Here is a 288,358-nt window from a genome sequence, read left to right on the forward strand (position 1 = left end):
TCATCAGATCTTACTATAAAAACCTATATTCAACAAAATTTGAAAATCTTCAGGAAATGGACAATTTCCTAGACAGACACCAGGTATCGAAGTTAAATCAGGAACAGATAAACCAGTTAAACAACCCCATAACTCCTAAGGAAATAGAAGCAGTCATTAAAGGTCTCCCAACCAAAAAGAGCCCAGGTCCAGACGGGTTTAGTGCAGAATTCTATCAAACCTTCATAGAAGACCTCATACCAATATTATCCAAACTATTCCACAAAATTGAAACAGATGGAGCCCTACCTAATTCCTTCTACGAAGCAACAATTACTCTTATACCTAAACCACACAAAGACCCAACAAAGAAAGAGAACTTCAGACCAATTTCCCTTATGGATATCGACGCAAAAATACTCAATAAAATTCTGGCAAACCGAATTCAAGAGCACATCAAAACAATCATCCACCATGATCAAGTAGGCTTCATCCCAGGCATGCAGGGATGGTTTAATATACGGAAAACCATCAACGTGATCCATTATATAAACAAACTGAAAGAACAGAACCACATGATCATTTCATTAGATGCTGAGAAAGCATTTGACAAAATTCAACACCCCTTCATGATAAAAGTCCTGGAAAGAATAGGAATTCAAGGCCCATACCTAAACATAGTAAAAGCCATATACAGCAAACCAGTTGCTAACATTAAACTAAATGGAGAGAAACTTGAAGCAATCCCACTAAAATCAGGGACTAGACAAGGCTGCCCACTCTCTCCCTACTTATTCAATATAGTTCTTGAAGTTCTAGCCAGAGCAATCAGACAACAAAAGGAGATCAAGGGGATACAGATCGGAAAAGAAGAGGTCAAAATATCACTATTTGCAGACGACATGATAGTATATTTAAGTGATCCCAAAAGTTCCACCAGAGAACTACTAAAGCTGATAAACAACTTCAGCAAAGTGGCTGGGTATAAAATTAACTCAAATAAATCAGTTGCCTTCCTCTATACAAAAGAGAAACAAGCCGAGAAAGAAATTAGGGAAACGACACCCTTCATAATAGACCCAAATAATATAAAGTACCTCGGTGTGACTTTAACCAAGCAAGTAAAAGATCTGTACAATAAGAACTTCAAGACACTGAGGAAAGAAATTGAAGAAGACCTCAGAAGATGGAAAGATCTCCCATGCTCATGGATTGGCAGGATTAATATAGTAAAAATGGCCATTTTACCAAAAGCAATCTACAGATTCAATGCAATCCCCATCAAAATACCTATCCAATTCTTCAAAGAGTTAGACAGAACAATTTGCAAATTCATCTGGAATAACAAAAAACCCAGGATAGCTAAAGCTATCCTCAACAATAAAAGGACTTCAGGGGGAATCACTATCCCTGAACTCAAGCAGTATTACAGAGCAATAGTGATAAAAACTGCATGGTATTGGTACAGAGACAGACAGATAGACCAATGGAATAGAATTGAAGACCCAGAAATGAACCCACACACCTATGGTCACTTGATTTTTGACAAAGGAGCCAAAACCATCCAATGGAAAAAAGATAGCATTTTCAGCAAATGGTGCTGGTTCAACTGGAGGGCAACATGTAGAAGAATGCAGATCGATCCATGCTTATCACCCTGTACAAAGCTTAAGTCCAAGTGGATCAAGGACCTCCACATCAAACCAGACACACTCAAACTAATAGAAGAAAAACTAGGGAAGCATCTGGAACACATGGGCACTGGAAAAAATTTCCTGAACAAAACACCAATGGCTTATGCTCTAAGATCAAGAATCGACAAATGGGATCTCATAAAACTGCAAAGCTTCTGTAAGGCAAAGGACACTGTGGTTAGGACAAAACGGCAACCAACAGATTGGGAAAAGATCTTTACCAATCCTACAACAGATAGAGGCCTTATATCCAAAATATACAAAGAACTCAAGAAGTTAGACCGCAGGGAAACAAATAACCCTATTAAAAAATGGGGTTCAGAGCTGAACAAAGAATTCACAGCTGAGGAATGCCGAATGGCTGAGAAACACCTAAAGAAATGTTCAACATCTTTAGTCATAAGGGAAATGCAAATCAAAACAACCCTGAGATTTCACCTCACACCAGTGCGATTGGCTAAGATCAAAAACTCAGGTGACAGCAGATGCTGGCGAGGATGTGGAGAAAGAGGAACACTCCACCATTGTTGGTGGGATTGCAGACTGGTAAAACCATTCTGGAAATCAGTCTGGAGGTTCCTCAGAAAATTGGACATTGAACTGCCTGAGGATCCAGCTATACCTCTCTTGGGCATATACCCAAAAGATGCCTCAACATATAAAAGAGACACGTGCTCCACTATGTTCATCGCAGCCTTATTTATAAAAGCCAGAAACTGGAAAGAACCCAGATGCCCTTCAACAGAGGAATGGATACAGAAAATGTGGTACATCTACACAATGGAATATTACTCAGCTATCAAAAACAACGAGTTTATGAAATTCGTAGGCAAATGGTTGGAACTGGAAAATATCATCCTGAGTGAGCTAACCCAATCACAGAAAGACATACATGGTATGCACTCATTGATAAGTGGCTATTAGCCCAAATGCTTGAATTACCCTAGATCCCTAGAACAAACGAAACTCAAGACGGATGATCAAAATGTGAATGCTTCACTCCTTCTTTAAATGAGGAAATAGAATACCCTTGGCAGGGAAGGGAGAGGCAAAGATTAAAACAGAGACTGAAGGAACACCCATTCAGAGCCTGCCCCACATGTGGCCCATACATATACAGCCACCCAATTAGACAAGATGGATGAAGCAAAGAAGTGCAGACCGACAGGAGCCGGATGTAGATCGCTCCTGAGAGACACAGCCAGAATACAGCAAATATAGAGGCGAATGCCAGCAGCAAACCACTGAACTGAGAATAGGTCCCCTATTGAAGGAATCAGAGAAAGAACTGGAAGAGCTTGAAGGGGCTCGAGACCCCAAAAGTACAACAATGCCAAGCAACCAGAGCTTCCAGGGACTAAGCCACTACCTAAAGACTATACATGGACTGACCCTGGACTCTGACCTCATAGGTAGCAATGAATATCCTAGTAAGAGCACCAGTGGAAGGGGAAGCCCTGGGTCCTGCTAAGACTGAACCCCCAGTGAACTAGTCTATGGGGGGAGGGCGGCAATGGGGGGAGGGTTGGGAGGGGAACACCCATAAGGAAGGGGAGGGGGGAGGGGAATGTTTGCCCGGAAACCGGGAAAGGGAATAACACTCGAAATGTATATAAGAAATACTCAAGTTAATAAAAAAAAAAAAAAGAAATGATTTAGGTACTGGGACATTTAATTTAGAGTTTGTATTGATTATATAAAGGGTTTCATTGTGACATTCCCAACACATATACAATATACTTTGAGTCTATGTGTCTCACATTACTCTTTTATTTGTAAAAACTTTGACTTCACAGTTCCAGGCCCACCTACAGTGTGCATATGGAGGTCAGAGAGGAGCTCTTGAGGGTCGCTTCTCTTCTTTGACCACATGTGTTAGAGGGGTTGATACCAAGCTGTCAGCCTCAGAGGTAAGTTCCTTTGACACCGAGCCACGTCTGTGGTCCTCAGACCTCCACTGCATTCTTAGAATCCCTGTACCGTTCCCACTGCTTATTCTTTTAGTTTAGTGACCCACCTCCTGCTGGGGGTACAAAGAAGATAAAACATATGTACATGTCGTTAGGTGTCTGGCTTTTAACACCTACATGATCTCCGATCCCAATTTCCTGCAAATGCTCCACTTCGCTCTTTGTGGCTGAGAAAACCCCTATTGTACTCACACACCATGAATACCGTGGCACACTCCACAACCTGGCTATTATGAGTCGTGTCAAGATAAATAAAGATGCTCAGGGATCTCCATTGTCATCTGACATTTATGTATTCATCTATATCATGTAAGCTGTATGGTTAGGCCAAGTTCTATTTTGAGGAACCTCCACACCTATTTCCATAGTTGCTAGAAGAATTTACATAGCCACTAATAATTCCTAACTCCCATCTCCTTACCAGTCCTGCCTAGCATTGGTTTTCTTGATGATGGCCATTTTGATGAGGTAAAGTGGTTTGGATGGGCATTCTCCAGGTGGATAAAGGCAGAGAGCCTCCCTTCATAAACCCGTTTTCCACGGGCACTTCATCATGTGAAGGCTTTGCTACCATCCCTGCCCGCTTATTGACTGGAGATTTTTGTTCTTCTACCATTTGTAATTTACTTAGCTCAACATATGTTCTAAATATTATCCCTTTATTGGGTGAGTAATTGGCCAGGATTTTCCGTGATTTATACCCTCGCTTCCCTTATTTCCTTAGCTATTGGAATCTTACTCAGAAGCCATTGGCTATGTTCATATTTTCGAGAGTTTTTCTTCTAGTAGTTTCAAATAGAAAAATACTACTAGAATGTAAAAACAAATAGGTCTTTGATCCCTTTGTAAGCCAAACATAAAATAAAAACTATAAGCTAGAACTGATTCTAAAGCTGTAAAGAACAAGGGACTTCACAAATGAACTTGCTTCGTCTCACACACTGAGCAAATTGCAAGGTGAATGTATTCTGTTCCAAAGCCCGCGGTGCTGATTTACAGAGCACGGACACACAGAGCATCTTACAGATGGAGACAGAACACCATCAAGTTGCCTTGTCTCCTTTACAGATGAATAGGACATAACATCCGAGTGTTTCTTCTGATCTATGTGCTCTGCCCTCTGACGCTGCGCATGTCCCGCAGCAGCACTGGTCGGTAGTTCTGCTCCAAAGTCTCCATGTACTCAAAATAGTTGCTCACTCGAAACCCGTGCAGTGCTTCTTCCTGCAAGGGAAACAGGAAGGGAAATTCATTTACTTAGAGAAAGATACACAATTCTGAATGAATAATGTTTAAATAGCTGTAGTAACATTGTTTTCAGCTGTAGATGTAGGGGCAGCTCACGGAGCTGGTAAACATTTGATTGCTTTTCCTTTCGGGAGCTGTGTCTGTTATCTGTCAGGAATGAATCATGGCCTTGTGGAGCAAGGTTATTTCAAAACAGAAAAATGCCTTACAGCTAACAGCAGCAGCAATAGCAGCGACAAAGCCCAAATTCTTACATGATGAACTCTTCCTGATATTTATCCATGTTTCAATAGTCAGTGTGTAACTAGTAAAGGTCCTGACCTGTATCTATGAAAGGACGCTGTGATGCTGCAAGGACTATCTGAGCTGCAGGTACAGCTCATAAAATCCTCCATCAGTGTGTGGTTCACGATGCTGGCACTGGGCATGCGGACCTTCATTGTGCTTTTAGTGGTCAGTGTCCAAACTGAGGGACTCAGGAGTAAACAGCAGGGACATTTGGAATTTTAGAGTGTTTGGCTGTTGACTGTGTCTTTTAGCACATGCAAATATTATCTAGTGTAATATCTACCTGGAAGGTTTTTTTTTTAGAAAAACTTCAGAATAGCTATGCTCAATTCAGCATAATGATGCTAGCTTTGCAGGTTATAAAATTTTGTGGCAATTCATGCTTTTCACAAGTGTATAGTTTAAAGGCAAAAAATGAATAACATTCACGAAAAAGCAGACCAAAAGAATAAAAGGCAATGAGTATCATACCAGATAGTTTGCTAGGGACGAAAGAACAGAGACATCAATGTCAGCTAGAAATACATGCAACTTTTCACATAAAGGATAATTTTAAAAGCCTCAAAATAACTCATATACATGTATGTATTATTATATTATATAGTATGCATATTATATATTAATATCATATATATAAAACCTCATAGGCAAATTTATAAGTAATATTTTACAGCAAATAGAAAGAATTTTATTATTATTGTGCTGTATGTTACTTAAAATTCACATAATTTGAAGACAAGGTATGCACAATCTAAAAAACTAATACTGATCAATAAAAGTTGACAGAAGCTGAAAAGCCTGAACATTTATGGTTGACATCCACTGTTATTGACTATGGCAAATGCCACCCACGGAAAACCTCTAAACTCTACCCTTAATTTTAAGGTAAAGGACACGTTCCTCGGTTCTCCCACTGCTCACCCAGGCATCAGTAGATACGAGCTCTTGATTACACACGAGACAGAAAGGTGGGGAAGATAAGGACTGTATCTGGACTGTTAACAGCCAGGTCTAAAGCATGCTCTCGGTGATAAACACGCAACTTCTCTGAGGGTCACTACTGCTTTGAAGAAGCACCCTGGCCAAAATAACTCAGAAGAGGGTTTATTTGATTTATCCGTCTAGAGAACTGTTTATCAGCAAAGAACATCAGGACAGGGACTAATACAGGGCAGAAATCTAGAGGCAGGGCCTGATGCAGAGGCCATGGAGGGGTGCTGCTTACTGGCTTGCTCCTCATGGCTTGCTCAGCCTGCTTTCTTATAGCACTCAGGACCAGGATCCAAGGGATGGCAGCACCCACAGTGGTCTCGGCACTTCCCCCTCTACCACTAATAAATGTTCTAAAGGCATGCCTACAACCTGATGTCATAATTTCTTAATGATGCTCCTTCCCTCTCAAATGACTTTAGCTTGTACCAAATTGACAGCACACACAGAATCAAGAGAAGAGAGTAGATTCAAAGCCACCTGAGCAACATATGGAGTGCCTGTCTCAACAAAGAAAACAAAAACAAAGAGATGTTCATTTGGTTAATGGCGGAATTTTAGGTCTGTGTACATTTGTCTCTCTCAAAGGTACTTGTTCACAAGGTGGAAAAGGATCAAAGTGAGCCCAATCTCACCAGACCAGAATTCACTAAATAAATAGCTACTGTTGTAGGCACAGAACTCTTATGAATGTACCCATGTTCTTTAAGTTATGGCTTTGACCGTTTCTACACTAACAGAATCCTTAAGATTTGGAAGGCAACTCCAGTAACATCTTTCTTAACAGAGAAGATCCAACACTGTGAGAACTGCTTCCCACCACATTCATGATTGTCAGATAAAAGTTATTATCCATTAAATGCAAATTATAATGGAACTCAGCAGTCCTTGAACAATACCTCTAATAATACTCTTCTTGGCAAAAAAAGAATCAAAATGGCTTACCGTCTTTTAATTATTGTTCTACTTTTCTTTAAACATAAAACTACCTATTGAAGTCACAGCTAATACTTGGCTTAAATATATTTCTTCTTTAAAATATATAGTTTTAAAAAAACTGGCTCTTCTTTTAGATATTAATTTTAAAGTTAAAAGAAATATTCTAGTAACTACACTGAAGATATATACATAATAATGGCATACAAGGTCACTGAAGTCTTAATTTTATAAGTGAAAGATTTAAATATACATTTTAACTGCAACTTAAATGGTATTCTTCATTTTTAAAATTTTGCAGGCAATTTTATATCTAAAGAAAAATTTAAGGTACCAAACTTTCACTTTATCTTTAAAGCAGAATATTTTTCATGTCATCCTAAACATTGTCTAATGCTCTTCTTGGGGTAATCTTACTTGTGATTATGACCATTTAGATTGCTAGACTACTGTTCAGGTAATAATCAGCCATTTCCTTGGAGTATTCCTCATTAGTTTCATTGACGGATCTAAGTGCACTGGAATCACTCTGTTCTGTGAACAGGGAAGCATGTAAAGTAGAGTGACACTAACCACTTTTGAGACAATGGTGAAATAGTTGCTCAAGAAATAGTTTACTAGGTTATACTAGAATCATTTAAATTTGGGCTAGGATGTTCACTGGGAGCGTGCTACATTTCATATTATACCTAAATGCTATTCAGTAGATTTGCTTTAAACTGTTACTTCAAAATCAATTCTGCATTTTAGACGTTTAATTACCAAAAAGCATTAGAAATACCTATTCTTAACTACAGCTCTGTGTATGTGATTACATGATATGATGTAAATACAGGTTCCTTTTTTCCTTGAAGTAATAAAACTTTAATTCCAAGTTCTATTTTACAGTTGAAAACATTTGATCAGAGGCCAGTGAACTTAGAATATTATTTAAAAGGTAACCATATAGTTACCAGGGACAATTTGATTTAATAGGAAGATAGGATTTAGATTCAGATTTAGATAAAGTTTCAAAAGTTCGCCACACCTATTTTTAGATTATGAACTTGTTCAAGTTTATTGACTTTAAATACTGATTTCACACATGCCAATGGGAAACCCAGTAACACGTTTGTTCTGTGGATGATCTATTCTAAAACCTGAAAATTTCATCTAAGAGTACAAAGCCTTCTGTGGTCTCTTACCATCCTTATATCCTCCCCTTGTTCTGTCCATAATGCTTAATCCTGACCCTCTAAGGCAGCGGTTCCCAACTTGTGGGTGGTGACCCACGTACCAGATAGCCTGCATATCAGATATCTATATTATGAATTCATATCAGTAGCAAAATTACATATACAAAGTAGCAACAAAAATAATTTTGTGGCTTGGAGTTACCCCAACATGGAAGGGTTGTGGTGTTTGGAAGGATAGAACTACTTTCCCAAGGAGGCTTTGCTAATTCTTGTTCCTGTGCTCTGCGGCGCCCTCTCTCTGCTTTTATGAAGACTTTCCCTGCAGCGATCTTTATAAGGCTTTCGTTTAAGACATATAGGGTCCTGCTTATCCTTTTGAGTATCTCAAACAAGGTCTTAATCACCACACCAGTGTCCTTCGGTAAGAAGTATTTCAGAAATATTATCTACTTAGGCTGTGGCTCCCAGAAGAATTTGGAACCACATGAAGCATGGACACACTATCATGTGACTACTACAGTGCTTGGGTTACTGTTACTACACAGTTAATAGTGCAACACGTTAAAGAATAAATGAACTATACCTCTAAAATCTCTGTCCATGCCTCACATCCAATAAGCATTTAAAGCATCAATGTTGGTCCTAACAGTATCAACTGACAGCCTTGCAATGGCTGGGATACCCTCCCCTGAGCACACCAGACAGAGGGAGAAGTGAGGGTCATACAGCATGGACTTCAGTGTTTGGTCCTCGACTCCTTGTCAAGAATACTAACACTTCACATGGTCTTTTCTCACAAATCCTCAGAGATATGCCTATGAGAAAAGGCAAATCATACCCATACTTTTAAAAGCTCTTTGTATATATTATACTTTCCAAAGATAATAGAGACTTAAATATTTTCAGCAAACACAAGCCCATTAAGCTTGATATTTTGATTTAGTGCCTGTAGACATATACAGGCACTAAAGGTAGACATAGAAATGGGCTACCTTCCTTGGTCTTATGATTTTATGACTGAGTCTGTTCATTCCCAAACATTTGATTATTAATGTGTTTACAAGGTTATAGTGACTTTTAAGTGGTAACTTTCAAAAATTTAATTTATGGAGGAAAGGTGTAGGTGTGTTTAAGGGGAAGATACTTGATTTACTAAAACTGTAAAATTTAACAAGGATTACTTAAATGATTTGCGATGATACTAAATCTCATAAAAGCATCTAAAACGTATTTTTGTTTAGCTGAAATATTTATAATGAAAACTATATGCCCTGGAGGGGGGTATGGAGATGGATCAGTGGGCAAAGGCACTTGCTAACAGGATGACGGAGACATAAAGTATGTGTTTTCAAGTGACGGCAATGTAGCCAACATCTGAAAATACAGCTGATGCTACACTAGGCCTGCTTTCTTTATTCCCTGGGATGAACTTCCTTAATAATATTTGCACTTTTGTCTTCTAAAGCTTAGCCTTTAATCAGTTTTCCTCTGTCTAATCTCCATTTTCTACTCTGTCATTACCTTCTGATAACAGCAGCTGCACTAGCCACCAACAAAAATTCCCTCTCAACAATTTACTGATTGGGTTGAAATCAATCTGATTTTTCTCACAATTATAAATTAATCTTCTATACTATTCAGGATTCACTGGAGGAATTTTAAATAAGCATTCTGAACTTTCACAGCCTGGTTTCCAGTGGAAGGCAGTCTTCCCCTAGCTCTGGCCTTTAGGTGAGGTTCATCGTCTGGGCGCACAGACAGAGGAATGCTAATAACCTCTGCCAGCCTATAAGCGTGTGAAAAAGGAAGTAATAGGCCAGGCCAGTCCATGAGACACTCAGACTCCCCAACAGGGCCCTACAAACAAAGTTTCCAATGAATTTTTATGTACAGATATGGCTTTTAATAGTCCTGTTACATAAAAGTCCACTAATCAAAATTTCCTGAAATAAAAATGGTTTGGATTTTCTAATTAGCTAAAATATTTTAGAACATTAGTTTTGTTGAATGTTTTTCTCTCTGGAACTGTGTTGGACAGAGACTTTCAGCAGCTGTTGCAGATTAAAAAAAAAAAACAACTTTCAGATTCCCTAGCAACCCAAGGAGTAAAATTAATAATAAAGAAATAAAATACATGAGTAAATAAGTAAATATGTCACACCCAGTCTCAAGATTAAGATTGAATGCTTCATCATAGCTTCAAAAGGTGTCTCTCAAAAAGTGTGAGAATAACACTTTTGACTAATCTATTATCCATATTACATACTGTTGTTGTCTATAAAAATATTGTACAAAACAAAAGAGCCAGGCTTGGTGGCGCATGTCTTTACTTTCTTAGCATTCAAGGCCAGCCTGGTCTATGTAGCCAGTTCCAGGTCATTCAGGCCTAAGTAATATGGCACTGTCTTAAAAATAAATAAAATAAAAGGCTAAAATGAAAGTAACAACAAGACGTAGACATTGGCTTATATCAGGCCATATTCAAGACATTTACTGACTCTGATATCTCAATGGTGTAATGAGAACAGGAAAATCAAGTATCCATCCAACCTCATCCAACTTTTTCTCCATTCGACTCCAGTGCTCCCTCAGTGAACTGGGGCTGACGGTTAGTGGTGCTCCCCACTGACTGATCTAAGCCACCTCTGCTTGTCTTTCCAGTTTAGTGATTCAGAACATCAAAAACTCTTCAGTGGGCTGTTAGAAATGCAGAAAAGGGATCTAGACACTCAATGGTCTGATTTAAAATCCTGAGCCTAATCTAATATGAATAGCAATGGGCTGATATTGTCTCTACGGAACATATCTCACACATTCACTGGCAAAGCAGCCTTGGTCATGACACTTTCTCATTTTCACTCAATATGTGAAACTTAAGTTGGGAAAAGAACCACATATCTAGTTTTCTAGAGGTTCTTGGGACAGCCGATGATGACTGAAGGGTTAGTAAACACATCAGAGGTGTTCAGTACTCTAAACACTAGTTCACCTGTGTCACAGTAACTGAAACTCAAGATGTTTCTACCTATCAAGTGCTCATTCCCGTTATTTTTCCACAATGAATCATCATCTTTTTATTCCTTAATGAAATTTCTGTGTGTGTCTTTCTGTGTGCCTGTGTGTGTAACACTGCCTGAGTAGAGGTCAGAGGGCAATTGCAAGAGTCGTTTCTCTTCTACCATGGGTTTCCTGGAGGTTGAACTTGGGTTTTAAGTGGCCATCACACTAACCTGTCTCTTTACCCTCTCGTTAGCTTTCATAGATTAAACATGAATTATTTACAAAAGAAAAATGTACAGTTATTTAGTTCAATTTCTTCCCTCTCAGAAGTAGTCTCATCAGACAGACAAACCAGGACACAAATGATGGAATTGTCAATCTAAGGGATATTATCATAACTCTGGCTTCTCATTGTATTGAGAAATGTTGACAAGTATTTTCTCTCCTTCACCAAGCCTATGCTGCATGTTTCTATATGTGACTACATAAAGCTCACTATGAAAAATATTGCACATAAGGTCACGCATTTTGCAAACAAGATGCTACTATAGGTCTTAATGAAATTTGAATATTATATACGCACATGTATGCATTCAAGTAAACTACAGCAAAATTTCCTGCAAGGGGAGGAGGGTTGAGAACCACACAAGGAAAGTTAAACAACAAGAATAAAATCACAGTACCAGCCAGAAAAAAGGTTTTCCCTGTCTCTCAGAAAACTGCAAATAAAATAATTTAAAAGAAAGGTCAGCTCTAGGACACATGCTAAAGTTAATTCCATCCCAATCCCAATAGGTCTTAGTTTGGATTTAACCACCTCAATTTGAATGCTAGTAATTTAAATAGGAATTAGAAGATAAACTTTCCCTTGAGGTTAAACTGATGGCACTATACCCAGCACACAACGGAGTTTGGTACATATTTAAAGTGGTCACAGTTTTAAGACCTAGTACAATTTTTCTTGGCAGCTGTCCAAAGATGACATTTCAGTGGTCACCAACATTAACCAGAAAAAGGTGACAGTGCTGTGTTGCAGGACATGTGATCACACTGTGAACCTCAAGATTATATTATTTTCTGGAAAAACATGTTCCTTGTTTGTGGTGTGGCTTAGCCCTAGCCTAGCACACACCTTTAATCCAAGAGCTGTTTATTGTAAACGGGATTAAATAAAGTCAACCATAGGTCAAGAGGCGGAGCAAGCAACTAGTTGACAGGGAGCGAACATTGGAAAAGAAAATAGAGTAAGAGGAAGTCAGGAGGATGAATAGAGAGATGCACAGGAAGTAGAAGGGAGGGACATTCAGTTTGAGGGGTTTTGAGACAGTATCAAGAAGGAGTGCTTCTTTCTGGGATGTTGCCTGAGCAGGAAGGTCAGTTGTATCCTTTCCTCTCCGAGCTAGCAGGCTTTCACCCAACATCTGTCTTTATTGGTTAAATTGAACGTTTGAATTTTTTTTTAAAAAACAGATTATTGTAGTCATCAATATTGGCCAGCATAAGATGGCACTGCCACAGTCACCAACATTAACTAGAGAAAGGTGTGCAAAGGCATTTATCTAACAAGGATGACAGCAGGAAGCATCCCAAAACCTTAACAATGTTTGTTGCTTCAGTATAAATAAAACTAATTTGCTCACCTAATAAAATTTTCTACTTATTTTCTCATCAAATATTTATGGAGAAAGTGTTAACAGACCACATCGCAGTTCTTTTAAAGCTAATGGATATAATAGAAATGATGAATGGAAACACAATCTTAGATGTCAATTAAATTTATATAATAAAGTAAATTCATAGAAAACTATGCTCTTGGGGAAATTTAGATATGAATATAGACAAACTTTATACCCTAAAATCCTAGTATCTGTTCACCAAGGCTGACCAAATGGCCCTGACTGAGCCTTCATTGTCTTCACAGACCCTGGGTTCAAATGGCCTTTTCTCTGGATCACCTCAGACAATATGTGGTTCTGCTTCAGTGTTCCTTTTACATGTACAACCATTGTTTTGGTAAACATTTTCATTAATAAAAATCCTATAATTATAATTCTATTGGTGTTTATAGTTTAAGGTCTTTCTTTCTTTCTCTCTTTCTTTCTCTCTTTCTTTCTTCCTTGGATTTTTTTAAATTTACATTTCAAATGTTATTCCCTTTCCCGGTTTTCTGTATATAAGCCCCCTATCCCATCCCTCTCCCCTTTTTCTATAAGGGTGTTCCCCTTCCCAATGACCCCCTCCCCCACCTCAACATTCTCCTACACTGGGAGGTCCAGCCTTGGCAGGACCAAGGGCTTCCAGTTTAAGGTGTTATGAATTCAAAATATATTAAACAAAAATGACTGGTGGCAGTCTCATGTGACTGATGGCCTAGTCTTAAAAATGTCACTGAATGGAAACTAACTCCAACAAATACCTAACAACAAAGAATAACACTAATTACTATAACAAAATTCCTTCACCTAGTAAAAGATACACTCTAATTAGTGAGTGAATGCGGTTGTCATTGTGGGATGAATGGAGTGATGAACAGCACTAAAATGCCAAACTCAATTATGATTTCAACATTAAATAGTTTGATTTCTAACACAACCAACAATAACTCCATATAGCAATGTATTTCTATATAATGCCTGCTTATCTCCCAACCTTTAAATATGTTACATTGTGATTTAGGAGGTAAGCAAATTATTTTGTTTAAAGTCACTATCAAATATTGCATTCTTATGAGTGCTAGGAAAGAATAATATTTCATGTAAACATTATATAAAAATGAAAAAGTTAGGAAGATATTCTGAAACATTAGTTTTTAACAAATATAAAAGTTTTGAACTAACAAACGGAGCATACATTGATCAAACATGATGCTGCAATATTTTTTAGTTAACTTGGTTAACTGAAGCCTTCAATCCATCTCTACTCTACCTGGTAGACTTTAGGCAACATAACTCCCTCTTCATCTTGAAAATGAAGACAACCAGACCCAAACTCAGAGTAGTTTTGGGGGGAAGGGTCTTAATAAATTTGAGAATTGTGGTGGTATGATCGAGAATGGCTTCCATAGGCTCATACATTTGAATGATGGTCCCTAGTTTGCAGCACTGTTTGGGAAGGATTAGGAAATATGGTGTGGTTGATGGAGGTCTATCACTGTCCATTTCCAGTTAGCTCTCTCTGCTTCCTGCTTGTGGATAAAGAGGTAAACTCTCATCCATGGCCTCAGTGACATGCCTACTTGCCACCATGCTCTCTGCCATCATGGTCATTGACGTTAACCCTCGGAAACTGTGAGCCCCAAATTAAACACTTTCTTCTATAAACTGTTTTGGTAATGGTGTTTTAACACAGCAATAGAAAAATGACTAAGGTAACAATGAAGTGTTCCAAATTAGTTATTCTTTTATAACAACTTTTTCCCGTAGACATGATCATACTTACTTTGAGAAAGACTTGCAGATCTTGAGTCTGGGTGTGGTGGAGAATGTCTCGCTGCAGATGTTTGAGGATGGCTATGCAGATATACACTTGATAATCAGGGCCAAGGACAACACAAGTAGCAATATAATGGCATATTTCTATCCAATCTAGGTAATTCCAAAAACACTGAGTTATCCACTGTAGGCAAATCTTAAAGGAAAAAAAAAAGGAAAGAAAAAGAAAATTCATTTACAAGGAATTAAAAGTCACACTTGCTTACTAAAAAGTAGTAAATGGTAAAATGTGAAACTATTAAAAAACTCCTGCATTTAATCAAAATAGAAAGACATTCTATCTAGTGACCTAAACGTTGTTTTTCTTGTTTGCTGCCTGGGTAAGCAGATTGATGATATTCTGATTCAGGAGCTACGTAAGGACCTGATGTTATTTGCCCTGCTCAAGCTCCTGCTGGTATGCGACGACTTCATCTGACATATTATCTTCCTCTTACCCAAAACACCAGTTGACCCTCCATTAACAAACGATATGAGGCTACCTGAGTTCAGAGATGTTAGTTTTTTCTGTCCCACCTGAAATCACAGATGTGTAATTATGCAGATGACAGACTGCAAAATCTTACATTAATGCAAATAAACTCTGGCTGAATCAGAGGACAATTTAAACCCAACACAAAGTGCATATAAACCAGGAACTAACATAGAGAGTAATTAAAAAACAAGACTTTTGCAAAAAGGCTTTCCTTTTTGACTCTTTAGTTGGTATATTATTGTTATGTATTGTATGTGCTGTTAGGAAGCATAGTCTTGTTGGAGTAGGTATAGCCTTATTGGAGGAAGTGTGTCAATGGAGGTGGACTTTGAGCTTTCAGATGCTCAAGCAAACCCCAGTGTTACTCTCTCTTCCTGTTGCTGCTAATCGAGATGTAGAACTCTTACATACTTCTGCAGCACCATGTCTGCTTGCATGTGACCAGGCTTCCCACCATGATCATAGTGGACTAAACCTCTGAACTGTAAGACAGTTCCCAATTAAATGTTTTCCTTTATAAAAGTTCCTGTGGTCTTAGTGTATGTCCACAGCAATAGAAGGCCCAACTACATATGACACACATACCCCATTCCCCCACCCCCACCAAAAAGTGCTTAATGTTTAGTACCTCAGAGTTTGCCCTTATTAGGAGATAAGGTCACTGTGAAGGTACTCAAATTCAAATAAGTATCAGGGTGAGGCCTGACTCAGTGTGCCTCAATGGTATTGTTACAGTAGGAAAAATGTGTACAAAGAGACAGATATGCCCCAAGGGAAGACATATGCATAGAATAGAATAGCTGGGTGTAGGCAGAGTGTGAGTAATATAGGTTCAAGGCCATAGGCTCTTTAGGTTCTCAGGGCTAAGAGCAGATCTTGGAAGAAGAATGCAAGCAGATATATGGTGGCTTATCTCAACTTAACAGGAGTATTAAGGAAAGACATATACTTGTTCTTTTCATTCTAACTCTATGTCCTTTAGGAACTAAATTCGTAATTTCTAAAAGGTGCTTTTTCTAAGTCTTATTTCGCCTTTTGGCAAGCCAAATCTGTTTGCCTATGGCTAACATATGTTAGTTTGCTAATCCCACCATAACAAAGAAGCAGAAACTAGGCAGGGAAAACAATTAACTTTCTTATTTTTCCAAGAAGACCTACAGTGAAGGTATTAGTGGGGCTGCTTTCTTCAGAGCCATCTCTTTCTACCATGTAGATAACTGTCTTGTCCCTGTCCAAATCTTTTCTTAAACGAGATGGGATAGGGCCACTCTAACAACATGATTTTAATGTAAAGACTTCTGAGACACCTTATGTGTAGTACAATGTACTCTGAAGTAAGGTTAGGAATTCCATCTCCGATTACTGAGGGAGACACGATTCATTTATATCAGAATGCCTTAATGAATTTTTGTTTTCTATATATCATTACAGATGTCAACTACTAACCTTTGAGTTCCAGTCATTAAGAGCACAATTTGCATCCCATCCTGTGATCATAAGGCCTTTTTAAGTAATGCCAACCATGTCGTAAATGGAATCTTAGGCCTTCCCATCTCCATCTGCACCCCTGTATTAACTGTGGCACAGCTCTCCAAACTCAAATCCTGCCAGGAGAGAGCTGGTCCCCCATGAGTGCTGTTATTTGTAAGGTCACAGGTGAGACTAACACTTTTGCTACAATAACTTGCCAAAAAGGGACCTGCCAGGACACCATAGAGCTCAGGAACCACAGAGCAACAGGGGACAGAGTCCTTCCAGTATCCATCTGGTCACTGGAGTTAAACCTGTGGCACAGTTCTCCAGACCCAAATCCTGCTCAGAGAGAGCTGGTCTCCCAGGAATGTTGTCACCCTAAGATCACAGGCTCATAGGCTTACAGGAAAGAAAGGCTCCAGTCAGAGACAGCAAAACCAACTAACACCAGAGATAACCAGATGGCAAGAGGGAAGCACAAGAAACTAAGCAACAGAAACCAAGACTACTTGGCATCATCAGAGCCCAATTCTTCTACAACACCAAGTTCTGGATGCCCTAACACACCAAATATAGCAAGATTTGAATTTAAAACCACATCTCATGATGATGATAGAGGACTTTAAAAAGGACATAATAACAAAATACCTCAGTGTGACTCTAACCAAGCAAGAGAAAGATCTGTATGATAAGAACTGCAAGACTCTGAAGAAACAAATTGAAGATCTCAGAAGATGGAAAGACCTCCCATGCTCATGGATTGGCAGGATTAATATAGTTAAAAATGGCCATTTTTTCAAAACCAATCTATAGGTTCATTGCAATCCCCATCAAAATTCCAACTCAATTCTTCACAGAGATAGAAAGAACAATTTGCAAATTCATCTGGAATAACAAAAAGCCCAGGATAGAGAAAACTATCCTTAACAATAATAGAACTTCTGGGGGAATCACTATCCCTGACCTCAAGCAGTATTACTTGAGGTCAAGAGCAATAGTGATAAAAATGGAACAGAGAGGCAGGTAGATCAATGGAATAGAATTGAAGACCCAGAAATGAGCCCACACACCTATGTTCAATTGATCTTTGACAAAGGAGCTAAAACCATCCAGTGAAAAAAAGATAGCACTTTCAAAATATGGTGCTGGTTCAACTGGACTTCAGCACATAGAAGAATGCAAATTGATCCATTCTTATCACCCTATAGAATCTCAAGTCCAAGTGTATCAAGGACATCCACATAAAACCAGATACACTCAAACTAATAAAAAAAAAGTGGTGAAGAGCCTCAAACACTGGAGAAAATTTCTTGAACAAAACACCAATGGCTTATGCTCGAAGATCAAGAATTGATAAATGGGCCCTCATAAAATTGCAAAGGACACTGCCATAAGGACAAAATGACAACAAACAGATTGGGAAAGGATCTTTACCAACCCTACATCTGATAAAGGGCTAATATCCAAAATACAAAGAACTCAAGAAGTTAGATTCCAGAGAGTTAACCTATTAAATAGTATAACCCTATTAAAAAATGTGGTACAGAGATGAACAAAGAATTCTCAGCTGTGGACTATTGAATGGTTGAGAAACACCCAAAGAAATGTTCAACATCCTCAGTCGTCAGGGACATTCAAATCAAAGCAACCCTGAGATTCCACCTCACACCAGTTAGAATGGATAAGATAAAAAACTCATGTGAAATCAAATGCTGGTGAGGATGTGGAGAAAGAGGAACACTCTTCTATTGTTGGTGGGATTGCAGACTGGTACAACTACTCTGGAAATCGGTCTGGGGGTTCCTCAGAAAATAGGATACAGTACTGACTGAGGACCCAGGTATACCACTCCTGGGCATATACCCAAATGATGCTCCAATATATAACAAGGACACATGCTCCACCATGTTCATAGCAGCCTTATCTGTAATAGCCAAAAGGTGGAAAGAACCCAGATGCCCTTCAACATAGGAATGGGTACAGAAAATGTGGTACATCTACACAATGGAGTACTACTCAGCTATCAAAAACAATGACTTCATGAAATTCATAGTCAAATGGATGGAACTAGAGAATGTTATCTTGAGTGTGGTAATCCAATTACAAAAGAACACACATGATATGCACTCACTGATAAGTGGATATTAGCAAAAAAGCTTGGAATAGCCAAGATATAATTCACAGACCACATGAAGCTCAAGAAGGAAGACCAAAGTGTGAATGTTTCATTCCTTCTTAGAAGGCAACAAAATACTCTTAGTTAGTAATAAGGTGGTACACAATCAGCGAGGTAGTGATAGGCATAGACAAGTAGTTAGCTCACACAGAGAGTTGCTACAACGCTTTTTATATTATTAAGAGAATTATTAAGAGAATAATATCACTGTTTAGGAATAATATTAATTAAATGGATTACTTATCTACAGGCTTCTTTAATGTTTTTGTTAGGATTGCTTCCTTGTAAATTTTGAGATAACATTTTACAATGTAACAGAAACTGGCCTAGAAGTCACTATGTATCTCCCAGGCTGGTCTCAAACTCCTGGCAATCCTGCTGCCTCACATTCTCACAGTTAGGACTGTGAATGTGAGTCACCATGCTAGGGTTTTATGCAGTTATATACTGATAAAACTATCTCAGACTTACAAGATACATAGAATTGATAGATGAGCATTTTTTCTTTTGAATTCAATTGATAATTAAGCTGAACATTAAATTGATAATGTAGGGCCCTCTACATTGTGACTCTCCCCTAATCTTTGGGAATCTATTTCTAAATCAAAGTGTATAAATTAGACACTAAAATGTACTAAATAATCTAGATCAACCCTGCTACTCAAAAAGAAGACAACAAGCAGTAATTCTTAACAGACTTTTAGAAGCTATGAAAGAATCATGGCTTATAAATTATATTAAATATATTGTGCTTTTTAAGCAACTTCATCAAAAATGAGTTAAAACTTCCATGGTTCAAAGTTCAAGCAGATGATTAATACACTGAAAACTAAAATTTGTCACAGGGAATTACTACTTCCCGCTAAGTAGAAGCCTGTGCTATATTTGAATTTCCTAATACCTTTACAGAACTTAGAGCAAGCAGAGCGTCTCGCGGGAAAGCATGTTGCAGGAAGTCATGTGGAGAGCGATTTGATACTTCAAGGGAAGTAGAGATGCTCAAGCCATGTCAGGAGGAGGCACTGTCTGACAAGGAGGGAGATACCTCAACAGGGTAAAGGGAAAGGAATGAAAGCATTGTAGAGTAAAGGAAACCACCTGCATGCTACAGAGTGCTCCAGTCAGCCCCTGGTCAAGCCAAGACTTAGCATAAGGAAGGCTGGCCGAATTCTACATGGTTACCTTCAAACTTGATTAAAGGAAATGAAATTAAAGATAAGCCAAAACCAGAAAACTTCTTCAGCAGGGATAGTGGAGAATTCTTGGCAACGTAGTTCTTAACTAATGATAACATGACTAACTTCCTATTAATTTAAATATAATGCAGTTCATGTAAATATAAAAATGTAATAGGATGTAAATAATACATAATATTAAACATCTTCCAACTTGTTTTTGAATCCCTGGTAATTTAATGAAAGCAAAGAAATAAAGCATGCTAGCTAACAGTTGGAGAAAAAAAGAAAAGTAGTATGTGTAAATATTTAATCTAATATATGTGTCCATTTACATGTATTCGTTAGCCTTTCTTAATTTAAATATATTTCCTAGACTTCAGGGGAAGCCTTTTCTTTAGCGTCAGAGGACTGCGAGGTGAAGAACTGGATCACCTGGGATGGAGCAAACCCAGACATGTGGAAAGCGGAAAACACGAGCGGCACCTCGGCCTTCAGCAGCATTTCGATGTAGTAGGCGCTGCAGAAGTAGACGGGACGGATACCAGTCTCTAGGGTGTCGACAGGCAGGTACCTCTGCGGAAAGAGAAGCAGAAAACAGTAACTACAGGGACGACTTGCTATCATCAAAGGTGTGCTTAGCTGAGCCTCTCTGCTTGAGCCGTATTTTGCTGCTTTGTAAATTACATGTTCAATATAGGTCAGTCCATAGCACGCTTGCCTCAAATGCACAAAACCCCAAGTTTGGAACCTAGCACTACAATAAACCATGGGTACTGGGTGCTGATCTGCAAACCACAAGTATCAGAAGGTCACCCTAGATACACAGAGATTTGAAGTCAACCAAGGCTCCTTGACCGTGCCTCGATTAAGTGAGTTAAAATCTGAAAAGGAATAAAATTTATATGGTGGTGTATAACGGTTATTATAAACATGTAAATGTCAGAGTTAAACATTGTGGAGTTATAAACCTCAATAACGGTAAGGTTCTATATCTTTCCAAAACACAGGAATAAGGGTAGTTTGTAGTTCAGGAAGCTTCAAAGTCTGTGGATGAGAAGGAAAAAAGTTGCATGAAGAAATGAACAAGAAACATGCAAGCATGAGTAATGAATTGTTATGTTAACCATGTCAACATGACATGTATTGTTTAATAGTGCTGGCCTCAGCCAATGAGTTCATGTTAAAAAGCTTTAGTCAGGTTAGATGTAGTGGTGCATGCTTTTAATTCCAGCACTCAGGAGGCAGAGGCAGGTGGATCTTTGTAAGTTCAAGGCCAACCGGGTCTACAAAAAGCTTTAGGCCAGCCATGACTACACAGAGAAACCCTGTCTTGAAACAAACAAACGTAAGCTTTAGTCAGTTCTTTAGATCATCTATTTCTGTTTCATTTGATGATTTAAATTTCTATCTGCCCTTGAGCTGATCAAAACACAAACTTACAATTTCATAATTAACTCACTTCTAAGCCAGGGAAAATGTGTAACATTTATTCAAAGGAGTCTGTCTTCCATGGAAAAGAAATACACATACACACACACACACACACACACACACACACACACACACACACACACACACACATACACACACACACACACGCACGCACACATGCACACACTAAATCGTGTATTCGTGAATACATGTACATACATTTCTTGCATACGTGTACAAACAGGTACTTCAGCATTGTGCTTATAAAGTTAAGAATTCTAAAAATATACTTTTCAGGGATGGGAATGTAGCATGGTGTAGAACTCTGGCCTAATAGACATGAGGAACAAAGTTCGATTCTCATCTTTGATTTAAAAAAAAATAGTTCTTAGGTACAATTCATGATCATGAATGATAAAGAATATTTTATTTGTTATAATTATAAATTCAATATCAACACAGAAGCATTATTCATAACAAAGCATAGAAAATTCAAAGATGTAATTGTCTCAAGAAAAACTATTTTAATAGCAATCGGATTAAGTAAAGTTGACACCCAACCATGAAGAGTACATATTTAAGAGAAAGCTGAAAAAATTATTTTGTATTAACTTTATCTTATATTTAAATTCTCCCCCTTAATCGTACTTAAAAATTTTAGTACGATGAGTTTACTTAGATAAAACTAAACTCATAACATTACGTAAGGGTTAGAATATGCAGACGCATCGGACCACCACGGCCTAAAACTGGTCTTCAATAACAATAAGGGAAGAATGCCCACATATACGTGGAAATTGAACAATGCTCTACTCAATGATAACCTGGTCAAGGAAGAAATAAAGAAATAAATTAAAAACTTTTTAGAATTTAATGAAAATGAAGGTACAACATACCCAAACTTATGGGACACAATGAAAGCTGTGCTAAGAGGAAAACTCATAGCGCTGAGTGCCTGCAGAAAGAAACAGGAAAGAGCATATGTCAGCAGCTTGACAGCACACCTAAAAGCTCTAGAACAAAAAGAAGCAAATACACCCAGGAGGAGTAGAAGGCAGGAAATAATCAAACTCAGAGCTGAAATCAACCAAGTAGAAACAAAAAGGACCATAGAAAGAATCAACAGAACCAAAAGTTGGTTCTTTGAGAAAATCAACAAGATAGATAAACCCTTAGCCAGACTAACGAGAGGACACAGAGAGTGCGTCCAAATTAACAAAATCAGAAATGAAAAGGGAGACATAACTACAGATTCAGAGGAAATTCAAAAAATCATCAGATCTTACTATAAAAACCTATATTCAACAAAACTTGAAAATCTTCAGGAAATGGACAATTTCCTAGACAGATACCAGGTATCGAAGTTAAATCAGGAACAGATAAACCAGTTAAACAACCCCATAACTCCTAAGGAAATAGAAGCAGCCATTAAAGGTCTCCCAACCAAAAAGAGCCCAGGTCCAGAGGGTTTAGTGCAGAATTCTATCAAACCTTCATAGAAGACCTTATACCAATATTATCCAAACTATTCCACAAAATTGAAACAGATGGAGCCCTACCGAATTCCTTCTATGAAGCCACAATTACTCTTATACCTAAACCACACAAAGACCCAACAAAGAAAGAGAACTTCAGACCAATTTCCCTTATGAATATCGACGCAAAAATACTCAATAAAATTCTGGCAAACCGAATTCAAGAGCACATCAAAACAATCATCCACCATGATCAAGTAGGCTTCATCCCAGGCATGCAGGGATGGTTTAATATAAGGAAAACCATCAACGTGATCCATCATATAAACAAACTGAAAGAACAGAACCACATGATCATTTCATTAGATGCTGAGAAAGCATTTGACAAAATTCAACACCCCTTCATGATAAAAGTCCTGGAAAGAATAGGTATTCAAGGCCCATACCTAAACATAGTAAAAGCCATATACAGCAAACCAGTTGCTAACATTAAACTAAATGGAGAGAAACTTGAAGCAATCCCACTAAAATCAGGGACTAGACAAGGCTGCCCACTCTCTCCCTACTTATTCAATATAGTTCTTGAAGTTCTAGCCAGAGCAATCAGAAAACAAAAGGAGATCAAGGGGATACAGATCGGAAAAGAAGAGGTCAAAATATCACTATTTGCAGACGACATGATAGTATATTTAAGTGATCCCAAAAGTTCCACCAGAGAACTACTAAAGCTGATAAACAACTTCAGCAAAGTGGCTGGGTATAAAATTAACTCAAATAAATCAGTTGCCTTCCTCTATACAAAAGAGAAACAAGCCGAGAAAGAAATTAGGGAAACGACACCCTTCATAATAGACCCAAATAATATAAAGTACCTCGGTGTGACTTTAACCAAGCAAGTAAAAGATCTGTACAATAAGAACTTCAAGACACTGAGGAAAGAAATTGAAGAAGACCTCAGAAGATGGAAAGATCTCCCATGCTCATGGATTGGCAGGATTAATATAGTAAAAATGGCCATTTTACCAAAAGCAATCTACAGATTCAATGCAATCCCCATCAAAATACCAATCCAATTCTTCAAAGAGTTAGACAGAACAATTTGCAAATTCATCTGGAATAACAAAAAACCCAGGATAGCTAAAGCTATCCTCAACAATAAAAGGACTTCAGGGGGAATCACTATCCCTGAACTCAAGCAGTATTACAGAGCAATAGTGATAAAAACTGCATGGTATTGGTACAGAGACAGACAGATAGACCAATGGAATAGAATTGAAGACCCAGAAATGAACCCACACACCTATGGTCACTTGATTTTTGACAAAGGAGCCAAAACCATCCAATGGAAAAAAGATAGCATTTTCAGCAAATGGTGCTGGTTCAACTGGAGGGCAACATGTAGAAGAATGCAGATCGATCCATGCTTATCACCCTGTACAAAGCTTAAGTCCAAGTGGATCAAGGACCTCCACATCAAACCAGACACACTCAAACTAATAGAAGAAAAACTAGGGAAGCATCTGGAACACATGGGCACTGGAAAAAATTTCCTGAACAAAACACCAATGGCTTATGCTCTAAGATCAAGAATCGACAAATGGGATCTCATAAAACTGCAAAGCTTCTGTAAGGCAAAGGACACTGTGGTTAGGACAAAACGGCAACCAACAGATTGGGAAAAGATCTTTACCAATCCTACAACAGATAGAGGCCTTATATCCAAAATATACAAAGAACTCAAGAAGTTAGACCGCAGGGAAACAAATAACCCTATTAAAAAATGGGGTTCAGAGCTAAACAAAGAATTCACAGCTGAGGAATGCCGAATGGCTGAGAAACAACTAAAGAAATGTTCAACATCTTTAGTCATAAGGGAAATGCAAATCAAAACAACCCTGAGATTTCACCTCACACCAGTGCGATTGGCTAAGATCAAAAACTCAGGTGACAGCAGATGCTGGCGAGGATGTGGAGAAAGAGGAACACTCCTCCATTGTTGGTGGAATTGCAGACTGGTAAAACCATTCTGGAAATCAGTCTGGAGGTTCCTCAGAAAATTGGACATTGAACTGCCTGAGGATCCAGCTATACCTCTCTTGGGCATATACCCAAAAGATGCCTCAACATATAAAAGAGACACGTGCTCCACTATGTTCATCGCAGCCTTATTTATAATAGCCAGAAACTGGAAAGAACCCAGATGCCCTTCAACAGAGGAATGGATACAGAAAATGTGGTACATCTACACAATGGAATATTACTCAGCTATCAAAAACAACGAGTTTATGAAATTCGTAGGCAAATGGTTGGAACTGGAAAATATCATCCTGAGTGAGCTAACCCACTCACAGAAAGACATACATGGTATGCACTCATTGATAAGTGGCTATTAGCCCAAATGCTTGAATTACCCTAGATCCCTAGAACAAAGGAAACTCAAGACGGATGATCAAAATGTGAATGCTTCACTCCTTCTTTAAATGAGGAAAAAGAATACCCTTGGCAGGGAAGGGAGAGGCAAAGATTAAAACAGAGACTGAAGGAACACCCATTCAGAGCCTGCCCCACAGGTGGCCCATACATATACAGCCACCCAATTAGACAAGATGGATGAAGCAAAGAAGTGCAGACCAACAGGAGCCGGATGTAGATCGCTCCTGAGAGACACAGCCAGAATACAGCAAATACAGAGGCGAATGCCAGCAGCAAACCACTGAACTGAGAATAGGTCCCCCGTTGAAGGAATCAGAGAAAGAACTGGAAGAGCTTGAAGGTGCTCGAGACCCCAAAAGTACAACAATGTCAAGCAACCAGAGCTTCCAGGGACTAAGCCACTACCTAAAGACTATACATGGACTGACCCTGGACTCTGTCCCCATAGGTAGCAATGAATATCCTAGTAAGAGCACCAGTGGAAGGGGAAGCCCTGGGTCCTGCTAAGACTGAACCCCCAGTGAACTAGACTATGCGGGGAGGGTGGCAATGGGGGGAGGTTTGGGAGGGGAACACCCACAAGGAAGGGGAGGGGGGAGGGTGATGTCTGTCCGGAAATCGGGAAAGGGAATAACACTTGAAATGTATATAAGAAATACTCAAGATAATAAAAAAGAAAAAAAGAAAAAAAAAAAAGAATATGCAGACGCCATTTGGATTGGGCTATGGTGCTCTGAGGATTTAGGGAGGTCTGGGTAATGAAGTTTCTGAAATCACTAAAGTGGTTTATCAGTAATTTCTCAGTTTTGTTCCTTAGCACAAACTACACAAATATATTTGCAGGAATAAATACTGTGGGTTTTATGGTAGATTTTCTATGAGATCTTGCACATAAAAATGCTTAAATGTTGATGAAGACATATGTGGGCATCTTATGGTGACTTCTAGTAAAAAAAAAGTAAAAATTAATATTCATTGATTGACCTCTTGTCCAACACAAAATGTTTCACTGACTATTTATATGAGTAAATGTAACAAACATAAGAATCAAAGATTAACTTACACGTTTGTTTTCAATGTGAACTTACTAATTGTGTATAATATGTACAGAGACACCATGAGAACTGAACGGACTGGAACTGATTCTCACACAGCATCGTTCTATGCTGTGGCAGAAATACCTTTAGAGCAGGTCTATGAGGAGATAAAGACAGTCGACATTAATTGCACTGTCAATGGAAACAAGCCATTATCATGTAATGGAGTCCCAGAGATAAGTGTTCCTCTATTCTCATAAATCACACACTGCTAAAAGAGCCTTATGTCACACTTTTGATAACCAACCTGTCCCCGATACCAAACGTGGTATATGTAGTGTTGACTAAGTAGCAAGAATGTAATGACTACAGTTGTTATTATTACGGTAAACTCCTTTATGATAAAAGACCTCTAGCTTGTCCATCATTTGAGTATCATAGCTCCAATACATAGTAAATTGTATTCATAATGCCAGAACAATAAGAAGAGACGGTCAATATAGACACAACAAGCAGAACTGTGAACCATCAAACTACAATGCATACTTTTAGAATTTGGTATAGTTTGTTCAAGTATAACTGTAAAATAGGGCATTTAAGGTCAAATAAGTGTGGAACAAAGCCAATTAAAAAAATCAGTAAATCAAGGGCTTAGAAGTTAGTAGTAATCTATGATAGGGTATAAAACAAAGCCTTATAAAAATAACTTTAGAATATTATTTGTTAGTGGTTAAAATAAATGGTATTTACTTAAAAACAGAAGAGAGCAGTCTTAGTTTTTACTTGCCCCTTAGGTAATTCTGTTGCTTTATTCCAGAAACTATGAAAAACTGAGCTCTGAGCTGCAGTAAAAATTAGGAGGAGAGAGGAGGTCTATGATCAGGATGTAAAGTGAATTTTAAAAAGGGAAAATGAAAAATATAAAAAAAATAAGTAGAAAGGTTATATTAGAAGGATTTGAAAGCTTCCAATCCAACAGAGACTGATCCCGTGCCGTGAACTCCACTCCTTCTCTGAGTCTCTACCGGCAGAGAACCAGCCAAGCTTTGCGGTAATTCTGTTTGTTAATTTGCGCAAAGTGGAAAGGAATGCGGACAGAATGGAAAGATTTTCAACCCTTCGATACTTTGATACTATAAAACACGAACATTACACAACCAAACGTGTTTTATATGACTCACTTTTGCGGTTGCCCGACAGATGAATTATAGACTCATCCTCATGATGGTTTTGGCTTTGTAGATGTGCTTAAATTTCATTAGCATTTTTAACGCTGTAAGTGTTTCAACACTAAGCACTTAACAGGAGTAAGTGAAGCCCATGCACATGTACATTACAAAGCTGTCTACTACCTTCCTGTTGGACTATATCACTTCATCTGATTACTACTTTAGGTTGGTTTAACATCAGTGGAGTTCTGTTTGTAAATGCACATAAATTACGTCTTTTATTTTAACTGAATTGTTTTTCTTTTCAGACCTATAAATAACAGAGATTGCAAGCACAATATTTTGCTTGATTTCTATGAAATTCCCTGAAGACTTACTGCATTATAATTAATTTTTTTCTTATAACTGAGGATAATTTAAGTTAATTCTTCTAGTCTAAATAACCTTAAAGGCTAAAGTATTTTAATTGTTTTAAACTAATGAGGAGTATAGCTACACTTTATAAAACTCTGAGAGATTCTTATTTGTTTTCACTAACAATTAAGTTTCAGTATTTCTTGTTTTGCTTATGTTAGGCTTATTTTAAAAAACTTTTGAGACTGGGCGGTGATGGCACACAATTTTAACCTAGTACTTTAGAGACAGAAGCAGGAGAATCTCTGATTTCAAGGCCAGCATGGTCTACAGAGTGAGTTCCAGGACACTACAGAGTGAGAGCCAGGGCTCACACAGAACTCTGTCTCCAAAAACCAAACATTTTTTAAAAAATCTAATTTCTTTATAGCATTCATAAGAAGGCAGATAATCAAGTATTTTTTCTGGTAATTTTTTCTAAAGTCATAAAAGTCTACTGTCGCAAACATGATCCAATTTAAATACTAATTCCCATTCAACATGTTTATAGAGTAGTCAACAGAGGTCTAACTTTTGAACAAAGGGGGCGTGTCAGTGAATAGAACGGAAACTTGTGCTGCTAGGGCAAACAGCAAAGCATATAGATGAGGAATATGGTAATAAATAATATATTAGCAGACGGTGAATGCTATAGCAATGAGAAGAAGAGATTAGGGGAACCCGGAGAGAATTACTCAGATTACAATTTTTCTTAAGTATTTCCTTTGGCGGCACCGTGCTATGTACCGTGTGTGTGCGTGTGTGCTATTTCCACTTTTTATCCTATCCTATGTCCTCACAACTATTGGGCCATCTTCCCCTCACGTTCCTCTCACACACACACACCTTTGTTTTGTTTTATGACTGACTTTAACCAGGGCAGTCTGTGTGACCCTGGGTTTGGAACCCATGTTCATTAATGGATAAGCACAACTCACACTAAGACGATGATTGGTCCTTCCCTAGCATCAACTCATGACCAGTAGTTCAAGCTGTGAGAAGTAGGGCCTCGTGAGCTCCGCCTTGATCCATGGTTGACTGATGATAGGTTCAGTCTTGTGCAACTCCAGGTGTCGCGAAATCCGTACATCGAGTACTGCATTGTGGACTGAAAACTGCGTGCTCTTCTGTCTGTCTCTTGGCTCTTCCAATCTTTCTAGCTCTGCTAATATGACCTTCTCTGAGCCTTAGAGGGAAGTACCCTAAATGTCTTGCTTAGACTTAACCTTATCACCATCACTCATTCTCAGCATGACAAGCAGCTACGAGTCCCTTTAGTAGTCACCATTCCTGGCAAAGAGGGGATCCTCTGATTAGACTAAAAGTATCTTTTTTTTTATGGTTTAACATATAGATTTAGAAATGAGTTTTATACTATGTCACTTTAGCTAAGTAGCAGTTGTAGATCCCATAGGACAAAGACCTCCTAAGAACCATGAAGTTTTGATCAGGTTTACAGTACTAGGTGTATATCCTCTCCTGTGAGGTAGGTCTTGTGTCCAATAAAGACAGTTGATTACCCCAAGAGTTGTGCTATCATTGCACACCAGTGGCCACATCTCACCAGTTGGTCAAAGTCACTGATGCACTCCCTGATCCACACTGGAAGCCTGCATCGCCCCTTCCGGGACGACGAAAGCTAAACAGGAAGAAGCTTTAGCTCACTTTCGGTTCCATTTCTCCATCTTGCAACAGAGGTGATGGCTATCTTCAGCACTAGGGTCACATCGACTAAGTTTTAGAGGCCAAATGAAAGAAATGGCAAGAGGCCTTACTGCTTCGGTATTTTGTGGGGCTTCCCTGATCTTTCTTATTTACTTATCTATCTATCTATCTATCTATCTATCTATCTATCTATCCATCCATCCATCCATCCATCCATCTATCTATCTATCTATCTATCTATCTATTTATTTTGAGGTCTATGTCAAGAATGTGAGCTTCTGCTAAAGAAGGCAGAACAACACATTGTGCCACAAAACTAAAGACTTTTTCATTTTATCGGCCTACAGAAAATAATGGCACAATGTTTGAGAAAATGGAGTAAACAAAAACGTTCCATTTTGAAAACGATGACCTTTAAGCAGTTCCTAGCTGATCAAAATCTTCCAAATCATGGTAACAGTAAATGCAGACCCATTCCCCACAAGGAGTCAGAAACTCATATAGAAACAGGCAACGAAAAGCCTAACTCCAGATCCTCGAGAAACATCAAAAACGAACAAACAAGTAACAACAGCAAACCCACAAAGCGATAGAAAAACAAGACAGTGTGTCCTTTTGAAAAGTTATAATCCCATAGTAATGGTTCAAGATAAGAACATAGTAGTTGAAATTCAAGACACAAAGTTCAAAAAAACGAATATAAACTTGCTCAAGGAGGTCGAGGGATTGAAAGAAGACACAAACACCACAATTAAATTAAAGAAGACAGAAATAAACTCCTGATTGATAACCACGGAAACACAAAGGGCTGAGTGAAACAAGCTGCACAATGCAGGATGTGAAAATAGACTTCCATGAAAGTGAAATAGCAAGGAACACCCAAACTGACATGAAGATTTCCGCCATTCTAATAAAAAAACAAATCTCAATGGAAAGATGCACCAAGAGAGTGGATGGTGTAAATGACAAAATGCCAAATGCTAATTATTTTAAACAAGCAAATAGGTGAAGAAAATATGCAGAATCTTTAAAAAGATCAAATCTATAAATTATGGGCATAGAAGGAGAAGAATTATTCCAGGTATAATAATATAGAAATATATTTCAATAAAATTACAGAGAGAAAATTTTAAACGTAGGGATAGAAATGGCTGTATAGGTACAAGAAGCACAGAACACCAAATAGCACCCAAAGAGAAAGGCCGTGTGACTTATTTCAGTCAGAAAACTACTGTATACAGAACAAAGAAAAGGTACTCAAAGCTGAGAGAGATAGGCTAAGGCAGATATAAGAGCAGGGCCACCAGCTGATTTTGCAATTAAAACTTTAAAATTCAGAAGGGCTTGGCGTAATGTAATTCAAGTTCTAAAAGACCACAGGTGCCAATCCAGACTACTAACATGGCAAAACTATCCTAGTTGAAAAAGAAAGAAATACTTTCCATAACAAAAACAAGCTAAGAGGCTTTATACTCAAACCCAGCTCCATAGAGAATGCTGGAGGGAATAAGATTAAATCATAAAATAAAGGATAAGATTATGTGGGAGGCAACAAAGAGAAATAAATGATATTAGGATAGCTTTTTTAATAATTCATTTATATTTGTTATTTTATTTATTTATATTTCAAATGTTATTCCCCTTTCCAGTTTCCCCTCCACAAACTCTCCCATACCCTCCCCCTCCCCCTGCCTCTATGAGAATGCTCCACACCCACCCACCCACTCCATCTCAGTGCCCTAGCATTCCCCTATACTGGGTGATCAAGCCTCCACAGGGGCAAGGGTATCCCCTTCCATTGATATTAGATAAGGCAATCCTCTGCTACATATGTAGCTAGAGCCATGGGACCCCCCACATCATGTGCACTCTTTGGTTGGTGGTTTAGTCCCTGGGAGCTTTGGGGGGTCTGGTTGGTTGATATTGTTCTTCCTATGGGATTATAAACTCCTTCAGCTAGATAGATACCAGGTACAAAAGTTAAATCAAGATCAGATAAACCATCTAAACAGTCCTATAACCCCTAAGGAAATAGAAGCAGTCATTAAAAGTCTGTCAACAACAACAACAACAACAACAACAAAACAAAACAAAAAAGCTCAGGGCCAGATGGCTTTAGTGTAGAATTCTACCTAATACCAATTCTTCTCAAACTATTCCATAAAATAGAAACAGAAGGAACACTACCCAACACATTCTATGAAGCCATAGTTACACTGATACCTAAACCAGACAAAGACCCAACAAAGAAAGAGAACTTCAGAGCAGTTTCCCTCATGAATATTGATGAAAAATAGTCAATAAAATTCTTGCAAACTGAATCCAAGAACACAGCAAAACAATCATTCACCATGATCAAACAGGCTTCATCCCAAGGATGCAGGGATGGTTCAATATATGGTAATCTGTCAATGTAATCCACTATATAAACAAACTCACAGAAAAAAAAAAACCACATGATCATCTCATTAGATGCTGAAAAAGTCTTTGACAAAATTCAATGCCCCTTCATCTTAAAAGTATTGGAGAGAATAAGAATTCACTGTCCATGCCTAAATATAATAAGAGCAAACCAACAGTCAAAATCAAACTAAATGGAGAGACCCTTGAAGCAATCCCACTAATACCACAGAAAAGACAAGGCTTCCCTCTCTTCCCTATCTATTCAATATAGTACTTGAAGTTCTAGGCATAGCAGTTAGGCAACAAAAGGTTGTCAAAGGGATACAAATTGGAAAAGAAGAAATAAAGATATCGCTATTAGGATAGTTCTTATGGAAAGAAGGTCAAGAAAACACCATGACATCAAAATGACAGAAATTCAATAATAACCTCAAATATTGGTGGACTTGATTCCCTGATCAAGTTACATAGACTGGCCAACCAGTTTAGAAAATGGGATCAACTATTATGTTTTATGTATAAGAAACAGTATCTCATCTCCATTGTGGACTTTACCTTGCAGGGAAATAATAGAAAAAAGTATTCTAAACGATCAGAACCAGGAAACAAGCAACCATGACTATTCTAATGTCTGACTAAATGGATTTCAAACCAAATCTAATCAGATGAAATAAAGAAAGATACTTCATTATTATCAAGGGGAAACCCACTAATAGGACATTAAAATTATGGACATAAATATATCAAATACTTATGTATACAAGTACTACTAGGCATTAAAAAACAGACCAAGCCCAACCTAGTAACAGGTGATTTTAATACTCAACTTTCCCAAAGGTCAGGTCATCCATTAAAAAAAGAGAGGAAAGACAAAGAAAAAAGAAAAACAAAGAAACACCACAGATCAAATGAACATGAGAGTGTCCACAGAGTATCTCACCCAAGTATTATAGAATCCACAAAACTTTCTCTAAAATATACCACATCCTGAGGAATAATTTAACTTTCAACAAATTCATAAAAACTGAAATTATAAATTCTGTCTGACTGCAAACCAATAAAGCTTGAAATAGATAGTTTAAAAAACTTCAGAAAATAAGACATTATAGAGATTAAATAATTCACTACTGAAGGACTGATGGGTCATGGAAGAAATCAAGATTAAAAAATTAAATTTCCGGGATAACATGAAATGGAAGGACTGCACAGTAAAATGTCCATGATACAGTCAAAGTAATCTTAGAAGGCAAGATTATAGTCCTATATAACTACATTAAAAATCAGAGAGACCACTCGTGCGTGAGGCGAGCAGAGTTGGAGACAAGAGCAGAGGTCGAACTCGGGATCTGACAAGATGGCTGGGCTGCCCCACAGGATTGTCAAGGAAACCCAGCGTCTGCTGGCAGAACCAGTTCCTGGCATTAAAGCAGAACTAGATGAGAGCAAAGCCTGTTATTTTCATGTAATTGCTGGTCCCCAGGACTCCCCCTTTGAGGGAAGGACTTTTAAACTTGAACTATTCCTTCCAGAAAAACACCCAATAGCAGCACCTAAAGTATGTATCATGACCAAAATTTATCATCCTAATGTAGACAAGTTGGGAAGAATATGTTTAGATAGTTTGAAAGATAAGTGGTACCCAGCACAGCAGATCCGAACAGTTCTGCTATCAATCTAGGCTTTGTTAAGTGCTCCAAATCCAGATGATCCATTAGCAAATGATGTAGCCTAGAAGTGGAAGAGCGACAAAGCCCAACAGTGAGAGCATGGACTAGGCTATATGCCATGAACAATCTTTAAGTCGATCAGATCATTAAGTGTACACCACTTCTCCTGTTCTGCCAAGACTTCTTCCTTTTTTGTTTGCATTTAGTGGACACAGTCTTATAAACATTACAGGATTAAAGGCCAGGCATCTTCTTCTTTGGTGACCACATGCACATTAGCAAATCTGTCTTGTACTGTTCACTGTTGTAAACATGAGCAGAGGCTGGAAGCATCACCCGGAGTTGCTGAGAGATGCTGAGAAGCAGGGCTCTCTGCTCTGACTCCTTACCCCATCATGGTCTAAGTACAACACTGTGAATGAAGGCAGGTGTCAGAGTTAGCTGCCAGGGGCATAGGTGTTTTATTTTATTTTTTAGGGGGGGGGAAGTATTTTTATTTTAATTTCATGGCCTCCTTTCCCCTCCCGTCTCTTAAGGGATCTAATTACAGTGGTTAAGTTCAGCTAACTAGTGTTTTAGAATATGCTCTCTAGCCAAGTCTGACTTTAGACGCTATAGATGGACAAGCTTGATTGTCTAATCCAAAATGGGAACATTAAATAAACATCACAGCCTCACTAATAACATTGTGACTTTGCTGTCAAGTGTAGATTCTCCATCCCCCACTCCCACCCCCAAAAGAGGAAGAAAAAGCTTGTGACCATTTTGTATGGCTTGTCTGTAATCTTCTGTAAATCTTATGTTTTAGTAAAATATTTTTTGTTATTGTAAAAAAGAGAGAAACCAAGTTACTTAATTATATTCTTTATGAGTTTAGGAAACAAAAACATATCAAACCCAAAAGTAGGTGTGAAGAAATAATTCAAGCCAGGAAAGATATTAATGAAACAAACAAAACATAAAGAATCAATGAAGCATGGATTTGAAAATATAAACAAGATTGTCAAACTGTTAGCCAAATCAACCAAAATTAAAGAAGAGAAGGCTCAGATTAAGAAAATCAGAAATGAAAAGGGAGACATAATGACACATTAAATATAATCTAGATAATTATAAGGGCATACTTTTAAAACCTATAGTTCATGAAATTGAAGAGCCTAAGAGAAATGGATGGATTTCTAGACACATCACCCACCAAACTTATATGTAGGTAATAATTAAACTTAAACAAAATTGACCTCTACAAACAAAGAGATTTATGTAATAACAGTAGCTAATAAAACTTCCCCAACTACCAAAAGCCCAGGGTCAGATGGACTCACAATAGAATTCTACCAGACTTTTAAAGAAGAACATCACCCAAATTACCTCATATCATAGAAACACAGTGATCAGTTTTAACTCCTTTTGCCAATATTGATCTAATACCCAAAGCAGATAAAGACACAACATGAAGAAAGAGATCAATAGACCAATATCACTCATGACAGTAAATATAAAAAATTCAACAAAGTACATTACCAAATGAATACAAGAACAAATTAAAAAGATCATTCATTCGCCATGATTAAATTGACTTTGTTCCCAAAATGCAGGGCTGGGTCAACATGTACAAGTCATATAAATAAACTTAAAGACAGAAGTCATATGATAACAGATTCAGAAAAAGTCTTTAGCAAAATTCAAAATCACTTCTTGATGAAATCCCTAGAGAGAATTGGTAGGGATGGAATATATATACCAGTATGACATAGGGTATATATAGGAAGCCTATAGCCAAGATCTTGCTAAATGGAGAAAAATTCAAAGTACTTCCATTGAAATTGGAAACAAGAATCTCTTTGTTCCTATTCAATATACTGCTTCAAGTCTTAGAGATATTTGACAAGAGAGAGAAATAAAAGATTCAAACAGAAAGGCACACAAAGCATCCTTTCTCACAGATGAGGTGATTCCGTGCATAAGAAACCCTACAATTTCCACCAAAAACCTTTCAGAGCTGATAAAAACTTTCAGAAAAGTAAGAGAATACAAAATCAACTTATAAACTCAATGGGCTTTCTGTATACCACTAACAAATATATCGAGACCAGAATTAAAGAAAGAATTCTATTAATAGCCTCATAAATACCTTGAGTACATCTAAGCAATGAGTTGTAATGCTTCTATAGTGAAAACGTAAAAGCTCTAGCAACTGGGGGAGCCCAAATGGTAGAGCAAGAGGGCTAAGCAAAGCAGTAGAGGTATGAAAACATGGAAATATTCATACAACTTTGCAAGTCAATGAAGTAACACAAGCTTTTTTTAAGTTAGAAGGGAAGATACCTTGCATGTAGGGATAATGCTGTTCTTAAAAGCAATGGATTATTAAGCAAAAAAATCTATGTTCAAGGTATCAGATGCCTTCTTATGTGCTGTTGGTAAGGAAGGCAAACAGGGTCACAAAACAACAACAACAAGAACAATGGCTCTGAATATGGGCAAGGAACTTGTAGGCAGGAGGGGGTGAGTTACAGAGTGGGAGATATGAAAAGACTTGAAAGTAATCATAATACACTATGTATCCATGAAACTGCCAAAGACAAGATTAGATAAAAGCTCTATTAATATACACATATACACTATATACATAATATATATATATACATATATATATATAAAACAATATTCTAGTAAAGTTAAATGTTGTAATGGTTTATATATATACTCGGCCCAGGGAGTAGCACTATTAGGAAGTGTGGCCATTTTGCAATGGGTGTGTCATTGTGGGTGTGGGCTTTAAGCTGCCTAGAAGCCAGTATTCTGATAGCAGCCTTCAGATAAAGATGTAGAACTCTCATTTCCTCCTGCACTATGCCTGCCTGTACGCTGCCATGTTCCCACCTTGATGATAAGATTGACCTTCTGAACCTTAAGCCGGCCCCAGTTAAGTGTTGTTACAAGATTTGACTTGGTCATGGTGTCTGTTCCCATCAGTAAAACCCTAACAAGACAAATGGCATGTTTCTTAAAGTCAACTCTCCTTTAAAAATAGATCTTTACTTACTGACATATGTAGCCTTGGTACCCAAAGGAAGGCAGACGTCAGAAGCCTGGAGAAATGCTGGAGAAAGTGGAGTGTCTTCTCTTTGTCCCCAAGCATTATGATGAACAGAGAAGACACAAACCAGTCATGGCCTGCGTAGTTTCCTTGAAGGCACACTGCAGCATGGTCAAGGAAGTTTCACACATTCTGAGGAGAGACACCAGTTCATGAATACAAGGAAATATTCACTGCATGTAGTAATCATTATCTCCAGTTGTTTTATAAGCATTGATAACTGAAGCCGCTGAAGCTGTTAGGGTTAAATTTATATATGAAAAACTAGTGGCACCATCGTTCCTTTAACGTATCATTGGATTGTGTGTGGGAGGAACCAGTGTTACCTACCAGAGGGAAAGCTGCTGCAGGAACATCCTCTATGTCGATCTATCAGAGATCTAGATAGAGATCTATCTATCTCTATGTGTTTTTATGTGGGTGACCTGCTGAGTGACTAGAACAACGAGGCAAAATCTTTAAATTTAGGATTCAGCAGTGCAAATACTATATTTTTTCTTAAAGTCAAACTCCATTTCTGAATACCAATTCAAATGAAATAAATATACTGCAGAAAGCAGTAGCCTTCTAATTCTACTTATGTCTACACAGCCTGCTTGCTTTTTTTAACATCTTGGGTTTGTGTGAAAATGCCTTCGGAATGACTTCACTCAGTTTAAGATTTGGTGAATACAGCTGAATCTAAGGATCATAGGTCAATTTAATACAATGTATGTTCAAAAGACAGAAAAAGATAATACAATGATTCAGTGTAATAAACTACACAGTGTGCTAATGAAAGACCCCAGCTTAGCAGCAGTAACGCCATTTTGCAAGGCTGTACTTAAGATGACTGGTTCAGGGAAAGGTTAGAACACTGAGTACACAGCAGCTGCCAAGCAGGATGTGTTTGGTTGAAGGCCTGGCAACAGGACGACTTCGGTTGAGCACCTGACAATGAAAAAAAGCCCCGGGAGAGGTCCCACACCCTGGTCGGGGGCCGAGTCAGTCGTTATGTTCCAAGAAGGTAGCTAAGAAACTTGCCCCCGGGCTGAACCCTTTGGGGGCCGAGTCAGCCGTTATGTTTCAGGAAGGTAGCTAGGAAACATTAGAATCCACCAATTATATCGCTGTAACCATGCATCTGCTTCTGTATGCTTGCTTCTGCTCCCCAAAATCCTATAAAAGCCCATCCTTGGTTCTGTGGGGCGCGCCAGTCCCCCGAGTGACTGAAGCGCCCGCAGGTGCCTGTGCCTGTGTATCCCGACAATAAACCAAATCCTCTTGCTGATTGCATCCTGTGGTGTCTCGGTCTGGTCTTTGGAGTTAGAGGATCTCCATCCCGAGGGAAAGTTCTCCCTGAGAGCTTTTCATTTGGTGCATTGGCCGGGAAAGGAGATCCTCCACCCAGGGACCACCGACCACCCACTGGGAGGTAAGCCGGCCGGCGTCTGTTTGTCTGTCTGTCTGTCTGATTCTGTCTCGTTCTGCCTTATTCTGTCTGTTCTGTGAGCACTCAGCCAGGTCTGTTCTGTGAGCGCTCAGCCAGGTCTGTTCTGTGAGCGCTCAGCCAGGTCTGTTCTGTGAGCGCTCAGCCAGGTTGTTTGGAATTTGGGCGGGACGAAGAAGGAGCTGACGAGCTCGGACTTCTCGCCCCGCAGCCCTGGAAGACGTTCCAAGGGTGTTAGGGGCCCGACTTTTCGGGGCCCAATCTGGGAGAGGAGAAAGATCCGGACTAACGGCACCTCTGTCTGTATTTTTGGCTTTCAGAGGGCCCCGGACCTTTGCCACCTCCATCTGACTTTTTGCTTTCAGTTTGGTACCAAAGCCGTGCAGCACGCCTGTCTGTTGTTTGTTTGACTGTTGGTGTTGTTTGTTTTCTCTGTGTTCTAATCTTCCTTAGAACTAACATGGGACAGTCCCTAACAATGCCCCTAAGTCTCACTCTTGATCATTGGGAAGACGTCCACGACCGGGCACACAACCAGTCCGTCGAGGTTAAAAAAAAAAAAGAAAATGGCAGACTCTCTACACATCCGAGTGGCCCACTTTCGGAGCGGGATGGCCAGTGAATGGCACATTTAATAAGATCATTATTTTACAGGTTAAAGATCGGGTCGTCCACGGACATCCTGACCAGGTTTCTTATATTATCACTTGAGAGAGTCTCACCTTAAAACCCTCCCCCTGGGCGGAACCCTTCGTGGACCCGAATTGGCCTCCCCTCAACCCCCAGCCTGTCCCCTCGGCCCCGCCCGGTCCGCCAGCCACGTCTTCCTCTCTCTACCTTTGTGAAATCAGAGCCTTCTAAGAAACCTGTCCTCCCGGCAGACCCAAACTCCCCTCTCATAGATCTTCTCTCTGACAGGCCCGGCTAAAACGGAGGAGGCAGAGCCGCCGGCCAGATCAGTTGCCGGGCCACAGTCTGATAAGGGTTTCTCCCCTGTCGCAGGGAGATTGCGCAATAAGCTCGAGGTGATGCCAGATTCAACCTCCCAGGCTTTCCCACTTAGACAGGGAACCGGTGGCCAGACCCAATACTGGCCGTTTTCAGCAGCTGACATTTACAATTGGAAACAACACAACCCTTCTTTCTCCAAAGATCCGGTGGCACTCACCGACCTAATAGAATCTGTTTTACTTACCCACCAGCCTACTTGGGATGACTGCCAACAGCTCTTACAGGCCCTCTTAACCTCAGAAAAAAAACAAAGAGTGTTCCTAGAGGCCAGAAAGCATGTTCTGGGAGATGATGGGCGTCCCACCCAGCTGCCTGAGGACCAAACTGGGATTTTAATACAGCTGAAGGTAAGGGACACCTATGCCTTTATCGCCAGTTGCTTCTAGCGGGTCTCCGAGGGGCTATACGACGCCCTACTAATTTGGCTCAGGTAAAACAGGTATTACAGGAAGCAGGGGAAACTCCCTCTGCCTTTCTACAGAGACTTAAGGAGGCCTACCGTATGTACACTCCCTATGACCCAGATGACCCAGGACAAATGACAAGTGTCTCTATGTCCTTCATCTGGCAGGCTGCTCCAGATATCAGGACTAAGTTACAGAGGTTAGAAAATTTACAGGGCTATACATTACAGGATTTACTTAAAGAAGCTAAAAAGATTTTTAATAAGAGAGAGATAAAAAAGAAAAAATTGAGTCGAATCTTGGCCGCCGTAGTTCAGGGCCAAGAAAGGAAGGGAGATAGGGGGGGAGCTTGAAAGGGGCTGAAGCTGGATAAAGATCAATGTGCCTATTACAAAGAGAAAGGGCACTGGGCCAGAGAGTGCCCCAAGAAGCCTGGCAGACCCCGAAAGCCTCGACCACGAACCTCCCTCTTGGCTCTAAATAAAGATTAGAGAGGTCAGGGCCAGGAGCCCCCCCCCCTGAGCCCAGGGTAACGCTTAAAGTTGGGGGGCAGCCGGTTACTTTCCTGGTAGACACAGGAGCCCAGCATTCAGTCCTCACCCAAGCTTCAGGACAACTCAGCGACCGGACGGCCTGGGTACAAAGAGCTACTGGTGAGAAACAATACCGATGGACTATGGACCGCCGGGTTCAGCTGGCTACCGGTAAGGTGACCCATTCCTTCTTACATGTTCCGGACTGCCCATACCCTCTGCTGGGCCGTGATCTGCTCACCAAACTAAAAGCACAAATTCATTTTGAGGAAAGAGGGGCCCGAATAACTGGCCCCCACGGAACTCCCCTTCAAGTTCTATGAATATAGACTATATGAACTGGGACAGGACAAGCCACAATCCCTAGAAATAGACACTTGGGTCACGAATTTTCCACTGGCTTGGGCAGAGACTGGTGGGATGGGGTTGGCGCTCCAACAGCCCCCCTTAATTACAACTCCAGTCTCCATAAAACAATACCCCCTGTCACATGAAGCTTATCAAGGTATAAGGCCTCACATTACGAGGCTTCTAGATCAAGGCATCCTAATCCCCTGCCGGTCGCCTTGAAATACGCCTCTTCTGCCTGTTAAGAAACCCGGCACTGGAGATTATAGGCCAGTACAAGACTTGAGAAAGGTCAACAAGAGGATAGAAGATATTCATCCGACTGTTCCAAACCCTTACAATTTGCTCAGTAACTGTTCATCGATGAGAAACAGGGGTATGCTAAAGGGGTCCTAACACAAAGGTTGGGACTCTGAAAACGCCCTGTGGCCTACCTGTCTAAGAAATTGGACCCTGTGGCCTCCGGCTGGCCACCGTGCCTAAAGATGGTGGCTGCTATTGCTGTCCTGATCAAGGACGCTGGAAAATTGACTTTGGGACAGCCACTCACCCTCCTAGCACCCCACGCAGTGGAGGCCTTGGTAAAGCAGCCCCCAGACCGCTGGCTCTCTAATTCTCACACCAAGCCTTGTTACTGGATGCAGAACGGGTTCAGTTTGGGCCCGCAGTCGCCCTCAATCCTGCCACCTTGCTTCCTCTACCAGAGGAGGCAAAACAGCATGACTGCCTACAAATCCTCGCAGAAGTACATGGAACCAGGCCGGACCTATCGGACCAGCATCTTCAGAATGCTGACCACACATGGTACACGGATGGCAACAGCTTCTTGGCAGAGGGAGAGCGAAAGGCTAGAGTTGCGGTCACTACGGAGGACAAAGTGATTTGGGCGAAAGCCCTGCCTGCTGGTACCTCCACACAACGGGCTAAACTCATCGCCTTGACTCAGGCGCTCAAGATGGCAAAAGGTAAGAGGCTAAATGTATATACAGACAGCCGTTATGCCTTTGCCACGGCACACATCCATGGGGAGATCTACCGGAGGCGGGGGCTGCTCACATCTGAGGGTAAAGATATGGCTAAAATTCTGGCCCTCTTAGAAGCCCTATTCTTGCCCAAAAGACTGAGTATTATGTATTGTCCAGGACACCAGAAAGGGCACAACCCAGAGGCACGAGGAAACCGGCTGGCCGATGCCACGGCGCGAGAAGCGGCCATGAACAAACAAATCTTGCCCTTAAATAGCCCAGACCAACCCACGTCCCCACCAGTGGGACAAACCAGTTGGGTTTATGCCCATGAGGACATAGAGCTCCTAAAAAATGGGGGCCATCTACCACCCTCAACTAAAACAGTGGGTCTACAAAGGACTTTTAAATTGATCTCCTTTTTACATAAATTAACCCATTTGGGGTTTAAGAAGATGAAAACCTTACTAGATCGGGAAGAGATAAATCTGTGTATTTTTGAATCGGGACAAAGCGATACAAAAGGTGACTGGGAGTTACAAAGTGTGTGCTCAGGTTAACCCGGGAAGGACCAGGATTGGACAAGGAGTTCGTCCTAGGGGACACCGTCCCGACATCCATTGGGAAATTGATTTTACTGAAATTAAACCAGGTATATATGGATACAAGTATCTCCTAGTGTTTGTAGACACCTTCTCAGGATGTGTCGAAGCCTTCCCCACAAAACACGAGACTACAAAAATGGTCACCAAGAAGCTCCTCGAGGAAATCTTTCCCAGGTATGACATGCCTCAAGCGTTGGGGTCGGACAACGGGCCCACTTTTGTCTCCCAAGTAAGTCAGTTGGTGGCCAAATTGCTGGGGATTGATTGGAAATTACATTGTGCCTATAGACCCCAGAGTTCAGGTCAGGTAGAACACATGAATAGAACAATTAAAGAGACTTTATCCAAACTTACGCTTACAACTGGCTCAAAGGATTGGGTGGCCCTCCTTCCCCTAGTTCTATATCGGGCCTGGAATACCCCGGGCCCCCATGGTCTAACTCCTTTTAAAATAATATATAGAACACCACCCCCATTTGTCCATTTTTTTGATTCAAACATTGCTGATTTTGCTGACAGCCCTTCTCTGAGGGCCCATTTACAGGCCCTACAGATTGTGCAGAGAGACGTCTGGAGACCTTTGGCCGCTGCTTACCAGGACAAGCTTGAGCATCCGGTGGTGCCACACCCGTTCCAGATTAGAGACACCGTGTGGGTGCACAGACACCAGACCAAGAATCTCGAGCTACGGTGAAAAGGACCCTACACCGTCCTCCTGACTACCCCGACCGCCCTAAAGGTAGACGGAGTCTCGGCTTAGATCCACACACCACACGTCAAGACAGTCCGGTCTGAGGAATTGACTAATCACAACACTACACCCCAGACATAGAGAGTTCAGCACACTCCAAACCCCTTAAAGTTAAAACTCCTACGTGGCTCCTCCTAGCCCTTTTGTGGCCTAGAGTCAGTGGGGGAATAAGCCCCCACCAGACAGAAATTTCTTGACCAAGTCGAGTGAAAGATTTCACTCAAAGTTAGCAAAAAAATGGGGGAATGAAAGACTCCAGCTTAGCTGCAGTAACGCCATTTTGCAAGGCTGTACTTAAGATGACTGGTTCAGGGAAAGGTTAGAACACTGAGTACACAGCAGCTGCCAAGCAGGATGTGTTTGGTTGAAGGCCTGGCAACAGGACGACTTCGGTTGAGCACCTGACAATGAAAAAAAGCCCCGGGAGAGGTCCCACACCCTGGTCGGGGGCCGAGTCAGTCGTTATGTTCCAAGAAGGTAGCTAAGAAACTTGCCCCCGGGCTGAACCCTTTGGGGGCCGAGTCAGCCGTTATGTTTCAGGAAGGTAGCTAGGAAACATTAGAATCCACCAATTATATCGCTGTAACCATGCATCTGCTTCTGTATGCTTGCTTCTGCTCCCCAAAATCCTATAAAAGCCCATCCTTGGTTCCGTGGGGCGCGCCAGTCCCCCGAGTGACTGAAGCACCCGCAGGTGCCTGTGCCTGTGTATCCCGACAATAAACCAAATCCTCTTGCTGATTGCATCCTGTGGTGTCTCGGTCTGGTCTTTGGAGTTAGAGGATCTCCATCCCGAGGGAAAGTTCTCCCTGAGAGCTTTTCACTAACACTTCCTATGAAAGAACTATGGATAACACAGGAAGACAGTTCAGTTCTGCATCAATCCACTCAAAAAGGATATGGAGAGAAGACTTGACTGGCGACTGCTGTTGTTTCAGGAATTTCTCACAGTGCTTTAAGACCAAAGCAAGATCATTTTCTGCACCATCTTTTAACAAGTTGAGAAACTTCCCATACCTATGTTAAAGATCCACAAAACACAGAAATCCATTAGCAACCTCCCTGAAAATGCACCTTCAGAAATCCATCACAGTGTATTACTCCTGAGAGTTCAAAGTCTGGAGTTTTGAAGACTCTACTTCTAGGGTGACTACAGTAAGCATGCTACTCGGGAGTCATTCCCAATCATTCCAGCACGTTTGGATCAGCATAGCAATCATTAACTCTAGGACGGTGGGACAGTAATGAGAAAATAACATGATAATATATGACAGATGAGATGAATGTATTGATTTTTTCTGAAATTAATCTAAAGCACAGAATACAGAGTTTAGTTTTATGGAATGTTAAATTAAGAACTAACTTTGGAAGCATTGACTAGTATTGGATATTGAGGGGAATTTGGGCATTTTGAATTGAAACTAGGGCAATGATGAACCATAACTTGAAATATCTTAGCATTTCCATGAATCAAGCACTATAATTAAGTGAAATTAATTTCCTTTATCTAAGTTCTAAGTTCATATATTTTTAACACACTGAATGTGTGTATGGTCATCAAGGGGAAACACTACATTTGTACCATTTCCAACCTTACTAAGACCTTACTTGGTCTGCGGTTTAGGAAGTCTTCTCCTTAGTGGCAACATTGCTAGTCATGTTTAATGGTTTTGTTGCTATCATTTATCTCAGAGATTCTACAGGACAGTAACTGGACCATACCCCAGTATATCCAAACTCTACATCATTCAGTATTTTTCACTTACTTTCTATGAATAAGAAATTACATTGAGTTAAAATATGTGAGCAGGCTACTAATGTAGTCTATAGGTTCCATTTCATTGGAAATGTATCCATATAAAATACTGTTATTAAACACATATATGGAGTTATATAACATAATCAAAACAGTTATCTGACATAGGTGAATGCTCTGGAATCCATGCCAGGATTTTCATTGTAGTGGGCATTTATATAATAAGACTCCAGGGGTTTAGTAGCTCTCACATGTGCCTTCTTAGATCTGACTCAAAAGATGACCCTCTAATTATAATGGGACAATTAATAATCTCATATTAAATGATGTTCATTAAGAACAAGGAAAGGAGGTTCATAATATAGTACACTCACTTCTTTTGAAAATTAATATATGAGTTTTAAACACTCAAACTACCACAATTTTCGTTCACTTATTTGAACTTCTCAATCTCTCAATCTACCCTTAAGGTGCCTGTCTTCGCTGTCCCCTGACTACTAGAACAAATCATGTTTCAGAAGATGTATGACTGTACCATAGCATGCTCATCTTTGCAACGTTGATTTTTTTTTTTTTGGAGGATACAAAAAAACCTGACAGTCATAGAGAAACACACTAATTAGCTTTTGGAATAATAATGAGCTGTAACTAAATTACAGCCTGAGGTAACTTAATCATGTGCCAATATCCTCAAAGATAATGCTATCATTTTGTGAGGGATAAACTCTGCATTTAAAGTCTACTAAATACTTGGATGTTATTAAGCACACATCAGGTCGGTGAATTCTAGGGATTCCTGAAAGAGACATTTCTCTACATACCTGACAGTCATTTTAATGCCAAGCTGCTGCACAGATGAGAGACTCTCATTCTTCACATTTGCATCAGTAGCTAACAACAATAGAAAAAGGACTTATGAAAATGTATAAAAGTCTGCACAATAATCACATGTTAATTGAAAATTGATGAAAGCAATATTTTTGCATATTTTAATGAGAATTTTGGAAATGCTGATGAATTTGTTCTTTTAGGAGCTGCCACTTATATTTTCACAGAAATTATCAGAAAACTTTCCAAGAACTTTTATCCTGCAAAATTCATGTAAAAACAGAGAGGTGGGACACATATTTATCAGCACTCAGAAGGCATAGGCAGAGGAATTAGCATTTCAAAGGCAAAGTAAGTTCAAGGCCAGCATGGGCTACATAAGTCCTTCTCCCCAAAACCAAATGAAGCAAAAAGCATGTAAAATGATTACATTATTTGGTGTAAAACAATGAAAAATGAACAAAGTATAGAAAGCTATAAGACATTAAGAAGTAATCTAAAATACAATGTTTCATCACATAATGCTTATATAAAATTCTGAACAAGTATATATATAATCATGGCCTCCTAACACATACGTTGAAATCTTTCACTAAGTCCTGTAAGGCTCTGACTTCTAGACATGACAGTTACTTACAATACCATCTTTAAGTAGCTGTGATCACTTGCACAAACCCTTCACATGATCAAGACAAGCAAAATTCCAGCATGGATAGAGGATGGAGATGAAGCCCACCCCAAGAAGAACTAGTGACAGTGGAGGGGGGAGAGAGACAGAGAGAGAGAGAGACAGAGAGACAGAGAGAGGGGAGAGAGAGAGAGAGAGAGAGAGAGAGAGAGAAAGAGAAAGAGAGAGAGGAGAGAGAGACAGAGAGAGAGACAGAGAGAGAGAGACACAGAGAGAGAGACAGAGAGGGAGAGACAGGAGAGAGAGAGAGAGAGAGAGAGAGAGAGAGAGAGAGAGAGAGAACGAGAGAGAAAGAGAGAGGGACTAGAGACTCCTTTGAGAACAGGGTCTGTTTCTTGTTGTGCTGTGTATATGCTTGGCCCAGGGAGAGGTGTGGCCTTGTTGGAGGAAGCGTGTCACTATGAGTTTGGGCTTTAAGACCTTCCTCTAATATGCCTGGAAGTCAAGCCTTCCCTTGGTGCCCTCTGAAACAAGACATAGAACTCTCAGCTCCTTCTCTCCAGCTGCCATGCTTCCCGCCTTGATGATAATGGGCTGAACCTCTGAAGAGCAAGGGAAACCCTAAGACATTTCTCATGCCTGAATAGATGTCCGCATACCCAATCACATATGGGTAGCACTAATCAGACTCAAGGGGTTATTGGTTAAAATAATAAAAAGCTGACATGATGGTGGGAATGAGGATAGGGGCATGACAGAAGATTGGAGGGAGCTGTAAATGGATAAGAGTAAAATACATCCTATAAATTAGAAGTTTCCATAGAATAAATTTTAAAAATCTTTAAGGGCTAAGATAAATAGCTCATGATAAGATACTTGCCTTCTGGTTCAGTCGTCAGTCCCCCACACACAATCTTTCGCAGACCAGATTCAACTTTTACTAGGTAACATTACATTACGGTTGAGTTATTAGGTTTCTCTTTTCAGGTTAGATTTTTCTTTGTGAAGTAGGGACTGTGATCGTTTACCAAAAACTACAAAAGGGTCAAGAGAGATCGACAGTTTGGACTGGTTCTCGGACACACTGGATGACAGAGTTAAGGTGAATAAAATATAGTTAGATACCACTCAGGAGCTAGCTGAAATTTTCTACATGAAAATGAAGGAAGTCTTGTATCTATGCACATAAACAAATGCTGTTTCCACAGGAATGACCACTGTGAAGAGAGTCATTGGCACTGAGGAGGGAAAGAGAGATTCTCTGATCCTGCTGTTACTGCGCTTCCCATTCAGCATATGGGGATATCTCCTACTACTGGTAGAATCCGCTTCAAATGCAGACTCATTCATCCCTAGTAATGAGTCACTTCTGATAAAGTGGGGAGCAGTGTGAAGAAGTCAGAGGGATAAAGGATAAAATGAAATACCATACACTGGATGAACTTCTCATGTGGTGTCAGAGAGAAAATGCAAACACAGATCACTGATGAAGGTGTTTCAAAGTTTCAAGCAGAAGAAGAATGATGCAGAGGAAACACTGGATGAACACCCCAAGGAAGAAGAGGTTTCTTTCAGCTGCTTGACAAGTGGCATTTGATTCAAGTCTTGAAATGGGAGTAGAGTTTAGGTCTTTAGAGAGAGGCGAGGACGAATTGATCATCACTGCTATTGAATACTGACTTTCTAGACCAGCAGCAATGAACCTTCTGTGTTGTGCTTGCAAGAAAGGAACCAGTGCATCTGGTTTGCCTGCCCACTTCACCTGCTGAATCCCTGACAGTCTCATGCTGCAGGAGCTTCTCCAGTCCCTGGAAACCTAGACTGGATGCTGACCACGCCAAATTTGGAGTGAATGGCAAGAAAAACCAAGCAAAAGTAAGTGTTATTGCTTAGAACGGGAGGCAGTATTGAGATGGCTCAGCAAGTTCAGAGCGTCTGAGCCTGACCCTGGAATCCAAGTAAAGGTAGAAAGGAGAACCTACTCCACAAAATTGTCTCCTGATCCCCACACGTGCGCAGTAGAGCATGGGTATCCCCACACTGTAATAGACACCATAGCAATATATACAACTTTTAAAACCACCTTTTATACGATGCTGGGTTAGTTTCTGGTAAACTATAGCTGAGTCTTATCTATACTGGGATCCAGTCAGTAAAATTTATTTATTTTGTTTCTAATGACAGGAATTAGGCTTCAGTTCCCAGAGCCTAGTGTTCCTTGTTATTTATAGTTTTCACTGAGTTAGTAGATATACTTCCACTGGTGGAGGAGGCCCGCTCTGCCCTTCCCACAGTAGTGATCAGTCAGTAGAACGGCAACTCGAAGCAATGTAATCTCTAAGAATTCCAAGCTCCTATATGTCATGAACCTATAAGGTACCCTTGGGGCTCGGGTAGAAGAAAATGTATCGATTGTAAAGAGAAATAAGAGACAGCGCTAAGCTTAGGTCTGATCTATTTGTGATATCATGTTTATGTTCCTTTTTCTGCACAGGATAAGTTTGACTTAGGTTTCCATTACTTGGTACCACACTCACACACGCGCACACACACACACATACACACACACATACACACACACATGCGCACACACACATACACACACACACACGCGCGCGCGCGCGCACACACACACATACACACACATACACACACACACGCGCACACACACATACACACACACATACACACACAAGCTCACATACACAGAGTCACATGCATGCACATACATACACACAGGTACACACTCAGATACATATATAAACATACATATATGTATACATACACATCCATAGATATTACATATATACATACATAAATGTACACACACACATTTCTCATTCCAATAGTTTTATGGTCAACTTTTAAAGCTATCATCATTTATGCATTGACTATAATTTCCAATTTTCAGTTGCTAATGAGTTCTTAAAATGCAGCCATAAGTTAAGTATATTCATACACATGCTTACTACAACACAATCAGGGTAAGAATATGTAGAAACTAGAAACATTCTGATGATTTGTGTTAGTATCTAAGGCTGAGCCTTTATTTTATGGCACACTATGTTTTAGTTCTCTAATTTAAGGAATATAAAATTGTCATGCTCTGCTGTGGGTGACAACATCTAATTTTGTAAAGTTTAACTTTTTTGTGAAAATAAAACTGAATATGTAACATTTAAAAACCAAAAATTAAAATGTGATATGTTCCTAATAGCCATGGAAAATATGTGAAAATAATATAATTTTCAGAACTGCTATAAGTTAGATAACACTTGAAATTCTAGGACATATAAAACTGCATTACCTGACATGAGAAATAAAACTTCTCCCTCACTAATACTCGAAATAATGCAAATACTTATGGAAAATACAGTGAATGTAGCTTTTACATTTGTTTGAAATGCACTCCTACTCTACAGGCTGGACTGCCATGGAACCTACGGTGAATACTCCTGTTTCTTGGCTTCCTGTATACCGGGTTACACATATATACTACCAGCCCTGCCTCAGACACCTCGCTTAACAGGAGAGGAGGAAAGGGCAGTGGCTTTTCCCATGCCTGTGTTTTATGAGTCATGGTGGTTTCCGCCTAGACACAAGGTCCTCCACATCAATAGGGAGCAGGGAGCAGTTAAAGCAATGAGGTGAGAGATGTTGCCTCAATGCCTATGCCACCAAAGGTTATGTGAAAATCAGTTCTGTCAATGTGGTACATCTACACAATGGAGTACTACTCAGCTTTTAAAAACAATGACTTCACGAAATTCTTAGGCAAATGGATGGAACTAGAAAATATCATCCTGAGTGAGGTAACCCAATCACAAAAGAACACACATGGTGTGCACTCACTGATAAGTGGATATAAGCACAAAAGCTTGTAATACCCAAGGTACAGTTCACAGACCACATGAAGCTCAAGAAGAAAGACAACCAAAGTGTGGGTGCTTCAAGTCCTTCTTAGAAGGGGGAACAAAAATATTCACAGGTGGAAATATGGAGACAAAGTGTGGAGCAGAGACTGAAGAAAAGACCATTCAGAGACTTTCCCACCCGGGGCATCCAGCCCATATACAGCCACCAAACCCAGGCAATATTGCTGATGCCGAGAAGTGCATGCTGACAGGAGCCTGATATAGCTGTCTCCTGAGAGGCTCTACCAGAGCCTGACAAATACAGAGGTGGATGCTCATAGCCAACCACTGGACTGAGAATGGGGTCCACTATGGAGGAGTTAGAGAAAGGACTGAAGAAGCTGAAGGGGTTTGCAACCCCATAAGCAGAAGAACAATATCAACCAACCAGACCTACCAGAACTCCCAGGGACTAAACCACCATCTCAAGAGTACACAAGAATGGACTTATGGCTTCAGCTGTATATGTAGCAGAGGATGGCCTTGTCAGGCATCAATGGGAGGAGAAGCCCTTGGTCCTGTCAAGGCTTGATGCCTTAATGTAAAGGAATGTCAGGATGGGGAGGTGGGAGGGAGTGGGTCGGTGGGTAGGTGAGGGAACACCCTCATAGAAGCAGGGGGAGGGGACACCAGGTTTCTGGAGGGAAAACCAGGAAAGGGGATAACATATAAGATGTAAATAAAAAACCCACCGAAAATCAGTTCTGTCATTGCTCTTTATGCAATAAAAGGTGCTGAGCTTGGGGTGGCTGTTTGTGTGGAGAGAAGCCTTAATGCTCTCCAGGGTGAATAACTTATTTCCAAGGTCTAGTTTGACTGTATTTTCTTATGAAAACAAACAATCAAACAGAAATAAAACCAACCCTGCTAACGTCCAAAGATAACAGCTCCCAATTACAGCTGTGCATCAAAATCCACCGAGGTGTTTTTAACTGGAAAGAAGAGCAAGCGTCACTGAAGACTAGTGGATTCAGTTGCAGGGGGTGGGGTCCTCCTCTGTCATTTTAGCTTTATGCTTCTACGCCATCATCTCTTGAGCTTAAGATTGAGATCCACACTCTGTACGTGTAAAATTTAGATGTCAGTACAAGTGGTCAGTAATGTTTACTAGACCATTTTCACTTTAATAAAGGTTGCAATTAATATCAAAAAGGTGTTTCAAAGCATGGGAGGCACTGAAAATACGGGAGTGAATATCAACTACTTGGTATTTTTAAATCAAATATTGTGAAAAGGATCTTTAACCGAACTTTGACATGAGTAAAATCCTATGGAAAAAAATCATTTATTTTTTTTTAAGTCTTCAAAACATGAGCGAAGAAGTCTACCCCTTACTCCCAAAATGGTTTTGGAATGTAAATTAATGGAGAGCTTCAGTTATTGACTTGCATTTGACATATACTGTAACACCTTCGTAAGAAGAAGAAGACATTAATATTAGCCTATAAAGGTTCCTGGAAAGAAACATTCATGTATAATCCTGGACCAAATGTAACTTATTGAGGAAGAAGCAAAATCTTTACAAATAAAATGAAATGTTGTGGAAAAATAAGAAAAATTTAACGATTAAAAACAGGTTGAATCATGTGAGGATGTTGTATTTCTGTAATACCAAAAACTGGGAGTTTGAGCCAGGGAGTCTCCAAGGTCATCGTGGGTTACACAGCAAGTGATTTTCTCAAAATTAAAATGAAGTAAAATGAATGTTCTGATGAGTAACACTTCCTGCATGAGAGAATGTAGAAGACAGAACCGGCGCCCAGAGCTGACTGAGGAAGTAATGACCCAAGAACGAAACCCCAGTGACTAACAAGAGAAAGCTCAACTCTAGATGTCAAGCTGTGGCCAAACAGCCCACTCTCATGGTGGTTGGGTCACAGTTGCCTGTATCTTCGGCTCCAGGTAATCTGGTGTCCTCTTCTGGCCTCTGTGAGCATACACTCATGTGGCATACAATCATACAGACATACACACAAACATACACGTAAACAAAAATAGTAAAAAGCTGGGGGAGAGCTAGAGAAGGAAGCAGGTATTAGAGTAGAAGCATTTTTCTGAAACTAAAACTCTCCTACCTACTTGAATCATCGGGAAAGCCTAAGTCACAAAGGCCTTGGCCAGTGACTTAATGCTTAACACCTTTCAGTTAACAATGTTTGACTCAAACTAAGGTCTTAGCTTCCTAGGAAAATTATTTAAAGTAATCAACCATTGTAATTATAAATATACTCTGAAAACAGAATAACCTGACAACATTTATTTAACACGGACTGCGATCTCTCACTCTGGGAATGCCTTCTCTGTTTTAGGTTTACAGAGCAAGCACATACTGCCAGGGTAGAAGAGAGCACATCTATTCTGCATGGCACTTGGCAACAGTGTGGGAAGAAATAAACTTTCAGAAGAGGAAAGCATGTCTGCCCTGGCGGACAAACCCATGACTGGATGAGCATTTGCTGCACGGCTGCTTCCTGATGTCCTGTTGTGTATGTCCTAGAGTCCAAGAGCTCTCACCCCCAAAGATGCCTCAAGGCACTTCCTCTGCTACCTCCTTCCTTCCACGTTAGCCTGCAGGTTCTTTTGCTGATTTTTCAAATCGAAGTTGTGCTCACCGCTCAGCCCACTATAAATTGAATACCGTGTAACCAAGCTACCACAAGCACTTCAGTCCAAGCTCTGGAAAGAAAAGGTGTTTCTGTTTCAGCACCTTGGTTATGCAATTACCCTTTCCTTTCAACTCGGCTGTCTTCACAGACAGCACATTCCTCTACCTTTGTTTCCCCCTTTCATCTTCTATGACAGCAGTCACCACCAATGGCTCACCCAACTGTTCATATGACATTACAACAGAACTTCCCAGTGACAAGAACACACTTCAAATGTCAGCTTTAAAGGTGCTAGCGTTTCACCTGAAATAAAGGAGCTATACTTAAAACTTTGAGTTTCCATGAGTCCCCACATCACTGTGTGCTAAATTTTATTAGATCACTTTAGGTGTGTGCTATAGCTCTTTCTTTAAATGTGACTTTACATGATGTACCTCCTGTGTACTCTACAAATGGTAAGCAAAAAACATTAGCAAACACGCTACAAATATTAAACAGAAAAGAATATGTTGGTTTGTGTGTGTGTGTGTGTGTGTCTTTTAATATATATGTCTTTTAATATATCTTTTTTTATATATATATACTAAATTTAAAAGTTATATTTACGGGGTAGAGAGACGGCTTAGCAGTTAAGGGCACTGGCACTGCTCTTCTAGAAGTTCTGGATTGAATTCCCAGCACACAAAAGCAATTCTAGTCATAGGGGATCCAAGTCCTCTGCCAACATCTGTGGGCAATGCATAAACATGGAATATGTCATGGAATATATATATATATGTATATATATATATATGTGTGTGTGTGTGTGAGTGTGTGTGTGTACATATACATACATATAGGCAAAACATCAAAATATCAATACACACAAAAAGTAATAATAAAAAAAGTCTTTCAAAAATTTATGTTTTTGGAGCTGGTGAAAGGCTCAGAGGTTAAGCGCACTGGCTACTCTTCTATAGAACGTAGGTTAGATTCTCAACACATACACGGCTGATCACAAATGTCTGGCACGGATGTGGTACATAGACATACACTCAGGCAAAACACGTGTACCCATAAAATAAAATAAAAACAAAAATAATTTTAAATGTTACATTTCACTAGGCAAATGTAACAATGGGATCGTAGTCTAGAGATTACCTAGAAAGAAGAGATTTTTGTCAATCTACTCCTTTGTAATGGACAGTGAATATAACATTGCAAAGAAGCCATTACAGGGACCTAGTTTGTTTAAGAGACTAGAGGTGACGAAAATGAACATCTGTTAAGGTTTGCAAAGACCCCTGCATAGGTGTACCACCGACTGCAAATGTGCGGGCTTTTATCTGTCTTTCCATTCTTCCTTCTTTGAGGGAATAAACAGCCGAACTAATTTGGTTTTTCCAGACTTGCAGATTTGATAGTGGGATGAGTTGCAAGGGAAGTAACAGCAGATGGATAGCCGTGCTGTTCTAATTTCAGCCATCTTGGGGCTTAGAAAGCTGTCACATTTTTAAAAGACAATCAATTTCTCACTGTAAGGAACACAGAAAAGCAGTGAATATGTCTGGAATTTGTTTTGAAGTGTCGTTTATATTAAAGCATGGGCTTGCCAGCTTGTAGTAATTAGAACGGGATTTTGACAATAGCAGCCATTGGCCTCCCATCTAAAACCACAGGAGGATGAGGACCCTTAACACATCCAAGAGAAAATGGCACTGTCTCACTACATCACAATAATAGATTCCCAACCACCAGTCAGCAGGAAGCCACTTTAATTTTTGGCTTTACTACAAAGCTCTGGTATGCACCTGATCATCTGACCCCTTTCAATAAGTTAAATTCACACTCAGGATGCGTCTGACTTATAAAACACATTCCAAGAACTCAACATCCGGGATCTCACTCAGCACAACTTAGAAATGACTGCAGTAAATACGCGTGCATGAAGTGATCAGTCTTAAGTATTTTGATAAGAGAGAAAACATAATTTTTATATTATCTGTGGAAAATATGATCTAGCAGAACGATGTACCATGAAAAGCTGCTTAAACCGGAGATCACTCCAGTCCATGGTAGATTTGCCCATCCTACGCTCTAGCCACGGGAATCCACAACTTAGATTCTTATTATAGTTCCTTCCAAGGTGCAACTCTTTAAAGTCTTCCTAACGTATGGTTTCTCTCCCTTTGCCGGTTCCCTTGTTTTAAGAGTTTTTCCTCCTCTGGGAGCTGGTAAGGGCTACATGGTTCATTCTATAAAGACTCTCAGCACACATTTAAGCCATAAGGAAGTCCAGTGACTGTCAGTCCCATTACCTGCCTTAGGTTTTGCAGATCTTTTATCTGCAATTCATTCTCTTATAGCTTATTTTACCTTTTCCACAGTTTGGCATTCGATGTTGCAAGAAGTAAATTATTATTAAATCATCCGTGTGTTTTTAAGTATCAGTCTATTTGGACTTGTTATGGATTAAACTCATGAGAAGAGAAAGACTGAGCTGGCTAGTTCTGTGTTAACTTGACACAACTATAGTCAACCGAGGGATGGAACCTCCATTGAGAAAGTACTTCTGAAAAATTGGGCTATAGGTAAGCCCAATTTCTTAGAGATATGGGAGGGACCAGTCCATGGCTTATGGTCCTGGGTGTTACAAGAAATCAGGCTGAGAAAGCCATAGGGGGCAAGTCAGTAAGCAGTAGCCCTCCATGGATGCTTCATCAGCTCCTGCCTCTATGCTTCTATCTGATTTGAGTTCCTACCTTGGACTCCCTCACTGGACGGTGATTCAGCACATGTAATCCAAAGAAATCCTTCCCTCCTCAAATTGCTTACAGTCATGGTGTTTTATCATGCCAGTAGAAATCCTAAGATACTTATATAACAACAAAAACTTTAATCAAGTGCTACCTCAAAGGTAAAAAAGAATGTGAGAATTAATAGAGCCATTTAGCCAGAGTCAATAAAATAACCACCCAAACAGTAGTTGGAAGAAACCCCAGTAGCAGAGAGGAAGAACTTCTACCTAGGATTAAAGACAAGTTTATCTTTAGCCCAAACTTAACAGCTGTGTTAAGTGTTATCATGCATGTACATCCCATAGAAATCATGAGGGGAAGGCAAGGATATCTTGGTATAGATGGGTAGTAATATACATTGTTTAACTATTTTCAAAAACAACATTATTCTAGGGCCAAAGGACACTATAATGATAAAACACAGGAACTATCTACAGGAGACTGCAGCATAATGAAGAATCAAAAACAATGTCGGAGCATGAGACAGAAATGACAATGAGCTGTGTTACTGTTTTTAATACAAAGTTGATGGATTGATGATTAATCATTCTAGCATATCTTTCCTCTAAAATCCAGATTCACAGCTCCAATGAGCAGTGAGCATATCTGCTTGAATACTAACAAGTATCCAAAACACAGCACAAGAGGAAAAGCTAGCTTCAAACCTTCCCCCCACCTCACACCTATTCCTATCCTATTCTTCATTTTAAAATATTTTTGTTTTTTGAAAATCTCATAGAATATAATTTATAATATTCAACCCCGAACTCTTCTCTGTACCTCCTCTAAAATCTGCCCTTACCTCTTCCAAAGTCCTGTTTTTTTCCTATTCAATAACCCATCAACTCCAGTTTATACTGCCCATTAACTATTAGGAGGGGGCCACTCACTGGCGTATGGCTGGCCTACCAGAAGTCACATCCTTAAAGAAAACTGACTCTACTTTACCTTGGAGTTCATGACTCCATGACCACCTCCTCACTCCAAGTTCAGTGCTGACTGGCTTGACCTTGTGCAAACAACATAGCTGCTATGCACACAAGAAAAAAATATCTCCATCAGGTAACTATCCTAGTTCTATCTTCTCAGCTGCTCAGAACAATGAAGAAAGTCTTCCTTTTCTGTCACAGCCTGTAGGCCACCTTGTTAGACATGTGTTCACAATGTACTCAGAGTATAAATGCTTTTCCAACTTCCACCACCAGTGCCCTCCTCTTAATCATTCGACTTTTCCGTCTGGCTCCCCTGCTTTTCCCCATTTCCCCCTTCAGTCTTTCTAATGTAGAAGCCATATTATGCTTACAAAATGCAAACCACACAAACATTCTTACCGAATGACTAGGAAAGTGCTTATACACAAATATATGTTTGTTGAAAAAATGAAAATGCAGTTATCTAGGACAGGAGAATGTCAGTGCCGTTAGTAATGGTATACAGTAAAAAATAAAACTGGGTCATCGAGAGAAAGGGATGATATCAGAGAAAACAAAAGAAACAGAACAATGGAAGGCTGTGGGTACCATAAGAAGTTTAGACTCTACTCAGTGGTCAGAGCCACCTATCAAGGAGGAGAGGAATAAATAGAGTCAGAGTTACGTGTCAAGGATCATTCTTATTATGTGCAAAGAATATTACTTTCGCTGGGTGTGCAGCTCTTATAGCTGTAATAGGGATGATGAGACAAGAAGAAAGGAAGTACAAGGCTGGTTAGGGCTACAGTATGAAGCTTAAATAAAACACTACCCCAGAAACAAAAAGAATGAAAGAATATACGTAATAAGTAACCAGACTATAAAATGAAAACCATGCAAAGAGTCATTGATACCCTAGGCAAGAGGTAACACTAGCCTTAATTAGCATAAAGGAGAATAATGAGGGACAGACTGAAGTAAATTTGAGATGTAGTAGGGTAGAACACAGGAGCATTATTGAAAAGCAAATATCAGTGTTGCCTCCATAGTTTCCCACTCAGATGTACTTCCTACCCAGACAGGACACATGGAGCGACAGTCTATGTCAGGGGGCACAAAAGAGTTCTTACTGACAGTGGGAGGTTAAAAAAATGCCATAGTATCCAGGCATTCAGGTAAAGCTCCTATACGGCAACTGGAATTATAGGAAGGAAGCTGATAAAAAAAATCTAAAAAAAAATGAAATAAAAACCTCTGACTAGAAGGTACAAATTTAAAAATCATTAATTTACATGACGTAGGAAAATGCTATTGTTTAATCTCATCTGAAGCAAAACTTGAAGATTAATCCCAAGTGAGAGCTTTAAGACACAGAAACTTTGAGGGGGCAAAAAGTTTGTAGGTGGACAACTACAAGAAAATAGTACTTTCTAGAAACAACAGGGAAGTTGCACATAAGAACTCGGATATTGGGGAAGCATGCACGAGACCTGCACAAAATCAAGGCAGACAAAATCCTATCAGAATATGAGGTGTGGAGGCATACAGTTCATCATTTAGCTAAGGCGCTACTATGTGACAGTTGTTGAAAAGTAGAAGGTCGGTTTTCTTTTAGAGTGTGACCTCCTGTAGGTCAGTGGTCTGAGGCAGGTCTCCCACTCAAGAATATTCGGGGACCACAAATTGGACGCAATATATTCTCAAATAATTAGCATATAGTCTTAAAAAGGGGGAAATGAGGGGCTGAAGAGATGGCCTAGTGATTAAGAACTCTTGTTCTTCTTACAAAGTCCTGGATTGGTTAGCAGAACCCATGTAGTAGCTTACAGACATCCATAACTACAATTCTACAGGACCTGATCTCTCTCTCTCTCTCTCTCTCTCTCTCTCTCTCTCTCTCTCTCTCTCTCTCACACACACACACACACACACAGAGAGAGAGAGAGAGAGAGAGAGAGAGAGAGAGAGAGCACATACATACATCATGTAGGAAAACCACCTACACACAAAATGATGAATATTTTTTTTAAAAATAAACAAAACATTACTGTGACTATCACACTTTCAAGGTGGGATCTTCAGAACTCTATGAGGATCAGATGAGAGAAGGACCATGAGCTCACACTGACTGATGTTGACCAAAGGATGTCCTATAGGGACCTAGAAGCAAGCAGGCATCACCGGTTACATTTCTTTTGTGCCAGGGCAGAACAGTGAGTCAAAATAAACTTTCGTTGTAACTTTCCCAGTCTTGCAACTGTGCAGCAGAGAGCAGACCAGCATAGAAGGCAATTGTGAGACAATAAGACGAGAAAGAGACATATGATAAAATCAGAAGATATTATGCTACTTAAGAAGAAAAGTTTCTACTGAGACCAGAAACAAATGAAGTCCCAGCATCAGAAGGAAACCCAGAAATCAGCAATGGGCACTGATATCTGGAATATATAGGAGTGAAGTGAGAGAACGCTTAGATGAGAAAACGTACACAGCTCAGCACTCCACACACACGGCACTATGAAACAGCACCTGATAACACCCTTACCAGTTTCCCAAGCATCTCAGTATTAAAAAGATACCTGTGTATTCCACTGAAGGGAAGTAGCATTCAGATGGGTTTTCAGTGAGAAGAAGCACAAATTTTTCAAGTAGTTCTCCTAAAACTGTAACAGGGATGAGAAATGATTAGAATTGTAAAAGTCCAAAAGCACAAAAAGCACAATTTTAAGTCACAGACCTGCACATAAAAGTCACCTGAATGCCACAGCTCTGAGCAGTTCAACTCAAAACACAGACTTTTATCAGAACTCATAATGTTCCTGATTTCAATTAAATTTTAATAACTTAGCTGTGAACTCATTCAGTATATAACTAAAGAAGAAAATCTATCATCTTTAGATTACCTAACAATTACTTCAGAATTTGTTAATGATTTTTAATATTCATGAGGTGATCATTTCTCATTATTTGAGTCCAGAAGAAAATACTGAGATGTAAGACCAAGATTAATGCATATCTCGTGTCACTTTCAGATCTGTGGCATATTATACCTTTTATCCTTTGCAGCTGATGGTATCTGCTCGAGAAACCAGATCAAAGAAGAATGCACTCCCTGACTTAGAAGTGAAAATGATTCCTTTCCAGCTTGCTGTGATAATAACACAGTGTTTGCATATACTCTACAAATGGATGCTCCAGGAGATTAAGGTTAATACGCAACCCAGAGGAGCTTGTTTTCATTTCTCTAAAGAAATCTATCTGTAGAGCGGCTGATTGCTACACGATGAAGCCAGCGAGCTTGCTTCAAACTTTAAAACTGTGCCTTTCTCACACTTGGAACATTAACCATGACCTTTATTAGCTACATGGATTCTACTTTACATTCAAGTACATTCTGAGAATGTAATTCTTCAAAGAAAATTGAGTGTTCAAAACGTGAAAGGAAAAAAGGAATGGTGTCGTTTTCAGTAATTGACATGAGCGATCTACACATTACAACAGTTGGATGGCTAGAGCAGAAAATGAAATGTTTTTATTCGTTGAACTCCATGCATTATAGGATTTCAAAGCAAAGGAGGAATTTTAAAACATGAACATTCAGTAGTCATACCTTAAAGAAACACCTCTGCATACAGATTTAAGTCTGAAACTGTCTAGGCTAGTTCTCTGTTTATAAACTCAGGCATAAGTCTATCGTATTTATAAAACTGCTTCGAAAGTTTGTGTATTATGAATCCACATATAATATACTTTTGGATGGCAGCTTTTAACTTCTATGTAATAAGCTTCTCTAGAAAGGATGATAAGATGAAGTTTATATACAATTATTTTTCATTTAATGGCTAAGACTAATAATCTATAGTGCAAGATAACAGAGTTACAAGCATTGCTCAGAAACATCGCTCTCTACCGATACGCCCATTTCAATCTTCAGTTATATTGCAATCATGTGCTCTGTATTTGAGTATAATGTTGAGATAATGGGGAAATCAGAGCACACTGCTAAGCAGTGACTGGGGTGTGCATTCTCTCAAAATGCCAGGAGTTTTGTGGCTGTCTTTGTACGTGGCTCATTTGTCAGTCCGCCTGTTGCTTTGAACCTCATACGGCAAGCACAATGTCTGATACCTGTACGGTATGGAAGTTATTAGATTTGTCACCTACACATGGAAAGCTTGGCCTGAGATGGGATGATTCAAAGGAGAGCCAGAGAAAATAACAAGCTAGCACCTCTCTCTACAGTGGAAGAAAAGAAAGGAGGAGTAGATATATTCTAGTCCTCCAAGTACCGGGAACAATTTATAATCACATGCCAGGATTTTGTTTTGTTTGTTTTATGTTTTATTTTGTTTTCTAATCAACATACTCAAAATGCCAGCAGAATCTCCTAAAACTGAAGACGTATTGAAGGTTGCCAACATTCTAGCTTATTGGCCGAAGATACTAAACTTTAGGATGTGGGAAGCAATTCTTAGTGTTAAACACAATCCACTCTAAAACACTGCCCTGAAAGCACACTATGGAGTATTGGTTCATCTAAGATGTGTATTAACCTTAAATGACAGGTCTGAGATTTCCATAAAGGATTTTAAATTATGGTCTTTCTCCCTTTAATTATGACTGCTCACTAAGCTAGGAACATAGTTAAAAGACTCTACAATTGTGTTCAGAGGCCTAAAAGAACACAAGGGTTTTCTGTGGAGGAAAGACTGAAGGAAGAAGCTGAAGAGAGAAAGGTTGACTTCACTTCTCCCTTGACCTCGCCCCACCCTAACCCCATCCTACAAGAATGGTAGTATTTCCCGAGCCCTACATATTATATGATAATTATACTCAACATGGCTGATGCCCCAAGTCTGAGGCTGCTCTGGACACCTGATCACAGCTGGGGAAACAACACTGTGTTTTCTTCAGGGGGTAAGAGGAAGGGAGAGAGCAAGAGAAAGTCAGCGTTAGGAATGCAGAAGAGAAATGGAGAACAGTAAGTAGAGGTGGAATGGGAGATAGGTTTGATCAAAACAGAGATCGGGGAAATACTAGATAGAATATATTTCAAAAGAGGCAACACATTTGGGAAGTGAGCAAGCCAGGAGAGTTCTCCTTTTGAATGAGACCCTTTCAACGAGGTTTGGCGAGTCACATTGTCTCTTTCCAGCATGTGAGGAGGGAGCAAGTGCTCTGTGTCTGAAGAAGATAACAAGCCTGTACTAGACACGGATCTGCCTGAACCCTGGCCTCTGTGTTCCTAGCTAAAAACTGAGAAATAAATGCATATTATTAAAGTCATAGAAAATTAAGACACCATCACCGCAGCAACTGTTTCAGAAAGAAGGACAAAACAGTGTTTGCAAACACTCAAACTGTCTGCGGGATTCACTACCCAAACACACTTAGAAATGAGTACATGACAGCTCTCATCACAGCATACGAGAGCAACACTGACAGTTCAATTTTCTCCCTATTCATCCTGCAGGAGGTGAACAGATACTTTGTTCCTCCGACCCTTGCATATTCAAGAAGGTATTTTTTTCCTATGTCTCTAGTCCCTAAAATCAGCATTCCAATTTTGTAAGAACGTAGTCCACACTTTATCTAGTTTTAATAAAATTATTTTATGTATAGCCACCCCGCTTTTCATCATGTTTTCTTGTCTCATTCTTTCATTTAAAAATCTTTGCTGTTTTGATCAAATACAGATAGATTCACAAGTTGTAGGGAAGCAAAAATGACAAGAACTTTTAGTTATGATGTAGGGCACGCTTACTTCAGATGAGACCCTTCTGACCTCTCTTCATTTGTGGGGACAACTTCATTATGTTGACAAATGTCCCACTTTGATTTGACTTCCATGTGTCCTGAGAGGCCCACTGTTCCCTGTGAGCTTATCCCTGGTAGAAAAGGCACTGATTCTCTTGACTGTCAAGACTCCTTGTCTTGCTTTTGAAAGCTTAATAACGCTGTTTTCTAGGGGGTAGGGGGTGGGGTGGCCCTTGCCTGTCTCCACTTTAAGGTCTACTCAGATCCTGTAAGCTCGGGTCTCTTGACAAGTTAACAAGGTCCCAGCCATCATGTCCTCAGACACCTTTGCTGACCCAGACGATCTTTCAGAACATAAGTGCTGAGTCCGACTCAGAACAATTTCCCATACTGTTTCCAAGTCAAGAAGCTAACTTGTGGAAAGTCTTCTGCCTTGGGGAGGCTGCCCTTTCCCAGGTCCTGCAGCTAGGAAAAGCAGGGTTTTATTGCTCCGTGCCATCTTCCAGCATCTGTTGTCATTCTCAATCAATCAGGCTGGAATATATAGGTCAAACGAAAAAAACAGGAAATTTTCTTCCATGGTTCCGAAGCAGCCAGCTTGCCTTCTGCTTTCTGGAGTCATTTTGTTTGCTGAATGTGAGATGTCAACTGAGTATCCCAACACAGATAAGGACAAAAACATCTGACCTGTCTTCCAAAAGTGGAGGTCACTTCGGAACCTTTTTTTACAGTTATATATAAACAGTAATATTTCGGTCCTTAAATGCTATTTCTGTCGGATAAATGAGCCTACCATAGGTTTTTCTTCTTTTATTGTTATCTTCCTCAAAAGTGTTTTTAGGGAGATGCTAAGAATTAAGCACAGGGACATTCTATGTGCTAAGTAAGTGCTATACCACTGAGATACTCTAGCAGTCCTGACATCTCATCAGAGAAGGTCTTTGCAGACCAAGCCTGATGAGGAGAGTCCAATCTTCAAGACCCACATCATATTAGGGGAGAACGGACTCCCACACTTGTGGCTTTCACATGTATGAAATGTCATGCACACATCCTACCCACTCCCATGAGCACACATGAGTTCACACAGCATGCACACATACACTCATAAGCACACACATAGGAATGAAGAATAAAATTTAAATATAGAAAATATCATTGAATAATAACATTATAAATAAATTCCAGGCCTTCATTTTGCTTAATTAAAATCATTAGAAACTCAGTATGCCTGGAATCCTAGAATTTTAAAGGCTTCAGCATAAGAATTTTGAGTTTGAGGTTAGTCTAGGTTTCATAGCAATACCCTGTCAAAAATAACCACGTATTAGATAATAATGGTCCAGTTGCTGATAAAGTACTTTTTAGTCATGAACTAAGTCATCAGTCAGTATCAACAAAAATATATATACAAGGCAGTTAGGAAACTGTACAACTATTAGATCACTCATAGAAGAGTAACAGGAGATACTGATGAGAAAATATTAAGGAATGGTGCTTTCATGGAGGGCTGCCTCTAGAGTATCAGTTGCCAGAGGTTAGAAATTAGATCTGGGCTTGATTCTGAAATTGATTGCTAACATTGGACAGATACTAAGAAATTAGGGTAGGAAAGCCAAAAGAACAGAAGTCAGTTAATTTCCTGACAAAAAAGGAAGAGAGAACAAAGGGAATGCTGTAGTGATTTGCATCACAATGAATAAAAGGTGTAGAATCCAACACCACATTTGAAATTCAACCAGTGAAGCAAGTGTCCCTCAGTGTTTTCTTCTGGCATTGAAGTGTTAGTACAAAGGGAACAAATTACACATACTAGTTAACATTCCTGTGGGGTCAGGAGAGATTGAGGTCATGGAAACCATCACCTCACCCAGGACTGTCAGTGCGGAAATGCACAGCTCTCCCCCTTCACAGGCGCTCTTGATTCTCATAAATTTCCTGTCTGGAAGGAAACCCACAAATACAAGGAGCCCATATGCAAAAAAAGGTGGGCAATTCTCCTCTGATCACTGTGAAGATAGTCGGATTTAATTAAATGTGTGAATACTACTTATTAATGGCTTGTTCGCCATCCCTATCCCACTGCTAAAACAGCACCTGCCCACTGTAGGACAACACTATCAATAAGCAGGTCCTCAAACTGTTATTACACTTCCTTCTTTCCGTTTTCAGTTGCACACTTGTAGTCATAGAAATTTAAAATCAATCTCTCATAATTTTGAAATTTTTAACTGGTAGACTATTTTATATCATGTATCATTACATAAGTGTGTTAAAGAAAAGCAGTAGGTTAATTTACAAAGGATGTTTTATAAAGGATTAAATCTCATAACTGTAGTTAACTCATTTTTATAACCCAAGCTGTCCAAGACTGCAGAGGTAGACTTGCATGTGTGCGTGTGTACATGTACATATATACACATACATGCACAGGCAGTCTGTCAAATGTTTTTGCAATGGGTTTGCCTTTGAAATTGATCCCCTCACATTACAGATAGCGTACATGAAGACTGGAAGTCATGAGTGACTATGCACTGTTGACACAGGCACAGCCATGTCAAGGACAGCAAGGCCTCCATGTATGGGAAACTGGCAATGCTGATATCCACATGGGTGTAAGAATTTCTGTAGGGGTCCCAGTGTGAGTGTCCATGAACACAAGACCACCATGTGAAAATACTAGCAACTGCAGCTTTCCCCTGGGGTGTTCACAGCCTGATGCTGTGTCTCTGTAGCTAATCTTGTCTCCTAGCAAGATTAGCTAACCCCGCCCCCTGTGCTGCACTGATAAACACACTGAGGTTCCTGGCTGTGGAGACAGCAGAACCCAACCTGTTCTGTATGTGTGTTCCTTTGCTTTGATTCCCTGGCCACCAACAGTCAGGGGTTCAGGACCCTCGCTGGGCGGGCCATTATAAGGGTGGAAATGAGCATTTATTATTTATTATTTAAATAGTTTATTATTAAGCCACTGTTTTACTTGTCTGTGTCTATCTGATACTGTCTCTAATGGACAAAAGGTTAGGCATAAAAGGGTGACATAGAGAAGTGACTTTAGATTACCTAGATTTCGCCATTAGATTACCTCTTGCCTCTTCTACTACAGAGAACTAGGCTGTTAGCTAAAGTTGTGAATTTCAGCTTCATTGTTGATAAAATACAGGTTACATACTAAAGCTGCTGTGGAGTACACTGCGTAAGCAACTAAGCATTAGGCAGAGAATCCTGGAGCTATAACCGGAAGTAGCTCACAGTACCCTAATGGACGAAGCATCAAAAAGCAATGAATAACTGAGGAAGGACATGTGGACAGTATCCCCAACACCAACAGAAACCCTCTGTTGGGTTTAACTATACCATTCCAGAAGATAATGGACAGACATGTGACACTTCTCTTCTATCTCTCTACGAGACAGAAACACTTTGAACTGTGTTCTGTTGTTATTTTGTTTTCTAGGACAGGGTTTCTTGTTTATCCCTGGCTTTGCTGGAACTCTCTCTGTAGACCAGGCTGGCCTTGAACTCAGAGAGTTCCACCTGCCTCTGACCCCGGAGTAATGGGATTAGAGGTGTGTGCCACCAACTCAAAGGCCAGAGCTGCATTTTTTGATGCATTTAAACATTTAAATTATTCCAGGCCACCCCTGTCCTAAATTGCTATGTAATTTCGTCCCTGTGCAAAACCCACTGAGAAAACCTATTTTAAATATTCTCTCTTATACAATCAAGAGTATATATATAATAGATACTTTATAAATCTTAAGGGATACAAGACATGTTTAACTGCTCATTTATACTCATGCTGTGAAGAATAATTGAATAATTTGTGATTTTGTTGCCACATAAATATTTCATTATTCTCTAAAATACCATTTCTAGCAAACTATACATTTAGTTTTCAATTCCTGTTTTTTAATTTTATAAAAAATATGAAAGCCATTAGGTGTGGCCGATGAAGCTAAGTGACCTCGGAATGGCAATGTTTAGGACATGTGTCTTACAACGGCAGCCGATGGAAGTTGTAGCTTCAGAAAGCTGGAGCACGCGTAAAGGACTGAAGTTAAACTTGCCTCCTAAGTCTGAAACTAGAGACGCTGCCTTATGACGAAGCCTCCTTAGGAATCATTCAGTGGGTTTTGCTGGGTGCCTGGGGCTGCTTTAAGATACCAATGTCACTAGTGAACTGGAGAAGTCTTCTGCAGACACAACAGTGTGGTGTAGGAAGGCGAAGACTTCTGGAACCAGGTAAGCTGTAGCCCGAGGAAAGGCAGGGGGACCTCAGGGCAGCTCACCACCTCAGACAGTCTGCTATAAGCCTTCAGAGATCTCTGCTGTCTGATTCTCTCAGAATTACAATTCCCTTGAGGGACAATGGACTTTTCTTTTTTTTTATTTCTTGTTAATTTTAATGAAATCATTTAAAATATATGACAGATCTATGAAAATGGCTTTTTAAATTACAATTGTTACAAAGACACAAATAGTATATGTGCTCATAAAATATATGAATAAAACCTTCTCAGTTCATTTACAACCTCTCTCTATATATTATGGAAAAAATAACCATAACCAGTTAAGGCCTCATTCGCTCAGTAAGCTAATTCTCCAGATCTAAGCAATCATTAATTTCTTGTAGTTATTTTTCTTGGCATGGGACCTAGCAAGACTGCTCCTTCACACATTGCCTATCTTTTACTATTGTTATTCTTTGGATCTTTTTTACACAGAAATCACATTAAAGAACAATGAGTACAACTTTGCTATTACTTCTAGGAACTATAATCTCACAGTAGACTTCCCAGACCTATGGCTCAGAACAGTATTACTGTGTCTTCTTGATGATGCTCCATGATCTTTAGATGCAGAAGCTATGTTGAAGATATAGTCATAGAGATCTGACAATCCATGACTAACTGTTTGCTCTCTGTATTTGACTATTTTTTTAAATTTTTTTATTAACTTGGGTATTTCTTATATACATTTCGAGTGTTATTCCCTTTCCCGGTTTCCGGGCAAACATCCCCCTCCCCCTCCCCTTCCTTATGGGTGTTCCCCTCCCAACCCTCCCCCCATTGCCGCCCTCCCCCCATAGACTAGTTCACTGGGGGTTCAGTCTTAGCAGGACCCAGGGCTTCCCCTTCCACTGGTGCTCTTACTAGGATATTCATTGCTACCTATGGGGTCAGAGCCCAGGGTCAGTCCATGTATAGTCTTTAGGTAGTGGCTTAGTCCCTGGAAGCTCTGGTTGCTTGGCAGACAATGGACTTTTCTAAATAGCATTATGTTTTCTGCACACACAGGTAGAACTCTCAAGGAGCCACAGCTTCTGTAGTAATGACTTTACGCAGGAAGGTCCCCAGGATGAAACACTGCACTCACCACTTCCACGGACTACATCCGGCTTGGACTTCATTGTTTTACAAAACTGTTTTCGGCAGTTCTCTATCCACTCCGTTTGCTTATCTGACATCTTGAAGCATGATAACAGGTTTCCAATATCATTGTCTAGTAAGCAAAATAACAGGTTGGAATATTACAAGCTAATCAAATACCTGTACTAAAGTTAAAGGAGTTAACAGTAATCCCTAATAGCAAACTAGAGCAATGATAATTTGGTATAAGAAAATTACAGCCTTCCACTCTATATTGGAACCGTTAAGTAAATTAAGGGTTAATTGAACACCGATACTACTATACCACAACTGCCAATCATCAGATTGGCCACTAAATGAGTAACAGGCAAAGAACACGCATACCACAGAGCTAGACAGGGGATGTTTCACACGCAGAATAGGACAGAGCGAGCTGGCAACAGAGGTCCTATCGGATTACCACAACGAAAAGCAGTTTACAAATTAATATTTTCAGACTTTAGCCGGTAATGCATGACTGACCATGGAAGCAGAAACTACAGGTAAGGAAAACCTACTGTGTTCCTGTAAATACGCACACACCAAGAATATCCAGAGACGGCTTGGTAAGGAGGAGGTGATATAATTACAGTGCTAATTAGTATGAAAAGGCTGAGACATATCATCCATCACCCCACAGTTACCACAGCCAAAACTGTATCTGTATGCATAACAAATAGTAGATAAGGATATCTAAGTTACAAAGCAAGCTTTGAACGCCCACCCCGCCCCCGTGCTGTGCGCACACTTCATACTCAGGATGTTCCCGCCTCAGATTCCAAAGTACAGGAATTATAGGTGTATGCTACCCTGTTCAGCCCCTCACAGAAAATGATAGCCTTGCAAAATCAAGCTGATGCACAAGGAACTCCCTGCCAAAAAGTATACGCTGTTGTTTTAAAGGATTTAGAGGAACATAAAAAGGAAATGGTTAAACAGTGTAGCTTATGATTAAATACTGACCTCCCACTCTGTCAAAAGAAAGCAAAGAGCATTTGTGTAATGGCATCTATAAATCTTGAGTCATTCATTCATTCATTATACTGGGTGAAGGGAAAGAGTTACAGAGGATGTAGCCTTTGCATTACTATTTGGGTGAAATGCAGGCACCAGAAAAGTAACCTTACAGTAAGCATGTGTTCTCAAGTGGCTGCAGTTTTGATCCCAAGGGGGCAATAGGCACTTTAGTTGTCACAATTGACGCAGTGGAATGAGAGGTCACCTGACATCTGATGGGCAGACAACCCCAGAAATGCTGCTAAAACCCTATGTGGCAACACCCTGGCTCCCCCAAAAATCCAACTTTCAAAATTCTAAATGTGTTATGGCTGAGCTGGGGTAGAGGAACACTAATCCAGTGTAAGGAGAAGAACCAGTGTCTACCTGTGACTAAGGATGGGAAGAGATGACTCCGAGTAAGAAAGACTTGCTGTGAGGTCATGAGAAAATGCTGTATTTTGTTTGTTATGGTATTTATAACTATAGATATTCATGAAGTTTCACAGTATTTTATTTAAATGAGTTCATTTTATCCCATATAAATGTGATAGACACATCATGCATATGTGAATGTTTATATGTCTGAGTGGCAAGTTAGTATGTCACTCAAATATGAGTGGCTTTTCACCACAGCCTGGTGTGCCGTTTACATTTGACTACACTTTTATTAAAGGTATGTGCTTATATAAAATGCTTACGTAAGAGACTCATAAGGAAGCCAGATGTGGAAGCTTAGGCCAGTAATCCCAGTATTACATGGATTAGTTGCTTGGAAGTCACTGAGGATACATTGTTCCCTCATGGTCAACTTTGGGCCCAATTCCTGTTTCCCTGGTAATACCAGAAAGTTAAACGTCACAACAGCACTTCCTTAAGAGTTAAGATGCACGAGTGAAAACTGGAGATGGACAGTCTTTATTCAAGACCACTACGGAACAGCTTCCTCTTCCTGGTCAGAGAACAGAAGCAGAATTCACCTTCTGGCCTGCATGGAGACATGACTTGCCAGTCTGTTGCAAAGACTAGAATGGTACGCACTGCTGTCGCCTCACTTGAAAGTTAACTCACCTGGGCCTGTCAATCAGCTGACTTCCCGGAAGCTGTGTTACAGAAATGGGAGGAGTAATTACCCCTTGATGCAATAATGCACTTTCCCTTTCCAGAGGCCCCTCTCCCAAGGCAGCTGTCTACAGGGCTCTGTGGTGCTGCCCTGACAAGTCTTGAGTCTTAACTTGAAAGGTCTAAGTTTGCCTTCTCACATCTCTACCTGCTTTCAGATACTGTCGCAGAGCCTCCCCAAGCTTCCTTTGACACTTTGTGCTTTTTCAGACTTTCTCTGAAGTCCCCGCCCTTCCATCATGCAGCTGATTGACGCTCTCCGTTGTTGAACATGTTGCTTGGCTTACACCCTAACTCAAAAGCACGACTTCCTTCCTCTTTTCCATCCCCCTCCTCCTGGCTGGTGCCAAGATTTACAACTTGCCTGGCCTGTGGTTTTTCTCCCAAACTTTAATAAAATGGTCCTTAAGATTCCCTCTGAACTTAAATTCCAAAATTAACAAACTAAGAGCCTGAAAGAGAACCCTAATTTCTTTAGGAGTACCCACTCTGGTGAGGCTGGTAGGGTTGGTCCAAGTTCAAGGCCATCCTGGAGTACGTGAGCGCCTAACCCCAAAAAAGGGTGCATCAAGAAAACCCTTAATGATTAAATAATGGTTATATCTTTTCCATAGCATATTTTATCTATCCCTTAATGAATTGATTTTTGAAACAGTGAGTCATATAGCATGGGGTGGTCTCAAAGTTGTGATCCTGAGGCCTATACCTCCAAGTACTGAGATTATCAGCCTGTGCCACTGTGGCGGTATGGATGACAGTGCCCGCCCACAGGCTCAGTTGGGAGCATTGTTTAGAGAGAGGCTTATGGTCTCTTTGAGGGAAGAATGGCAACAGGAGTGGACTGTTAGCGTTTAAAACCTGCCATTTCCCATCCATTCGGTCTCCTGGCTTCAGATGTGAACACTCAGCTTACTGCTCTAGCTGCCATGGCTGCCACCTCCTGCCAGAAAGGACGGCCCTTTCTCTCTAGAACCACAGGCCCAAGTAAACCTTTCCTTCTCTGAGCTGCTTTGCCCTGGTATTTATTCACAGCAACAGGACAGCCTAATAAGGCAGCCAACACACTAGCCTAAGAATTTTTATAATCACGACATTTCTGTAATTCTGATCAATTTCAGGGTGCAATACAGAGGCCTTTAAAAAAATAAATCTTAATATATATTATATTTCTAGGTCACTGAATATAAAAATTCCATTATTGGCTTACAACACCATTTTAATAGCAGATGATTCTAAACAATTTGAATGCCATAATAGTATTTCTAGAAACTGAATATCATAAATCAACACTCAGTTATTATAATTCAGCTCTGATGAAGTCACTACAAAAAAACTACCATTTTTTTTAACTCTGAATTAGCTTGGAATATTTTGCAGGATAGAAAAGGACACGTCCCTCCTCCCTGTGCTTCTTTAGGCCAATATAAATCAAAGGTGCCTATGAAAAACTAGGAGGAAATGAAAGTATTCAATTTAAACCAATTTAAAACCAAGTAAGAAAGAGAAGAAATAAAAAAGCCCCCATTTCTGATATTCAACACTGACAACTGACATTGTTCCTCTCGGAATGCCAACACTCCTGTTACACAGAAGAGCAGAATTTTTCTTTTCATTTTTAATAATTGGAAATATTATATAATTAAATGCATAATGAAAATATTAATTTACCATACAATATTATGCACAATAGAAAAAAGTAAACTATGTAACACAAAAAAACTATAACTAAAAAAAAATAGCATCAGCTCAATATAAATACAAAGAAGAAGCCTACTCCACTCAGGAAGCCAACCTTCCTTCACTGTCAGTACGAGACTGCGCTTCTCCATTAAACATGTAAGAGACGCTGTGGAAGGAACGGAAACCTCAAGGTGACTACCAAGAGATTCCCAGACTACTTCCTTCATCCCGAAGTGCATCGTGAAGCTTATTTGTAGAATTATTGATATCCACTTGTATTTTTATTCTTCTATTAACATGGCCATCATTTCAGATTACATTATAATAAGCAAGAGACAGCAGTAGAATACTTTTCAAGAAGCACATGGGATACAGGCAGACATTTACTGAACTCTAAGTTTGGGAATGTACACATTTCATGTTAGGATTAGTCAAACAGGCTTCAACACAACATTTTCACACGTGTGAGAACGTGCTGTGATTATAAGAATGGCCCGCACAGGGTTGGGGATTTAGCTCAGTGGTAGAGCGCTTGCCTAGGAAGTGCAAGGCCCTGGGTTCAGTCCCCAGCTCAAAAAAAAAGAACCAAAAACAAACAAAAACAAACAAACAAAAAAAAAGAATGGCCCGCACAGGCTCATCATAAACCTTGAAGTGGCACTATTGGGCAGTGCTGCCCCTCTCTTTCCCCCTTCTCTCTCTCTTTTCCCGATGCATGCGGTTCTGGATGTAGAATTCCCAGCTATCTCTCCAGCATCACGACTACCTGCACGTTAGCATGTTTCCTTCCACAATAATGGACTAAACCTCTAAACCTGTATGTCAGCACAGTTAAATGTTATACTTGATGAGAGTTGGTGTGGTCATGGTGTCTCTTCACAGCGATAGAACACTGAGTAAAACACCTGCTTTGTCATATTTACCTCCATTACCTTCTCTGGCCCCAATAGTTTCCTTCCTCTCTCAAATGAATCTCCTTTTTACTTTGTTTTCGTTTCAATCTAGATTCCATATATGAGAGGATGTGTGACATTTGTCATTTCTAATCTGGTTTATTCCACCTAACATGATGGTCTCCAGCTCCATCTGTCTCATTATAAACGACCTACCATCTAAAGGCTTCCTAGTCTTTGTTAAAGAACTGCAGTTCCTAAAAGACAGAACACATTTAAAGCAGAGTATCAGTTCCTCCCATCCACCTCCCTTACTGCCCCCAACATTCCCCTGCACTGGGGGTCCAACCTTGGCAGGAACAAGGGCTTCCCTTTCCACTGGTGCCCCAACAAGGCTATTCTCTGCTACATATGCAGTTGGAGCCCAGGGTCAGTCCATGTAGAGTCTTTGGGTAGTGGTTTAGTCCCTGGAAGCTCTAGTTGGTTGGCATTGTTGTTCTTATTGGGTTGCAAGTCCCTTCAACTCTTTCAATCCTTCCTCTAATTACCCCAAAGGGGGTCCTGTTCTCAGTTCAGTGGTTTGCTGCTAGCATTGACCTCTGTGTTGGACATGCTCTGGATGTGTCTCTCAGGAGAGATCTATATCCGGTCCCTTTCAGCATGCATTCTTTTAGCTTCATCAATCTTATCTAGTTTTGGTGGCTGTATATATATGGGGCACATGTGGGGCAGGCTCTGAATGGCCGTTCCTTTAGTCGCTGCTCTAAACTTTGCTTCCACATTCCCTCCTATGGATTTTCCCCCCTTTTAAGAAGGAGTGGAAGCATCTGCCCTTTGGTCATCCTTCTTCTTGAGCTTCCTGTGGTCTGTGGATTGCATCTTGGGTAATTCGAGCTTTGTGGCTAATATTCCCTTATCAGTGAGTGCATACCACGTGTGTTTTACTGTGATTGAGTAACCTCACTCAGGATGATATTTTATAGTTCATTCCATTTGCCTATGAATTTCATGAAGTCATTGTTTTTGATAGCTGAGTAGTACTCCTTTGTGTAGATGTACCACATTTTTTTAATCCATTCCTCTGTTGAAGGGCATCTGGGTTCTTTCCAGCTTCTGGCTATTATAAATAAAGCTTCTATGAACATAGTGGAGCATGTGTCTTTGTTATATGTTGGAACATCTTTTGGGTATATGCCCAGGAGAGGTATAGCTGGGTCCTCAGGTAGTGCAATGTCCAATTTTCTGAGGAACCTCCAGACTGATTTCCAGAATGGTTGTAACAGTCTGCAATCCCACCAACAGTGAAGGAGTGTTCCTCTTTCTCCACATCCTCACCAGCATTTGCTGTCACCTGAGTTTTTGATCTTAGCCATTCTGACTGGTGTGAGGTGGAATCTCAGGGTTGTTTTGATTTGCATTTCCCCAATGACTAAAGATGGATGTTGAACATTTCCTTAGGTGCTTTTCGGCCATTCGGCATTCCTTAGCTGAGAACTCTTATACTTGTTGACTAAATGTTTATTGGAGGAGATGTCAGCCACATTTTAAAACATGAGGGTTAGGGTTATAGTCAACAAAAATAGTGTATGATCTGCTTTTCCTCATTGTTACAGCTATATTTATTTCAAATTTTAAGGAGGTAAACATAAAAATACAGCCTCATTCTTCAAAAGAGAATGAGTATTTTATTGTCTAAACTAGCTATGTTAACAGCTGTAGCCCAGGAGAGAAACCATGATCTTAGTAGAAGTATTATCTTTTAATGAATTGATGTCAAATCAAAGTCAACTACTTTTATCTTCAAGGAATAAATCTGAATTCCAAGAATAAAAACAACACAGACATAAGAAAGAATAAGAACATGTCTAGTGTCATTGAGTTCCAGGCCAGTAAGAGCTATGTGCAACCCTATCTCAAAAGAAACTTTTCATGGGGATAAAAAATGCTTTTCTACTCCATAGTACAGTTCACAGTGTTTGTGGATTTACACTTCCCCTTATACTCTTGTTATAATGTGTTAAAGTAATTCAGGTAAGAGACATGAGGCCCAGCAGGGGGCTCATGTACTCACCTAAAACATGATATAACTCCTGCAGACAGTAACACATAGAGCCTAAAAGTTTAAGTACTTATACTGAATTTGTTAATACCTAAAAACTTACAAGCCAACAAATCTGGCCTGCAACTTGCTTATAGTTTGTATTATATACAAAATTAAATGGCTATATTCTATTTACAGTTATGGAATATAAGCTGAACCATTTTCTCATATGAGAAGTTACTAGAAGAATTTATCTGTATTTTAATATTAGCTGGCACATTGCATTAAAGAGAATGATTATCAACTAGGAACTCTAGTAAGAGAATTTTTTTGCCAGGCAGAAAATCAATTCCCCATCAGATAAGTAGAAATATGATGGAGGAAACAATAAAAGTAGAACACTGACAATACAAAGATGGACTTGGAATAACTGGACAATGAGATGGTGTACATTTTGATGTTTTCTAATTATAGAAAAATGGGATAAAAGGCTAGCAATGTGTCCTTTTATGTGCCATTGAAAATGACAGTGATGTTTTGTAGATGATAAAGTAAGTGTAATGAGGGTACCCAACTCAGGAAAGATGTAGACTGAAGTGCATTGCAAGGAACTTTCAACCACGAATCTGCATGTGCTGTGGATGTTCAGTCAGACCCAAGGTTACCACAGCTGAGAGGCAGAGTCGCTCAGGTTACTCTGGAAATGATTTCCAATGTCTAATGACAACGGTCTGAAAGGTAGCCTTTGATGGAAGAGGAAATCTCATGTTGATTCCTCTGGTCATTAAACATGTGTGAACATGGCTTGACTTCCCTAGACTCTGACAAATCAGCGAAGGGTATGTAGACTTCATTGACACGTAGTTCCAAGGGTTTTAGTGCAGGGAGATTTTATTTGATCTTGCTAATTTTACCACTTTAAGGCTGTCGATGAATATATCTATGAATATACTAAAGATCTACAAACTGGCCAGGTGGCAGTGGCACATGCCTTTAGTCCTAGTTCTCAGGAGGTAGAGATAGGCAGGTCTCCTAGCCTGAGGCTAGGCTTCTCTACAGAACAAGTTTGAAGATAATCAGGGCTATGCAGCGAGACTCAGTCTAGAAAACCAGCCAACAAGCAAATCAATAAACTGTGTATTTTAAATGGATGAATTATATTATATATTAATTATATCTTTTTTTCTTTTCTTTTTTTCGGAGCTGGGGACCGAACCCAGGGCCTTGCGCTTCCTAGGCAAGCGCTCTACCACTGAGCTAAATCCCCAACCCCATATTAATTATATCTTAAGAAGGCTGTAAGGTAAACAAAGCTAAGGTAGTGAAACAAGCCTGTGTGATTGATCCTGAATCTAAAGGATAACTACCACAGACGGGAGGGAGATGAAGGACAGTGATGAGAAAGAATAGGGAAGAAGTGCCCTTCTTTACACAGGCGGCTCACACTGTCACTCCACTTACACACAAGAAAGCAAACTTTCTGGAAGGAGGAATGGATTAGCAAGGAATGGTTGCCAAGGAGTTCCTGGGAACATGAAAATGCTCCCTTCTGTGAGAAGTTACTGGTATATTTTTAACTTTCAGCAAATGACCCAGACACATTTCTAAGACCTGAGAAAACAACCAGCGAGTTAGTGCTTCCCTAAGGACCTGTTAATGGACTTAACAATACACAAAAGAAAGCCAGACAGCACTCTCTCCTCCTTGAGGATGCCCGCACCCACTGAGTAAAAACCAGACAGCACTCTCTCTTCCCTGAGGATGCCTGCACCCACTGAGTATAATGTACATCAAATTAACATTGCAGTAAAATGGAAATTCCACGGTGTGTACAAGCCTGGAGTGCAAGAAGTCCAGAATAAAGGTACACTGTTGGCATGGCTGTGGCCATGTCAAGGACCCTGAAGCCTTAGACTCTGGGAAAATGGCAAAGCCTTTGTCCCACAGGAAGTCTCAGAGGAATGGCAATGTCTTCCTCTGGTCCACATGTGGACATTGCTGGTATATGAAGAAAATGCCCACCACGGCTTTCTCTGCCTAGATTTGTACAGCCTGACAATGGTCCACTATAGAGACAGTTCCTACTGAGATTAGCTAAACTTGTCTCCTCGATCCACCTGTTCACCATATTATTTATCTGTTAAAACGTTACCTTGCATTCCACCCGAAAACAATAATCTGCCTCTCAGTTCACCTGTATATCATTATGCTGAGTCTCCAAAAGCATCCAGACCACCCAGTGTGTGTGTGTGTGTGTGTGTGTGTGTGTGTGTGTGTGTGTGTGTGTGTGTGTGTGTGTGTGTTTTCTTGTTTCATACACTTGCTGTCCCAGGTCTGCCCCTGGCACCATGCTAGATATAGAACCACAGCATCCAGATATATGGGACATAAATCTAATAGTGTTTGCTTATGGCAGCCATATAAAGACAATGCGCATGTGTGTGTGTGTGTCTCTCTCTGTGGCATATTTGTATGTGCCCAAGTGTGCCAGTCTGCTCACCTGTGCAGATAGTGATGGATGCCAGAGGCTGGTGTTGAAATGTTTGAATTGTTTCTCGGTTTTGTATTTTACAGCTCGGTCTCTCACGGAACGAGAGCTTTCAGTTTGGGCCAGAGTGACTGGCATCTGAGTCCATGCGATCTCGCTGTATTTTCCTCCAACATATATGCACCATTATACCCAGTCAGTTTCTATGTGGTGGCTACATATCTGAACTCAGATGCTCATACCTGGTCAGCAAGAACTTTACCCAGTAAGCCCTCTTCTCACTTGGCATAAAAGTAATTTTTAAAAATAATAAAACAGTGTCAGACAGAGAAAAAACAGAAATTGTCTTATTTTTTCTGAGATCTCTCTCTCTAATGCCTTCAGTATCTGGAGTGTGTTACTCAATTCCTCAGACCATCTTTCAATTTCAGCACAGGAAGTCTACATTTCTCTCATCTCTTTCAAAAAACAGAAGTCTTCGCCCTCAGCTCAGGCAGACAGAATAAAGCAGAGGAGACTGTCAATAGGTCATGAAAACTCCTGGGGGAACTGAGAACAAAAGCAAACGTGTCTGCACACCAGCTTATAAGCAGCCCGTTATAAACAGGTGGGCCCACGAGCTACCTGCCAGCAGTTTCTGCGGACAGCTTCTAACATACTAGCCTGCATCTGCTTTGTGGCCACGGAGCCAGTTTTTCTCTTCTGAAAAATGAACAATATAATAAGATACACTAGCACAGTTCAGGTATATTAATTACTGCTGCTATAGGCAATGTAATGTTTGCCTTTGAAGCTCTGTGCTCACATACACGTATGTGCACATGTACATGTGCATATACACACATGGATATTGTTAGCTTCTATAGGGCCAACTAAATTTTAATAATGTTACGTTGAAATGTTCACACAGAGAAATGGCTGAACTAGATGATGCCTCCAGACTTGAGGTTATAGAGATCACTCATCTCACGGCTCAGACTGGTGCTGAGCAGCCAACGGGAGATGATTTAACCAGTGAGGAGATGCCAGCTGCCGCAAACAGGATAAATCTAGAAGCTGGGAGATGAAGGAGAATCAGTTCATCATGTGCATAGAGCTGAAGTGAAATTTTTCAACAACGAAATAACATCCTAAAATTTTGTGTGCAAACGATGACTAATCTGATGCCTGTCAGAATCAATGAATCATTGCTTCTGAATCAAAAAGCAGAGCACAAAATATATGAGCCCTACTAGTAGTTATTAGCTTGAGCACAGTATTGCATAGTCACTGCTCATTTAATTGGATCAACCACACTAATTCTGACTTAACTTACCCTTTAGAACATGAAGTTGGTTACGCTTTTCTCACTAGGTTTGCAGAGCTCTGATTTCCATACTTACATTTGAGGGAAAACTAGACATAGTTTTACTTCCTTTAGCATTTTCAGTTTTCTCCCTCATCTACAATCAGGGCACAGATTCACAGGTACTACTGTTAAAGTAGAACTAACATCTGATTCACAGGCTTGTGGTTATTTGCAAATGGAACAGCAGTCTAAACAAGTTCCTATCATGGGGAAAATGAGAGACCAAATCGTTCTAGAATTGTACGGTCCTTCCTAAAACAAAGCCTGTGCTGGGAGGGCTACGGTAAAGGCACGGCCTTCTCAGCCAGAAGAGTAGGTGCCATGATCCAATGGGTGCTTCAGAAGAATCTGGCTGCTGTGTGAGAACAGATTGAACACAGGCAGGCTGGATGAGGCAAATGTGGATTTAGTTTAGATCTGTAGAGTTAATATGACTTGCTGTCAGATTACTTGTGGCGCTTAAAGAAGGGAAGACTCCAAAATACCCTTTGGGCTTATTGCCTGAAGAAATGGAGGCACAAAAGTTGCCCTGTCTGAAATCATGAAGAACATCAAAGGAACAGACTTTAAGAGACTGTCAGAAAATGATCGCCATCATGTTGTCTGATGCGCTTACTGACTTTCCTAGAGAAATGTCAAGAGAACAGACATGACACCAGAACCCAAGGTAGGGATAAGAGCTGGAGATAACAATCTGACAGACACCAGGAGGCTGGGCAGCATCTGCTCAGTGACCAGACAAGCTAAGATCATCACTACTGTAAAATGGCCAGTAAGAGCAAGGGGCACTCAGGACTGAGGCCCAGTGCACTCCAGGGTTTGATTTGAGGAGATGTGAAAGATTAGAAGGAAGGAAGGAAGGAAGGGAGGGAGGGAGGGAGGGAGGGAAGAAAGAAAGAAAGAGAGAAAGAAAGAGAGAAAGAAAGAGAGAAAGAAAAGCAGAAAAGGAAAGAAAAGAAAACGAGAATATAATCAAAGATGTATTTACCACAATATACATCGGAGAAAAACCGAACAGGTGAATTTTCCAGAAGACAAGCAAAAAATGTTTTAAAAGAAGAAGAGGAGGAGAAGGATAAGGGGAAGTCCCAAAGGAAGGGGAGAAGGAGGAAGAGGAAGGGGATGAAAATGAGGAGGAGGGCAAGTGCCAAATATTGCTGTTGCTAGGTCCAAGTTAAATGAGCACTAAGATGAGGCTGGTATATCTATGAGATAGGGTGTTGGTAGGTTCAAGAAAGAAGAATATAACATAAAGACACAGGTACTCACTTGAGGAATTTTGCAGTAGAATGAAGGACAGAAATGGAATTGCAAATAGAGAGAATAGGGGTTTGGGAAATAGCCCGGGCACTAAAGTGCTTGCCTTGTAAGTAGAGACCTGAGTTTAAGCTGTAGAACACATGCGGGCAGGGTAGGACATTTGTAATTCCAGCACTGAGGTGGCAAAGACATCAGGATGGGTGAGGCTTGTAGGCCAGTCAATGTAGCAAGTTCCAGGCCATTGAGACCCAGCCTCCTTACCCCTCCCATGTACATATGTTCACAGGCATACACAAGAATAGGAACACATACACAAAGTTATAAGTAAATAAATAGAAATAAACACTTGTAGGTTGATGTCATTATGCAGGCGAAGGCAGGTACCAAAAGAGCCAGAGATGGGGCCAATCTGGGTCCAGTGGGAAAATTCCCACCCCAACCTCCGTGCACAAGAACCCCTCCTTTCCAGGAAGAAAAAAAGCTGGTTTAATTCCTGGAACAGCTACAAGCCAAACTGTCACACAAAGCTACCTGTGGCTTCCAACTGAACCCCCCACCCCCACAAAGTGTTGAATAGTACAGAGTTAATGTGAAAGTGTTTCGCTCCACCAAATGCTCATAGTACCCTACCTAGTTACCATTGTGCAAATTCTGCCCCAATTGTTTGCAAGGTAGTAGAGTCTGCTTGAGGTTGTCTCTCCCAAAAGGAGAGTGAGTTGACCCCAGCATGCTGGAATAAAACTTTTTGCATTGATCACCACTTCCAGAGTCTCATTCAAGAGGTCCCAGAAGGGGCTCAGATTGAACCTCACAGTACAGGATAGAATGAGGCCTGTCATTGGACAAGAAGGAAGGATGGGCAGGAAAAAAGTTTTAGAGAGGCAGAGGAGGTGGGAGTGAGGAGAAGGCAGTTGAGAGAACATGGTGGTGGATATTAAAATTCCTCTCTGCACATATTACAGGTTGTTATGACTATTCTTGAGGGATGGATATTTACTGGATTTTAGGTTGTCTAGATGGGCAAATAATATTTTATCTAGGTGGGCGGTTTATATCCTTATCAATTGGTTGTAAGTTTATTGTGTGGATGTATTGTGAATTGAGAATTTAACATGTAAATCTGATTGTTTGGTTACAGTTTGTTGAGTCTTGAATTTACCGGACAGCTGGGACCAGAGAGTTCGAGGCTAGCTGAGAGCCGCCGGGAGAGGTACCAATCTGAGATGAATTAGCACTAGTTCCAGTGGCCCGTTGAAGCAGGAACAAGAGACTGCCAGGGTAAGTGCGGGAACCAGTTCTGCTTTTTTAAAATTTTTACCTCAACAAACACATCCTTTTTGGCTCATGGGAAAGGCCCAGTAGGGAGTGTTGGCTTTAAAAAGACCTAAATTCTACCACTTCTTCTTGAGCTTCATATGGTCTGTGGATTGTTTCTTGGGTATTCCGAGTTTTGGGACTGATATCCACTTAACAGTGAGTGCATACCATGTGTTCTTTTGTGACTGGGTTACCTCACTCAGGATGATATGCTTTAGTTCCATCCATCTGCCTAAGAATTTCATGAAGTCATTGTTTTTGATAGCTGAGTAATATTCCATTGTCTGGATGTACCACATTTTCTGTATCCATTCCTCTGTTGAAGGGCATCTGGGTTCTCTCCAGCTTCTGACTATTATGAATAAGGCTGCTATGAACATAATGGAGCATGTGTCCTTGTTATGTGTTGGAGCATCTTTGGGTGTATGCCCAGGAGTGGTATAGCTGGGTCCTCAGCACCTTCCCCTGGGCCCACTCTCCCTCCTTCCCACCTCCTCAATTGTACCCCCCAAATCGGTAGCAGGCTGACTACTGTACCCTCTCCTTCCTTTCTACCCCCAATGCAAACAGATCTTCCACAGTTTCCCTTTGCCCTTTGAACCTTCCCTTCTACAAGTTTGTCTCATCTTCCAATACCAATGGCACTGTCTACCAGGAAACCCACTGGTCATGCAGGGAATCCTCACCCTCTGCCTGTCCTCCAATTCCAATGACCCTTGTCACCCCCAGCCGCATAGCACACCAACTTCAGTGGCCTGTGTTGACTGTCTCCACTCCCCCAATCCACAGATTCTCATGACAAACTCAACTTCCCTCATCCTAAGGGCATTCTCAGTACCCTGCCTGCTAGCCAATCCCCATGCCTGCTTGTCAGCTCCCAAAACCTAGAGTTGGAGGAGATTCTTAAATCCTGTGGATGGAAATGCAAACTGGTACATACAGCCGCTATAGGATCAGTATGGAGATTCCTCAAAAAACTAAAAATGGAACTACCATATAAGCTAGGTATACCATTCCTGACCATATGTCTAAAGGAATCTAAGTCAGCATACAGAGACACTGTATATCCATTTATACCACAGAGTACTGACAACAAAACCAACCAATCAGATGCCTGCCAATTGAGGATATAGTGGCATGTGTACACACTCACACACACACACACACACACACACTTATTTTAACCACAAAGAGAAAAAATATGTCATTTATGTGAAACAGAAAGTCTTCGTGTTAGCTGAAATAGACCACATGAAGAAAACAAGTATCTCACTTTATCTTACATGCAGAATCTAGCATTTGTAAAAAGATAGAAATGAATAGAAGGCTACTTGGAAGAGGAAGAAGAAAATGGGAAGGGAGATAACAGAAGCCAAGGGAAGGAGTAAAAACTATAGCAGTACATAATATATATATGTATATATATGTGTATTAACATGTCCAATGAAACTGATTATGTTGTATAATTAATATACATTAATAAAAAAAGTAGGCAACTGCAGCAGAATACTGATGAAAGCTGAAAGGTGAACTCCATCCATCTATGCTATGGATCATGAAGGGTATCAGAGGGTCCTCCAGAAAAAACAGAGTAAGTTCACACATATGTATATATTTACCTTTGCTTGCCTGGCTTATTTTACTCAACAGAATGTATTTATTCTCTCTCTCTCTCTCTCTCTCTCTCTCACACACACACACACACACACACACACACACACTTTATCAAAGGATAGACTCAGGAAATTATGGATGTATTGTGGGTTCGCAGGATGAAGATCTAAAAATGATGGACAAACAAGAGCTATAAGAATCACGATCACTGAGGGGAAGTACAGAGGATTTGGACATTGGCTTTTACAAATCAGCTAAGGTAGTTCATTCCCAGTCCTGACTGGAGGCCTAAAGGAAGGATGGAGAATGGGGAAGAAAGAAAAGAGTTTTGAAAATACTCATCTCAGAGGACGGGAAGTAAACTGAGCCAGAAGCACACTACAACTGCCTGGCACGCTCTGGACAGAACATGAATCCTTTATTGCTCTTTCATAAACCACTTCGGAATGGAGTAAAAGTACACGTCCATCACTACTGATTCCTAGGTACTGGTGGATATGTTTATCCTGGGGGAAATATCTATTTATACTGTATTTTTATTTCCTTTTTTCAAGTTCCCAAAATATTTTTATGGAAACAAATTAATAAAGGTGGAAGTCAGTTAATAAAACTGACAGTGAACCTGTTATTCAAAAAGTAATAAAGAAATGTCTATTTCCAAATGAGGCTTAGCAAAGGAAACAGTGCTGTTTATATCAAGGAAAGTCCAAGAAAAAGCTTGAAGTACTGAAAAAGCAAACAGGCATTGATGTGTTAGTTATAATTCAGTGAAGCACCCTGCACTCGGTGTTTATGAAATGCACAGCAGAGAAGCAAGCATGTCATTAGTAACCTAAAGACAACAGCTCCAGTAAAAACAGCTACCAGAGAGACTCATGGGAGCAAACACCTGAAAGGCCTAGCTTCACTAAGGACAGCAGTGAGTGTGGAATTACCCAAAGGCACTGTTGCAAGCCCTGCTCCTCACAAAGAGGCAAGGCTATGCCCGAGTGTCTGGAAAGAGCACTAGGTTTTGTTATGCGAGGATGAAGGCCAAAGCCCACACTTGAAAGCACACTAGTTGTAGAATACATCTTTACCATGATTTCCTTCCAATGTACGTCTTAAGACATTATAAAGCACTGAATGGACACCCGCGGATCCCGGCCCGCAGCAGCTCTCTGCTCCCAGACCCGGTGAGAGAGAGACCCAACCGCCTGGTCAGGTGGGCACTCCTGAGGCTGCAGAGCGGAAGAGACCACCAACACTGCTCACCCCTGCCCACATCCCTGGCCCAAGAGGAAACTGTATAAGGCCTCTGGGCTCCCGTGGGGGAGGGCCCAGGAGCGGCAGGACACGTGCCTGAGACACCGCCTGAACCTGAAAGAAACAGACTGGATAAACAGTTCTCTGCACCCAAATCCTGTGGGAGGGAGAGCTAAACCTTCAGAGAGGCAGACAAGCCTGGGAAACCAGAAGAGACTGCTCCCTGCACACACATCTCGGACGCCAGAGGAAAAAGCCAAAGACCATCTGGAACCCTGGTGCACTGAAGCTCCCGGAAGGGGCGGCACAGGTCTTCCTGGTTGCTGCCACTGCAGAGAGCCCCTGGGCAGCACCCCACGAGCGAACTTGAGCCTCAGGACCACAGGTAAGACCAAATTTTCTGCTGCAAGAAAGCTGCCTGGTGAACTCAAGACACAGGCCCACAGGAACAGCTGAAGACCTGTAGAGAGGAAAAACTACAGGCCCAAAAGCAGAACACTCTGTCCCCATAACTGACTGAAAGAGAGGAAAACAGGTCTACAGCACTCCTGACACACAGGCTTATAGGACAGTCTAGCCACTGTCAGAAATAGCAGAACAAAGTAACACTAGAGATAATCTGATGGCGAGAGGCAAGCGCAGGAACCCAAGCAACAGAAACCAAGACTACATGCCATCATCGGAGCCCAATTCCCCCACCAAAACAAACATGGAATATCCAAACACACCAGAAAAGCAAGATCTAGTTTCAAAATCATATGATCATGATGCTGGAGGACTTCAAGAAAGACATGAACACACTTAGGGAAACACAGGAAAACATTAATAAACAAGTAGAAGCCTACAGAGAGGAATCGCAAAAATCCCTGAAAGAATTCCAGGAAAACACAATCAAACAGTTGAAGGAATTAAAAATGGAAATAGAAGCAATCAAGAAAGAATACATGGAAACAACCCTGGATATAGAAAACCAAAAGAAGAGACAAGGAGCTGTAGATACAAGCTTCACCAACAGAATACAAGAGATGGAAGAGAGAATCTCAGGAGCAGAAGATTCCATAGAAATCATTGACTCAACTGTCAAAGATAATGTAAAGCGGAAAAAGCTACTGGTCCAAAACATACAGGAAATCCAGGACTCAATGAGAAGATCAAACCTAAGGATAATAGGTATAGAAGAGAGTGAAGACTCCCAGCTCAAAGGACCAGTAAATATCTTCAACAAAATCATAGAAGAAAACTTCCCTAACCTAAAAAAAGAGATACCCATAGACATACAAGAAGCCTACAGAACTCCAAATAGATTGGACCAGAAAAGAAACACCTCCCGTCACATAATTGTCAAAACACCAAACGCACAAAATAAAGAAAGAATATTAAAAGCAGTAAGGGAAAAAGGTCAAGTAACATATAAAGGGAGACCTATCAGAATCACACCAGACTTCTCGCCAGAAACTATGAAGGCCAGAAGATCCTGGACAGATGTCATACAGACCCTAAGAGAACACAAATGCCAGCCCAGGTTACTGTATCCAGCAAAACTCTCAATTAACATTGATGGAGAAACCAAGATATTCCATGACAAAACCAAATTTACACAATATCTTTCTACAAATCCAGCACTACAAAGGATAATAAATGGTAAAGCCCAACATAAGGAGGCAAGCTATACCCTAGAAGAAGCAAGAAACTAATCGTCTTGGCAACAAAACAAAGAGAATGAAAGCACACAAACATAACCTCACATCCAAATATGAATATAAAGGGAAACAATAATCACTATTCCTTAATATCTCTCAATATCAATGGCCTCAACTCCCCAATAAAAAGACATAGATTAACAAACTGGATACGCAACGAGGACCCTGCATTCTGCTGCCTACAGGAAACACACCTCAGAGACAAAGACAGACACTACCTCAGAGTGAAAGGCTGGAAAACAACTTTCCAAGCAAATTGTCAGAAGAAGCAAGCTGAAGTAGCCATTCTAATATCAAATAAAATCAATTTCCAACTAAAAGTCATCAAAAAGATAAGGAAGGACACTTCATATTCATCAAAGGAAAAATCCACCAAGATGAACTCTCAATCCTAAATATCTATGCCCCAAATACAAGGGCACCTACATATGTAAAAGAAACCTTACTAAAGCTCAAAACACACATTGCACCTCACACAATAATAGTTGGAGATTTCAACACCCCACTCTCATCAATGGACAGATCATGGAAACAGAAATTAAACAGTGATGTCGACAGACTAAGAGAAGTCATGAGCCAAATGGACTTAACGGATATTTATAGAACATTCTATCCTAAAGCAAAAGGATATACCTTCTTCTCAGCTCCTCATGGTACTTTCTCCAAAATTGACCATATAATTAGTCAAAAAACGGGACTCAACAGGTACAGAAAGATAGAAATAATCCCATGCGTGCTATTGGACCACCACGGCTTAAAACTGGTCTTCAATAACAATAAGGGAAGAATGCCCACATATACGTGGAAATTGAACAATGCTCTACTCAATGATAACCTGGTCAAGGAAGAAATAAAGAAAGAAATTAAAAACTTTTTAGAATTTAATGAAAATGAAGATACAACATACTCAAACTTATGGGACACAATGAAAGCTGTGCTAAGAGGAAAACTCATAGCGCTGAGTGCCTGCAGAAAGAAACAGGAAAGAGCATATGTCAGCAGCTTGACAGCACAACTAAAAGCTCTAGAACAAAAAGAAGCAAATACACCCAGGAGGAGCAGAAGGCAGGAAATAATCAAACTCAGAGCTGAAATCAACCAAGTAGAAACAAAAAGGACCATAGAAAGAATCAATAGAACCAAAAGTTGGTTCTTTGAGAAAATCAACAAGATAGATAAACCCTTAGCCAGACTAACGAGAGGACACAGAGAGTGCGTCCAAATTAACAAAATCAGAAATGAAAAGGGAGACATAACTACAGATTCAGAGGAAATTCAAAAAATCATCAGATCTTACTATAAAAACCTATATTCAACAAAACTTGAAAATCTTCAGGAAATGGACAATTTCCTAGACAGATACCAGGTATCGAAGTTAAATCAGGAACAGATAAACCAGTTAAACAACCCCATAACTCCTAAGGAAATAGAAGCAGTCATTAAAGGTCTCCCAACCAAAAAGAGTCCAGGTCCAGACGGGTTTAGTGCAGAATTCTATCAAACCTTCATAGAAGACCTCATACCAATATTATCCAAACTATTCCACAAAATTGAAACAGATGGAGCCCTACCGAATTCCTTCTACGAAGCCACAATTACTCTTATACCTAAACCACACAAAGACACAACAAAGAAAGAGAACTTCAGACCAATTTCCCTTATGAATATCGACGCAAAAATACTCAATAAAATTCTGGCAAACCGAATTCAAGAGCACATCAAAACAATCATCCACCATGATCAAGTAGGCTTCATCCCAGGCATGCAGGGATGGTTTAATATACGGAAAACCATCAACGTGATCCATTATATAAACAAACTGAAAGAACAGAACCACATGATCATTTCATTAGATGCTGAGAAAGCATTTGACAAAATTCAACACCCCTTCATGATAAAAGTCCTGGAAAGAATAGGAATTCAAGGCCCATACCTAAACATAGTAAAAGCCATATACAGCAAACCAGTTGCTAACATTAAACTAAATGGAGAGAAACTTGAAGCAATCCCACTAAAATCAGGGACTAGACAAGGCTGCCCACTCTCTCCCTACTTATTCAATATAGTTCTTGAAGTTCTAGCCAGAGCAATCAGACAACAAAAGGAGATCAAAGGGATACAGATTGGAAAAGAAGAGGTCAAAATATCACTATTTGCAGATGACATGATAGTATATTTAAGTGATCCCAAAAGTTCCACCAGAGAACTACTAAAGCTGATAAACAACTTCAGCAAAGTGGCTGGGTATAAAATTAACTCAAATAAATCAGTTGCCTTCCTCTATACAAAAGAGAAACAAGCCGAGAAAGAAATTAGGGAAACGACACCCTTCATAATAGACCCAAATAATATAAAGTACCTCGGTGTGACTTTAACCAAGCAAGTAAAAGATCTGTACAATAAGAACTTCAAGACTCTGAGGAAAGAAATTGAAGAAGACCTCAGAAAATGGAAAGATCTCCCATGCTCGTGGATTGGCAGGATTAATATAGTAAAAATGGCCATTTTACCAAAAGCAATCTACAGATTCAATGCAATCCCCATCAAAATACCAATCCAATTCTTCAAAGAGTTAGACAGAACAATTTGCAAATTCATCTGGAATAACAAAAAACCCAGGATAGCTAAAGCTATCCTCAACAATAAAAGGACTTCAGGGGGAATCACTATCCCTGAACTCAAGCAGTATTACAGAGCAATAGTGATAAAAACTGCATGGTATTGGTACAGAGACAGACAGATAGACCAATGGAATAGAATTGAAGACCCAGAAATGAACCCACACACCTATGGTCACTTGATTTTTGACAAAGGAGCCAAAACCATCCAATGGAAAAAAGATAGCATTTTCAGCAAATGGTGCTGGTTCAACTGGAGGGCAACATGTAGAAGAATGCAGATCGATCCATGCTTATCACCCTTTTTCAAAGCTTAAGTCCAAGTGGATCAAGGACCTCCACATCAAACCAGACACACTCAAACTAATAGAAGAAAAACTAGGGAAGCATCTGGAACACATGGGCACTGGAAAAAATTTCCTGAACAAAACACCAATGGCTTATGCTCTAAGATCAAGAATCGACAAATGGGATCTCATAAAACTGCAAAGCTTCTGTAAGGCAAAGGACACTGTGGTTAGGACAAAACGGCAACCAACAGATTGGGAAAAGATCTTTACCAATCCTACAACAGATAGAGGCCTTATATCCAAAATATACAAAGAACTCAAGAAGTTAGACCGCAGGGAAACAAATAACCCTATTAAAAAATGGGGTTCAGAGCTAAACAAAGAATTCACAGCTGAGGAATTCCGAATGGCTGAGAAACACCTAAAGAAATGTTCAACATCTTTAGTCATAAGGGAAATGCAAATCAAAACAACCCTGAGATTTCACCTCACACCAGTGCGATTGGCTAAGATCAAAAACTCAGGTGACAGCAGATGCTGGCGAGGATGTGGAGAAAGAGGAACACTCCTCCATTGTTGGTGGGATTGCAGACTGGTAAAACCATTCTGGAAATCAGTCTGGAGGTTCCTCAGAAAATTGGACATTGAACTGCCTGAGGATCCAGCTATACCTCTCTTGGGCATATACCCAAAAGATGCCTCAACATATGAAAGAGACACGTGCTCCACTATGTTCATCGCAGCCTTATTTATAATAGCCAGAAGCTGGAAAGAACCCAGATGCCCTTCAACAGAGGAATGGATACAGAAAATGTGGTACATCTACACAATGGAATATTACTCAGCTATCAAAAACAACGAGTTTATGAAATTCGTAGGCAAATGGTTGGAACTGGAAAATATCATCCTGAGTGAGCTAACCCAATCACAGAAAGACATACATGGTATGCACTCATTGATAAGTGGCTATTAGCCCAAATGCTTGAATTACCCTAGATCCCTAGAACAAACGAAACTCAAGACGGATGATCAAAATGTGAATGCTTCACTCCTTCTTTAAATGAGGAAAAAGAATACCCTTGGCAGGGAAGGGAGAGGCAAAGATTAAAACAGAGACTGAAGGAACACCCATTCAGAGCCTGCCCCACATGTGGCCCATACATATACAGCCACCCAATTAGACAAGATGGATGAAGCAAAGAAGTGCAGACCGACAGGAGCCGGATGTAGATCGCTCCTGAGAGACACAGCCAGAATACAGCAAATACAGAGGCGAATGCCAGCAGCAAACCACTGAACTGAGAATAGGTCCCCTATTGAAGGAATCAGAGAAAGAACTGGAAGAGCTTGAAGGGGCTCGAGACCCCAAAAGTACAACAATGCCAAGCAACCAGAGCTTCCAGGGACTAAGCCACTACCTAAAGACTATACATGGACTGACCCTGGACTCTGACCCCATAGGTAGCAATGAATATCCTAGTAAGAGCACCAGTGGAAGGGGAAGCCCTAGGTCCTGCTAAGACTGAACCCCCAGTGAACTAGTCTATGGGGGGAGGGCGGCAATGGGGGGAGGGTTGGGAGGGGAACACCCATAAGGAAGGGGAGGGGGGAGGGGGATGTTTGCCCGGAAACCGGGAAAGGGAATAACACTCAAAATGTATATAAGAAATACTCAAGTTAATAAAATAAAAAAAAAAAAGCACTGAATGCTGATGTTAAGAATTGACTTGGAAAATAATGAAAAGTTTGATGGTGGATCCTTGTAATTCTTGTAGGCATTTCCTGGCCTAGAACCTCTTGGCGTAGCCCCAGCAGTGTATGATGTCATCAAGCTCAGAGCCTTTGCTCTGGTCTTGCCTTTACTCGCTGTTGTTTTTCCCTCCACAGATCATACACCGACTGAATTCCATGCATCTTTTTATACAAGACTTCCTTTGGCAAGGCACTTTCACTGTATACTATCCTAGCACACTACACTGTCTGTTCACTGTGTACTATCCTAGCACACTACACTGTCTGTTCACTGTGTACTATCCTAGCACACTACACTGTCTGTTCACTGTACACTATCCTAGCACACTACACTGTCTGTTCACTGTGTACTATCCTAGCACACTACACTGTCTGTTCACTGTGTACTATCCTAGCACACTACACTGTCTGTTCACTGTGTACTATCCTAGCACACTACACTGTCTGTTCACTGTGTACTATCCTAGCACACTACACTGTCTGTTCACTGTACACTATCCTAGCACACTACACTGTCTGTTCACTGTGTACTATCCTAGCACACTACACTGTCTGTTCACTGTACACTATCCTAGCACACTACACTGTCTGTTCACTGTGTACTATCCTAGCACACTACACTGTCTGTTCACTGTGTACTATCCTAGCACACTACGCTGTCTGTTCACTGTACACTATCCTAGCACTACACTGTCTGTTCACTGTACACTATCCTAGCACACTACACTGTCTGTTCACTGTACACTATCCTAGCACACTACACTGTCTGTTCACTGTGTACTATCCTAGCACACTACACTGTCTGTTCACTGTGTACTATCCTAGCACACTACACTGTCTGTTCACTGTGTACTATCCTAGCACACTACACTGTCTGTTCACTGTGTACTATCCTAGCACACTACACTGTCTGTTCACTGTGTACTATCCTAGCACACTACACTGTCTGTTCACTGTGTACTATCCTAGCACACTACACTGTCTGTTCACTGTACACTATCCTAGCACACTACACTGTCTGTTCACTGTGTACTATCCTAGCACACTACACTGTCTGTTCACTGTACACTATCCTAGCACACTACACTGTCTGTTCACTGTACACTATCCTAGCACACTACACTGTCTGTTCACTGTACACTATCCTAGCACACTACACTGTCTGTTCACTGTGTACTATCCTAGCACACTACACTGTCTGTTCACTGTGTACTATCCTAGCACACTACACTGTCTGTTCACTGTGTACTATCCTAGCACACTACACTGTCTGTTCACTGTGTACTATCCTAGCACACTACACTGTCTGTTCACTGTGTACTATCCTAGCACACTACACTGTCTGTTCACTGTACACTATCCTAGCACACTACACTGTCTGTTCACTGTGTACTATCCTAGCACACTACACTGTCTGTTCACTGTGTACTATCCTAGCACACTACACTGTTGTTCACTCTGTACTATCCTAGCACACTACACTGTCTGTTCACTGTACACTATCCTAGCACACTACACTGTCTGTTCACTGTACACTATCCTAGCACACTACACTGTCTGTTCACTGTACACTATCCTAGCACACTATGCTGTCTATTTTACTCATCTTAAACCGCACAACTGTACAACAATCCATTTGTGATAATGCCTCCAAAGGTGGATAAAACACTCCCCATTATAATTCAAAAGTAAGTACACAGGGTTCATGTAAACACAGCAGCTATTTAAAAAAATCACTGTGGTAAACAAATTTCTTCAAATGCAGAATTTAACTTATCAGTAACGACTGATCTAGATTTCTAAAAATAAGAATGTTTTAAAGATGTATTTATTTCATTTATATGAGTGTTTTGCCTTCCTGTACCACATGTGTGTTGAATGTCCCTGGAGCCAGTGGTAGACATGAGAGACCATGGAGCTGGAGTTACAGATGTTTGTGGAAGCTGAACCAGGACTCTCTGCAAGAGCAGCAACTGCTCTTAACTGCTGGGCTGTCTCCGCAGTCACTACCAATTCAGTCTTGAAACCAAACATCTTTGCTACGGAAGCGCTCTGTTATATCTTTGCTGCAAGTGATCCTTTTTGACCTCATACAGTTACTAGCTAGACATAAAACAGGTATTCATGGAAAAACAGAGAGGAAGCGGGTAGCGGCAGATTCATGCCTACGTGCTGAATGGAAATCAGCACTTACCTTCCTTACAGCCTCTTTCTCAAATTATAAAGGAACTGGAAGATCATTCGATAGGAAGATTTACCTTGCTTTACATCAGCACTTTGTGCACCTTCTGACAGGTAAGCGTGTGGCAGTGGATATGAAGAAAACATTGGCCAAGGATACGGGTCGTCCCCCTACACACACAACAAATAACATGAGCTGGGCTAACATACTGAACCTTAGAGTATCATTCATTTTAACTGACTGTTTTCTTTGCTCATAAACATCTTGTCCAATTACTCAAAATTTATTTGCTATTATAATCAACTATTCCTAAATGGCAATAAACAAAATGTAATAAAAATTTTAAACAACTTGGACATATGATAACTTATTTCTGTGACTATGACTGATTATGGAATTGTTTTTTTTTTCATTAAAAGAATACAATGTTTAAGTGACCCTGTATTTTCTTTTGCCCCACAGACTTATTTTTCTTCTACCAATGATTTTTAGCTCATCTTTTCCAGGCTGGCAGTCAGAAAGAAAGTTCTGATGGATAACCTCCTCCATAAAGACCATATGGACTCCGTAAGGCAAAACAAGAGTAAATACACAAGAGTTAAGGATCATGACAAAGAGAAACTTAAAAGTTCAAATACTCAAGGACACACAGAACAAAGACAAGTGTGTAAGAAAACAATAATCTATTGCTCTTGCACATGCCCTGGCAACTGGTGATCTGTTAGAGACAATACTATTATTGTGAATGAGTTTATCTGTTTTGTAGTTTGCCAATCAACAAAAGTGGAATACCGGTGTGTAGTCGGTTGGAAAATCTTGCTTAGTGCTCTAAATGTGTCAAAATATTTCACTCACCTTCTCAAGCATCCTCGGGGGCAAAATCCGCTCCAAAGGTCCACCAATGAGATTAATCCTTACAAGAACATGATTTCTCTCCACTGATAATCCATCAATTATAAAACTCCTGAAAGAGAATATACAACCATTTTGCTATCTCCTTAAATGAATATGGTTTGATTTTTACATCATGTCACTAGATTGCAAAGAAACACACACATATATACATATATACACACACATACAGACATACATAAACACATACATAAATACACATATAAACATATACATATACTCACACATACATGTACACATATATACTACATACACACACATACACATATACACACATACACACAGAGTGAGAAACAAAAAAGTATCTGCAAAATATAATGGTCATCAGCATATTTACAGTACAGAAGGCTACATTCATTTTATAGATATATTTTATAACTTCTTTGATAAAGAGGAAACAATTGATAGTTGACATGAAACTAGTGAGATTAATAAAAATATTTCCTTGATAAATGATCCTATACTTATAGAAATGAGATTAGGACCCATATTATTTCTCAAGTGACTGAACTGTATCATTAAGAAAACTCCTCTTGGGCTGGAGAGATGGCTCAGCCATTGAAAACTAGGCTGACAACCAAGGGGACAAAAGCTTTGTCTGTGTTCGACAGTGGCCCCAGACTACAACACACTAGGTGCTGTTGTGCAGTTTCTGCTGCTGCCGCTGTTTCCTTTCAGTATTAAACCTCAACATCAAATGAAATATCCTATAACTGTCCATGACCTGGGTAGGAAGGAGCTATACTACTATCTATGTTCTGAATTACAGACATCAGAGCAATGACAGCTACTACCTGTGTGTTCTATAAATGTCAACAAGATTGAGGTAATGGCAAGTGTGATTTATTAGTAGGGGAAAGACATACAGCTCACTTGGCAGATAATCAGGATGCATAAGTATAAGCTGACATAAATAGGAAACTGGAGACGGGGTGGCTCTAAGAGAGATATAAAACCAAGCACTGTCTTCAAAGGGTCATTGAAGAAAATGATGGGATTTTGAGAGTACAACGACTGTGAAAACTTAAGAAAAAAATGCTAAGACAAAAGGAACAAATGTTACATGTAGTACTCTCCGAAAACATATACCATTATCTTTCTGGGACATTCATGCTTAAATGGATGGTTACTACTGTGTCATTTAAAGATAGTAATTCTGCCAGAAAGTTAGTTTCAAGTAATTTGTAAGGCGACTTGCTGACTGTATCACTCTAATGTCCTGTTGGTTATTGTGGTGTGGTTGTTGTTGTTGTGTGTTTGTTTATTCTAACCTGTGGTTCTCTGAGGTCTCAAAGGTGTTTTCTTCCTGTGCATGTAATAACATGCTGGATACTTGATACTGAGCCTCCAATAAGAGAAGGGCATCCAGATCACAGCACACCACGCTTAGTAACCTACAGAGAGAAGAGAAGGAGCAGTCATGTAAAGTACAGTGTGGACATTCTTCAGATTTCAAAGTAATTCCTGAGCCTGCGACACCAATGTTATACAAATATCTACACGGTTATTTCACGTTCCTTTCTATTTTGAGTCTTACTCTGTAGCCCAGGTTGGCCTGCACACTCACTTTGTAGCACAGGCTACTCTCAAGCTTGCAGCAATCCTCTTGTCTCAGCTTCACAAGGGCTGGAACTATAGCCACAGGATATCATACTGACCTCTCAGATTTATTTTAAAGTATTTACAATTGTAATCTCGGCTTCAGAAGTTATTCTGAATGTTTAATCCAGATTTTTCGATCTGGATCTATATCACCACAAATTATGAGTACATTCTTTGTAGCCAGGTTAGGTGGTGGGCACCTATAATCCTAGCACTTGGAAGGTTGACACAGGAAGAATGCCATAAATTTAAGGCCAGTTTGGAATATAGAATATCCTGCCCCCCAAAAACAAAAACAAAACAAAACAAAAAACAATAGCAAAAAAGAAACAAAAAGACAATAGCAATAACAACAAAGAAGGTTCAACAGTTACCTAAAGAGTCGTCAGGGAACATTACCAAATCCATTACAACTACAAACTACCATAAAGTTTTTCAATAATTAATTACAGAAGGAACGATGAAATGATGATTTTGCCATTAATCTAAGACATTTTTGCTCACTAAATGGTAATGTGAAAATGGCAGTATCAAAATTGTTTTTCTCGAAATGAGAGGCATTAGGACATCAAATGGAAACCTCAGAAATCACTGACTCATTCGACTCGCACCTTTCAGTAGATGGGAATTAACACAGAGACCCAGAACTCGACGATGTGCGGAGCCCGAGAGACTGTGGAGCACTCGATTCTATCAAAGCCTTTCTCAAGATTCAGGGTCAAGAGAGAACAGGAGGCAGAAAGAGTGGATGAACCAGAGGTGATGGATAACCCCAAGGAAACAGGGCCTTCTAGACACAACAGGACTGAGACTCTGGCAGCATACACAAGGCCTACACAGGTTCAAGCCAGACAGGGTCCCAGCACTGAGAAGGGAAGTAGACATGGGCTTCAACCCTAACCAAGGAGTTATCCTTAATCGATACCCATTGCCAAAGGGAAAATTTGTTTTCTCCAATGAAATATCAGTGGGTATGTCAACCACACTTCAGGGCAGGCCTCATGGGCTGGAATGGATGAACACCACAAAATGGACTCTGTATTTTGCTGTGTGCTTTTTGTTTTGTTTCCTCTTGTGTTGCTGGTGGTTGTTTTTAGTTGATCTGTTTTGGATCTTTGACTTTTGTTCTCTTGAAAGAAAGAGATAGAACATGAAGTTAGTTGTGTAGGGCGGTGGGGGAAATCTGGAAGGAGGTGGGAGAAAGGAAAGAATATTATATATAACAAATTCCTATTGTTTAGTGAGGGATATCTCCTTAATGAGTTGTTAGCCAGGGAGACACCCAAAGTTTCCCAAAATGATATAGAATATTGCTGTATTATGACTGCTACATGGACGTTCACTAAACTATCACTACCTTTTCATGTCTGTAGAAATGATATGAATTTCATATCTTGGCACATCTGCATGTTTTACTTATTCAAAGTGTACATAAACATTAAGATTCTTACAAAAAGATAGTTTTTCAGTGACATTGCCTAGCACTTGGCTACAATGATTCACAAGATATAGAACCAAAGCAAGGTCCACCAGGACAGTTCACTCAACTTAAGGAAGTCAAGAGGTGATCTGTTGCTGCTGTTTAAACTCAATACAGATGGAGACACACGAAAGACTAGATGTCTAGGTAAAGACTGAACTGCTCAAATCCAAAACCACGGAGAAAAGAAGAAAGGGGTAAGTAATGGACAGCTTTAAACACAAAGCAAGCTCAAGGTTAGCTAGTGACAATTAGAAAAAATAGCACATAAAGCAGTTAAGGCTGGGTACAATGATCTTCTCGTGAGGATCTGAGGTGAGTCCTCAGAGGCTATGTAAAAAACAAAACAAATAAAGGACAGCTCTGTGTGGTGTTGCCTGCGATACGGTGGGGCCTAGAGAGAAGAAGAATGGAACCCCTGTAAAAACCTAGAGAGAGGAACATTAGGAGAGAGAGCTGAGAGAGAAGTGGGGGGAGGGAGAGAACTGCCACTGCTGTGATGTATGACATGACAGGAGGCCTGGGGACTGAAACCCCCCAAACTTTTTGACTTCTGTGGGTTTTGAGGAGATGGTGAGAGGTCCTCCATCATGTGATTTGGTCTGCCACAGTCTCTGTGACAAGAAGCTGGGCACAAGGGTAAGAGGATAGATTTATCTTCCATGTACAGGGATTGGGGACACTGGGCTTGTATTCCCGTCCCACCTGTAAGCTCAAACCTTCAAAGCAGTGGCCTCTCAGGTGAAGAGGAGTGGAGCTGAGAGGCAGGTATTTCGTAATAAACACATGGGAACTCCTAGCGGACTGGACATGTGGTATCAAAGGAGGAATCAAGGATGATAGGTGATGCTGAGTTCAAACAAGGAAGAACTTAAAACCTTTTTCTTCTTTCAGGCTACTGAATTGATGGTGAATGTGACCATCAATCGCACTCTCAATTAACATATGAAAGGAGAGGGGGCAATGAGGTGATTCATGTGAACAGGAGAAACCCTATTTATGAAAAAATTCAAGACTCAACCAAATCCTCACTTGACAACGAAGACTTAAGGCCAACAGATGAGATAAGATTTTAAAAATCATGCAACCGTTGGTAGTTTAACAAATTGAACTACACAATAAATCAAAAGAGCTTTAGACTGCAACCAAATGTAATTCACTATGAGGAGAAAAAGGCAAGTATATCATTAAAGTCTGCCTTGATGTAATTCATGACAATTATGGAACCCAGCAAAACCACATTGTTTGACGAGATTCTCATTAAGGTTACAAAAGACAAAGCAGTCTACCCTCCTCCATTTTTAGAAGAAGGAGAATCTAAGAATTTACAGACAAGAACCAGAGATGAAGAATAGTTGTGGCTTAAGAAAGGCTCTAGGACAAGCTGTCGTGTGCCAGGCCAGATCAGTCTGCCTTCTGCCAGGTCTAGCTAACAATGGACAGGAAAGACTGGGGAAAGACAGATGGTTACAAACCTTCTCCACCATTCCCGTTTAACACTGAACAGTAGGAAAATGCATTCCATTCACAAGACAGAAAATCAAGTTAAATAAAGCAAATAAACTCAAGTCAGCCCATAGTTGGTCCTGTCCTTCCAATTCCTTGAAAGGGACCGCATAGTTGACCTCCAAAAAAGTCAAAGGAAAGGCCAGGACTGATGCACCCCAATGGTGCCTAATTTTATCTGTCAACTTGACTCAATACCTAGACAGGGGTTCAGGATAGCTATGGTGTCCAAACGTCAAAATTTTAAACTGAATAGAAGGCAAGGATCTTTGCATTATTTCTGTAACTTGCTTATTCAATTTTTGGGCACAAATTTTATAGGTGATAAGTCATGAATTACCCTAGATGCACAGAACACATGAAACTCAAGACCGATGATCAAAATGCGAATGCTTCACTCCTTCTTTAAAAGGGGAACAAGAATACCCTTGGCAGGGAATAAGGAGGCAAAAATTAAAACAGAAGCAGAAGGAACACCCATTCAGAGCCTGCCCCACATGTGGCCCATATATATACAGCCACCCAATTAGACAAGATGGATGAAGCAAAGAAGTGCAGGCCGACAGGAACCGGATGTAGATCTCTCCTGAGAGACACAGCCAGAATACAGCAAATACAGAGGCGAATGCCAGCAGCAAACCACTGAACTGAGAATGGGACCCCTGTTGAAGGAATCAGAGAAAGGACTAGAAGAGCTTGAAGGGGCTCGAGACCCCATATGAACAACAATGCCAAGCAACCAGAGCTTCCAGGGACTAAGCCACTACCCAAAGACTATACATGGACTGACCCTGGGCTCCAACTGCATAGGTAGCAATGAATAGCCTAGTAAGAGCACCAGTGGAAGGGGAAGCCCTTAGTCCTGCCAAGACTGAACCCCCAGTGAATGTGATTGTTGGGGGGAGGGCAGTAATGGGGGGAGGATGGGGAGGGGAACACCCATATACAAGGGGAGGGGAAGGGGTTAGGGGGATGTTGGCCCGGAAACCGGGAAAGGGAATAACAATCGAAATGTAAATAAGAAATACTCAAGTTAATAAAGAAAAAAAGAAAAAGAAGAATAATGTAAAATATCCATCTGTACATTCTTGAGATGTGTGTATATGCATAGTTTCAATTTTATAGTAGTGTGTGGCTTCCAGTGTGCTAACTTCTAGTACAGATAGTGAAACTGCCATCACCAGATGTTGCATGGACTTAAGGGGACTAGACAAATGAAACACACAGATTAGCAACACAAACAATAGACATTTAATGTTACTTAGTAAACAGGTGTTATTATTTGATTCCAAGGGTGCCCTCACAGTCTGCAAGTTCCTAGTGCACCATTCATCCTTGCTAAAACCAGTTGGCTTCCCTAATGAGTTACAGAAACTGCAAAGTCTTAAAAAGTTTAGAGGGTAGAGCCATGAATGGATACATCTAATACCAAAGTACAAAAGGGGATCCTACCACATGGAGGAGGAGAAATGGTCACTGTGGGATTCCAAGCAAAGTGATCTGAAAAGAACCCCAAGACAAGTCAGCAAAGAACAAAAGAAGGACTAGACACAGAGGCACCAGCAGAGAGTGTCCAAGTCAAAAGAGCAAACAGCTTGAAAAAAGAGTGTCCAAGCAAAAGAGCATTCCTAGCAGAGGAGCAGCAGTGAAGGGAACAAAGCAGGCAAACAGTAAAGACATAGGCCAGGGCCAGAGGAATATGAAGGACCAGGTCCAGATAACATCAGCAACTGGGATGGTTCTGGACCTTTCTACACTCACACATGTGTAAAATTCTCAAAAAAATTAAAAATAAAAATACAACCATTAGATAGGATTCTGAGTGTTCCTAACACAGATGAATGATACATGATCCAAGCAGGATGCAACAATTATCCTGATCTAATATTATACATTGTATAGTATACTAAAAAGCACATATTACCTCATAAATATGTGTATGTGTTAAAACAGAATATATAACATGAGTAAGTACATATATTTTAACAACATGAAGGCTCTATAGTAAAAAATAAAAGAATAATGTCAGAAACTGCAATTGTGACACAGGGATAATTCTGGCAGCTATTAGAGCATAGTCTGAAATTAGGCAGGGGTATATTGCAGTATATTTAATATTGCAGAATATTTCAGAATATAGCTTAGATAAGACAGTGGTTTAGGGCAGAACACTGTAAGGATTATTGTAATGAGAGGATCTTTGAGGAGAACATAGGCTAGTCTCATTAACCCCATGATGCTCATATCCTTGTGAACCCCTTCTGCTGACTGCAGACTGCAGCTGTGATCACCCTGGAACTAGACGAGTAGGTTAAAGAGAGGGGCTGGGTGTTTGAGTGGTATGATGAGAGGCAGTGTTAAATGGCTTAGGATGTGTCCCAGCCTGTACATGCTATCTGCCCACTGTACATGCAGTAGTTGGTTTGCTTGTTAGATCAACTGAAGCAACATTGACAGAGTGACTTAACTGTGGTCATTCACCTCATTTCATCTTAGCACATGAATGTGATATTAAACTGTACATTATTACTAGAAGAACGGCACCTGTGTGCCATTGGAGGGGCACAGTGATGTGGTACAATGGAGTAGTTTCACAAAAAGATACTATTCATATCAATCTTAGAGTATACAATTGTTATCAATCATTTTGATCTCTTATACTTAATTTGTTAATAAGATAGTTAATAATGCAGCATACAAAAAGTATAATATATATCAGCTTTACTATTATGAAAAATTTAAGATATTCACTGTGGATCCTGGAATATAACCCCCATGGATATGAGAGATGGAAAAACAGTAGAAAATCAAAGGCTAAGACATCAGAACTAAAAGTATGATCCTGTCATTCAATTGATAATGAGAAAGCAACTAGAACTTATGGGGGGAAATTTATATACACATATGTCTGTATATATATGTACATATATGAAAATTATGTAGGGAAGTCAGGAGGATGACACTTTAAACACTTAATACACTTACTTAAACTAGCAATTATGAATTAAACATTGCCATGAAAACAGAAAGCTTGTTAGTAATAGGTAAGCATATAATATCTCATGAAATATCAGAAGCATAGGATCTGTATGAACACTGCTATTATTACACGACTGAAGAATATAAGTATTCTGATAAGGAAGCAAAGATCCTACCTACATGATAAATGTAACAAAATGTGGATTCAACTTAGACACATTATTATCAAAACTATTTTCATTACAGTAGTAAGACAAAATAACTTTAAAGGAATTCATCAAATAATTTATGCATTTTCATAATCCGATAGAGAATTCCCCCATCAAGTGCTTCCTACTTTCCAAGCTTGGACGAGGTATACTATACTTCACATTGTAGTTGCCTCACAAATATAGTCACTGTTAATACTTCACCCATCAGGACCCAAGAGCAAAAAGGTCAAGGGTCCAGCCTCATGTGACCCACGCAGTCAGCCACTTGAGGATGCAGCCACACCATATAATATTGGAGCTACACAAAACACTGAGATTAAAACAAGTCCCCAAGCTGTAACTCTTCTAGGAGGAAAACCATAAATGTTAATGTTTAATTAAACACTATTTAATTAAACAGAGATATCTAGCATGTTTATAGATTACATAGATTATTATAAAGATGCCAACTCATTCAGTATTGATTATACGATAAATACAATGGTAATTGTAATCCCAGTAGTGGGGTCAGTGTGACAAGCTGATTCTCAATTTTATATGGCAAGAGATCAGAAAGGAGGCAGGTTTTTTGTTGTTGCTGTTAATTCTTCTTTTTTTTTAAATTTAGAGAATACTTTATTAGTTTTTGTAATCAAACCCACGTAGATAAGACCTTACATATTTAATACAGTGTATTTGTACAGTTACCCCTGTACAAATGGAAAAAACTTAAGTTCAACATTTCTAGACCATTATGGCTGTTAATTTCTGTACAGTGCCAACTCAACACAGTCAACGGGGATACTTTTTTCCAAAGTTGACAGCACAGCTAAAGTTTCAAAAAATTCAAATTATATATCTATCTATATATATATATATATATATATATATATATATATATATATAAAGACCAATAATAGCAGTGTGTTATGCATCAACAGCAGCAACAGCTTTTCCAGGTTCTGCAGTCATCTGAACAAAACTGTAGAGACATCCAGCACACTCCATTTAAAAAAAAAAAAAAGTAAAAAAACAAAACCTGAGAAAACAGCACAGTTCTGTTACTCTTGTGGTACCTGGCACCATTTTTTTTTAAATTAGCTTCTCAATCATCATCTGGAAAGAAAACATTCTGAGCAACATCATTAAAAACAGCTCTGATAAAGCACGGTCACTACTACGTATCATAAAGCAGGTACAAGCTATTTTACATCCACAGAGGTATGATACAGTACTGTCCTACATCTATAATACTAGAGGATACAATTTAAAAGGCATTATTTGAGACTTGATTCTACTTTTCCAGCAGAGGGCCCAAAGGATGGTGTGACACAGCTTTGTAAAGAAACATACTCTAGACAGGATTTCCTTTCACTAGTGGCACAGTTCTAATGATTCATTCTCTCCATGAATGTCAGCTAAAACCGTTATTAAAAAAATGAAATATCCCTAGAACAAAACCGTATAACCTCTGGATTCACATGAAGATGACCTAGTGGAGACAAGCTGGACCTCACCTTACCAACAAGCTATCAAATCTGTATGTTTAAACAGTGAGACCTCCAAGGAAGGAGATGCCAAGTAGTGCTTCAAAGCTTCGGACCACAATCAAACACAGCATCCTTTTCAACAGAAGCAGAAGCTCATCTGAATATGCTCAAGGATGCTGACATCAACATTTAATCATCTCCTCACTCATCCAGGAAGAAGGGGAGATCAGTTACTACTGTACTTTATTGTGTTCAACCAAATCACCATATTACAAAAATAGCAAGCTGCCATAATAAAAAATAAGGCTCCTCTATCCAGCACCAGATAGCATCATTTTACTTTCAAGCCTAGAAATTGCACACTTGTATATAAACCAACCGAAGATGAGGATTGAGAGTTCATCTTGGTGGATTTTTCCTTTGATGAATATGAAGTGTCCTTCCTTATCTTTTTTGATGACTTTTATTTGAAAATTGATTTTATTTGATATTAGAATGGCTACTCCAGCTTGCTTCTTCTGACTATTTGCTTGGAAACTTGTTTTCCAGCCTTTCACTCTGAGGTAGTGTCTGTCTTTGTCTCTGAGGTGTGTTTCCTGTAGGCAGCAGAATGCAGGGTCCTCGTTGCGTATCCAGTTTGTTAATCTATGTCTTTTTATTGGGGAGTTGAGGCCATTGATGTTGAGAGATATTAAGGAATAGTGATTATTGCTTCCTGTTATATTCATATTTGGATGTGAGGTTATGTTTGTGTGCTTTTCTTCTCTTTGTTTTGTTGCCAAGATGATTAGTTTCTTGCTTCTTCTAGGGTATAGCTTGCCTCCTTATGTTGGGCTTTACCCTTTATTATCCTTTGTAGTGCTGGATTTGTAGAAAGATATTGTGTAAATTTGGTTTTGTCATGGAATATCTTGGTTTCTCCATCTATGTTAATTGAGAGTTTTGCAGGATACAGTAACCTGGGCTGGCATTTGTGTTCTCTTAGGGTCTGTATGACATCAGTCCAGGATCTTCTGGCCTTCATAGTTTCTGGCGAGAAGTCTGGTGTGATTCTGATAGGTCTGCCTTTATATGTTACTTGACCTTTTTCCCTTACTGCTTTTAATATTCTTTCTTTATTTTGTGCGTTTGGTGTTTTGACAATTATGTGACGGGAGGTGTTTCTTTTCTGGTCCAATCTATTTGGAGTTCTGTAGGCTTCTTGTATGCCTATGGGTATCTCTTTTTTTAGGTTAGGGAAGTTTTCTTCTATGATTTTGTTGAAGATATTTACTGGTCCTTTGAGCTGGGAGTCTTCACTCTCTTCTATACCTATTATCCTTAGGTTTGATCTTCTCATTGAGTCCTGGATTTCCTGTATGTTTTGGACCAGTAGCTTTTTCTGCTTTATATTATCTTTGACAGTTGAGTCAATGATTTCTATGGAATCTTCTGCTCCCGAGATTCTCTCTTCCATCTCTTGTATTCTGTTGGTGAAGCTTGTATCTACAGCTCCTTGTCTTTTCTTTTGATTTTCTATGTCCAGGGTTGTTTCCATGTGTTCTTTCTTGATTGCTTCTATTTCCATTTTTAATTCCTTCAACTGTTTGATTGTGTTTTCCTGGAATTCTTTCAGGTATTTTTGCGATTCCTCTCTGTAGGCTTCTACTTGTTCTCTAAGGGAGTTCTTTATGTCTTTCTTGAAGTCCTCCAGCATCATGATCAAATATGATTTTGAAACTAGATCTTGCTTTTCTGGTGTGTTTGGATATTCCATGTTTGCTTTGGTGGGAGAATTGGGCTCCAATGATGCCATGTAGTCTTGGTTTCTGTTGCTTGGGTTCCTGCGCTTGCCTCTCGCCATCAGATTATCTCTAGTGTTACTTTGTTCTGCTATTTCTGACCGTGGCTAGACTGTCCTATAAGCCTGTGTGTCAGGAGTGCTGTAGACCTGTTTTCCTGTTTTCTTTCAGCCAGTTATGGGGACAGAGTGTTCTGCTTTCGGGCGTGTAGTTTTTCCTCTCTACAGGTCTTCAGCTGTTCCTGTGGGCCTGTGTCTTGAGTTCACCAGGCAGGTTTCCTGCAGGGGAAAAGTTGGTCCCACCTGTGGTTCCAAGGCTCAAGTCTGCTCGCGGGGCACTTCCCAAGTCCTCTCCGCGGCAGCAGCAACCGGGAAGATCTGCGCTGCTCTTTCCGGGAGCCTCTGTGCACCAGGGCTCCAGATGACGCTTGGTGTTCTCCTCTGGCGTCTGGACGTGCAGAGTGCAGCCTCCTCTGGTTTCCCAGGCTTGTCTGCCTCTCTGAAGGTTCAGCTCTCCCTCCCACGGGATTTGGGTGCAGAGAACTGTTTATCTGGTCTGTTTCCTTCAGGTTCCGGCGGTGTCTCAGGCGCAGGGGTCTTGCTGCTCCCGGGCCCTCCCCTACGGGAACCCAGAGGCCTTATACAGTTGCCTCTTGGGCCAGGGATGTGGGCAGGGGTGGGCAGTGTTGGTGGTCTCCTCCGCTCTGCAGCCTCAGGAGTGCCCACCTGATCAGGCGGTGAGGTCTCTCTCCCACGGGGTTTGGGAGCAGAGAGCAATTCTTTTTTTTTTTTTTTTAAGAGCAAAGGACTTTCCCTACCACTACTTGTAAACTAGTATACAGCTAGAGAGCAACTCAAACTACTTGATATTTATTCAAAGGAAAAACAAAAACGTAATGAATAAAATAGGAAATTTAAAAGGGCCTTTATCTGTTAACAAAACCCAAACAGGAAACACCTTTAATATGCGTTTATAGCCAAAATATGGCATAGTCATATAAATGGGATATTATATGAGAATTACATGAAACTACAAATACATGTAATATTAGTTTAAATTATATAATGCCACATAGAAATAGCCAGATACAACAGGCTATATAGTCTATGCTATCATTAACATAAAGCCCAAGGAGCAACAAATTAAAATCTTGTTTAGTAATGCTTATCTAGGTATTAAAATATTAATTAAAATTAAATGCTATTAAACGATAAAAATAGTAACCATTATTTGGGAAAAGAAGTATCTATGAAAAAGCAGTGTCAAACAATATTAATGAATTCTTACTTGACTAGGAGTGTATGGATAACTGTTCTATAAATATTTATTAAACCGTGTGTTTAAATTTTCTTTAATATTTCATTAAAAACAAGGGTTATGCTATAGTGGGATGGGGAAGAGTACATCGCTATATCCATAAGAAGTATAAATGTGAGGAGATGTAGTATACTAACTAATACTATTATCTTAATGATAATGCATACAGACTCTTGCCAGACTTGAGATCAGCAAATACCATTTGCTACTTTATTATGCATTCTTCTAATAAACAAATCTTAATGGCTCACTAATTATAGCAGCTTATTTTTATAAAACAGCAAATAGACTAAACATAGAAGGAAATGGCTCTTGAGTAAAAGAATACTTTTGCTAATGTGGTATTGAACCTAAGTTAATAAATTAAAGTATACATATTATTTTAGTATTCTCTCTGCATTAAAAAAGCAAAAAAATTACTAAAAACTTTGTTTCAAATCTTACTTGCAAGATTTATAAGCAACACAATGTCACGTTTGATTTTTGTCCAAACCTAATTATAAGAAAAAATGATTGTTTTACATTTGATACAATAAGGTTATATTCAGAAATATTCCTTCAAGGCAAACCTGATCTATACAGTCAGTTCCAGGCCAGCAAATGCTACAAAATTAGACTCTATAAAAACATCAAAAATATTCCAATAGCAGTAGAGTGACGGCTCAGAGGTTAAGATCACTGGCTGTTCTTCCATTAGTCCTAAGTTCAATTCTCAGTATCCAAATGGTGGCTGACAACCATCTGTAATGTAGTCACATGTCCTCTTCTGGCATGAACGTGTACATGCAGATAGAGTACTCATATACATAAAATAAATACATAAATTTAAAAAAAATTATTCCAGCAAAATTTAACATTATCTTTCTTAAATCCAAAGTTATTGGTATATCATGTTTTCTTAACTTGTGAAATAAAAGATGAAAAAACATTTCAGATATATGTATATAATATTATCAACAGCAAATTAAACTTAAGTCTTAGAAGAGTACGTAGCCTTAGTATGAGTAGAAATAGAGAGACTGCTGCCCCCACAAAAACTATCTTAGGCAATGTCTTATTAGGTAATTTTTATCGAGACAAATTTCTATACACCAGAAAACACAGAGAGACTAGGCAAAAGCATTAGCTATCAAGTATTCTCTATTCCCAACAACACTGACCAAGGTACAACTAATGTGTTAAATTATGACCTTGTGGTTCCCAAGAAGCCGCACCGTCTAGGACTCTTGGTAATGTGAGTTGTTGAATGAAGGCAATAAACATAAAGGAGCTTGTTTGCCTGTAGAGCATCTTCTGAAGCATGGCGTGAGACTGAACATGGAGGATCAAACCCTTTTCTACTGGGAGAGCATCTGGAAACACTCAATCAAAACAGCCAACCTAACCTGAATCCAGCTGTTGGACAACGTTCAAACATGGCTTGCTGCCCTCTCCTGGGGTGCAGGAGGCTGCATTCTCATCACTAGTAGACATCTGAGGACCCTCGAGAGGATGAAGTTTTGCACAGTTCTCATCATCCTTACAATTTTTTTCCTCCCTGGCTACCAAAGGCAGTCCATTTATAAAGAAATACCAATATCCCTAAAGAATATTCCAAATTAAAACAATCCCAATTTAGTAGCTCTGTTTGTTCCTACTGAAAGAGGGGGAGAGGTGGAAGGTGTCAGTGCATAGACAAGAGATTTTCCTAAGTCTTCTCTTAATAGCAAGTTATTCACCTGTTTATTGTTGCTATTATATGTGCTTCAGTAAACAAACTTCTTACTCATAACAGGGGGATTGGAATGTCTATCTAAGCAATCCAATATTGTTTTCCTGTTGCCTGTTATAAAATATAATGTATCTGCTCATTATGTGCAATGAAATTTATTATCATATAAACTTTCTTTACAAGAGTGGCTGAGCACAGGTTATATAACTGCACTGAGGGTGTGACAGGGTGATGGCTCCTTCATCTTGTCTTGGAGGAAGCCATCTTTGATTTCTACACCTACCCTGAAAAGTCCTGTGGGAAAGCACCCAACACTATTCAGGGTTCAAATGTCCCAGCTAACTGCATGTTCTTGGCTCTTGTTAAACTTCTTGCTTGCTGTTCCCTGCTGCTGCCTGCCAGGAGTTTCTCTGTGCTCCTTCTTTATAAAAATCTCCCTGTAATAATATTCAGGGTTGGTCCAGGAGACGTGTTTATCTCCAGAAGGATGCTGGCTTAACACAAACTCTCAATTAGAGCTTTGGCTGTGCTCAATGGTGTCTGCGCTGGTACCCAATAACAATGACTTGGTCAATATGAGTACCAGAAGGTATGGAGAGAAATGCAGCTGCCGTTCTTTCCAAACCTAATCTAAGAGAGTCACCATCTAAGCCGCCATGGTGAAGGACTACTCTACTGTTATCAGATAGGAACTGATGAAGAGCAAGTAGCTGCCTCTACATGTTTTACTAACAACAGGGAAAGAGTTTCTTTAAAATTCTGATGTGCCAGGATGGGTTGGTACATGAGGAGGGGGGCCTTTGCCCTTCTCCGAGGAGAATGGGATAGGGGGATGGAGGGACGGAGGGAGAGGTTGTGTGAGGGGTGTACTGGAAAGAAGTGGGGCTGCTATCAGGACGTAAAATGAATAAATAAATTAATGGAAAGAAATTGAGACGTTAACCATCTCAGAAGAAGTTCACAAACTGGAAATGCTTCACACATTGCTAAATCTTTTAGTGTTGACCACAAAGAAAGTAGTGTGCCATGTAATTTTGGCCTCTTTGAGCTTTGGGGGCAGCAGGTCCTGTATGTATTCTGCTCTGCACTACTTAACAGCTCTGCTAGTTGTGTGCAACCGGGTCAACAATAAAACCTGGATCTCAGTCAGTCTCCACACCCAGCAAGTCATCATTGGGCTTTTAGCCAGGTAAATTCAACCACAGCCCACATTCTAGTGACAGGCGCAGGGCTTCAAGAGCATCTGGCAAAATGGGCTGCAGGAACTACATGCAAATGTCTAAAATTTTGGAATAAATCCAATTGCTTTTGTTAGGAGAACAAAAGACCTATTTTGGTCTTATTTTGACAAAAATAAACTACAGGCTCTCACAGGGCCATACTGCCCAGAATCCCGTTTGGGCAGCCTCATGGGGAGCTGAGGAAAAGGTGACCCCATCGTAAATGGATTATGTTGTCTCCTTTGCAGAAGTAAATAGTCCTTCACTGAGCAGTCATGTAAGACAACACCGTTGTCTCAATTGCCTTGCTCAGTATCTGAAAATCTTCATTATAGGGGTCTCTAGCTTCCTTCGTTAGGGTTATTTCTAAGTTTTCTTTTTTCTTTTTTTCCCTTTCTGAATTCTTCCTAACACTTTTATTTCTGGTACATGAGAAAGGTAGGGTTAATTACAAAGTAGAAGGCTACTTCGCCAAATGTAAATTTATCACTTCTTAGTTTTCCTCATTCTTTCAGATCTCTCAAGTATATAATTATTCTATCTATAAGGATACTTTAAATTAAATTAAATTAAATTAATTCATAAGAATTGAAAGTGAAACTGCCTAAAAATGTGAAAAGTAATCTCCAGATCCATGGACTGCCATGAAAATTCCAATGACTTCCTCACAGAAAAGGGAACAAAGAAATTCTAAATTTCTACTGAAAAGAGAAACAAACTTAAATATAAAGAAAAACAAAAGACCAAACAGAACAAAAAAAATCTTGAATACTTCAGGAAGCTGGAGATTTCTGGCTGTACCATGTGATGCCTCCCTGAACTAGGTTCATGATGTTTTGCTGAAGCAGACCAGTGAGAAGACATGGGATGTTTGGGGAGAGTCTAAGTGGGACCCAACAGACAGTGATCTGCATCGCTGTGTAACTCTTCATTGGTCTCTTCTTTCTGATACTGACTTCATAGCGAGAGGAAGAATGGCAGAGAACTTCTCCTGGTATTCCAGCTGATTCTGGGTGCTCCTGGTGACTCCTGCTGATCCAGCAGAGGCCTGGCTGTTTTGGCTGGATCCTGATGTCACTGCTTTTTCGTGTTTGGTGACACTTTTTGAACCGGACTTTTGATATCCTCATACTACCAAACTAGACTACTGGCATCTTGACAAAAGAGATTGGAATCACCTCGAAGAACTACTTCTAAGCAGCTCCACATCCCCTTGTCCTATTTACCATATTTTCTCTCCTACCTTTGGATGGTGGGCTAGAAAGGGGTAGGGAGTCAAAGCATTTGAGAACACTTATTAAAGTAGGTTTAAAAAAAATCTAAGGCTACAGAAAGTAATATCCAAAAATGACAAATAAAACTGCATAACATTTAATAGTTTTTACATAAAAAAAACAAACAAAAACCAAGCAAGTTTCCTTGATAACCCACAGAGCTGTACAAAATCCTTGATAACTAGACTTCGGCCAGAGCAATCATGTATGAGATATTTAAGAACTCAAAATGTCAACACCAGACAATGCAAACAACCCAGAAAATTAACGGGCAAGTGAAATGATGTGCTTTCAAAGTAGCCAGTGATACAGAAAGGCAAGGGCTGCACATGTACTGGCAGGGTGCCTGCCTCCGTTTCACCTCCAGTAGCACATCAACCATGCATGGTAGCATAATCCAGAACCTGGGAGGTGGAGGCAGGAGGATTGGCCTAACTACAGAAGAAGTGACAGTCCAACCTAGATAACATGAGACTCCTTTAAAAAAAAATCATGAAGAAAAAAAAAAGAAGAAAAAAATCGGGGAAATGCAAATCAAACATGCATTAATATTCTGTTAATCTTATTGCTGTTATTCAGAAATTAAGTAAGAATAAAGGATGTTGAAGGTGTAGAGAGGGAAAGGGAACTCATTCTTTGCTGATGGGAATACAAATTATCCTGACAGCAAAGGAATCAGTGTGGATGCTCCTCACAAAACTGCAAAGATACCATCACAAAATCCAGATGTACCACTCCAGGGAACATATTCAAATTCTGCAAGGTACACCTACCCATCTGCCTTGGCTGCAATATTCACAATATCCAAGTCGTGAGGTTACCATAGGCATATGTAAACAAACGTGCAGGAAATAAATGTAGTGTGGATACACAAAGTGGAGGTTTAATCAGCCATTATAACAAAGAATTTATACCATTTGAAGGAAAATGGATGCAACTAGAGATCATGTTAAGTAAAATGAGCTAGACCCCCAAAACAATGTATCAAATGATTTTTACACATGGATCCTAGATTCTATTTAGATTTTCCCTCCACCCTTTCTGTGTGTGTGTGTGTGTGTGTGTGTGTGTGTGTGTGGGTGGGTGGGTGAGAGAGAGAGAGAGAGAGAGAGAGAGAGAGAGAGAGAGAGAGAGAATATGAGACAAACTGAGGAAAGGAAAGAGACTACAAGGAGTGGGAAGAAGAAGAAATGTGAAGACATGGAGGTAAATACACCAAAGCATGTGGTACACTTAAAGCATCTTCATAAAACTCATCAATAAATACAGTGAAGACACCAAGAAAAGCTGGGGTTATTCTTAGAGAACCCTCCATTTGCTTTTCCATTGATCTGCTATCTTAGGGTTTTGCTTCAGTGAACAGACAGTATGACTAATGCAAGTCTTCTAAAGGACAACATTTAACTGGGGCTGGCTTACAGGTTCAGAGGTCCAGTCTGTTATCATCAAGGTGGGAGCATGGCAGCATCCAGGGAGACATGGTGCAGGAGGAGCTGAGAGCTCTACATCCTCACCTGAAGGCTGCTAGGGAAGACTGACTTCCAGGCAGCTAGGGTGAGGTTCTTACACCCATGCCCATAGCCACATCCCTACTTTAACAAGGCCACACCTCCTAATTGTGCCACTCCCTGAGCATAATACAAACCATGACATCATCTCTTTATCCTTTACTTTGTTATGTGACAATATTATATGGGTATATGATCTAAGCCAATTACTAACTTCCTTCTTACCTCCCTCTCTTCCCCATCATCCCTCCCACATCCCTACCAGCCCCTTTCCTGAATTCATGACTTTTTTGTTTCGTCCTGTGACCCATTTAATCGGATCCTCCTGTGTGTCCATTGACTATCCACTGAACCCAGTAAAGTCAGATGGTTGCTATGCTCATCCCATCTTCTTAAATATTCTAATGACTGTTTCCTGAGCCCTGGCCACCTTTCTGCTCATCAGCCAAGGCCCTTGAAGCTATAAAAATCAAACCTAAAGGCTTCTTTCCAGACTAAGTGAGTAAGTAAGTAGAAGCCCCTCTCTGAAATACAGTCAAAAGAGCAGAGGCTGCAGGCGTAGCACCCAGTACCATCTATAAGCCAGACTTATAAGTTTTTCTTCTGTAGCTAGAGAAAATTTCACATAAACTAGAGATTATGCTGCACGTATAACTCATATGTTCATAAAATTTACTGTGTTCTTAGGGTCAGTTCAACCTTTTTCTATAAAAGTGCCACTTTCTTTGATAGCTGAGTGTAATGTGCCCAGATAATTGAAGATCCGATTATATTTCTAACAGGTTCTCTCTTGCTCCAGCAGAATTCAAGAAGAGAGGGAGCAGACAGCAGGGAGTACAAATACTAAGTACTCTGTAAATTCGGAATTACCAGCCTTTAAATAGGGTAAAGCAACTAAAAAAGAGATCACCATGGAGGATTTAAATGAAAGAGGTCTGTACTCAGTAGATGCAGGATAGTCATGGCTGAGAACAATTATGGGGTTATAGCTCAGGGAAGTATTTACAGCTCAAAGGCTCTTGGGATGTAGAAGTATCAGCTGAGAGCAGCCCTGCAGGTCTGCCTGTCAGGAACTGCAGATCACCTTGAAGCCTGGAGCTGTGGGACAGGTCCTGGGGTGAGACCTCTGGTCTTAAAGGCTGGAAGCCGGACCTACAAAGACAAATGTCCCTGTGCAGCTGTGCTGTCTAGCATTGTGTCAACTCGGTACCAATTATTGTTATTTCTGAGCTGGAAACCCCCAACTGTGAAAATTTCTTCAGCGGATTAGCCAAAAGACAAGCCTGTCCGGCATTTTCTTGATTGATGTTTGTTGTGGGAGGGCCCTAGTCACTGGGGGCAGGGCCACCGGTTGGGCTGTAGCCATTTCCTCCAAGTTGCAACATCTTCTCCTGGTGGGAGGGGGCGCTAGAGAGTCAGGAAGTAAACCAGATGAATCCGGTGAAAACTGAAACTGGCAAGATACTCAAGGTCCCCACCACCCTCCAAGGCTTCAAAAGCAGTCAACAACTGGGCCTGAGAAAGAATGGCGGTTGGCTAGGATTCCTGTAGAGAGCGGCCAGGATGCAGCTTTCCTGAATCCTCACCATACTGAGGTAGGCTTTTCTGAGAAATGGCTGTTTGCCTTTGAGCATTCTTGCTCCACTGACCTGCACCAGATTCTGCATTTCCTAAGTTGGACTTTGGTGGACTCCGATCTGTTGTCAGTACCCTCTCTGGGCTGAGCAGACAGAAACTTTTCTCTAGAAAAGTCTCATGGGACAAAGGTTCTGGAGAGGTATTCTAGAGCCATATGTTAGAGGTAATCCAGCTCTCATAGCACTGAACCATTACACAATAAGGTAATTGTTGGCTCTAGGGACGGTTATCTGTGCCATGAAGAATAAGCTAGGCCTTATCCCGTAGCAAGTCCTGAGAATGCCCATCTAGCACCCCAAGCCAGCACAAGATTAATGCAGCACAGTGGGGGCACAAAACCCACAAAAATACAGCCTTAGATGCAGCTGAGACTGTTTGAGTAGGAAACAAAAAGTGGATATAATGTAGGGAAGTTAAAAAATACCAGTTCAAACGTCACAGTTTGTAGACGTAAACTATGTACTAGCTGGGCTAGAGAGATAGTGCAGTGGTTAAGGGCACTGGTAGCTCTTCCAGAGGTCCTGAGTTCAGTTCCCAGCAACCACAGGCTCAGAACCATCTGTAATAGAATCTTATTCCCTCTTCTGGTATGCATGAAAACAGAGCATGTGTATACATTAAATAAATAAACAAACAAATCTTAACAACAAAAAATTGTACTAGGCATGCTTGTCTCTATAAAGTATAAATCTCTCTAGTAACCAGGTTTCTTTTTTCCATCTCTACTTCCTTTCTCATCTAAGGTACTCATTTTGTGATTTAGACGACGTGAGTACATATATGAAGAGGAGATTATAAATGACGAAATGGGAAACACTGCAATTCCCCAGCTGTGGGAAAGCAGGTAAGGACTTTTCGTAAACTACTTACCAGTAGGTGAGACCGTGCGACTGCTGTCACTTTTATTTGGGGATTTTAGTAATCTCAGGCTTAGAGGACTAAAACTAAAAGCACTTGATTTCTGTTAAGAATTACTGTCAATATAAGACAATATTATTAGTGATACTATATCTTTGTGACAATACTCTTGATACAAATTATTGCCCTTTTGAAAAAACTAAGTGGAGAAGTGATTTTAGGAATTCGAGGAAAAAATAAATTTGGGAGGGAAAAGAAATCACTCTATAGTTTTGAGAGGCTTTATCTCAGCATTTCTCAAAAGTGAACTTGCCAAACGGTGTTAGTCCACAGCGGCCAGGCTGAGGTAGAGGCGTCAGGGCTCTGAAGGCAAACTCCCAAGGACTGAAGTGGCAGATGCCTCAGCCTCCACGGAAGCTTCTCCTTATATCTTGTACTGAGAGGTCTCTGATCTTTACTCTTCCTAACATTTTGGGTAACTCTTGTAAACCCAAAGTTTTATTTTGACTGCCCCCAACTAAGGTGCTACTGCATGTGACTTCATGGCCTTTCTTATTTAGAAAATGGCTCCATCAAAGCAAGGGACATTGACCATGAACATATTAGCAGGTTCTAAAGTCACACAGGAGACAGACTTCTGGGCATGACTATAAAGGAGTTTCTAGACTGACTTGAGTGGGAAAACCCACCTTACATGTGGGCAGTACCATGCCTTAGATTGGGGTCCCACACTACCTAAAAGAGAAGACAGCAACTTGAGCAGCAGCTCCATCACTTCGCTTCCTGCATACTGAAGTGATAGAAGCATCTTCCAAAGTACCACACCGCTGCTCCCATGCCTTCTCCAGCACGGCTGCCTGCCTTCAAACTGGGCAGGACAAATAGACTCTTTGCTTCTATTGGGTGTTTGTCATGTCACTCAATGAGAAAAGTCACTAATACAGTGGGGTGTGTGTGTGTGTGTGTGTGTGTGTGTGTGTGTGTCTGTGTGTGTATGCATATGTGTGTGTGTTTGTGTGTCTGTGTGCGTTTGTGTGTGTGTCTTTGTGTGTGTGTTTGTGTGTCTGTGTGTGTTTGTGTGTCTGTGTGTGTGTCTGTGTGTGTATGTGGTGTCTGTGTGTGTGTCTGTCTGTCTCTGTGTGTGTCTGTCTGTGTGTTTGTGTGTCTGTGTGTCTGTGTCTGTCTGTGTGTGTGTCTGTGTCTGTCTGTGTGTGTGTATGTGGTGTGTGTCTGTGCGTGTGCTTGTGTGTCTGTGTGCGTGTGCTTGTGTGTCTGTGTGTGTCTGTGTGTATGTCTCTGTGTGTGTGTTTGTGTGTCTGTGTGTGTGTCTGTGTCTGTCTGTCTGTGTGTGTCTGTGTGTGTGTGTTTGTGTGTCTGTGTGTGTCTGTGTGTATGTGTGTGTGTCTGTGTGTGTATGTGGTGTGTGTGTATGTGGTGTGTGTGTGTGTGTGTGTGTGTGTGTGTGTGTGTGTGTGTTACTGGGATGATGGTATGGGGAACCTCTGCGGTGCATGGGTTAGGTGTTACATTCTCCGAAACCAGGGAAACAAGATTCAAATTCCAGTTTTACAAATTACTAATACTCAAGTAAATAGCTGACTTTGTCTGAGCCCTAATTGAGTTATCTATTTTTTAAAGGAGCCTGAAAATAACTACTTTAGGGGATTGTCCCAAAATGATGTAATTTAAATCAGAACCAGTGCACAGGCCTAGGGCTTCATAGCACTGAGTAAGTCTGATACGGTATTGGGGAAGGAATGGTTTGTGTTTGGGAATATTCTCAAGAAACCTTAGTTAGAAGATACATATAGAATAAGGCACCTATAAAATCGTATTGGTATTAAAGAAAAATCAAGTTATAGGAAGAATAATAGTCATACTGTACTGCTACTGAACCAACAATGAATAATATTTATATAGACGTAATGATGTAAGGCTTCAAGGATGATCCCATCAAGAACAAAGTAAAACCAGGAGTGAGGAAGAGAGAGGAAATATAAATTCTAATCATCCAGATACCTAAAGATGAGAGACAAGAAGTCTGACTTTGAAACATCAAGACAGTGTTATACGTACATTCAGCTACTTAAAGAACTAAATATAAATTCCAAAGGAAATAATTCAGTGACCAGACAGCAAAGCAGGAGCCTCTCCAGGGTGGGATGAGGGAGTGGGGAAGGAAGGGGGAAGAACTCGTCTTCACCATCAAAGCTTTCCCACACTAGGTGACTTTTTAAACTACTTGGATTATTACTTAATGAAAATAAATGAAAACCAGTGTTTGGCGGATGTCATCTAGCCCAATGGCTCTCCACCTTCCCAATGCTACAACCCTTTGATACAGTTTGTATTCTGGTGACCCGCAACCATAAAACTCTTGTTCCTACCTTGAAACTGTAATTTTAATTAATATTTTATTAGCGTAATATTTTTAGACTTCAAGGTTTGCCAAAGGGGTCATGACCCACAGATTAAGAACTGCTGATATAGACTATGAAATAACATTTTCTCTGTGTTCTGTTAACAAGAAGAGGCTCTCCAAGGAAGAGAATGTCAGTGTATACACAGAAGGTCTTCGCTTTTGCTCGGACTGAACAAATAAGCAAACTTATGCTCGAAGCTCTAGATGACATGTTAAATAGTTCTTTGCCCCTTCCTGAATACTTTCTCTAATGTAACGCTGAATAGGTTGATTTTTGTTGGAGACAGTCTGCAGGTGGACAGAGAGAAGAAACACACAGGCACACCGCTGTTAGCCCAAACAAGTTTATCTAATCATATAGAGTATATATTTCCTGTATTCACATATGCGGCTCTATCTTACTTAACTACATTCATTTCTTTGATATAAGAATTTTCCTCTCACAGTACTGGAGGAAACTTCCTGCCTGATAAGTCAAAAACCGAAAATTGGGACACAATTTATAGAAATCAGTAGGCATGTATACCAAGTCTGCACACGAGTATGAAGCCCAACGTTTTCAATATTTACACATTTGTAGAAGAAAGAAAGGGGGCAGAGTTAGTTTGTGTGATGGTTTGTATATACTTGGCTCAGGGAGTGGCACTATTATGAGGTGTGGCCTTGTTGAAGTAGGTGTGCCACTGTGGGTGTGGGCTTAAGACCCTCCTCCTAGCTGTCTGGAAGTCAGTATTCTGCTAGCAGCCTTCAGATCAAGGTGTAGAACTCTCAGCTCCTGCACCATGCCTGCCTGGACTCTGCCATGCTCCCGCCTTGATGATAAGGACTGAACCTCTGGCCTGTAAGACAGCCTCAATGAAATATTGTCCTTTATAAGTTGTGCCTTGTTCCTGGCGTCTGTTCACAGCAGTAAAACCCTAAGTCAGACAGAAGTTGGTACCAGAGACTGGGGTACTGCTGTGATAGCCCTGACCATGCTTTTGTTTGGCAGAATGTGGATTTGGGGACTTTGATTTGGAAAGCTGAGGGATGCTTTAAGTGGGACTTAATGAGCTATCCCAGGAGGAATATGGAAGACTGTTGCTGTGAGAGATTGAACTGTGTCGACCTGGCCCAAGAGGTTTCAGAGGAGAATAATTTCAGTATGTGGCCTAGAGACTGGTTTTGTGGTATGAATGTGGCTGCTTTTGCCCTTCTCTGAAGAGTCTACCTGAGGCTAAGGTGCTGATTGCATTGACAAAGAAAATCTCAAAAAGCCTGCCTGGACTCTGCCATGCTCCCACCTTGATGATAGGGGACTGAACCTCTGACCTGTAAGCCAGCCCCAATTAAATGTTTGCCACCAGGACTCTGCATGAGCCCTGAAGAGTGAGTAGAAACTTTGGTTAATCTTTTCACTTAGCTCACTCTGTTCTGAGTTGCAGAAAGGTTTTAAACCCTCCTGTGGCCTCAGTTTAGCTTTCACTTTTGTAAATACATAGTTTTGATATATATATATATATATATATATATATATATATATATACAATGTATATATAAAATATATATAATATATAGAGAGAGTATAAATTAGGAGAACACTGAATTTACATATTATATATATGTATTGGTGAATTTATATGTTTTGCAAATCTGATAGAATCTGTATGTGTGCTCAAAGCAATGCTTTAAGCCTGGGCACCAAGACACCAGGTTAGTACGGAATGATCATTGTCAGGGAAACTGGAACACATCTGCAGTGCCCAGCACCTAGCAGTGGTCCATATACTTAGCTGCATAGCAAGATTACTGTATCAGAAAACACACACCCCAGAACTACTAATGGAAGTCATTGGCCATTTACAGAGAAATAACAGAGGACTAGTCTTATGTCCATAAAACTTTTCTAACTGGGGGCTGTGGGGGGGAAATAGATGCACCCTGACCTTGAAGAGGAGGGAAAAAAATTAGCAATGTGAAGAAAAAAGAACCCAAATAAATAGAATACAAAAGACAAGTATCACACACACAAAGAATATCTAAATAGAGTAGCATAGTGCTTGGTGGAGACTTAAATATTTTCTGACTCAGTGAACAACTGAATGGAAAAAATAGATTTCATCAAATTGGCAGAATGGAGACAGCCACAAACTTTGAGACATGCAAAGAGGGTAGATAGAAATGTATAATTTGAAAATGTGCCAATTCTTTAACATTGACAATACCAATTGTAAGAATTTGTTGAAAAAAGTTATAGTTGTCCACAGATTTATCTCTAGGTTTTAATTAAAATGTTCATGAATCCTAATTTTATAAACACTGGAGATTCTATATGTAAAATAAAACATTAGTTGTCAATTAAACAATTAGCAATAAGATGATCATTTAAATTAATTTAAAGAAGAGAAAGTACTGGGTGTTTGTGATTGTGAACACATAAATTTTAAAAATGAGCAATATGTACTCAAGGTTATATTCTACTTTATATTAAATATTTTCTATAAGGTAATGTTAACTCTCATTACTAAGTTAATCAGATTTAACTAGTAACGGGGTTCCTGAGAATAAATAACTAGGTGATTTGATAAAATGGAATATTAACGAACACTCAACTGTGCTTATTACATTAAAATGACCAATTTCCAATCTAAATTTATTTCTAAATTTTTGTATTATTCTTTTTCTCCTAAAGTCATATAGAGGCTGGTCCCTAAGAAAAACGAACTGAATTTCAATTCGACTCAGGAAGTGCTGCGTTTCCAGCTTGACCGCTGCCGCGTTCACGAGTGCTGTGCAGCGCTGAGATCGTCATATCGTTACTGAGGAAGACAAAACTGGCAGAAAGTTCCAGACTCTCTGATCCATTTGAATGGCTGAGATGGGAGGTGACAGCCCGAAACCTCTGGCTCCCTGGTACAAATGAAGTCTCAGGTTACAGTGTGAACCAGCCAGAAAAGCAGCGGCGCGCTAGAGCCGCCCAGGCCAGAGGGGCGAGCGGGGCCCGTTGCCGGTGACGACCATGGCCACACTTGGCTGCGCTCCTAAGGATGACGGCGAGGGTAAGGATGAAGGAGGGAGTGATCGAGGCGATGGCGACCCAAAGCCTAAAGGCAAGAAAGAAGTGGAGGCACACACGAGACGGGAAGCGGACGAACGGGCCGTGCGCATCCCCATCCCGGAAGTGCTCCAGCAGCGGCTGGCGGACGACTGTTACTACATCAACCGCAGGCGGCGGTTGGTGAGGCTGCCTTGCCAGACCAATGTGGGCGCCATCCTTGAGTGCTACGTGCGCCACTTCTCGGCAAGCGCACTGGCCTCGGGGGACCGCCGGCCGCAGCCCCAGCGCGCGGCGCCGGAGAGGAGCGTGGGCCTGTGCCGAGAGATGGCGGACGGGCTGCGCATCACCTTCGACCACGCGCTCCCCTTGGTGCTGCTGTACCCTCAGGAACAGGCCCAGTACGAAATGGTCACTTCCTCCACCTTTTTCTTCCCCACCGAGGAACGAGCGAGCGATGCCGGCAGGAGCCAGGAGGCGCCCTGGCCGGGCCCGTCTCCCCCACAGCCCTCCGAGAGCCAGGCCATGGCGGGGCCAACCGCCCCCAAGAGGCGCAGGGTGGAGACCGATGCCGCGCGGGCTCCCAGGCGGTCCACCCGCCACAGCACCCACTGCCACTGGCAGGCTGAGGACCGGGCCTCGCCCCAGGCCAAGCGCAGTGTGCCCAAGCTGTTCCCGCACTTGCAAAAGACACCTGTGCACAGCACAGCACTTTCCCCCATCGCTCTGACTCCCGGGAAGGAAGGGAGTGCCATGTTTGCTGGCTTTGAAGGGACAACTGAGGAAATAAACGAGATCCTGTCCTGGAAGCTTGTGCCGGACAACTATCCCCCGGGACACCAGCCACCTCCCCCCTCCTACATTTATGGCGCACAGCATTTACTTCGACTGTTTGTTAAACTTCCAGAGATTCTTGGAAAGATGTCCTTCTCCGAGAAGAATCTGAAGGCACTACTGAAGCACTTGGATCTCTTTCTGAGGTTCTTAGCAGAATACCAGGCTGACTTCTTCCTGGAGTCAGCTTATGTCTCTGCCTGTGAGGCGCATTATAGCAGCAAGAACCCCAGGACAATCTGTTAAAGTTTTAAAGTCTCTGCAGTCCCACCTGGCTCTGTGTTTTGTGTTCTAGGTTGGCCCACCTTGGGGGAGTGGGGACCCTGAGAGGGGGCAGGCTTCAGTATTTGAGTTGTTCACATACTGCAGTTATTTTTGATAACAAGTACTTCCTGAGCTTTGTTTTGTTTTCTTGCCTGTACGGAGGTAAAGTTGCTTCATTAGTTAATTTATAAAAATACATGCCATTGCACTAGCTGTATGTGAGGGAACATTCATGAAACTATACATAGGTTCTGCTGTTGTGGTAGACATCACAAGTGGTCATTAACGAGAGTTACACTGTTTAGTTTTCTTAGCATCAAGCAAAATGTTTTTGAAGACCCTTCTAGTGTGATGAGATTGAAGGACTCTGATCAGCATATATGAGTTCATATTTGGACACATGGCAATCTCAAATTCTGGGGAAAACAAACATTGACAGCAAAAGAGAATTTGCAGCTATAGAATTTGTAAAAGCTCCCTTTCTGTGAAGCATTATCTTTGGTTGTCTAAATAAAGCATTTTTGTCTGACAAAATTATTCATAAAGCTTCTCTTTTTATACAGTTTACTATTGATGCATAAATGTAAAGTTAAAAGAAAACCAATATTTCATAAGCTGTTGCACAAAGTAGATTCCCTAGTTTTGTTTTGGAGAAACCTGACAATATGAGATATTATATAGCCTCAATGAGAGCATTACATTAACACTTTATATTAAGTTTAAATGTATACTTAAGAATTACTATATAAAATATAAATTCTAAAAGGCAATTTTACAAATTAGAATTTGCAATCTGATACAAAGAAAACAATACTGAATGATGCTGTTACTTGGTGTTTACCATGAAATAAGCAGTTTTTAGGTTGAAATAAAACATCCTAAGAAAAATATTTCTCTAAATACTTCAGATGGCTAGGAAAACTAAATGGCTAAACCTTAGGAAATATGAAAGAGTTCAGGCAATTCTTTTCATTAACCAATTTCACAAAAATAAATGTTTAAAAGAAAAGTGTTGACTCAATCTGTGGGAGTAACCTTAAAAGCCAAGGTCACATTGGGAAGGGACTGTGAATCTGCTGTCTGTGACTGAACAAGCTTTGTCCTTCAAGATGGGCCATTTCGTGTGTGGAGGGAAAAGTGAAGACTGTGCTAGAGACCTAGAGGCAGCATAGAGCACTGTGCTTCAGGGAGATAAGGACTCTGCCTTCCTCCTCAGAGTATTAGACAAAGCTGAACAGATAAATAATGGGCACCAGAAGGGAGGGCATAGATCAAGAAAGCTCTCCAAAGGTGTCTCGCTCTGATTTTCAAAATGGGAAAAGAGAACGGAGGCTTAATATCACTGTTTATTTCCTGCATTAATTTACTCTATTAATTTATGAATACTTGGGAGACAATAGGGTTGGAGAGAATAATAACCACATCCTACCTCCTGGCCATTGATCACCCTCTTCTAGAACAAAACAGCTCTTAAGTGACCAGAAGCAGAGTGAACTATTTTTAATGTATACGGGTGCATTGTCTGTGTACCATGTGTATGCCTGATGTCCACAGGAACCAGAAGAAGGCATTAACTTTCCAGGAACTGCAGTTCCAGGTAGTTGCTATCTACCATGTTGGCGGTGGGAATTGAACCAGGTCCTCTGGAAGAACAACCCTTTATTTAATCTTAATCCATTAGCTAATATCTCCAGGTGCCAATGGGTAAAACACATAGTCAGTCCCTCAGGAGACTGAGCAGGTGCACACTGCCGTGAGATGGAGGCCACCCTGGTGTAAATAGAAAGACCCTGTCCTTAAAAAACAAACAAAATAAAACTTAACAAGCATTGTGTTTATATATAAAAGGCACTATACTGAGACCCCCGATCACTCTGGTCAGTTCAATCTCCCTAATGTAAAGAGGAAGGGATGGCCTTTGACTCATGAAGGCAGGCTCAGAATTAGGCAAATCCGCGAACTCATGGTGTAGGTGTAGGTGGAGTGCACTACTCATGGGTTCATGTAGTAGAAGCTTGGTAAGTGTAGCCATCTAACAGGTAGGGCCTAGAATACAGAGACAGGTCGACGGGATGTCACCTTCAAAACTTGACTTCCCCCTGGGCCCATGTAGGTTCCCATAAGGCCCTGGTGAGTTTTATTACCAGACCCTAATTGTAACAAGGAACCAGTCTGGCTCTGCACCCTTCAGCTTTCAGTCTTCCCACAGGAGCTCTGGCTCCCGGCATGGGGAGGGCCCTTTCTGGCTATGGTCTGGACACCAGCACCGTGGTTTTCAGACCTCCCTGCCATAAGAACCACAGAGCAAATAAAATGTTCCATAATTATTAGCCTCAGAGATGACAACATAAAACAGACGAAGACAGAGCCAGGAGACGTGGGAGGCCAACGGGAGCACTAATGTCCTCATTCCTCACCATAGAGTCCATCAGCTCTGTCCAAAGAGGAATATAATACTCAGATCTCTTGAAGGATTTTACATAATCTTATTTCTTAACCTTACAGGGATCCTGAGGAAAGTACTTACTGAAGTTATTTGAAATTCAACAATTCCTTCCGTCTCACTAGGGAGTCTTTTCCTGCCTGTGGAGTTCAGGTAGAATTGAAAGTGGCACTCTTGACTCCATCCACATAACTGAATTAATTTCTGTGTATGCATATTAACACAGTGATGTCTAGAATAATTTTCTTCAATGTTCATAGTGATACTGTGAATTGATAGGAATTTCACTTAACTTACTCTACTTAATTTCCCATATTGGTTAATTTATTTATAATAAAGATAAATTACTGTCAGAAAAACAGAAAAAAAGATGACTTTCAAACTAAAGCAACCAAAGAGATGGGTGGGCTGCTGAATGATACAAAAACAAAAGATTCATTTTGTTTGCTTTCGTGGGAGGAATAGGAGATCCCAGAGTTCAATTTTTTGACATATTAAGTTTCTGATGCCTGAGAAATGTGTGAATTGAGATGTCAAAAGGCCAAACGTAATAAGAGTATTGGGGTTGGGAGGCTTGTCCAGAACCAAACCTATAGTATTTCAAAGATTACTCTCAGAGAACGGTTTAGACGTTACAGCTACAGACGTATGTAGTATTAGTGAAGCAAAAATGTAGTTTTCCATTTTGTTTTTTGAATGAGACTCGAATATATCTCACTCTAGCCTCAAACTCACCATATAGCCAAGGATAGCCTTAAATAATTCTTGTTTATCTATACTTCTCAAATGCTAGGATTGCGGGCATGCGTCACTGTGTCCAAACACAATTTTTTAACACATAAAAATCAATGTCCCACTATTTCAAATGCTATTGAAAGTTAAAACGGGATGAGAATCAGGCACAAAAGGATGTACTAGAATCACCAACAGACAGTGACCTTGGTCTTGAAACAGGAGGCTGCCCAGCTCTGACAGGTTACAAACTCAGAGCCAATGTGAAGTTGCCTGAGAAGGAAACAGAGGTGAACGAATGCAAGGAAGAGAAAGAGCTTGGCTGCAGGGAGCTGGAGGGCCAAGCACCCTACAATGTGTAGTTGGCTCAGCGGAGGGTGGGTGTATGGACACAGCCTCACCTGCTAGGAATGATCTAGAAAGAAGGAGCACGGGGACTAATCAAAGAAGCAATGCTCTTGAGTGAGAGAGAATTACCATGAAAGCTATCTAAGACCATCTTGGCAAATTGGACTTCAAAGTTCTCAGTAATCTGTGATGCTATGGAAACGTGAAAAGCCATAAACCACACTTCACTGAATCTCGTATTAGTCTCAATGCTGTGTTTAGACACAAGTTGTTGCAAATGGACCATTAATGCTATTTCTAGAGTTTTGAAGCAGAGAAAAGCAGAGATTGGTATAAGCAACAGAAGGACGTCATAATGCGGATAGAGTCCAAGCACAGCACTGCGACTGTACGAAGGGAAATTTCCAGGTAAAGTTCCAAAGCACAGGAGCGAAGGTTTCGGGCATAATGGGACACCACAGCCTATCATATGGGACCTCAATGAACACTGAAGAATGGACTGAAGTGAGCTAATTCCCTCAAACGACAACTGAATGAGGCAATGAAAATGCTTCCGAATGCAAGGAAACTACGTTGATCATGATGGCGGTAAATACTCAGGGTCACCTTGACAGGCTCTGGATTCCCTCAGGAGATGAGACTCAGTATACCCGTGAGAGGTATCTTAGATTGGGTTTACTGAGATAAGGAGACTCTAAATATGGGCAGCACCTTCTCATAGGCTGAGGGCATTAGATTCATAAAGTGCAGAAAGCCACCTGGGCACCGGCATCCATCTTTCTCAGATCCCTAACGGAAACACAATAAGGAAAGTTGCCTCTAGCTATACCATGAAGCCTTTCTGATATGATGGAATGTACCCTGAACCTGGGGGACTGGATACACCTTTCCTTCCAGGACTTGCTTCTGTCAGGTATTTTGGTACAGCCAAGGAGAAAAGTAGTGAATACAATTCCTTAAAAAAAAATGCAGAAGACCTACAAGAAGGTGTCTCACAATCATTTGAAATTCCAGTTACTGGGGATGTGACACCCTCACTAGCCTCCATAAACAACTTTACATGTATGATTTATGCTGGGGTGTTTCCATAGGCACATACACAAATCACTTGTAATGCTTAAAATAGCAAAACTCTGATTGAAAAAAGGAACTGCCAAAAAGCTCCAAATTAACATGCAACCTTTTCTACATATAGTCCTTTTCTGTGAACACTAAGGTGGTAATGTGGCAAATTACTCTGCAGTGTGTTGAAGATGGCTGGCCTGGTAATATTAGTTTGCTAGTAAAACATAAAACAGAATAGAGCTGGTTAAGTATTAGAAAACACAAAGGACCATTTGTGAGAACTTTCAGTACTGAGTGTGAAAGCCCGCTGAATTGTTGGTGTGTAATTCCCACACCCCTGTAAGGATAGTGTGGTGAGTGTCCTGCATTTGACAGCTGTATGAGTGCAGCTCACACAGGAATACTGTCCTGCCCGTCCAGAATTCAGACTGCTAGAAAGGAGCGCTCTCTCTATCAGCAGAGGGATGGCCATACACATTCAATAAGACTGTGTAGAAAGGATGCAGAAAATACTCATTACAAACTTTCAGTTTTATATTCTTTTGTCTAATTTAACAAAATCCTAGGAATCATTTTTCTTAAGAACAGTTGTTAAAACTATCACAAAAGAGATGTAAGGTGACAGAAGACGGGGTGAAGTCACTAGCCCCCAAGCCTGACTATCTGAGTTCCAAGCCCCAGAACCAACTCTCGAGTTGCCCCTGACCACCACCTGTGTCACACTGTGCAAATAAATGCACACACACTAAACAAATAAATGCAAACTTCAAAAGGAATACACAAGAGAGAAGAGGTATCTACTTGGTATATAGTAAGAAACTAAAATCTATTTTCAATTACTCAAAATACAAAACAATTCTATTGAATCTATAATACCGTGTCTTCTTGCTATGTGTTGTCCCAGATCAATAGCTAAAATCTAATGTAGAAACATTTTTTGAGATAAATAGCACAATATCTAAAAGAACATTAATAGCTGCAGCCTCTTTATATTTTAACCAAGAAGTCAGAAAATTAAGTTCAGCTATGAATAAGTAAAAAGTAAGAAGTTAAAGTATACAGCTGGGAGACGCACTAGCAGCAAAGACTCCGCCTTTTAGAACAGCACTCGATGCATTTCTTATGCAGCACATCTCCCCGGCCTGCCTCATACTGAGAAAGTTACTTTGCTAATACAATAGAAACCCATGGACCTACGAAAAGAAATTCTCCTTAAATCAGCTGTTTTTCAAGGCAGTCATTTTTAGATGGGAAAGAAAGCTACACATACACATTTAACCAAAATACTGAGGATTCCTAAGTCTGGTCAAAGCACATCCTTCCCCATTGGAATATGCTAAATAAAATATCAAGGAATATGAACTAAACCAGGAAGTTAAACCTTGAGAATCAATGATCAACACCAAGAGGCAAGGTCTGGGCCTCAAGAACAACCACCCATGTACATTCCTGTTTCAAAGCTTTATTATGGCAAGGGTCTAATCACAAACCAGACGAGAGATTCTCCATGTGACTCCTAAGAAATCTCAATGAAAACAGTCCTTGATGTGTCCCTATATGCTGAACAAAAGTAACAGCCACTAATCATACAAAGACTGCCGTGACAAACCCCAAGTGTCATTTGCTTTTACTATAATGTTATAGAAGGACAGACTATCTTTACATATATGACTTTTAAATTAGCCCACTTTAGCATTTTGTAGTAGTATGGATTATTGGGCTATGGAGACAGCTCAGTGCATACAAACATAAGGACTTGAGCTATCCCATGCACTTACATAGAGGTCAGACTGTCCTGGAACCTCAGTGCAGGTAGGCAAAGACAGGCAGGTTGCCCAAAGCTTACTGGCCAACCAGTCAATGTTGGTTCACTGACAGACCCTGTGTCAATAAAGGAGAGGGGAACCATGCAACACATCTGACTTCAAAGTTGCCTCCCCATGCCTGTATACCACTTTCAACGCATGTACATAGACTACATATTCACACAGGATATATAAAGAACTAATGCTCAATGCCATTAATTTGTAAAATATGGTTTAAATTGAGTAGCTTACCTTAGGCCAAAGGTGTGTGATTGTTCATAATTCAGTAAAGACCGAATCTTAGCTTCAGAGTTCAAAACGATAAGCCTATCCAATATATCCTAAAGATAACAAAGAAACAGTGAGAGTCTGTTTACAGAAGCTGTTCAAAGCAATCAAAGCGATAAATATACATTTAAATTTGGGATTCCAAATCATGGATTCCCCCTGGAACCACCTGGAAGCCATGAGGAGTTGCAATGAGACAGGCCCAGATTCATCCTAGCGTTTGTGGTCTAGGCGAGGCCTGACCATTATGACTGGAAAAGTTTCTAAACTGCGTCCAAATGAAGAAGCAGAACACACACCCAACTTTCAACCTGGCTAGCAGACTGCATGAGGAAGAAAATAATTTTGTGCCTAAAATACAAAGTGATGATAAAAGCCAATATAAAATCTACAAATGGGAAGCAACAACAGTTGCTATGAACATTTTTAAGGAGTAGCTATTTGAGACTATGTGTAGAAATCGGCAGTTTATAGCACTGGAAGAATAATGTCATCATGGAGGAAACAGAAAGATGACTGACAAATACATGATCAGTAGACAGAAGGACAAACAGAGAGATTAGTCTACTTAAGAGCTATTAAGGCTAGAAACTACAGGTGAGATTCCAGCATTCGTATTCTTAAAGTTCCTCTGGATGTCCCATTATGTAGCCATCCCTCAAAAGCAGGAGCAGAATGCTACCGCAAGCACTGATGGCATTAGTGCACCACACAAATCTCTATGTCGATGCAGCCATCTCTACAAAGTTTCCTTTAAAGCTCTGCGTTTTGCCTGATGTAACGACCCAAAGGCATAATCCCACCACTTAAGAAGTTAAGGGAGCTCCTGGTTTTGTTCTTCAGCTTCCATGTGCATGTGGGTTTTCTGTCAATTTGCTGTTATTGAAGACCAGCCTTAGTCTGTAGTGATCTGAAAGGATACATTGGACTAGACAAGGCTGCTCGCTTTCTCCCTAGCTATTCAATATAGTACTTGAAGTCCTAGCCAGAGCAATTAGACAACTAAAAGAGGTCAAAGGGATACAAACTGAAAAAGAAAGAAGTCAAAATATCACTATTTGCGGATGATATAATATACTTAAGTAAGCCCAAAATTCCATCAGAGAACTCGTAAATCTGATAAACAACTTCAGCAAAGTGGTTGGATATAAAATTAACTCAAACAAATAAGTAGCCTTCCTCTACTCAAAGGATAAACAGGCTGAGAAAAAAATTTAGGGAAATGACACCCTCCACAATGGTCACAAATAATATAAAATGCCATTGTGTGACTCTCACCAAGAAAGTAAAAGAGCTATATAACAAGAACTTCAAGTCTCTGAAGAAAGAAATTGAAGAATATTTCAGACGATGAAAAGATCTCCCATGCTCATGGATTGGCAGGATTAATATAGTAAAAATGGCCGGCCATCTTGTTGAAAGCAATCTACAGATTCGATGAAATCCCCATTAAAATCCCAACCCCATTCTAAACAGAGTTAGAAAGAGCAATTTGCAAACACATTTGGAATAACAAAAACCCAGGATAGCTAAAACTATTCTCAAAAATAAAAGAACTTCTGGGGAAATCACCATCCCTATAACCTCCACCTGTATTACAGAGCAAAAGTGATAAAACAAAACAAAACAAAACAAAACAAAAAAACCTGTATGGTATTGGTACAGAGAGAGGCAAGTAGATCAGTGGACTAGAACTGAAGACCAAGAAATGAACTCACACACCAATGGTTACTTGGTATTCCACAAAGGAGCTAAAACCATCCAGTGGAAAAATGACAGCATCTTCAACAAATGGTGCTGGTTCAACTAGCGATCAGCACGTAGAAGAATGCAAATCGATCCATTCTTATCGCCCTGTACAAAGCTCAAGTCCAAGTGGATCAAGGACCTCCACATCAAACCAGATACATTAAAACTAACAGAAGAGAAAGTGGGCAAGAACCTGGAACACATGGGCACAGAGAAAATTTCCTGAACAAAACACCAATGGCCTATGCTCTAAGATCAAGAATCGACAAATGGGACTTTATAAAATTGCAAAGCTTCTGTAAGGAAAAGGACACTGTCATTAGGACATAATAGCAACCAACAGATTGGGAAAAGATCTTTATCAATCCTATAGCTGATAGAGGGCTAATATCCAAAATATACAAAGAACTCATGAGGTTAGACTGCAGGGAGACAAATAACCCTACTAAAAGATGGGCTACAGAGCTAAAAAGATTTCTCAGCTGAGGAATACTGAGTGGCCAAGAAGCACCTAAAGAAATGTTCAACATCCTTAGACATCAGGGAAATGCAAATCAAAACAACCTTGAGATTCCACCTCACACCAGTCAGAATGACTAAAATCAAAAACTCAAGTGACAATAGATGCTGGTGAGGATGTAGAGAAAGAGGAACACTCCTCCATTTTTGGTGGAATTACAAGCTGGTACAACCACTCTGGAAATCAAAAGAAAGAAGTTAAGGCAAAAGGCCTGCTTTGAGTTTGAGAGCAGGCTGAGCTACACAGTGAGCTGGGCCCACCCTGGGCTTCAGTGTGAGAGACTACATCTCCAAAAACAAAGACAAATGAACTAAGTATTTAAAAACCAAACACAAAGGCCTGTTTTGTGTACATCCTGAGTACAGACTTATGAACTTTATATATAAATGGATCAGTGAACTTAAATAGAGAATATTTTTATGGCCATTCGAGCAAAGGAAGGTTTAGGTAAGAGACAAAGTCAAATGAAATGTATCAGTGCCTTCATGAAAGATGTCAAGAAAATGTCCCAGCACATGGATCTGGGATGAAGGAATGAGTTTATGAGAGGAAGAAGTAATAAATCAATTAAAATATATTTAATAAATACTAACTAAAGCACAGCAAAAATGGACAGGTGTGATTGATGGTTTGTATATATTTGGCCTAGGGAGTAGCACTACTTGGAGGTGTGGCCTTGTTGAAGTAGGTTTGTCACTGTGGGAGTGGTTTTAATACCTGAGTACTAGCTGCCTGGAAGCCAATGTTTTGCTAGCAGCCTTAAGATAAAGATATAGAATTCTCAGCTCGGCCTGCACTATGCCTTTCTGGATGCTGCCATGTTGCTGTCTTGATGATGATGCACTGAGCCTCTGAACCTGTAAGCCAGCCCTATTTAAATGTTGTCCTTTATAAGACTTGCATTGGTCATGGTGCCTGTTCACAGCAGTAAAGCCCTAACTTAGAAAACAGGGTAACCTTAACCTAGTAGGATAGAAGGCTCAATACTTAAGAATGCATATACTGGGGTAGGGTATAGCACAGATGGTAGATTGTCTCCTAGCATGCACCAGGTCCTGGGTTTGATTCTCAGTATGATAAACTAGGGATGGTAGCTCATGCCTGCAATTCCTGCACTCAGCAGGTAGAAACAACAGATCAGAAGGTCAAGGACATCCTTGAATTTATTGCAAGTTAAAGACGACCCTGAGCTCATGAGATCCTATCCCATTCATTCATATATATATATATATATATATATATATATATATACACACACACACATATATCATAACACACATATAACCTCACACACATCTATACATTCACAAATTTATTGGTAATTTATAGCAATGTATAACTAATAAATAAGTTTAAGTAAAACTATGAATGAATAATAGAAAATAAAAAGACTCCTTTTTTAATCTTTAAGAGTCTTTTTCCTAGCTGGGCACACTTTGTTTCCATCATCATGTGATGAACTGAACTACACAACTCACAATCATATCACCAGCTGCAAGGTCATCCTCTCCACAGCTGCCCACCTCTGTCTTCAGCAGTTAAAACACAGCAGCACAGCTTTGAAATACAAAGCTAAGCACCCCGACAGCTGGTGACACCTGAGAGATCTGAGGCTCTGGTTCTGAATGGAAGCAGTAGACTGGGATGACTAAAATGATCAGAAGGGATGGGATTACCCACAGTGAGCTGTGGGAAAGGGAGAAACCATCTATCAGTGATAATGTCCTTCAGACAAATGATATAGTAAGTAAGTTCTTCGTCAAAGCAGATTACATTGATGTATCACCACCAAGGGAAGAAAGTGGAGCTCTCGGGAAGCCTGCCTTATGGAGAGATTTGGTTTTTAAGCACCACAGCATGTCAGGAAAGGAATCAGCTTCTTAAATCAAACTGATCCAGCAGCAAGCCAGTTTAAGGCCCAGAAGAGGTAAACAATCTACAGATAGCCTGCTTCAAAGGATACCACTGTCCTTGTTGAGAATAAGTTCAGAAAGCTACCAGTCAGACCATGATCCAGGGTTCGATTAACAAAGAGGAATTCTGTATGGGTAGGGTGAAAATATATTGGACTTTTTGGATATAATTTATTCCCAATTATCCTAGTCAGGGAGTAAGAATGGCTTTGTATTACCCATATAAGATAATCAACCGTCTTAGACTCATTTATAAGAGGCTTGTACATATGGTAAGATGCTTTCCTGGTTGTAGATGGTTAACTTTGCATTCTGATAGGTAAAGGAACAGCTCTGTGGCTTGGACCAAAGTTTCCACTGGTAGATAACTCGAAAGTTGATACTGTAGCAATGCATAATTGATTTACACATTAGTAAGCATGGAGTGTCCTGTGTATTTGTAAAATTAACAATTTTTGCTATAAATCTCAAACAGCAGTCATTAGAAAACAGACCAGTTGAAAGAAAGTGACTTACAATGATACATGTTGGGACTTCACGAAGAGAATACTCTGCCTTATTAGGAAGCTCCTGATTGGCTGTTAGTTCATATACTGCAGGGAAGGACAACAGGTTCACCAGCGCGAGGAAGGACTGGAGAAAGGGAAGAAACATTGAAATAGCTCGTTATTTTCAATATTGCACAGAAAGAGTCATTTGTGTAGATGTTATAGCTGAATGTCTATGAGGGCTGGCTTTTTCAATAAATCTACTGTCAGTGTGAGATATCTATTTATAATACGTTAAAAAAATAACAAAAATAGCAATAGTCTAAGAGCTTCTAAAGCACATACAAGAAACACATATGAGACTTAGAAAACATTGCAGAATGCTCTGTGACTCCTCAAGTTAGATTTTGATGAAAGCAAAATGTTCCCTTCTTGTTTTATAACTAAGGAATTACAAAAAGAGCAATGCTCTAAGGCAAAATAATAAAGTCTATATATTCTCAGGCTCGGGTTATAAAATTATCTGCTACTAGATTCAGTGAAAATCAACATAACCTAGATAGCATAGTTAATTTTCCAAAACCATGGCCTTCCTATAAAAACAGCTCCTTTGTTCTGGTCTAATGAGACCAGGTTCCCCATGGCATTTGTAAGCCAAGTGTATCTCCCTATGACACTTCTGTTCATGTACTCAACAGCAGCTGGATATATTTCTCTCTCACACATTCATTCCCAGCTCCTAGCTTAAAGGCATTCCATGGGTATCCAGATGACTCTCAGGGCACTTGGCCTTCTTCTCCTCCGTCTCAAAAGCCTCATTCTCATCATTCCCCAATATAAAGTTATATAATCTCCTTCAACTAACTGCCAGCTACATGAACTTCTCTCCCCTGCTAACCTGCTCAACCTTCCCTCATCTGCACTTACTTCAAAAGTTTCACTTTCTTTCTACTCGACTCCATCTTTTTTTGCCAAAGTTTGACACAGTTATTAGTAAGTATTGTGTTGTGCTTAAAAGTTAGAGATTTTAAAACTACAGTAGACTGAAAATTTTTGAATCAGATTATTCACTGTAAGAAAAATCTAAATAAGAGGGAAATACAAAAACTATTTGATTTGAACTTGTAATAAAGGGCTTGGCTAATAACACATTCATATAAGAACTAATACAGATTTTTTTTTTACTTTTTCTGTATAAGGTCTCTCTGCAAATGAAAGCATAACCATCAGATACCATTTAACAGGGTTAGCCACCTGCTTGTAATTAGGAAAAGTAGAGTCCACTTCCTTTTCCTTCCTTATACATAGTAGAGTTATCTTTTATCATGTTACAGTGGTCATATAGTGAATATATACAGCATATGGTAATGTGTAGCAAACTATCTCTGGATAAAGAATGAATGTTCTTTAAGTTTAAGTACATTTCCCCCCTCAGATACAACCTCTTAAAACAAAGATCAAGTTTCTTACCAACGATAACAAGCAAGGATTTAAACCTAATATATATTAGCATAACAGTAAAATTACCAAAGAATCAGTGTATTGGTTTAGCTAAACTTTTCAGAGCTTGCTTAGTTAAGGGAATACTGGACTATACAGAGAAAGTTTAGCTCTAGATGAACATAGTGAGGAGAGGGAAAAGCAAGGTAGAGAAATTGTCTCTCTAAACTACTATTAAAGAACCTACAAGGGAACTCACGGGTTCATGGCCACCAATGAAACAATTGTACGAACAAATTCACCAGGCAGATGTTAATAGAATTGTTCAGCTTCCAATATAACTTTGAAAAATTTATTTTAATGTCCAGAGAATATATCAAGGGTAAATCATGAAAAGTAAACAATGCTTTAAACATCTCGTGATGCTAATCCAGCACTGTTTACAGATAATAAGTAAATCTCTTCCTCTCTACAGTAATGGATCACAAATACGATTCACCAAAGGGATAAACATCCGGTTTGACGGGGAAGACCATTTCTTTACCAGTTGTATAGTGACACACTGAGGGTTTCTTATTATTTTCATAGACAGCTCTACTGATGCTTCTGGAGTCTCATTTCAAAGAGATAAAGTAATTTTCTCGGCATATAATCGTAGTCATTTCTGATAAACTACTCGAAGCAAATTAAGTAGGGCTTCAAAGGAAAACATCAAATTACTGTATTTGAAATCAAATAACCTGCACATAATGTTAAAGAGACTTGAGCAGATTCCAGTAGATTACTGCAAGAACAAATAAATCCATTTCTCACTCACTAGACAATTTTAAAGGCACTTAACATATTATAAACTGTAATGTGCTAAGCACTCATAGGGATGAAAATATTTTCAATGCTGTTATCAGTTGCCACAAAAGTATATTAAATGTGTTTCTGGTATCAGATATAATCCTAAAATCGAAAGAGCACCAAACATCTATGTACTCATCCTGTATTTGGGAATAACAAGGTTTTATGTAATAATGCTAATTAAACTAGCTGAAGGCTCATGATTAATATTTTTAATATTGGCATTTAAAGCTTAAAATTACTTTAACAAACTTCTTATGAACTAAATATTTCAGTGCCTACTGCCCATCCTAGTTGTGCCAGATGTCAATTAAAACATAAATGAAGGGGGTTGGGGATTTAGCTCAGTGGTAGAGCGGTTGCCTAGCAAGCGCAAGGCCCTGGGTTCGGTCCCCAGCTCCGAAAAAAAGAAAAAAAAAAACATAAATGAAGAAATAGTCCCTGAGGCCAGGCAAGCACACTGTGAGGTCACTGCATGAGGACCATAAATGGCCTGGTGGGTACTGTGCTCTGCAGAGAGCTCAGAGGGGATGAGGAGGATTACACTGTAAGAGGATGCAGGGGGTGTGGTTTACAGAGTACAGGCCTGGAACATGTAGAAATGCTCTATTCGTATGATCCACCCTCTGGGGAAAAGGGAGCAGTATTTTCAGGAAAGAAGTACAAATTATCCTGTACTACAGAAAGAATTTGCTACACAAAATAATTTGGGTGCGTAGTCAAGAATATTAGGGGGTATGAAACTAATTTTGATTTCAAAGTTTCAAGAAAGACAGAGATAGTCATAATATAGCAGGTCTCTAAGGAGCAAATCAGCAAGTGACCCAAGGAGGGGATATGAAGTATGGGCAATGCTGATCCACGGCAGAGAACACACTTAGTGTGCACAGTATCCTGGGTCACACCCCAGGAACAAGAAAAACATTGAGCTATCACTTGTCGTCTTCATGGATTTAAGATCTACTCCATACTGATATTTTAAACCTGGCCAAAAATCTGTGGCTGAGAAATCACAGATCTTAAAGGAGAACCTACCACTACTATTTTGCTAAGTGGACATACTATCAAACTGCCTTTGAAATATTTACTCTTGGATTTTTTTCTCTCCCTTTTAGGATATTTTTAAAGTTTATCCATATGTGACTGTGTCTGTGTCATTGCATCCAATGTATGCTCAGGTGCCCACAAAAGGGAGAAGAGGGTACTCGATGCCCTGAAGCTGGAGTTAAAAGTAGTTGTAAGCTACCAGACACAGTTGCTAGGAATCAAATTTCAGTGCCCTAAAAGAGCCATGCGTTTTCTTTCTCAATATTTTAATATCTCTTTAAGACTCATTTATTTTATTTATTTGACTGCTTATATGCATATATGTGCCTCGTGTGCTATGAGGTCAGAGAAGGCATCAGATTACTTGGAAGAGGGAGTGACAGATAGTATTGAGCCACCAGTGTAGGTGCTAGGACCGAATGCAGGTCCTCTGGAAGAGCAGGAGGTGCTCTCAACCATCTCTGCATCCCCTTCCAATACTCATCTCAATGCCCGTAGAGTCGTGTGGAGGGCTCCACCCGCATCGGAAAAGCTTCTGCTTCCAGTGAATAACATATTCCAGTGGTTAATACAGACACTCAGAATAGGTCAGTGTACCGAGAATAAAATTGTATGCAGTGTTTAACCACACATTAGAGATCAACACTCCACCCTCTCCCTGGAGACAGGGAACAATGTAGAAGAGGGGCAGAAAACTTGAAAGTTCCAGAGGACTGCTTGCAAACAAGTAGCTTATGGACATGACAGGACTGGTACATGCATGCACGTACCTGCTCATGGTGGCCTCCATGAGACCTGTACAACATCAAGCCAGTCAACAGTCCAACATGGACTGCAGAGGCTGTTGAGGGCAGAACCAGGTTTTCTTCAGGGTGTGGTACCTGGTAGGTAACCAGTTCTCCAGTCATGCACCCACACCCCTGTACACAGGGGCAGCATGAACCGGACTCAAAGGGTTACAGAAAAAAAGAAAAGGACAACATGAAGTTTGGGAAGGATGGGGTGAGAGACAGCCAGGGGGAAGAGAAGATGTGGGTGTGATCAAAACACACTGTGCACATTTATGAAATTCTGAACCGATTAATAAAATTGTATTTTTAAAAAGGTAACTTCGAGAAAATGCACATCTATGGAAGGGAAAGGTCAGTCAAGATGACATGTAGAGTTTGGGAAGCAAGGAGTGAAGAAGACTGCTAAGGATTTGACAGCTATCAGCATGGGAACACTTCCTTTCCACCAGGCAGTCTCCTCCCACCTCTGTGCATGTTACCTATTCCAACTGTCAGTGTGACTGAATGGTGGACACCATTCGGAGGACAGATGCCATCCAAGGACAAGTCCAACGGACTTTAAAGAGTATGCTATGCTGACCGATAAGAGAAAGTTTAAGAAGCAATCATTTGGGGAGAGGACTATACGCAGATAGGAGAAGGTACTGGCTTGGGTACTTTCCTCTGCTGCTTTCTGACTTGAATTTTATTCTTGGTCTATTACATAAGACCTAATAAACTGCTGAATAAACAAAGAGAGAACCAATTTTAGCTTCAATATAACAAATATGACATACAATATATTAAGCAATTATATATTGTATATTTTACATATATAAATTTATATACATAGATGTATAATACACATATAAATATGTAAATGTATATAAAATTCCTTGATTATAAATTACATATTTTATTATATATTATATATAAAAATGATTATTATAATATCTGATGTATTATACATATTTTAAGATATATAATACGATCTACATTTTTTCAAAGTCAATTTGAAAATACACATGGAGAACTACTCTGCCATGGGGGTTTTTGTTACTGTTGCTTTGTTTTGCTTTGTTTTCCAGACAGATTCTCTCTGTGTATCCCTGCCTGTCCTAGAGCTTACTCTGTAGACCAGACTGGTCTTGAACTCAGAGATTCGCCCACCTCAGCCTCTGAGTGCTGGGACCAAAGGCATGTGGCACCCAGCTAGGGCCTTTTTGTTTTTGTTTTTAAACCACAAATAATTACAGAATTCTGTAAATTGTGGTCATTCATGTCTACTAAAATTAGGGATTTTCTATTATTCTGTCAATATGTTTAATCACAATTTTGAAAATATTAAATAAACATGCATTTCTATGGTAAATCTTGAATGACTATAATGAATGACTTTTATGTATTTTTTGAATTTTATGTATGAATGAATGTATTTCTAATACCATTTAAAAACTCTACTAAACATTCTCGGTGCACTCTCACCTTATTTGACTGTCTTCTTAGTGGTAGTGGAGACATCCATTCTATAACATTATTGCATTTTCTAATCTATATTTACATGGGTCTTAGTCTCCCTTTCTTCTCTTTGGGTAAGAGGCTTTTGTTTTCATATCAGTGTTCCCTCAATTTTTGTTTTCTGAAAGAATTTACCTGCAAATATTTCCTACAGATATTTTAAAATCCACAGGTAGCGACATCTCGTTTTGTCTATGAGGAAGTTCTTAACAAATTCCATTTCCCTAACTGTCAGAACATGTTCCAGGAATGGAGTCCTGTGAGGAGAATTCAGAGTGCTTGCAAAAACACTCCAAGAAAACAAGGCAGAGTTTTGAGCCTCTGTCTCTTCAAAATGTGGAATTGTTTTTGGAATGTGTTTTCGTGCTTCTCCCAGATGCTGTGGGTAGGCATGAGTTTACCTCAAATTACTCACTGTTGCTTGCTGATATTACTTAAGTTATTACACTACCCTTCATATTGACTCCATGGAAAACCTCTTTTTTGCCACGTGCTGCTTGCCCTTGTGACTGTACACAGCTTAGACTCATGAAGCTTCATTTAAGACCTGTCTTAACTCTCAGTATAAACTGTCCGATGCTCTGATTAATGTTGGCTAGTGCCTCCGATTTCAGTCAGCCTCACGGATCAGCTCCATTCTCCAAGGTCCCACCACTTTAACTTGATTCTTTGGGCCAATTTGGTTAAGCACATTTTAAGTGCTAATTTTATTTTAATAAATATCACGAAGTAGATTGGAACATTAATGTTATCTTTTAATACTCATGCTATCATTGGTCACACTCTTATAATATTCAGGATTAGTTACTATATTAGTAACCCTAAGGATTTTCTTCATCAATCTAATAAGTAGTGTATCAATTTTTAATCATTTTAAAGATCTTTTCCCTCTATTACACTTCTCTACTATATCTGTGTTCTGCTTCATTAGCTTCTGCTTGAATTTTTTTTATTTCCTTTTTGCATCTGCTTTGCTTTAAGTGTGGTATGACCTTCTGTTGTAGCCAGTGTGTAGAAAATTTAATCATTATAGTGTATTTTTTATATTTTAATACTAAAAAGATCCCTCTTACCACTACTTGATAAAAATGCATGGATATTTATATATTATATTTTCATTTTCACCCAGTTTGAGAAATTTTTATTGTCCATTGTGTTTTGTCAACTTGACACAAGCTTGGGTCATCTAGAAAGACAACCCTGAGAAAATGCATTCATCAAGCCAGGCTGTACACAAGTCTACAGTGCATGCTTTTTAAATTAATGACAGATATGGGAGGGCCTAGCCCATTATGGACAGGAGGTCCTGGGCTTCATAAGCCAGCCAGCCAGATTAGCCATGGGCAATAAGCCAATAAGGTGCTTCTTTTAAGGTCTCTGGTTTAGTACCGGCTGAACTTCTCTCAACAATGGACTGTGTGATGACTACACATGAGTCAAATAAACCCTTCCCTCCCTGAACTGCTGTTGGCCATGGTGTTTATCAAGGCATGGGAAGCTCACTAATACACCACCTATGGCCACACCAGTTTTCTGATCCCTATGGTGTTCCCATGGGTCCTTTTCCACTTTTTTCCATGAAATCTATCTACAACTTTACTAAAAGTGAATTTCACAAATACAGCATATCCTTGCAACTTCTTTGTCTTACTATTTTTGCAATTGCTTATTGATTTGTTAACTTATTTGCTCAGTCTGTGTGTGTGAGTGTGTGTGTGTGTGTGTGTGTGTGTGTGTGTGTGTGTGTGTAGAGCACACAAATGTGTGTGATGTAGCATGTGTGAAGGTCAGAGGACTGAACTCATGTTGTCAGCCTTGGTGACCAGCATCTTCACTTATTAAGACTGTTGGGACATCTCCCTGGACCCAGATCATCATTTTTTGTGTGCTTTGAAGATCTTTAGTTAAAACATCTAGTCCTTTTAAGTGTAGCACAGTTGTAGCACTGTGAGCACTTCAGGCTACTCTTCTGCTATCTGCTTTCTTGTACCTCCTTTGGTTCTTACCTCCCAACTTCTTCTGGGTTTTTTTGTTTTGCTCCAGTTTTAGAATTTTTAACATTACATGCTAGACTTCTCTGTACTGCTTTTCAGTGGCTTCCTCAGGAAATATCAGTCAATAGGACTTCTGGAAATGTCATAGAAGGGAGTTGCTCAATATTGTAGACCACCATTAACCACCTATTGTTCTGAATGTTGAAGACATGATTACTACAACTACATAGTTAAGATTATTATCAGCATTTAGTTCTTTAAGACTTTATACATCATATAATGTATTTTAATCATACTCATAACCCAGTCCTCTCCGTAACTCCCTGCAGGCTCACACACCCCCTGAACTTCCCCGCCTCCTCCCATATTCATGTTGTTTTTTTCAATTTACTGAGTCCATTCTATGCTGTCCATAATATTCGAGGGTGTGGCACCATCCACAGGAACAGAGGCCACACTTAAGAAAACTGACACTCCTTTCACAAAAGCCATCAGTTGTCAGAAGCTATACACAGGGTGGGGGTTATGAGCCCCTCCCTCCTCCATGCTTGAATGTTCACTGGCTTAATACTGTGCACAGCTACTGCAAGTTCATGATGCATTTGTACTGTCACACCTACAAGATGCTCTCTCTCAGGACCTACTTGACCTCTGGGGTTCTTTGGATCTTTTTGTCCTCTCTTCTGAAATATTCATTGAGCCTGGGGAGGAATACAGTTTATTTTATTTTATTTTATTTTATTTTATTTTATTATTTTCTGTATATTTAAATTGCAGCATCAGGACCATTGCCTATCATATTTAATGATGCAGCTGAAGAGAGACCTGGGAGATATAAGAAATGGCCTGGAAATCAAATGTATGTCTTAATGTACTTCTTTATATGTTGAGGCTGTAATTATATTATATACTGACTAAAATTTAAAATAGAAAAAAATAGAACCAAAAGTGAGAAGAACCTGTGGAATAACTGAGATCTCAAGGTGGGTGCTAGATCTGTTTAATACTATAAATTGTCATTTATTGCACATTTTAATATGTAAGCTAAGAAAATATATCATTTTTCATGAGAAAAATTAACTTTGTTTATACCAATATTCCCAATGCAAAGTCAAATAACTTGAATAAAATTTTAATATCCTTAAATTTGCATGAAAAGCATTTCATACAGATCTACAACTTACACCATTGTGCTGATTTATGCCATACATGAAGGACTATGTAGCTATGTGAAGTCATATAATGATGTGCCCCTCTTTCATGTTGATATGGCCACATACTCTACCTCTATAGTCTTAGCTATCTGCAATCCCCTCTTCCTTTCTGGAAAATCTAAACTTCTACCTGGAGACTGTCCTTGGCCATATGTGAAGGACAAGTATGTGTGGGACCAGGAAAGGCATGCTGGTTCCTGGTTGAGCTAAGGCTAGAAACCCCAGTGACCCCAAAAGATGGTAGGTGCCTTGCCCGGTTCTAGGGCAGCAGGCCCCTGTCACTAGGCACTGACCTCCATAGATTTGTGGCTATCAGACATGCAAGGCCAACACCCTAAACCCCTCCACAGGTAGAGGACAAGACCTGTGGCTCCATTTTAATGAGGTATCTAAAGGCCTGGAGGCTTAGCCAATAAGATTTCCTTCTCAGACACTCCTCCCTGCAAAAGGTATTTAACCTCAGGCCCACCCTGAAAACTGGGATATGGTTCTATTCATCCACTTTCCACCATAATAATAAATGCCTTAAAACCATGGACTGCCTCCTTTCACTGGGGTCTTTTGTGGGGAGCCGTGGAGAAGGCCTTCATCTACAGAGGTATCATCTCCCACCACCTTCTAATCTCCTATAGAAGGCCTCTCTGCACTCCCAGGCAAGGCTGCTGCCAAGCTCAGGCCAATCACCTACAAGCCAAGGACTCATCCCTGGGATCAGCCACAGCTTCCAATTTCCACCCTCAGCCCCAGGCTAGATCCAGATCCTCACTACATTCTCAACTCTTCCACAGCTCCCAGAGGCGCCTGGCTGTCCAAGAGCCTGAGAACCCAACCTCCTTGCAGGCCCAGGGACCCCAGAACCAGCTCCAGCTGTCCCATGCCTCAGACTGTGCTTCCCCACCCCTGGAGTGGTGTCCCAGGGTGGACCTACAGCTGCCAGCCCAGAATAACATGAGGTAAGCTCTGTCAACTCCCATGGCGTGCCAGCAGCAGCTGTGTCCAGTGGTGCCACAGGACCCACCAACCCTACAAGAATGCTGGCAGGGGGCTGGGGATTTAGCTCAGTGGTAGAGCGCTTACCTAGGAAGCGCAAGGCCCTGGGTTCGGTCCCCAGCTCCGGAAAAAAAAAAAAAAAGAATGCTGGCAGGAGTTTTCTCTGCCATTGGACAATCTAGGTTCTGAATGTTCGAGAATGTGGCATTTGTTCTGAACTTAGCTGATTTGGTTAACACGTTGATCTCTGATTCCATCCATTTCCCTGCAGGTAACTAATTTCCTTTTTCTTTATGGAGGGATGGGACTCCATTGTCACACAGACATCTGTTGTATTCCTTGACTGATAGACTCTTATGCTGATGTCTAACTTGGCTACTGTGAATATCGTCACGATAAACATGGATGTGCAGGCAGCAGCACACAATAACTCTATCATAGCTCTGTTTTAGTTTCCTTAGAAACTTCCATAGTAGCTGACATACATAATATCGACTGTCATTTACGCCATGCAAAATGCACGGAGCTTCCTCGTACCTGTATCCTGGACAATGCTTGTTTGGGTCATTTGTCCTCATTAGGACAGAGGTCAGATGGATTCTCCGTGTGGTTTGGTTTCTATTTTCCAGATGATTCAAGACAGTTGAATATGTTTTCATATATTTGTCAGCATATTTTTGTCTCTTTTAGCAACTATCTGTTAGGTTCATTGGCCTGTTTCTCACTGCATGATGAGGCGTTGGGGGTTTTAAGTTCTAGAAGTTTTCATACACCGTAAACATTAAACTCTGTTAGACACAGGCTGGCAGATTTTCTCCCAGTCTGTAGGCTTTCTCTTTGCTTGTCTCCTTTACTGTTGAGCTTCTAAACTTCATGTGACTCTATATGTCAGCGTGGCTGCCTCTCCAAGATGACAGGTGTGTTTCCACCTCCCCAATGCTGGAATTATAATCCTGAGCCACTGTGCCTGGTTTGGAGAATTGGATTTGTGTTTCTCGGAGGTTTCTGTTTGTTTGTATTTGGGGTTTTTTGGGGGGGGAGTTAATTTTTCCAAATTGTTTGTTTGTTTGTATGTATGTATGTATGTATGTATGTATGTATGTATGTATGTATGTATTTGGAGTTGGGAGGAGGAAATGCCAAAGCATGCAAGTGTGTAAGGTCAGAGAACAATTTGCAAGAATCAGTTCTCTCCATTACCATGTGGGTCCTGGGGGTCAACTCAGACGGTCAAGCTTAGCAACGCTTACGTTAACCCACAGAGACATCCCACTAATGCTGTTCACTGTTGTTTCTAATGTAGATTCTGGGGACCAAACTCAGGTCCCTGTGCTTACAGGGCAAGTGCTTTATCAACTGACATTTCTCCCCAGCCTCAGAAGTTACATTCTCTGTAGATAGAAGATGAATTTTAGGGACAGCTACATTAGCGGGTGGTGAGCAGCAAGATTACTAGATTTGCAGGTATAGACGACAGCTTGGGAGCTACCACATCTCTTTGTAAAACCTACTTGGTGGTTTTATCCACACCAGGCTCCCAGTTCATTTTCAACTGCCAAGTAACCCTACACTTGGAATTCTGTTCTCCTAGCTTTCTAGACTGTGAGGTAGGCATCCTTAGAAGATCAATGTGTACTTTTTCTGAAGTTAAACTCTGTAGACAGGCTTCGTGGCAGAAACACTTGGCAGAGGCAGGGGGACTTAAGAGAGTTCAAGGCTAGCATGGTCTACATAAAGAACTCAAGGCCAGCCAGGGTTACAAAAAGTGACTATCTCAAACAAGCAAACAAGCAAACAAGCAAACAAGCAAACAAGCAAACAAGCAAACAAGCAAACACTGCCTGTTAAAGAGACTGCGAACAGGAGCATCCGGCCAGGCGCGATCCTGCATTTACTACCTGCTTTTGGTCCCTCAAACATTTTTAAACACTTACATTTTCAATTATTTTCTAATGTTCATGTATTGTACAAGAGTGAACTACACTAGCATCTAAGAAATAAAAAAAGAGGAACTTCTGAAATAATGCGGAGTATTTTAAATAATTTTATGGGATCTTTCTACCAAAAATTATTCTGGCTTCCACTACAGGGAATCATTACTTTAACCAAAAGAAACTAGGTGTTACATGCAGGAAAAGCCATTGAATTTTAACAGCACATTGCGGTACATTTAGAACACATGTGGCATTTAGAACACTGCTGCCGCACCCTCGCCAACAGCATCTTCCCTCTGCTGTTGACCTTCTCTCCATCCCCACAACTTCATCAAATTCAAACCAAGGGGCAAAAGGCTTCCTGCACATCTGTAACGCTGGTTTGTGTTTGCTTTACAGACAAATTGTTTTTTATAACATACCTGGCATGTTATTACCTTTTATTAAGAAAGAAAAAAATAAAATACAAATAACATAAAAGGAAAATATCCTTCTAATATATTTTTACAAAGAACTTTGGTATTTCACAGTTCACTAACTCTACTTTTTAATGAAAAATATCTTTATGTATGGGAAAGGGTTCACTTAAGATTAGGGTTTGGTACAGGGACAAGCAGGTAGACCAATAGAATAGAATTGAAGACCCAGAAATGAACCCACACACCTATGGTCACTTGATATTCAACAAAGAGCTAAAACCATTCTGTGGAAAAAAGATAGCATTTTCAACAAATGGTGCTGGTTCAACTGGAGGTCAGTATGTAGAAGAATGCAAATCAATCCATTCTTATCACTATATACAAAGCTCAAGTCCAAGTGGATCAAGGACCTCCACATAAAATCAGATACACTCAAACTAATAGAAGAAAAATTGGGGAAGAGCCTCAAACACATAGGCACTGGAGAAAATTTGCTGAGCAGAACAGGAATGGCTTATGCTCTAAGATCAAGACTCAACAAATGGGACCTCTGCAAAGCTTCTGTAAGGCAAAGGACACTGTTGTTAGGACAAAATGGCAACCAACAGATTGGGGAAAAGATCTTCACCAATCCTACAACTGATAGAGGGCTAATATCCAATATATAAAAAGAACTCAAGAAGTTAGATTCCAGAAAATCAAATCACCTTATTAAAAAATGGGGTACAGAGCTAAACAAAGGATTCTCAACTGAGGAATACTGAATGTCCAAGAAGAACCTAAAGAAATGTTCAACATCCTTAGTAATCAGGGAAATACAAATCAAAACAGTCCTGAGATTCCACCTCATACCAGTCAGAATAGCTAAGATCAAAAACTCAGGTGACAGCAGATGCTGGCGAGGATGTTGAGAAAGAGGAACACTCCTCCATTGTTGGTGGAATTGCAAACTGGTACAACCATTCTGGAAATCAGTCTAGAGGTTCCTCAGAAAAATGGACATTCCACTACCTGAGGACCCAGCTATACCTCTCCTGGGCATATACCCAAAAGATGTTCCAACATATAACAAGGACACATGCTCCACTATGTTCATAGCAGCCTTCTTTATAATAGCCAGAAACTGTTAAGAACCCAGATGTCTTTCAACAGAGGAATGAATACAGAAAATGTGGTATATTTACAAAATGGAGTACTACTCAGCTTTTAAAAACAATGACTTCATGAAATTCCTAGGCAAATGGATGGAACTAGACGTTATCATCCTGAGTGAGGTAACCCTGTCACAAAAGAACACACATGGTATGAACTTACTGATATGTGGATATTAGCCCAAAAACTCAGATTACCCAAGATACAATCCACAGACCACATGAAGCTCAGGAAGAAGGACGACCAAAGTGCAGATGCTTCAGTCCTTCTTAGAAGGGGGAACAAAAATATTCACAGGAGTAAATATATAGACAAAGTGTGGAGTAGAGACTGAAGGAAAGGCCATGCAGAGACTGTCCCACCCGGGGATCTATTCCATACACATACAGCCACCAAACCCAGACAATATTGCTGATGCCAAGAAGTGCAAGCTGACAGGAGCTTCATACAGCTGTCTCCTGAGAGGCTCTGCCACAGCATGATAAATAGAGGCAGATGCTCATATCCAACCACTGAACTGAGAACAGGGTCCCCATTGGAGGAGTTAGAGAAAGGATTGAAGGAGCTGAAGGGGTTTGCAACCCCATAGGAACAATAGCAACCAATCAGAACTCCTAGGAACTAAACCACCATCCAAAGAGTACCCATAGTTCCAGCTACATATGTAGTAGAGGAAGGCTTTGTGGGGCATCAATGGGAGGAGAAGCCCTTGGTCTTGCCAAGGCTCAATACCCAGGGGGAACACCCTCATAGAAGCCGGGGAAGGTGGGATGGGATAGAGGGTTTATGGGCAGGAAACTGGGAAAGGGGAAAACATTTGAAGTGTAAATAAAAAATAACCAATATAAAAAGATTAACTTTGCTGCTTGTACACTTAAGGTTTCTGCTCAATACCTTTCAAGTCTATGCCCATGACATCACGCAGCTTCTTACCTTCTGACAGCTTCGGTCAATTGGGTCCACTGGGGTAGCTCTGGGATGAGTTAGCCTTACATCATCTCTTCCACATTCAAGGTTGGCCCATAATTCAGTTATCAAGGCACTAATGAAGCCTAGGAAGAAGTATTACTTATGTCATATTGATAGCATCGTTTATACTATAGTGTGAAATAGTATAGTCGGGTTTAAGGAGCAGAGGTAAGATTATGCTTATGAAAAGATTTCCTCACGGAGGAAAAATACTTGATTCTTACAAAAAAATAGTACCCTTGATAGAAATGGTACTCGCTATTGGTACTTACTACATGTTTAGGATATTCTATCTCCTTGAAATGTTAAATAAATCATGAAAAGGGTTTTCCCTGGATACTACAAAGAATGTATTCAGGAGTTGGAGGAAGAGAAAAGACATATCAAAGTAGGGCAGGCATTCCAAGAATATGTTTACTTAACATAATATCATTTACAATACCATATGTTTGAAACAATTCCGAACTTTGCTTCAATCCAACCTTTACATTCTCTTGAGTCAAATACTCTCTCACTAAATGAAAATGAATATTAAAACGGACTATTAAATTCAAATCATACACTACCTACAAAAACCTACTATTTAATCATAAAGTTAGTATGTCTTCATTCCTAGCTACATTCTAACTATTCGTCCTTACATCCACACAAACCTGTAGACCTCACGCTCATCAAGGGAACTTCCCTTTCCAAGAAATGCGGACTGTTACAGAAAGCCACAACCAATCAAATGCAGAGTGCTGGAGCCCCATCCCAGTGGATGCATCTACAACACAAATCCCACACACAGGGCTCAGGGAACATAGCAGAAGATGGGGTGCAAGGACAGGAAGAACCTGAGCTCAGGGTGTTTGCTGTGAGACGGTGTCTGTTGGTAATGACAGAGGTTATACCCATAAAGTCTCATCAATACAACTGCTGAAATGGGAGCTGACCAGAGACAACAACTACAAGTTGTTAAAACAGACAGCGGAAAGCCCATGAGGACTTAAGTCTACACAAAGAACTACAGGCAGGCAGAAATGATGAGAGTATATATTGTTAAATGCCTAGAACAAAATAAGAGAAGTCAGGGTTGGGGACACAACTAAAAAGTGTGGGTTCTATAACTGAGGATACCAGAGTCTAATTAAAAGTCTAATTTATAAGTTTATTAATTAGCTTATAGTCACTTGGGGGGGGTCCCTCATCTTTTCCAGAGGCCAGAGCATGAAAATGAGAGTGGTATTTGAAAATGATAATTCCAGAGTATCTACAGCTCACACATGGGACAATGAATGTAAAGTGGCCAGTCCAGTGCCTGTAATGTAAGGGCTTAGGAATCGGTGGTCATCTTATGACCTATTCAAAATTTCATTTAACCATCGGAAAAAAAACAGTGACAGTATGAGGTTCAAAAGCTTAACTACTTCATGACAAGCAGCTCTGGGATGAAATAATCTTCAAATGGTTCTATTATATTCTTGTCTACAGTGCTACAGGGATTTTACTCTAAGTAAGTTTTGTCAAGGAACATAGAAAGAGTCCAAATTAGTTGGGCAGAAATAAAAAATGTCCCAAACTGTTTTGGCTTGGGTGGAGATGTAATAGAAATCACTGATATGAAGACCAGTCTTCATCTGCACCAAAGAGTGGAGCAGAGACTGAAGGAAAGGCCGTCCAGAGACTGCCTCATCTGGGGATCCATCCCATCTGCAGCCACCAAACCCCATACAATATTGTGGACGGCAAGAAGTACATGCTGACAGGAGCCTGATATAGCTGTCTCCTGATAGCCTCTGCCAGAGCTTTACTGCTACAGATGAGGATGCACTGGACTGAGCACAGGGACCACAATGAAGGAGTCAGAGAAAGGCCTGAAGGAGCTGAAGGGGTTTGTAACCCCAGAGGAAGAACAACAATATCAAATAACCGGAAGTTCCAGAGATCCCAGGGAATAATACACTAACCAAAGAGTACACATGGAGGGACCCATGGCTCCAGCCACATAAGTAGCAGAGGATGGCATTTTCTGGCATCAATAGGAGGAGAAGCCCTTGGTCTTGTGAATGCTCATTTCCCCAGTGTAGGGGAATGCCAGGGTGGTGATGTAGGAGTGGGTGGGTAGTGGGGGGAGCATCCTCATAAAAGTAGGGGGGGGGGGAAATAGGAGGGGTGGGAATCGGGAAAGGGGATAATATTTGAAATGCACATACATAAAATATCCCTTAAAATGCAAAAAAGTAATCACTGACAGAACTGTGGTGACTTGCCACCTCCCCCTGTGACTTCTATTTCACTAACACTAAGTACGTGTTGGCTGATTCTCAGTAAACTAAATATGTGACAAATAAAATCACCATGGCTTACTTCCCTACGTCTCCAGTTGATATTGGGAAATATATAGAAATAAAAACTCCAAAGAGTATGAGAAGGCTACAGTGAGGGCCATGCTTTCTAGAGGAAGAGGAATGGAGGGAGTAAGAGACTGGTACAGGCACATGACAGCTATGATGATAGTGCATTTCGATGCATATGCAAATCTACCAGACTAAGCACTGAGCCATTCTCTCAGGCATAATTATATCAAGGCAGAAAGTCGTTCTTCAGGATTATAAAGTGAGGAGTGATTCTCCAATAATCAATGTTCCAGCATAGATTATCGGGTACCACTGGAATTTCTTGGAGAACAAAGACAAACTTCCTTCAATGTAATCACAAACTGGGAAGTAGAATTTACGAGGTAAAGATAGTCTGGAAGTTTATTGTGCTAAATTTTCAGGTATTTATTTTACTTACAATGATTGCATTTTACCCAGCGGGGGAGACTTGCCTGAATTCTGCAGAGCCACTGCACCCGCTGCTGTGGATGCCACCTGCACAACCAAGACTTCATAGCCGAACTTCTTCTGCCTGTTGACCTAACATGAAGAACACACGGAGAAGCAAAGAGCTCAGCGTTCTAGTTACCCACAACAGCCTTGTGGGTACAGCACTTACTGCTCTTCAACAATTAGAATACTAGAAATTTCTTCCCGGTGATAAAAACACAAAACAAGGAAACCCTCACGGAGAATTAGTACCAATGTGGTATTTGTAACAATTACTTCTGGTCCGAGTTTAATCCTAGCTCTTTGATTTAAACGAGTCACTTAGTCAGACACTAAAGTCATGAGGCTGCAGTTAAGAGCACATGCTGCTCTTACAGAGGACCCAACTTCAGTTCCCAGAATTCCGTTCAGTTCCTACATCCATACCTGGAGGCTCTTAACCAGCGGTACCTCTAGCTCCAGATGATCCAACACCTTGGCCCCTGTGGACATCTGAACTCGCACACATGAACACACAAGAGTTAAAAATAAATATGTCTGAAGAGTCATTTGTTACTCGTAGCCTGACACTCTCATAAGTAAAGTAAAGGTCTTAGATCAAATAGAAGTAGGACAGCTTTCATTTCTAAATTGTATCCATCTTACTATTACTAAACTGTAACGTTCTATCTTTACTTTATAGGCTACTTCCACGTTTTTAAACTGTCACCACCAAATTCCTAAATAAGTTTTTAAGAAATTAAGAAAAAAACTTAAAATCTGATGCTTTTTCCTTAAAGTAAGTATTTCTAGAAAATACAATTTTTGTTTCTAAAGAAGAGCTGCTTGGTCCTAATCATCAATATATTGTTTTCTCCTGTAAAAAGGTCTTCAGTATTTGTCACTTTACAAGGAACAAACCTGCTTGGGGTAACTACAAAAGTGAGCTGATCTCTTCGTATCAATCACAGTAAAGGGGTGAAATGACACTGTAAACAACCATCCCATTCTGCTAGCCTATATGATGTTCAACTTCTGGAAGAGTTAATCACTCAGAATTCTTTCATTAGAACATTTCATTAAAAGAGCCTGCTTTAATTTCAAACTCTTAAAACAGAAGAAAAATGTGCCTTCTGTTTTAAAGGCAAAAACTGTAGCTAAAAGGGAACTAATAGCTATCCTGAGAATTAGGTCTATTTCATCAATTTTCTATTGTATACATCTTCTTAACTTAGCCTTCTTTTTCGATCTCATTAGTTATAGTTCCCACTTTCTGTACTGAGAATTTTGGTTTCTTTAAAAGCCCAGTTATGTTATGTGAATATGCTTTTGTTTCAGGCCCAGGCGTGGGATAAGAGGCAGTTTCACAGCATTCTAGTTATCCACAATACAGCCTTGTGGGTACAGCCACTCACTGCTCTCCAGCTATTAGAATACTAGAATTTCTGCCAGGTGGTAATAGCACAAACCAAGGAAACCCTCATGGTGAATTAGTTCCAATGTGGTATTTTACTTCTGGTCTGAGTTTAATCCTAGCTCTTTAAATTCAAGAAGTCACTTAGTCAAGCTAAGTGATTATGATTTGCCTCATGCACTAGCAAGGGTGTGATTTCTGCCAACTGCAGAGAGTTTAATTCTGGGGACTCTGGACAAGCTATAAGTGGGACAGTCCAAGAGGGCCCATGCAGCTGCTGGTGGTCCCTGCTGATTCCTGCTGGTACATTTCTGTTCCTGAATTGCTGGATTGCTGGATTGCTGTTTTTCTGGACTGCTGGATAGTCTGACAAAGATTAGGCTTGCCCCAAGGAACCGGAAAAATAGGAAATAACCTATGGAAGTCTATCTTCTTTGTTCTCTAGCCTTTTGTCTCTCCTACCTAGTGTTGCAGGGTTGAAAGGGCTTAGGGTGGAATAAGGGTTTGAAGGGAGGTAGAGTTATAAGAAACCAATAAAATAGCTGAAAAAAATACACCAACAATTTTCCTTGAATTAGAATCCATTGTTCTGCACTGAGTGACACAGACACCCAGGGAGATAAAAACCTATTCTTCCTCCCCTGCATCTTCCTGCTAAAGAATGCCCTACTCATAAATACCTCCCACAGGCCCTGAAAATTGGATTATTAGTAGCCACATGCTTTGCCCATTTCTGAGATATTGTGAAAATGGAGAAGATTATCATGGCAGACATTTTATTAAACAAGGTAAGTCTTCAGGCATATAGTCAAAAACTAGAAAAGAAATCTGAGTTTTAGTCTAACCATTATAACTAGTCAGCTAACAGATCTATAAAACACACCGTGTAACTAATCTGAGCGTCCACTGTTTCTTCCACAAAATTAAGAAAGTGGCCTAGCTGCTAGGCTTTCTTGAAAAATATCTGAGGAAGTTAATGATGAAAATATCTGGACTAACGGGGCACATTAACATGTGATGAATATGCTAATGAAGAACTATGGGCTGTAAATTCCCAATGTCAAAGGAGCAGTCTCTTCTACTAGAGCAGCCAGGGTGAAGCAAAGAATGTTTGGTTTTGGAATTTACGGACATAAAAATGACATCTAATTCTAGATGCATCGTGTAAAGACATGCCTGGCTGAAGTAAAGCACCTGAATGAAGAAAATGTGTGTGAACTATTCTCCTGTTGTCACAATGATAGACAGAATAAACACACAGGAAGCCTACATGACGATAAACGGTATAAACAGAACAGGAAGCCTGAACAGGTAATTAGTATGCATGGGCAGCTCTATGCTTGGCTGTGGTGGAGGGACTCAAACTAAACCAGAATATTTACAATAACATAAAGGACTGTGGGGAAGAGAGAGAGAGAGAGAGAGAGAGAGAGAGAGAGAGAGAGAGAGAGAGAGAGAGAGAGAAAGAGAGAGAGAGAGAGAGAGAGAGAGAGAGAGAGAGAGAGAGAGAGATAATAAACTGTTAAATGTGGAAGCTTGCAGAAGGGAAATGTGTACAGAGTGAAACAGAACTAGCAATCTGGAATGATACTAGAATAAAATAAAGAAGACAATAGGAACCTGATACAGATGGATGAGGTAAGGGTGCCATAAACTGAGGAACAGAGGTAACTATCAGGCAGAGACAACAAAAATGGTTATTTATTTTCTAATAGTTTTAATCAAAGGAGGAGATTTGAATTTAAGAGAGTAGAGGGGGAAGAACTTGCCATTAGCAACATAAAATATCAAAGCACTTTATGAAAGAACTGATTCCAGGCCTGGCTACATCTGTAAAGTGCTTCCTACATAGGCATGAGTTCAATCTGCCTGAACCCACATTTGGGGATGAAGTGGGGGAGGGGAAGCTGGGCTCAGTAGCACAAACCTAGCATTTCAACACTGGGGAAGAAGCGACAAGGCTGCTGGTTGTTGCTGTAAAATTAAAATCAAGGCTGCTTTCTTTTATCCTGCCCTAGGTCTGGCACCGCAGTGCCCCAAGACATCTGCTAGATATCTTCATCTCAGTCAGCAAAGCCTCTCACCTGCATTGCTCCATCCCATATCACACTGCCAAGGGCTGCTCTCTGAGCCTGGCAACAGTCTTTCTCCCCGTATAGTTCCTAAGGCAGGTTGCCACCATGCCAGACACACACATCCCAATTCCGTGGTGTGCTAGTGTGTCTAAATCGCCACATGAAAGAACACACAACACACAACCTCTGATCCAATTCATAATATATCATTTGCTCATCTAGACATACGAAGCCTGTACACATCCCTCCCTTAAGAATGTTCATAGCAACCTGTAAATGTGCAGAGAGGAATCTTAACATCCGCCTCCATGCTCTCTCCGCTGCTGCTCCACAATCTCTTTGGCTTCCGGCTCCTCTCCCTCTTTAAAACTTTTCTCCCACCCATCCTTCCTTCTCGTCCAATGACAGGCCTCGTTCTATCCTATACCTGCCTCCACCTGCATAATGACATCATCCTGCAGCTGGTCATCGAGCCTAGCCCCAAAATCGGTGAATTCCTGGTTCAGAAAGCCTGTTTCAAAAAATAGGATGGAGCTCTTTGCCATCTTGCAAGATGGCAGGTGAAGAGACTGGGGGCCAGACAGGAAGGAGAAGGCTGAGGAGCTTCTATAAAGGTCAGCCTGAGGCTAAGGAATCCAGCGGGAAGCCCCACTACTGCCAAAAGCCACGGTTGGTCAGAGGACCTGGACACACTCCCACTCTGCCGTGTCTTCCAGAAGGGTCCTGCACAGGAGTAAACGACTCAGCTGCAAAATCTTTTTCCCCTGCAAGTTTCTCTCTCTCTCTTTCTTCCTTTCTTTCTTCCTTTCTTTCTTTCTTTCGTTCGTTCATTCTTTCTTTCTTTTCTTTTTTCTTCTTTTTTCTTTTTCTCTTTTTCTTTTTATTTCTTTTTTTTTTTTGCTTCATATTTATTTATTCACTTTACCTCCCAATATCCATCTCAGGTCAACCCACCCACAGTTCTTCCCCTATCCTTCTTCCCTTTTCCTCTGAGTGAGTGGGCGCCTCAGGCATCCCCCACCCTAGCATGTTAGGTCACTGCAGGATTAGGTGCGTTCTCTCCCACTGAGGCCAGATTGAAAAGAGAAAAAAAATTAAGGGGTGTGTCTTGTCATCTGTCATGAAAGCAGTTTATAGTGACAAGAACAGAGGATCATGCGTGGTTAAGCTTTGCAAGATGTCTAGGTGTTATACTACCAAGAAAGTACCAGGGAAATGGCAACACCCAGGGAAGAAAGTCTCCTATCATCACATGAGAAGCTGCACACCACGCCAAACCCATCGCTGATCATCTGCAATGGACCACCCCAGGGGGAAGAGCGGTGCTCCTAAAACAGAATTACTAATCAGGGTAAGGTTGATCAGGAAGCTGTAGACTGGACAGTTTGCAAAGGTCAGGCTATTACTTGGCTCCAGGGATGTATGCAGTCCTTTCAGACTCTAACAAATGGAATTTATCCTCACAAACTACAGCTCTAAATTTCTTGCCTAAAAACTAATTAAAAAGAAGATACATTTAAAACAAAAGTGGAGAGCAATTCAGAAAGCAGTAAAAATCAACGTTGACATCCATGCAAGTGTGTGCAACATACAGCCACACCACACACACACACACACACACACACACACACACACACCAGCCTTGATCCTAGCCAAAAGACCAAGTTGTTATGCAGAAAAATATGGTTAAATGCATAGCTAAGATCCAAAAGTCCCAGAAATGTCTTTACTAGGAAAGAAAAAACAAACAAACAAACAAAAAAAACCTCAGAGATAATTATGACTCAATTACTTCAGACTACTTGATTAAATAAATTACCTTGCAAGCTTTATTTAACAGTAGAATATGAACCCTCTAAAGGGAAGTTTGTGTCTTTAAAAGTGCCTGAGGCCTAAACCCTCAGTGATACATACATTTAGATGTAATAGGATTTTTTTCCCAGAAATTCTACCCAGTTTTGGTACATATGGAGGTATTATATCATGCTTATAAAACATCTGGAAAATTAACTGAATTTTTCAATTCCATCTGGCTACTTGCAATTTCAAAATACAGAGACGCCAATATCTATTACCTAAAGCTTTCCTTTAAAAAAAAATCAAGTGTTACAGTGCAGCCCGGGATTTTACCTGAAGCTTAATAACCTCGTCACACATGGAGAGCAGAATAACGCTCTCAGTGGCTTTTACAACAACAACAATCCTTTTGCTTACAGCAGATGGCAATTCATACCTGTGGCTGTTTTGCGTACTGGCTGAACATAAACGTCACACAGTCACTGATGGCACCTGTCCTCTGAAGAAGCAGCAGTCCTTTGGGGGTGGCAGCAAAATTGAGTAAATCATCCAACAAATTGTCTTCCCAAGCCACAGCCACACTGGGACAGGAAAAGGGATGGTGAAGAGACATTTAATATGCTCAAAACAGAAAATGCTTCAGATCGGCGTGGACATTAAGCTGACAGAGTATACACTGGCTGCTGATTACTCTGTCGATGTTGTGAGATGAAAAGGGTCTGTGAGGTTTTCTCAGTTCTACTCCGACAGCTCCCATCAGTGAGTGAGTGTTCTCTGCTGCAGCACGTTGACCAGTCCCCACCTCCCCTTATGATTCCGCTGCCCTTGCATTCCCTGCCCTTCAACTGTCCATTATTTCTGTGCATTCTTTTTATTAAAGTATTTGCTTTCTCGTGTTCTAAAGCATAATATATATGGTTTCGCTTTTATTTCCATAAGTTTTTATTTTATTTAAAGATGAATAATAACATGTTTTCCCAGATTATATTTTTAAGACTGAGAACTTTGGCAGAGGTAAAAGAAGGAGGAGGAGGAGGAGAAAAACTAGCAGAAACCATAGAAAACCTTTAAAAACACTATACTCCATAGATATATTATTTGCTCAATTAAATCTTTGAAATAGGTTTTCCTAAAATTGAGAAAAATATACAATTTGCGTATGAACTAAAATATCGTTCAGAGTACCAAGCAGGTTAACTTAAATCACAGAGATCAAACAAACAGTTAACGTACAAGTGAGAGCTGCCCAGTGAGGACATCACCTGTTAGCCCCAGCCACTACACTGTAGATAATAAGATCTGTCAGGTGCCACACAGTCCAGAAGGTACAAGAGTGATAACCTCGAGAACCAATATCAAATGTGTGCCTGCCCCAAGTGTTATATGCAATTAAACTACTTAAGAACATGTGTTTGGCACAAGGAAACATTTTGTGGTGATGGTGTGGTTTGAAAGAATAGACATTTCCAAACATAGAAGATTAGCTGGGCATGGTGACACAAATCTGTAATGCTAGTACTTAGGAGCCAATGACAGAGGCAGGAAGATCTCTGTGAGTCTGAGACCAGCCTGGTTTACATAGTGAGTTCCAGACTAGCTGGGGCTGTATAGTGAGAACCTGGCTTGCTAGCTAAGAACACTTGTCATGCGTGCATGAGGACCTGAAACTGAACCCCAGCAGTGAGGCATGGAGTGGGGAAGGAATTATGAGGCCTGCAGTGATATCTTCTTTGGAAAAAAAGCTCTTGCCTTTGGGAGACTGAATTTTAGCTAGACTCTGCATCCAGCCTAGCAGTGTGCCCTGAGCTCACCTAGAGCTACATACTCACCCACTAGTATATTGTGTACTCAGCCTGTTCCCTCAGGTGAAACCTGCCTTCAAAACAATGGATCTCAACTTATTATCACTTGTATTTCTCATTTAATCAGCTTTTACAGCCTAAGCTAAATGCATTGCTTCAATCTGAAACTGTTATTCAATCCCTCTGATCCAGAAGAGAGAGAGAGAGAATGTTCACATGCATGTGGTAATCATTTTCTGAGCATAGCCAAGAGATCGAAAGCAATCTTAAAGTAAGCAAATACCTACAAATGTTAGATGCAACCTGTGGATAGACAGATATAGTATAACAACATCTGTGTTTGTTTCAAATGCTCTGCTGGGTCCGCTGGAATCAGGAAAGAAACTTCTGGTAAAACTGTTAAAGATTTCTATAAAAATGTACTCCTCATCCCTTTTCCCATACTAGGATTTCTACCTTGTTCAATGAACACAGAGCAAAGCTCTTTGTTAGGAAGAGACACAGGGATAGGTCAGACACAACAGAATATGGGCAGAATCACAAACTAAAGTCTTCTTTTTTAAAGTCTCTTTCTTCATTTCCTGATGTGGCATTGATGCCAAGGCCTACCCCTGCCTCAGAATTTATAAGCAGCTAATCGTGGTAGTGGAAGGAGAGTGTCTTGAATGGTGTGACCTCTAGTCACATGTCCATGCTCCAGAAACAAACCCTCATCCTTGCTCCTATAGACAATCCTAATGCAGCCAACTGGGTCACTACCAAGGCATGAAACCAGAGTGCAACATTAGCTGAGGAGTGAAAGGGGATTAGCAGGAATAGAGTAGAAAAGTGACCAGAGAGCATGCCTATTACAGACATACACTACGTACATGTATGAAATGGCATAATTAAAGCCATTATCATATACAATTAGTATATGCTAATGAAACATTAAAGTAAGTTTTAGAAAAGTTAAGACAAGTCACTCACACAGGAACATACCTATGAAATATGTCATTAAATTAGTAAATTAGTCATAAAAATCAATAAAAATGTTTTTATATTCAATACAAATAAAACAGAAAACAAGTTATATGAGTGGCACCACTACATAATGTAAGAGTATATACAATTCTGAAAAGTAAGTGTTGGCATGCTTTAATAAATCTTCTCTGGAACTCTGGAACTGCCCCTCAGTGTTAAAAAGGGGCAGAAGATCTGAGCCATGGAGTTGTATTGCCCTTTCCCTTGGGAGGCAGCAGTGGTAAAAGGTGTGAAGCTGCAAAGGGCACTCTCCTTTAGTGTGGTGATTTGAATGACAATGGACCCCACAGACTCAGAGAATGCTTGGTCAGCAGGGAGTGGCATTCCTTGAGAGGGATGAGGAGGTGTGGCTTTGTTGGAGTAGGTGTGACTTTATTAGAGGAAGTGTGTCCCTGGGGTAAACTTTGTGGTTTCAACAGCTCAAGCCAGGCCCAGGTCTCTAACTTAGGACAAAGGCCACCTTAGGGAAACACCAAGTGGCTGGGACTTTAACACCCAGTCCAAAGAATTTAGGATAACACCCTGTTCCAGGAAATCAGCTAACCTCAAACAGGGAAGGGCCCTTAGCAGTCCCTCTTCTGACTGCCAAAGATACCTCTCCATTAAGGAGTGTAAAGGTCATTTTGTGTCATCAAGGATCAACTCATGCTGTTTCCAAAGGCTGTCCTCCACAAGTGTATAAAAAATGTGTGCATTTGTCATTTGGGGTCACCTCTGTCCCGATTACAGGGCCACCCAGTGCACTGGATCATTAAACCTCTTGCTTGATTGCATCGCTCTGTCTCCGTGTTTTCATGAGTGGGACCTCCCAGTCGTAGGGCTGATTGGGTCCTACAGATATAGAACTCAGCTATTTCTCCAGCACCATGTCTGTCTCCAGGTCACCATACTTTTCAACATGAGACTAGACTAGACCCCTGAAACTGTGAGCAAGACCCAATTAGATGCTCTCATTTAAAACAGTTGCCAGGGTCAGGGTATCTCTTTACAGCAACAAAACACTGACTATACAGCAAGGTATATCCTGGTGATTAATGTCAGGATACCATGGGCTGAGCTTTGCAGATCAAAGAACTCTCGGTAATTTACCTCCCATTTTGAAGAAGGTCTTTTAATGCCTGGCTGTGACAAATTTAACATCTTTTTCTCTGTGATTGGATCTTCTCTAAGGTCACACAGTGATTGGCTCAAAAAGTATGAGAACACTTTGATAAGCCTATTAGAAATTTTATTTGGAGTTTTCGAGCAATAGGCAGAGTAAAAGGACATGAATACCCACCAGAAGTATCAGCTTCCCCATTCTCTAATACTAGACACACCATTAAATGTGAAACGGGAGCAGGATCATCCAAAACATGTTAATAATAATAATAATAATAATAATAATAATAATAATAATAATAATAATTAGCTTTTACAGTTGCAATTATTTTACTGTTATCTTGTTAAGCTAACTTTTATTCTCCCTAACTTGGACTAGAGAAAGCTCATTCACTAAACTTATTTCTACACACACTCAGGAAATCAAGTATCAGTTGTACATTGACAGAAGATGGGCTTGCTGCTATAACCCTATCACACATAAGCTCCCTCAATAAAAGAACAAAAGATGCTCAAGTCTTTCCAGAAGGTAAACTGAACTGTTAGGACAAAAACGATATATACACTTCTAATATACTGTGAATTGTATTGAATTTTTGGCTTTTCTTGAGACATTATAATGAGGAATTTACATGTCATTCTGACTAGATTTGAAGAACAGCTAGAAACGTGATAAAACATTATTTAAGGGTATATCTGTGAGGTTGTCTCGAGGGGAATTTGGTGTACAAATCTCAGTAGACCAAGTGGAGAGGCTCTATCTTCAGTGTAGAGAAGGGGCCATTCGATTGGATGGGGATCCAGATAGAAGGACAACAGAGTTTAACCCTAGGCACCCAGGAACACTCTTTTGCCCTTTGAAACCAAAATCAAAAGCTTCCTGGCCTTCACAGCCGAATCTCACAACAGGAGACTCTCAACACTTGGACTAAGCAATATTCTCAACATCCCAGAATCCACTTTCCAAATATCCTGTCTTCCATAACAGCAGGAACCAATGCCCCTAGTAGATTCTCTCCTCACTCATACATTGATCCATGAATCTATCCTACTGTTCTCCCCAGAGAGCTCTAATGAACACAGCCAGTAACACCAGAGGTTAGGAAACCTCTTCCTCCCTAGGACTGCTTTCCTGTAAGCACATACTCATAGCTAACATTGCCTCTTTCCACCTATTAACCCGCCCGTACTCTGTGTCAAGGAAGAATGAATGTATGGCTTCTTGAATAAGCAGTGCCTTTTCTCTAGTCCACTTCATCCATAGCAGTGGCTCTCAAGCTAGGGGTACAACACTTTGGGGGCCACATATCAAATTTCCTGTGTATCATATATTTACATTACATTACAGTAGGAAAGTTACCATCATGAAGTTGCAATGAAGTAATTGTGTGGTTGGGATGACTACAGCATGAGGAACTGTATTATGGCGTCGCAGCATTAGGAAGGCTGAGAACCTCTGCTCTATAGGAAGCAGCCCCCTACAGCAAACATGTCTTCTGCTCTGTTTTATTGATGATGACAGGGAAATTGATGACAGTGAAGTGTGCATTTGGGACTGGACAAAGCTTATCTAATTTCTCCATAATCTCTCAATGAAAAGGAGAAAAAAGGCAGTTGATGTGTGTTAACCATATTATAAATAAACATACATGAAAATTCCAGAGAATGAACTATTTTGAACCCTTAAACTTTTCCAAAATTTGAAAAACTTAACAGATTTTATAAGTTAAGCTCTATTCTACAAAAGAGAAAGAAGCACAGTGAGCATTTAGCAAAGAAGAACCCTTAAAGCTGTCCTTACTGTGACCCACACTGTGCCAATGCTCAGATCAACTAAAAGAAAATCGTAGAGCATGTAGATCACTAAACCTCAGTTTAATAAATTATTTCCCCGTTAACCTAACATCACAGCCAATTGATATTTCTAAAGAAGCACATATATACAGTGAACTGTTAATTTACATAATCTTCAAATGCCAAAACCATATTTAAACTACACTCTTGCTGTATTTTGGAAACTAAGTAAGTGGATCTCCTTGCCATCTAGAAACATCTTACTTCTACCGTGCATGCAAGATTCCTTTCCAGTTTTAGCATTTGATAATTATCTGATTTTTCTGAAAATTTAACAATCCACCAAGTTTGCTAACACAAAATATAAATACAGAATGAAGTAAAAACTATTTAATATTTCTACATTTGTAACAAGTATAACATAATCTATAAATGATAATAATCCTATAAAATGCAATTTGCCTTGAACCTGTACATATACAGTTAACTTCCTGGAAAATGTTTTTCCACCGTTTACCAGTGCATTTCAATTATCTCAACAAACACAATAGAGAGATGTGAAACATTGATGATTACCTGTTGGGAGACTCCTGGCTCACTGAAGAAACTGAGTCAGAGCCCTCTACTGGAGTGGGGATCCTTTCTGATAGCAAGCTTGTCTAAGAGAAAATAATGGATTAGTTCGTTTTTCTGCTCTTCTGACCAATAACACTATTCTCGAGATTTCTAATGCTGAAGTTCTGTTTTTAATCCTTGATCTATTTTAAGTCTATTATTTCGAAAGTAAATTATCTGGTTCAGTGAAATTGAAGGACTTAGCAATCCACTGGTCTGCACACAGCTCCTGCTGCACTGTGTTCCTGACATCTTAACCTCCACAGAAGAGGTTTGCTTCTGCAAAGAAAAGGCACCTTACGCTTCTGCAGCAGAGAACAAACCTTTGTGGTAATCAGTTAAAGGCTTGGACCCTTACTGAGAAGGGGGTTCTTACATCACCCTGTGCCAGGTTAAGAAGTATGGAGAGCTGACACCAACGACCACAAGCCTAGAGAAGTAGTATTTAACCTAGCATGATGGCACATGCCATTAATACTAGCACTCAGGAGGCAGAGGCAGGCAGCTCTCTGTAAGTTCAAGGCCAGCCTGCTCTATATAGTAAGTTCCAACCAGAGCTCCACAGTGACTCTTTCAAAAAGAAAGAAAGAAAAGGAAGGAAGGAAGGGAGGGAGGGAGGGAGGGAGGGAGGGAGGAAGGAAGGGAGGAAGGAAGGGAGGGAGGAAGGAATGAAGGAAGGGAGGGAGGGAGGGAGGGAGGAGAAATAGAAAGGAAGGAAAGAAGGAGGGAGGGAGGAGAACTAGAAAGGAAGGAAGGAAGACGGACAGACAGAGGAAAGGGGAAGAAAAGGAAAATGAAAAGGAGGAAAATCATGTTCCATTAAGATACCCTCTCCATGATCACGTACTGAAATGATGCCTGTAACTGAAGCACAGAGCTGCAGGGAGGAACCTTGGAGCACATACCTTCTTCCATGCCTTTGCTATAGAATCATGTAAGCCGTAAGGAAGCAGCACCTGCAAGCCTTCACATGTACTATATATCTGACGACACACAGAAATAAATGCTCCTTTTACTACAGGCAACGTTTCCGATCCAGGAAAAATAGAAATAGCGTCTTCTAGAAGTTTCTTTGAAAACTTGGCTATTATATGAGCACCTGTAGGGCTAAGAAAAGACCACAGATGTGACCCCAAATCCAACTGTGCGTGACGTCATGGAGCACTAACAAAACGGCCGCCTCCACACCACGGGCTTGTTCCCATTTACACAGCTCATAGGCTTTGGCTAACAAGACAGTAGGCCTGACCCATCAATGTGCACATGTGCAGTCATGGCGAAGGTTTCTGGGGGACACAGGAAAGGGCAATCAGCTGGGAGAAACAGCAAATCTGCGTATCCTTAAAGAGCCATCCATGGATGCCATGCAGCAGGCCCATGCATGAGTGTTCTCAGCTTTACAGTGAGCATCTCCTGTTGTTTGAGCTGTTGCAACCTTCCCTATACAATACCGACGACACGCCCACCCTGTCTCAAAGCTTGACATCGGTTTCCTAGAAATAACAGGAGCAGAGACCAAAAATGCTTCCAATATGAAAGCTGCTGTTTTAAATATTTTAATGCACTTACATCATTTTTCCTATAGTCCTTTGAAATGGGAGTTTACAGGTTGGAGAATCTATGTACAGATTACAGAAGTAATTTGCATGATAACACACAGCTAATGATGAGAAAGAAACAAGATCACCTAGTCTAACACCACAGAGAAGCAATACTCATACTTTTTCTAGATTTAAAAACAAAAGCAAAGCAAAAGCAATAAACATCGGGTGTCAGAGAGCAGCCAAGCCTCCATGGTGACTTCTCCAGCAGCACTGCAAACATGTTTTCATCCTTGCCTTGCACATGTGACCCAGTGTACATCTCCACCGACAAAATGTCTATTTTAAATGTAGTGTGCCCCATAAAAATTATGACTTTTAGTTAGACAGCCCATATCAAACTTCTCTTTAGTCTCTCAGGATGTCATTTCCCCTGGATAGGTTTGCTTAAATTACACTTCCTACAAGCCCTGCAGGCCCTGCTGCATGATTTACACTCCCTGTGCAGCTTTCCTCCAACTCAATGTAGCTTTCTTTATATTTGAATAACTGTTTCCCCACAGGAGCCTCCAACCCATTTCCTATTTCCTCAAATGTTCTCAAAGATAATAATTAGATCTTAAGACTTAAACTTTAGTTCTTTGTTTCTTCCTTGGTAAATAGCTTTATTGGTTATGTGTGTCTCCTGCACGAGACACTTATTTGGAGGTCCCAATTTAGGTGACATTAAAAGTTAGCTTGCACTACCTAAAGACTACACATGGACTGACCCTGGACTCTGACCTCATAGGTAGCAATGAATATCCTAGTAAGAGCACCAGTGGAAGGGGAAGCCCTGGGTCCTGCTAAGACTGAACCCCCAGTGAACCAGACTGTTGGGGGGAGGGCGGCAATGGGGGGAGGGTGGGGAGGGGAACACCCATAAAGAAGGGGAGGGGGAGGGATTAGGGGGATGTTTGCCCGGAAACCGGGAAAGGGAATAACACTCGAAATGTAAATAAGAAATACTCAAGTTAATAAAAAAAAAAAGTTAGCTTGGCAGATGGCACCCTGCTGGCATTTCCAGCAAGAAAGGTGTTTCACCTGATGATTTTAGCAACTACTGTGGTGATTACCAAGATTTCATGAAGAAATACTTCAATACTCTCTGATTCAAGAATTTTGTTGGTATTTAGCAACCAGACTTCTTCTGCAAAGAATGTTTCTGGGGGAACCTGTTAAAATGCAGTGTGCAAAGGAAAGTTGGAAAAATATTATAATATCAATTTACAAACTAATAAATATACTTGGTATAGGAACATCAAAAAGAAATTATTCAATCCACTGTGTTTTATTTTACTATTTTTTATATTTTTATCATTTTAATCTTTTTAATCCATTTTTTTATAGACCTAATAATATTTTACCCTATTGTATCCATTAGTTTTTGATCCTCAAGTTACACATCTTAAAGACAGTAGAAGCTTCCTTGAGGAACTTTTGGTACTATCCTGATATTTTTAAATATCTACCTTGTTTTCTAGAGTCAAAATTATGTGAGAATGATTCTGTGTATTTCTTATTCCTGACCTAGAAACAGTTATAGGGAAAAAAGATACAGAGATATCACAATGCAGGAATCTGCTGTCAATAACAGCATTGCTTATAGGCCTTTGACAGAGTAGTGACCTGAAAAAATATCTCTTTAGAAAAAGAAAGGTAAGTTCATAAATGCATTTCCATTATGAGCTGAGTACTCAAGATTTCACTTGTTTCTTTAATTTTATAATTTTATATTGTATCTTACACTGAAAAATCTTAGTTCCAAATGCCATTACCTGGTCATTTATTATCCGTAACAATTTCAAAATAACACCAGTGCTGCTTCTAAAGACACCCAACACAGCTGGCATTGAATCGAGATTATTTCCCTTCCATTGTACCTGACTACAGTTCAATCGTATTGCGGTTACCTGAGGTAATCTTCTTTCTCCATGACTTTGTCACTAACCAGCCTGTTACGTTTGCGTGCTCGTTTGCTTAGTAGGTTTTTTAAATTGTGCATTCTTTCTTCTTTATTTTGTTTAACATTTGGAGTCTAAAGCAGCTATTTAATTCTAAGATAAATGTAAGTATGACTAATGTATATACCACGGAGAACATTTCTCCATGTATGTTTCTTTGGTTCCCTGGAACTAACCGTTTTCCTTGCCTTTCGATCTGTCTACAAGATGTAAGCAAATGGATGACTCATACTGTCCTGTCCACAGAGGGCAGCAGACTATAAACACTCATCTGTCCTTTCTCTTTTTCCACTTAATGCCAACGCCAACACAATAAGCAGTCCATAACAACATTGCTGACTCTGTGTGGGGTGTGTGTATATATCAGTCTCAGGGCAACCTGGAGAGGAGAGGACAATGTCGAGAACCAGGTCTCTAATTCACCATGGGAGTCTCAGCAGCCAATCACAGGTCACCAAGCTTAGTTGGCAGCATGCTTCTCTGCTCAGGCTTTTCCTGGCCCCTGATTCCTTTTTACAGCTAGCGAGCTGTTCACTGCTCCATTGTGCAAAACAAAATTTAATGAGCCAGACGCTTTCTAATTGTATTTGCAAACATTCCAGCCTTTCTGCTAAGGAAACTACACAATGATAATCAGAAGTCACCTCTGGTAGTTTATATATCTTGTTTGTCCCACTTCAATGTGATAGAACCTTTCTTAAAAACAAAGACACACAAACACACACACACACACACACACACACACACACACACACGCGCGCGCGCACACACACACATGCACGCACAAAGATACATACAAACCCTAGAGGCAGTAATTGGCAAAACCCTGATTTATCCAGATTAACAATGTTCATACAGAAATAGAAAACTTATTTAAGGATATAAAGTTTGGCATACTAGCACTTTGATTTTTAATTTTTCTAATAAGTAATTTTATTCTTTTTTAATTTTATAAACTTTGCCATCAAAAAAAAACTTGCAAATAAATAAATATTTCACACACCAAAACTACCAGACCCAAAGTCGATGCTACTATATGAACTTACATACAGTTAGGATTGACAGAGTGAGGGGGGGGATCGCAGTTCAAGGCTGGTTTATGTTCTTAGCGAGGCATTATTTTTAAAAAATAATGAATTTGCAGAGGGTTAAACAATGAAAAGATTTTAGAATTAATGATAAAAGATAAATGTTCCTTTATAAAAAAAAATATTGTTAAATACTCAACAGCTCCAGTTCAAATTGACAAACTAAATGTATGACATTTCTCCGTTCCCTCCATAAATTTAAAATTCACAAGGACAAATGTTTTTAAATGCATTAAAATCCCCTCCAGGACAAAGAAATAGGAAAAGATGATGGGGAATTTTGGACCTTGGGAAGCAGAAGAGCTGAGTAAACCCTGAAGGCTCCAGTGGCCAGCCGTGGTGCAACAGCCAGGTTGATCTGGCTTGCCTCTACAAGTCTGAAAGGAGCACACTAGTACCTGTTGAGTTAAATGTCTCTGTGATCTGGAACCACAAAACAGCACAGAAAGCATGAGCTGCTTGGAAGGGAGTTCATGGCAAACTATTCTCCTGGTCCCATTTAAAATGGCAGGCAGCCAGCCAGCTGGGGACTTTTTAAGGCACAGAAATCAGGAAACACAGGAGGGAAGATCAAATCAAAATGGACGCACTGAGGCCTGACATACAGCGCCACTTCCACACTGACTCCTATTGATACACGTGTGTGGTTGTTCAGGCAGGTAACTGCAGGAGGCTTCGGTAGGGTTTTTTTTTTTTTTTCAGTAAAATTCCATGCCTTTTCAACAAAAAAAAAAACAAAGTAATGGCCACAAGTGACAACTGCCTTGGTAATACTCAACAACAGTTTTGTTTTGTTTTTTAAACATCTAAGGAGTAAAAAGAGAAACAAAAACAGCAGATGAAAACCAAATGAAAGGAAAAAGAGAAAAGATGAGATGAAACTTCATTATCCACGAAGGTGGATGCAGATTTACTGTTAATTTACTGTACTCCAACAGGGTGTGCCTTCTCCTTTATGAAGCTGTTTGAATTCAACCAACTCCCTGAGGCTTCAGAAGCCTGTGAGAGGGTCTTGGGGAGCAGGTAAGAGGATATTGGATCTCATCAGGAATGATGCCTGCTAGCCTGACTGTGAGCTAGGATTAGATAGGAAAGGGCTAAAAAGATGTTTCAGTTGTTGAGAGCACTCACTGCTCCTGCAAAGAATCCAGGTTCCCAGCACTTGCATGGCAGCTCACAACTGCCTGGAATCCCCCTTCCATGGCATCCAATACCCTCTTCTGCCCTCCAGGGGTACCTGAATGCTTGCATGTGGGCATATACACATACATAGACAGAAAAGCAATAAAAATTTAAAAGACTTATCAAAGATAGTTTAATTCGTCACTAGTACCTATTCAGGAAACCTAAATACAACCAAATAGTTACACAAATAAAAACATACACGCACCTCTCTTCTTCAGAAGAGTTCATATTTTCTCCATACAGAAGTAAAATAAGTCCTTCCTCAACAGAAGCAATTCTTGCCAAAATATCAGCTATGTGAATTAGAGCTATTTCAGAGAAATCTGGAGCAGCCTGCAAATTTAATAATAATAATAATAATAATAATAATAATAATAATAATAATAACAGTGACAAGACAAATCAAATAATTGTATGATGTAGTGGGGGTGATGTATGCAGTCTAATAAAGTTATATGGCAAACACAACAACAAAACCGTCACAACTGCTGCTTGTGAAATAACGTATCTGAGTTGCATGTGTCACTAGATGATTTCCTTTTACCAACAAAGCTGATGAGGAAAATCAATACAAGATTTTCAAGTAAGCCATATTCTTCTATTTTAGGTACCACATTCCTACAAATTGGTCATGTTGTATATGCTATCTAATTCACTATAAATTTGTCTAATTGATGCCATGCCTTTATATACTTAACTGGATAAAGACTGACAAGGAACAGTCAGTTCATGAGTTGGGCAGCAGCAAATCATATCACCCACTCAGAAAACAAACGGGACTAATCATATCTGCTCACTCTAGGTGGAAGCATTGATAGATTGGCTAACATACAAGAAAATATCAGCTTCCTTCCAGCTTCCTTCTGCACCTGGAGCGGACCCTGTGCCAAAGGTCTCTGCACCCAGACCCAGCAGGAGAGCTGGCATCCAATGAGTCCTGACACACCTGAGGACACAGGTTAGACTATGACTTCTGCTCCTAGGAACATGCCTAGAGCCCTAAGGGCACAGGAACCAAGGAGCAGTCTGTGACAGGATACTTCCAGTTTCAGCCTGAACCTAAGCTGACCTGAAGCCACAGTTCTCAGTACCCAAATCCTGCTGAGAGAGCTGGTCTCCAGGAGGGCAGACACACAGACTTACAGGAGGCTCAACCCATTGTCAGAAAACAAGACCAGCTAACACCAGAGATAAAAGTCACAAAAGAACACACATGATATGCAATCACTGATAACTGGAGATTAGCTGAAAAGCTCGGAATACTCAAGATAAAACTCACAAACCACATGAAGTTCAATAAATAGAAAGACCAAAGTGTGGATGCTTCTGACTTTCTCAGAAGGGCAAACAAAAATACTCACAGGAGGAAATATGGAGAAAAGTATGGAACAGAAACTGAAGGAAAGATTCAGAGATTTCCCCACCCAGTGGATCCATCTCATATATAGTCACCAAATCCAGCCACTACTGGGGATGCCAAGAGGTGCGTGCTGACAAGAGCGTCATATAGCTCTCTCCTGAGAGGCTCTGCCAGAGTCTGACAAATACAGAGGCGAATGCTAGCAGTTAACCATTGAACTGAGAATGGGGTCCCCAATGGAGTAGTTAAAGAAAGGACTGAAGGAGCTGAAGGGGTTTGCGACCCCATAAGAACAACAATATCAACCAACCAGATGTGCCAGAGCTCCCAGGAACTAAACCACCATCCTAAGTATATACAGGGAGGGATCTATGGCTCCTGCTGCATGGCAGAGGATGTCCTTGTTGGGCATCAATGGGAGGAGAGGACTTTGTTCCTGTCAAGGCTTGATGCCCCAGTATAGGGGAATGTCAGGGCCAGGAGGTAGGCAGGAGTGGGTGGGTAGGTGAGGGAGCACCCTCATAGAAGCAAGGGGAGGAGGGATGGGATAGCGGGTTTCTGAAGGGAAAACTGGGAAAAGGGATAACATTTGAAATGTAAATAAAAAATCCAATAAAAGAAAAAAGTACAAAAAAAGGAAAAAATACCAAAAACAAATACTGAAACCTAGAAATTATATTAATGATGAAGTCGCCTTACAGAAAGGCCTGTTATTTTTCAGGGATTACTTATCGCTTTACCGCATGGATGCTAATGTCCACATTCTTTGTATTTTAAAATGTGATTATATTAACTAATTTGGTGGTGATGTGTCTGTTGTGTGTGGTGCCATTCCCTGTTAGACCCTGGACTGTATTAAGTGTAGAACGGTTGCTCAACAGCATATATTAATTAGTCTCTGTTCCTTAACCACATGGTGCAACATGAACAGGTCCTTCCAGCTCCCAGGTCCCTGCCATGACAGACTGAACTGCATGCTAACATAAGCACACTTTTTATACTTATAATGCACAGTACAGAGCACTAATATAGTAGTAGGTCACTACATGACTCCACATATCTGAAATTGGGAATTAGATGTCAAACCTTTTCTCCTTTAAGCTATCTTCTTGAGTTAATTGGTCACACATATATATCTATAATAATTCCAGCACTCAGAAACTAAATGGGGCAGGAGGATTGAATCTCAGGTCTGTCTAAACTATATCTGAAGACCCTGTCCCACGAAAAGAAATTATACTCATGTGTGTTCTTATGTATGTACTTATGTACATCATATTCATGTGTGTGTGTACTGTGTGTACACAGAAAATAGATATAGATACACGTGCGCGCACACACACACACACAGGGGACTATCCATCCATCCAACTCAATTAGATAATCAGTTTTCATACAAACTACTTTTCTTGACACCTGTATCTAAAATGTGTCATATATATTAATGCATTCTTATATCTGTGCCTGTCGTACAAACAGTTTTGCTTTAGAACTTTCTGTGGATCATGGTAAGTATCTCCTCTTTACAAGGTGATTACAGTGACCTTAAAGGCATGAGCATGCCTTAGTGTTTTCTGTACTGGTAACACCCACTCAGAGCACTGAGGGAGCAGTGGCTTCAAAGATGATGCTAATTATCATAAATTAGGTATTAGGGAGCTACTGTGTGTCATATATTTAAAAAGGAATAATTCAGAGCCAGTAAGACAGCATCGACCACCAAGCTTGATGGCCCAAGTTTGAACCCTGCATACACAGCACAGCATGGGAATACTATCCCAGATAGATGATAGATATAGATAGATAGATAGATAGATAGATAGATAGATAGATAGATAGATAGATAGATAGATAAATGCAGCCAACAACAATGCACAAGGTATTTGTAGCCCAGTGCAGTGTGGTTTGACCCAGGAGGGAGGAAGAACAGGCAAAGACGCTACAGAGCAGGTGAAAGGCGTTTTAACCCCGAGCTTTGTGTGCACTCTAAAGTCACTGCCCCAAAGGTTACGCCAGAAAAGTGGTGGCCTGTGTTAGACATACAGCAGTCCTGGTGAGGACACCGACATCACCACATTTCGGCTGTCTAAGGTGGAACAGGCCACCTCCTTCAACCTCAGTTTACCCTCTGGTGAAAGTCTCTCGCACAGGAAGCACTAACTGCACTGACGACAGCATGGCTGCTCAGCTCTGGGGCCGCGCACAGCGTCTTTTTCCCTCATTTCTCCCTACTGGCAGAGCTGACTCTTCAGGAATATAACCATATTTCCAAAAGCTATAAAACTGTCATTAGAATATGTAAGACACACACAAGATTTATTACACTCACAAGACAAATAGCTTCCAAATAGGATGACTTTTTTCTAAGTTTTTCCCACCAACAGAACTGAGTTTGATCAGAAAAATAAAATCAAATGTGGTCTGTGAGTATACATTCCTATCATCCATTACAACTAAGAAATCAAATAACTGCATAAAGTATGAGTTAGCAAATAAAGATCCTCAGGAGCAAAAATCCAAAAACTACATGTAAGAAATATTTGTCAGAAAATATCGCAAGCACGTGAGAAATGCAGAGCCCCTGGCTGTTGACCAGTACTAGCCACTGGAGCGCCTCTTCCTCCTTGGGCCTCACCGCAGTGCCTTTCATCAGGTTCTGAATGGGCTGGAGAAGGGCCTCGGTCACAGTGCTGTTGTATAAGCACTCAACTGCACATTCCTTCTGGTCGCACAGCATCCGCAGAACATCAGTCACCATGCTCGCAGGAGAATAATTCTCTTAGAACCAGAGAGAACAAAGCAGAAAGTCAAAACACTGCCTACTTCTGCTTCTTGCTGTGCACTGGCTGGTATTCCACAAAGGTCGAAGGGAGTTTGAGTGTTTTTAAAAAAAGTCATATAACTAAAGCCCAGAATATGAGAATTATAAATTGAAACTTATCTCATTTATCTTACTATCTCTTCAAGCTAATTTTAACATACAAAAGATAAAACATTTTTCAGTTAGACGCCAAATCACACTTTGTTACTGAAGATATGGTTGGAAGAAGATTCAACTTTTAGGCTCTCAGAAAACAAGTTCATTTCATCCACTGTTGTTCCTTTTCTTAATGTACTTGGGCACATGAGATTAGTAGGAAACTGAATGAAACATTTAGATTAAACTATAAGTAAAAGGAAGACACCAAAGGGTAGATGCCTCCAGAAGATGTAACACTGCATGACCACAAGAGACAGTAGAGGCATTGGCAAGATAATCCTTCAAAACGTGAGTCAGAAAACCAAAAGGGTGAACAGTGGAACGTGGTGGGAATGGCCACTGAAATAAATGTGACTTTCTGATTAGATACTTTATTTGATTAATCTGATTAGATCCTTAATCTAACCTCCTTACACAAATATCACATGAGTGCCCTAGAAACAGTATAAAACTGACAAGGTTTTTAATTAATATTACACTAGTCGTCCTTCCGTAAGCATGCTGACTCAAGTTCACACCTGACCAGAAGGATTTCGTGACTTTTCATTCAGTTCCAGATGAGAAACTTTGTTCACCATGACAAATACCATCAATGCGTTCTTATCCATTGACATGAGAGACGTAAATGCCTACTGAGCATCGCACTAACTAAAGCGGTCTGAGGAACAGAGACAGCTGCCTAGACAGTAAGCCACAATACTAAGTGCCTTTAACAAGGGAAGATCATTTTCAATCTAAACGATGCTGTCGAAGCATGTGGCAGGGACCTTAAGCTACTACTCTACTGTATAAATACTGTACAGACAGACAAGGTCTTGGAATCACATTAAGAACAGTACACTATTATAACCACATAGGAAAATCCTTCTGGCTGACATATACATTCTATGACTAATCCATTTTCTTCTCTTCCTCCAGTTTCTCTCAGAATTTGTGCTAACATTTCCAAGCTATTTCCCAACTTTAAAAGACTATGGTCTGCATTCTTATTTCTGTTTTACTTTGAAGATTTTTATTGACATACAAAAGAAAAGGAGAAGTTATTTTAAATGGCAATAATTTAAAACATTTTTACAAACTGGTTAACACACATAGGAGCAAATGCCAATTTATAATAAAACATGAAGAGAGTCTCTTTTATTTTACACTTAACAAAGAAGATCCTGAAAACAACTGAATTTTTGGATTTGAAAAATGTGACTGGACCCTAGTTCTTCCCTGTTGAAGAAAGAAAGCATTTATTTTTGACTTGACAGGAGGCACGTTGAGAGATGCCAAATTTTAAAAGATTTTGGGTCTGAAAAAACAGACTGGCTCTCTTAAAGATACTAAATTTTTAAGTGTTTGAATTTGTAAAGACTGTGGTACTTTTAAAATTTGGAATACTGTAACATTCTGATGATCTTATTAATGTAAGCTATTGGGAATGGATGAGAAAGCAGACATTGTTGCTTAATAGTGTTCTGTTTCTGTATCAAGTTGGCAAGAGTTTAGTTGTGCTGCCTAGCTTTATGTCAACTTGACATAAGCTAGAGAATGATCTCAAGAGGAGATACTTCGATTGGGGGAATGCCTCAATAAGATCAAGTGACAGACAGGCCATTAGAGCATTCTCTTAATGAATGATTGATGGGGGAGGGCCCAGCCCACTGCGGGGAGAGCCACCACCCAGTAGGTGGTCCTGGGTTCTATAAGAAAACAGACTGAGGAAAGCCTGATGATCAAGACAGTAAGCAGCAAACAGCCTTGGCCCCTGCATCAGCTCCTGCCTCTGGATTCCTGCCCTGTCCTCCAATAATAAACAGTGAAATGAAAGTGTAAGCCAAATGATCCTTTTCCTCCCCAAGTTGCTTTGGTCATGGTGTTTCATCATTACAACAGTAAAGCCCTAAGTAGGACAAGCCAAAAGCAACAAGCTGATCAAAACACCTTAGAGACACACAGGGCAAAAAGTACCAAAAAGAGAGAACATCAATCAATCAAATTTCTCCTGATATCACTTGAGAACATCTTGATATTGAGAAAACATTAAGATTCTTAGCCAAACTGACTCTAAATTAAAATATTAGTAGGTTAGAAATGTCTTAAAACATCTATGAACAAAATTAAATTCTATGGCTTATTTCAGAACCAATGTAACGTCTTACAAGTAATACAGAGCCTTAACACATTTACCAAAATATGTAAGTAATCAAACATCTAGACAAGAGAATACTCAAACATTTTTGATTATTTCTTTTTCTCCATTTAAAATAGATGGATCAGGAGTTGAATATCCTCCACAGTTAATCAATCAACCAACCAATTAGGGAGGAGGCATTTACCTGAATACACGACGGGCGCCATCTTTCGACAACTTGGTGAATAATAGATAAGTTGAGTAAACAAAACCAGCAGATTTGTGAGGGAAACTGAATCTTTACAAAAGAAAAAAAGAAGTAATTTGTAGCGTGCTTACAACCTAAAAAATATGTAACTACATTCCACTTGCCTATAAAATTGTATCATAATTTCTATGTAAACCCAGGCAGACACAAGCTATGAACCAAAACACATCACTCCAGAACAGAGCACAGTTAGAAGGCAGCTCCTGTCTCAGAGTCTTGCTGTGCGCAGGCACAGTTCTGCTATCCGTTTGGAGCAGATCATGCAAATCCACAACAGATACATGAGACTCGCTAGGGTTATTTAAGTCAATTCAGTTATGATAAGTAAAATTCATCATCATATATTAGTTTTGCTGAGATTTTTAGTACAGCAGAATATGGTCAGCACTTTTTCCCATCACAGACTAGGTATTAAGTAATTTAAGCTTTGTGCCCAGACCATCTCTATCACAAAGACCAAAGTTAGTAATTGTAGTGCAGATATCCATGCACAGTCAACAAATAAATAATGAGTATAATGGCTTGCCAAATAAACTAGGAGTATTTAGCATTCATTTCCACATGGCACAAAATAGTCTATTTAACAGTTAAAATACAAGCTTAGCTCACAAGGGCACCAACCCGATGGAAGATCAAGTTAGGCCCACAGGTACAGTTCACCAAGGCTTGATATAGACTCCTTTATTAAAACATTCTGGAAAAACTATATAATTACAAGTTGATTGCTGGTTTCTGTTATTCTCAAACTCAATTGTGAAATGAGCTGTGATTGTTTATAGAGCAAATAGAGTCATTAAAAATAATATTAAATGCTAATTTATTATAGATGAGAGACGTGTAAAGTTGAATACCTATAAAAATATCAAATCTATACACTAGTCTTTGTAGTTTTGTAAAAGCCAGCAATACCACATGAAATACCTCCTTAACTGAAGAGCTCATGATGTCCCCACTCTGTCTTAAACTGTATGACAGAGCCTTGAACATTATAAGACAAGACATAATGCCCTGTCAGTTCTCAAGGAGCTAAAATAAATTAGAGCAAATAAAACAACTAGACAAGAGCATCACAATGAATAGACTCTGAAGCAATATCAATAAACTCCAGTTCTTATGATAAGGCTGACAAGCTAAGAATGGATTTTCCACTTTTAAAATGTATCAGAGGACCTGGAACCACATTCAGCTTTGACTGAATTGGAAGACCTATAATCAAGTTCACATGACACATTATAATAAGACTGTGCAAAGCAAAATCAAAAACAAAGGTTACAGAAGACAAAATCCAGAACAAACCAGGCACAAGCTCATGAGAGCCTCTCCCAAGGTAGTCATGAAGAATGCATTCATTACTCCAGAAAAATCTCACAGGAGATACAATGCCCGAGGTCCTATAGGGAAGGTGAGAACATAGATGTCCTCTGCCCAGTACCTATCAAAATTTTGAAGTCCCAAAAGCAAACTTGGTGTTCAGAATAAATGATAATATTATATTATAGAAAAAGGTTAGGCACAGGGAACAGACTACACAATTTAAGTGCCTTTATTAGTGCTGGGACTAATATGATCCAACTCCCCACATGGCAGCCAAGAGCCAAGCTTTAGGCAAACTATGTTGACTTTCCTGCATGACCATAAACATGGCATATTATCCACCAAGGCCATAATATTTACTGTTGATTTTCAGAGGGTTGGATGAACTCTGCTCTACAGTGTGTTCTTAGTAGAGATATAACATCTTGGACAATAACTGATCTCTATTTGCTAAAATAAGTGAGACTAGATAAAAAAAACAATGTAGTTATTCGTGATATAATATGCTCCCCAGTGTCGTCCTATGTTTTTACATTTACTTGACACAAGCTGCAGTCACCTGAGAGGAGGAAACCTCAGCTGAGAAAATGCCTCCATACGATCAGACTGTAAGCAAACCTAAAGGGCATTTTCTCTTCTTTTCTTTTCTTTTTTTTTTTTTAATGTGGGCTAGACCAGTTCTTTCTGGATATGTCACTCCTGCACTGGTGGTCCTGAGTTCTATAAAAATGCAGACTGCGCAAGTTATAAGGAGCAAATCAATAATCAACAATCCTCCATGGCCTCTGCATCAATTCCTGTCTCCAGGTTCCTGTCTCCAGGCTCCTGCCCTGAGTTCCCGCCATGGCTTTCCTCAGTGATGGACTTAGAAGCTTTAAGGTGAAATGGACTCTCCTCCCCAACTTGCTTTGGTCATGGGATACAGAGACGCAATCCTCCCTGGCCTCTGCTTCAGGTTCCTGTATTCTCCAGGTTTCCGTTCTCAATTCCTTCCCAGACTTCCCTCATGGTGAACTATATGCTATAAGATGGAGTGAAGCCTCTCACCATCAAGTTGCTTTAGGTCACAGTGTTTTATTACAGCAATGAAGAACAAAGTAATGTGGTCCCATAGACGATCCTGTGGAAGTGTGCATAAGCATGACCCTATAGGCCCATTGGCTTGACTGCTTGGTCATCAGGGAGTGGCACTGCTTGATGAGGACTAGGAGGTCTGGCCTTATTGGAGGAAGTCATCAATAATGAGCTTTGGAGTTTCAAACGTCCAATCCAAGCCCAGCGTCTTTCTCTTTCTGCTGCCTGTGTGTCAGGATGTAAAACTCTCAAGTACTTCTCAAGCACCGTGCCCGTGCAATACCACACGCCCAGCCATGAGGAAAATGAACTAACCCTCGGAAACTGCAAGGCAGCCCCAACTCTAACCCTCAGAAACTGCAAGGCAGCCCCAGCTAAATGCTTCCTTGCATAAGAGTTGCCTTGGTCGGGGTTGGGGATTTAGCTCAGTGGTAGAGCGCTTGCCTAGGAAGCACAAGGCCCTGGGATCGGTCCCCAGCTCCGAAAAAAAGACCAAAAAAAAAAAAAAAAAAAAGAGTTGCCTTGGTCATGGTGTCTCGTCACAGTGATAGAACAGTGACCAAGACAGATACCAAGCCAAGTTTATAAATGTGAACCTGTGCGTGTTAACCCTCTCATGCCTTTTCCTACTCTTTGGTTCTAATCCCACTTACCTTTTCTGTTCTTCAGCTTTATGGGGAATAATTTCCTGCCTTGTGTATAGATCAGCAATCTTCCTAAAAGGCACAGTGAGTGGATGAAATAAATGTATTGCAATTCTTGGCCCGAGTAGTAGAAATTTTTTTGCTTGTTTCCTTAAAAGAGAAATGAACAAGAACGTCTATTTTAATAATCTTATATTTCACAACATTTGACTTCACCCCTACCTGAAAACCAAACCTAATATCGTTTATAGTGGAGAATCAACTGGTAGAAATTTTAAAGTTATTTTTATTAGTATTTCTTATGACCATTTATAATAAATTGGAGGGAAATTATTCATTATAAAATTAGTAACTACTGTTGCCAGTGTTCAACCTAAAAATATCAGCATATTGCTGGAGTTATCCATCACTAAAGACAGACTTAAAAAAAAAAGTGTGAACAAGTCAACAGAAAAAGTGTTTCATTTTATCAACCACTGTGCAGGTTTTAACTGTAAACTTAAACAACCTGGAAACCAATAGGAAGCGAGTTGATGAGAAATGTGTGCTTATTTTGATTTCTAACTGATATACAAAGACCCCAGCCATTGTGGGTGGTATGATGCCCTAGACAGGGGGTCCAGAATAATATAAAAGAGCTTAGGAGCAAAAAAGCAAGAATATATGTTTTTATTCTCTCTATATAATTAATTGTGGATGTGGTATTTTAAGTTTCTTAACTTCCCCATTATAATGAACTATAACCTGGAATCATCAAGCAAATAAATTCTTTCCTCCCATCTGCTGCCATTTGTCATAGCAACAGAAATAAAACTGGAGCAACCATATAAAAAGCCAGCATATTCTCATATTTCATGAACTCTGAAATACATTTGACACAGTTGTGTTCCCAAGTATTTTGATTAAGGAATATTCAGCCTATAATATATACAGTAGGTCATACTAATTACAAATGTTTTTGCAACAAAAATTAGAATTTCTAATAAGTATAATCCAATATATCCTCCATTTATTTATCTCTCACCCATATGTTTCAGGAGTATTGAGCATTAGTTTTACAAGGTGTTTATTCACTAAACTTTAGAACTATTCAGAGGAATAGGGATATAACTAGGTCAAAAAACTGCTTACTTTGAAAGAACAAGAAATTGAGTTTCATCCCAAGAACACATTAAACACAGAATAAAACAAACAACAATAACAAGACATAGTGGCACACACTTATACTAATCCCAGCATAGGAAAAGTGAACACAGCATGCTACCGAGGGTCCTTGGCCTTCCAGCTAAGCCAGTTCAGCAAATGTTAACCCAGTGAGAGAGATCCTGTCTCAAGAAAGGCAGACAGTCCAAAAGGAACAGTATCTGAAGTTGGACTCTGAACTCCATGAATAGCCTTTCGCCAAGATCCTGATATTATCCTTGCCTCCAGTGAAATACCACAAGAGAACCCATCTGGTCTCCATTTCTCTTGGAATACTGGACCCTGGAGCCCTGACCAGCATAATCAGATAAGCATTGCTTGATTACTTCTAACATCAACAAATTAAAAAAGTTAAAACATCTGTCAAGTAACACAAATTTATGATGAAAGGTAAAATAGGACTTTTTGTGACTTCTCATCTGCTACATACACCAGTTTTAAAAAAAATCAATTATTTATCTTTGAAGATTTTTCATTGCTTTCAGTTTAAGATTTACCCAAGGATAAATTATAAAGTATGTTCATATTCTTGAAATAGCTGACTAGAAAAGTAACAATAACAGGATCAAAAATGTAACAGATTAACAGCTTAATCTATAAAATGTAAGAAAGATGGCTTGAAAATCAGGTGATGCGGGGCTGGAGGGATGGCTCAGCAGTTAGAAGCACTGGCTGTTCTTCCAGAGGACCCGGGTTCAATTCCCAGCACCCACATGGCAGCCCACAACTGTCCGGAACTCCAATTCCAGGATGACCCCCTCACACACATGGAGAGACAGACAGGGAACAGGGAACTCAGACAAAACACCAATGAACATAAAAATAGTAAATAAGTTTTTTAAAAGATTATTTACAGAAAAAGAAAAATGGGTGATGCAGAGTAAAATGTTAAAGCTCGAAGATAACGGTCACTACTTTGTAATAACTAATACATCTACTAGTGCAGTCACTGTGGATGAGACAACAGGCAGAAATAGATGATAAAAGCACTGGTTCTCACAGAAGCTTAAGAAGAACAGATCACACATGGAAGGAGGAACCAAGTTATGAGGCGCATAACGAAAACTGGCAGGGAAAAACACAGGGTGGGAGTGGGCATCCGGAGTAAACGATCTGCATTTTGTGCAGCTCTTGCTGTCACCAAAGCTCTAAAGTACCTGACTAATGAGCGACACAGTGGCAGAGGGGAAAGGTGGTGTGTTCTTAAACTCAGGACAAGTCAGACATTAGAATCAAGAACATAACTGAGGTGGGCCATATAACAAGCATGGCTATATATTCATTTCAAAGACAGATGTGTTTCTGAAAGTCACTGTACACATCCTTGTGCATGTGTGCATGCGTGCATACATGCATGCGTGTGTGTGTGTGTGTGTGTGTGTGTGTGTGTGTGTGTGTGTGTGTGTGTGAATGTGTTCGGATTTCCATTGCAGTGACACCATGACCTTATAAAGGACAACTCTTATAAAGGACATTTAATTAAGGCTGGCTTACAGTTTCAGAGGTTCAGTCCATTACCATCAAGGCGGGAACATGGCAGCATCCAGGCAGTCAGGGTGGTAAAGGAGCTAAGAGTTCTACATCTTGTTCAGAAGGCAAACAAGAGAAGACTGACTTCTAGGCAGCTAGGAGGAGGGTCTCTGAAAGCCCATCCCCTAAGTGACACACTTCCTCCAACAAGACCACTTCTAGTAGTGCCACTCCTGAGGCCAAGTGTATTCAAACCACTGAAATTATATATTTCATGTAATATACAAATTATATGAAAATGATCTTATCCTGCTATCAACAACTGGCAAGTTGTCACTGAAACATAACAAAGGAATAGCTCTAATGTACAAGAGTAGTTCTAAGAAGAAAACTTGTAACTACAGATGCCACTGCTAGCAAACCAGACAAATATCAGATAAATAATGGCACAGCTGAGGACTTTGGAAAACCAATGATGAGCAAAATTGAAAATTGATAAACAGAAAGGAAAAAATAGGGTTAGAGCAGAAATTAATATCACGAAAATGGAAAACAATACAATTAGTGAGACGAAGATTAGTAGTTTGGACACCAGAAGCCTGCAAGATCCCAAGAGCAACCCGTTTCCCAAGGAAGCATTCGGGCCCTAAGATTAACTATCTTGGAGCACTACTCCAGCCAGCCCTTTACAGTAGAGTCCACTTGGGACACCGCCCGCAGAGGAGTGTTGCATGTGCTTCCCTGAACTCCATTGTCTATCTCTTGGCTCACTCTTTATTCCCAAGGAACCTTGTAGGAACCCAAAAGTATACTGCTTCCCATGGAGGCCTGTGGAAAACTCAAGAAGCAAAAAACAAAACACACACACACACACACACACACACACACACACACACACACACACAATCATCTTACTACATGCCAAAAAAGCATTTGATAAAATCTGCCACCTCTTCATGATAAAAATATTGGAGAGAACAGGAACACAAGTGCATACCTGAACACAACAAAGGTAATATGAAGCAAGCTAATGTCCCACATCAAATTAAATGGAGTTAAAGCATTTTCACTAAAATCAGGGACAACACAAGGCTGTGCACTCTCCCCCATCTCTTCAATATACGACTTGAAATTCTCACTAGAGAATTAAGACAACTAAAGGAGATCAAAAAAAGACAAATTGGAAAGGAAGAAGTCAAAGTGTCACTATTAGCAGATGATATGATAGTACACATAAGTAACACAAAAAATTCTACCAGAGAACTCCTACAGCTGACTAACACCTTCAGCAAGGTGGCTGGATTCAAAATTAACTAAAAAAAAATTATTAGCCTTCCTTTATACAAGCAGTAAAAAGGCTAAGAATGACATTAGAGAGAGACAATACCCTTCACAAAAGCCACAAATAATATGTATTTTTGTAACTCTAACCAAGTGAGTGAACGACCTATATGACAAGAACTTCAAGTCTCTGAAGAAAGAAATTAAGGAAGATATCGGAAGATGGAACGATCTCCCATGCTTGTGGACGAATAGGATTAACACAATTAAAATGGCCATCTTACAAAAAGCAATCTACAGATTCAATGCAATCTCCATATGAATTCCAACACGATGCTTAACATATGAACAAAACAATTCTCAACTTCATATGGAAAACCAAAAAACCTAGAGTAGTAAAACAATCCTAAATGATAAAAGAACTTCTGGAGGTCTCACTATCTCTGATGTCAAGCTGTACTACAGAGCAACAGCAATAAAATCTGCATGGTATTGGTATAGAAACAGACAGGGTAATCAAGGGAATCAAATCAAGACCCAGAAATAAACTGGCATACCTACAAGCACTTGATTTTTGACAAAAAAGCCAAAACCATGCAATGGAAAAGGGAGGATAATTAAATTCCTCTTAGAAGAAGAATCAAAATAGATATCAGAGGTGAATGGAAGGAGAGAACTGGATGGGAGAGGGGATGGGGAGCAGAGTGAGGTGGGGGTGGGGGATCAGAAGTAGTGAGAAAAGGGGAGTAATGGCCAGGGGACAATCTCTAGGACATACCAGGGACCTAGAATGGGGAGGGCCCCAGGGTAGTTTATGGGAGAACTCTAGCTGAGACTCCTAGTAGTGGGGGGATATGGATACTGAAGTGGCCACTTCCTATAGCCAAACAAGACTTCTGATGGAGGGAAGGATAGCAACTCGCCCACAAAACAGTCAATTAAATGTGTGCCAAGCCCACAAGATGTGCCCGCACAAACATAGAGCAAAGACTCTGGAAATGGCCAACCAATGACGTCCTCAACTTGAGACCCATCTCATTCATAAGAACCAACCCCTCACACTATTCATGATACTTTGTTATGCTTGCAAACAGGAGCCTAACATAACCATCCTTTGAGAGGCTGAACCCAGCACCCAATGGAAAGAGATGCTGAGACCCACAGCCAAACATTAGATGGAGCTCGAAGACTTTTATGAAGGAGCAGAAGGATTGAAGGAGTCGAAGAGGACAAGGACTTCACAGCAAGAACAACAGAGTCAACTAACCTGGACCCTTGGGGACTCCCAGAGACTGAATCACTAACCAAAGAGTAAGCATGGGCTGGACCTAGGGTCTCTGCACATATGTAACAGGGGAGCAGCTTAGTCGCCAACAACAGGAACAGGGGCTCTCCCTGAATCTGTTGCCTGCCTGACTGTGGATAGCTTCCCTAAATAGACTGCTTTTGTCTGGCCTCAATGGAGATACTGTAACTAGTCCTGCAGCAACCTAGCTGGGGGTCAGAGGGGGTAGCAAGAAAGGATGAGAAGTGATACCTAGAAGAGTGATACCTCTCAAAGAAGAAGAGGAGGGTAAATGAGGAGAGGTTGATGTTACGGGGTACTGGGAGGAGAGGGGCCTGATATTGGGATATAAACTGAATGAACAAAAAAATTTCTAGCATCATGTGTCACAGAAATACTTAAAAGCAATCTCAAAATTCACATTGGAGTATGAAGACCCCAGAGAGTCAAAGCAATTCTTATCAAAAATAGTGAGTCTGGAGGAACCTTATTTCGATTTATCCTCTAGGACCAAAGTAACAGAACCTCATGGTTCCAAGACAATTTGAACAAACACAAATACAACAACATTGGAGAAAACAGACTGTTCAATTGGTATCTTTGTGTACAAGATGAAACTACATCTTTATCTTTCAACCTGAAAGTGTGTGTGTGTGTGTGTGTGTGTGTGTGTGTGTGTGTCTGTGTGTGTGTGTGTGTGTGTGGTATGTGTGTGTGTCTCACTTCAAGTAATATTACAGAACAATAGTCATAAAAATTGCATGGTATTGGTACAGAAACAGGCAGGTAGATCAGTAGAACAGAATTCAAGACCCAGAAATGAACCCACACACCTATGGTCACTTGATCTTTGACAAAGGAGCTAAAACCATCCGATGGAAGAAAGATAGCATTTTCAACAAATGGTGCTGGTTCAACTGTAGGTCAGCATGTAGAAGAATGCAGATCGATCCATTCTTATCACCATATACAAAGCTTAAGTCCAAGTGGATCAAGGATCGCCACATCAAACCAGATACACTCAAACTAATAGAAGAAAATGTGAGGAAGAGTCTCGAACACATGGGCACTGGGGAGAATTTCTTGAACAAAACACCAAAGGCTCATGCTCTAAGATCAAGAATCGACAAATGGGAATTCACAAAACTGCAAAGCTTCTGTAAGGCAAAAGATACTGTCATTAGGACAAAACGGCAACCAACAGATTGGGAAAAGATCTTTACCAATCCTACATATGATAGAGGGCTTATATCCAAAATATACAAAGAACTCAAGAAGTTAAACTCCAGAGAGCTAAATAACCCTATTTTTAAAAATGGGGTACAGAGCTAAACAAAACATTCTCAGCTGAGGATTATTGAATGCCCAAAAAGCACCTAAAGAAATGTTCAACATCTTTAGTCATCAGGGAAATGCAAATCAAAAACAACCCTGAGATTCCACCTCACACCAATCAGAATGGCTAAGATCAAAAACTCAGGTAACAGCAGATGCTGGCAAGGATGTGGAGGAAGAGGAACACTCCTCCATTGTTGGTGGGATTGCAAACTGGTACAACCATTCTGGAGATCAGTCTGGAGGATCCTCAGAAAATTGGACATTGAACTACCTGAGGATCCAGCTATACCTCTCTTGGGCATATACCCAAAAGATGCCCCAACATATAAAAAAGACACGTGCTCCACTATGTTCATAGCAGCCTTTTTTTTATAATAGCCAGAAGCTGGAAAGAACCCAGATGCCCTTCAACAGAGGAATGGATTCAAAAAATGTGATACATCTACACAATGGAGTATTACTCAGCTATCAAAAACAATGACTTCATGAAATTCATAGGCAAAGGGAATGAACTAGAAAATATCATCCTGAATGAGGTAACTCACAGAAAAACACACTTGGTATGCACTCATTGATAAGTGGATAGCCAAAAAGTTCAAATTACCCAAGATGCAATCCGCAGACCACAGGAAGCTCAAGAAGGAGGATGGCCAAAATGCAGATGCTCCCACTCCTTCTTAAAAGGGGGGAAACATATCCATAGGAAGAGATATGGAAGCAAAGTTTAGAGCAGCAACTCAAGGAATTGCCATTCAGAGTCTGCCCCACATATGGCCCATATATATACAGCCACCAAAACTAGATAAGATTGATGAAGCTAAAAAATGCATGCTGAAAGGGACTGGATAGATCTCTCCTGAGAGACACATACAGAGCATGTCTAATACAGAGGTCAATACTAGCAGCAAACCACTGAACTGAGAACAGGACCCCCTTGCGGGGAATTAGAGGAAGGATTGAAAGAGTTGAAGGAGTTTGCAACCCAATAAGAACAACAATGCCAACCAACTAGAGCTTCCAGGGACTAAACCACTACTGAAAGACTATACATGGACTGACCCAGGGCTCCAACTGCATATGTAGCAGAGAATAGCCTTGTTGGGCACCAGTGGAAGGGGAAGCCCTTGGTCCTGCCGAGGTTGGACCCCCAGTGCAGAGGAATATGGGATTTGGGGGGCAGTAAGAGGGATGTATGGGGGGAATACCCATATGGAAGAGGGGGAGGGTAGAGGATGGGGGCTTATGTACAGGAAAACCAGGAAGGGGAATAACATCTGAAATGTAAGTAAAGAACTATATCTAATAAAATATTTTTAACAAAGAAATTAAGCTACTATCAGACAAATATGTCTTTTCTAAATTTTAATTCCTTCATTTCATACACATAAAATCACTTCTATATACATATAAATCATATATATAAAAATACACATATATACCTGTGAAATTGCATTATATGTGTAATTAATTATATATGATAATAATTATGATATATATTTAATATATCGTGTCATATATATGATATTAACGTAGAGGCCAAACTGTCTAGAGGAATAAAGGAGAATGGGATGGGAAGTAAGGAAGGGGAAAATATGGTAAGTGTGAAAATATGCTCACTGCTTCAAATAAATGTACATTTAAAAATCTATTTATATGGGAAGAAACAGGAGAGAAGTCCAGAGGGTCAGGAAAATGAATAGAAATATATGGTAGTAGGAGTTGGGGAACAAGGGGAACCACTAGAAAGTCCCAGACCCCAGGGGAGCAAGAGGCTCCCAAGACCCAACGGGGATGATGTTAGCTGAAATACCCAACAGAGGGGAGAAGAGACCACTTTCAGTAGATAGGCACGGTCCCCAACTCAGGGATGATGGGGCCAACGACCCATCTCAAAAATTTTAACCCAGAATTATTCTTGTCTAAAGGAAACATGTGGACAAAACATGGAGCAGAGACTAAAGGAGAGGCCATTCAGAGGTTACCCCACGTTGGGATCTATCCCATCTACACACACTAGTCCTCAACACTATGCCAAGAAGTACTCCCAGAGTGCATCTGGTATGGCTTACCTCTTAGAGGCTCAGCCAGCATCTGACTAAAATGGATGTAGATAAAGGTTGGACTGAGTCTGGGGACCCCAATGAAACAGTTAGGGGATGAACTGAAGGAGCTGAAGGCGATTGCAATCCCATAGGAAGAACAACAATATCAACCAACCAGACCTCACCAGAGCTCCCAGGGACTAAACCACCAACCAAAGAGTACACATGGATGGGTCCATATGTCACAGACGACTGCTTTATCTAGCATCAATGGGAAGGGAAGCCCTTGGTCCTGTGGAAGCTTGATGTTCCAGCCTAGAGAGATGCTAGAGGGGTGAGGTGGGAGTGGGAGGGTTGGGGAGCAACCTTTTAGAGGCAAAGGGGAGGGGAAATGGGATAGGTGGTTGCAGAGGGGAGTCTGAGAAGGAAAATAACATTTGAAATGTAAATAAATAAAATAACAAAAAAAAACCCAAACAGTATTATATTCAATGAATACAATAAAAAATTTAAATAAGTTTTTTTTTTAATTTTAAGCCATTACTAGGCTGTTTTTAATAAGAAAGTTAGCCATTTTGATACTTGTAATAGAACAAACAGTGCTTACCACAATGCTTTGAATGTCCCAAAATTTCATCAGCTTTCATAGTCTCACATAATTCTAAGTACTGAACACACTGCTGAACGGCTGTAGTTATCTGAGAAAGAAATAATAACTGGTTAATTCCAGAAATACATAGTCTGTGTTTCCAAAACATTAAACGTCAATCAAAGCTATTAAAAGTCTAATGATATGTGCCCCCGAAGGTCTCATTTTTCATGTCTCCATTCTTCCCAGCAGCGATGTCCACCCCCTTCATCACAGACATACTTCTCCTTAAGTTTTATTTATTTATATTATTTATTTTATTTATGTGTATGTTTTTGGGCACCATATGCACTCAGGTGTCAAGAGGCCAGAACAGGGCACTATATCCCTTAAAATGGAGTTACAGGTGGTTGTGGGCTGCCATGTGGGTGCTAGAAGCGATCCTGCGTCCTCTATAAGAGCAACCAATGCCCTTAACCACTGGGCCCTCTCCCCTGACCTACAGACATACTTCCTATTCCTTTTAGTTCTATAAGTCAGTTCTATAATCTGCCTTATAATTTCAGAACAAACTAGATGCCCTCAGTAAGATAAAGGCTGATGGGAATTGACTTTGGTGACATTTTCGGTGACCAGTCTCAAATGGTGGGGATAGCTAGAGTACATTAAAGGAATAAGAACTGAAAACCTAGAGGCACATAGCATAAGGGACTCAATTACAGATCGTTCCAAGCGGTGTAAGGTGCTGGAACAAGGCCATGCTACTTGGGGCGCGGCTATGGTCACATGGAGGGTCTTTTTCCGGCATTGCCGTTTCGTTTGGTTAGTCTTTGTAAGAATGGTAAGAAGGCTTTCCATATACCTAAACAGTTTCCACAAATACAGATGTTCACACTGCGCATCTGCTTTCCATCTACTCATCTGAGACCCCAGATCAATAGTCTGACCCCAGTCAGATAATCTAGGCACGGAGGCTCTAAAGGACCTCTCCATAGACAATGTCACTCATCTTATCACGAGGTAATCCTGCAAGATGTAAACTGGCCTGCAGGGACCCAAATGGAAACAGACAGCTAGGACCTACCCTTTCGTGGTCCTTAGGCCTCTGAACACGTCTTCTCTTTTACTCCATCCTCTCTCTTTTTGTTGTAAAGCCTGACAGCCTGAAGTACAACTGCAAGGTCCTGGGCATCGTCCCAGAAAATCAAGTCCCCAGGTCGTCCTGAGAGTCTTTCTCCACTTATGCCTTGCCTAACTCACACTTCTGAGGTCCAGACCTATGCCTGGTGAAGTGTGTATATCACAGTCTATGCACCCAAACCGACCGCATCTAAGCACCATCAACTTCCCCAGGAAATGTTCTCCTCCTACTGTGTCACTTTCCTCAGCTAAGGGGTCAATCATTCCATTATCCAAGGCTCTGCTGGTTGCCCATTCAAAAGCCACGGTCTCTAAATCCTGCCTCCTAAATATGGCATTCCCGAACCATCTTTTTACCCAATTTGCTGGCACTGTCTTAACTTACACTTCCATCATTTTTTTTTTTTTGTTTACTTTCCAGCCTCTTAACTGTTCCTTTGGTGCGTTAACGCTACACTGTAGTCCAACTCTCAACACATTTTCCAACAAAATGAGACTGTCACCCAAAGTGATCTAAAATAGCAGTTGCTTGAAATCAGGAAATTCACAGTTAATTGGATAGAGCTAGAAAAATCATCCTGAGTAGGGTAGCCCAGACCCCAAAATACAAAAGTTACTTAATGTGGATGTTAGCTTTTAAGTCTTCGATAAGCAGGGTACAATTTGTACAACCACAGAGTACGTACAGAGTAAGGCACTATGGAGAAGGGAAGATTGTGTTCCACAGGAAAGGAAAATAGAATGAATAGTTATTGATGAATGGAGGGCAAGGGACCCTGGAAAAAGAGGATAAAATGAAAAGCGGGAGATAGAAGTGGGTAAGGAAGAGGAGGCAGGGAGGGAAACTAAAACTGAGGGCCATTTGAGTGTTCATATGAAAACCCACTACAGTAGAAGCTTGTACACACACAAGAGAAATATAATTAGAATCACCACCGAACAGGAGAGAGGAAACCCCAACTAAACATACCTCACGACCAAATGAAATTTCCAGTGCCAGGAATGGGATACATCTAATTGAATTATTGGGCAAAGGGTCCCCTGGAACCCCCAAAACCACACACTACTGCCAAAACTATTGTCTGTTCTCCACACACTGATGGCAAGGCCCTGTTGCTGAAGACAGCACCCACATAATTCACTGAGCATGAAGAATTCAAGCTGGTGCCTACCTACAGCCTTCAACCCAACTGAGTAGTGTTCAAGGTACTGGAAGGTACTGTGCACACATATGAGAGAAGGAGGGTAAACACCAAGCCAGCTACAAACCCTTTGATCCACAATGCTGACCTGCATGCAAGATATGCTGGGGCAACAGTGGCACAAAAGTTGGAGGAGTAACCATGCTGTCTGGTTTCCTGTCAACTTGACACAAGCTAGAGGCATCGTGGAGGAGGTAGCCTCAACTGAGAAAATGCCTTCATGAGAATGGGCTGTTGTCAACCCTGTAGGTCATTTTCTTTTTTTTTTTTTTTTTTTTTTTGGTTCTTTTTTTCGGAGCTGGGAACCGAACCCAGGGCCTTGCGCTTCCTAGGCAAGCACTCTACCACTGAGCTAAATCCCCAGCCCGTAGGTCATTTTCTTAATTAGTAAGTTTCTTAATTAGCCCCTTTTGGGTAATGTCACCACTGAGCTAGTAGTCTTCTGTAAGAAAGCAAGCCATGAGAAGCAAGCCAGTAAGCAGTATTGCTCCGTGGCTTCTGCATCAGCTCCTAAATCCAGGTTGCTGCCCTATCTGAGGTCCTGTCCTGACTTCCTTTATTATGAACAAGGCTGTGGAAGACTAAGCCAAACAGCCCCTTTCCTGACTGCACTAGCTAGTTTTACGTCAACTTGACATCAGAAAGGGAACCACAATTGAGAAAATGCCTCCATTAGATCTGAATGTAAGGCATTTTCTTAGTGATCAATGGTGAACTGAACAGCACAGCCCATTGTGGTTAGTGCCATCTCTGGGCTGGTGTTCCTGGGTTTTATAAGAACACACTGAGTAATCCATGAGGAGCAGTCCAGTGAGCACACTGTTCCATGGCTTCTGCATCAGCTTTAGACTCTGGGTTCCTACCCTGTAGAGTTCTTGCTCTCACTGCTTTTGATGATTAATTATTATATAGATCTGTGAGTGAAATAAGCCCTTTCCTGCCCAAGTTGCTTATGATCGTGATATTTAATCCAAGCAATAGTAACCCTAACTAGGACAGAAATCAATATTTGACTGGATTTAAGGCCCAGTCTATAAGATGGAACCCATACCTAACACAGCTTGAGTGGCCAAACTCCTGAGACCAGATAAACCAGAGACCAGGGAGTGAGAGCCCTTGGAACACTTAATCCTAAAGGGGAGGTCTCCATCAAACTCCTCCCCTCAGGGCTCTGGGGACTCTGCAGAAGAAGAGACGTGAAGATTGTAAAAGTCAGCGGAGAGGGAAGACACCAAGGGACCAAGACCTTGTAGACACAACATGACTGATGCGCATAAAACCTCACGGAGACTATGGCAGAGCACGGGGCCTACAATAAGCCAGAGTCCCAACGCTGAGAGGGAATGTGGACACACGCCTCTATCCCTAACCCAGAAGCTATCCCCAATTGATAACCATTCACAAAGGAAAAAAGAGTTTTATCATTGGGTACATAAATAACACTTAAGGGCAGGCCCCATGCCCAGAAATAGTTGACCAACACAAAACAAACAAAGTTTTGGTTGCTAATCTTTCAAAGCTGACTCCTCCCCAAAACAAACACAATGGTATTTTTGGAGGGTTTTTTTTTTTAATTTTGGTTTGGTTTTTTTTGTTCTGTTTTGTTTTCTTACAGCTGCTTTTATAACATTTCTGTGTGTGAAAGTGCATGAGTCTCTGCGTCTATGTGTTTCTTTTGCTTTTTAGTGGAACCTGTCTTTCTGGTCATTTTGTTTTGTCCTGCCTCCTAACACCGTCTAGAGTCGAGGTTCTGCCTCAATACCTACACTGTAATCACTACCTTCTTCAACTCTTTCTAATTTATGTTTTCATACTTGTCAAGTATTATGGTTTACTGATTTCTTTTCAATTTCTTTCCGTATCCTTATACATTGTTGCATAATGGCAATAAACACAGGTTTGGGGGCTTGTTTTTTTTGAGGGGGGATAAGACATTTATAATATCCATCTCTATTTGGTATCATTTAGAGCAACTTTTGCAAACACAGAAACATTTCTGACAGAGTCTTTTTCATGAACTGTCACTAGAGTATATTGGTATATTTTATAGAAGTGACTCCCTTAGTAACAACTGACCCAAGTCAAATCACATGTCGGTACTAAAAAATACGGCCAATTTGCTAACTGCTTCCCTTCTTGCACCTTGAGACTCAGCTTTTATCTCTGTACATCTCATAGAATGGTGGTTTCCGGTCACAGCAAATGGGATTGCTTCATTGCCCACTATTAATCACTGCCACTCAGCTTTGCATATTGAAGGCACCGCATCACATGTCTCTGTGTAATACGATTTCTCATCATAAAAACAGATGTGGAGCTTACCAGACACTTATATTTCTTTTCAAGAAGTCTTAGTACTGCAGTTCTGCTGTAATATGCATGCTAAAAGTAAAGAGAAACGCATTTAATGTGAAAGGTGTGTCATTTAAAATCGACTTCCACCATTGTTTACAATATCATAAACCACACCATAACTAGGGTGTAAACTATCATAATCAACGCCAAGCAGGTTTTCCTAAGTGCAATGAATGACAAGCATAGTCATCACAGGAATGCTAATTACATAAAAATGGTGTAGGTCATTTAGGGACAAGTTAGAGCTAAGGAAACCAATTCATACCAGCACAAGATTCAAGGGAAAGATAGGGACACAAGAGGGAGACCAGACCACCAATTGTATACTGACCACCTGCACAGAATTGTACAAAGGTGAGACACTCTAACAAGACAGCATCTTTGTCACCTTATGTGAGTATCATTTTTAAATAAATGGCTATGCCCAAAATGGCTTTATTTCCTTAGGACCGAAAGTAAAAGGAATTGGAATACATACATACATACATACATACATACATACATACATACATAATACAAAGCAAGGGAAAACCATAGCTATTTCAGCTAAATTATACCAGGCAGCTTTAATGTTTAAATTAGTTCTTTCACTTAATCTAAAAACAATAAAATAATTAAAACATGATTTTAGATCCATTAGAATTCTGGTAATAGAATTTTTAATTCACTAGACAGTGGTGATTTCATTCAAAGTTCATCAAAACCCTGTAATTTTTTTAAACCCTTTGGCGTAAATGTTTCAAAACAAATCATTAATTCCTTTCTCAGTATTAATAAAGGAAACATAAACATACTGGTGTTTAAGTGAACTACTTCCACTGATAATCCCCAGTGCTTTGGCAATGAAGATGAGAGAACCAAGTGCAAGTCCAGTTTCCACTACACAGTGAATACAAGATCAACCTGGTTTACACACAGGTCTCAAAAAGAAATCTTATTTAATCCTGATCAGCAGGATCAGCAGATTAGAACCCTCAAACCAAATCCACTCACTATATATCTTGTTGAAACTCCCTCCAACTCTTATCATTTATTGAAATGCCACAAAACTGCCCAGTCCCCAAAGCTACAAATACTTACTGCCTGGTCTGTAACGCAGTATGTCTGTGAACCCTAACCATGGACTCAAAGGATACAGAAGAAGAAGCAAAATTTCTGTTGCCTTGATAATGTTCTGTGGTGTTTACTTTTGTAATCTACCTCATTCACTTATGCACTGAAAACCAAAGGTTGGGCTGGAGAGATGGCTCAGAGGTTAAGAGCACCGACTGCTCTTCCAGAGGTCCTGAGTTCAAATCCCAGCAACCACATGGTGGCTCACAACCATCTGTAATGGGACCTGATGCCTTCTTCTGGTGTGTCTGAAGACAGCGACAGTGTACTCACTGTAGTTAAGTTAAAAAGCTTTACATTTATTAGAATATAATTTCATTTTTGTTAATATAATTTTGTTAATATTAATATATATCATGCAAATATAAATCTATATAAACCCAGGACTTAAGGGTTATCCCTGTGTTGTGTAGGATTTTCCTTAATGTGCTGCTACATTTTTTGCATATTGTCTTTAATAAAGCTAGTTTCATTCTTGAGAAAATTAAAATTATCAGATCTGGGGTACAAAGGATTCAGGCTAATTAATTCAATTGATTTAATTAACATAATAAATTTAAAAATTCATCAGACACTACTACATGGGTAATATAAGGGGTTAGCACTAGAGATAAGAGTTATGTTCTAATTACTGGGGCATATATCCTATCCACATCGAAAGGCAAGGGCAGCTAGGCAATCATCAAACTGCCCTGCTGAGTGCTACATGAGGGGGTCAGTGCTCATGGCAGGTCCCCATCCCTGTCTCTGCTCTATTGAGACAAAAACCTAGAGCGGGGTGGATGGGTGAAAGAGACAAAGACATCAGCACAGAAGTCTGTATTGCTGCGGCTACTGCTACAAGAGGAGTCCATTCCTCCGCATCATTTGACAGTGGTGACAGTCTAAGGACTGCTTTAACAAGACTTTCAGTCTGGGGCTGTCATAAGCTTCAGTGGAAACTCCCAGCCCAGGTTCAGGAAGCAGCAAACAGCAACTGATTCTAGGGATTGTCCCCTACACCCAAGAAAAGTGAGCCTGAAACCTCATGGCCTGCAACATCTATTTAAATCTTTGAGGCTTTTAGATTCATGATGATTAGCATCTTTAACAAATCATTCCTCTTAAGAAGATTCAAATAGAGCACCATTCAAAAGACTATCCCGACTCTGACGAGGCAAAACGTCCTGGGCAAATAGTTTCCCCATGCTTCAATCTGATATTTCCAAATGGGACACTGATGTCTCTCTACCACCACATCTGTCTGTGTACAGGTTAAAGGCATCAACACATGAAGAAAAGCAATGAGAACTCAGCAGAGACCACGCGCAGAAAGAAGGGCGAGTCCCTGAAATAACAGAAAGAAAACATTTTTCCTTACCATCCATTTTTTGAACCACACAGCCTTAGTATCAACTAACGCAAAAAAATAGATGGGATCCAAAATCTTCTGTGACGCAAGGTGGCTTTGCTCATGTTTGACTGACAACAGGGACAGAGTGCTCTCCACAATCTCTTCCATATACCTTGAGTTTGGGAAAGAAGTGATTTTAAAAACTAAAAAATGACAACAGTTAGTATAAGTGAGATCAGTGATATTCTTATCCTTATGTAATCACAAAGTGAAATGTAATCTCGAGAATCATTTTTCAGTAAATGGAAGAGGTTAAAACCTTCACTCAGCTCTAAAAACCGTAAGTTTCTGTGATAGAAACATTAAGGTCTTTCTACTTCAATACTTTAGTCTCCTAAAGTTAACTTTCAGTTTTAGAGTCACAGAGGCTCTTACAACCTCATCAAAACATTTTAAACTGAATGGAACAGTAAAATAACATTTAAGAAACTTGTCCAATGTAGCAAACATCTGGCGAATCTAAGACCTCAACATCCCATTTCAAAAATGTTTTAAGAGACATGCAAACAATACTTGGGGAGAAGCCTTTATACAAGTACACAAACAGGCTGACAAAGACTGTACTAATGCCTTCTATCCTAGTGTGCTTCTGTGTTGCTATAATAAACACCATGTACAATAGCAACTTGGAGAGGAACGGGCCTATTTTAATTTACAAGCTATACTCCATCATTAAGGGAAGTCAGGCCAGCAGTACGAGGCAGGAATCTGGGGCAGGAGTTAGCGTAAGCAGTGCCTCTGAGGTTCGCTTCCTCTGAGGCTCGCTTCCTCTGAGGCTCGCTTCCTCTGAGGCTCGCTTCCTCTGGCTCACCAAGCTCCTTTTCTAATACAGCCCAGGCCATGCACCTACAGAAGTTATTGGCCCTGGGACGCCCCCTATGTCAATTTACAGTTACGTAAACACACCCGCAGGCCAAGGTGATGAGGACAATTCCTCAGATGAGGGTCGTCCTATTTCCTAGGTGATCCTATTTTATGTCAGGCTGACAAAAACTAAGCAGCATACTGGACCACGTTGCTGAAGACTGTTCCCTTCTCTCCTTGAAATACCTGAGGGACACGGCACATGCCCTACACTGTATGAGTTAGGGGACTCACTTCTCTGGGTGACGAATCCAAAAAGACGGAACCTCTTTCTGATACTCGTTCAGAAGGCGGACCTATAAGCAGCATACGAGAGCTCTCAAAACAGAGTAATTCCAAAATACAGCCCTACTTTAAATAGAATCCATCGTCTGCAGATACCTTTTTCAGTAAGCGGGTCACATTGGGGCTAGTTATATCTACTCCACTTGAAAGAGTAGGAAGGTGATTTTCTCTAGAAAGAAAATATAACTCCAGATATTTAGCTGAAAAGAAAAGTGAAAATACACAGTCGTTATATCACATAAGTCACTTCTTATGCATGTTAAGTGCACGTTGGAGAAGAACAACTGACGTGATTGAATGACATACCTAAGCTTGTATAAATTTCCTTGGTCATGTGTAGCGGTGAGAGTGTAAAAGTCTGCGCGTAGAACTTTAAAATCCGGTCCTACAGAAAAAGACAGCACATCCTCATTTACGCTTCTTACAGCAGTGCAGCCAAAACACTTCACATTTAAACAGAAAATAAAAACAAAATACACTACCCAGAAGCCAGGTGAAACGTGTGTCTATTTTAAAGGGAATGTTTTCATTTAGCCAAAAGTAAAATTAACCAACAGCGAAATGCACTGCTGTGAAATCTGGTCACAGCGGTAAGTGGGAGCAGACAGCAGGAGGAAGGAGGGGTGCCTGGGTGCTGTGAAATGAAGCTGAAGGGTGGCATGGAGGTGCGAGTCGTTAATGGTGACATCTGACAGTGGCACAGAAGGCAGCCCTCTGTTGTGAGACCTCACCTTTCCAAGTCCAGGACTGTTTCTTTATATCTAACTATAGGAATATCTAGAAGTCTTTCTAGTAATTAAACCTATTCACTAGAGAAAAAAATACTACATAAAATTTTGAAATTTTATCACAAAATAAACCAAACAGGAACTAAATGTAGTTTCAAACATGCCTGACACTAGTAGGCATTAAAATGGTACCTATCCCTCCGCTTCCTTTATAACCACTTAAATATCATGAGAAACGTATTTCGACTAGTGGAATACAAGTTCCCGTTAAGTAAAAACAATCTTGCCTCATATTGTTTTAATCTCCAGGAATAAAATTAAATGACCTAGGTTTTATCTCCTAGGCTAATATTTTCGTAGGGAATTGGACCCTAGATGGCTAAAGATATCTTCCAACAACACTAGGCATGGCACTGAACGAAGGCTACCACATGTTTGAAGCCCATACTTAGAACTGCAGTAATGCATAAGCATCTGTAATTTTTCAACTCATAAGAGTTTTCCAGAACAGCAATGGTGCAGCTAGCAAATCAGACACATCGCAAACTTAAAATAAAGGATGCAAATTTGTCTTCTCCTCCAAAATGATTTGATCCTATCTCCAATTTGCTTTCTAACAAATTTATTTATTGTTTGTAATTTATTAATGTAAGTAAGGAACTGAACCTTGCTACACAGCTATACAGTTATACGATAGCTAAATAAAGCAATTTGTAATGACCAAATAGAAACTTTTAATGTGTTTACAAGAACAGACTTTCTAAAATACAGAAAATAGACTCAGGCATGGGCTTGGTTCTCTTCTATCAAATACAGGAAAAAATTCCAGCAAACCGACGATGATATTTCTTCTTAGCTTTGAAATGCTAAAGGTGACCCTAAAAATACTTCTTTTTCCCCTGAAGTCCTCATATCAAAGTTTATACAGAAGTGTAGAATATCCTCTGCTGCTCCTAACTCTGAACTGTGTCCAAGTGTTAGGCAAGCATCCTTTTCTTTTGATATAAGTAACAACAGTGGTACCCAAATCTTTTCTGCTCCCCAGTCTAACGATACCTCCACCAATGGAGGAATGGGATTGAAAACAGACAAATGGTATCTGGATACCTTGTCTTCCCGGAACTATCTGTTTACTGGCTATTGTGGTTTAAAACTCTCAAGTCCCAGAGCTATGCTACGAATGAAAATGACCAATTCCCCCTTGCCGGCAGAAGACCGGCGGCCATTTCCTTACAGTGAACATAGGATCTGGATCAGACAGAGACGTGGTCAGTTTCTCACAGAGAGTGGTCCAGTTTTCACAGCTCAGGACGTCGGATGGGGGAGCTGAGCATAGAGCTTGTAAAGCTTCATATCTCACCTATAGATTTTAAAATAGCAACGATATCAATGCGAGAAGGACTTCATTTCTCCAACACATTACTTAACAAACTACCAAAAGGGAAAACTACCGATAGGGAAAATAATTTTTAATGAGGCCGTTTTAAGAATCAGATACCCATTTATAAAATGACTCGTGGGAATATTTTTCATAAACTAAGTACTAAATAGAGAAAACAAAAAACAGGTTATAGGGACGTCTGAAAGAGTAAGCATACAAGAGACTGCGCTACAGCTAGAGAAACGGGTGGTGAGTGCATTGGAATCATTGAGCTGCATTTTCTCGTGGCCTCATCCTAGCTGTTCCCCACTCTCATAAGCTCCCACTGGAGCGGCTACAGATTGCCAGCTTGAATTCTAGCAGTGCACACACAGCCCCTGGAAAAGCTTTCCCATGACAACCGCCCTGAACAGCTCTCACGAAACAGTCTGAGCAAACATTTTCATTTTTCTACTGGACCGTATTTTCTGACCTTCTAGCCACTGAAGTAGAAAAACTAATTCAGCAGTGAAATGCAAAATTGAATTTCTGTATTCCCCCCAGAAAGGCTATTTCCTAATCAGACAACTCAGAATCCAATCAGAATTCACCCAAGACACTATGACCCAAGGGACATGAATGGAGATGTCTCCACTTCAGTAGAGCACAGCTTTCTCTGCACTCTCACCACTGCTAAAAGCCAATATTGCAAGGCCAGGCTTCTACTCAAAGTCTGGCATTTGAAACAAGTGAAGCCCAGTGAATGACAGACAAGAGCAGACTCCTCCATCACAGACTCAACTGTTTCTGATGAGGGGGAAGGCGGGATGCTTGAAAATATCTATAAAGAAAACTGAAGGAAAACTCCTAATCACACCTGTTGGCACAGGGATTTAGGGGGATTGCAAAGTGGGGTTTGAAAAATCAGGAGCTTCCATTACTAAGTAATTTCTCATTTAAAGTTAACTACTAGACCAAAATCCCATTAAAATTTACTACTTGAAAGCAGATAGGTTTCTGAAAAAGAATATATTTACAAGCAATCAATTTAATTTATTGAATATATAAATTCAAGAAATAAGAAAATAAGACAGAATTCAACATGCCAAAAGTAAAATAAAGTTTTCTCTGATAAATTAGGTTCCAATTGGATAAATTATAACTATTCATTTAAACTGAAACATTTCTGAAAAGAAACTCATTTGAAATATTGAGACTAAATGACCCAAAAATATAACAAAAGATATACCCACCTGTCTGGACATCTAAAAGGTCTAAAAACCTTCAGCCAAGATCCCTCTCCACATGACCTGTCTCAAGTGCCCCAACCAGGAATAGACCAGCAAATGCTACTCTAAGCCTCAGTACAGGAAAAAGCTGCAGTGAACAAAGGTTGCTGCAGAGACTGGTGGCTGGACAAGATACTGAGAAGAGTGACAGCTGAGGGATCATCCTGACAAGAAACATTTGTATCATCTGTGGAAACATCACAGCAGAGAGGCAAGAGGGCAGGAAGATAAAATAGGCTGTGAAAAAAGCCAGATCTCCTAATCAAGACATGGCCATGGCTCTACAAGGCAAGAGCCCGGCCCACAGTCAGCTCTGGATGGGAGAGGAGCTCATGGGACCTGTTTCACTTAGTTAAATATTGCTAAATAACAGATTCTGGTACAGAGATGGGCATAGTGCCCAATTTCGTACCCACTGCTGAGCTCACAGGCTGCAGAAGACAGGTCCACATCCCGGGCCACACAGACAGCATGAGTTAAATTCAAAGTGGAACAAAAGTCATGACTGTGGGAAAAGAGTAAATGTAGCGAGAAGCTGGCAAAGCTGGGAGGAACCTCATCAAGGGTGGGGTAATTAATCAAAACATATTAAATACATACATGAAATTACCAAAAAAAATACTAGTAAGTTTTAAAAAATTGAGGAAATTCAATTCTGTAATTGAAACTTAGAGACCTTCATTGAGGATGAATCTCAATACTGTTCTTGTACAAATTGCTTTACTAATCTATAACAGTGTCTCTATTTACACACACACACACACACACACACAATATGTTCTTCAAATTGACACAAGTAAATAGGGAGAGTCTGAGAAGAGGGAGTGAGATTAATCAGTAGATGCTCCATACACGTGGGTAACTGTCTAAAAAGAAACTCAACTAATTTTTTAAAAATATGTTTATACTTCCTATAAGCGAAATGTGACCAATGTAATTTAACTACAGCAAAAAAAAAAAGATTAGGATCACTAGGGAAATTTTTAAAATATAATTGAGATCAATAATTTCAAAAGAAAGATCTTGGGGTTGGGGATTTAGCTCAGTGGTAGAGCGCTTGCCTAGTAAGCACAAGGCCCTGGGTTCGGTTCTCAGCTCAGAAAAAAAGAAAGAAAGATCTCCTTACTAAATATACAGGTTACCATATTTCTTGGCTGTCTAAGCATTAATTATTCCTCACTTCTCTATTTCCATGTGCAATTGTTCTCCAGCTCCTGAAAAACACATACCTCGACAATAATTTATTTGTACCGTGGTAGTTTGTATGAGAATAGTCCCCGTAGGCTCCTATGCTTGAATTCTTATTCCCCAGTTGGTGGAAATGTTTGGGAAGTATTAGGAAATGTGACCTTGTTGAAGAAATGTGTCAAAAAGTTCCTGTGATTTTTCACTGTGCTCCCTAGCTCATGCTCGTGCTCGCGTGCTCTCTCTCTCTTTCTCTCTCTCTCCCTCCCTCCCTCCCTCCCCCATTTTGGGATTATGGGTTGGGATGTGGTAACTTGGCTCTGTCATCATGGATGAAACCTTAAGCTGAATTATACGCTTCCTTTCGTAGGCTGCATCGGTGCTGCTGTTTGACCACAGAAACAGGAAGGTAACCCTAACACTTGGCTTCTATTATCACGTTTAGGGTCTTACAAACACAGATTTTAATTTTAGTTACACTCTTATGGGTTTTTCTTCCTGGGCAAATTTCTTTTTTTACCTATTCTTACACATTTCTATTCTTTTAAGAGCTCAGTTCGCCTTTTATCCACTTGCTTTGATAAAAATTGTTCCTACTCAACGTAAAAGCCAAACACACTCACTGGATTCATGATTTTATTTATCTACTCAGTCAGTCATTCACTGTGTGAATGAGGGTGCAGATGTGTGTAAGAGCATACGTGAAGGACCTGCAGGAATCAGTCTCTCCGTCACCATATGGGTCCCAGGGATAGAACGCAGATCATCAAGCTGGCCGACAGACACTTCATTTGCTGATCCATCTTGCTAGGCAAACTCTTTATTCCAATGACGGGTTAAACTTTCATGCATAAAAGTTGGTCAGACATTTGTCAAATACAAACTATCAGTAGCAAAGAAAGAGTTGGTGTGATCTATTATACAACACAATGTGTGTGTAAATGTGCTACAATCCTAAAAACTAGTCAAGAAAGAATGTAAGGATCCCGGCCCGCAGCAACTCTCTGCTCCCAGACCCGGTGAGAGAGAGACCCAACCGCCTGGTCAGGTGGGCACTCCTGAGGCTGCAGAGCGGAAGAGACCACCAACACTGCTCACCCCTGCCCACATCCCTGGCCCAAGAGGAAACTGTATAAGGCCTCTGGGCTCCCGTGGGGGAGGGCCCAGGATCGGCAGGACCCCTGCGCCTGAGACACCGCCGGACCCTGAAGGAAACAGACCGGATAAACAGTTCTCTGCACCCAAATCCCGTGGGAGGGAGAGCTAAACCTTCAGAGAGGCGGACAGGCCTGGGAAACCAGAAGAGACTGCTCCCTGCACACACATCTCGGACGCCAGAGGAAAAAGGAAAGACCATCTGGAACCCTGGTGCACTGAAGCTCCCGGAAGGGGCGGCACAGGTCTTCCTGGTTGCTGCCGCTGCAGAGAGCCCCTGGGCAGCACCCCACGAGCGAACCTGAGCCTCGGGACCACAGGTAAGACCAAATTTTCTGCTGCAAGAAAGCTGCCTGGTGAACTCAAGACACAGGCCCACAGGAACAGCTGAAGACCTGTAGAGAGGAAAAACTACACGCCCGAAAGCAGAACACTCTGTCCCCATAACTGACTGAAAGAGAGGAAAAGAGGTCTACAGCACTCCTGACACACAGGCTTATAGGACAGTCTAGCCACTGTCAGAAATAGCAAAACAAAGTAACACTAGAGATAATCTGATGGCGAGAGGCAAGCGCAGGAACCCAAGCAACAGAAACCAAGACTACATGCCATCATCGGAGCCCAATTCTCCCACCAAAACAAACATGGAATATCCAAACACACCAGAAAAGCAAGATCTAGTTTCAAAATCATATTTGATCATGATGCTGGAGGACTTCAAGAAAGACTTGAACACACTTAGGGAAGCACAGGAAAACATTAATAAACAAGTAAAAGCCTACAGAGAGGAATCGCAAAAATCCCTGAAAGAATTCCAGGAAAACACAATCAAACAGTTGAAGGAATTAAAAATGGAAATAGAAGCAATCAAGAAAGAACACATGGAAACAACCCTGGATATAGAAAACCAAAAGAAGAGACAAGGAGCTGTAGATACAAGCTTCACCAACAGAATACAAGAGATGGAAGAGAGAATCTCAGGAGCAGAAGATTCCATAGAAATCATTGACTCAACTGTCAAAGATAATGTAAAGCGGAAAAAGCTACTGGTCCAAAACATACAGGAAATCCAGGACTCAATGAGAAGATCAAACCTAAGGATAATAGGTATAGAAGAGAGTGAAGACTCCCAGCTCAAAGGACCAGTAAATATCTTCAACAAAATCATAGAAGAAAACTTCCCTAACCTAAAAAAAGAGATACCCATACACATACAAGAAGCCTACAGAACTCCAAATAGATTGGACCAGAAAAGAAACACCTCCCGTCACATAATTGTCAAAACACCAAACGCACAAAATAAAGAAAGAATATTAAAAGCAGTAAGGGAAAAAGGTCAAGTAACATATAAAGGGAGACCTATCAGAATCACACCAGACTTCTCGCCAGAAACTATGAAGGCCAGAAGATCCTGGACTGATGTTATACAGACCCTAAGAGAACACAAATGCCAGCCCAGATTACTGTATCCAGCAAAACTCTCAATTAACATTGATGGAGAAACCAAGATATTCCATGACAAAACCAAATTTACACAATATCTTTCTACAAATCCAGCACTACAAAGGATAATAAATGGTAAAGCCCAACATAAGGAGGCAAGCTATACCCTAGAAGAAGCAAGAAACTGATCGTCTTGGCAACAAAACAAAGAGAATGAAAGCACACAAACATAACCTCACATCCAAATATGAATATAACGGGAAGCAATAATCACTATTCCTTAATATCTCTCAATATCAATGGCCTCAACTCCCCAATAAAAAGACATAGATTAACAAACTGGATACGCAACGAGGACCCTGCATTCTGCTGCCTACAGGAAACACACCTCAGAGACAAAGACAGACACTACCTCAGAGTGAAAGGCTGGAAAACAACTTTCCAAGCAAATGGTCAGAAGAAGCAAGCTGGAGTAGCCATTCTAATATCAAATAAAATCAATTTCCAACTAAAAGTCATCAAAAAAGATAAGGAAGGACACTTCATATTCATCAAAGGAAAAATCAACCAAGATGAACTCTCAATCCTAAATATCTATGCCCCAAATAAAAGGGCACCTACATACGTAAAAGAAACCTTACTAAAGCTCAAAACACACATTGCACCTCACACAATAATAGTGGGAGATTTCAACACCCCACTCTCATCAATGGACAGATCATGGAAACAGAAATTAAACAGTGATGTAGACAGACTAAGAGAAGTCATGAGCCAAATGGACTTAACGGATATTTATAGAACATTCTATCCTAAAGCAAAAGGATATACCTTCTTCTCAGCTCCTCATGGTACTTTCTCCAAAATTGACCATATAATTGGTCAAAAAACGGGCCTCAACAGGTACAGAAAGATAGAAATAATCCCATGCGTGCTATCGGACCACCACGGCCTAAAACTGGTCTTCAATAACAATAAGGGAAGAATGCCCACATATACGTGGAAATTGAACAATGCTCTACTCAATGATAACCTGGTCAAGGAAGAAATAAAGAAAGAAATTAAAAACTTTTTAGAATTTAATGAAAATGAAGATACAACATACTCAAACTTATGGGACACAATGAAAGCTGTGCTAAGAGGAAAACTCATAGCGCTGAGTGCCTGCAGAAAGAAACAAGAAAGAGCATATGTCAGCAGCTTGACAGCACACCTAAAAGCTCTAGAACAAAAAGAAGCAAATACACCCAGGAGGAGTAGAAGGCAGGAAATAATCAAACTCAGAGCTGAAATCAACCAAGTAGAAACAAAAAGGACCATAGAAAGAATCAACAGAACCAAAAGTTGGTTCTTTGAGAAAATCAACAAGATAGATAAACCCTTAGCCAGACTAACGAGAGGACACAGAGAGTGTGTCCAAATTAACAAAATCAGAAATGAAAAGGGAGACATAACTACAGATTCGGAGGAAATTCAAAAAATCATCAGATCTTACTATAAAAACCTATATTCAACAAAATTTGAAAATCTTCAGGAAATGGACAATTTCCTAGACAGATACCAGGTATCGAAGTTAAATCAGGAACAGATAAACCAGTTAAACAACCCCATAACTCCTAAGGAAATAGAAGCAGTCATTAAAGGTCTCCCAACCAAAAAGAGCCCAGGTCCAGACGGGTTTAGTGCAGAATTCTATCAAACCTTCATAGAAGACCTCATACCAATATTATCCAAACTATTCCACAAAATTGAAACAGATGGAGCCCTACCGAATTCCTTCTACGAAGCCACAATTACTCTTATACCTAAACCACACAAAGACACAACAAAGAAAGAGAACTTCAGACCAATTTCCCTTATGAATATCGACGCAAAAATACTCAATAAAATTCTGGCAAACCGAATTCAAGAGCACATCAAAACAATCATCCACCATGATCAAGTAGGCTTCATCCCAGGCATGCAGGGATGGTTTAATATACGGAAAACCATCAACGTGATCCATTATATAAACAAACTGAAAGAACAGAACCACATGATCATTTCATTAGATGCTGAGAAAGCATTTGACAAAATTCAACACCCCTTCATGATAAAAGTCCTGGAAAGAATAGGAATTCAAGGCCCATACCTAAACATAGTAAAAGCCATATACAGCAAACCAGTTGCTAACATTAAACTAAATGGAGAGAAACTTGAAGCAATCCCACTAAAATCAGGGACTAGACAAGGCTGCCCACTCTCTCCCTACTTATTCAATATAGTTCTTGAAGTTCTAGCCAGAGCAATCAGACAACAAAAGGAGATCAAAGGGATACAGATCGGAAAAGAAGAGGTCAAAATATCACTGTTTGCAGATGACATGATAGTATATTTAAGTGATCCCAAAAGTTCCACCAGAGAACTACTAAAGCTGATAAACAACTTCAGCAAAGTGGCTGGGTATAAAATTAACTCAAATAAATCAGTTGCCTTCCTCTATACAAAAGAGAAACAAGCCGAGAAAGAAATTAGGGAAACGACACCCTTCATAATAGACCCAAATAATATAAAGTACCTCGGTGTGACTTTAACCAAGCAAGTAAAAGATCTGTACAATAAGAACTTCAAGACACTGAGGAAAGAAATTGAAGAAGACCTCAGAAGATGGAAAGATCTCCCATGCTCATGGATTGGCAGGATTAATATGGTAAAAATGGCCATTTTACCAAAAGCAATCTACAGATTCAATGCAATCCCCATCAAAATACCAATCCAATTCTTCAAAGAGTTAGACAGAACAATTTGCAAATTCATCTGGAATAACAAAAAACCCAGGATAGCTAAAGCTATCCTCAACAATAAAAGGACTTCAGGGGGAATCACTATCCCTGAACTCAAGCAGTATTACAGAGCAATAGTGATAAAAACTGCATGGTATTGGTACAGAGACAGACAGATAGACCAATGGAATAGAATTGAAGACCCAGAAATGAACACACACACCTATGGTCACTTGATTTTTGACAAAGGAGCCAAAACCCATCCAATGGAAAAAAGATAGCATTTTCAGCAAATGGTGCTGGTTCAACTGGAGGGCAACATGTAGAAGAATGCAGATCGATCCATCCTTATCACCCTGTACAAAGCTTAAGTCCAAGTGGATCAAGGACCTCCACATCAAACCAGACACACTCAAACTAATAGAAGAAAAACTAGGGAAGCATCTGGAACACATGGGCACTGGAAAAAATTTCCTGAACAAAACACCAATGGCTTATGCTCTAAGATCAAGAATCGACAAATGGGATCTCATAAAACTGCAAAGCTTCTGTAAGGCAAAGGACACTGTGGTTAGGACAAAACGGCAACCAACAGATTGGGAAAAGATCTTTACCAATCCTACAACAGATAGAGGCCTTATTTCCAAAATATACAAAGAACTCAAGAAGTTAGACCGCAGGGAAACAAATAACCCTATTAAAAAATGGGGTTCAGAGCTAAACAAAGAATTCACAGCTGAGGAATGCCGAATGGCTGAGAAACACCTAAAGAAATGTTCAACATCTTTAGTCATAAGGGAAATGCAAATCAAAACAACCCTGAGATTTCACCTCACACCAGTGCGATTGGCTAAGATCAAAAACTCAGGTGACAGCAGATGCTGGCGAGGATGTGGAGAAAGAGGAACACTCCTCCATTGTTGGTGGGATTGCAGACTGGTAAAACCATTCTGGAAATCAGTCTGGAGGTTCCTCAGAAAATTGGACATTGAACTGCCTGAGGATCCAGCTATACCTCTCTTGGGCATATACCCAAAAGATGCCTCAACATATAAAAGAGACACGTGCTCCACTATGTTCATCGCAGCCTTATTTATAATAGCCAGAAAATGGAAAGAACCCAGATGCCCTTCAACAGAGGAATGGATACAGAAAATGTGGTACATCTACACAATGGAATATTACTCAGCTATCAAAAACAACGAGTTTATGAAATTCGTAGGCAAATGGTTGGAACTGGAAAATATCATCCTGAGTGAGCTAACCCAATCACAGAAAGACATACATGGTATGCACTCATTGATAAGTGGCTATTAGCCCAAATGCTTGAATTACCCTAGATCCCTAGAACAAACGAAACTCAAGACGGATGATCAAAATGTGAATGCTTCACTCCTTCTTTAAATGAGGAAAAAGAATACTCTTGGCAGGGAAGGGAGAGGCAAAGATTAAAACAGAGACTGAAGGAACACCCATTCAGAGCCTGCCCCACATGTGGCCCATACATATACAGCCACCCAATTAGACAAGATGGATGAAGCAAAGAAGTGCAGACCGACAGGAGCCGGATGTAGATCGCTCCTGAGAGACACAGCCAGAATACAGCAAATATAGAGGCGAATGCCAGCAGCAAACCACTGAACTGAGAATAGGTCCCCTATTGAAGGAATCAGAGAAAGAACCGGAAGAGCTTGAAGGGGCTCGAGACCCCAAAAGTACAACAATGCCAAGCAACCAGAGCTTCCAGGGACTAAGCCACTACCTAAAGACTATACATGGACTGACCCTGGACTCTGACCCCATAGGTAGCAATGAATATCCTAGTAAGAGCACCAGTGGAAGGGGAAGCCCTGGGTCCTGCTAAGACTGAACCCCCAGTGAACTAGTCTATGGGGGGGAGGGCGGCAATGGGGGGAGGGTTGGGAGGGGAACACCCATAAGGAAGGGGAGGGGGGAGGGGGATGTTTGCCCGGAAACCGGGAAAGGGAATAACACTCGAAATGTATATAAGAAATACTCAAGTTAATAAAAAATTATAAGCCCGTGGAAAAAAAAAAAAAAAAAAAAAAAGAAAGAATGTAAGCCACTTACAATAGATGCTCACTAGTTCAGCTTAACCACTACCCAGGATATACATGCTAATTAATATACCACATAATCTATTAAAAATAATCACTAAGTAGATGCTCATATTTTCTAAAAACAAGCACTGAGTTTTCTTAACAATAAAGTACTCAGTGGGGATAGCTATGTAATCAACTATACATAGCTTTATTCCCATTCAAACTGAAATTATGGGGTTGGGGATTTAGCTCAGTGGTAGAGCGCTTGTCTAGGAAGCGCACGGCCCTGGGTTCGGTCCCCAGCTCCGAAAAAAAAGAAAGAAAAAAAACTGAAATTATCGGAAAATAGATGGAGTGTGTGTATTTCTTGAACCAAATAAATCTCTAAAGAAATTCTTCCTGGGGGCATGAGTACCTGAGTTCACATCCCTGGGACCAAGATAAACATTCAGGCAGGGTGGTGTACATCTGCAACTCTAGCAATGGGCGATGGGATGGCAGAGATGGAGGGACCCCAGTGTCCCTAGGCCAGCCAGCACAGGCAAGCCATAAGCACCAGGCTGTTGAGGTTTGGTCCTTGCTATCTACTGTAATGCTAAGAGTGGGTCCCCAAGATCTGGCTGTCTCAGAGACAAGAGATGCTCTGCACATATAGCTTGCCCCCAGTTATTTCTGGTTGGTAAATAAAGATACCAACAGACAATAGCTGGAAAGAAGAGATAGAGGTGGGGTTTAGGATTCTTGGGCTTTGAGGTTGGAGGGGAACTACAGGGGGGAAGAAGAACCAACATAGGTTAGGTGAGTTCGAGAGAACATGGCCCTTAGAGCTAGGCACCTGGAATTAGAATCAGCCCAGATGAAAGACAGTAAGTAATAACTCAGGGTTATTGATAGAAAAGTAGATTTTAATAGCTTAGAGGGTACAGACCTGCCCAGTTTTAGTGCTGATTACGGCTTATAATAAATACAAAGGGTGTGTGTGTGTGTGTGTGTGTGTGTGTGTGTGTGTGTGTGTGTGTGTCTTTTATCCAGGAATTAAAGGGTTCTAAAGCATGGGATCAGAATTAAATAATTATAACACCAGGCTCAGGAAAAGACCCTGTCTCTAGATAGATGATAGACAGATAGTAAACAAACCAACCAATGAATGAATGAATGAGCCAATGAATGAACGAATGAACAAACCAATAAATGAATGAACAAACCAATCATCAAGTGAATAAACCAATGAATGAATGAATAAATAATGAGTGAATGAACCAAGGAATGGATGAGGTGGTAAGCAATAGAGGATGACAACTGGTGTTGACACATGAGCACGTATGCACACGTAACACACAGGAAGTAAAGGAAGAAAGGAGTGAGTGCACAAGCGAGACATAAGTGCCCATTTCAGATGGAAAAATTAATCGAGGTTACCCACCCAGAACTCCCACCCAGAACTGCTCATATTACATGCCTGCATCTCACCCCTGAACAAACTGCAACCCTGCAGGAGGACCAGCAGCCTCAATTACCCAGACCGCAGAGATCCCTCAGACACTGGTCACCAACCAGGCAGCACGCAGCAGCTGAGACGAGGCCCTCAACACATACACAGCAGAGCACTCCTGGTCTGGGTTCAGCCAGAGAAGATGCACCCAACCCTCAGGAGACTGGAGGCCCAGGGAGGTTAGAGGGCTGGTGGGTGGGTGAAGTGGGGACGTCCTTGCGGAGACACGGGGGTTAGGGGGGGCAGTAAGGGGTGTGGAACTGTGGGAAGCGGGGGGGTGGACCAGGAGGAGAATAAAATCTGGAGGGTAAAGATAAATAAATAAACATAAAAAAAAAGACTAATCACAAGCCCTAGCAACTTGACCTGAAAAACTATGACTCTGTTCTGTAAAGCTTGTGATTTTCTTGTAGGTTCTGAGTTTGATGAACATGAATGTTATTTTCTCAAAAGTTCTTTCGTTGTTGTAGGTTATAGCAATATACACCATCTTAAAGATGCAAACTGTGTCTGGAGAGAAGAGGGGGAAATAGACTTTTCAGCGTTGTGTGTGAATGCTTGCTTTATTATTTCCTACATGATTGATAGATGTCACAAGTGAAATTTATAAGACAATGCAGTGAGACAAGAGCAGTGAAAACGGGGAAATGAGATTCTTTTGCAGAGGTGGCCTTACTGTTGGGGTTCAGAGTCCTTTGTCACATGACTGTGGAAAAGAACTCAGATACACTGCAGTGTGTGGTTGAGGAAGGGGCAGGAGGGCCGCTAAAGAGAGGTGGTCTTTCGTCTAACTGCGGCTGGCGTTACAATTCGGGTATTTTCTGGTCAAACTGCATCAGCACAGAGTGGACTTCAGGAAACAGAGACATATTGAGAAAATATCAACGAAAATTGACTTCTTCATGTATATGGAATTTATTAATAGAATTAATAGAAAACTTATTCATACCATTTACTTTAAAAATAAAATAAAATAACTGGTATTTTCATTGTCGAATAGATGTTTAAAAAATTCTAAATTTATTTTTCATAAGAACAAAGATCACAATGACACTAAAAATATCTCCAATAAAATGCAAATAAATCATATATTTACACGCACATAAAGTTACATGTATATGTTAAATGAAAATATTTCCAAATTAATGAAATTTATTCTTAAATGTACATATGTAAAATATCTTGCAAATATTTCAACACTACCTTGTTCCAACAAAAATACCAAGATGAACCATCAGAACACCATATTTTTGCTGTGATTTTTCTTTAAATATTACTTGTTTGTTTTTATATTTACTCCTTTTAACTTTGTATGTAAATTAATTTTATAATTTAACATTTAAAAATTCTGCAAATACCTTCATTCAATAATAAAAAGAATCAGGCCTTTCGTGTGTCTACAAATCAAATATATAAATTCATTAGAATTTATATACCAGTTCCTAACTGGTCCTCGAGTCTACTGAGCATTTTTCTATATTACCTAAATTTTTCTTCTGTTACATTTTGATATATAGTTTGCTTTTATTTCATGCTTTTGAGAAATGAAGAATTTGTATATAGATTTTTGAAAGAAATAGTTCTTGTCTAATAAACATCTATAATAGTAAATAAATAAATAAATAAATAAGTCCTAATCAAACACACAAACAAAAAACCCCAGCCCAGCTACTGCTAATTGCAGTCTAGACTACAAGGGCATCATCGTATTTGACGTTGTCTTTTAAACTTACCTCCTTAGGTTGCCCAGGATCCAACTGATCTAAAATCAACTGTAGTTTCCCTTGACAGAATTTGTAACTCTGTAATGGAATTGGTAGAACATACAGTTATTTAGAGACTTCCAGCAGGAACACTATAAATGACTGTTAACACAACCGCAGGCACACGGTCACGCTGAACAATGGAAACACGATCTATTTTGACTTAAAGAAACTCCTAACTTTTGTTCACCACCATTTTATAGTCAGAACTAAATTTTGTAACAGAATACCGCATCTTCCTGTACATGAAACTGTTTGCTGAACAACTTAATGCAATAGCACTGTAAGACTCAAAAAATATTTTTTAAAAAAAACCCACATTACAGACCCAGAAACGTGACATGTATGAAACAACAGCAGCAAACACAGAAAAGCAGGAATATCTCAGAGCACTACTCAGAACCTTCTGTGTGACGCTGGATTTCACTTAACCTCTATACTTGGTGTAACTGTCCAAACACAAAGCTTCCATCTAGAGAAGGGCTACCGTTCACATACAGGCTCCTCCAGAGAGCTGTACACCTGCCCACTTTCCACGGAGACTTTGACTCAGAAAAAAACTCTTCTTGAAGAAACATTCCCCTGGTGACAAGATGGAGGTCTCTCTGCACCCTGCACCACCCACCCTCCCCACGGCTACTCTTTGGTAGCATGGCGTGGTCACTGGCAGTTCCTCGTGGGCCGAAGTGTTATCCTTACTACACACAGGTCTGGACCGTTTTCTTTTTCACTTCAGCACCCCCATACTGAAAGGAGTGCACAACTACAGGGTTAAGGGCCCAATCTTAATTATGCCAAAGCTAGTTGCAGTCCTACTGTTGTTCTCTATGGAACGATGAGAGAGAGCAGGCCTAGCTGCCCCAGGACAAGAAAGTCCAAATGAATTCAAGATTTCATATCTGTCAACAAACAATTCTTTTCAAATTTTGGGCAGAAATATGAGTCAGAGGTTACTTGTTTCTTTTCTAAAGGATTTGAGTTGGGTTCAAGCAGGTCAAAAATGTCAACAACTCCAGTTCTATCAGACACACAAATACACACATAAAAATAAATCTTTAAAAATTATTAAAAAAGACTTCAAAGTGTCCCATCTTGCTCATTTTAAAACTGTACAATTTAGCTATACATGATATTTGATTTTTATTCCAGCATTACTTGTTTTATTTCATATGTATAGTGTTTTACCTATGTTTGGACAACACGGTACCTGAATAGGTCAGAAGCATTAGATTACCTGGAATTGTAGTTACAGATGGTCACGAGCCATCATTTAGGGGCTGCTATTTTTAAAACATGAAAACAGAGCCCAAGCTTAGAATCTCAATTGTATTACAATTACATAACTAAGAGTATGAAAGATAACGATAGAAGAGGCACACATATATAGGAAAGCAGCTATCTTGTCTAGTGGAGAATACATAAACATAGGTAACTTGTAGTATAGAAATCATACAGATAACACAAACACCTTTATATGTGCACATTTGAATGTACACAATGCACACATGCACATAGGTATGTATATGAATGAGAGTATATGCACTAAAGCATGTGACTATATTACTTATTACACATATTCATTCAGTGAAGAGGTAAATTAATACGTGTCTTCTGCCAGGCACTTCCAACTCTGGTAACTGATTTCTGCTGTCATTTCTACCATATGATGTTTACCAGATTGTTATCCGTATCCAAATGCCTTACCCATAGGTTCATTAGAAAGATTTAAATAACAAAAAAGAGTGTTTGTTAGTTTTTGTCAACACGACACAAGCAGAGGGAAGCCAGTTTCCTATCCTGGTAAGAGGGAAGCTCAATCATAGCATTGCCTCCATCAAATTGGCCTATGGGCTCAACTTTGGTGCATTTTCTTGGTCAATACTTGATGTGGGCAGCTCAGCTAAGCAATGAAGAGCAAGGCAGTAAGCAGCTTTGCTCCACAGTCCCTGCCTCTGCTCCTGCTTGAGTTTCTACCCTGACCTCGCAGAATGATGGACGTGTTAACTAAATAGACCTTTTTCTCCCCAAATTGTTTTTGGTCAAGAAAGCAAACAAGGACAAAGCATGTCACAGATGCGGGATAGAAGCTGAATTCAGAGTTCTAAGTCATATCTCCTCCTTCCAGCCACCTTATCCTCAACTCCCATCTCTCTTTCTCAGTCCTGCATCACCCCACAGCATCACTGTGCCCAGGGGCTAACTGAGTGCTTCCCTTTATCACTATTAAAATCTGAAAACTGTTCAAATAAATCATACATTTCTCTGTTATCTATATAAAAAATATGAAGTAACTGTGTTTCACCTACAACAGCGCAAATAAGAAGAAATCTGAAAACATCATTCACTGATACCCACATTGATCCATTCTTATCTGTAATACAGTTACACGGTCCTTAACAGCTGTGACAAATAGTGAGCAAGCAATTACTTGAACACTCTGTTACACTTGACGAGACAAGCAGCATTATGCTAAGTAGCAGTCAATTAAAAAGATAATCCTTAGTTCTTAACAGAATTCATCTCTTTGAGTGGCCACTGCAAGGAGACTTCGTATTGCAGTCTCTTTATGTGCACCATCCCTCCCAGACACTGAAATCTCTAATCTTAGAGTTTACAAACTGTCCTGGCTCACCGACATTGTAGTTCCTTGACTTTTTCCTACTTTGTCACTACTACTCTCTGATCAACACACTGGTGTGATTGGGGAAGTGGCCTCCAATAGGCTCATATATATGAATACTTGGTCCCCAATTGGTGGAACTATTTGGGAAGGGTTAATGGGTGTGGCCTTGTTGGAGGAGGTGTGTCACTGGGGGGTGGACTCTGAGGTTTGATAAGCCTAGACCACCACTCCCAGTGGCTCTCAGCTAATGCTCCAGGGCCATGACTACCTGCCAGCTACCATTATCCCTGCCATGATGGCCATGGGTTCTAACCCGTTGGAACCATGATCTCCAAATTAAACAATTTCTTTTATAAACTGCCTTAATCGTGGTGTCTTACTATAACAATACACAACTAAAATACCATATTTAAAAATCTTTCATTTGTGCTTTTTCAGAAGACATTCCATAGCCAAGCAGCAGGTGATGAACTCGCTGTCTAGCCAAAGCTGGCCTTTTGAACTCCTTATCCTCTTGAATCCACTTACAAAGTGCATGTGCCACAGGCATGTGCCACCACCTACTGTTGGGCCTCATTGTCTTTACATCCTGTGATCATTCATTGTAGCTAATTAACTTTCCTTCCTGCCATGAGATTTACCCAACCCAAAGAACCTAATGGGCAAGGCGGCATACATATGTACACTCAGCAATGCTGGACCCGTGCATCAGGTTTGGGAGTTCAAGGTCAGCTACATACCAAAACCCTGACTAGAAACTTTAACATTAATTAACTTAATTAATTCATTAATTAAAAGGTAGCAATAAAAATAAGAGATAAAAGCTCCTAACTCTCCTCTGACAATTCTATCTCCACTCATACTACAAACAGGAGCACCTCAGCTGTCACCTACTTGTCTACAGTTAAACGTCACAGATGATTCAGACTGCGCTAGCGCCAACACAAACCTTTCTATCAGGAGGGTGTGGCATTTTTTGCTACTTGTCATTCTAGTGGCATCTGATCCTGAAGAAACTAACTTGACCACATCTCCACATCTGAGTCTCTAATCCCAGCATCAAATGCAAGGTACCACCTCCATCAGGGCTCAAAAACCGCAGTTACAACTGTGGTTCTGATACTGTTTGCACCAACTTTTAGACTCCACCAGTGAACTTTATGGATCCATCTCTATTTACTATGACCAAGCCTCCTCAGTCCAAATTCTTACTGTTTCTTTTAATGACCGAGATGGGCTTCCAACTTGTCTCCTGGTAACTATGGCCCACCATGCTCTTACACCTACAGTGTAGTGAAAGTCCTCCTAAAACCACTTCTCTAGAAAACCTTGAAATGATTACCCTTTCCTGTGCAAGCAAAGTGTAAGTTGTCTCAAATATTTACTCAGCATTCCAGTTTTATAGCTAGGATCTATAAATAATGATTAAAGTATAACCTTTGCCTTCTCTTCACAATCCAGCCCTCATCAACCATTCCAAACTACTCCCCCAAAACCTTCTGTAACCTTTCAAATAAAATACCATGATAGGCTCATATATATAACTAGTCTAATCTGACTTAAAGCTGTCCTGCATTATATTAAGAACTGTTCTTGTGTTATTGTTTATTCTTGGATAAATATAAATCGTCACAGCAGCTAACTAGAACATACTTAGTTAGAGCATGTGAAGTGTTGACTTTAATACATATCTGCTACATTTTCTAAATGCGGCCTGGATAGAAAGCTCCTGGGGGTGTTAAGCATGTCTGTGGCTTAATTTGGGAAGCACCACATGGATCTGTTGTAGGTAACAGATGTGGCCATGACAATATAAGAAACTTCCAGAAATAATTAAGACATAATTACTTGTGTTAAAGCAGAACTGAGGAAATCATTTCTAAGCATAGTACATAGGTGAAAAGCAAGAACAATAGATGGTCAAAACTCTCTTTGAATTTATGTATTTACAGTGCTTTATGGTAATTGTCACCTGTTGCTCTTACATTGCTACCTTAAACAATGTTTCATCTTTGTCCTAATCAGTTTTTACTGTCACCTTGACACAACCTAGAGACTGCAGAGAAGAGGGAACCTCACTGGTCTGTGGGCATGTCTGAAACATTTTCTTGATTGATCATTGATATGAGAGGACCCAGCCTGCCATGGGCACCACCATATCCTTGTAAGTGCCTGTGGGCAAATCTGTAGGGCATTTTCTTGATTGGTGATTGATGTAGAAATGCCCAGCCCAATGTGGGCATTGGCATTCCTGGCCAGGAGGCCTGGGTTAAGTGTGAAACAGGCTGAGGAAGCCAGAAAACTGGTTTGTTTCTATTTCAGTTCCTACCTCCAGGTTCCTGCCTTGACTTCCCTCACTGATTAAGTATAACTTGAGAGTTGTAAGCAGAAATAAACTATCTCCTGCCAAAGTTGCTTTTGGTCATGGTGCTCTATCATAGCAAGAAAAACCATAACTAGGATACTGGCAAAACATACAACCACACAAAATAAGCATATCTTTTCAAATAAAAATTCAAAAAGAAATCTGAGGCATAGAAAAGGTTGAGAACCAAGTTCAAAGTTCATCAGTAGTGCAGACATAGATTACTACAGGCTGACTTAGCTCAAGATAAATTCAGAATTATTAAGGCTTCCCTGGAATAGCCTTTTTAAAATTGTAGTACATCTAAAATTTTTTAATTATGCACCTACTTATAAATAAACTTTAAATACAGAATAAGGTAATTTCAAAACCAAAAGAATGTTCTACTGTTTTCAGACATTAAGCTTATTCTAAGATTTGCTAGATGTTTTAGTTACACTGATCAAAAAGAAATCTGCACTTTCTATTATAAGTGCTGCATTTTAAAATGATAAAGTCTATTATTATTTTAAGTAATGAAGAAGCACTAAAGTATTCATATAAAAGAAAAATTAGTGTGGTTACTCAAAGTACTGTAGTTTCTGCTGTCAACCTGTCTCCCCAGAGGAGTAATAGCAAACCAAGAAATAGGCAAACATAAGCACAATCCTTGCCTACCAGGTTTTCTCCCAAACTATCCACTTTAATGAGACCAGATGATACTAGTGCTCCCATTTTTAAAAGTCTCACCCATCTTCCCCTTGGACCTCTATGTTTTTAAGACTTTAGGTTCCTGCTTTTCTGTTTGTTTGTTTTTTCCAAAACAATCAGAAAAAAAAAAAAAAACAGAAAACACCAACTGGAGCAGCTGAAAGTGGAGGAGTCCGTCAGCGGACGGTTGTGCTACACCTGATCTTACTATTCTCATGAGGCTGAGAATAGCCGCTGCACTCTCTATGTCATCCAGGCATCCTCACCAGAGCGCCGCAGTCTGGAGGATTTCAGAAGAGGCCAGAAAATGAGTTAAGCTCGAGACATTAAAGCTTGAAGAGTTGTGACAAAATGCTAATACCACCTTAGGAGAATGGAAACCCTAGCTTCTGAAGAGTATGAGAAAGGCAGTACACCTAGGGTAGGATGAAGGCACTCCACAAAATCTCAACAAGAAGAGCTCAGATCCTAGCAATACATGGAGTGTATGCTGTTCCCAGGAGAGGGAATCCATTTCCTCCCCTTTTTCGGCCTCTGGGGCCTGTCTGAGCTTCCTGTCCCTCTACTCCATGCTCCAGCCCACAGACACATTAGTCCAGTGGCCCTGGCAACCTACACAGCACACTATCTACCTTGATCCCCTTGGGCTTTTCACACATACACCCTTGTGACTCTGCAAGGCCATGAGGAGGCCACTGCACTTCACACAAAGACGACGTAGTAACATCAGTAAAGTCCTACCTGCCCCAGGTCCCATGCTCACAGGCTCTAAGGATTTGTACACGGACATCTTAGGGAGGGAAATTACTCTGCCTATCACAAGGACCAAAGGATGGCTCATCACATAGCACACTTTCCTATAAAACAAAGAAGCTAATGCCTTAAACAGGTAACAATGTAAGACCAACAGGTGGCAGTCACTATACAGTGACTTCACATAAACTATACCTCCTGGGGTAGGTTTCCTTTAAGAGAACAGCTAGCCCATTTCAAAGCAATATAACACTTATTCTGTACTGCATTAAATAGTTAAAAAGTTAAATAAATGTGAGAGAAGATAGAAGAAAAGAAAGGACAAGAATTGTAAAATTTTAATGTATATTGGAGGGAATATTCCAATTTTTCAGCAGGAAAGGATCCAATACCAAACTCTTCCATTGCGCTGCTTAAAATTTTGGTAAAACCTATCATCCCTTCTTTATTTCTCAGTATCTGCAAGTCTCCATATATTAATAAATCCCTTGTTTTTCAGTAATAGATAAAAATCCAGATATGATCAAGTTATAATCTTTCAAATAATAATGAGAGAACTATTCCATTCATAAAAATACAACAGCAACATTAAATTACAATCAGCAGAATGAATAGGTAATCTACAGAATGCAAAGCCATTTTTGTCACTTGTACATGAAACAGAGGATTAATATCTAAAATTAATTTTAGTCCAAACTTAAACACATTAAAAAAAATTACCCAATCAATAAATGAGTTAATAAGCCAAATAGATAGTTCTCAATAAAAGACATACAAGTGGCAAATATATGTGTGAAACAATGTTCAATATCTTTAACTGTCAGGGAAATGCCATTTAAAACAGCTTTGAACCACAGTCTGGTTAACCCCAGTCAGAATGGCTACCATCAAGACAGCTAAGGCTGGTGAAGTTATGGGGAGAGAGATCCTTTACCCAGCTGGCAGAAAAATAAATGACAGCAGCTACTTGGAAACCAATACAGATGTTCCTCAAAAAACTGGAAATAGAACTCCGCTCTGCCCCAACTGTACATAGTGTACATAGTCAAGAACTGTAAGTCAACATACCACAAAGATACTTGTGCATGCACATTTATTGTTGTTCTATCTTAATAATTGAGAAATGGAATCACCTCTGATGTCTATCAAAAGATGAATGGATAAAAAAAAAGTAGTACATAGATACCATGGAAATTTAAGGCAGCCATAAAGAAAAGATAGACAGGGATGGAAAATGCATAAAGCCACAGTCACTGTTTTAAAGAGGTAAGCCAGACTCAGAATGACAAGTGCCACACTTGCTTTTGTTTACAAAACTTAGATGTAAATTAGTCTGTGTGAAGGCCGTGAAGGTAGAATTGACACTACTTGGGAGAACGGAGGGGACGAGCAAGCAAAAGGCATTGAGGAGGCTGACTGAGTGGAAAAGGGGGTGAGTGGGAACAATGTATAATGGCCTATGTCCGTGAAATGTCATAAGGAAACCCATTGCTTTACATGCTAACCATAGGTTTTGATTATAGAAAAGAAAAATCCAGATACATTGATTTCAGCCCAGAGCAAGCACCAATTCTGAAGGGATCAACCAGACTGGCAGTGGTTAGTGGAGTTCTAACAAGGCAGAGTCCTTCTTCTTAATGTCATAGTGAAGGACCCAGAGTCTAGCAGCAAGCCAGAGTGGTAAGAGTAACAGCTCTACTATACTAACAGTATGCTAGCCGATGGCAAGGTACAAACAAGACCAGCTACTCCTAAAGGCTATCTCTCTTGGGCGCTGATGCAAGGTGGCTTATCTGGGAACACATGACTTCAGACTAGTGAATAGCTTCTCACAGACAGAGGTTTAGGGTCAAGTGATGATGTCTGACCTTAGTCCCTGAGACAGAGATACTTCTCAGTCCAGCAAGTATCAGGAGCAAAGATTGTCATTCTCTTGACCTACTCATGTCACTGATTGGTGTGTCAACATAAAGTTCCTGGCATATACACACCGGATGGACTAAAGCAGGGGGCTGCACTCCGGTTCTCCCAGCTGCCATCAAACTCACGGTCAGGAAAAAAAAAAACCAAACACTGTTGCCGATGCTTAGGGATGATTGGGGTCAGGACCTCTACAGAGTAATTCAGAGTAACCTTGATCAGCTACCCGTCAAAGCATCTCTTTACCAAGCAAAGCCATCCTCACACACCTCTTCAAGCTCACAAGTATAGCTCTCAAAGAGCCATCAGGGATATTCTAGCATCCATATGTTATACATGCCTTTCAGAAAGAGCAGGCAGCCCATAATGTCCTCATGGACAGAGCTCACTTTCAACCCAATTACACTCTCCTGAAACAGTCATTTTCATAAGGTAGACGCTAGAAGATGCAAAGGTTGCCGGTGTGCAAGCCAAAGCCACAGAGCTGAAAGTATGATGTCATCTGAAGAATCCCAGCAAATCAAAACTTAAAAACAAAAATATCTGGAATTATGACTTCATTCACTCCAAACCGGAAAGATCTGTTATTCTAATTACTAGAACTAACTTAGCATATGGGAATTAGCAAGTGATGAACTCCTAGCTACTCAATTAAGCTTTGGTAGATCTGAAAACCTTCATTTGGGCCGGGGCATATTAACAAATGTTTCTTTTTTCTCTTCTCTTGTGTTTCACTGCATTAAAGAAGCTCATTAAATAAGTAATTTCATTTAATGGTGAGCTCCTGATGTAAGTCTGTCTTTCAATTTCTGAAGAAGCACAGTTAAGCAATTAAGCCAAGCCAGTGAATACACTAAGGTTATCTTCTTCCTGAGAGATTATTATGAACTATAACATGGGAAACTCCCAGTCTCTCTCACATCCTCCGTCACATCGCGTCAGCCTGACTCGCAGAGTACACAGCTCGACAGGGTCTCTCCTGACCAACGATGCAAAGGCAGCTGAGCACAGCCACCGTGAGCTGGCTCTGATTACTTCTGTGGTCACCACTGTACAACCGTACGGCCTCAACAGTGTCACTGTGCCTCTATTTCTTCATGTGTGATCCAAACTCCTCCAATCGATCTTTGCAACACGCTTAGGTCTACTTTCTAAGGATGCTCTTCCTTATCTGTGACAGCTTAAGCCCGGGCCTTGAGATGTGCAGGAAAGTGATCTGTAACTATTACCGGGCGGTAGAAGCCTTCCTTCTCACATCTGTTGACAAATGGTGCAGGTGGAGAGACTGACAGTGTTTGGCCTGGAAGCTTGTCAGGGGCTCTTGGCACATATCTAGCTGCTTTCCCTTGTCTAGTATTAGGACTAGTCTCAAGTCTACCGTTTTCCTAATTCTACTGTAATCAAATGACAAGAACATCTACTTAGGTCCTGGTTAGTAGAAGTGCAAGATCTCTGTCCCGGTTTCTGTAGGTGTCACAAGACATCCTGTTATAAAGAAACTCAGAGAAGAGCGATGTGAAACTTATAATTACAAGGTACAGTGCATCACGAAGAGGATTCCATGAGGCAGGGCCTTGGACAGTCAAATCACCCAGGCAGTCAAGAGCAGCAAGGAGTTAGCATGCGTGCTTCCCTGTGCCCAGCTCATGCTCTCCTCACTGACACAGCCCAGGTTGCTAGGCTTACAGAGGAGCACAGCCCACCTGGTTGAAGGAGGAGTCACTGTCGGAGCAGTTGTCTGTACAGCAGCTGCCACTCTGCTCCTTCTGCACTTTCCTCTGCCTGTCCTGACTGCGTGTCTCATCTTCCTCGAACTTGTTGATCATCGACTCGACCACCACCATCATAATGTTCTTCAGGGAATGCATCATCTCCTTATACCTTTAAATTCAAGGCAGACGTAGGAAATGAACTCAAGATACCCAGGTACATTTCTTACTGTATGAAAGAAAAATTCTTTAAGAACATAATGCTAACAAGGAAAAATCCAACTTTCTGTTTCATAAAAATGGCACAACAAGCGGGCGAAAGGCCAGGGCTGCACAGAAAACCCTGTTTTGAAAACCCAGAAAATTACAACAATGCCAACCAACCAGAGCTCCCAGGGACTAAACCACCAGCCAAAGAGTCACATGGACAGACCCATGGCTCCAACTGCATATGTAGCAGAGGACGGCCTTGTTGGGCAGCAGTGGAAGGAGAAGCCCCTGGTCCTGCCAAGGCTGGACTCAGTGTAGGGGAATGTGGAGGTGGGGTGGTAAGATGGGGGTTGATGGGGGGGATACCCTTTTGGGGTGAGGGAGAGGATAGGGGGCTTATGGACAGGATACCAGGAAAGGGAATAACATTTGAAATGTGAATAAAGAAATATATCCAATTTAAAAAAAAAAACTCAGAAAATTAAAAGAAGACATTCCAAAAGCATATGATTTCTTATACTTTTTTATCTGGAAATATGAAGTAATGTGGTAAAATCAATACAGCTCTAAGCCAAGCTTTCCCCGTGACATGCTTTTCTGTTACCAAAGACACAAGCAAACGTTCCCATCACATGAGCAAAGAAGTGCAGGCCGACAAGAACCGGATGTAGATCGCTCCTGAGAGACACAGCCAGAATACAGCAAATACAGAGGCGAATGCCAGCAGCAAACCACTGAACTGAGAATAGGACCCCCGTTGAAGGAATCAGAGAAAGAACTGGAAGAGCTTGAAGGGGCTCGAGACCCCATATGAACAACAATGCCAAGCAACCAGAGCTTCCAGGGACTAAGCCACTACCTAAAGACTATACATGGACTGACCCTGGACTCTGACCTCATAGGTAGCAATGAATATCCTAGTAAGACCACCAGTGGAAGGGGAAGCCCTGGGTCCTGCCAAGACTGAACCCCCAGTGAACGTGATTGTTGGGGGAAGGGTGTTAACGGGGGGGGGGAGGGGAGGATGGGGAGGGGAACACCCATATAGAAGGGGAGGGGGACGGGTTAGGGGGATGTTGGCCCGGAAACCAGGAAGGAAAATAACAATCGAAATGTAAATAAGAAATACTCAAGTTAATAAAGATAAAAAAAAATGTTCCCATCACACCTCCAGAAGCCAGGCTGTGATGCTACAGTACAGTTCACTACTATCCCTCAAATCATTTCTCTCTCACTTCTCACCCACCCACCTTCCTTCCTTCCTTCCTTCCTTCCTTCCTTCATGTCTATCAGCTCCCATATCCCTGACCGAGACATTCTATGTTTTCTCAGGATCTAAGTAGGAGTTAAGTGGTCAGTGGGACTTTCCTAGAAAAGCCACAGAAACAATTCCAAGTGGTAGCAGAAAACAGATTCCTGAAGTAAGACTCAAAACTAGAAAACTTCTACATCCCCTCAGCTCATCGAGTCTAAAATGTCTCCAAAGGAGAAAATATATCATTTGAAGACTTATTTTTTTTAATTAACTTGAGTGTTTCTTATTTACATTTCGAGTGTTATTCCCTTCCCCGGTTTCCGGGCAAACATCCCCCTCCCCCCTCCCCTTCTTTATGGGTGTTCCCCTCCACATCCTCCCCCCATTGCCGCCCTCCCCTCAACAATCACATTCACTGGGGGTTCAGTCTTAGCAGGACCCAGGGCTTCCCCTTCCACTGGTGCTCTTACTAGGATATTCATTGCTACCTATGAGGTTGGAACCCAGGGTCAGTCTTTAGGTAGTGGCTTAGTCCTTGGAAGCTCTGGTTGCTTGGCATTGTTGTTCATATGGGTTCTCGAGCCCCTTCAAGCTCTTCCAGTTCTTTCTCTGATTCCTTCAACGGGGGTCCTATTCTCAGTTCAGTGGTTTGCTGCTGGCATTCGCCTCTGTATTTGCTGTATTCTGGCTGTGTCTCTCAGGAGCGATCTACATCCGGCTCCTGTCTGCCTGCACTTCTTTGCTTCATCCATCTTGTCTAATTGGGTGGCTGTATATGTATGGGCCACATGTGGGGCAGGCTCTGAATGGGTGTTCCTTCTGTCTCTGTTTTAATCTTTGCCTCTCTATTCCCTGCCAAGGGTATTCTTGTTCCCCTTTTAAAGAAGGAGTGAAGCATTCACATTTTGATCATCCGTCTTGAGTTTCATGTGTTCTAGGCATCTAGGGTAATTCAAGCATTTGGGCTAATAGCCACTTATCAATGAGTGCATACCATGTGTGTTTTTCTGTGATTGGGTTACCTCACTCAGGATGATATTTTCCAGTTCCAACCATTTGCCTACGAATTTCATAAAGTCATTGTTTTTGATAGCTGAGTAATATTCCATTGTGTAGATGTACCACATTTTCTGTATCCATTCCTCTGTTGAAGGGCATCTGGGTTCTTTCCAGCTTCTGGCTATTATAAATAAGGCTGCAATGAACATAGTGGAGCACGTGTCTTTTTTATATGTTGGGGCATCTTTTGAGTATATGCCCAAGAGAGGTATAGCTGGATCCTCAGGTAGTTCAATGTCCAATTTTCTGAGGAACCTCCAGACTGATTTCCAGAATGGTTGTACCAGTCTGCAATCCCACCAACAATGGTGGAGTGTTCCTCTTTCTCCACATCCTCGCCAGCATTTGCTGTCACCTGAGTTTTTGATCTTAGCCATTCTCACTGGTGTGAGGTGAAATCTCAGGGTTGTTTTGATTTGCATTTCCCTTATGACTAAAGATGTTGAACATTTCTTTAGGTGTTTCTCAGCCATTTGGCATTCCTCAGCTGTGAATTCTTTGTTTAGCTCTGAACCCCATTTTTTAATAGGGTTATTTGTCTTCCTGCGGTCTAACTCCTTGGGTTCTTTGTATATTTTGGATAAAAGGCCTCTATCTGTTGTAGGATTGGTAAAGATCTTTTCCCAATCTGTTGGCTGCCATTTTGTCCTAACCACAGTGTCCTTTGCCTTACAGAAGTTTTGCAGTTTTATGAGATCCCATTTGTCGATTCTTGATCTTAGAGCATAAGCCATTGGTGTTTTGTTCAGGAAATTTTTTCCAGTGCCCATGTGTTCCAGATGCTTCCCTAGTTTTTCTTCTATTAATTTGAGTGTATGTGGTTTGATGTGGAGGTCCTTTATCCACTTGGACTTAAGCTTTGTACAGGGTGATAAGCATGGATCGATCTGCATTCTTCTACATGTTGCCCTCCAGTTGATCCAGCACCATTTGCTGAAAATGCTATCTTTTTTCCATTTGATGGTTTTGGCTCCTTTGTCAAAAATCAAGTGCCCATAGGTGTGTGGGTTCATTTCTGGGTCTTCAATTCTGTTCCATTGGTCTATCTGTCTGTCTCTGTACCAATACCATGCAGTTTTTATCACTATTGCTCTGTAATATTGCTTGAGTTCAGGGATAGTCATTCCCCCTGAAGTCCTTTTATTGTTGAGGATAGTTTTAGCTATCCTGGGTTTTTTGTTATTCCAGATGAATTTGCAAATTGTTCTGTCTAACTCTTTGAAGAATTGGATTGGTATTTTGATGGGGATTGCATTGAATCTGTAGATCGCTTTTGGTAAAATGGCCATTTTTACTTTATTAATCCTGCCAATCCATGAGCATGGGAGATCTTTCCATCTTCTGAGGTCTTATTCAATTTCTTTCTTCAGAGTCTTGAAGTTCTTATTGTACAGATCTTTTACTTGCTTGGTTAAAGTCACACCGAGGTACTTTATATTATTTGGATCTATTATGAAGGGTGTTAAAGACTTATTTTTACTTTAGCATTTATATGGATGGGTGTTTTGCCTGTATGTGTATCTGTGCCTGCACCAGGGTGAGTTCAAGGGCAGCCTGACCCACAGAGAAATGTTCTGTCAGAAGGACGGAGGGAGCAAGGAAAATGTTCTGGTAACCATTAAGATCTGTCCATCAAACGATGTTCTGGTCAGGCATGGTGGCACAGCCCTTTAATCCCAGCCCCCAAGAAGCAGAGAGAAGTATGTCTTTGAAAATTCAATGCTAGCCTGACCTCCAAAGCAAGTTCCGGGACAGCTAGTGCTACAGAGTGAGATTCTGTCTCAAAGAAACAAAAGGCTGTGCCTCCACAGTAGCTACACTGCGCTCTCAGCGCTCTCTGTAGTCAGGTTCACATGAGCATCACGATGTCCCCACTCCTTTAAATTTACAATCCAGTGATTTAGCGGGATGTGGTACGGTATACCGTTAATCCCAGCTGTCCAAGAGAGGACAGGCAGATCCAGTTCAAGCCTGCTTCAAAAAGAAAGAAGAGAAGGAGGGAGAAAGGGAAGGAGGCAGGAGGGAGGGAGGGATGGAGGGAGGGAGGGAGGGAGCAAGCATGGGAGGAAGGGGAAGAGGAGGCAGCAGGCAGGCAGACAGACAGACAGATAATTTAGTAGTTTAATGAAGAAGCATAAAAAGTAAAACATGAGGATTATTAAATCCATAGATTATCTGAAAATTCTCTTTGGACATAAATGCTTTTAACAGGATTTTTTAAAAGACAACTACGAATTCTTCTGTAAAACACTTCCATGAGAAATGGTCAGAAGAGGAAATACGAGCAGTGATCTTTTAAAACCCTAAGTAACCGATCATTAGTTTCAGGGTTAAATGGACACCAAACCCAACAGTGGCCCCTGGAGCTTTTCGGATGCAAACGGAAGCAGATACAGAATACTGGTACCACCCATACCTCCCATACCTCCCTATGATGCTGCAGGAAACATTTGCATAAAGGCTGGGGAAACAGAAAGCTTCAAGAAAAGAAAACCAGATCAACAATGGAAATCTGCCTATGTGTTTCCAAACTCACTAAATCACATGAGGCACCTAAAAGGAAGCTCTCGTACGTCCCAGTACTGGAGACATAAACATTGAACTGTTTAATTCAGAAGATGATTGGAATTATTACAGCAGAAAGGTACTGCTACCACATGACCTTTGAGTAATTTCTCCAGAACCACAAATACTTTTAAGGAGATAATACTCTCTGTCCAAGTTAAAGTCTGTCATCCACAGTTCATAAAGCACAAGACAAACACTCATTAGGCCCTTTTAAATCTTTGTGAAGTAGTAACTGTTCTAAATTTTATACATGGATGAACTAAAGGAGGACAAGTTAAATAGCTTACGCAGAGATTTTTTTTTAAATAATTTCCTAATAGTGTCCTTTAAAACTCTGCACTTATCATGAAAAGGCTTCTATTGTCTGACTACTTTCAGTATTCTTTTTGGAATAAGCTGCTAGACACAGACGACTGGGTATTAAAATATATCCCAAAGATCAACACAACTCTTCTATTTTTCTCTAAAGCAAGAAATAAGAAACTCCAACTTTACTGTTTTTGCTCCATATGTTAATGGTTTAATCTTGCTAATAATATTTATATATTGCCACTTCATCCCAGTGAGTAACACCAGTAAACAGTAGTTGCCACAAAAGAAACAGAACTCCTGTCCAGACTAGCTTTTGAAAGTTTAGTTTAAAACTAAATTAGACTTCTTGCATTACAATACAGTAGCTGATTCATACTCCCGTTCAGAGTCCAGTATGTCTGATACTGGACTTGGCAGATTATTGTCTGGTGGTTTAAATCAGAAGAGCCCCCTTGGGCTCATATATTTAAGTCCTTGAACTCTAGTTGGTGGAAGTTTTCACAGTGATAGAAAAACACCTAAGACATCATGTTATTGCTCTAAACTGACTTTCCATTAAATAGATTTTACTGAAGCACATGCAGTCTATTATATATTACTTAAGGCTATTTTCATACTGTTGACAATGTACAGTTAGCAAGTCTAAAATGCTTTTATATGTCCCTTTATAGGCGACATTTGTCAACCTCTCTGCAAGAAGAGACAGTGAAATACCACAATGAAAGGAACCTGCTACCTGGCATGGAGACATTGAAGAGATCCGCCGACCAATCTGTCACTCATGGGCTCCTGTGGGAACATTAATCTCTTTGGGGCTTGTGTTTGATGCTTCTCAATTATAGTTATGCATTACATATTTTGCCTAATATATTTCTTCCTTGATATTTCCATTCAGCCTTTTGCATGGATTGTGGCACTTATCATACCAAATTGAAACTACTGTACGCTCAATTTCACTTTATGCTATGGTAAAGGGTAAAAAAAATCTTATTATTCTTTACAGTATACCAACTGTAATGAACTGGAGTTGTTCATTCAACGTATGGAGAGTACTTGATACATAAGGGCGAGGGGGGGAGCTACTGTTAAAGACAGTTTACTTTCAGCAACAATCTGTTTCCCTTTGCTAAAACTAATCTTGAGCCCAGATACATTAATAAAGAGGGAGAGATGGCTCAGGGGTTAAGAGCACTGACTGCTCTTCCAGAGGTCCTGAGTTCAAATCCCAGCAACCACATGGTGGCTCACAACCATCTGTAATGGGATCCAGTGCCCTCTCCCGGTGTCTGAAGAGAGTGACAGTGTACTCACATACACAAAACAAATAAATCTCTTTAAAATATATATATATATATATATATATATATATACATGTTTATCTCACAGTTTGAGTGTTCCACACACTTACACCAGAGTCTGCCCAGCTCTAGTCAAGACCATGACAAACAGCATGAAAAAAATCAAGATTGTTTGAGAAGGGATAGATAATAGGACAAGACCAGAAGCCAACAAATAGAGAGGGAGCAGTCTTGCCTTCCATACCATCCGCCTTGATCTCTTTCTCTGTGGGAAACATGCATGCTGGTTCACTGTCTTGGTAAAAGTAACTAGGGTATAAGGACTGGCTTGATCCCCTCTGAAACGGCTGTCTTCAATGGCCTAATTTTCTTGTATTTAGCCTCTCTTCAGGATTTTATCACCCACTAATTCTGCCACAATGATGACCAAGCTTCTAACACTGCTAGAGAACAAACATTTAAAGTATTGTAATTTGTAACATTGAACTATTTATAGTGGCAAATAAAACACTTTAATTTAATTAAAAGGAACCTAAAATATATAGCACATGTTCTAGGCATTAAGATGCAGAAGTAGAAAACCAAAAAAATCAGATAAAAATTTAGCTTTGTAGAACACCCATCCTCGTGAGGAAACACTGAAATAAGCAGAGGACAGGTATGGATTTTATCCTTTAGGAGTGACAAAAGAGAGGGAAGCAAAATAAGGAAATGACTGGAGCCCAGAAAGGTTATTGGCTTAAGCAGAACTGAGAACAGCAGGCCTTGCAAAGATGACAGTGAATTGAGATGCCCCCATGCAATCGAGGCACTTTACCCAGCAAGGCAAACTGAGGACATTCCTGAGAGATGGACTGTTGAATAAAGAGCAAGACTGGCATGGTGGCAAAAGTATGGACAACAGGTTAGGAGCGTGTACAGGGAGCTCACGGGCAGCCCTATGGGCTACACAGAGCAGTGTTTGCTCTACACAGTGGTTCTCAACCTTCCTAATGCTGCAACCCCTTAATACAATTCCACATGTTGTGGTGATCCCCCCACCACAAAATTACTTCTGTTGCTACTTCATGACTATAATGTTGTTGCTTTTATGAATCTTAATGTGAATATCTGATATGCAGGATATCTGATTGTGACCCCTAAGAGTCTTTCGATCCCCAAAGGGGCAGTGACCCACAGGTTGAGAACCACTGCACTACAGGATGTGAGTGCCATGGTTTGCGGGGTACTGTCAAGCAATCCTAATGAAGTATTATTGTGGAGGGAGCAGCAGACCTGAGGGAAGTGTGCTCCTAACATACCAGGCCTGCACAAGTGTTAGTTGAGATCCAAGGGAACTACCAGAAAAAGGACTGAGAACCTCCCCTACATGCCTGAAACACCAGAACGCTGAGGCCGCAGAGACCAAGGACTGCAGCTCCCAGTCTCGCAGCACAGCACCATGTGGTACCAGAGGGATCTGAGAAGCTCGCCCATCAACTCACTGCTGATGCTGTGCCAGCTGACTCCGGTTTTTCTCTATACCCCATGAGGATTTTGCTTTTGCTTGTAAGTTACACAGCCCTGTTTTATGTTTCTCCATCCACTTTACCCTTCGGCTACATCTCCAGCTCTCCCACATGTATTCTTCCCTCCCCTTTCTTCCATCACATCCCCTTCTCTCTACTCATACACCCTAACCTCCCACAATTGTTAGCGATCTCTAACCCTACGGACCCCACCAGGGTCCCACCTTTCCCTTCCTTGCTACTCTAACCACCTTGTTTTTCACCTCAAAGTCAACCCAATACTTAATCCTGATGCTAATCTACCCTACTTCCCTCCCAACCCTAATCTTATTAACTAAAATCTTTCTACACAGTCTGAGTGTTTATCCCACAACGGTACTGAAGAAAACGGGGAGTCTAATTGTCCAGCACATTAAAGCAGCTGTGGTTGCTACTAGTTACTGTTCCATTAAAAAAACAAAAACAAAAAACAAAACAAAACAGAGTTTTGATCAGGCACACTGAGCTCTTGGGCTGAGGAAGTATTTTCTGAAGAACACACTCAATTCTGCCCGAAAAAAGTCAACTTCTAATAAAAAAAAATTTAATTTATAATATATACATAAATTATAAATATATAAAATATATAAATTATAAATATATAAAAATATATAAATTAAATATATATGATGCAAGAAAACTAGGCACAGAAATATAAAAAACACCAAATATAACAACATGCTGGTTGCTTCTGCAGAATAAAACCTCTTTTGTCTTTGTACACTGTCTGAGTCTGGAGTCTTCCTTCAACAGGTTTTCAACCCTTACAAAAGTATATTGAACGTGAAAAGAGAAAACCTACTTAGACTGCGGCTATGGCGTAGGAGAATCACAGGGAAAAACTCAAGGGAATGATCAGAACCACATATGTACATATGTGTAGGTTCAAAGAAGATTAGCTAGTGGTTGGGAATAGAAAAAACTGAATGAAACAAAGAGTGCAAGCTCTGAAGGAGAAATGCAGCAAAGAAACAGAAATGCTGAGGACAAACGAAATCAGAGATGCTGGAAACGGAGAGCCTGGTAAATCGAATACAGAGCTCTGTGCGAAGTCTCCAGAATCGGGCAGATCAAGGACAGGACAGAGTGTCTGAGCTGGGACCCTGAGTTGAGAAACTGCAGCAAGCAAACCAGGCAAAAAATGAGGTAACAGTGAGTCCACCGAGAAGCACAAGGTGTGCACGACATTCTGAGAAGACCAAACTTGGAGACCATAGATACAAAATGAGAAGATTCCAGTTCCACATGCTCAGGAAATGTTTCTTAGAGAGTTAAAACAGAAGATTCCACAGAATTACCAAAGGAGATGCCCATCCAGACAGACATAGGAGGCCCTCAGGATATCAAATAGACAAGACCAGAAGACAATACCATCATCATATTATAGCTCAAACATAAATATGCAGAGCAAAGAAATGAAAGGACAACATAAACCCCATTTGTCTCCACTTAAAAGACCAGGCCTGATTTGAAAAGAAGGCCATAAGGCATCAGCTCCAGGGACAGACCATAAAATCCAGACCAAGATCATAAAATCCCCTCCCAAAGAACAGCCTGGGGATAACCACAAGAATGGGAACTATCTTCTCCCGAGATGGGTCATCCGTGCTGGGCAATCCTAGCTCATCTCATAGTTGAACGTTCATAACAGGAATGCACATCACTGACTACTGGCACAAGCTACAGACCTTGACCACCTGGCACAAGCCAATCAGAAGCAGACCCCTGTCACCTCCCCAGAACCCACCAATGAAATTTTAGAATACCTAACCCACGCTGTAAATACTTAGAAGAACTAACATAGCCAGTCAAAGTTATACTAATGTCATCGCTTAGCCCCTACCAATCACAGAAGAGATTACCAAATCATTCTAGAGAGTTCCCCTGGTTCCCTCTAAGAAGGCCTGCAGGCCTTGATCTGAGGTGTCATTTTGGAGAATGGTTGACCACAGCATGCTGGTTGCTTCTGCAGAATAAAACTTCTTTCTCTTTGTACATTGTCTTAGACTGGAGTCTTCCTTCAACAGTTTTTCAACTCTTATAAAAGTTTATTGAACATGAAAAGAGAAAAACACAAACTCACAAAGACAAGTCCATCAGAACAGTAGCAGATTGCTCAACTAAGATGTTGAATCCGGAAGGGCCTGGACAGATACACTTTGAGTTCTCAAAGACAACCACCAACCCACAATCTACACCCAGCAAACCTATTTGTCATAACTGACAGAAAAAAATAAAATTTTCCATGCTAAAAAATAAGCTAAAGAAATTATGACCACTAAGACATTTCTCTAGAAAATACATAAAAGAACCCTTATAATTGAAGAAAAAGAAAAAAAAAAAAAAAAGACCATGCACTACACCACAAAATAAAGAACACTAGAATAATAGTTCTATAAGAATAATAGTGAACAGTAGAGAAAGGAGGGGAAAAAAACAAAAAGTGACAAAAGGCAGAAATCAATATACACTTTCAATAACTCGAATATTATTGGTCTCAATTCTCCAGTCACAAAATACAAAGCAGGAGACTGAATCAGAACTCACAAGCATACACTTGCTGCCTCTGAGAAACACATCTCACCACACAGGCAGACAATCAGCTTGGGTAAAGGAATAGAAAAGGGCACAGCAAGCAAACAGACCTAGGACACAAGTAGATGTCACAGCTCTAAACACTGACAAAGCAGATACCAGAGGAAAACTAATGGAAAGATATCTAATGTCACTTCAGACTCATAAGGGAACAAACTACTAGAGGCCATTATAGCTTTAAAGATCCATTCCCAGAACCAAAATGCATTTGTTTTCATGCAATAGATCCTCTTAGGTTTTCAGTTGAAGATTAACCCTGCACAACAGTAACAGGTGACTTCAACATCCCACCCGCAGCATGGACGGGCTTCTTAATAGCAACAATAACGAAACCAGAAGTAGCAAAACTACCTTACATCATTGATCAAAGATGACACCGGATATCAAACGGGCTGGACAGGGATCTTCAAGGCATTTGACTCAAATGCTGCGAAGGATACATTCTTCTCAGCAGCCCGGCGTTTTCCAAAACAGATCACAGATTAGAGCACAAAGCGAGACTCAACAACTACAGGAAAATTAAAACCATCTTTCGTGTTCTACCTGATCACTGTAGAATGTGACCACAAATCAAGAGCAATGAAAACCCTAGAACATACACCGACGCGTGGAGATCAGACAACATACCACGGAATGATGAACGGGATTTAACGAAGGTATCCATGAAATTCTGTTATTTACATACAACGGAATTGTATTCATCTATAAAGAAAAATAAGGGGCTGGAGAGATGGCTCAGTGGTTAAGAGCACTGCTGCTCTTCCAGAGGTCCTGAGTTCAATTCCCAGCAACCACATGGTGGCTCACAACCATCTGTAATGGGATCCGATGCCCTCTTCTGGTGTCTGAAGACAGTAACAGTGACATATATAAAAAATAAATAAACCTTTAAAAAAAAAGAAAAATAAAATTCACAGGAAAATGAGACTGGAAAATAATACATTAAGTGATGCAACTTAGACCCACCAAGAAAAATATCACGTGCTCCCACTCAAGTGTGGATTCTTGATTTTAATTATTTTTGTCCAGACAGCATTTCTCTGTGCAGCTCTGGTTGTCCCGGAACCACCTCCGCGGACCAGGCTGTCCTTGAACTCAGAGATCTGCCTCTTCCTGCCGAGTGCCACCACTGCCCAGCCCAGACCTTAATTTTTAGATCTATGGTTTTGACTTGCAGTATCTGCAGAGACCTGCAGAGACTTCCTGCAGAGACAGGAAGCTAAAGGAACTCGTGGAAGGGTAAGGAGTACACGCGTTGTAAAATACGGCCGTAACTGTTATGGTCATACTCACTCTTTGGATTCCTGCGTTCTTTTGGTGACGTGCTGCACAACGGTGTCATAGCCAAACTCCTCTCCCTGATTCTGACCAGATGTGCATTTTTCCATTTCTTCTTCAATCATCGACCCCAACGTGTTACATATGTACTGTCTGAGGTATTTCACAAATTCATAGCTGAGACAGACATAGACATAAAATGTGGTAAATATCACACTCTTACTTATTAATCAGGTCCAGGAGATCTAGCACACAAAGGCCTGTAACACGTTATGATCATTTTGCCTTGTCATTAGGAACGTAATTGCTGGCAAGAACACCCCAGACCCTAACTCTACGCTGTTATTTACTTAGAGCTAAGATAGAGGAGCAGAGTTTCCCTACGTAGCCCAAGCTGGACCCAAACTCAAAATCCTCCTGCATCAGCATCCTGAGTCCTAAGATTACAGATGTATACCATTATGCCAGCAAGTTCTGTATCTTAGACTGACCAGTCTTCTTAAGTAAAATACCTGAGCAACTGACTGTGATATAGCCCACTCATAATACTGAATTAAATGTAGAATACAATTTACTGCATAGGTATTCTTACAAAACACACACACACACACACACACACACACACACACACACACACAGTTACTTTCAAAATAAGTCGAAAAAGTTTAAATCTTCCTTTCGGTGACACCAGAAACCATCTTTTAATATACTCTCGTGCAGCTGAGGGTAGAGCCCAGTGTTGAAGACAAAAAAGACAAAAAGAAATTGAAAATGTCCTCAAAGATTCACATCTGAATCTTGCAGCTTTTTGCTTATAAGGAAAGACACCTGGAAGCTCCCACATCTCTGAGGCAGTTCCAAATGCACAGCCAGAAGCCTCATTGCTTCCTCCACTAATGAAAACCTTCCCTTTACATAGGAAAGTACAGATAAGCTGGGCAAAGACATGTGGGTTTCCACCGTTCCCTCACCAGTGTTATTACCTACATTTCCCAAGAGAATTCAGTGGTTGTTTTTAAGGATGAACTTGTGACTTTCTTGGAAAACTGACATAAAACTAAAGAAAACCAGAAACTAAATTTCAAAATGCCCTGTGTGTGTGTGTGTGTGTGTGTGTGTGTGTGTGTGTGTGTGTGTGAGAGAGAGAGAGAGAGAGAGAGAGAGAGAGAAGACATGTACTCTGTATTCTCTCTCTTTCGCCTTCTAAAGGCCTCAAGTATGTTCTGCCATATTCAAGGGAAGAAAGACAACATGGATCTGCAGCTTAGAGAGAAAAACAATGGAGGTTGTTGGAGGAAGGGACAGGCTATGCAATGGTACTGTCTATACCTACTTCTCTCCCAGTGACCACACTTCCACCCACTTTGGTTTATTTATACCTGAAATTACATCGCTCACTGACTCAATGGTCTCCAACAGCATCTACCTATGAAATTGCTAATATCCCAGAAACTCAGTATCCATATAAGCTTTTGATAATGTGGATTGATAAAAGGGAGATATAATTGCAGATTTTATAAATATTAAGGTAAGAGAATGCTAAGGAAAATCTTCATGTAAATTAGTTTGAAAATCTAAATAAAATTGAAAAAAAAATCCCAAGATAAAATACTAAAACTACGGACTTACTATTTTTAAAGTGGGAGTATGCCAGGTGTAGAGGTTTGTATATTGTCATCCCTGCACCCCAGAGGCAGAGACAAGTGGGCACATCTCTTGTGAATTTGAGGCCAGCCTTGTCTACATAGCAAGTTTCAGGCCAATCAAAGCTACAAAATGAGAGCCCGTCATAAAACAAACAAATGGATATGTAATAAATCCACTCTTATTTGAGAAGGTGCCAAATGTTCTATATTGTACTTCTAAAATATATAGTGAACCTTTGACCAAAAGAAAACAGAACAACAAAAGCATCCTGACTGCCAGTCTCTCTAAACGAGAGTATCACCCAATCATTGTGTTCAGCACCAATTTAATATGGAAATAAGCAAAAGCAAAGGAAACCATAAGTATAATCATAAATTTAAAAAAAAAAAAACCAAGCTGGGCATGCTAATACAAGCTCCCACCGCTTAGGATGCTAAAGTTAAATAGTCATTTCCAGGCTAGCCTGGGCAACCCAGCAAGCAGGGCTCAAAATTCATGACTATTAAATTAGAAACTCTACAGTGATTCTTTATACGTCTTTAAAAATCCCCTTGAGAACCTGAGGAAATTGTAAAGAACACAATAAAACTACAAGTAAACATAACCTTTTACATAGAACCTTAAAGGAAATGAAGGGTCCCTTAATGTCCATTTCTAGAACAACTGAACTTCGGGATAGCCAAGTTAATAAAAGCAACAGAAAATGCCTCCTTTCAGGCATTAGGCTAGGGTTCCAACACCCAGCACCAGAATGACCAAGTCAATAAACAGACAAAAACAACATCACAAGAAAAATAGCTGTGAGACCAAACGAAAGGCAAACACTGGATTTTAAAGGGCTACAACTATAATCGGATGCCTGGAGGTAGACCTTAAAGCTGAGAGGCTTAACTCATTATATGAGCAAACTCCAAAGAAACGCTTCACTTATAAGGAGCATTTGCACTGTAAAAGGTCCTTCAGATAGCACCCCAACACTTCCTTTCTCCCTGCTCCTCCAAGATGGGCAACCTGCTTCCTTTCAGTGGGCACCTCCTTCACAGGCACCAAGACCTGATTCAGTAGGGAACGCCCTGGCCATGTTAAGTGGCTTCTTACAACAGGCAGAGAAGTAACAGACCAGAAAAAAAAGGACCTGGAGGGAGGGGGAGTCACTATTTTTAGGTAATGTGAAAGGAATTCCAAGTGTCTTTAAAGAACGGAATACTTTACAATTAATGTTCTTAAGCTTCTGTGACAGAAAAGAACATACAGGCAGAAGAGGCTCTTGAGAAATCAGTTTGAAAAAGGATAAATTCAGCATTGGGACAAAGGAGAGGGGAAAAACACTGAACCGCCAATCAGCTATTTTCGCAAAAATATCAAATATCGATATCCAAATCGTTTTTTCAGCTTTCCTGGACCCGTGGTTGGTTTGCTTAAAAACTTATAAACTCGATTTTACTTGTGAAAATTTTCGTCAGTTTCCTCCAGCCGCAAGAGGATCTCCTCTGCGCACTCCAAGGAGGGAGCTCCAGTGATTTTCTCCTTCACGCTCTGGAACAGCTGCCGGAGCATCGCCTGCAGCATCACTTCATCCTCGCCGGAGAAATGGGCCATGCTGGGCGGCAGTCAAATCTCTGCAACCTCCACGGGGTCGCCACCAACATAGCGCACTGCGCACGCGCGACCCGGCCCACTCGCCGCCGACGCGCAGCGTCGTTCCCTAGGAAACCACAGCTAGCGCCTGGGGGCGGGGCAGCGGTTGAGTGGCGTTGTGCTGGAAGACCCGGCTCTGGGTTTGGAGTGCAGGAACTGGTTGAGGCCGGCGTTAGCTGCTTGACGTTCGTCCATACGTGCAGAACTCAGGCGGACCCCAACAGGAACTACAGACACCTCAGGATCTAGGGGGCGGGCCTAACGGGAAACCGCCCGGCTGCGCCTGACGTCATCTGGCTGACCCGCCCAAGGGAGGGGTGAATCCAGGAGGCGGGTGCATTGACCTGCAGGAAGGAGGGAGGGGACAGAATGGTAAGGGGCAGCTAATAAAAGCAGGGCAAAGGAAGCCAAACTGAAGTATCAACTGGAGATTGAGTGATATCGCAGTGTGGAAAAACCGTGTTTATACAGCAACTATAACAACTGTTCCCTTCCTATAAGGATGGCACTCCAAACAGAAAAGAAACTAACAATTAAGTTTAGCGCAATTATGTAATTGGTAAGGAAATGCCATATGACAGACTGGGAATAGCTCTTTTTTTTTTTTTAATTTTTTTTTTTATTAACTTGAGTATTTCTTATATACATTTCGAGTGTTATTCCCTTTCCCGGTTTCCGGGCAAACATCCCCCTCCCCCCTCCCCTTCCTTATGGGTGTTCCCTTCCCAACCCTCCCCCCATTGCCGCCCTCCCCCCATAGACTAGTTCACTGGGGGTTCAGTCTTAGCAGGACCCAGGGCTTCACCTTCCACTGGTGCTCTTACTAGGATATTCATTGCTACCTATGGGGTCAGAGTCCAGGGTCAGTCCATGTATAGTCTTTAGGTAGTGGCTTAGTCCCTGGAAGCTCTGGTTGCTTGGCATTGTTGTACTTTTGGGGTCTCGAGCCCCTTCAAGCTCTTCCAGTTCTTTCTCTGATTCCTTCAATAGGGGACCTATTCTCAGTTCAGTGGTTTGCTGCTGGCATTCGCCTCTATATTTGCTGTATTCTGCCTGTCTCTCAGGAGCGATCTACATCCGGCTCCTGTCGGTCTGCACTTCTTTGCTTCATCCATCTTGTCTAATTGGGTGGCTGTATATGTATGGGCCACATGTGGGGCAGGCTCTGAATGGGTGTTCCTTCAGTCTCTGTTTTAATCTTTGCCTCTCCCTTCCCTGCCAAGGGTATTCTTTTTCCTCATTTAAAGAAGGAGTGAAGCATTCACATTTTGATCATCCGTCTTGAGTTTCGTTTGTTCTAGGGATCTAGGGTAATTCAAGCATTTGGGCTAATAGCCACTTATCAATGAGTGCATACCATGTATGTCTTTCTGTGAGTGGGTTACCTCACTCAGGATGATATTTTCCAGTTCCAACCATTTGCCTACGAATTTCATAGACTCGTTGTTTTTGATAGCTGAGTAATATTCCATTGTGTAGATGTACCACATTTTCTGTATCCATTCCTCTGTTGAAGGGCATCTGGGTTCTTTCCATTTTCTGGCTATTATAAATAAGGCTGCGATGAACATAGTGGAGCACGTGTCTCTTTTATATGTTGAGGCATCTTTTGGGTATATGCCCAAGAGAGGTATGGCTGGATCCTCAGGCAGTTCAATGTCCAATTTTCTGAGGAACCTCCAGACTGATTTCCAGAATGGTTTTACCAGTCTGCAATTCCACCAACAATGGAGGAGTGTTCCTCTTTCTCCACATCCTCGCCAGCATCTGCTGTCACCTGAGTTTTTGATCTTAGCCAATCGCACTGGTGTGAGGTGAAATCTCAGGGTTGTTTTGATTTGCATTTCCCTTATGACTAAAGATGTTGAACATTTCTTTAGGTGTTTCTCAGCCATTCGGCATTCCTCAGCTGTGAATTCTTTGTTTAGCTCTGAACCCCATTTTTTAATAGGGTTATTTGTTTCCCTGCGGTCTAACTTCTTGAGTTCTTTGTATATTTTGGATATAAGGCCTCTATCTGTTGTAGGATTGGTAAAGATCTTATCCCAATCTGTTGGTTGCCGTTTTGTCCTAACCACAGTGTCCTTTGCCTTACAGAAGCTTTGCAGTTTTATGAGATCCCATTTGTCGATTCTTGATCTTAGAGCATAAGCCATTGGTGTTTTGTTCAGGAAATTTTTTCCAGTGCCCATGTGTTCCAGATGCTTCCCTAGTTTTTCTTCTATTAGTTTGAGTGTGTCTGGTTTGATGTGGAGGTCCTTGATCCACTTGGACTTAAGCTTTGTACAGGGTGATAAGCATGGATCGATCTGCATTCTTCTACATGTTGCCCTCCAGTTGAACCAGCACCATTTGCTGAAAATGCTATCTTTTTTCCATTGGATGGTTTTGGCTCCTTTGTCAAAAATCAAGTGACCATAGGTGTGTGGGTTCATTTCTGGGTCTTCAATTCTATTCCATTGGTCTATCTGTCTGTCTCTGTACCAATACCATGCAGTTTTTATCACTATTGCTCTGTAATACTGCTTGAGTTCAGGGATAGTCATTCCCCCTGAAGTCCTTTTATTGTTGAGGATAGCTTTAGCTATCCTGGGTTTTTTGTTATTCCAGATGAATTTGCAAATTGTTCTGTCTAACTCTTTGAATAATTGGATTGGTATTTTGATGGGGATTGCATTGAATCTGTAGATTGCTTTTGGTAAAATGGCCATTTTTACTATATTAATCCTGCCAATCCATGAGCATGGGAGATCTTTCCATCTTCTGAGGTCTTCTTCAATTTCTTTCCTCAGTGTCTTGAAGTTCTTATTGTACAGATCTTTTACTTGCTTGGTTAAAGTCACACCGAGGTACTTTATATTATTTGTGTCTATTATGAAGGGTGTCGTTTCCCTAATTTCTTTCTCGGCTTGTTTCTCTTTTGTATAGAGGAAGGCAACTGATTTATTTGAGTTAATTTTATACCCAGCCACTTTGCTGAAGTTGTTTATCAGCTTTAGTAGTTCTCTGGTGGAACTTTTGGGATCACTTAAATATACTATCATGTCATCTGCAAATAGTGATATTTTGACCTCTTCTTTTCCGATCTGTATCCCCTTGATCTCCTTTTGTTCTCTGATTGCTCTGGCTAGAACTTCAAGAACTATACTGAATAAGTAGGGAGAGAGTGGGCAGCCTTGTCTAGTCCCTGATTTTAGTGGGATTGCTTCAAGTTTCTCTCCATTTAGTTTAATGTTAGCAACTGGTTTGCTGTATATGGCTTTTACTATGTTTAGGTATGGGCCTTGAATTCCTATTCTTTCCAGGACTTTTATCATGAAGGGGTGTTGAATTTTGTCAAATGCTTTCTCAGCATCTAATGAAATGATCATGTGGTTCTGTTCTTTCAGTTTGTTTATATAATGGATCACGTTGATGGTTTTCCGTATATTAAACCATCCCTGCATGCCTGGGATGAAGCCTACTTGATCATGGTGGATGATTGTTTTGATGTGCTCTTGGATTCGGTTTGCCAGAATTTTATTGAGTATTTTTGCGTCGATATTCATAAGGGAAATTGGTCTGAAGTTCTCTTTCTTTGTTGTGTCTTTGTGTGGTTTAGGTATAAGAGTAATTGTGGCTTCGTAGAAGGAATTCGGTAGGGCTCCATCTGTTTCAATTTTGTGGAATAGTTTGGATAATATTGGTATGAGGTCTTCTATGAAGGTTTGATAGAATTCTGCACTAAACCCGTCTGGACCTGGGCTCTTTTTGGTTGGGAGACCTTTAATGACTGCTTCTATTTCCGTAGGAGTTATGGGGTTGTTTAACTGGTTTATCTGTTCCTGATTTAACTTCGATACCTGGTATCTGTCTAGGAAATTGTCCATTTCCTGAAGATTTTCAAATTTTGTTGAATATAGGTGTTTATAGTAAGATCTGATGATTTTTTGAATTTCCTCCGAATCTGTAGTTATGTCTCCCTTTTCATTTCTGATTTTGTTAATTTGGACACACTCTCTGTGTCCTCTCGTTAGTCTGGCTAAGGGTTTATCTATCTTGTTGATTTTCTCAAAGCACCAACTTTTGGTTCTGTTGATTCTTTCTATGGCCCTTTTTGTTTCTACTTGGTTGATTTCAGCTCTGAGTTTGATTATTTCCTGCCTTCTACTCCTCCTGGGTGTATTTGCTTCTTTTTGTTCTAGAGCTTTTAGGTGTGCTGTCAAGCTGCTGACATATGCTCTTTCCTGTTTCTTTCTGCAGGCACTCAGCGCTATGAGTTTTCCTCTTAGCACAGCTTTCATTGTGTCCCATAAGTTTGAGTATGTTGTATCTTCATTTTCATTAAATTCTAAAAAGTTTTTAATTTCTTTCTTTATTTCTTCCTTGACCAGGTTATCATTGAGTAGAGCATTGTTCAATTTCCACGTATATGAGGGCATTCTTCCCTTATTGTTATTGAAGACCAGTTTTAGGCCGTGGTGGTCCGATAGCACGCATGGGATTATTTCTATCTTTCTGTACCTGTTGAGGCCCGTTTTTTGACCAATTATATGGTCAATTTTGGAGAAAGTACCATGAGGAGCTGAGAAGAAGGTATATCCTTTTGCTTTAGGATAGAATGTTCTATAAATATCCGTTAAGTCCATTTGGCTCATGACTTCTCTTAGTCTGTCTACATCACTGTTTAATTTCTGTTTCCATGATCTGTCCATTGATGAGAGTGGGGTGTTGAAATCTCCCACTATTATTGTGTGAGGTGCAATGTGTGTTTTGAGCTTTAGTAAGGTTTCTTTTACGTATGTAGGTGCCCTTGTATTTGGGGCATAGATATTTAGGATTGATAGTTCATCTTGGTGGATTTTTCCTTTGATGATTATGAAGTGTCCTTCCTTATCTTTTTTGATGACTTTTAGTTGGAAATTGATTTTATTTGATATTAGAATGGCTACTCCAGCTTGCTTCTTCTGACCATTTGCTTGGAAACTTGTTTTCCAGCCTTTCACTCTGAGGTAGTGTCTGTCTTTGTCTCTGAGGTGTGTTTCCTGTAGGCAGCAGAAAGCAGGGTCCTCGTTGCGTATCCAGTTTGTTAATCTATGTCTTTTTATTGGGGAGTTGAGGCCATTGATATTGAGAGATATTAAGGAATAGTGATTATTGCTTCCCGTTATATTCATATTTGGATGTGAGGTTATGTTTGTGTGCTTTCATTCTCTTTGTTTTGTTGCCAAGACGATTAGTTTCTTGCTTCTTCTAGGGTATAGCTTGCCTCCTTATGTTGGGCTTTACCATTTATTATCCTTTGTAGTGCTGGATTTGTAGAAAGATATTGTGTAAATTTGGTTTTGTCATGGAATATCTTGGTTTCTCCATCAATGTTAATTGAGAGTTTTGCTGGATACAGTAACCTGGGCTGGCATTTGTGTTCTCTTAGGGTCTGTATAACATCAGTCCAGGATCTTCTGGCCTTCATAGTTTCTGGCGAGAAGTCTGGTGTGATTCTGATAGGTCTCCCTTTATATGTTACTTGACCTTTTTCCCTTACTGCTTTTAATATTCTTTCTTTATTTTGTGAGTTTGGTGTTTTGACAATTATGTGACGGGAGGTGTTTCTTTTCTGGTCCAATCTATTTGGAGTTCTGTAGGCTTCTTGTATGTCTATGGGTATCTCTTTTTTTAGGTTAGGGAAGTTCTCTTCTATGATTTTGTTGAAGATATTTACTGGTCCTTTGAGCTGGGAGTCTTCACTCTCTTCTATACCTATTATCCTTAGGTTTGATCGTCTCATTGAGTCCTGGATTTCCTGTATGTTTTGGACCAGTAGCTTTTTCCGCTTTACATTATCTTTGACAGTTGAGTCAATGATTTCTATGGAATCTTCTGCTCCTGAGATTCTCTCTTCCATCTCTTGTATTCTGTTGGTGAAGCTTGTATCTACAGCTCCTTGTCTCTTCTTTTGGTTTTCTATATACAGGGTTGTTTCCATGTGTTCTTTCTTGATTGCTTCTATTTCCATTTTTAATTCCTTCAACTGTTTGATTGTGTTTTCCTGGAATTCTTTCAGGGATTTTTGCGATTCCTCTCTGTAGGCTTTTACTTGTTTATTAATGTTTTCCTGTGCTTCCCTAAGTGTCTTCATGTCTTTCTTGAAGTCCTCCAGCATCATGATCAAATATGATTTTGAAACTAGATCTTGCTTTTCTGGTGTGTTTGGATATTCCATGTTTGTTTTGGTGGGAGAATTGGGCTCTGATGATGGCATGTAGTCTTGGTTTCTGTTGCTTGGGTTCCTGCGCTTGCCTCTCGCCATCAGATTATCTCTAGTGTTACTTTGTTCTGCTATTTCTGACAGTGGCTAGACTGTCCTATAAGCCTGTGTGTCAGGAGTGCTGTAGACCTGTTTTCCTCTCTTTCAGTCAGTTATGGGGACAGAGTGTTCTGCTTTCGGGTGTGTAGTTTTTCCTCTCTACAGGTCTTCAGCTGTTCCTGTGGGCCTGTGTCTTGAGTTCACCAGGCAGCTTTCTTGCAGCAGAAAATTTGGTCTTACCTGTGGTCCCGAGGCTCAGGTTTGCTCGTGGGGTGCTGCCCAGGGGCTCTCTGCAGCGGCAGCAACCAGGAAGACCTGTGCCGCCCCTTCCGGGAGCTTCAGTGCACCAGGGTTCCAGATGGTCTTTGGCTTTTTCCTCTGGCGTCCGAGATGTGTGTGCAGGGAGCAGTCTCTTCTGGTTTCCCAGGCTTGTCTGCCTCTCTGAAGGTTTAGCTCTCCCTCCCACGGGATTTGGGTGCAGAGAACTGTTTATTCGGTCTGTTTCTTTCAGGTTCCGGCGGTGTCTCTGGCAGGGGTCCTGCCGCTCCTGGGCCCTCCCCCACGGGAGCCCAGAGGCCTTATACAGTTTCCTCTTGGGCCAGGGATGTGGGCAGGGGTGAGCAGTGTTGGTGGTCTCTTCTGCTCTGCAGCCTCAGGAGTGCCCACCTGACCAGGCGGTTGGGTCTCTCTCTCACCGGGTCTGGGAGCAGAGAGCTGCTGCCGGGAATAGCTCTTGAACCCTCATCCCTAACTAAAAGAGCTATTAACAACTGGCTTCTTGAGAGGTGGAGAGTCACTGGTCTTTAAGGATGTGGCCATGCTCCCCAGGATGGCCCTATGTCCATGAGGGTGGATATAGGCAGAAAAAGTCAATTAAGTATTTTGTTTCGGGAGTTTGAGTTGGTGGTTAAGAGCACTGGGTGCTTTTCCAGAGGACACAGGTTCAATTCTATTCCACTGATCTCTCTACCTGTCTCTGTACCAATACCATACAGTTTTTATGACTAATTGCACTGTAATACTGCTTGAGGTTAGGGATTGAACTTCCCCTAGAAATTCTTTTATTGTTGGGGATAGTTTTCGCTCTCCTGAGGTTTTTGTTGTCCCAAAGGATTTTGCAAATTGCTCTTTCTCTCTCTAAAAAGAATTGAGTTGGAATTTTGATGGGTATTGCATTGAATCTATAACATTGTTTTTGGCAAAATGGCTACTTTTACTATATTAATCCTGCCAATCCATGAGCATGGGAGATCTTTCCATCTTCTAAGATATTCTTCAATTTCTTTCTTCAAAGACTTGAAGTTCTTGTCATACAGATTTTTTACTTGCTTTGGTTAAAGTCACACCAAAATATTTTATATTATTTGGGAATATTGTGAAGGGTGTAATTTCCCAAATTTCTTTCTCAACCTATTTATCCTTTGAGTAGAGGAAGGCTACTGATTTGTTTGAGTTAATTTTATGCCCAGACACTTTACTGAAGTTGTTTATCAGGATTAGAAGTTCTCTGGTGGAACTTTTAGGGTCACTTAAGTATACTAATATATATATTGCAGATAGTGATATTTTGACTTCTTCCCTTCCAGTTTCTATCCCTTTGACCTACTTTCATTGTCTGATTGCTCTGCCTAAGACGTCGAATACTGTATTGAATAAGTAGGGAAAGAGTGCACAGTCTTGTCTAGTCACTGATTTTAGTGTGAATGCTTCAAGTTTCACTCCATTTAGTTTGATGTTAGCTACTGGTTTACTGTATATTGCTTTTACTTTGTTTAGGTATGGGCCTTGAATTCCTGATCTTTCCAGGACTTTTATCATGAAGAGGTGTTGAATTTGGTCAAATGCTTTCTCAGCATCTAATGAAATGATCATTTGGTTTTTATCTTTCAGTTTGTTTATATAGTGGATTACATTGATGAATTTCCATATATTGAACCATCCCTGCATACCTGGGATGAAGCCTACTTGATCATGATGGATGATCATTTTGATGTGTTCTTGGATTCAGTTTGCAATGATTTTACTGAGTATTTTTGCATCAATATTCATAAGGGAAATTGGTCTGAAGTTCTCTTTCTTTGTTGGGTCTTTCTGTGATTGAGGTATAAAAGAAAAAGTGGCTTCATAGAATGGATTTGGTATAGGGCTCCATTAGTTTCTATTTTGTGGAATAGTTTGGACAGTATTGGTATGAGGTCTTCTATGAAGGTCTGATAGAATTCTGCACTAAACCCATCTGGACCTGGGTTCTTTTGGTTGACTTCTATTTATTTAAGAGTAATGGGGTTGTTTAAATGATTTACCTGTTCCTGACTTAACTTTGGTACCTGGTATCTGTCCAGGAAATTGTCCATTTCCTCCAGATTTTCCAGTTTCGTTCAATATAGGCTTTTGTAGTAGGATCTGATGATTTTTTTTAATTTCCTCTGATTCTGTTGTCATGTCTGCCTTTCATTTCTGATTTTGTTAATTTGGATACACTCTCTGTGTCCTCTGGATAGTCTGACTAAGGGTTTAATCTATCTTGTTGACTTTCTCAAAAAAACAGCTTTTGGTTCTGTTGATTCTTTGTATAATCCTTTTTGTTTCTACTTAGTTGATTTCAGCTCTGAGTTTGATTATTTCTTACCTTCTACTCCTCCTGGGTGTATTTGTTTCTTTTTGTTCTAGAGCTTTTAGGTGTACTGTCAAGTTGCTGATGTATGCTCTCTCCTGTTTCTTTTTGGAGGCATTCAGAGCTAAGAGTTTTCCTCTTAGCACTGCTTTCATTGTGTCCCATAAGTTTGGCTATGTTGTATCTTCATTTTCATTAAATTCTAAGAAGTCTTTAATTTCTTCCTTTATTGCTTCCTTGACCAAGTTGTCATTGAGTAGTACATTGTTCAACTTCCATGTATTTGTGGGCTTTCTGTTCTTGTTGTTATTGAAGAACAGCCTTAGTCCATAGTGATCTGATAGGATGCATGGGATTATTTCTATCTTCCTGTATCGGTTGAGTCCTGTTTTGTGACTGGTTATATGGTCAATTTTGGAAAAGGTACCATAAGGTGCTGAGAAGAAACTATATCCTTTTGTTTTAGGATGAAATGTTCTATAAATATCTGTTAAAACCATTTGGTTCATAACTTCTGTTAGTTTCTCTATATCTATGTTAAATTTCTGTTTCCATTATCTGCCCATTGATGAGAGTGGGGTGTTAGATATCCTACTATTATTGTGTGAGGTGCAGTGTGTGATTTGAGCTTTAATAAGGTTTCTTTTATGAACATAGGTGCCCTTGCATTTGGGGCATAGATATTTAGGATTGAGAGTTCATCTTGGTGGATTTTTCCTTTGATGAATATGAAGTGTCCTTCCTTATCTTTTTTGATGACTTTTGGTTGAAAGTCAATTTTACTCGATATTAGAATGACAACTCCAGCTTGGTTCTTCGAACCATTTGTTTAGAAAGTTGTTTTCCAACTTTTTACTCTGAGGTAGTGTCTGTCTTTGTCTCTTAGGTGTGTTTCCTGTATGCAGCAAAATGCTGGGTCCTCTTTACGTTTCGAGTCCGTTAGTGTATGTCTTTTTATTGGGGAATTGAGTCTGTTGATGTTAAGAGATATTAAGGAGTAGTGATTGTTGCTTTCTGTTATTTTTGTTGTTAGAGGTGGACTATTTTTTAGTGTCTCACTTATTTTGGTTTCATTGCAAGGAGATTACTTTCCTGCTTTTTGTACAGCATAGTTTCTCTCCTTGTGCTGGAGTTTTCCATCTATTATCCTTTCTAGGGTTGGATTTGTAGAAAGATATTGTGTAAATTTGGTTTCGTCATAGAACATCTTGGTTTCTCCATCTATGTTAATTGAGAGTTTTGCAGGATACAGTAACCTGGGCTGGCATTTGTATTCTCTTATGATCTGTATGACATCAGTCCAGCATCTTCTGGCTTTCATAGCCTCTGGTGAGAAGTCTGGTGTAATTCTTATAGGTCTGCCTTTATATGTCACTTGACCTTTTTCCCTTATTGCTTTTAATATTCTTTCTTTGTTTTGTGCATTTGGAGTTTTGAGTATTATGTGATGAGATGAAATTCTCTTCTGGTCCATTCTATTTGGAGTTCTGTAGGCTTCTTGGATGTTTATAGGCATCTCTTTCTTTAGGTTAGAGAAGTTTTCTTCTATAATTTTGTTGAAAATATTTACTGGGCCTTTATGCTGGGAATCTTCACTCTCTTCTATACCTACTACCCTTAGGTTTGATCTTCTCATTATGTCCTGGATTTCTTGGTTGTTTTGGGCTAGGAGCTTTTGCATTTTACATTATCTTTAATGGTCGTGTTGATGTTTTCTATGGTATCTTCTGCCCCTGAGATTTGCTCTTCTATCTCTTGTATTCTGTTGGTGATGCTTGCATCTATGATACCTGATCTCTTCCTTAGATTTCCTATCTCCAGGGTTGTCTCCCTTTATGCTTTCTTTATTGTTTCTATTTCCATTTTTAAATCCTGGATGGTTTTGTTCAATTCCTTCACCTATTTGGTTGTGTTTTTCTGTAATTCTTTCAGGGATTTTTGTGCTTCCTCTTTAAGAGCTTCTAATTGTTTACTTGTGTTGTCCTGCATTTCTTTAAGGGAGTTCTTTATATCCTTCTTAAAGTCCTCCATCATCCTGATAAAATGTGATTTTAAATCTAAATCTTGCTCTGCTCCCAAACCCCGTGGGAGAGAGACCTCACCGCCTGATCAGGTGGGCACTCCTGAGGCTGCAGAGCGGAGGAGACCACCAACACTGCCCACCCCTGCCCACATACCTGGCCCAAGAGGCAACTGTATAGGGCCTCTGGGTTCCCGTAGGGGAGGGCCCAGGAGCGGCAGGACCCCTGCGGCTGAGACACCGCTGGAACCTGAAGGAAACAGACCGGATAAACAGTTCTCTGCACCCAAATCCCGTGGGAGGGAGAGCTAAACCTTCAGAGAGGCAGACACGCCTGGGAAACCAGAAGAGACTGCACTCTGCGCACATCCAGACGCCAGAGGAAAACACCAAACGCCATCTGGAACCCTGGTGCATGGAGGCTCCCGGAAAGAGTGGCGCAGATCTTCCCGGTTGCTGCCACAGCGGAGAGGACTTAGGCAGTACCCCACGAGCAAACTTGAGCCTTGGAACCGCAGGTAGGACCAACTTTTCCCCTGCAAGAAACCTGCCTGGTGAACTCAAGACACAGGCCCACAGGAACAGCTGAAGACCTGTAGAGAGGAAAAACTACACGCCCGAAAGCAGAACACTCTGTCCCCATAACTGGCTGAAAGAAAACAGGAAAACAGGTCTACAGCACTCCTGACACACAGGCTTATAGGACAGTCTAGCCACTGTCAGAAATAGCAGAACAAAGTAACACTAGAGATAATCTGATGGCGAGAGGCAAGCGCAGGAACCCAAGCAACAGAAACCAAGACTACATGGCATCATCGGAGCCCAATTCTCCCACCAAAATAAACATGGAATATCCAAACACACCAGAAAAGCAAGATCTAGTTTCAAAATCGTATTTGATCATGATGCTGGAGGACTTCAAGAAAGATACGGAGAACTCCCTTAGAGAACAAGTAGAAGCCTACAGAGAGGAATCGCAAAAATGCCTGAAAGAATTCCAGGAAAACATAAATAAACAAGTAGAAACCCACAGAGAGGAGACACAAAAATCCTTGAAAGAATTCCAGGAAAACACAATCAAACAGTTGAAGGTATTAAAAATGGAAATAGAAGCAATCAAGAAAGAACACATAGAAACAACCCTGGACATAGAAAATCAAAAGAAAAGACAAGGAGCTGTAGATACAAGCTTCACCAACAGAATACAAGAGATGGAAGAGAGAATCTCAGGAGCAGAAGATTCCATAGAAATCATTGACTCAACTGTCAAAGATAATGTAAAGCAGAAAAAGCTACTGGTCCAAAACATACAGAAAATCCAGGACTCAATGAGAAGATCAAACCTAAGGATAAGGGCGGATCCCGGACCGCAGCAGCTCTCTGCTCCCAAACCCCGTGGGAGAGAGACCTCACCGCCTGATCAGGTGGGCATTCCTGAGGCTGCAGAGCGGAGGAGACCACCAACACTGCCCACCCCTGCCCACATCCCTGGCCCAAGAGGCAACTGTATAAGGCCTCTGGGTTCCCGTAGGGGAGGGCCCGGGAGCGGCAGGACCCCTGCGCCTGAGACACTGCCGGAACCTGAAGGAAACAGACCGGATAAACAGTTCTCTGCACCCAAATCCTGTGGGAGGGAGAGCTGAACCTTCAGAGAGGCGGACACGCCTGGGAAACCAGAAGAGACTGCACTCTGTGCACATCCAGGCGCCAGAGGAAAACACCAAACGTCATCTGAAACCCTGGTGCACGGAGGCTCCCGGAAGGAGCGGCACAGATTTTCCCGGTTGCTGCCACAGCGGAGAGGACTTAGGCAGTACCCCACGAGCAAACTTGAGCCTTGGAACCACAGGTAGGACCAATTTTTCCCCTGCAAGAAACCTGCCTGGTGAACTCAAGACACAGGCCCACAGGAACAGCTGAAGACCTGTAGAGAGGAAAAACTACACGCCCGAAAGCAGAACACTCTGTCCCCATAACTGGCTGAAAGAAAACAGGAAAACAGGTCTACAGCACTCCTGACACACAGGTTATAGGACAGTCTAGCCACTGTCAGAAATAGCAGAACAAAGTAACACTAGAGATAATCTGATGGCGAGAGGCAAGCACAGGAACCCAAGCAACAGAAACCAAGACTACATGGCATCATCGGAGCCCAATTCTCCCACCAAAGCAAACACGGAATATCCAAACACACCAGAAAAGGAAGACCTAGTTTCAAAATCATATTTGATCATGATGCTGGAGGACTTCAAGAAAGACATAAAGAACTCCCTTAGAGAACAAGTAGAAGCCTACCGAGAGGAATCGCAAAAATCCCTGAAAGAATTCCAGGAAAACACAATCAAACAGTTGAAGGAATTAAAAATGGAAATAGAAGCAATCAAGAAAGAACACATGGAAACAACCCTGGACATAGAAAATCAAAAGAAAAGACAAGGAGCTGTAGATACAAGCTTCACCAACAGAATTCAAGAGATGGAAGAGAGAATCTCCGGAGCAGAAGATTCCATAGAAATCATTGACTCAACTGTCAAAGATAATGTAAAGCGGAAAAAGCTACTGGTCCAAAACATACAGGAAATCCAGGACGCAATGAGAAGATCAAACCTAAGGATAATAGGTATAAAAGAGAGTGAAGACTCCCAGCTCAAAGGACCAGTAAATATCTTCAACAAAATCATAGAAGAAAACTTCCCTAACCTAAAAAAAGAGATACCCATAGGCATACAAGAAGCCTACAGAACTCCAAATAGATTGGACCAGAAAAGAAACACCTCCCGTCACATAATTGTCAAAACACCAAACGCACAAAATAAAGAAAGAATATTAAAAGCAGTAAGGGAAAAAGGTCAAGTAACATATAAAGGCAGACCTATCAGAATCACACCAGACTTTTCGCCAGAAACTATGAAGGCCAGAAGATCCTGGACAGATGTCATACAGACCCTAAGAGAACACAAATGCCAGCCCAGGTTACTGTATCCTGCAAAACTCTCCATTAACATAGATGGAGAAACCAAGATATTCCATGACAAAACCAAATTTACACAATATCTTTCTACAAGTCCAGCACTACAAAGGATAATAAAGGGTAAAGCCCAACATAAGGAGGCAAGCTATACCCTAGAAGCAAGAAACTAATCATCTTGGCAACAAAACAAAGAGAATGAAAGCACACAAACATAACCTCACTTCCAAATATGAATATAACGGGAAGCAATAATCACTATTCCTTAATATCTCTCAATATCAATGGCCTCAACTCCCCAATAAAAAGACATAGATTAACAAACTGGATACGCAACGAGGACCCTGCATTCTGCTGCCTACAGGAAACACACCTCAGAGACAAAGACAGACATTACCTCAGAGTGAAAGGCTGGAAAACAATTTTCCAAGCAAATGGTCAGAAGAAGCAAGCTGGAGTAGCCATTCTAATATCAAATAAAATCAATTTTCAACTAAAAGTCATCAAAAAAGATAAGGAAGGACACTTCATATTCATCAAAGGAAAAATCCACCAAGATGAAGTCTCAATCCTAAATATCTATGCCCCAAATACAAGGGCACCAACATATGTAAAAGAAACCTTACTAAAGCTCAAAACACACATTGCACCTCACACAATAATAGTGGGAGATTTCAACACCCCACTCTCATCAATGGACAGATCATGGAAACAGAAATTAAACAGAGATGTACACAGACTAAGAGAAGTCATGAGCCAAATGGACTTAACGGATATTTATAGAACATTCTATCCTAAAGCAAAAGGATATACCTTCTTCTCAGCTCCTCATGGTACTTTCTCCAAAATTGACCATATAATTGGTCAAAAAACGGGCCTCAACAGGTACAGAAAGATAGAAATAATCCCATGCGTGCTATCGGACCACCACGGCCTAAAACTGGTCTTCAATAACAATAAGGGAAGAATGCCCACATATACGTGGAAATTGAACAATGCTCTACTCAATGACAACCTGGTCAAGGAAGAAATAAAGAAATTAAAAACTTTTTAGAATTTAATGAAAATGAAGGTACAACATACCCAAACTTATGGGACACAATGAAAGCTGTGCTAAGAGGAAAACTCATAGCGCTGAGTGCCTGCAGAAAGAAACAGGAAAGAGCATATGTCAGCAGCTTGACAGCACACCTAAAAGCTCTAGAACAAAAAGAAGCAAATACACCCAGGAGGAGTAGAAGGCAGGAAATAATCAAACTCAGAGCTGAAATCAACCATGTAGAAACAAAAAGGACCATAGAAAGAATCAACGGAACCAAAAGTTGGTTCTTTGAGAAAATCAACAAGATAGATAAACCCTTAGCCAGACTAACGAGAGGACACAGAGAGTGTGTCCAAATTAACAAAATCAAAAATGAAAAGGGAGACATAACTACAGATTCAGAGGAAATTCAAAAAATCATCAGATCTTACTATAAAAACCTATATTCAACAAAACTTGAAAATCTTCAGGAAATGGACAATTTCCTAGACAGATACCAGGTATCGAAGTTAAATCAGGAACAGATAAACCAGTTAAACAACCCCATAACTCCTAAGGAAATAGAAGCAGTCATTAAAGGTCTCCCAACCAAAAAGAGCCCAGGTCCAGACGGGTTTAGTGCAGAATTCTATCAAACCTTCATAGAAGACCTTATACCAATATTATCCAAACTATTCCACAAAATTGAAACAGATGGAGCCCTACCGAATTCCTTCTATGAAGCCACAATTACTCTTATACCTAAACCACACAAAGACCCAACAAAGAAAGAGAACTTCAGACCAATTTCCCTTATGAATATCGACGCAAAAATACTCAACAAAATTCTGGCAAACCGAATTCAAGAGCACATCAAAACAATCATCCACCATGATCAAGTAGGCTTCATCCCAGGCATGCAGGGATGGTTTAATATAAGGAAAACCATCAATGTGATCCATCAATAAACAAACTGAAAGAACAGAACCACATGATCATTTCATTAGATGCTGAGAAAGCATTTGACAAAATTCAACACCCCTTCATGATAAAAGTCCTGGAAAGAATAGGAATTCAAGGCCCATACCTAAACATAGTAAAAGCCATATACAGCAAAACAGTTGCTAACATTAAACTAAATGGAGAGAAACTTGAAGCAATCCCACTAAAATCAGGGACTAGACAAGGCTGCCCACTCTCTCCCTACTTATTCAATATAGTTCTTGAAGTTCTAGCCAGAGCAATCAGACAACAAAAGGAGGTCAAGGGGATACAGATCGGAAAAGAAGAAGTCAAAATATCACTATTTGCAGACGATATGATAGTATATTTAAGTGATCCCAAAAGTTCCACCAGAGAACTACTAAAGCTGATAAACAACTTCAGCAAAGTGGCTGCGTATAAAATTAACTCAAATAAATCAGTAGCCTTCCTCTACACAAAAGAGAAACAAGCCGAGAAAGAAATTAGGGAAACGACACCCTTCATTATAGACCCAAATAATATAAAGTACCTCGGTGTGACTTTAACCAAGCAAGTAAAAGATCTGTACAATAAGAACTTCAAGACACTGAGGAAAGAAATTGAAGAAGACCTCAGAAGATGGAAAGATCTCCCATGCTCATGGATTGGCAGGATTAATATAGTAAAAATGGCCATTTTACCAAAAGCAATCTACAGATTCAATGCAGTCCCCATCAAAATACCAATCCAATTCTTCAAAGAGTTAGACAGAACAATTTGCAAATTCATCTGGAATAACAAAAAACCCAGGATAGCTAAAGCTATCCTCAACAATAAGAGGACTTCAGGGGGAATCACTATCCCTGAACTCAAGCAGTATTACAGAGCAATAGTGATAAAAACTGCATGGTATTGGTACAGAGACAGACAGATAGACCAATGGAATAGAATTGAAGACCCAGAAATGAACCCACACACCTATGGTCACTTGATTTTTGACAAAGGAGCCAAAACCATCCAATGGAAAAAAGATAGCATTTTCAGCACATGGTGCTGGTTCAACTGGAGGGCAACATGTAGAAGAATGCAGATCGATCCATGCTTATCACCCTGTACAAAGCTTAAGTCCAAGTGGATCAAGGACCTCCACATCAAACCAGACACACTCAAACTAATAGAAGAAAAACTAGGGAAGCATCTGGAACACATGGGCACTGGAAAAAATTTCCTGAACAAAACACCAATGGCTTATGCTCTAAGATCAAGAATCGACAAATGGGATCTCATAAAACTGCAAAGCTTCTGTAAGGCAAAGGACACTGTGGTTAGGACAAAACGGCAACCAACAGATTGGGAAAAGATCTTTACCAATCCTATAACAGATAGAGGCCTTATATCCAAAATATACAAAGAACTCAAGAAGTTAGACCGCAGGGAAACAAATAACCCTATTAAAAAATGGGGTTCAGAGCTAAACAAAGAATTCACAGCTGAGGAATGCCGAATGGCTGAGAAACACCTAAAGAAATGTTCAACATCTTTAGTCATAAGGGAAATGCAAATCAAAACAACCCTGAGATTTCACCTCACACCAGTGAGAATGGCTAAGATCAAAAACTCAGGTGACAGCAGATGCTGGCGAGGATGTGGAGAAAGAGGAACACTCCTCCACTGTTGGTGGGATTGCAGACTGGTAAAACCATTCTGGAAATCAGTCTGGAGGTTCCTCAGAAAATTGGACATTGAACTGCCTGAGGATCCAGCCATACCTCTCTTGGGCATATACCCAAAAGATGCCTCAACATATAAAAGAGACACGTGCTCCACTATGTTCATCGCAGCCTTATTTATAATAGCCAGAAAATGGAAAGAACCCAGATGCCCTTCAACAGAGGAATGGATACAGAAAATGTGGTACATCTACACAATGGAATATTACTCAGCTATCAAAAACAACGAGTTTATGAAATTCGTAGGCAAATGGTTGGAACTGGAAAATATCATCCTGAGTGAGTTAACCCACTCACAGAAAGACATACATGGTATGCACTCATTGATAAGTGGCTATTAGCCCAAATGCTTGAATTACCCTAGATCCCTAGAACAAACGAAACTCAAGACGGATGATCAAAATGTGAATGCTTCACTCCTTCTTTAAATGAGGAAAAAGAATACCCTTGGCAGGGAAGGGAGAGGCAAAGATTAAAACAGAGACTGAAGGAACACCCATTCAGAGCCTGCCCCACAGGTGGCCCATACATATACAGCCACCCAATTAGACAAGATGGATGAAGCAAAGAAGTGCAGACCGACAGGAGCCGGATGTAGATCGCTCCTGAGAGACACAGCCAGAATACAGCAAATACAGAGGCGAATGCCAGCAGCAAACCACTGAACTGAGAATAGGTCCCCCGTTGAAGGAATCAGAGAAAGAACTGGAAGAGCTTGAAGGTGCTCGAGACCCCAAAAGTACAACAATGTCAAGCAACCAGAGCTTCCAGGGACTAAGCCACTACCTAAAGACTATACATGGACTGACCCTGGACTCTGTCCCCATAGGTAGCAATGAATATCCTAGTAAGAGCACCAGTGGAAGGGGAAGCCCTGGGTCCTGCTAAGACTGAACCCCCAGTGAACTAGACTATGCGGGGAGGGTGGCAATGGGGGGAGGTTTGGGAGGGGAACACCCATAAGGAAGGGGAGGGGGGAGGGTGATGTTTGTCCGGAAACCGGGAAAGGGAATAACACTTGAAATGTATATAAGAAATACTCAAGTTAATAAAAAAAAAAAAATACACAGTCTGTCAGACTAAGCTTTTCAGGAAGCCTTCTTGCAGGTTGAGTTATTGTGCAATAGCACATCTGAGTTTCTTAGTCCTAGCTGACTCTAACTTGGTAGACCTCGGTCATCTCCTCCCTTCTCTGTCCCGTCCCCTACTCTCAGTCCCCGGTAAGTACTGTTGAACTCCCTACTTTGTCAGTTCAGTATTTCAGATCCCACCTGCGCGTGAGGGGGTGCACTGCTTGGCTTTCTGGGCACTTGCCATAATGGCATCCAGCTGCTCTTCTGCTCTTGCGCAGGACAGGGTTTCATTTCTTTAAATGGAAGAGCAGTCCTGTCTTGTGTGTATGTGTCATTTTTTCTTTATCTTTCCCCTGTGATGGACACTTGGGTTGTCTCGTTTCTTGGCTCATGTGAAGTGGGGCAGTAAAATGCACATGCACGCATCCCTCCAAGCCACTGTTGCATTCGGAGCTTCTTTGAAGTGGAAAATGCTTTATTATTTTCCTTACTGCAAACATCTTCTCAATATTTTGAGCCATTAGTAAAATTTTCATTATTATATGCTATGTGCCTGTGGGGTGTGTAAGCATGTTCGCACATGTTTGAGATGCACATGCATGTGTGTGTATGTGGTTCCGAGGCAAAAAAAAAAAAAAAAAGAAAAAAAAAAAAACCTAAGGATAATAGGTATAGAAGAGAGTGAAGACTCCCAGCTCAAAGGACCAGTAAATATCTTCAACAAAATCATAGAAGAAAACTTCCCTAACCTAAAAAAAGAGATACCCATAGGCATACAAGAAGCCTACAGAACTCCAAATAGATTGGACCAGAAAAGAAACACCTCCCGTCACATAATAGTCAAAACACCAAACGCACAAAATAAAGAAAGAATATTAAAAGCAGTAAGGGAAAAAGGTCAAGTAACATATAAAGGCAGACCTATCAGAATCACACCAGACTTTTTGCCAGAAACTATGAAGGCCAGAAGATCCTGGACAGATGTCATACAGACCCTAAGAGAACACAAATGCCAGCCCAGGTTACTGTATCCTGCAAAACTCTCCATTAACATAGATGGAGAAACCAAGATATTCCATGACAAAACCAAATTTACACAATATCTTTCTACAAATCCAGCACTACAAAGGATAATAAATGGTAAAGCCCAACATAAGGAGGCAAGCTATACCCTAGAAGAAGCAGGAAACTAATCATCTTGGCAACAAAACAAAGAGAAGAAAAGCACACAAACATAACCTCACATCCAAATATGAATATAACAGGAAGCAATAATCACTATTCCTTAATATCTCTCAACATCAATGGCCTCAACTCCCCAATAAAAAGACATAGATTAACAAACTGGATACGCAATGAGGACCCTGCATTCTGCTGCCTACAGGAAACACACCTCAGAGACAAAGACAGACACTACCTCAGAGTGAAAGGCTGGAAAACAACTTTCCAAGCAAATGGTCAGAAGAAGCAAGCTGGAGTAGCCATTCTAATATCAAATAAAATCAATTTTCAATTAAAAGTCATCAAAAAAGATAAGGAAGGACACTTCATATTCATCAAAGGAAAAATCCACCAAGATGAACTCTCAATCCTCATCTTCAGTTGGTTTATATACAAGTGTGCAATTTCTAGGCTTGAAAGTAAAATGATGCTATCTGGTGCTGGATAGAGGAGCCTTATTTTTTATTATGGCAGCTTGCTATTTTTGTAACATGGTGATTTGGTTGAACACAATAAAGTACAGTAGTAACTGATCTCCCCTTCTTCCTGGATGAGTGAGGAGATGATTAAATGTTGATGTCAGCATCCTTGAGCATATTCAGATGAGCTTCTGCTTCTGTTGAAAAGGATGCTGTGTTTGATTGTGGTCCGAAGCTTTGAAGCACTACTTGGCATCTCCTTCCTTGGAGGTCTCACTGTTTAAACATAACAGATTTGATAGCTTGTTGGTAAGGTGAGGTCCAGCTTGTCTCCACTAGGTCATCTTCATGTGAATCCGGTGGTTATATGGTTTTGTTTTAGGGATATTTCATTTTTTTAATAACGGTTTTAGCTGACATTCATGGAGAGAATGAATCCTTAGAACTGTGCCACTAATGAAAGGAAATCCTGTCTAGAGTATGTTTCTTTACAAAGCTGTGTCACACCATCCTTTGGGCCCTCTGCTGGAAAAGTAGAATCAAGTCTCAAATAATGCCTTTTAAATTGTATCCTCTAGTATTATAGATGTAGGACAGTACTGTATCATACCTCTGTGGATGTAAAATAGCTTGTACCTGCTTTATGATACGTAGTAGTGACCGTGCTTTATCAGAGCTGTTTTTAATGATGTTGCTCAGAATGTTTTCTTTCCAGATGATGATTGAGAAGCTAATTTAAAAAAAAAATGGTGCCAGGTACCACAAGAGTAACAGAACTGTGCTGTTTTCCCAGGTTTTGTTTTTTTACTTTTTTTTTTTAATGGAGTGTGCTGGATGTCTCTACAGTTTTGTTCTGATGACTGCAGAACCTGGAAAAGCTGTTGCTGCTGTTGATGCATAACACACTGCTATTATTGGTCTTTTTATATAAATATAAATATATATATAGATATATAATTTGAATTTTTTGAAACTTTAGCTGTGCTGTCAACTTTGGAAAAAAGTATCTCCGTTTACTGTGTTGAGTTGGCACTGTACAGAAATTAACAGCCATATTGGTCTAGAAATGTTGAACTTAAGTTTTTTCCATTTGTACAGGGGTAACACACTGTATTAAATATGTAAGGTCTTATCTACGTGGGTTTGATTACAAAAACTAATAAAGTATTCTCTAAATTAAAAAAAAAAAGAAAAGAAAGAAAAAGTAATTTCACCAAAGCAAGGTAATGCAATATGTCCTCACTCATTGGTCAGATGAGACCAATTCATTTGTGCTGGGAGATGGCTCCGTGATTAATAGTGTACACTGCTCTTGCAGAGGAACTGGGATTTGTTCCCAATGTGACTCATAGTCACCTGTAACTCCAACTAAATGAGAATCCAACACCTTTGGCCCCCATGGACACCTGCACACTCACGCATACATGTATGCATGCATGTGCACATGCACGCACAGAGAGAGAGAGAGAGAGAGAGAGAGAGAGAGAGAGAGAGAGAGAGAGAATTTTTTAAAGTAATAAAATATGCTTTTTAAATTTTTGTTTGATTTTATGTAAAGTTTATCAGGCCCTCATGTATTCTTACATGAGTATTTCTGTAAACCACAAGAAGCCAAGTTCTAAGTCTGTATTTTTTTAGTCCATAATGATACAACACTTTGTTTTATTCTAAGTCTTTATTATTCTTATCCATTTATAAACATTATATTTTTAACTTTAAGAAACAAGTGAAATACTATCTCTTTCCTCAAAATTCTTTCTTGAGATTTTACATTATGAAGATTCATTGTCTAAATTCTTCTAATGTGAACTGGAAATATGACTCAGTGGTTAAGACCTCTGGGTGCTCTTCCAGAGGTCCCAAGTTGAATGGCCAACACCTACTCATTGCCTCATTGCCATCAGTAACTCCAATTTCTGGGGATTTGACATTTTTCTGGCTTTTGTATGCACCTGGAGCATAGTCACGCAGGCGGGCAGAACACACACACACACACACACACACACACACACACACACTATAAAATAAATAAACCTTCATGTTCCTCCATTTCTCTGTGTCAATTTATATATCCCACTTTTTATTACACACATTTTATTGTACCCTTAATGATAAGATCCTGAAAGACAATTTCATGAAAGATATTTGTTGAATTAATCAATGAATGCACACATTTGTATACGTTGTGTTATTCAGAAAAGAACTGATAAAATATTACACATTTATTTGGAAAAAAATAAAAAAAAATAAATCTAAATCTTGCTTTTCCAATGTGTTTGGATATCCAGTATTTTCTTTGGTGGGAGAACTGGGCTCTGATGATGCCAAGTCGTCTTGGTTTCTGTTGCTTAGGTTCCTGCATTTGCCTCCTGCCATTGGGTTGTCTCTGGTGTTAGCCTGTCTTGCTGTTTCTGACAGTGGCTTGACGCTCCTGTTAGCCTCTCTGTAAGCACTCCTGTCGAACTGTTTTCCTGTTTTCATTCAACCATTTCTGGGAATAGGTGCTCTGCTCTCAGGTGTGTAGGCATTCCTGATGACTGTATTTCAGCTCTTGGCACAGGCAGAGTGCTCTGAGTGCTCTTAGGACATTGGGCCCAGGGGGCCCAGCTGGCACTCTGCATTTCCCTCTTGGGTCAGAAATATGGGCAGAGGATAATCACTGACTTCTCAGGAGTGTTTGCACTTCTGAGTGTCTAGCTCTCTCCCCCACGGGATTTGGGTACAGGGAGCTGTTTAACCAGTTCAGTTCAGTTCAGTTCTGGGCACTGAACTGAAGGTACCAGTAGCTGACTGTTCCTATATTCCTGTGTCAAAAGGCACTGTGCAGTTCCTCTTGGACCAGGGATATGGGCAGAGGTGGGCAGAAGTGGCAGTCTCAGGATGGTCTGCACTTCTGGGTGTTCAGCTCTCTTCCCCATGGGATTTGGGTGCAGGGAGCTGTGGGATGGGATCAGTTCATTTCTGGGCACAGCCAAAAAAGTGGAAGTGCCCTGTCCCAGAGGACCTCTGCCTCTGTGTGTCCTGAGTCCACGAGGCAGATCACTTGGAGCAGAAAAGTTAGTCTTACCTCTGCTCTTGGGTGTGTAGGCGCTCCTGGTGACTGACTTTCAGTTCTCAGCACAGGGAGGATTCAGAGGGGTCCTACCCCTGACTGCTCTTAAGTCCCCATGCCTAGGGCACCTTAACTAGCTTTCTTATTTAGCCTGGGACCACCTGCCTAGGAATGTCATCCATCAATGTAATCAACTATATAAACAAACTTAAAGAAAAAAACACATGATCATCTCATTAGACGCTGAGAAATCTTTTGACAAAATTCAAAACCCTATCTAAAAGTCTTAGAAAGATCAGGAATTCAAATCCCATACCTAAACATAGTAAAACCAATATATAGCAAACTAGTAGCCAACACCAAACTAAATGGAGAGAAACTTGAAGCAACCCCACTAAAATCAGGGACTAGACAAGGATGCCCACTCTCTCTACCTATTCAATATAGTACTTGAAGTCCTGGCCAGAGCAATTAGAAAACAAAAGAAAGTCAAAGGTATATAAGGAAAGGAAGAAGTCAAAATATCACTACTTGCAGATGATATTACAGTATATATTACAGTATACTTAAGTGACCCCAAATATTCCATCAAAGAACTCCTACAGTTGATGAACAATTTCAGCAAAGTGGCTGGGTATAAAATTAACTCAAACAAATCTACTAAAAGGCTGAGTAGTGGCTCAGTTGCTAGTCCTGATTGTCAACTTGACTATATCTGGAATGAATTACAATCTAGAATTGAAGAGTGTGTGTGTGTGTGTATGTGTGTGTGTGTGTGTGTTGACACAAATAAGAATAATCACTTTAAGACTACAGATTGGTGGGGTTAGGGATTTAGCTCAGTGGTAGAGCGCTTGCCTAGCAAGCACAAGGCCCTGGGTTCAGTCCTCAGTTCCAAAAAAAAAAAATACATACTTAGGCCTCATTTACAATTAAATGATTAGTCTTGCCATATAATGCCTTTTTTAAGTAGTATGTTTGAAATTATAATGTAATTACATCATTTCTCCCTTCCCTTTCTTCCCTCCAACCCTTTCCAGGTAGAACCTTTCCCCCATTTTGTTATTTCTGAAATTTTTGGTCTCTTCTTCTTTAATTGCTCTCATTCATATATGTATGAATGTGCATGGAAAAAAAATAAATGGAGTGCTTTGAGGGCCACCTCTAAAAACTTGGCAGGAATTTGACCTTGGGCCAGGACAAGGTAGTAAGCTCAGACAGGACTCTGACTTTGGGATAGAACAAAGAAGTAGACTTCAGGCAAGAATACAACTTTGGGCTAGGACATGGAAGTAGGTTCAGATATCTTGATCATCCTGATAAGCCCTTAGAAACAGTGATCACAGGACTTTGTTTATTGCCTTGTTTGTTCCTTAACCTAGAACTGACCTAATTATTTGCATGTGCTTAAAATGGTATAACAGCGTACTGGGAAAAAATAAGCCCATTTCAGCCTAAGAGCAAGCTGGAGTCATACTACAGTGTTGTCTAATTGTCTTTTTTCTTTTTTAATCCTCCATCCATCCCTGGAGAACCTGTTGGCTCACTGAGCTAGCTTGGTCATATATGAACATTACTAAATATATAAATATAACCTGCTCAGACCATGTAATGTTACTTTTGTGCAAATGATTTCAGAGCCATTCACTTGGCATTGTTTAAGGAAATGGGAAAGAAAGAATATTTCTCTATATCCTTAGTTGTTTGTAATTCTTCGTCCTGTGCTGAAATGTCATGAGCTCCCCCCTTTCTATTGATAAGTCTGTTGGTATTATAGTTTTTGAGGCATTGTTTTGGAATCTCTGTTGATGAGACTGCATGGATGTAGCCTCTCTGACATTTTTAGAAGACACACTGTCACAGAAAACTTCCTCTGGCTCTCACAATCCCTCAACCCAAAATGATCCCTGAACTTTAGGTTCAAGGGTGTGTCACATGGAACCATACGATCTTGTGTTCTCTGCATTTTGACTGCTAGTGACTTTCTGCAATGGTTCCCACCTGTTACAAAGAGAACTGTCTTTGATGAGGAGTGAGTACTACACTCGTCTAGAATATAGTCAGGAGTTATTTGTAATTATTTGTAAAGTGGCAGTTGTAGATTCTCTTCCAAGATTCATGACTTCACTGGCTCTAAGTATTTGACTATGCTTCCATTACCAGGCATGGTTTTCCTCTTGTTCAGCTTACCTCAATTCTAATTAGAGGTCTGTTTGTTGCTGTCAAGGTGTATGTGTCATGACTGCATACCCTTTCAGTTATTATGCCATGCTATTTGTTGTGGTTCACAGCAGTCATATCTGGAAAAGACTGTTGGTGACTTTCTCCCTTGGAAGCTTGCATGGGGTATTGTTACCATGAAAACTGGTCCTCAGGTAGAAATATTTCAGGTTAGATCTAGGTCAAGTCCTCTGGGTCCTGTGATAAAAGTGTGTGATGGTTTTTTTAAACAGAGATTTAAACTTTCACCTCTGAGAACTAGGATGGAGATGCAAGACAAATAGCAACACTCTATAATGTTTGGGGAGTTTCTTAGATAATGCTAATCAACAATGCAAAAGAGGTCTGCTCATAACTAATGTTAGGGTTTAGTTAGTCAATGGTTCTTGGAGAAAACATTGTCAACCAGATGGGGACATTTTATTTAATCTATACATGTTCATGTATAGAGAAACACATATGTATTAGATGTAGATTGTAGTAGATAGATAATAATATGTTTTTGTGACTTTTAAAATTTTTTGATAGTCTCTTTTATTTACTTACATTTCATGTATTACCCTCCTTCCCAGTTTCCCCTCCAAAAATACTCTAGCCCACTCCCCCCACCCGTGCTTTTATGAGGTGCTCCTTCACCTACCTGCCCACTCCTACCTCACCACCCTAGCATTCTCCTACACTGGAGCCTCAAGCCTTCACAGAACAAAGGGCCTCTCTTCCCATTGATGCCATATAAGGCCATCCTCTGCTACATATGAGGCCGGAGCCTTGGGTCCCTCCATGTGCCTTTTTAAATGACTGTTCTTGTATAATAAAATTAGGAGTACTTTTCAAAAGTATCTTTCACTAAAAGAAATTAGCAATGTGTAACAACAGCTTTTGGCTCAGTAACTACGTCTCTTCAGCTTCACAAAGAGCACAGACAAAAGCAAGTTGATAGTTTGCTGTTTTTATGTATACAGACTGATTATTTACAGAATTAGAAACTTGGAATGTTACTGAAATTATTACTAAAGTTGCAATAAGTTTCAAGTTAAATGAATGCTGGTGTATCTATATGCTGTTAATGTCATCCACTCAAATTGTTTGATAACAGAAAATACTCATAAGATTTACAATGGATATTTTGAGCTTAAAATTGTGTACATTGCCTGAACACACTGATGCCAGCCTACAGCTACCTGCTCCCGAACCTGTGGGAGAGAGAGCTCATTGCCCAGACAGGTGGGCACTCCTGAGACTACAGGGCAGGAGAGACCACCACTTCTGCCCAACTTTGCCCACATCCCTGGACCAAGAGGAAACTGTATAGGGCCTCTGGGAACAGGAAGATAGGGGCACTCAAGAGGCAGGAGACCTGTAGTCCAGACTGTGCCTGGATCTGAAGGGACCCAGTCAAACATCTCCCTGCAACCAAGTCCCATGGGAGGAAGAGCTAGACCTTCAGAGGGATAGACAATCCTGGAAAGCCAGAAGAGACAACTCTTTGCCAGCATTTCTGACTCTAGAGGAAAACACCTATTGCCATCTGAGCCCCCTGTGCACAGGGACTAGGGAGAAGGTGGGGCAGGCCCTTCTGGTTGCTGCCCTCATGGAGAGCTGAAACCCAGCCCTGAGGAACGACTTCAGGGCCGAGACCAGAGATAAGACCAACTTTTCTGCTCCAGATGACCTGCCTAGTGGATGTGAGACACATGCCCACAGGAACAGCTGAATACCAGTAGAAAGGAAAGACTACATGCCTGAAAACACTCTGTTCCCATAACTGGCTAAAAGAAAACAGGAAAACAGGTCTACAGCACTCCTGACACACAGACGCATTAGCTGCTGTCAGAAATAGCAAAACAAGGCAACACTGGATGGTGAAAAAACCTGATGGTGAGAGGCAAGCTCAGGAACCCAAGCAACAGAAACCAAAACTACAAGGCATCATCAGAGCCCAATTCTCCCACCAAAGCAAACACTGAATATCCAAACACACCAGAAAAGCAAGATCTAGATTTAAAATCACATTTGATCATGATGATGGAGGACTTCAAGAAAGACATAAAGAGCTCCCTTAGAGAAATGCAGGAAAACACAAACAAACAGAAGCCTATAGAGAGGAAATGCAAAAATCCCTGAAAGAATTACAGGAAAACACAAACATGTGAAGGAATTAAAAATGGAAATAGAAGCAATAAAGAAAGCACAAAGGGAGACAACCGTGGATATAGAAAATCAAAGGAAGAGACAAGGAGCCATAGATACAAGCATCACCAACAGAATGCAAAAGATAGAAGAAAGAAGCTCAGGAGCAGAAGATTCCATAGAAATCATCGACACAACTGTCAAAGATAATGTAAAACAGAAAAAATACTGGCCCAAAACATACAGGAAATACAGGACACAAGGAGAAGATCAAACCTAAGGATAATAGGCATAGAAGAGAGTGAAGACTCCCAAATCAAAGGACCAGTAAATATTTTCAACAAAATCTTAGAAGAAAACTTCCCTAACCTAAAGAAAAAGATGCCCATAAATACACAAGAAGCCTACAGAACTCCAAATACATTGGACAAGAAAAGAAAATCCTCCCATCACATAATAGTCAAAACACCAAATGCACAAAACAAAGAAAAATATTAAAAGTAAGGGAAAACGTCTAGTAACATATAAAGGCAGACTTATCAGAATTACACTAACTTCTCACCAGAGACCATGAAAGCCACAAGATCCTGGACAGATGTCATACAGAACCTAAGAGAACAAAAATGCCAGCCCAGGTTATTGTATCCAGCAAAACTCTCAATTAACATAGATGGAGAAACCAAGATATTCCATGACAAAACCAAATTTACACAATATCTTTCTACAAATCCAGCACTACAAAGGATAATAAATGGTAAAGCCCAACATAAGGAGGCAAGCAACACCCTAGCAAAAGCAAGAAACTAATTGTCTTAACAACAAAACAAGGAAAAGGCAACCACAAAAATATAATCTCACATGCAAATACGAATATAACAGAAAGCAACAATCACTATTCCTTAATATCTCTCAGCATCAATGGACTCAATTCCCCAAAAACAAGACACAGATTAACAAACTAGATACACAGTGAGGACCCAACATTTTACTGCCTACAAAAAACATACCTCAGAAACAAAGACAGACACTACTTCAGAGTAAAAGGCTGGAAAACAACTTTCCAAGCAAACGGTCTGAAGAAGCAAGCTGGAGTAGCCATTCTAATATCGAATAAAATCGATTTTCAAGCAAAAGTCATCAAAAAAGATAAGGAAGGACACTTACAATTCATTGGAGGTAAAATCCACCAAGATGAACTCTGATTCCTGAATATGATGCTCCAAATACAAGGGCACCTACATACACAAAAGAAACCTTATGAAGCTCAACGCACACATTGCACCTCATACAATAATAGTAGGAGATTTCAACATTGCACTCTCATCAATGGACAGATCATGGAAACAGAAATTAAACAGACATGGACAGACTAAGAGAAGTCATGAACCAAATGTATTTAATATATTTATAGAACATTCTATCCTAAAACAGAAGGATATACCTTCTCGCCATCTCATGGTACCTTCTCCAAAACTGACCATATAATCGGTCATAAAACAGGCCTCAACAGATAGAGAACGATAGAAATAATCCCATGCGTTCTATCAGACCACCACAGACTAAAACTGGTCCTCAATAACAATAAGGAAAGAATGCTCACAAATCCAAGGAAGATGAGCAATGCTCTACTCAATGATAATCTGGTCAAGGAAGAAATAAAGGAAAATTAAAGACTTCTTAGAATTTAATGAAAATGAAGGTACAGCACACCCAAACTTATGAGACACAAGGAAATCTATGCTAAGAGGAAAATCCATAGCTCTGAGTGCCTGCAGAAAGAAACAGGAGAGATCATCTATCAGCAACTTGACAGCACACCTAAAAGCTCTAGAACAAAAAGAAACAAATACACCCAGGAGGAGTAGAAGGTAAGAAATAATCAAACTCAGAGCTGAAATCAGCTAAGTGGAAACAAAAAGGACTATAAAAAGAATCAACAGAACCAAAAGCTGGTTGCTTGAGAAAATCAACAAGATAGATAAACCCTTAGCCAGACTAACCAGAGGACACAGAGAGTGTGTCCAAATTAACAAAATCAGAAATGAAAGGGAGATATAACAATCATTAGATCCTACTACAAAAGCCTATATTGAACAAAACTCGAAAATCTGGAGAAAATGGAAAATTTCCTGGACAGATACCAGGTAGCAAAGTTAAGTCAGAAACAGATAAATCATTTAAACAACCCCATAACTCCTAAAGAATTAGAACCAATCATCAAAAGCCTTTCAACCAAAAAGAACCCAGGTCCAGTTGGTTTCATTGCACAATTCTATCAGACCTTCATAGAAGACCTCATACCAATACTATCCAAATTATTCCACAAATTGAACCAGATGGAGGGCTACCAAATTCCTTCTATGAAGCCACAATTACTCTTATACCTGAACCACACAAAGACCCAAGAAAGGAAGAGAATTTCAGAACAATTTCCCTTTTGAATATCAACGCAAAAATACTCAATAAAATTCTTGCAAACTGAATCCAAGAGCACATCAAAACAATCATCCATCATGATCAAGTAGGCTTCATCCTATGTATGCAGGGATGGTATAATATACAAGAAACCATCAACGTAATCCACTATATAAACAAACTGGAAGATAAAAACCACATGATCATTTCATTAAATGCTGAGAAAGCATTTGACAAACTTCAACACCCCTTCATGATACAAGTCCTGGAAAGATCAGGAATTCAAGGCCCATACCTAAACATAATAAAAGAAATGTACAGCAAACCAGTCGCTAATATTAAACTAAATGGAAAGAAACTTGAAGCAATCCCACTTAAATCAGGGACAAAACAAGGCTGCCCAATCTCTCACTACTTATTCAGTATACTTCTCGAAGTCCTAGCCAGAGCAATCAGACAACAAAAGGAGATCAAAGGGATACACATTGGAAAGGAAGAAGTCAAAATATCACTATTTGCAGATGATATGATAGTATATTTAAGTGATCCCAAAAGTTCCCCCAGAGAACTACTAAACCTGATGAACACCTTCAGCAAAATGGCTGGGTATAAAATTAACTCAAATAAATCAGTAGCATTCCTCTACACAAAAGAGAAACAAGCGAAAAAGAAATTAAGGAATCGATACCCTTCATAATAGTCCCAATTAATATAAAATACCTCGGTGTGACTCTAAACAAGCAAGTAAAAGATCTGTACAATAAGAACTTCAAGCCTCTGAGGAAAGAAATTGAAGAAGATCTCAAAAGATGGAAAGATCTCCCATGCTCATGGATTGGCAGGATAAATATAGTAAAAATGGCCATTTTACCAAAAACGATCTACAGATTCAATGCAATCCCCATCAAAATTCCAATCCAATTCTTCAGAGAGTTAGACAGAACAATTTGCAAATTCACCTGGATTAACAAAACACCCAGGATAGCTAAAACTATCCTCAACAATAAAAGGACTTCTGGGGGAATCACTATCCCTTAACTCAAGCAGTATTACAGAGCAATAGTGAGAAAAAAAGTGTATGGTATTTATACAGAGACAAGCAGATAGATGAGTGAAACACAATTAAAGACCCAGAAATGAACCCATACACCTATGGTCGCTTGATCTTTGACAAAGGAGCTAAAACCGTCCAATGGAAGAAAGATAGCATTTCAACAAATGGTACTGGTTCAACTGGAGGTCAGCATGTAGAAGAATGCAGATCGATCCATGCTTATCACCCCGTATAAAGCTTAAGTCAAAGTGGATCAAGGATCTCCACATCAAACCAGATACACTCAAACTAATAGAAGAAAAAGTGGGGAAGAATCTTGAACACATGGGCACTGGAGAAAATTTCCTGAGCAAAGCACCAATGAATTGTGCTCTAAGATCAAGAATCGACAAATGGGATCTCATAAAACTACAAAGCTTCTGTAAGACAAAGGACACTGTTGTTAGGACAAAATGTCAACCAACAGATTGGGAAATGGTCTTTACCAGTCCTACAACTGATAGAGGGCTTATATCCAAAATATACAAAGAACTCACAAAGTTAAACTGCAGGGAGACAAATAACCCTATTAAAAAATGGGGTTCAGAGCTAAACAAAGAATTCACAGCTGAGGAATTCTGAATGGCTGAGAAGCACCTAAAGAAATGTTCAACAACTTTAGTCATAAGGGAAATGCAAATCAAAACAACCCTGAGATTCCACCTCACACCAGTCAGAATGGCTAAGATCAAAAACTCTGGCGACAGCAGATGCTCGCTAGGATGTGGAGAAAGAGGAACACTCCTCCATTGTTTGTGAGATTGCAGACTGGTACAACCATTCTGGAAATCAGTCTGGAGGTTCCTCAGAAAATTGGACATTGAGCTACCTGAGGACCCAACTATACCTCTCTTGGGCATACACCCAGAAGATGCTCCAACAAATAACAAAGACACATGCTCCACTATGTTCATCGCAGCCTTATTTATAATAGCCAGAAGCTGGAAAGAACCCAGATGCCCTTCAACAGAGGAATGGCTACAGAAAATGTGGTACATCTACACAATGAAATACTACTACGCTATCAAAAACAATGACTTTATGAAATTAATAGGCAAATGAATGGAACCGGAGAATATCATCCTGAGTGAGGTAACCCAATCACAGAAAAACACACATGGTATGCACTCACTGATAAGTGGATATTAGCCCAAATGCTCGAATTACCCTAGATGCACACAACATATGAAACTCAAGAAGGATGACCAAAATGTGAATGCTTCACTCCTTCTTTAAAAGGGGAACAAGAGGGCTGGAGAGATGGCTCAGCGGTTAAGAGCACCCGACTGCTCTTCCAGAGGTCATGAGTTCAATTCCCAGCAACCACATGGTGGCTCACAACCATCTGTAAAGAGATCTGATGCCCTCTTCTGGTGTATCTGAAGACAGCTACAGTGTACTTATATATATAATAAATGAATAAATAAAAAAAATTTTAAAAAAAAGGGGGGGAACAAGAATACCCTTGGGAGGGAATAGGGAGGCAAAATTTAGAACAGAGGCTGAAGGAACACCCATTCAGAGCCTGCCCCACATGTGGCCCATATATATACAGCCACCCAACTAGATAAGATAGATAAAGCAAAGAAGTGCAGGCTGACAGGATCTGGATGTAGATCTCTCCTGAGAGAGACAGCCAGAATACAGCAAATAGGCAAATGCCAGCAGCAAACCAATGAACTGAGAATGGGACCTCCGTTGAAGGAATCAGAGAAAGGACTGAAAGAGCTTGAAGGGTCTTGAGACCGCATATGAACAACAATGTCAACCAACCAGGGTTTCCAGGGACTAAGCCACTACCGAAAGACTATACATGACTGACCCTGGGCTCCAACTGCATAAGTAGCAATGAATAGCCTAGTAAGGGCACCAGTGGAAGGGGAAGCCCTTGGTCCTGCCATGACTGAACCCCCAGTGAACAGGATTATTGGGGGGGGGAGGGCAGTAATGGGGGCAGGATGGGGAGGGGAATACCCCTATAGAAGCGGAGATGGAAGGGTTAGGGGGATATTTTCCTGGAAACCAGGAAAGGGAATAACAATTGAAATGTTAATAAGAAATACCAATTTAATAAAGATGGAGAAAAAAGTTATATACATTTTTGTAATATGGAGTCTGTAAGGCATGATAGATAATTATACATCAAGCAATACATGTATTTGTGTATCTTACAGTTGGGGTAAAATCTCCTTTGCCTGCAATTGTGAGCTGTGTGTGTGTGTGTGTGTTCGTGTGTGTGTGTGTGTGTTCGTGTCTGTGTGTGTGTGTGTATACAGGAGTAGCATGAAAGCAATAAATCACCACACACCATAGTAAATGTTCAACAGACTCTAGCTATGGCTCGTAAATTAGCAATGGCAGAGTTGTACTGTATAAGAAAACTGCTAAGTAGACATTTGCATTTGGCTCTGAAATTTGGTTGATTTATCTGCCTGTTGCTGTACCAATACCACTCCATTTTTATCACTATTGGTCTGTAATACAGCTTGAGGTTAGGGGTGGTGGTTACACCAGAAGTTATTTTATGGTTGAGAATAGTTTTTGCTATCCTGGGTTATTTGTTATTCCAAATGAATTTGCAAACTGCTCTTTCTAGCTGTAAAGAATTGAGTTGGAATTTTGATGGGGATTGCACTGAATCTGTAGATTGCTTTTGGCAAGGTGGCCATTTTTACACTATTAATCCTGCCAATAGGCATGGGAGATGTTTCCATCTGCTGAGATCTTCGATTTCTTTCTTCAGAGACTTGAAGATCTTTCACTTGCTTGGTTAGAGTCACACTGCGTTATTTTATGTTATTTGTGACTATTGTGAAGGGTGTCATTCCTCTAATTTCTTTCTCAGCCTGTTTATCCTTTGAGTAGAGAAAGGCTACTGGTTTGTTTGAGTTAATTTCATATCCTGCCACATCTCAGGAGTTGTCTAGCAGCTGTGGGAGGCCTCTGGTGGAATATTTGGGGTCACTTAAGTGTACTATCTTATCATCTGCAAATAGTGATATTTTAACTTCTTCCCTTCTGATTTGTATCCTTTTGACTTCCTTTTGTTGTCCAATTGCTCTGGTTAGGATTTCAAGTACTATATAGACTAAGTAGCCTTGTCTAGTCCCTGATTTTAGTGGAATTGCTTCAAGTTTCTCAAAGAAGAACTTCCAACCAAATTCCTTTATGAATATCAATGCAAAAATACTCGAACAAATTCTTGCAAACCAAACCTAAAAACACATTGAAATGATCATCCATCATAATCAAGTAGGCTTCATTCCAGGCATGCAGGGATGGTTCAATATATGGAAATCCATCAATGAAATCCACTATATAAGCAAACTCAAAGAAAAACACCGCATGATCATCCCATTAGATGCTGAGAAAGCATTTGACAAAATTCAACACTTTTATGATAAAAATCTTGGAAAGATCAGAAATTCAAGACTCATACCTAAACCTAATAAAAGCAATTTCTCAAGGGTATGATTGAGCAAGATACACTCAATCTCTTCCTCTGGCCTCTGTGTATGCTCAGATACCTGTGCACTGTACACATATGTTTACATACTACACACACACACACACACACACACACACACACACACACGCATACACATGCACACTCATATACATGTGCATACAAATAAATAAAAAAGGAGAAAAGAAATAAAACAGTAGAATTGATTTTCATTCTTCTTAGTATAATCTAAGTAAAGCTGTTAACTCAGGCATATTTACTTTCTGACTGTTACAATCTATTTCTAGACACTATCTTCATGTATATATTCAAAACTGTTTTTTGTATTTTCAAATATTTAGTCATTTCAGTGGTATTTTTCAAAATAGTTCATGAAATAATAATAATATTTTCTTTTTAATTTCTTAAATAATTTTCTGTACAACCATTTATATGAAAAAAAATCTCACATCAAAGATAGTAAGGCACTAAAAATCCCTTTCTCTTGAAAAAACATCTGAGGGAATCAAATTTAGTGACTGGAGTTTTTCTATACATAAAAACTGAGTTATCTTTCTTCTACAACATATATAAGATACAGCTCATGTGAACCCACAGTGCTCATATAGTTTGCTATATTACAAAATTATGCTAAAACATCAGGAGTATTGTTACTAAAAGTAAACACTGAATAATTTTTAAATTTCTTTTTTTAATCACTTTCAGAAATGTAGTTTGCTGATAAGTAAGGTCATCCAGGTGGTACCCATTTGGTATAGCCAGAAAAGCCATCTATGGAACATTTGTCTGGAATTCACAACACGAAAAATATCTAGTCTGCTAAATATGACAGTTTTAACACATGCGTTTATTTCTGTGCTATGCAAATATAGCAGTAAAATTATAAATAACTATGAAACCCACAAGGACAAATGAGAGTATAGAAGATAGTCAAGAATCTGCTGGTTGAATGTAAAGACTTTACATTGGGGCTTTGATATATAGAAATATGGAAATAGGCTGACTCTCTGGGAAGACTGCTGAGGAACTGTGGTTGAAGACTTGCTTCATCCTGTACAAGGAAGCATTTTTTAGGAAGAAGATATACTTTCTGTAGAAAAGAAGTTGTCAAAACTTGAGCCATGGCATACAGTAAGACAAACCGTTGTGACAGATGTCTGTGTGCAAAGTATGGAACAGCTTCATTTCCAATAAGGGTAGCATTGGGTCAGCCTTAGTCAAAGACAACTCCCACAAGGCAAACCTTGTTAGAGATAGGCAGATATACTGTGTAAAAACCTTCGGAAAGTAACAACTCTACATGTAGACACACCGATATGGCAATGGCAAACCAAAGAAGAACGGGATTTAATCAGGAAAAAGACTGCACCAGAGGCATTGCTCACCAAACTTAAACACCTATATTCTACAAAGATTTAGTGGCCATGACTTTTGAAATACATCACTGGGCTAGATAAATTTATGTCAAATTGACACAAGCTAAAGTCATCTGAGAGAAGAAACCCTCAATTAAGAAAATACTTCTAGGCTTACCAGAAGTCCCACACCCGCGGATCCCGGCCCGCAGCAGCTCTCTGCCCCCAGACCCTGTGAGAGAGAGACCCAACCGCCTGGTCAGGTGGGCACTCCTGAGGCTGCAGAGCAGAAGAGACCACCAACACTGCTCACCCCTGCCCACATCCCTGGCCCAAGAGGAAACTGTATAAGGCCTCTGGGCTCCCGTGGGGGAGGGCCCAGGAGCAGCACGACCCCTGCCTGAGAAACCGCCGGAAACTGAGGGAAACAGACCGGATAAACAGTTCTCTGCACCCAAATCCCGTGGGAGGGAGCTAAACCTTCAGAGAAGCAGACAAGCCTGGGAAACCAGAAGAGACTGCTCCCTGCACACACATCTCGGACGCCAGAGGAAAAAGCCAAAGACCATCTGGAACCCTGGTGCACTGAAGCTCCCGGAAACGGCTGCACAGGTCTTCCTGGTTGCTGCCGCTGCAGAGAGCCCCTGGGCAGCACCCCACAAGCGAACTTGAGCCTCGGGACCAAAGGTAAGACCAACTTTTCTGCTGCAAGAAAGCTGCCTGGTGAACTCAAGACACAGGCCCACAGGAACAGCTGAAGACCTGTAGAGAGGAAAAACTACACGCCCGAAAGCAGAACACTCTGTCCCCATAACTGACTGAAAGAGAGGAAAACAGGTCTACAGCACTCCTGACACACAGGCTTATAGGACAGTCTAGCCACTGTCAGAAATAGCAGAACAAAGTAACACTAGAGATAATCTGATGGTGAGAGGCAAGCGCAGGAACCCAAGCAACAGAAACCAAGACTACATGGCACCATCGGAGCCCAATTCTCCCATCAAAACAAACATGGAATATCCAAACACACCAGAAAAGCAAGATCTAGTTTCAAAATCATTTTTGATCATGATGCTGGAGGACTTCAAGAAAGACGTGAAGAACTCCCTTAGAGAACAAGTAGAAGCCTACAGAGAGGAATCGCAAAAATGCCTGAAAGAATCGCAAAAATCCCTGAAAGAATTCCAGGAAAACATAAATAAACAAGTAGAAGCCCATAGAGAGGAGACACAAAAATCCCTGAAAGAATTCCAGGAAAACACAATCAAACAGTTGAAGGAATTAAAAATGGAAATAGAAGCAATCAAGAAAGAACACATGGAAACAACCCTGGATATAGAAAACCAAAAGAAGAGACAAGGAGCTGTAGATACAAGCTTCACCAACAGAATACAAGAGATGGAAGAGAGAATCTCAGGAGCAGAAGATTCCATAGAAATCATTGACTCAACTGTCAAAGATAATGTAAAGCGGAAAAAGCTACTGGTCCAAAACATACAGGAAATCCAGGACTCAATGAGAAGATCAAACCTAAGGATAATAGATATAGAAGACAGTGAAGACTCCCAGCTCAAAGGACCAGTAAATATCTTCAACAAAATCATAGAAGAGAACTTCCCTAACCTAAAAAAAGAGATACCCATAGACATACAAGAAGCCTACAGAACTCCAAATAGATTGGACCAGAAAAGAAACACCTCCCTTCACATAATTGTCAAAACACCAAACGCACAAAATAAAGAAAGAATATTAAAAGCAGTAAGGGAAAAAGGTCAAGTAACATATAAAGGGAATATCAGAATCACACGAGATTTCTCGCCAGAAACTATGAAGGCCAGAAGATCCTGGACTGATGTCATACAGACCCTAAGAGAACACAAAAGCCAGCCCAGTTTACTGTATCCAGCAAAACTCTCAATTAACATTGATGGAGAAACCAAGTATTCCATGACAAAACCAAATTTACACAATATCTTTCTACAAATCCAGCACTACAAAGGATAATAAATGGTAAAGCCCAACATAAGGAGGCAAGCTATACCCTAGAAGAAGCAAGAAACTAATCGTCTTGGCAACAAAACAAAGAGAATGAAAGCACACAAACATAACCTCACATCCAAATATGAATATAATGGGAAGCAATAATCACTATTCCTTAATATCTCTCAATATCAATGGCTTCAACTCCCCAATAAAAAGACATAGATTAACAAACTGGATACGCAACGAACACCCTGCATTCTGCTGCCTACAGGAAACACACCTCAGAGACAAAGACAGACACTACCTCAGAGTAAAAGGCTGGAAAACAACTTTCCAAGCAAATGGTCAGAAGAAGCAAGCTGGAGTAGCCATTCTAATATCAAATAAAATCAATTTCCAACTAAAACTCATCAAAAAAGATAAGGAAGGACACTTCATATTCATCAAAGGAAAAATCCACCAAGATGAACTCTCAATCCTAAATATCTATGCCCCAAATACAAGGGCACCTACATACGTAAAAGAAACCTTACTAAAGCTCAAAACACACATTGCACCTCACACAATAATAGTGGGAGATTTCAACACCCCACTCTCATCAATGGACAGATCATGGAAACAGAAATTAAACAGTGATGTCGACAGACTAAGAGAAGTCATGAGCCAAATGGACTTAACGGATATTTATAGAATATTCTATCCTAAAGCAAAAGGATATACCTTCTTCTCAGCTCCTCATGGTACTTTCTCAAAAATTGACCATATAATTGGTCAAAAAACGGGCCTCAACAGGTACAGAAAGATAGAAATGATCCCATGCGTGCTATCGGACCACCACGGCCTAAAACTGGTCTTCAATAACAATAAGGGAAGAATGCCCACATATACGTGGAAATTGAACAATGCTCTACTCAATGATAACCTGGTCAAGGAAGAAATAAAGAAAGAAATTAAAAACTTTTTAGAATTTAATGAAAATGAAGATACAACATACCCAAACTTATGGTACACAATGAAAGCTGTGCTAAGAGGAAAACTCATAGCGCTGAGTGCCTGCAGAAAGAAACAGGAAAGAGCATATGTCAGCAGCTTGACAGCACACCTAAAAGCTCTAGAACAAAAAGAAGCAAATACACCCAGGAGGAGTAGAAAGCAGGAAATAATCAAACTCAGAGCTGAAATCAACCAAGTAGAAACAAAAAGGACCATAGAAAGAATCAACAGAACCAAAAGTTGGTTCTTTGAGAAAATCAACAAGATAGATAAACCCTTAGCCAGACTAACGAGAGGACACAGAGAGTGCGTCAAAATTAACAAAATCAGAAATGAAAAGGGAGACATAACTACAGATTCAGAGGAAATTCAAAAAATCATCAGATCTTACTATAAAAACCTATATTCAACAAAACATGAAAATCTTCAGGAAATGGACAATTTCCTAGACAGATACCAGGTATCGAGGTTAAATCAGGAACAGATAAACCAGTTAAACAACCCCATAACTCCTAAGGAAATAGAAGCAGTCATTAAAGGTCTCCCAACCAAAAAGAGCCCAGGTCCAGACGGGTTTAGTGCAGAATTCTATCAAACCTTCATAGAAGACCTCATACCAATATTATCCAAACTATTCCACAAAATTGAAACAGATGGAGCACTACCGAATTCCTTCTACGAAGCCACAATTACTCTTATACCTAAACCACACAAAGACACAACAAAGAAAGAGAACTTCAGACCAATTTCCCTTCTGAATATCGACGCAAAAATACTCAATAAAATTCTGGCAAACCGAATTCAAGAGCACATCAAAACAATCATCCACCATGATCAAGTAGGCTTCATCCCAGGCATGCAGGGATGGGTTAATATACGGAAAACCATCAATGTGATCCATTATATAAACAAACTGAAAGAACAGAACCACATGATCATTTCATTAGATGCTGAGAAAGCATTTGACAAAATTCAACACCCCTTCATGATAAAAGTCCTGGAAAGAATAGGAATTCAAGGCCCACACCTAAACATAGTAAAAGCCATATACAGCAAACCAGTTGCTAACATTAAACTAAATGGAGAGAAACTTGAAGCAATCCCACTAAAATCAGGGACTAGACAAGGCTGCCCACTCTCTCCCTACTTATTCAATATAGTTCTTGAAGTTCTAGCCAGAGCAATCAGACAACAAAAGGAGATCAAGGGGATACAGATCGGAAAAGAAGAGGTCAAAATATCACTATTTGCAGATGACATGATAGTATATTTAAGTGATCCCAAAAGTTCCACCATTGAACTACTAAAGCTGATAAACAACTTCAGCAACGTGGCTGGGTATAAAATTAACTCAAATAAATCAGTTGCCTTCCTCTATACAAAAGAGAAACAAGCCGAGAGAGAAATTAGGGAAACGACACCCTTCATAACAGACCCAAATAATATAAAGTACCTCGGTGTGACTTTAACCAAGCAAGTAAAAGATCTGTACAATAAGAACTTCAAGACACTGAGGAAAGACATTGAAGAAGACCTCAGAAGATGGAAAGATCTCCCATGCTCATGGATTGGCAGGATTAATATAGTAAAAATGGCCATTTTACCAAAAGCAATCTACAGATTCAATGCAATCCCCATCAAAATACCAATCCATTTCTTCAAAGAGTTAGACAGAACAATTTGCAAATTCATCTGGAATAACAAAAAACCCAGGATAGCTAAAGCTATCCTCAACAATAAAAGGACTTCAGGGGGAATCACTGTCCCTGAACTCAAGCAGTATTACAGAGCAATAGTGATAAAAACTGCATGGTATTGGTACAGAGACAGACAGATAGACCAATGGAATAGAATTGAAGACCCAGAAATGAACCCACACACCTATGGTCACTTGATTTTTGACAAAGGAGCCAAAACCATCCAATGGAAAAAAGATAGCATTTTCAGCAAATGGTGCTGGTTTCAACTGGAGGGCAACATGTAGAAGAATGCAGATCGATCCATCCTTATCACCCTGTACAAAGCTTAAGTCCAAGTGGATCAAGGACCTCCACATCAAACCAGACACACTCAAACTAATAGAAGAAAAACTAGGGAAGCATATGGAACACATGGGCACTGGAAAAAATTTCCTGAAAAAAACACCAATGGCTTATGCTCTAAGATCAAGAATCGACAAATGGGATCTCATAAAACTGCAAAGCTTCTGTAAGGCAAAGGACACTGTGGTTAGGACAAAATGGCAACCAACAGATTGGGAAAAGATCTTTACCAATCCTACAACAGATAGAGGCCTTATATCCAAAATATACAAAGAACTCAAGAAGTTAGACCGCAGGGAAACAAATAACCCTATTAAAAAATGGGGTTCAGAGCTAAACAAAGAATTCACAGCTGAGGAATGCCGAATGGCTGAGAAACACCTAAAGAAATGTTCAACATCTTTAGTCATAAGGGAAATGCAAATCAAAACAACCCTGAGATTTCACCTCACACCAGTGAGAATGGCTAAGATCAAAAACTCAGGTGACAGCAGATGCTGGCGAGGATGTGGAGAAAGAGGAACACTCCTCCATTGTTGGTGGGATTGCAGACTGGTAAAACCATTCTGGAAATCAGTCTGGAGGTTCCTCAGAAAATTGGACATTGAACTGCCTGAGGATCCAGCTATACCTCTCTTGGGCATATACCCAAAAGATGCCTCAACATATAAAAGAGACACGTGCTCCACTATGTTCATCGCAGCCTTATTTATAATAGCCAAAAAATGGAAAGAACCCAGATGCCCTTCAACAGAGGAATGGATACAGAAAATGTGGTACATCTACACAATGGAATATTACTCAGCTATCAAAAACAACGACTTTATGAAATTCTTAGGCAAATGGTTGGAATTGGAAAATATCATCCTGAGTGAGCTAACCCAATCACAGAAAGACATACATGGTATGCACTCATTGATAAGTGGCTATTAGCCCAAATGCTTGAATTACCCTAGATCCCTAGAACAAACGAAACTCAAGACGGATGATCAAAATGTGAATGCTTCACTCCTTCTTTAAATGAGGAAAAAGAATACCCTTGGCAGGGAAGGGAGAGGCAAAGATTAAAACAGAGACTGAAGGAACACCCATTCAGAGCCTGCCCCACATGTGGCCCATACATATACAGCCACCCAATTAGACAAGATGGATGAAGCAAAGAAGTGCAGACCGACAGGAGCCGGATGTAGATCGCTCCTGAGAGACACAGCCAGAATACAGCAAATACAGAGGCGAATGCCAGCAGCAAACCACTGAACTGAGAATAGGTCCCCCGTTGAAGGAATCAGAGAAAGAACTGGAAGAGCTTGAAGGGGCTCGAGACCCCAAAAGTACAACAATGCCAAGCAACCAGAGCTTCCAGGGACTAAGCCACTACCTAAATACTATACATGGACTGACCCTGGACTCTGACCTAATAGGTAGCAATGAATATCCTAGTAAGAGCACCAGTGGGAGGGGAAGCCCTGGGTCCTGCTAAGACTGAACCCCCAGTGAACTAGACTATGGGGGGAGGGCGGCAATGGGGGGAGGGTTGGGAGGGGAACACCCATAAGGAAGGGGATGGGGGAGGGGGATGTTTGCCCGGAAACCGGGAAAGGGAATAACACTTGAAATGTATATAAGAAATACTCAAGTTAATTAAAAAAAAAAAAAGAAAAAGAAAATACTTCTAGAGACATGCCTGGGAAGCCAGAGGAGACTACTCTCTGCCCACATTTCTGACTCTAGAGGAAATCACCTAGTGCCATCTGGGCCCCCTGTGTACTGGGACCCAAGAGAAGGCAGGACAGGCCCTTCTGCTTACTGCCCTCACGTAGAGCTGAAATCCAGCCCCAAGGAACGACTTCAGGCCCGAGACCAGAGGTAAGACCAACTTTTCTGTTCCAGGAGACCTGCCTGGTGGACTCAGGACACATGCCCAGAGGAACAGCTGAAGACCAGTAGACAGGAACGGCTACACGCCTGAAAACAGAACACTCTGTTCCCATACCTGGCTAAAAGAAAACAGAAAAACAGGTCTATAGCACTCCTGACACACAGACATTCTAACCATTGTCAATAATAGCAGAACAAATAACACCACAGAAAACCTGATGGCAAGAGGCAATCTCAGGAACCCAAGCAACAGAAACCAAGACTACATCAGAGCACAATTCTCCCACCAAGGCAAACACTGAATATCCAAACACACCAGAAAAGCAAGATGTAGATTTTAAATCACATTTGATCATGATGATGGAGGACTTCAAGAAAGACATAAAGAGCTCCCTCAGAGAAATGGAGGAAAACACAAATAAACAAGTACAAGCCTATAGAGAGGAAACACAAAAATCCCTGAAAGAATTACAGGAAAATACAATCAAACAGGTAAAGGAATTAAAAATGGAAATAGAAGCAATAAAGAAAGCACAAAAAGAAAGACAACCCTGGATATAGAAAACCAAAGAAAGAGACAAGGAGCCGCAGATACAAGCATCGACAACAGAGTACAAGAGATAGAAGAGAGAATCTCAGGAGCAAAAGATTTCATAGAAATCATCAGCACAACTGTTAAAGATAAGGAAAATGGAAAAAAACTACTGGACGAAAGCATACAGGAAATCTAGGACACAATGAGAAGATCACACCTAAGGACAATAGGTATAGAAGAGAGTGAAGACTCCCAGCTCAAAGGACCAGTAAATATCTTCAACAAAACCATAGAAGGAAACTTCCCTAACCTAAAGAAAGAGATGTCCATAAACATACAAGAAACCTACAGAACTCCAAATAGATTGGACCAGAAAAGAAACACCTCCCGTCACATAATAGTTAAAACGCCAAATGCACAAAACAAAGAAAGAATATTAAAAGCAGTAAGGGAAAAAGGTCTATAAAGGTAGACCTATCAGAATTACACCAAACTTCTCACCAGAGACTATGAAAGCCAAAAGATCCTGGACAGATGTCATACAGACCCTAAGAGAACACAAATGCCAGCCCACATTACTATATCCAGCAAAACTCTCAATTAACATAGATGGAGAAACCAAGATATTCCATGACAAAACCAAATTTACACAATACGTTTCTACAAATCCAACCCTAAAAAGGATAATAAATGGTAAAGCCCAACACAAGGAGGCAAGCTACACCCTAGAAGAAGCAAGAAACTAATCATTTTGCAACAAAACAAAGAGAAGACAAGCACACAAACATAATCTCACATCCAAATACAAATATAAAAGGAAGAAACAATCACTATTCCTTAATATCTCTCAGCATCAATAGACTCAACCCAATAAAAAGACACAAATTAAGAAACTGGATACAAAAATGAGGACCCAGCATTTTGTGGCCCACAGGGAACACACCTTAGAGACAAAGACAGACACTACCTCAGAGTAAAAGACTGGAAGACAACTTTCCAAGCAAATGGTCTGAAGAAGCAAGCTGGAGTAGCCATTTTAATATCAAATAAAATGGATTTTCAACCAAAAGCCATCAAAAAAGATAAGGAAGGACACTTCATATTCATCAAAGGAAAAATCCACCAAGATGAACTCTCAATCCTAAATATCTATGCTCTGAATACAAGGGCACCTACATACATGAAAGAAACCTTACTAAAGCTCAAAGCACACATTGCATCTCACACAATAATAGTAGGAGATTTCAACACACGACTCTCATCAATGGACAGATCATGGAAACAGAAATTAAACAGAGACGTAGACATACTAAGAGAAGTCATGAACCAAATGGACTTAACGTATTTATAGAAAATTCCATCCTAAAAAAAAGGATATACCTTCTTCTCACCACCTCATGGTACTTTCTCCAAAATTGACCATATAATCATACACAAATAAGGCCTCAACAGATACAGAGAGATAGAAATAATCTCATGCATCCTATCAGATCATCAGAGGCTAAAGCTGGTCTTCAATAACAATAAGGAAAGAACGCTCACATATATATAGATGTTGAACAATGCTCTACTAAATGATAACCTTGTTAAGACTTCTTAGAATTTAATGAAAATGAAGGTACAACGTACCCAAACTTATGGGACACAAGGAAAGGTATGCTAAGAGGAAACTCGTAGCTCTGAGTGCCTGCAGAAAGATACAGGAGAGAGCATATATCAGCAGCTTGACAGCACACTTAAAAGCTCTAGAACAAAAAGAAACAAATACACCCAGGAGGAGTAGAAGGTAAGAAATAATCAAACTCAGAGCTGAAATCAACCAAGTAGAAACAAAAAGGACCATAGAAAGAATCAATAGAACCAAAAGTTGGTTCTCTGAGAAAATCAACAAGATAGATAAACCCTTAGCCAGACTAACGAGAGGACACAGAGAGTGTGTCCAAATTAACAAAATCAGAAATGAAAAGAGAGACATAACTACAGATTCAGAGGAAATTCAAAAAATCATCAGATCCTACTACAAAAGCCTATATTCAACAAAACTTGAAAATCTGGAGGAAATGGACAATTTACAAGACAGATACCAGGTACCAAAGTTAAATCAGGAAGAGATAAATTATTTAAACAACCCCATAACTCCTAACAAAATAGAAGCAGTCATTAAAAGTCTCCCAACAAAAAAGAGCCCAGGTCCAGACATGTTCAGTACAGAATTCTATCAGACCTTCATAGAAGACCTCATACCAATACTATCCAAACTATTCCACAAAATTGAAACAGATGGAGCACTACCGAATTCCTTCTATGAAGCCACAATTACTCTTATACCTAAACCCCACAAAGACCCACCAAGAAAGAGAACTTCAGACCAATTTCCCTTATAAATATCGATGTAAAAATATGCAATAAAATATTTGCAAACTGAATCCAAGAGCACATCAAAACAATCATCCATTATGATCAAGTAGGCTTCATCCCAGATATACAGGGATGGTTTAAGATACAGAAAACCATCAACGTAATCCACTATATAAACAAACTGAAAGAACAAAACCACATGATCATTTCATTAGATGCTGAGAAAGCATTTGACAATATTCAATACCCCTTCATGATAAAAGTCCTGGAAAGAACAGGAATTCAAGGCTCATACCTAAACATAGTAAAAGAAATGTACAGCAAACCAGTAGCTAATATTAAAGTAAATGGAGAGAAACTTGAAGCAATCCCTCTAAAATCAGGGACTAGACAAGGCTGCCCACTCTCTCCCTACTTATTCAATATAATTCTCTAAGGCATAGCCAGAGCAATTAGACAACAAAAGGAGATCAAATGGATACACATTGGAAAGGAAGAAGTCAAAATATCATTATTTGGAGATAATGTGATAGTATATTTAAGTGATCCCAAAAGTTCCACCAGATAAACACCTTCAGTAATGTGGCTGTGTATAAAATGAACTCAAGTAAGTCAGTAGCCTTCCTCTACACAAAAGAGAAACAAGCCGAGAAAGAAATTAGGGAAAGGACACCCTTCATGATAGTCCCAAATAAAATGAAATACCTTGGTGTGACTTTAACCAAGCAAATGAAAGATCTGTATGATAAGAACTTCAAGCCTCTGAAGAAAGAAATTGAAGAAGATCTCAAAAGATGGAAAGATCTCCCATGTTCATTGATTGGCAGGATTAATATAGTAAAAAATGGCCATTTTATCAAAAGCGATCTACAGATTCAATGCGATCCCCGTCAAAATTCCAATCCAAATCTTCAGAGAGTTAGACAAAAAAAAATTGGCAAATTCACCTGGAATAACAAAACACCCAGGAGAGCTAAAACTATCCTCAACAAAAAAAGGACATCCGGGGGAATCACTATCCCTGAACTCAAGTAGTATTACAGAGCAATAGTAGTAAAAACTGCATGGTATTGGTACAGAGACAGACAGATAGATCAGAGGAATAGAATTGAAGACCCAGAAATGAACCCACACACCTATGGTCACTTGATTTTTGACAAAGGAGCCAAAACCATCCAATGGAAAAAAGATAACATTTTCAGCAAATGGTGCTGGTTCAACTGGAAGTCAGCATGTAGAAGAATGCAGATAGATCCATGCTTTATCACCCTGTACAAAGCTTAAGTTCAAGTGGATCAAGGACCTCAACATCAAACCAGATACACTCAAACTAATAGAAGAAAAGTTAGAGAAGAAACTCGAACACATGGGCACTGAAGAAAATTTTCTGAACAAAACACCAATGGCTTATGCTGTAAGATTAAGAATCAACAAATGAGATCTCATAAAACTGCAAAGCTTCTGTAAGGAAAAGGACACTGTTGTTAGGACAAAATGTCAACCAACAGATTGGGAAATGATCTTTACCAATCCTACAACTGACAGAGGGATTATATCCAAAATATACAAAGAACTCACAAAGTTAGACCGCAGGGAGACAAATAAGCCTATCAAAAATGGGGTTCAGAGCTAAACAAAGAATTCACAGCTGAGGAATTCTGAATGGCTGAGAAGCACCTAAAGAAATGTTCAACAACTTTAGTCATAAGGGAAATGCAAATCAAAACAACCCTGAGATTCCACCTCACACCAGTCAGAATGGCTAAGATCAAAAACTCTGGCGACAGCAGATGCTGGCGAGGATGTGGAGAAAGAGGAACACTCCTCCATTTTTGGTGGGATTGCAGACTGGTACAACCATTCTGGAAATCAGTCTGGAGGTTCCTCAGAAAATTGGACATTGCACTACCTGAGGACCCAGCTATATATCTCTGGCATATACTCAAAAGATGCTCCAACGAATAACAGAGGTACATGCTCCACTATGTTCATAGCAGCCTTATTTATAATAGCCAGAAGCTGGAAAGAATCCAGATGCCCTTCAACAGAGGAATGGATACAGAAAATGTGGTACATCTACACAATGGAATACTACTCTGCTCTCAAAAACAATGACTATGAAATTCACAGGCAAATGGATGGAACTGGAAAATATCCTGAGTGAGGTAGCCCAATCACAGAAAAACACATATGGTATGCACTCAATGATAAGTGGATATTAGCCCAAATGCTCGAATTACCCTAGATGCACAGAACATATGAAACTCAAGAAGGATGACCAAAATGTGAATGCTTCACTCCTTCTTTAAAAGGGGAACAAGAATACCCTTGGCAGGGAATAGGGAGGCAAAGTTTAGAACAGAGGCTGAAGGAACGCCCATTCAGAGCCTGCCCCACATGTGGCCCATACATATACACCCACCAAACTAGATAAGATGGATGAAGCAAAGAAGTGCAGGCTGACAGAAACGAGATGTAGCTCTCTCCTGAGAGACACAGCCAGAATACAGCAAATACATAGGCGAATGCCAGCAGCAAACCACTGAACTGAGAACAGGACCTCCATCGAAGGAATCAGAGAAAGGATTGAAAGAGCTTAAAGGGGCTTGAGACTCCATATAAACAACAATGCCAACCAACCAGAGCTTCCAGGGACTAAGCCACTACCTAAAGACTATACATGGACTGACCCTGGGCTCCAACTCTATAGGTAACAATGAATAGCCTAGTAAGGGCACCAGTAGAAGTGGAAGCCCTTGGTCCTGAGAAGACTGAACCCCAGTGGACGGGTTTGTTGGGGGGAGGGCGGTAATGGGGGGAGGATGGGGAGAGGAACTTCCATATAGAAAGGGGGGGGCTAGGGGGATGTTGGCCTGGAAACCGGGAAAAATAATGACAAATGAAATGTAAATAAGAAATACCCAATTTAATGAAGATGAAGAAAAAAAAAAAAAAAGAAAATGCTTCTATGTGAGTGGAGTAGTAGGAAAGCCTGCGAGGCATTTTCTTAATTAGTGATTGATGTGGAAGGGCCCAACCCACTGTGGGTGGAGCCATCCCGGGACTAGTAGTCCTTGGTTCTATAAGAAAACTGGCAGAGCAAGGTAGTAAGTAGTACCCCTCTATGACCTATCCATCAGATCCTTCTCCAGGTTTCTGCCCCATGTGAGTCTCTGTCCTGACTTCCTTCAATGATAGAGAGTTCTGTAGAAGTGTAAACAAAATAAACCCTTCATTCCCTGACTTATACTTTGGTCATGGTGTTTCATTGCAGCAATAGACACCCTAATTAAGACAACCATTTAGATTGCTCCTAAAAAGAAAAAAGAAAAAGAACGAACACACACACACACACACACACACACAATCGATCAATCAATCAAATTGAATTAAATTAGCAGAGAGAAGCCTTTACAAAGTGGTGGTGGTGCCTGACTTTAATCCCAGCATTCAGGAGGCAGAAACAAACAGATCTCTGAGTTCAAATCTTTTGAGTTCAAGGCCAGTCTGGTTTACAGAGCCTTTTCCAGGACAGCCAATGCTATATAGTGAGACCATGTCTTGAAAACCAGAGAGAGGTAAATGGAGAGGGAGACAAGGGCTGGGAGAGAGGGAGAGGAGAGACTAGAGACTTCAGGTTCTACAGCTGAACCCCACTACCTACCTGCTCTCTGATTCCTGTGCTGCTGGGTTATCAGCTTCCACAGCAATGATTTTTTTTGTCTATTATTCATTATTGTGTAATATCAACCTTTTTCTAGGTAGTACATATTTATAGCACTAATCAAAAGGTTCTAACCATTCAAGGGTGAATTTTATACTTCACTTTCCGACTCATTCATAATTTAAAAAAAATTCAAGGGACAGAAATGTTAAAGATTAGCAATTACATAAAAATTCACAGTGGAGTAAAAATTTACTGCATGGCTACTTACATTCATTTTACCTTTAAACATATACTGTGGGCAATGGAATTTCAATAAAAATATTTTATATATCAGCAGTAATTTCCCCTAGGAATAGGGTTACAAAAGTTCTGTGGGAAAATAAAAAACACGTTAGTTACAAAAGCTAATAAAATTTTCTAGCATTGAGTTATGATCATTTCTGCAAATTAAAAGGCAATGGCAATGTTTGTTTTAATTACTTAATGATTGATGGTAATTGCTTTAAGCCACTTCTTTCTAAGCATCATTAAATCAACTTTGTTTCCTCACCTTGTATCGTGCTAGGTATTTCTCCATAGTGAAAAGTCACTATCTTGCCCCATTTTAACTCACAACATTTGGAATGATTGTGTGTGTGTGTGTGTGTGTGTGTGTGTGTGTGTGTGTGTGTGTGTGTGTGTGTGTGTTTGCTGATGATAGTTGTTATAATTTTGAGACTTGATATCACTATATGTTGCTGGTTGAACTGAAATGTCTTGTGCATCCTCCTGACTCTGTCTTTTGAAATCTAGAATGACTGTACTCATACCTCCATGTCTATAGATTCCTATCCCATGACTCAATCAACCATGAAATATTCAATGAATATCCATAAACAATGGGTCAGAACAAGTAGATGCCTTTCTTTCTTTCCTTCCTTCCTTCTTTCTTTCTTTCCTTCCTTCCTTCTTTCTTTCTTTCTTTCTTTCTTTATGTGGTAGCATTGTACTTTTAATGTAAAACAAAATTGAGAATATGTTCTGTCACCCCTTTGAAGTTTGAAGTATAGTTTTACAAAAGAAACAAAAATACGGTAAATATGAAATATGAGGCTGGGGGCTGGGCAGATAGCTCAGTGGTTAAGAGCACTGACTGTTCGGCCAGAGGACTCAGGTTCAATTTCCAGTACTCATAAGTATCTGCAACTCCAGTTCCAGGAAATGCAATACACTCACATAGACACACTTGCAGGAAATGTAATACACTCACACAGACACACTTGCAGGCAAAACAGTAGATGCCTTTCTTACAATCATTCCTTAAAATACAACAAAATAAGCATTTATGTAGATTTCATATTGAGTCGTGTCTAATACATAAGGCAGAACGGGTTTAAAGGTATCCAAAGGATGTGTATGAGTTGTATACAGACACTATGAAAAGAGCTTTATGGAAAGAGCTGGAGAATCTACATATTTTGGTATCTATAAGTGGTCCTGGAATTAATTTCATACACAAACTGAGGAATGACAGAATATTAACTTCTAAACCAAATATTTTATTTCAAAATAAATTTTCTGAATTATAAAATGAAGGCCCACAAGCATGTAAAATATTACATATAGAATTCCCAGCTTTATTGGATAAGAACCCATGTATATATGAGACAGCCTTTAAGTAAAATTCAAGTAGAAATTCAGCACTTTTACTCAACCATATTTAGTATCTAGACTCTTATTCATTCTCCTTTAAACTTTTGGACTAGCAAGGGTCTTCCTCCTCTTCCTTTGCAAAATAATATTTTTATTAATTCTTTGGGAATTTTACATCATATACCCATCACATTTCCTAGTCATTCAATGTCCAGTCCCGATCCCCTCCTTTCTGACGTCCACCCAACAATTTAAAAAATTTTTAAACAAAGTAGAAAAGTCCTATATGTTTTGTCCATACATTCACTGGAGGATGTTCAAACCTTCAGGGGCTAGCCTCCTAAATAAAATTGAGTCCTTCTTTCTTTAAGTGCACCTCTGCCAGATGCTGTCAATTGTGAAGAGCTACACTTCTGCATCTCTATTGCCAGTGGCCTGTCAGGCATAAAAGGGTCCCAAAGAAGGGCAGTAATGGGGTATGGAGTCAGTGACAAAGCCAAAGCTCATTTATCTTTGCCAATTCTTTTGTCTAAAACTCATTGGCATTCTAAGGCCAAAAGCCATTGGCTTCTGGTAATAAACTCTTTCCATTAGCAGCAGGTGAATTAAGAAGAAAAAATATTTAGTTGGTAGGGATCTCCCTTCTCTCTGGCTAAAGGACCTCTTTGCTGGCCAGCCAGGTGAGAGGTTTGTACTCATTAACTCTTACTGAACCAGAGAGAAGAAAAGAAAAGAAACTCATTTACACAGACATCACGCACAGAAACATACATTCTGGCCGGTCCGGACCAGTCTCAAACAACTCCACAAGAATTTATACATAGTTACATAATACACATATACCTACACACAAATGTATAGAAAATCAGGCATATATGTACACACATTTAGGGTATGGGGCTGAGGCCCAAATACCACACATATACATTTGGATTGATGGATAGATGGATGGATGGGTGGATGGATGGATAGATAGATGGATGGAGCACAGTTCCTCCAAGCCACCACTTTATTTCTTTTCTCTGATATTTTTATAGGCAAAGATTATTAGAATAATACCTCAAGAGGAACTACAGAAGGATGTTGATATTAAGTTCAAAGTAGTGCTGCATTCTGTAAGCTCATTATAAGTTCAAAGCAGTATTTACACATGGCCTCACTTTATCATAGTGCATGACTGTGGCTTCACCCTTGGATCTGACCTAGAGTGAATCTTTTTCCTTGATTACAAAATCATCCCAAGCCTGTTTCTTTTTTTAGTATAATTGTGACAGCTCCTTGATTCCATATTATGCAGTCTTTACTTACTATTCTATGAGGAATGGGCACATCACATTCTTGATTCTAACTTCATTATATCTTTCTGGCAAAACAAAGCCATCTCTTAAAACTTCCTTCCTAAGATTATTTGAATCAAATAGAGAATTCAATAAAATCATTATCAGGAATTATGAAATCATCAATTTGTCTACATAGAATTGCCATGCAGTAATTTGTCTATATAGCAATGCCATTCATTAATCTACAGAAAATCAGTCCAATAGGGTGGGCTAATGACTGAACCATTAGACTATGACAGGAAAGACATGACAATAACAAGAAGTAGTCCTGTACTGAGATCTCTATAAGCCCTGGAATTCAGAATTTACCCATCACAACCATGCAAACACTGTGAGCCATCTGAAGATGGTCACTTCTTTTCCTTAATCCTTCCTAAATGATTCCTGATATCCTATCACAACCTTTAAGAGTTCTCTTTGATGACATCATTTTTACTCTGTTATTTTTATTAGGTAATGGGAGGTATAGTTTATCATAGTACCCTTCCATAGTGCTTTTTTCTCATTGTGTATCTGCAGTCATTAATACCACTGCCAAAGTATTAAAGAATAAGATTCCTTGTTCTTTAAAGTCATGTGGATAACAGACCATGGCCTTCTTCATTGCTTCTGGTAACAACACAGATCACCAATACAGCCTCCAGCTGCAGTAAGACCAAGACAAGATCCTTGGAAGCAGCTCTAACCATGGATACCAACATGACCTCCAGTGGCAGCACAGTCCACAGATATCAACATGGCCTGCAGCACAGTGACATGGCCTTAGGTGGTAACATGAGCCATGGACATCAACACTGACCCCAGCTACAATAGAACCCTATACCCAGATATGGCTCTCAGTGCCATCATGAACCACAGTGGTCCTTCAAGGAGGTCCAATCCAGAAAGTGAACCATTCTGCATCTTGCCTCTGTCACTGCCCAGAGTCAGGGCAATCACCCTGCTGAATGGTGTGTTTAGAAGTCTGCATCTACATAAGCTCCAGTCTGCAGCCCACCACATTGCTGACCTGGGCAATGACCTGTTCCACTCTGGGCCTCAGCACACTCTCATACACGTCGCCACCATTAGGTCTCAGGTTCCACCTGATATAGGTGGTGGTTGCTTCTCAGGGAAGAAGAGTAGATGTGATGTGTTTCAAAAAATAGGGGGTGCACTGAAGCTCCCGGAAAGGGCGGCTCAGATCTTCCAGGTTGCTGCCACCGCAGAGAGCTCTTGGGCAGCACCCCGCGAGCAAACTTGAACCTCGGGACCACAGGAAAGACCAACTTTTCTGCTGTAAGAGACCTGCCTGGTGAACTCGGGACACACAGAGGCAGAATTCCTCTAGGACCAGGCACGTCCTGTGTTTACCGGGAGTCCCACACCCTCGGATCCCGGCCCGCAGCAGCTCTCTGCTCCCAGACCCCGTGGGAGAGAGACCTCACCGCCTGGTCAGGTGGGCACTCCTGAGGCTGCAGAGCAGAAGAGACCACCAACACTGCCCACACCTGCCCACAAATCTGGCCCAAGAGGAAACTGTATAAGGCCTCTGGGTTCCCGTGGGGGAGGGCCCAGGAGCGGCAGGACCCCTGCGCCTGAGACACCGTGGGAACCTGAAGTAAACAGACCGGATAAACAGTTCTCTGCACCCAAATCCCGTGGGAGGGAGAGCTAAACCTTCAGAGAGGCAGACACGCCTGGGAAACCAGAAGAGACTGCACTCTGCACACACATCTCGGACGCCAGAGGAAAACACCAAACGCCATCTGGAACCCTGGTGCACGGAAGATCCTGGAAAGGGCAGCACAGATCTTCCTGGTTGCTGCTCCACAGAGAGCTCGTGGGCAGCACCCCGCGAGCGAACTTGAGCCTCGGGACCACAAGTAAGACCAACTTTTCTGCTGCAAGTGACCTGCCTGGTGAATTCAAGACACAGGCCCACAGGAACAGCTGAAGAC

The 288,358-nt window shown here is 40.4% G+C and overlaps 2 protein-coding genes and 1 pseudogene across 11 annotated transcripts; 2 read left to right on the plus strand and 1 right to left on the minus strand.

The window, feature by feature from the left end:
- Positions 1-3,327: 3,327 nt before the first annotated feature.
- Positions 3,328-234,208, minus strand: Tbc1d32 (TBC1 domain family, member 32). 9 transcript variants are annotated; one of them, XM_039099304.2, is made up of 33 exons: positions 233,751-234,206; positions 230,675-230,836; positions 218,532-218,709; positions 208,448-208,516; positions 195,203-195,328; positions 193,547-193,625; positions 193,337-193,440; positions 193,190-193,251; positions 192,059-192,203; positions 189,553-189,612; positions 184,907-184,997; positions 175,690-175,830; positions 172,586-172,678; positions 169,917-170,059; positions 166,127-166,254; positions 161,010-161,211; positions 160,066-160,148; positions 154,206-154,350; positions 148,507-148,594; positions 145,659-145,777; positions 131,427-131,543; positions 126,693-126,781; positions 94,210-94,332; positions 92,882-92,990; positions 92,103-92,196; positions 67,449-67,574; positions 58,892-58,975; positions 45,470-45,539; positions 43,794-43,909; positions 36,793-36,947; positions 20,506-20,646; positions 14,719-14,907; positions 3,328-4,867 (listed from the first exon to the last, which is right to left on the minus strand). In XM_039099304.2, the coding sequence occupies exons 1-33, from the start codon at positions 233,903-233,905 to the stop codon at positions 4,748-4,750; spliced, it is 3,906 nt and encodes a 1,301-aa protein (XP_038955232.1). In that variant the 5' UTR covers positions 233,906-234,206; the 3' UTR covers positions 3,328-4,747. The 9 variants fall into 9 exon arrangements, with proteins under 9 accessions (XP_038955232.1, XP_038955234.1, XP_063135699.1 ...); XM_039099306.2 differs by lacking the exons at positions 208,448-208,516; positions 218,532-218,709; positions 230,675-230,836; positions 233,751-234,206 and adding an exon at positions 197,030-198,052; XM_039099307.2 differs by lacking the exons at positions 3,328-4,867; positions 14,719-14,907; positions 20,506-20,646; ... (1 more) ...; positions 43,794-43,909; positions 45,470-45,539 and adding an exon at positions 45,579-47,138 and having other exon boundaries at positions 233,751-234,207.
- Positions 33,434-33,952, plus strand: Ube2n-ps7 (ubiquitin-conjugating enzyme E2N, pseudogene 7; annotated as a pseudogene).
- On the plus strand, positions 112,428-120,576 carry Msl3l2 (male-specific lethal 3-like 2). 2 transcript variants are annotated; one of them, NM_001419552.1, is made up of 3 exons: positions 112,428-112,592; positions 113,379-113,479; positions 118,587-120,576. In NM_001419552.1, the coding sequence occupies exon 3, from the start codon at positions 118,914-118,916 to the stop codon at positions 120,027-120,029; it is 1,116 nt and encodes a 371-aa protein (NP_001406481.1). In that variant the 5' UTR covers positions 112,428-112,592; positions 113,379-113,479; positions 118,587-118,913; the 3' UTR covers positions 120,030-120,576. The 2 variants fall into 2 exon arrangements, with proteins under 2 accessions (NP_001406481.1, NP_001014054.1); NM_001014032.2 differs by lacking the exons at positions 112,428-112,592; positions 113,379-113,479 and adding an exon at positions 116,742-116,756.
- Positions 234,209-288,358: the final 54,150 nt, after the last annotated feature.

This window comes from Rattus norvegicus, chromosome 20, assembly GCF_036323735.1.
Source record: "Rattus norvegicus strain BN/NHsdMcwi chromosome 20, GRCr8, whole genome shotgun sequence".
NCBI classification, from domain to species: domain Eukaryota; kingdom Metazoa; phylum Chordata; class Mammalia; order Rodentia; family Muridae; genus Rattus; species Rattus norvegicus.

Excerpts from the sequence above, each read along its gene's own strand:
- Tbc1d32 (XM_039099304.2), bottom strand. The coding sequence starts at position 233,905 with ATGGCCCATTTCTCCGGCGAGGATGAAGTGATGCTGCAGGCGATGCTC. Across the intron at positions 218,710-230,674 it reads AGAACGCAGGAATCCAAAGA|GTATAAGGAGATGATGCATT; the intron begins GTGAGTATGACC and ends TTGAATTTAAAG. Across the intron at positions 195,329-208,447 it reads ATCCTGGGCAACCTAAGGAG|GTGAGATATGAAGCTTTACA; the intron begins GTAAGTTTAAAA and ends TAAAATCTATAG.
- Msl3l2 (NM_001419552.1), top strand. The coding sequence starts at position 118,914 with ATGGCCACACTTGGCTGCGCTCCTAAGGATGACGGCGAGGGTAAGGAT.